At 43.6% G+C, this 265253-nt stretch overlaps 5 protein-coding genes across 18 annotated transcripts; 3 read left to right on the forward strand and 2 right to left on the reverse strand.

The window, feature by feature from the left end:
• Positions 1 to 1914: 1914 nt before the first annotated feature.
• On the reverse strand, positions 1915 to 63463 carry ESRP1 (epithelial splicing regulatory protein 1). Of its 4 annotated transcripts, none has more exons than XM_075920380.2 (15): positions 63331 to 63463; positions 62864 to 62992; positions 61565 to 61678; positions 52523 to 52637; positions 38798 to 38896; positions 38654 to 38708; positions 34950 to 35060; positions 34707 to 34839; positions 34581 to 34596; positions 31777 to 32078; positions 28967 to 29185; positions 27769 to 27967; positions 25769 to 25937; positions 3892 to 4000; positions 1915 to 2548 (listed from the first exon to the last, which is right to left on the reverse strand). In XM_075920380.2, exons 1-14 carry the CDS (start codon positions 63460 to 63462, stop codon positions 3910 to 3912), a joined length of 1884 nt encoding a protein of 627 aa, XP_075776495.2. In that variant the 5' UTR covers position 63463; the 3' UTR covers positions 1915 to 2548; positions 3892 to 3909. The 4 variants fall into 4 exon arrangements, with proteins under 4 accessions (XP_075776495.2, XP_075776494.2, XP_075776493.2 ...); XM_075920379.2 differs by having other exon boundaries at positions 27781 to 27967; positions 34554 to 34596; XM_075920378.2 differs by having other exon boundaries at positions 34554 to 34596.
• A 199-nt stretch (positions 63464 to 63662) lies between these two features.
• Positions 63663 to 127150, forward strand: VIRMA (vir like m6A methyltransferase associated). Of its 6 annotated transcripts, XM_089776204.1 has the most exons (25): positions 79229 to 79386; positions 82848 to 82963; positions 83173 to 83259; positions 83337 to 83635; positions 84758 to 84806; positions 87150 to 87318; positions 88388 to 88510; positions 89053 to 89343; positions 94582 to 95731; positions 100526 to 101017; positions 105085 to 105239; positions 107103 to 107185; positions 107790 to 107883; positions 108022 to 108566; positions 109228 to 109463; positions 110006 to 110258; positions 112053 to 112270; positions 113074 to 113206; positions 114500 to 114652; positions 115416 to 115576; positions 116718 to 116814; positions 119859 to 120025; positions 120723 to 121054; positions 122519 to 122662; positions 123153 to 127150. In XM_089776204.1, exons 4-25 carry the CDS (start codon positions 83535 to 83537, stop codon positions 123308 to 123310), a joined length of 5304 nt encoding a protein of 1767 aa, XP_089632330.1. In that variant the 5' UTR covers positions 79229 to 79386; positions 82848 to 82963; positions 83173 to 83259; positions 83337 to 83534; the 3' UTR covers positions 123311 to 127150. The 6 variants fall into 6 exon arrangements, with proteins under 6 accessions (XP_006111061.2, XP_089632330.1, XP_075776487.2 ...); XM_006110999.5 differs by lacking the exons at positions 79229 to 79386; positions 83337 to 83635 and adding an exon at positions 63663 to 63790; XM_075920372.2 differs by lacking the exon at positions 83337 to 83635.
• Positions 127151 to 129754: 2604 nt separating this feature from the next.
• Positions 129755 to 154735, reverse strand: LOC102450982 (RING finger protein 151-like). Of its 3 annotated transcripts, none has more exons than XM_025182546.3 (7): positions 154272 to 154735; positions 144272 to 144498; positions 143614 to 143753; positions 140010 to 140172; positions 138194 to 138314; positions 134045 to 134286; positions 129755 to 131564 (listed from the first exon to the last, which is right to left on the reverse strand). In XM_025182546.3, exons 2-6 carry the CDS (start codon positions 144475 to 144477, stop codon positions 134050 to 134052), a joined length of 867 nt encoding a protein of 288 aa, XP_025038331.1. In that variant the 5' UTR covers positions 144478 to 144498; positions 154272 to 154735; the 3' UTR covers positions 129755 to 131564; positions 134045 to 134049. The 3 variants fall into 3 exon arrangements, with proteins under 3 accessions (XP_025038331.1, XP_025038328.1, XP_025038319.1); XM_025182543.3 differs by having other exon boundaries at positions 154307 to 154734; XM_025182534.3 differs by having other exon boundaries at positions 154303 to 154734.
• A 117-nt stretch (positions 154736 to 154852) lies between these two features.
• RAD54B (RAD54 homolog B) lies at positions 154853 to 242372 on the forward strand. Of its 4 annotated transcripts, XM_089776205.1 has the most exons (16): positions 154968 to 155097; positions 155452 to 155611; positions 160439 to 160592; positions 164412 to 164592; positions 204949 to 205149; positions 207045 to 207332; positions 209377 to 209539; positions 210391 to 210616; positions 215805 to 216012; positions 218203 to 218342; positions 220618 to 220908; positions 224432 to 224607; positions 229516 to 229777; positions 231228 to 231294; positions 231620 to 231820; positions 241155 to 242372. In XM_089776205.1, exons 3-16 carry the CDS (start codon positions 160455 to 160457, stop codon positions 241367 to 241369), a joined length of 2757 nt encoding a protein of 918 aa, XP_089632331.1. In that variant the 5' UTR covers positions 154968 to 155097; positions 155452 to 155611; positions 160439 to 160454; the 3' UTR covers positions 241370 to 242372. The 4 variants fall into 4 exon arrangements, with proteins under 4 accessions (XP_014426961.3, XP_006111066.3, XP_089632331.1 ...); XM_014571475.4 differs by lacking the exons at positions 154968 to 155097; positions 155452 to 155611 and adding an exon at positions 154853 to 154946; XM_006111004.5 differs by lacking the exon at positions 155452 to 155611 and having other exon boundaries at positions 154958 to 155097.
• FSBP (fibrinogen silencer binding protein) lies at positions 175233 to 190788 on the forward strand. Its single transcript, XM_006111008.5, has 2 exons — positions 175233 to 177486; positions 188819 to 190788. Exons 1-2 carry the CDS (start codon positions 177116 to 177118, stop codon positions 189342 to 189344), a joined length of 897 nt encoding a protein of 298 aa, XP_006111070.1. The 5' UTR covers positions 175233 to 177115; the 3' UTR covers positions 189345 to 190788.
• Positions 242373 to 265253: the final 22881 nt, after the last annotated feature.

Below are 265253 nucleotides of genomic sequence, written 5' to 3' on the forward strand. Positions count from 1 at the left end.
GGGAGAGGTCCAGGTTGGATATTAGGAAAAACTATTTCACTAGGAGAGTGATGAAGCACTGGAATGGGTTACCTAGGGAAGTAGTGGAGTCTCCGTCCTTCGAGGTGTTTAAGTCTCAGCTTGACAAAGCCCTGGCCAGGCTGATTTAGTTGGGATTGGTCCTGCCTAGAGCAGGGGGCTGGACTTGATGAACTTCTGAGGTCTTTTCCAGCTCTATAGTTCTGTGATTCTAGGCTACAGAACACCCTCATTCTTATCCCTCACTGTACCTGCTTTAAGTGCCACTACATGAAACAGTGAACCACACCCCTAGAGAGGTCAGTTACATTAGCACTTATATGGAATTGATCATCTGGATGGGAACTGTAGAAAGCTCTCATATTACCTGCAGAGCCATTACAAGGCTGTCCACAAGCCACAGATTCATGTTTTCTAATTCCACCCAAAAATCTTAAAAATTCAGTGGTGATCCACTTGTGTCAAGATTGCCTGATAACATGAATGATTAGAATCCGATCCTGCTTCCACAGATATCATTGAGTTTTGGCATTGATAGCCAGGGGAGCAGGATATCCAGGGGAGCAAGACTGGTTCCAATTTACTGTGGAAAAAGTGAACAGAGTACAGTATAATGCAAATGTTTCTAGATTTGCTCACAGCCGGACATTTCTAAAAGGTTTGGTTTCTAAGATGCTCAACTTTTTGATAGCCATGTAGTGTTGGTTCACTCAGGCAGACCTATATTAATCTAGAATGAAACTTTAGTTGTGAAATTTCAGTTCAAGATTGGTTTCTTGGAAAGGAAAATAATGAACTCATTTCTGAATTCAGTTTCCAGAACACAAGTGATTCTCTCCCACTTTTCCTGCACATTATATCTGGTAAAAAACAAAACAAAAGGAAATACTTAACAGTAACTTAAACCATGAGTTAGGTCATCCAGTTGATAAATCCTTGAAAACAGGGATCTAGGAAGAAAGTGATGTAATGTTTAACTACAGCAGTTCTAACTGTTGCTTTAATAAGTGAACTTAGTTTTAACTGTAAAATATCAGTAACACATCTCATTTATTACTGAAGGCAGAGACATCTTCATAGATCATGGGGGAAATATTACATTGTGGACTTTTGATCCTCTTGAATTGACTCTTCCTTTCCAAATATTCCCTTACACAAAGCAAGTTCAGTCAGATATTTTAGCTTCATGTTTTCCTCTACTCTTCACCCCCTCCATACACATAACTTTTACATTTTGTATACATCTATTTTTCTAATTTAAATTGAGCAAACAAGATTCCAAGAGCTTCCAATATGAAGCTCTAGAATTGTGCTTTCTAGACAATGGAAAGCTGTTCATTCAAAACACAGCACAACAACATAGTCTCTTTGTTGGTCATCAGATCACCACAACTTTCACACCACTTATGTAAACTAGGTAAGAACAGATGACCTGGAGGAAAGAGTTGCCATCTTCCATTGCCAGTTTAAGACAGCCAGGCCTCCAAATTGATTTTAGTACTTCTAATTGAGTCTTGCAATTGCTCATGAATATGAGAACTTCTCTTGGACAAAGTCATTTAACACACACCATTCAAATAATCTGTAAGGCTATGGCTACACTTATTTTTTCCACAAGAGGCAATGCAAATGAAGCACAGATTAGCATTTTCTTGCACTTCATTTGCATACTAAATGCTAATTCACGCTTCATTTGCATTGCCTCTTCCGGAAAAACTCCATGTCTACAAAGCCTAAGAGTAGGATGGGGAGATCAGAAACAGGACTGATGCAGTTAGCCTGTCAGTTGAGGCTAACTGCATCCACCTTTTCATTTCTGTTGCAGTCTGATTTCAGAATATCTCCCATTATACTCTGTAAAATTCATTTAAACATACATTACACATAAGCAACGTACAAGATGAAAGAAAGCATTTAATGTTTTACATCTCATGTATTTTACAAAGTTACAGTAATTTTCAGATAATCCATTTTACATTCATAACCATTTCTGCACTGTGTAGAGTAATCCAAGGTAGAATCTATCAAAGCATACAGAGGTTTTTTTGCACAGAATAGTCAAATATGTACAAGACAAGAAACAATGTTTTATAAAAATGTTGAATGCACAATGAATGGTCTTTATATATAATTTAAAAGCTTTAAACTGTGCAAATTAGATAAAAAACTTGGGTTTATGGGATGTTTCAAACATACTTTTACATACTAACATAATGTCCTGAATCGACGAAGTTTAGATTAAACTATAAATTCTATTAATGTGAAAAGCATTTTAATACTTTCTGTAAAGACAAAAATCAGGACTTGTGATCGCTGCACTTGTGCTCTTAGTGACGGGCTCAGTGGCTCGAGTGACAATTTGTGTGCATGAGTCTTTGTGGAGTTTGTGTATTTTGTTTTTAAAAACTATATACAGGTCAATATGATGATTTCCAGCTGGCTTGACCAATAGAAGAACTAGGAATGTAATCAAACGATCTCCAATTGTCTCACTGTAGTAGTTCACAAACATCAGAAAACTGGGAGGAATCTGTATGAAGTACACAATGAATTTAAATGTTATTAGCACAATGGGTTTTGTTCTACTTTTATTCATTGTTTCCTTAACTTGCAGGCTATTATTTCTTTCAATAAAATGAATAATTACAATAATGAGCAGTGAAAATGAATTTTTGGAAAACTCCATATCATGCATACTACTTTGTATGTAAAGACTATGGCTTTTTACTAGGAAAAAAAAAAAAGCTAAAACTGAAGTCCCAGTTTATTCAACAAAACAAAATCCCTAGGTTATCAGACCATTACACTGGGCTTTAGCAACCCAACTAACAAATGAATTGTATGGGTAAACCTTAACTAGTTTAAAGGTTTCATTTTGTTTAAAATGGTAGTGGTATATTCTGCGCTAAAGTCAAAGAGAAAAGTTATAGTAAATGAAGATTTACATACAGGAATTAATTATGCCCATGGGATATTCCTCTTTTATGCAAATGGAAAGGGCAGATTAAAAAGTGCATCTCTTGGGGCTGGGACAATCACTTTTTCCCTGATTGTATCTAGTTTAAAAAAAAAAAAAAATCAAATCCCAGCTGGCATCGGAGAACATGTTTAAGTAAGTGCTCTGTCCTACAACTAGCACACATGCCAAAGTAGGTACATTGTTCCTTAAATTAAACAATGTGTTCAACTTGCATTTTCCTGCACTACTACTACTTTTCAGCTGAGTTCATCCACTGAGAGTTCCCGTAGCAGAGCATCAAACAAGCCAGACCTCAGAGACACTGAACTGGTCTGATCCACCAACTATTCTACTTCCTTACTTTTGTGAGCTACCAAATATACAAGCAATGGTTTGCTTTGGTTTTGCAATTATATGCATACAGATGTTGGAAATTAAATTCAGGCACAACCCAGAGGTAAAGTCAATGAGGCAGAGTACCATTTTCTACCACTTCCCAGCACTGCCAAATTAATATTATACCTTAAGATGCAACTTTAAGATTAAGATTCTTTTCTTTATAGGAGGAGATGGTGTTTTTCCTAAGTCTTCACCCCTCACTTTCTTCCTAAAATTAATTACTCCAGCACCACTGGCAGTGCACTGTGGTTTTCGGAGAACTGGGATGTAGATTGCCTACACCACAAGTGCCAGTTGGGGGTAAAAATGCCTTAAACCAGCAAGTGTTGTCAGGGAACCTTGTAACTTGGTGACATTACATGTTCTGTCAAGATTACAAAGACAAAGTGCAATTATCAAAGGAGGAGATTACATCAACAGCTGGCAAGATCCTTATAGAAATCAGGAATCAAAGGCAGTTAACTCCAATAGTAATTTGACATTGTAAGTAATATCTTGGGGTCTTTTATCCTTACCGTCTCTTCTAAGGAAGTTTAACTGCTGGGACCTTTAAAGGCAAATCCACTCTTTGGACACTGTCCTGGCCGTGCCATTTGTGTGTACAAGTCCATCCTCTGCTGCATGCTAGAATGCAAGTTAAGATGCACATGATCAGAAAAAAGGCACAAATTTTCAAACAACCAGGAAAAGGCAGTCAACATTTTTGCTAAACACCAGGCATGTTTCAGACTACAGATTCACAAATCTGAGTTTTTGTAATGTTCCTGTCACCATGATTTCAGTGCAAAAAAACAACTCAGCAACAGCAGTGATGCTGCAGAATCATCCTCACCTAATAATTCAGACTAAAATAAACAGCTTATAAGATTGGTCAGTTGTGACCCGTCTCAAATAAAAGGGTTGGACTATCTTAAAAGAATGGTCGTCAGAAGACAACGAAAACCATTTACCTATCAACAAATGGAATACAAAGTTAATGTGCTGGACACCACGAGGCTAGCAGATATGATTCAGCAACATACACTTGCTTTCAGCGTTCTTGGAAACAAAAATGTTGAAAATTTGGCCAGTAGGTGGAGCCTCACAAGCTGTTCACCACCTTTATTGAAGCATGTATTAACAAATCTCCATACTGAGAGAAACTAAAGCTAGCACCGTCTTGTCCCTCCTCCTTCCTCTAGTAAAGACTATATGTAAATTAAAAAATGAAAGACATTACAAAAATTTCCACCATAGGCATCTCTGCTTGTGTCACAAATCAGCCCCACTCATTTGCTCTGCCCAGTAATACTTGTCTAACATCCATTTGTACTTGTGAACCTGACAAAGTGGACATTCATACTTTCTTTCACTACCCTTATTGCAAGATGTCCTCCTGAAAGCCAAGTCATAAAACCTATCAAGACCTCCATAAAAAAAACAACAACCACCCAACACTACACCAAAAACCAAAACAAACCCAAACCTCTCCTCACATTTCACTTTTACCTACAAGAAAGCTGCTGGCAGGGATTATCAATCATTGGTTTATACCAGGAGTGGGGAACCTTTTTTGGGTCAGGGGCCGCTGACCCTCAGAAAAATCAGTTGGAGGCTGCACACAAGAAGCAAACCACCCCCCAAAAAAAACCCACAACCCCCCCCCCCACTGATGTGGCCCCACATATTCCCAGAGTCTAGAGGGGCCCAGCCTAGTTGAGTTTGGATGCTCCAGCCCTTGAGTGAAGCAGCAGCAGGTCTGGAGCACTTCAGGGGCCGGATCCAGGCAACCTAGGTCTGAGGTTTATACCTGGGTTTATACACTTAGAAAAATCATGACTCAAACCCGTAAAGTTACACACACACACAAACTTGTCTCTGGAACCATATACTTCCCTCGTTGTTACCCTTCTTCCTCTATTTCTTTTGAGTATTTTACCAGCACAACTTTTCTTACTTTAGGGCACCTGGTAATTTCTTGTCCGTATGGAGCACTAAAAGTGAATTATTCAGCAGGGAAGGCACTCAAACCACTACTGAATCAGCAGAGAAGATCTATAAAAGGATATAAAATGCACACACAGGGTGATACTTTATGGGAGAAGGATCTTCAAAAGGTTTCACCAAGCAAGTTGGTACTAGATTAGAAGTTACAGTACTGCACAGATATGGGGACTGGAAGAGGAGTAGTAAGAAGTAGGTCAATCTCATGACTAAGGGTTAAATATGCTTTTTGCAAAAAAGTTATTCATATCCCAGAGCTTCACATCCGGAAAGCTGGGATATTAAGTTGGTAGCTTCTCAGCACCATGTTGTGCATCTCAGCATGTCTACCTTCATATGTAGCCCATTTCTAGGTCTTTGCTATCCAGTGAAAGAGTTATTGAACAGCTCATCTGAGAAGGTATCAGAATGATTTTGTTCTAGTAATCAAGTATAAGAACTAAAGAAGGATGGCCAGTATTTCAGTTTAGAATCACATGCTATGTAAGCATGTTACATTTTGATTAATCAGCTAATCGAGCAACTGAATTCCATCAACTACAGTTAGTCGATAAGGGGGAGCTTGCTATCATGCTACGCCTCTCCCTTTGAAATATACAAGAGCTGCCTGTACATTTCCAAAGGAGAGACTCAGCAGATTCCGGTGCCAGTGGGGACCAAAGCGGTCTTCCCACTGGCACAGGTTCCCTTCTGTGCCTTTCCCTTTGAAAAGGCAAAGAGCTGCCTGTGGCTCTTGTACATCTCAAAGGGAGAGCAGCAGCAGGTGGGACCAGCGCACTGTTTCAATCCCTGCTCATGCCGTTTCCGCACTGCCCTCCATCTCCCCTGCTCCTCTGCAGAGACAGTGCTGGGGGAAGTTGCCTTTTAAGCCTGCTTCCTCCAGCACTGGCCCGACCCAACTTCCCACCCTCCCTTTGCTGCCTCTTTCTGACAGAGGGCAGCAAGGGGGGGGGGGGGGGAATGATTAGTTGAGCTCCTACTCGACTACCTGATAAACAAATGTTTATAAGGCAGTCGACCAGTCCCTTACATCCCTATATGGTACCTATATTAATTTGTAATCCCAGTCTCAAGAATCAAGTATTTAGTTTTGCATGGGTATCCTGGAAAGGGATCAGAAAAATCAGGTTAACCAGGCCATTCAGCAGATAAAACCTCCCTCCCGCATTGTGTATAGTGCTATGTAAATCCCAGATATTATTTCCTGTCTGACTGAAGTACTCCAAACTGGATCATTCTGTGTTATCACAACCAGGGGCGGATGAGAGTGCCGCGGGGCCCAGGGCAGTGCCGCGGGCAGCAAAATTTCGCGGGGCCCCCCCTTTTGAAACAGTGCATGCGCAGGACCTCGGGAAGCGCGGGGCCCGGGGCAGCCGCCCCGCTCGCCCTGCCCTAAATCTGCCGCTGGTCACAACAAACTTACAGGAGCAGGCAGCTGGCTCATGCAGTCAGATGCTGCTCTCAAGGAATACTGTATAGCTTACATGAAATGTTATTTAAAAGGAGAAGTTTAAAACCATGACACTTAGTTAAGGTATTTATGAGGAAGTAAAGAGCAATCCTTCCTTCCTTCACCCACAACATTTCACTATCCCTTTATGTTTTCTTCCTCTGCCACATTTAGCAAGAGCCATTAATGACACATGGTATTTCATTAGATCTTTGTGTTCTGATTTAGCAATTCCTACAATATTCTTTCTGCACTAAAGAAGCCATCTATGAAATTCAAGGTTGCATTTATGTCCACACCACTGCAACCTAATCTGTATAAAAGCTTCAGGAGGTAGCTGAGATAGTCTGTAACTGGAAAAGCTTAACACACAACATATAGTCTTGCAGCACCATGGAGACTAACAAAACACGTAGATGGTATCATGAGCTTTCCTGGGCACAACTCACTTCTGAAGAAATATTAAATGAACAAGTGAGTAATAAGATTATTAAACTATTGAGTTCTCTTCATCCTGGTAGAATCTGCATACAAATAGAACATGTCGTCTCCTTCTTTCCTCTTTAAAGTTTGACAGAAAATAGCATAGAGCTGTGACGGCGCGTTGGGGTCCCCCACCTCCTGCACCCCCGTAATGGCACGAACAGACTCCACCAGCCTGTAGAATAGAGGTGGTTTATTGCTTCTTCAGGATACAGCACAGATGTCATTAGGTTACAGGGCAGGCCTAGGATGCCTCAGCCCCCCTTGATATGGGAGGGGGGGGTCATGGCTTCTAAACTCCCCAGCCTGTTGCTGAGGCGGTTTCCTCCATCCTCCCTGACAGAAACTAACTCACTCTCCTCCAGCCCTGCCCCCCAGCCAGGGCAGCATTCACCTTCCTTTGTTCCTCTCCATGAGGGTTAGCTGGTCGGACCTGTTGAGAGATTCCTTTGCATAATGACACATCCCTGTCCTTCTGGGCTGTGATACCGGCGGCAGCCAGTGGGGTTACCACAGACCCACAGAAACCAGCAAGTTACCCCCCACTATGTCACAAGAGCACAATAGGTTTTCTGGTTTTTCCCCCTGAAAAACTAAACCATAAGCTACGGTTTTGCTGTAAAGGGGGTGTGCTTTTTTACATCAAAATCGCTCTCTAAAAATCCTACTGGGGACAAAGTACAGATAATTTTTACATTGCCTAGTCATGGTAAAACTACCTATGTTTTTTGTCTCAGCTATCTCACTTTAAAATCCTAGTGATCTCACTTACCTCCTGCCCCCCACCCTTCCCCCCACAGTGAAGACACAGCCCAGAACTTAACTAAGGAAAGTAGTAGAGAGTTCTGTGTTGTCCAATTAGTTCTGAAGCAGTAGCTACTGCTATAGCAAGCTAGCCACACTCAGTGGGCCAAATAGCCATATGTGGCTAGTGTGTTGGACACCACTGGTTTACGCTGACTGTAGTTTACTGAGCCAGTTCTTTCTCAGGCTGAATCTATGCTACAGGTGTTACAGTGGTATAGCTACCATGTCATAGCTCTGCCATTAGTCAGTAATGTAGATCAGTGTTTCTTAAACGGTGTTCTGTGGCACACTAGTGTTATGCGAGCCAGTTGGAGGTATACTGCAACCTCTTCCTTTTTTTTTCCGGCATGTTTTTTCTTTTCCCGGTGGCTGATGGAAGCTCGGTCGGGATATACGGCAATTAAAGGGGCCATGACCACATTTCCCTCGGATTTTTTTCTTTTTTTTGCTCAATCCAAAACCTTGGTGTTCCACATTAAAAAAAATTGTTTGGTGTTCCATGGTCTTAAAAAGTTTAAGAAACACTGGTGTAGATGCTTCTTCCCACTGTTATTGAGCACCATGTACTCAAACAGCAATAGCTACTTCAGTAGAAGCATTCACCTGTCAACATAGCTACATTTATACCAGGGGTTAGGTTAGCATTAGCTACAGCCTTACTGGGATGCAAATAAGACTTTGGCTAAGGTTTAGGTCTCATCTACATGGGAAAGTTTAACCGATTAACACATAGTTTTATACCAGTACAAGTCCCTGTGTAGACACCTCAATAAAAAGTATACATTTTCCTATCTAAACATGTCCTTTGCCATCCCCTAAACATAGTGGTAACAAATGCACACCCTCAGCTCAGCTGGACCTAAAGTTGACAAGTTCCCAAACAAGAAAAGCCTCATCTTAAAAAAGCCTGCAGCACAAGAGTGCTTAGAATCAGGATGGATTCTCTCCACTGATGTAGACTTTAGTAAGGCATTTGACATGGTCTCGTGTGATCTTATCAATAAACTAGGGAAATACAACCTAGAGGGGCTACTATAAAGGTGGGTGCATGACTGGCTGAATAACCACTCTCAGAGAGTAGTTATTAATGGTTCACAATCATGCTGGAAAGGCATAACAAGTGGGGTTCCATAGGTGTCTGTTTTGGGGCCAGTTTTGTTCAATATCTTCATCAATGAATTATATGATGGCATAGAGAGTATGCTTATTAAGTTTGTAGATTATACCAAGCTGGGAGGGGTTGCAACTGCTTTGGAGAAAAGGGTCAAAATTCAAAATCATTTGGACAAACTAGAGAAATGGTCTGAGGTAAACAGGATAAAGTTTAATAAGGACAAACGCAAAGTACTCCACTTGGGAAGGAACAATAAATCAATCAGTTGCACACATACAGAATGGGAAGTGATAGTCTAGGAAGGAGTATTGCTGAAAGGGATTTAGGGGTCATAATGGACAAGTCAAATGTGAATCAACAGTATGACACTGTTGCAAAAAACCAAATGCGATTCTGGGATGCATTAATAGGAGTGTTATGAATAAGACATGAGAAGTCATTCTTCCGCTCTACTCTGCTGATTAGGCCTCAATTGGAATATCATGTCCAGTTCTGGGCACCACATTTCAAGAAAGATGTGGAGAAATTGAAGAAGGTCCAGAGAAGAGCAACAAAAATGATTAAAGGTCTAGAAAACATGAGCTATGATGAAAGAATGGAAGAACTGGGCTTGTTTAGTTCAGAAAAAGAGAAGACAGAGGGTGGACATGATAGTCTTCAAATATCTAAAAGGGGGTTAATAAGGAAGAGGGAGAAACATTATTCTTTTTGGCCTCGGAGGATAGGACAAGAAGCAATGGGCTTAAAATTGCAGCAAGGGATGTTTAGGTTGGACATCAGGAAAAAGCTTCCTGCCTGTCAGGGTGGTTAAACCATGAAATAAACTGTCTAGGGGGGGTTGTGGAATCTTCATCACTGGAAATATTTAAGAGGAGGCAGGGCTGAATTAAGACATGGGCTAGCTGGGCAGGTGCCTGGGGCGCAAACCTATGGGGAGGTGCCTGATGGCAGCTGTAAGGAGTGCTGTACGCCTGCCCCGGGCTGTGCGCCAGCGGCGATAGCCAGACTGGGCTGGGCCAGGCATGTGCATCCTGCTGCTGCCAGTTTCGCATACCCTCCCCATACACCGGGTGGGGGTGAGGCCGCGCATGAGCCCTTCCCTAACTCAGGGTGCAAATGAACTCTCTGCCCAGAGTGCCGGAATGGCTCGGTTTGGCCCTGAGAGCAGGTTAGACAGACACCTGTCAGGGATGATCAAGACAGTGCTTGGTCCTGCCGTGAGGACTTAAGGGACAGCGCATTTACCTGGAGAGCACAGGGTGGTGTGAGTTCAAGTCCTGGGAGCAGCTGGACAGCCAACACAGGCTGCCCCAGGGTTGGGCCAGGCTCCTGCATTAGGAAGGCAAGGTAAGGGACTCCCCAAAGGACTCGATGTTTGAGGTCCCTTCCAGGTCTAGTGTTCTATGATTCTATGTAGGAGAAGGAGCAGGAACAAGTATTTGCATGTTTAGGTTGAGGTAGAAAGGTATGTAGCAATATAACATTCTTAACATACACCTACAATTACGTTATGCAAGAAGGTCTTAAGACTAGCTTTCTACAATAAGAGAGGCAGCACCTTATACACTAAGCTGCAGTACAGACAGCTACCAAGGGGCTTGCACAAAAATCTGATTTATGGAAAGCTCTCAGTTTAACCTGAAGATGCTTTTCAAGTCACTAATACCAGAACTGAAGAGCAGAAGGTACCATCTCCGAGGGAGTTTGGGAGCAAGATGCAGCCTCTGTGCTGGGGGTTTGGGCAAAGGCTCTGGCTGGGTAGTGCTTAGCTCAGGAGCTTTCGAAAAGTGACTGCCCTGTCCCGGCCCGCTAGCAGTGGCGCTTAGAAGGGGCTAGGTGTGTCTGCATGCTGCCCCTGACTGCAGGCACTGCCACACAGCTCCCACTGGCTACAGCTCCCATTGGCCAGGAACAACAGAGTCAGCACAAGGAGACACCTTGCCCACTACCCGAGGCTACAGGGATATGTTGGCTACTCCTGGGAGTGGCGTAGAGCCAGGGCAGGTAGGAAGCCTGCCTTAGCCTCACTGTACTGCTGGACTTTTAGTGTGCCAGAGGCACTGGAAGGGAAGGAGGGGACAAATTGATTAAGGAGGTCTACGGACCCCCAGGGTACTCTTAGGAACTCCCAGGGGACTGCAGACCCCATTTTGAGAAATGCTGATATAGCACATTCCCTCTTCAATGATCCCGAAAGCTCAAGCCATGTACACCATTTAGGGTTACCAAGTTTCCTTTGAATTTTTAAACCGTCATCCCTTTGTTATGGTTCCAAAATCTACTCTGACTTTCAGAGGACTAAATGGTTTCTCTATCATTTGAGCTAACGTAAGGACAGACTGTTGTCATATCACAGCACCAATAGCAATATGTGCACATGTTTGGCTTGCAATAAAAATTCCAAGTGCAATTTCCGTAAGCACTCACTACTGAAATGCAGCTTTATGGTATGAAAAAACACCAATATGCTTAAAACTGTAAAACTACCATCAGCATTTGATACACAGTCATACACCACTTTCAGCTTAGAACAAGAAGTGAATTTCATGTAGGCATAATGAAGTTGCCGAAGTTAACATTTGTCTGAAACACTTGTGTTAATACTCTACACTCACAAAATTTGCCTCAAGAACATTAAGTACAGGCAGTCCCCAGGTTACGTACAAGATAGGGACTGTAGGTTTGTTCTTAAGTTGAATTTGTATGTAAGTCGGAACTGGTACATATTGTAGGGGAAACTCTAGCCAAACATTTCTCCAGAGCTCAGTTTTATTCTCCCACACCTCACTTCCCTCAGTCCTTTATTCTCAAGCTGAGGTGTCTGCTGAGAAAAGCCGCTCCGCGTCTCCCTGGTCTGCTGGGGAAGGGGCGCTAGCTTCGCGTTTCCCTGGTCTGCTGGGGGGAAGCAGCTAGTGCGGGGTTGCCTCACCCCGTTTGTAAGTAGGGATCTGATGTAAGTCGGATCCATGTAACCCGGGGACTGCCTGTATATATTTTTCTATCCAAACAGGAACAGTTATAGCAACATTTTGGAAAGATGGTTGACTTAATAGAAAACTGTACAAACTATTTTGAACAGTCATTACTATGGCACAGCAAAGTCTTCTACAATTACTTCAGCTTTGCAAGCAGGTTATTTATAACTTTTGGAATTGGCCCCAATATTAGTTTCTACCTTAGCTGACCATCACATTTAGCATTTTACCTGCAGCGCAGGACAAGCCAGACTAGTCCCCCATTTCTTAGGGATTTGCTCTCAAATACAGATTAGAGATAATCTAGCAAATGGATTTTGATAGCAAGTGATGCTTTTGAAATCAAGCTCTTTCCAATAAACCGTACAACCATCTTTTTGGACTTCCATTTCAATAAAGATACTGACACAAGACTGTTCTCCACAACTGACCCTTTTTCTATGTTTTTGACTATAGCTTATCGACCACATCAACTTCCCTTCTGAAACATTGCACAGTCATTAGGAACTAATGTGCCATCCACAGGAGCAGCCCGAGGCCGGCTGCAGCAGCTGGCCCCCTAGGCGGGGCAGCGCAATCGGCGCCCCTGCCTGCATGGCCATCAATGGCTGTGACGTCATCATGGGGTGCCCTGGCGCGTCATCATCGGGCGCCCGGGCCAGAGGCGCCCTAGGCAGCTGCCTAGCTCACCTAGGCTCATGGGCCACTCCTGGCCATCCATGTTTGTTAAACATTTCCTAGTTAATGAAATGTCAAGGCATCATCCAATAGACACTACATCTCCCATTATTGTTCAGTGTGTTACTACTAACCCTCTGTATAAAAATAATAGAATTGAAAAATAAAAAAAAGTGACAGGAATGGACCCCAAAGTAGGTCTCTGCATTTACTTTGGGAATACTCAGCTTTGAATAATTTCTGGAACTCTAGCAGTCTGCCATTGTGGAAAATGTAGAGAAGGCTGGGCATTCCTGGGTGCTTCTTGGAAGGTACATCGAACTGCGGTTGGAAAAAGTCTTCTCTAGAGGCTAAAATATGCCAATTGGCATATAACCTGCATTTCTAGCTCCCAGTTACAGTACTTGCTCCCCAGCCTCTCAAATCCTTCAGCGGTTTTCTTAAGAAGTTTCAAATAAGGCTAACTTCGTAATCACCATGACCAGTATCAGTCACAAGTGCCTGTATTTTGCCATCACTGCTATCTATGCAGGGATGTAACAAGGGCAGGGCAAGCAGAGCACTCACCCCAAGTGTATCATGATCAGGAATGCAAAGATGCAATAAATAAAAATAAGCTGCAAAAGTAAAGAGTGCGACGTGCTAATCTAAGGAGTGGGGGCACATAATTAATACTTTGCCTCAGGTGCAAAAATACCTAGTTACAGCGCTGCTGCTATGTAACATTTAGTGTTACACTGCAAGATGTGCAAATTTCAGACTATTACAGAATTACAGCACACAAGGTGACAGATGCATCATCTATTTTAAAATCCAAAACCAACTACCACCTCGTGCTGAATGATGCAATTTAGACAGCAGCTATGGGCTTCGTCACAAGTCAGTTTTCTCCACTGAATATTCAGATTGGTCTGGATGCCCTTTTAGATTAATATAAATGTACTTTGCACTTACAACTCCTTTCAAGAATCTCATTTTTATACTTTTCACTGCAAATTTAGACCAGTATTAGCCAGGTTCTAGAGATTAGCAAAATTAGAAGAGATTAATTCCTTTCCCCTCGCCCCCAAAGGAAACTAGTAAGTCCCATATGAAGTCAGTGGCAAAACGTGGATCTCTCCTTAAGAGCAAGGGCATCCTTCCTCCATGAAGATCTACTGGAAGAACATTTGTTCTTTATCATCAATACTTTGCTAGTGTGCAGAATAAGACCTGGGTCTCATGCTGGCTGCTACACAAACACAAGATATAGTCTGCAAAATACTAGTTTAGTAATTAAATGCTTCTGAAGATTATTGACATCTTATAGTTCCTCCTCACTATTCCATTCCCTAGAAGGGTCAACAAGTTTATGGGAAGCACCATAGCTACCATACTCTTTTACATGCTCCACTTCAACAGGAAATTCTGTGAATTAATTTCTTGCACTGCAGGTACCAAGAGTGACCCTGACTTTTTCAGCTCAAAAGACACCAATTGTGACAGTAAAAATGTCATCAACTCATGATTTCTACTCCTGCTAACGACATGTCAGTCCTTGTACATTAGCCTCTCATCACTTAGCATTTGGTTTAAAAGAAAACTCCAGTAACAAGCAGGTTCTTACCCTCTTTGATGCCAACCACTAGAAAGAGACATCATGCTGTCCACGATAGTCTATGAAGCATGCTCATAAATAAGTAACTACAACCCTTGGATGCTTGTGTTTTCCTCACACTAGCATAAGTTTATAACCATCATCCAGCTTTTTTAAATAAACACATTGCTTCCTGAGTTGAAAATGAATTCAACAGCTAGGTGTATTTGCTCTTATTTTAGTTAGCAGCACAATAATTTACAAGGCAAAAAGTTCTCGCTGTCTGAGAAGTTACATTTAAAACATAGCTCTGATTAAGATTGAGCGCTTTAAGAAGAACTTTGCTCTAATGCTGTTTTGATCTTTTTAAACTGACTCTAATCTAACACCAGTGTGTATGCCAAGGAGAAACTGGGGGGAAGGGGACAGGAAAGAAGAAGATCGTGTCCCTTTAAGCAATAGAATTTATACATGGTATGAATGAATCCCCACAGCAGGTGGTATAAAATGTTTTAAGTGGGGCTTTCTTTTTCTCTAGGCACCAGTATGCTGAAAAAGTTACAAATACATTCATTGTCTATTCAGGATTAAATGGAACAAGCCACCCTCTTAATCCTATTACTCCCAAGCTTTTGAAAAGAATGAGAGCAGACAGAGCTAGAGCCTGTTGACTGGCTGTCAAGCCAAGCTGTTGAGATACAATTACCTGTCAAGTTAATTACACCCCAGATAGCTTATTCTCCCTCTAACCACTTGATTAAACAAAAGACAGAACTATGTAGCACTTTAAAGACTAACAAGATGGTTTATTAGGTGATGAGCTTTTGTGGGCCAGACCCACTTCCTCAGATCAATATGTGGAAGAAAATCTGCACAATCATATATACCAAAGTGATACAATAAAAAAAAATGAACACGTGAAATTGACAAGTCAAATTTTAGAACAGAGTGAGGGTGAGGGGAGAAGGTTTGTTTCTGTGAGGGAATGATATTAGGGGTGATAACTGGGGAAGCTATCTTTGTAATGGGTGAGAGAATTAGAGTCTGTTTAAACCTGAGAGATCCATTTCCTGGACACCAGAGTACAAATCACCAATGGTATAGTAGACACCACTCTACAGAAAACCCACTGACTCCTACAGTTACCTACATGCCTCCAGCTCCCATCCAGGACACACCATACGATCCATCGTCTATAGCCAAACCCTTAGATACAATTGCATCTGCTCTAATCCCACTGACAGAGACCAGAAACTTCAGGATCTCTATCAAGCATATTTAAACCTCAATTACCCACCCGGAGAAATAAAAAAACAAATTAAAAGAGCCGAATACCCAGACTAATACCCAGAAACCATCTACTTCAAGACAGACCCAGGAAAACCAACAATAGGATACCACTTGTCATCACCTATAGCCCCCAATTTAAACCCGTCCAATGCATTGTTAATAAACTACAACCTATACTGGAACAGGATACTACACTCCGAGAGGCTCTGGGAGACAGACCCATAGTCTCCTATAGACAACTACCTAACCTCAGGATGATTCTTACCAACAGCCACAGGACATACCACACTAATACCAATCCTGGAACTTTCCCTTGCAACAAACCCTGGTGCCAGCTTGGTCCACATATTTACTCTGCTGACACCATTATTGGACCTAACCATGCCACTTACAAGATCAAGAACACATATTCCTATTCATCCAGAAATATCATTTATGCCATCATGTGCCTGAAGTGTCCGTCTGCTCTGTACATTGGACAAACGTCTCAGACACTACGCCAAAGAATCAATGCACACAAAACAGACAGACTCTCTCAGAGAGAAAGCTGTTGCTTGCCATTTCAGCCAGACTGATCATTCCCTCAATGACCTTAAAACATGCATATTGCTTCAAAGAGACTTTAACTCCAGACTTCAACAAGAAGCTTCAGAATTATCATTCATGCTTAAATTTGACACTTTATGTATGGGTTTAAACAAAGACTCTAATTATCTCACCCATTACAAAGATAGCTTACCCTATTATCACCCCTATGTCATTACCTCACAGAAACTAACCTTCCCCCCTCGCCCCCACTCTGTTCTAAAATTGGATTTGTCAATTTCACGTGTTCATTTTTTTGATTGTATCACTTTGGTATATATGGTTGTGCCGATTTTCTTCCACATGTTGATCCGAGGAAGTGGGTCTGGCCCACGAAAGCTCATTACCTAATAAACCATCTTATTAGTCTTTAAAGTGCTACATAGATCTGTCTTTTGTTTCAGCTACACCAGACTAACACGGCTGCATCTCTATCACTATTTAACACTTGATTAGATACTTTAAGGCCTTGTCTACACTATACAGTCTTGTTTACAAAACTCAGGTTTTGTGGACAAAATAGTGGAGGTGTAATGTGCAACAAGGCTCCTCCCACTGATTTAACTTCCCTGCTACACCAGCATAATAAAACCTCAACAAGTGGCATAGACAAAGTTAAGAGCAACAGAATCAGTGTAGATACTGCACTTGCTTGTTACCCTAAAGTGGCCTCCAGGAGATGTCCCACAATGCCCATCATGACCACTCTGATAAGCAATTTCTATCCCTCTGCCTTGGAGCCAGACACAAACATGCACCCTTCCAAGTCCCAGGAGTTTTTGAAAACCCACTTCATGGTGAGCTGTCCATGCTGAGCAAACAGGATCAGCTGACCATGCTGGCTTTCTGCAGCAAACAGGCTCCCACATGGAGAACACAGGAATTGCTGAATCTGTTGGGTCTGTGGAGAGAGCTGGTTGTACAGTTGCAGCTCCATTCCAGTCATGGGAATTTTATTCATGGCATGGTGAGAAGAGGCACATGAGAGACACATGGCCATGCCATAAGCAAGGAGCAGAGGCAGGCCAACCATCTCTGTTGAGATGTCAAAAATATGCTGCTTCTGCAAGGAGCTGCATGTCATCCCCAGTGGCAACTCTACCACCAAGAGCCTTGTGGATACTTCAGGGGAGTAGAAGCTGCAACCAGTGGAGTCAACTCTGAGGATGATGCAGTGGATGAAGAGGAAGATGTGGAGCAGGTGATATATACAAATTTGGTGGTTTGGAGAGACAGGACCTCTTTTTGACTAATGGAGGTATTTAGCCAGTCTCAGAAGCCCAGGTCTGGAATGCATTAAGGAGGTGAGGGGCTCTGGTAAGCACTCATTTTTCTCTGAAAGTGCACTATTACATGACAGAGATGTCCTTTAATTTTATTACATGATGCACACGTGAGAAGGGACTGAAATTAACACTGGATACCATTTGTACCTGCTTTGCATTCCCCTTTGCAGTTATGCAGTGGAGGCTCTGCAGAAAAGTTGGTTAAGGCACACCAAAATCTCCCAGGAAACCTACCCTACAGATTTCAGGAAACTTTCTTTCAGATACGCTGGAATCCTCTGCTGTTTTTAACCCTGCTGTAGGAAACTTTGCAGCATCAACCAGCAATTGCTTCTGGAGGAACAAAGACAAGCAGCATACAGGCCCATTGCGAAGGTTCACGCATGCAAGAGATGTACCTTTGCATCTTCAGTTACCTTCAGTAGTGCTATTCAACTTCAACCATCCCAGTATGTAGAAAATGATGCCCCTCTTCAGAATAGTGTCCCCAAGCACTTGTACTGATCCCCTTTTGAAACCATTCAGACCCTGTCTTATCTTGAATCCTCTTTGCCTGTGGGCCAAATTCACCATATCTAGTGCACTGGCCATGTTGTGTTTTCCAAGGAAAAGAATGAATGATTCAATGCAGAGAGAGAAAAAGAATCAACAGGAAACTACAAACTGAGAGGCAGGAGAGAAGACAGGCTCAGGCATGGATAAGAATGCTCATGGAGGACTAAAGACGTGCTTAGGTCCCTGTCTGCACTGCAGACAGAACTCATGCAGGCTCAACTTGCCCTGCAATCCGTATACCCCCCCCCCCCCCCATTGCAGTACCCCTTGCACTTCTCAGGAACATTTCCATAACACAGAGCTGTGAAATCTTCACTTCAGTGAGGGCTGCTCACTAACATTTCTTGCAGATACATGACAATACATAAGCCTAAATTTTTATTAAACAGCACTATGCAAAGACAGTGATTCTTTATTTGTGACCTACAGTTAGTTGCAACAAACTAACTCAGTGGCCACAACCACATTTGCAGAGTACACTTAACACACAGGCAGGAATCTTTACAAGAGTAGTTCAGGGTGGCAAGAAAACAATGCTTGGCTCAATTCACTACTAAAGGCACATAACTGGTACTCATTGTCAGAATGATGCTTCAAAAGCTTCCTGATTTGAACAGCACCTACTCTGCCCCTCTAATTGTCCTGGTATCTGGCTGCTCAAAATCAGCCCTCAGGTGATTCACAACCATCCACCCCTAAACATGTTTCCCCTTTGCCTTCACAAATATAGTAAACACAGCAGGCAGATATGACCATGGAAGATCTTCCTCACTGAGGTCTAACTTGCCAAAAGGGCAGTACCAACAACCCTTTAACCTTCCAGTCACAGTGTCGGTGGTCATTCTGCACCTGCTGAGCTTGTTGCTGAAGCACTCCTCACTACTATTAAGGTTTCCAGTGGTTGGCTTCATGAGCTACAGGAGTAAGGGGTAGACTGGGTCTCCCAAGATCACTTTGAACATTTCCACAACCCCTATTGGAATCTTCTGGTCTGGAAACAAAGTCCTTGAAGACAGCTTTCTATACAGGCCAGAGCTCCTGAAGACGCATGCTTCTTGTGCCTTCCCTGCCCACCTTAACATTGATATCAGTGAAATGACACTGGTGATCTAGGAGAGCCTACAGCACCACAAAGAGAGGTAGCTTTTTCTGTTTAAGTACTGCACTGAACTATAGTCTGGGGCCAATACTGGGATATGCATGGCACCTATGGTGCTGCACTGCAGCAAAGTCATCCACTGTTTCATGCACATTGCTCAGAGTCACTGTCCTTCGTAGCAGGAGGTGATTAATAGCCCAGCATGCCTGCATCACAGCAACCCCCCATAATGGACTTCATAGCTCCAAGCTTACTCAACTGACCGATAGCCTGCAATTGCCCACGCAGCAATCACCACTTTCCACCCTTCAGAAAACTATTTTTGATAGCTTTGTGCTGCAGGATGGAGGTAAACTCCACACACAGATCATGGAAGGTGGCTTTGCACTTAAAGTTCTGCAGCCACTGCTTGTCATCTCATATCTGCATCACAATCCAATCCCACCACTTGGTAAATGTTTCCCAAGCCCAATAGTGATGGTCCACCGTGTGCAGCTCTCTGCAAAAATGACATTAACCTTGAATTGTTCCTGTGTATGGCACACAGAAGGGCAGGCAGCATGGATTCCTGTTCTAATTTGCAGCCCATTAAATACTGTATGAACGGCTGTGTGTTCATCACAAGACAGGTGAGCAATGCAAGAGCAGTGCTTTTAGGAAGAGCTGGCAGATGCAAAGTTTATAGGCACAGCTGAAAAACAGGATGTAGTTGGAAACACTTGGAATTATGGAATGGAAAAAACTGCATCATGAAGGTGGTGATCCTGTCTCTTGATGCACTGCAATCCATTCCCAGAATTCTCCATGGGAGAAAGTAATAATTTGCACAGTAACAGCTACCATGATGCACTGCTCTCTGTTGGTGCTATAGCACGAACAGTGGATGCACTCCAGACACTAGGTATGTTGTGCAAACATGCACAAATGCTATAATTACAGTGGTTTATGATCAATGTAACAACTCAATTCTGCAGTAGAGACATGGCTTGAATTCCCCCTCTCTAGCCCACATATTACTTTACATTGACAAGCTTTATTATAAAAAACCCCACTATAGCTGGTACATTGAAAAACAGACAGTTGAAACAGTCTCCCTCAGGGGCTAGTAATAAGCACAAGCCAACTTAAAGGTCCAGGGTGGCAAACAGAGTTAAAAAAGCAAAAAGTAAAGGAAAAAGTAGTAGAGCACCACGTCAACGACTGAATCATTCTAGAAATCCTCAACCTGGTCAACACATGTTGAACCTTTTGGTAGCAAATCAAAGAGGCTTTCCTTATTTCCATAAATGCTCACTTACTAGATTTATGGGCCAATGTGGGATTAGCCACGGACTCCTTATTGCTTTTTCACGCACATGCATTTAAATATACAATTTAGCACTGTGGCGACCTACTCCAACTCCTTGCACTTAGTTCACATTTCCTGCATTATTTTAAATAATTTTGTTAAAAAGAAAAAAGGCTAAAGCTACTCAGTGACACAAAAGTACTTCCTTATTACATCATTTATGAAAAGCAACTGAGTCAAATCTTACACTGCTCTGATAAATGCAGATCCTTCAATATGATGATTTTTAATTGCAACTACCCAAAGTACATACATTTGCTAAATGAATAAAGACTTTCCCTAAATATTAGAAGCTATTTAGTTAGTGCCCTTACAGAGCCTATCAAGAGGAAAAAAGTAAGGAGTTAAGAATGTCAAGGTAAAATACTTTGTTGATTTTTTTTTTGCAATAGTGTCACATTTAGTTTCCTAGGAATAGGGTACAACCGTCAAAGATAAGCTATAGGGAAACTTGGGCTTGCTTCTGAGGCTGATCAGTACACGGCATTGTTGAGGATCTACAGGCCCTGAGTCTGAGCAGCTTGCAGTAAGACCCCTGCACCTATATAGAATCTCTTGACTGCAGTGCAGTGGCTCTGCACAGGCAGACCCTTATACGTGCATGGATTGCGCTACAAGATCATGGTTTTTGTTTTTTCCAGAAGGGTTGGTTGTTATGTATGTATCACCAACTCGAAAGAACAGTGATTTTGGTCAGAATTAAGGGTGCTGTATGTTATTTTTTGGGGGGGGGGGGGAGAGGGAGAAGAGTGATAGCTCAGTGGTTTGAGCATTGGCCTGCTAAACCCAGGATTGTGAGTTCAGTCCTTGAGGAGACCATTTAGGTATCTGGGACAAATCTATCAGGGATGGTTTTTTGCCCTACTGTGAGGGCAGGGGTCTGGACTTGATGACTTTGCAAGGTCCCTTCCAGTTCTATGAGATGGTAAATCTCCATATATTAGGCTTCTATTATGGAGAAAGATTATTTGTTTTATGTGGCCTGTGCAAGTTTTAAGAGGTGCTTAGCTATTCATTTTTGTCACATTAAGTGGCTGACTTTGATAAGTGACATGATAGGCAAGCGTAGGAAATTTAGCTTTTCAGATGGGCGGGGGGAGGAGAGGAAGCTGGAAAGATAGGACCAGCCTTATGGAAAACCAGCAAGAGAGGACAGTATAGGCTTGGCTGCTGACTGGAGAGCCCTTGAGATAGGAGGAGTCAGGACTAGGGTACACCCTGGCCCTGAGCCACTACACAGCGGCTGGCTGAAACTCCTGCAGCCGCCACGTGGCGAGTGGCTGCTGGTGTTTTAAAAACAGCTGCTCCATTGCACTGGCATCAGGGCCTGGGTGATGGGGGCACGGGGAGGGAGAAAAGAAGGGGCCCTAGCTGGTGGGGGGGGGGGGAGCACCGAGGGAGGGAAAAGGGGCCCATGGCCATAGCCCAGCCCTCCCTGGTGGCCAGGGGGAGAGCCAGGGTTACTACCCCCCAGTGACAGGGGGTTAGCAAGCACAGCAAGCAGGGGGCACAGCCCCCTAGTTTCTCAATAGAATTTCATTCAGTAACAAAGTCAGTCCAAGAAGACATCTGTGCAGTTTAAAAACAAATATATTAAAACCATAATGGATCGGCACTTAAGAGGAAAGAACATAAACGTCCATTTCATCTATACATACAACAATCATGATTCTTGCAATTCAGTGTACGAGAAGTGTGGTTGTCCTTAATGTTCTCCAGATGAAGTGGTAGGAGTTAAAGGACATGGCCCCTTACACCACGTGGAACACTTGTGTACATGTGTATAGGGAAATGCAGTACTGTAGTTCTCTGAACTATCAAGGGAGGAGAGCCCATGACTGTTGAATCTGTAGGACAAGAGTCTGCAGCATTTGTTTGCACTGCTGGAGAAGCTCTGCTATGTTCTGGTTGCATCTGACTTTCCTTTGGAGTTTCCTGGGCCTTCCTACAGGGTGCTTACTGTTTTCACCCTCCCGGCCCCTTGCCCATGAACTGATGCAGCACTGATTTGCAGAACGGCACATTCAGTGAGATCCTAAGCCCTCTGCTTCTTCTGGCTCAGACATTCCATGGGAGTGGAGGGGGAACCACTTAAGGCTAGGAACGGCAACATCTGTGGATCACACACAGGTATCGTGGTCAGCATAGTCACAATAGAAAGTAAAGATTCAGAAATCCCTTCCCTTGCTCCCCAAAAATTTTACACCAGACATTCTTATTGACACTTGTGCTTCAAGGTACTCCCATGAAGTACCATGAGCACTGGTGAGAACAGACAACCAGGAGTGAGGGAAATGACGAGGGAATTGCTCGGTTTCATGAGCTGTGTGTATAGCGTAATGACACTGACAACAGGCTAAGCTCCCTCTGAGCTGTGCAGCAACCTAACGAAGGCTGCACAAGTACATCTCTCCCCTGGCCCTGGAGCTGCCGTGGCAAGGCGCCTCTCCCAGGTGCTGCTGTGGGGAGAGGGAGGGCTAGGAGCAGTACTCTCTCCTCCCACTATTGCCCCCAGGCAGCCTGCATCCCAAACTCTTCATTCCAGACCCCACTACAGAGCCCACACTGGACTCCCAGCTGGAGTCCTCATTTCTCCTCCCCACCCCCCCAACCTCCCATACCCTCAACACCCCTTATCCCCAGCCATGCCCCAGAGCCTATAAGCTTCACTCCACCCCACGCACACATACCAAATCTCTGCCCTCCCACCCACACTCGGAATCCCACCAATCCATGCTTGCCACACATCACCTCCATATTGGGCTTATAAAAAAAAATAATTCCATGAATGCAAGGAAAGAGTTAGAGGGAACATTGACCATAGGCAGTGATGATTTTATCTGACTTCTCTCCGGAGGGTAATACAGAGCACAGATGCTTATATCCTGAAACCACCAAGGAAACAGTGCCATGGCACCTGGCAAAGTTATTATTGTATGCAGTATAGTTGTAGCTATGTCAGTCCCATGAGGGAGACAAAATGTGGTTGAGGTAACATCTTTTATTGGACCAACTTTTATTATTCTATAAAAAAATAAAAAAAAATATGTGTGTGAGTGTGAGTGTGAGTGTGAGTGTATATATATTATATATATATATATATATTCCAAACCACAAAGAAATGTCCTCAGAACGTCACTTTTCCAGATCTGAAGACGACCGCAGTATGGCTTGGAAGTTGGTCTCTCTCACCAACCAATAATTGCCCTGTCTCTCAAATTATTACTGACTGGCATGGGAAAGTATCTTTATCAGAGGAAGAATTAAGGCTGCCATCCTTAAAAACATTCTGGAAAAGACTGCAGAGTATCTCAAGTTTCTTTGAGATCACTCAGGTGGATTCAAGGGATATCCTAGCGCACATAATAATAATAATAAAATAAAGTTCCACATAGCCCCACTTGTTTAACTCTGCACTTGATTTGACTGTAGCACTACCTCTTCTACTATAAGTAAATTAATAAAGAGTCAACAGCTTTGTCCCGGTAAGTTGAGGGCACCATCATTTTAATGGACAATAAATTTACACACTTACCCAACCTTCCTTCCCCAGCATTGGGTTCACTTGTGCTCGACTGCTGAGACCAAGTGGACTGAGGCAGAGTCTCAAATAGGGCCTGGCTCACGGTGTAGCTGGAACTCCTGGTTTCAAGTGCCCCATCCTCATTCCCCTCTTACACGTCTTCACTGGGGGGGCTTGTAACTTGGGTTTCTAGGAGGTATCCACAATGGTCTGTGGAGTAGTGGTGGGGTCTCCGCCAAGTACGGAATTCAGCTTTGTAAAAGTAGCAAGTCTGTAGTTCGGCACCAGATCGAGCATTGGCCTCGCTGGTCTTCCAATAGCCTGATGTAATTTCTTTGCTTTCACATGGCACTGGTGCCAGTCCCTGTTGTACTACTTCTCCTGCACCTCCCCGCACAAATCATCTGCTCATATATAGCCACCTTCTCTGGATAGTGTGTAGCTGTGTTTGTAAAGCCTCTTCTCACAGGGCCAGGAGATCCAATATCTCTGGTCTACTCCATCCCAATGTATCTCTGGAGTATGTAGCTTGCATGGCCAGCTGGGCAGTTTTACACAACAATAGAGAGCTGCAAGGTGTGCTTGCCAAGCTGGGAAATCTGGTAAAGTCACTCTCAAATATGAGACTTTAAAGCAAAGAGAGACTGTTTGGCTTCTGCAGCCCCTAAGCAGTGGCATTTACCACTCTGCTCACAATGGTAAGTGTCAGGCATTGTGGAACAGCTGCTAGAGGACTGTTAAGGTTGACATAGGCAACCCTTTGCATTTGTGCCGCACTGGCCTCAGTAAACCCACCATGGCTCAATGCTGCTCAAGCGGACGGTGTTACTGTGTCACTGTAATGGGGCACATACATCAGTGGGAGACAAGTTTAGATGTGCCAACCTACTTGTGCATGTTTCTACATGACATGGCATGGCACAAGATGGCATTTGATGATCTAACTTTACATGCCAAGCCTGGTCTATGCTATAATCTCAAGAGTATGAAGTACTTTGCTGTTCCAGTCAGAATGAACTGTTACCTTATATGTGCAAAGTGCACATAAACCCCATTATACCCCACCCACAAGAGACTGGTGTTTGTTTCCCTTAACCAGAAAAAGCTAAACACCATCAGATGAGAGAAACAGGGGATGGAGAAGGGAAAGAACATAAGTCAGTCGACTTGCACGGAAACACTTGGGAATATGTATATAGAGCCTTTCCCCAGAAAAGGTTTACAAAAGCCTTTAACTGCACAAAGCCACTGAAAAGCAGTTCTCTCTAGGCTGGAAGGCACCCATCAGAACAAGTTAAGGGAAGGAAGAGGCAAAGTTCTGGTAAAAGACATTAGTGCAAACCTCTAATTCTAAGATGCAAACTATGGGATTCTTAATCACCACAGAAAGCCCCTTAACCAAAAGGACAATTCCTAGGGAGAGGCAACAACAAATCTGCTAAATCATTTAGCAAGTCACACACTATTCACGTAACCTATATTTTACACACACATTAAAACATGCCACCTGGACCTCCACCTGTGGAGTCTGAAATAACTACCCTGATCAAATACTGAACAGGCTGTTCTCTAAAGCACAAGGCTTGTGAAATCCGTGCATTTGCTGTAAATGGACTTTTGTTCCTGCCTCATTTCCTCACCTGGGATAATACGCCATGTAGTTCATGAAAAGCTGAGAGCCTGCTGGATAGTATGCTGTGGAGGGTTGGAGTGTTCGTGGATTCAAAAGCACAGAGGGTTGATAAAGGGCCGCTTCTGTTGGAATAACTGCTGCAGAAGCTGGGAGTGAGTAGGAAGGAGGAGAAAGACCTAAAGGAATTAAAGGAGGATAGATTAACATGCTTCACAAAATTCCAGCATATTCAGTAAGACAAAGTAAATCTAGGGTCTTTCCAAAATGGAGAAAGCTTCCTCACATTTTTCCATCTACATAAAGTTATCAGTGTAGAAACGGCAAAACAAAAAAGGTAAGAGATAGTACATAGCAAGCACCTCTTACTCCCAAGGTTGTAGAGAGGCATATGATAAATTGTTCTTCTTGACCAAAGGACAAGACACATAGCTATGGACATAAAGTTGCAGCAAGGGAGATTTAAACCAGACAACAGAAAAAGCTTCTTCAGTGACAGCAATTAAACGCAAGTTGTCTAGGGAGGGTGTGGAATCTCGTTCATTGGAGGTTTTATCAACAGGTTAGACAACACGCAGTCAATCTGTGGCATTCAGAGGCTGTTGTGACGGCCAAAGACTATAATAGGATTCTAAAAAGAACCAAGTTAATAGAGAATAGGTCCATCAATGGCCATTATCCAGGATGGGCAGGGATGGTGCCCCTAGCCTCTTTGACAGAAACTGGCTATGGGTGAAGAGGCTGGATCACTTGATTATCTGTTCTGTTCATTCCCTCTGGGGCACCAGGCACTGGCCACTATTGGAAGATAGGATACTGTGCTAGATGGACCTCTGCTCTAACTCAATATGGCCATTATTATTTTCTCAAACACCTGTAGAGATGGTCTTAGTCATGCCTCAGTGCAGGGGACTAGTGAAGTCTCCTCCTGCTCTACCTTTCTAGAATTCCGCCATTAGTGGGAACAAAGTCTCTTTCCAAAGAGATGAGCTGGTTTACTGGTCTAGTTTCACTTGTCAGTTAAGTCTCCTTTTTTCAAAAGACAAGGGCAAAGCTTGAGTGTCCAAGATTAGAACTGTCCATTTTCCGCCATTATACAAGGCATTCTTTCAACAGGCCCTTTATGTTACTCCTTCGAACTTCCCTCCATGTCACTACTTCACTGAACAGGATGAAGCAAATTCAGGAAAACAAAGGGTGTCTCTTAAAGCTGTATTTTAGGGACCAGCAGTTGTGAAGAGACCATCTGATAGGAGAAGGAGAGGAGCTGATTTATCACAATCAGACCAGCGTAGCTGCATTAGGGATGTAAAGTCCCATTTAACCTGTTAACTGCTTAAATGGGGGCCAGCTGCTCCAGCAGTGAGCAGAGACTGTTCTGGCTGGGCAGGAACAACCCTGCCCACCGGGCTGGAGCAGGCCCCTACCCAGGTTGGGTGGGGGGCAGCTCCAGCCCCTGCTGGTTAACCATTTACATTCCTAAACTGCATGTCCAGATATCTATTTCACTTAACTCCATGCATTCTACAAGTCCATGGAAGAATTCAAAGGGTTAGTAGCTGTTCAGAAGGTAGAATATTTGCATTTAGATCCTGAAAAAAGCCTTATCAGAACACAAATTAGTCTTTAAAAAAAAGGGAGAGGCACAGAGTCCATGCAGACAGTGAAACTGATTCATATTTAATTTTTAAATGTGACTTTTTTTTAAATTGAGTTCTAGGTGGCCAAGTTTCCTTTCAGAGTCACTGCTTGTCAAGAGCAAGTTAGGTTGCAGAAAACAAGTTTGTCAGTGAAAAAGCAAGAGTGTAATTTGAAATTAATTCTTCTTCAGTCATAGTAATCCACAACCAAAAAGGAAAATGATCACCAGCTACTGCTGATTTCAGATTGAAAAGCCTTGCATTACCGCCCCCATTTAATGTACTTTACAAAGAACTGGGAAGAAGAAAGAAGCTCCAACACCTACCAGCACACAGCGTAGACTAGCGCCAAGACCCATGCAAAACTTACATGGTAACTTACATGGTGGTGGCGACAAGCCATTTCGATTTAACGTGCCCCCCATTAATACAAAGTTCATCTCCTCTGCAGAACACTGAAAGACTTCAATGTATCTGTCCTTCATTGTTTTCTTATGACATTTCTGTGCAGTGGAAAAAGCTCGGTCTGCAGATTTCATCTGGATAAACGCATCTCCTGATGGACGGCCCTGAAACCAAGAAAAGGAAGATGAGCAAATATGTAGTTCTGATGTAGTACCAAAACAAGCATCACTTGCAAGGTTAGCAGCATCTTTTACAAAGACTATTTGACCATCACCACCCAAACTCTTGTACCAATCAATGGTTCTAATACATTTAAATTCTCACCAATACCTGGGCCTATGGTCTGTCCACATGTTTGTCAGCCTTCTGCTATTTGTTTTAAATAGCTAGGTAGGATGTACTATAGAGAAGAGCTTTGATTATTTTTATGGCTCAGAATAGAAAATAAAAATGCCACACACAAGGGGCAACTCCAAGTATAGTTTAGGTAAAAGTAAGTATCTTAGAGGACCTCTCATTCTAGTATAAGAGCCTCTTTATGTAGTTTAAACTTATGTTACTTGAAAAGAGATTTAAACTAAACTCCAAAACCCAAACACAAAACCACCTCCTCCCCACTGTTACATCAGAATAAGAATGCCCGTCTCAGGGGTAGGGTGTGTCAAAGGGTGAATACTTGTACAGAGGCTGCACCATTATAAACTGGGACTCTCTGGTCTGGCAACATCCGTGGTCCTGCAGGACCATGGATATTCCAGGATCAGAGTGTCCTTGCCCCGATGCAGAGGTCAGAGGCCGGGAGCCCAGCACCCAGCTCAGTTGGACTGGGGCGCAGGAGCCAGTACATGGCAATTGAAATAATTCTTTGTACACATACTGATAACAGAGTTTACAGTGGACTTTTTAGCAATCTGTCTGGTACACTGGGTCGAATATTAAAAATATAAAAAGTGTTTAAGTAGCTAGATTCTGTGTGAGACTATTATTTCCATTGCACTCTTGGAGGACTGAATCAGTAGCTGCCTCACTTTTATGAATTTAGGGCTATCAAGGCTGCTTCCCTCCTATGCTGCTAGCAATCAAGCCTGCAAGGTATCATGTTTAAAGATGCAGTGAATGGTATGCTGGCAACACTGACTTGTATTCCTCTGTTGTCAACCTACCTGATGATTTAATACCAGGTGAACCCCATGGGTCCGTATATTTGCAGAAAATTCCCCTAAGAATTCCAAGATGTCCTCTATAGTGGCAGAATAAGGAAGGCCACGCAGACGTACGCAGTCTCGGATACTGGTCGGAGGTATGAATTGCTGAGATAATACAGGAAGGACAGGTGGTGCCGGAAGGGGAATGAGAGGTGTAGAAGAGTACCTGTTCAGCACCTGCACAAAAACAAAGTGACGAGTCCTCAAGCTTGTTCTGCATAACTGAATGTAGCTGGAATTTTTGTAAGTTACAGTCAACTTATGTAATGCTTAGAAGGTAAGTCATGTAGGCACTGGGGTTTAATCAAGGATAAAATACAGCTGGAATTAATAAGTTCTGAAGAGCTTTATTTTAAAACATCATCTTGGTCTGTTTTGGATCAGGCTGCAAATTGCAGCACTACCGTATTTTCCGGCGTATAGGGCGACTGGGCGTATAAGACGACCCCCTATCTTTTTAATTAAAAGATAGGGTTTCATCTTATACCCCAGCGCCCCTCCGCCTCCTTTGCTCCCGGTGTCCCTGGTCTGCTGGAGATGGTCCCCAGCAGACCAGAGGCACCGGGAGCAAAGCCGCCAGGAGCGCCTGGGCTGCCCCCCCGCCGGAGCCCCTCCGCGGCTTTGAAATCCTCGGGGGAAGCCGGCGGGGGGGCATCCCAGGCGCGCATGGGATGCCCCGCCGCCGGCTTCCCCCGAGGCTTTCAAAGCCGCGGAGGGGCTCCGGCGGGGGGGGCAGCCCATGCGCGCCTGGGATGCCCCCCCGCCGGCTTCCCCCGAGGCTTTCAAAGCCGCGGAGGGGCTCCGGCGGGGGGGCAGCCCATGCGCGCCTGGGATGCCCCGCCGCCGGCTTCCCCTGAGGCTTTCAAAGCCGCGGAGGGGTTCCGGCGGCGGGGCATCCGGCGTACAAGACGACCCCCGATTTTTGGGGGATGTTTTTTAACATCAGAGGTCGTCTTGTACGCCGGAATATACGGTACATACCAGTAAAATCCGAGCTGATTATGTATCTTACATTTATATAATGCTTTTCATCCTGCAGCATCCCAAAGAACTCTGTTACATGGGCAAGAAATGCAGCCACCCCCGCTGACAAAAGCTGCAGCTGTTAACCAACACATAAGACTATCCCACTGAATAGGGGGAAGAGAAGAGTCCTGAAACTAGAAGATTTGTTTCATATGCTACACTAGTGCAAGCCACCATGTAATGATTTTAATGACGGAAGTAGCCCAGATAGTAACACCATCTGTCAGGTAAAAGTAATTAGATTTGACCAAAAAGAGGTTACATTTTAGATTTATTGTTGCTAGTTTCAACAAGAAGAACTCTGCCTAGAAGTTATTTGAATATTCAACAGTTTACTTTAATCACATCTATGCAAGACTTCTATACGTAGAGCAATATTATGTACAGTTTTCAACAGTGCATATGTAGCGTGGACAGGCAGAACCAAACTTAGGACCTCTGGAGCTTAGTGCACAAGCCTCTACAGTTTGAGCTAAAGAGCCAGCTGGCTCTCCACAAAGGCTGTAGAGTACACTCATTCTTCCTCTTTAAATGGTTTAAGTGTCACTACATGAGACAGTGAACCACATCTAGCAGGTGTGGGGGTTACATAAACGGATTGACACTTTCTACGGAGCCCTAACACTCGACATATAAAAATCACTAGGTCTGCATGACAAGATGTCATTTCTGCCAAGGACCAGGCTACACTAGAAGTCCCACTGTTAATACCAATTAGCCGAGCAGCATGCGCATGCTAGTGCAGTGGTGGGATGTTTCCTCATCACTGCCAAGTCTACAAAGTTTCGGTAAGCAAGACTGGCGCATAATGGACTGCTAGTAGTCAGTTCAGCACACTGTTTGCACCATGGAGCGGGCTCAGTTTCTGTAAGCAGTTGGCAGATCCTATTTCCTTGCAAGTCTTTATGTGGTACAATATCTAGAGTGCATAGCTCCCTTCTGCTGCTGCCCTCAATCTGTTTCTTACTACAGAGATTGATAAGTTACAATGATCAGGCCTCTAACCCACTAGCCATTGTTAGACAGAAGTTAATATCCGGTAACTAAGAATTTGAACTCACAGAGAACAAGGATTCTCTTGGTCGTGGTTGGTTTGTGAGAATTTAGATAACATTAGATAAGTTTACTAGGACCATCAACTTATGCTCTGTACCATGGGAAAGCAGAGTATTTACATGATTTTTTTTTTTTTATTTAAAGACTCCTGAGTGGTCTGTAAGACCATCTTGAAATGCAGGGCAGCTCAAGAGATGAAAAGTGAAATTGTGAAGCTCTACTTGTGAATCCCAATGATTCCACATCAAGTATATTCAATTCAGAAGTTCTTAATATAACTGCCAGCCCCCTGACCACAGCCTGAACGCCATCTTCTGCATCATTTCCAATTAAAATTCGGCAAGCCAAATGAGGTCTTCTACAATGCCTGTGCAAACCTTGCACATGCTGTAGGCTTGCACAGGTACAACTGATTAGATCATAGAATATCAACAGGATTATTTTCTATTATGCTGCCTGCATGGCTAACAGGAGTTTAAAAAAAAAGTTAATTAGCATACAAACAGGGATCAGAACCCTTGATGATTAAAAGATTCACAAGGTACATTTTCTTGACCTTGAACATCCTTAGGGGTCTTGAGAAATTGCTTTTTGTCTCACTGTGGGAAGAGTGTTAACCTCTACCACTGTGTATTCCTAATGGGTTCTTTGATTCAAAGAGACCAATTTGGAAGCTTTCACCTTACCTGCTGAACCTCTGCTGCTGTGCTCCTGAAGAGTTCAATGTACCTTTTACCCAGCAAGTCCTTATGTTTTTTTAGTGCATTTTGTGCATATTCTTCACAAGCAAACAACACAAAAGCATCTCCTGTTGGCCTGTTGTCAGGGTACATGACAAACAGGATTCCTTCCTTTCCTCCTGTTACTGGACACTGCTGGCCAAAAAACATCAGCACTTCTTCTGTCGTTGCATTGAAAGGAAGACCTCGCATCCGTACAATCACCTGGTTTTCTTTGGATAAAAACTGAGCTGCTTCATTGGAAGTACCTTTAACAAAACAACAAAATCCAAGCTGACATACCAGACACATCTAAGATAGCAATTCCTTCCCTATGTGGATTGTTTGCACCTAGCACATAGAATTGAAACTTACATTGTTCCTCCCCATTAAAAAAATCTCATGGGGAGCCAGAAATGCCTAGACTGCAGCTCCTTTGATTGGTTAGATGAGAGACCCACCTTCACCCAAGAGAAAAAGTAGGTTGCGTTTTCAACAGAGTCTATGCCCAGTCTGCGAGCACTACTGTCACGTGGTATCATAGATGCTGTTGGAATGGCTTTTATGGTGAATTTGAAGCCTTGTTTTTAACTACCTATTTCTAAAATTTTGTTGTTTCAGACACCTAACTACCCCAGACAATAGCCTGGGAACTACTAGCAAAAAAGTGCATTTAAGAAGATTCAGGAGTTTGGTTCCATTTGGATACAACTGTCGTCTTTAGAAGTTTGCCAATTTTGCCTTCAATAACTAGAGGGGAATCTATCAGCATTTCTTGTGCTTCTAATTTAAAACCACAGTAAAATCAATAAAGTGAATTTTTTACAGCCAGCTGGCAAGCTCTAAGGGTGCCAATTTCTAGTCTTACCCCAAAACACATTAGCTTTCCAGAGTGAGCGTTAAAAAAAGAAAGTCAGATTTTGCAACAGTCTCCCAATCAACCTCTTGCCAGTAGCTTGTACAATACTATGCTGCATGTACAAACAGCCACAAACCTTATCACCTACAGAGTGAAATGCAAGAGCCATCTGTTTGCCATTGTTATTAATATGATTAACATGCACATTCCTTATGGGTGGAGTTTTCATAAGTACTTGTGGTGACTAAAGAACACAAGCCCCGCTGTAGGACTTAGGTTTCTAAATCATTTAGATGCTTTTGAAAATCCCATCCTCCATCTCTAAGACTGAGGAGGAGGAGACTGAGCAAACCACTACTGTATCCAATTTTAGGGAAGTGTGTGTAAGATTAAGTGAGACTGATCACCATGTAGACCCAAGTTCAGCCTAGTTCTATAGCTACAGAAGTGCTATGCAAGTAGCAACACAAGTGTATCTGCACTGCAACCCAGGGACTATCACCAAGGGTCAGAGGAGTTCATGTTCATGCCTATTCAGTCCTTTGTCTCTAGCTGGAGTTGCCAACAGTAGCTTTTTTTCTGAAAAATGGACAGGATAATCTACTGGGAAACAGATTGTAAATTGGGTCCATCTAGTGACCTATCGTATGTCTAGACCAGGATTAAAAAAATAAAGGTGGGAAAGAAGAGAAATAAATTTAAAGCTAAACTTTAGGAAAAGCACAGACATGCCAATCACACATACCTCTGCTAGTGTAGCCATACCTCTCGAAGGGGAAGGCACCACTATGCTCCAGTACCACCCCTCAGCCACACAGTACCCTTTTAGGGAGCCTTTTAAGTTTCAGATTAAGTGGTATCTGCTGCTTCCAAGTACTAGGTTACTGCAACCTGCAGGGAATAGGTCATTCCTATATCATGCTTGTCTGGTCCCTGATAAATGAGACCCAACAATGCAGATGTGGGTGGCAGCTAGTTGGGCCCCCCCTCTCTCTCACATGGTCTTAATGGAGGCACTGAGAGAGATAACAGTGTGACTGTTTATAAAGACACACTTCTGCAACCTTCCAGTGTTTGGTGATGAACTTTTCCTGGGAAGAAAGATCATTTTAGGATACAGGAAAGGTTTGAGCTGTTTAATGAAAACCAGTTTTGCCTATCCTTATAATTAACTAGCATTTATAATTTGAAACTCATTTGTATACAAAAAACAGAACAAGAAGAAGAGAATTACAACATGACAGTTCTGAAAGAATCTAAGTTATGTGTTTCTAACATTGATTATATGGAAGACTGGGCCCTCAGGAAAATTGTGTCTCAAGTAGGGCTGTCAAGCGATTAAAAAAAAATTAATCACGATTAATCGTGCTGCTTCAAAGGGGCAGCATTGTGGAAACACCAGTGATTAACGCGTATTAAAAAAATTAACACGTTAATTCTGCCCTGCATTCATTGCAGGCATTAACGTGCGTTAATTCACAGCCCTAGTAGCAAGTGAAGTTCAGCAATAAGTCTGGTACAATCTTTAACTGATTGCTAGAAAGGAAGAGAGCATATAGAATTTCTTCATATAAAAACAGTAGCGCCTCAGGAATCAGAACCCCATTTCTAAGTACCGGTTATACAGAGTGGAGACAGTCCCGCATTGCACCAGACACCTTACTGTTTTTATGCAAACTGATGCATTGCAATGAAGGTGGGGGGAGGGAAAAGAAGAACACTCATGATCCGCAAACTGTGGTAGTAATCTCAGCACATCAACTGCTGATTCACTCAATGAGCCAATTGAGAGATCATGTTGGACAAATAGTTTACAACTGAAGCCAAGTTACAGGTGTTCATTGGAACAGAACCCTATCTCCACACACACACACAAAAGGATTACCTCCTGCAATTTTAAGGAAATCTTCACCTGTTGCCTTGTACACCTATAGAAAGAAGGGGAACTAATCAGTTTGATGGGATTACGGATGCCATGCCCCATATAAGAAATTATTTAAAAAAAACAAAAAAAAACCCAAACATTGGTGTAGCATACCTCAATGTACCGATTTCCCATGTGGTGCTTGTGTCTTTGTAGCGCTAAATCTCTATGTTCTTCATTTACAAATCTCACGAGAGCTTCCCCATTCCTCCTTCCTTGTGCATTGAGACAGAGTGCAGCACCTCCCCTTAAAGAGTCAAGAAAATGAAAAAGGAGGCCCAAAAGTGAATCACTGGAGCAAACCAAGCACATTTCCTTCTTGCAAAGCCATAAACATATATATTGCTGGTAACTAACTTGGCAATATTTAGGCCTTTGAAGAATCTTGCAATGTCCTGGTCAGATGACTGCCATGGTAGGCCTCTTGCTCTGATTATGGTGTTATCATCTACGAGTTCCATCTTGCTGCTTCAGATAAAAACCAAACACACACATTAAAGCTTCCTCATCCTCAACATTCACCACACAGACTTCAAGCTTAACTGTAGTTTATTCATAAGCTTGAACTTGTGTTCAACATTTGTCAAACAAGGGCTAAGATTGTTAATACATTTGGGAAGACTGCAATTGTAAGTCATGAGCATATTTTCCCTTCTCTGGTTCATCCCATCCATCCAAGTGCCATTTCCATTCATTTCTGTTTACTGTTCTCTGCTCTACTCTCCCTTTTCCTCTCAGTCTTTGCACTATCCACTGCAGAAGTACTTTCACCATTTTTCAGGTAAGAAAATTAAAACAGGATATCCTACTTGTCAAGGACCAGAGGTGGCTAGGTCTGCACAGCGATTATTATTTGTATTGTGATAGTGTTGGGGGCCCTGGTCATGAGCCAAGACTCCATTGGACTCAGCACAGTACAACCAGGATAAAGACAGTCCCTTCCCAAAGCTTAGAATTCAAATCCCATGCTTGAGCCACAATAATGCTACATCACATGTCATTTAGCTGCCACCCATGTTGTGACTAAAGACCACAATGGCAACTCAGCACAGGCCTGACTCAGCTCCAGACACTCAGATAGCAATCAGTAGGGATTCTGCAAGACCCAGGCAGCCATAAATTGGTCAAGGGCATCATCTCTTCTTCCAGCTCACACAAAGGCACCACATAAAACAAGATTCAAAAGCCAATCGAAGGTGATGATGATCAGTGTGACTTTCACTAAGCAAGTTAGTGACAGTCTTTTAGCCCTACTAATTGGCTTCTATTTCTTTACCTTTTTAAGACTACCTTTGCACTGAAAGCTGAAGATTCACTTGTCATCCCCCTGTAAGGCAGGCAGCATGGCATTGTTTACATGCTTCAGAGGGACAACAGATTAAGTCTGTAACCAAAAAAAGTTAAAAAACCCCAACAGCAGCCACCTTAAAGGCTAACAAAACACACAGATGGTATCATGAGATTTTGTGGGCACGAAAGCTCATACCACCATCTACATGTTGCAGCACTTTAAAGACTAACACAAGACCATTCAAGAAAATCTTAAAGAACGTTTACATGCTGTTCATGTTGGGAAGCTTTACTCATAATCAAAAGCACTAGAAAGCGTGTTAAAAGACTGGATTACTGGAGCACAGTTCTGCAGCAGAGGGCTGATTCTGCAGCAAATTTCACAGCACCGAATTTACAGAATATGAAGTCCATTGATTGTCTTTTACATATCTGATTGGGCATGACAAGAATCCAGTTGCCATGGCTAGATAACTGTCCTTGATTGTTCCAGGAAGCTGTGCTGCGCAACTGGGAATTGCTTCATCTGGCTTAGTTTTGGATGAGATTATTTCATTATACGAAATTAACCTTCTGAACGTGGTCACTCTTCTCTATCTCCCCCTCATTTTTAATATAGAAAATTATAGCTACAAATTTCTTAACTATACAGATATCAGAGTTATTGGATACTGGTCTGAATCATGCAACTTTCTGAAACCCAAAGGCTATGGCTACACTGTAGTATAAGCTTTTCCACAAGAAGGCAAGTGAAGCGTGGCGTGGAATATCGCTGTTTCATTTGCATAATTAATTAGCAGCTGCTTTTGCGCAAGAGGTTTTTGTGCAGAAAAGGAGCTATGTAGATTGCTCCTTTTTGCACAAAAACCCCTCTTGCACAAGAGCCATTCTTCCTCACTTTTTCAGGAAGAATGGCTCTTGTGCAAGAGGGGTTTTTGTGCAAAAAGGAGCAATCTACATAGCTCCTTTTCTGCACAAAAACCTCTTGTGCAAAAGCAGCTGCTAATTAATTATGCAAATGAAACAGCGATATTCCATGCCATGATTCATTTGCATAAGCTTTTCCGCAAGAAGGCTACAGTGTAGCTGTAGTTTAACAGTCCATGTTAGGGCACTGGGACCCAAAAAATAAAGCTCTGCTACTCACTAGCACTCTCATGCATTGCATCCAAACAAGTAATTGAACCAAGTGAAGTAATTGAACCAAGTGTTACACAACAGCAATCAAGGCAGACTCATTTTATAGACTAAAAAATTAGTATAATTTTTATTTTGTGAATAGATCGTGCTTTGATCTGTGGAGTTCATTTCAACCATTTACTGGATTCATTTAAAGTAGACATGCACAGAAGAAATTGCATCTTACAGACTAGAAGATTACCAGTAGTCTACAGGAAGAGCACAAAGATTCTGTTATTTCAGAATGCAAGTGCTAACCCTGCTAAGAATATTCCTTTATACAGATAGTTCAGTACTGCATTAACTCTTTCACTCTTGTATTCCATTGCACATTCCTATTCAGCTTGCACTGTCATACCCACATTTCATCGCTTTTATCTAGATTTTCCCCTCATTAAACAGCATTTTACCAGATGCCAATATTTATGGTGGTTTTAGATCACAATATTTCTTGTGAGTTACTGAGCTAGAAGGAGCTGCAAATAAAAGTAGCATCTGTGACTGTGACCACACTGTTTACTCCCTCTTTCATAAAGATTCTAAATAAGACCAGTTCTTTGATACACATCTATTGTGCTCGCTGTTTAGAAACCATGTCGTAATACCATTGAGAGGAATCATAAGTGCTAAAAAGAGAGGCACGAGATTATAAAGTTTGCATCATAACTAGTATCACTGCAAATGCATAATCTGTGCTGACATTACTAAAATACACGGTATCTAATATCCCTACTCATAAATATGTTTAGTAATCATGTAGCTGCAACAATTTTTAGCAGTTACTATAATACTCCCCAGGGTGGGGGAGGCAGCAGTTAGTGCATTCCCATGGAGCTCCCTGTTCCCCATGCAGACTGGCAACAGTGAGGGGTGGCAGCAGCCCCTGTCTTTTGGGGAGGGGGGGGAGAGAAGGGGAAGAAAAAACAGGCAGCTCTGTGGAGCCAGTGCTTGTAACCAAACACTGGCTCCCACCTCTCCCCCGCGATGCTCCACTGTGGGAGGCAGCAAGAAGGAGGCAGGCAGCTCAACAGCACCAGCTCTGCCTCCCTGCTCTTGCAGCTTCTGTGACAGAGGCAGCAAGGAGGAAATGCGTGTAGTCATTTGGATTAACAAATAAACCTAGGCTTATTGGTTAATCGTTTAAACAGCTATATACTAATATCCCTATTTCAGAGGACACTGTCATTTATAATTTATTAGAAAAAAAACACATTGCTTGCCATATTGTCTTCGACACATGATACATTTCCACATCACTGCTGTAGTAAAGAAGTGTATTGTTTTCCTTATCGCTTGAAACAAATAAAGCCAATATCAATAGGATTAACAAAAACTTCTTTATCCTTGTTTAATAGGATAGCGTGTTCACTATCATCATTGATAATTAAACACAGCTGAGGAGATAGTAGCAGTTCCTAATCAATACTAAGCAACCTATTATTTTTTCCAAAGCAACTTCCAAGCAAAATAAAGGACTTGAAAAAAAGACAACCACCACTTGCAAGTGTAGCCGAGTACAGAAATCTTAATTGTATGTCCGGTTTTAGATTTAGGTCCTAGCTGTAGCACTTATAAAAACCCCACTAACTTACCAGGTACCACTTTCAAATTTGTAGTTCACTCTTTCTGGATCTGCAAATCTGTGATCTATAAAACATAGCAGAAATTATTTCCCCCCCTCCAACATTCAGGAGAAAAAATAAAAAGCCAAACCCGAGTTTACAGCAGTTACTTACTGTATACATCAGAAATTAGCGTTAAAATAATATTCCCCATATCTTCCACGTGAGACACTCCAAAACGTTGTGCTGGACTACTCTTTTCAAGGTTTAAATCTATAAATTGGAGTTAGGTCAACAGTAATCAAGTAAATGAGCTTATAATTGAACAGAATTCCCCACAATGTACATAGGCCAACAAACTTCCATGGAATCCCTGACAATTTATTTACACGTACTATTTTAAATCTGTTTTCTTGTTCATGATATACAATTGTATTCACAGTTCAAACTCCTTCCCACAATCACTACCACCTACAATACAAGATCATTTTAGGAAGCATTTGGTGACAGCAGAGATGTTGAAAGAGCACCCATAAACCAGACTAGACTGAAGTCTTATGGTGAGATTTGAGATCATTGTGACACCCCCTCACCACCACAGTAAAATGCTCCACACAAATTAAAAATCCTCTTTTCTACAAGTCAGGAAAAGCGATATTAAAACAATGATTAGACACTCATAAAAAGCTATCAAGATAGCTTAGTACTTCCTAATATAGATTACATGGCATCTCTGACAATTTGATCCACTCTGTAGATCTAGCATCTCTCTTCCTACTTGGATACAAGTCAGAAACTTTTTCCAATTTTACCGATTTGCACAAAGCTTTTTATTTTATTTTTATTTTTTTAGGGGAGATTGCTAACCCAATGCTGAAAAAATAGTAAGACTAATTATTAAGGGTACATTCTGTTAACCCACAGACTACCTGAATTCCTTCTTTCATTTGGAAAGATGTCAAAGTGAAAAGCGAGAATAAATCTTCCGGTGGGAGGAACTGGCAGAAATGGTTTGTTTTGGATTGATATCTAGTGCAGTGTTTCTGAAAGTGCTCCGCAAAACCGCTTTGAGAAACATCAACTGGTCGACCCCGTTTATTTCTGGCGCTGTAGCCACGGAGGCTTATAGCTCCCATTGGCTCCACTTGGTCCTTTGCGGCCACAGAGAGCTGCGGAAAGTGGCGTGGGCCGGGCCACCACTTCCCACGGCTCCACTTGGCTGCAAAGAGTGAGACAGAGCCAATGGCAATGGAGGCTCCATAGCCGCAGAGCCAGTAAATAAACAAACCGGGGCAGCCAGTTAACCCTCAAAGTGGTTTCGTGAAGCACTTTCAGAAACACTGATCTCATGAATTTACTAGCTACTTTTCTCTCTTTGGACAATGGTTACAGTTTCAATAGCAAATGCCACCATGTTCTCACATCATCTCAATTGTACAGGTTGCATCTCTAAAATCTGGGATTCTCTTGTCCGGCAAGACCATGGATGTTCCAGAATCAGAGAGCCCTGGAGCTGCAGGGCAGTTGGGGCCCAGCCAGCAGGTGGCTCATCGGGGCTGGGGGGGAAGAGAAGGGAGAGGGTGGCACAAGGCTCAGTGGGGCTGAGAGCCATGCAGCCCATCTGGGTTGGGTGGGGGGCAGCAAATCAGGGAAACATCATGTGGCTCAGCTGGGCTAGGGAGGGGCTGTGAGCTAGTGTGTGGCTTAGCTGGGCTGCTTAGGGAGACAGGAAGCTGGCCGGGGAGGGGGTGGGGAGACAGAGCTGAAATTGACTCCCTTAGTCCAGAAAAAAAAATCCCTTATCTGGGACCAGTCAGGTCCCGAGGGTGCTGGACCATGGAGGTCCAACTTTTACTTACTATGTTATTTCTCATCATTACATCAAACTCCAAAGTTCTTTAAAATAGAGCAAATTTTCCCCTGTTGGGTAAGGATTTTTAAAACGAGTTAGGGGAGGCAGTTCTGCTTCTGTCCCCTTTTTAAAACCTAGTTATGATGCTTATGTAAAGCTCTTTAGGATATTCTTCCATATTGTTAACCTTCTGTTTTATAGGGGAAAAAAAAAAATCTCATCTTAAGCTGTGGTTTTTAACCAAGTGTACTCTTGGGGATACATGGAAGTCTTCCAGAGGGGTACATCAACTCATCTAGGTGTGTCTGGTTTTACAACAGGCTTTATAAAAAGTGCTGGTGAAGTCAATACAAACTAAAATTTCATGACTTGTTTATACAGCTCTATATGCTATACACTAAAATGCAAATACTATATTTATATTCCAGTTGTATCAACCTAGATTTATAAGTGTATAATAAAAATGAGAAAGTAAGTAACTTTTCAATAATAGCGTGCTGTGACTATTTTTATGTCTGATTTTGCAAGCAAATGAGGTGTAGCTTGGGGGCATGAAAGAGAAATCAGAGTCCTGAAGGCACTGCAATTGTCTAGATCAGTGGCTCAACTTTTCCCAAAGGAGAGCACAGACATTTAAGAGAGGTACTGGAATTGGATTAGGCTATGTTAGGGGCAGCCCACCTGTTCCAGACAAAGAGCCACAATAGCAGTGGAGACAGTGCGAAGAGCCAGGGTAAAGTTGTTGAGCAAAAACACAAAAACAAACAACAAAAAACCACACCACATGGGGGGAAAATAGGTGCTGGTGTACAACAGCTTTATTTTGGGAAGGGTGGGGGGGTTAACTTTTTCCCCAGGTTTTCGTGGCCCTGCCCTTTTTTGGGGGGGGGGGGCCTCAACAACTTTGCCCTGGCTCTTCATGCTATCTCCACTGCTATTGTGGCTCACAAAAAAAGCACTGGGAAGGGGTGAGAGGTGCAAGCTCTGGGAGGGAATTTGGGTGCAGGAGAAAGTAGAGAAGAGGATGCTAGATCAGGGAGGGGGCTCCAGGCTGGAGAGTGTTGAGGTTAGGTGGAGGGTTGGGGTGCTGAGCAAGCCACAGGCTTGTGGCTGAGAATGCACGAGTTTGGACTGGGGTGCATGAGGGGCTCAGGACAGGGAGGCTGGGAGTAGGATGGGCTCAGGACACAGATTTGCAGTGTGTGGATGGTGCAGAAGTGTTGTGGCAAAAGACTGAGGATGTGGGGATGCAGGAGTTTGGGAAAGTGAGAGGCTCAAGACAGGGGGTTCCAGTGTATGATAGGCTCGGGTTTGAGGGCGGGGGAGGAGGTTCAGGTGTGTTATGATGCTGCGGCCAGATGGAGCCGTGGCCCCAATTGGGGGCTTGTTGGCCAGGCTTCTTTTTTAAATAAAATGTCAAACAAAATGTTTCAGCGTTGTCTTTATTTATGAGAGGGGCGGGGAACCTGTTTTGAATCACTGACCCACAGAAAAGTCAATCAGGGCCACACAAGAGATGAAAACAAAAACAAACAGAACAACCACTCCAAAACCCCCAAGCCTTACTAATGTGGCCCCAACTGTGCTGGTGGGGACAGGGTGCTCGTGGGGGGAAGGTCTAGCAAGGAGGAAACAGCTGGGGCCACTACCTGGGGATCCCAGGTTTCAGGAAGCGTGCTGGCTGCTCTTCCCCTCCACTCCCCCAAATAATTCATAATAATTCATTTTTTTTTTTTTCAATTCTTCATCTCACTTCATGCCACGTACTATTACCTAGTGGAACATGATTTAACTTCAGGATTTTTTTTCCTATTTATACTACCATCCCTCCCCAAAGGGAAACACACCTCTTTTTTCACTTAGAATGTAAATGAATTTGGGCCTGTCTACACTGGCAAGTTACTGCACTGTAACTTTCTCTTTTGGGGGCATGACACCTCCCTGAAGTGCATTGAGGTAAGGGCTGTAAAGCACGGGTATGGGTAGTGCTATAGCATGCTGTACCACTTAAGTTGGGGTGGGGAATCTAGGGCCAGATGGGGCCCCCAGCTTGCCTGGATTTGGCCCTTGGGGTTCTAGCCCTGTGTTGTCCTCACATGTGGAAAACAAAATATACTAGCCTGGGCCCTTCTAGACTCTTGCGTATGAGGAGAACGTGGGAGAGAGTCTTTTGCCTTCTCAGTCAGGGGTCATGTCAATGTGGGTGGTTTTTTTGTTTTGTTCTTGGGTTTGTGTGCGGCCTCAACTGATTGTTCTGCACGTCAGTGGCCTCCTACCTAAAAAGAGTTCCCAACCCCTGCTTAAGTACAAGACAAAGCCAGGCACGCCTCAATTTTACTTCCCAGTTCCAACACCAACTCACATTAGGCCTATTTGTAGACATTCTTTCCCCACCATCACCACTCTGTCTCACTTTACACTTGCTACATATAAGCTTCCTCCCATTCCTTTTTCATTTAGCTTATCCCCCATGGCTTTCAATACTGGCATGCATCCACCCACCCCAAAGTGTGTCACAGCATGACAGTTCCTCAGAAGAGGCATATTTGAGGGAACAAGGATCTTTCAAAACACCAAGACCTAAAGGATATACAGGTAGTCCCCGACTTACGCGGATCTGACTTATGTCGGATCCGCACTTACGAACAGGGCTTTTCTCGCCCCGGAGCTCGTGGGCGGCAGGACCGCCCACAGCGCAGCAGTCCCGCCACCGCGTCATCCGGGGCAAGAAAAGCTGCTCTAGGTCTCCCTGGTGTGCTGGGGGGGGGGACTCCCCAGTACAGCAGGGAGACCCGAGCAAAGCAGGACCCCGCTGCCCGTGCGGCTTTGCTCCTTTGCCCCGGAGCAAAGCTGCACAGGCGGCAGGGTCCCCCGCCTCTGCGGCTTTGCTCCTGTCTCCCTGCCTCTCACAGCAGGGAGACCCGAGCAAAGCCACACAGGCGGTGGGACCCCGCTGCCCGGGGGGCTTTGCTCCTTTGCCCCAGAACAAGGCCGCACAGGCAGCGGGGTCCCCCGCCTCTGCGGCTTTGCTCCTGTGCACAGCAGGGAGACAGGAGCAAAGCCGCACAGGCGGCGGGACCTCTGCGCCTCCGCGGCTTTGCTCGGGTCACCCTGGTCTGCTGGGGGGGAGGGGGCACAGCTAGTGCCCCCCCCCAGCAGACCAGGCTTTTGTTGCGGGACGCTTGGGGTAGAGCAGCTGGGGTGCTGCCAGGTTGGTCCTGCGGGGACCTACCCGGCAGTGCCCTAGCTGTTCTGTCCCAGGAGTCCAGATTCAGCCGCTGTTGAAACTGATCAGCGGCTGATTCCAGGAAGCCGGGGGCAGAGCAACTCTGCCTAGGGCTTCCTGTAGTCAGCCACTGATCAGTTTCAGCAGCGGCTGAATCTGGAGCCAGTTCCGACTTACATACAAATTCAACTTAAGAACAAACCTATAGTCCCTATCTTGTACGTAACCCGGAGACTGCCTGTACCAAGATTCCAATTCAACTTCCAGAAAAAAAATTTTTTTTTGGCTTGACTGCAAGAGCACAGGGTTTCTCCAAAAATGAATGGTGAGCAAAGTGGAAGGATGCCAGCACCCCAAAGACCACCTCCCTTTTCCACAGGAACATGGTCCAAATTTGAACCTCCCCCACAGATCCCATGGCAGATGTATTAAGCTTCTCCATGTATAGTGACAAACACCAACTGCAGACATCCAACTATGGAATGCCTGAACAATGTGTCACACTATCATTTTCCAAGGATACATCTGCCCAAGCCCAGATTAGCCAATGTACTCTGCTCTCTGGTTGCTACCTCAGGGACCCCATCAATCACAGGGGGCAGGAGGGAAGACACAGAAATGAGTGAACTTCAACTATGCACTCCAGGTCGCACCAACACTCCCTCAAATTTGGCTCAGCTGCTCCCTCCCTGACAGAGGGGCAGTTAGGCCAAACCTAAGTAGCACTGAGACCCCAGTATGCCAGCTCAAAACTGCACACAGGTACCTCTTGCTCCATTCCTACAGTGTACAGGGCTCCAAAATGCTTTCACTTGGCACTCTCTCTGCTATCCATTCCATGTCACTTGATACAATTAATTGTATCATCAACCTAGACTTGGACAGCTAACATTGTAAGCCCAAAGAAAGGCTGTGCCTACCACTATAAGGCCCTAATATTTGGTGCCCTTTAGGCTCTACCACAATAAAAATGATTAATAGATAAATTAAGATGAAAACTTTTCTGAACACTGAATTTTAGTTGTGCTCCATCGAATGCTTTTACAGCCTTACTGAGACATTTTGCCACTGTTATCCAGATTCTGTTCAGCACATTGAGTTTTCATTGCTTTAAAAGAAATATAGATACAGCCCAACAACAGGGACCTTTTCTTCAAGGTATTAGACTGCTTACCCTTTCGCAAATATTCCTCAGTAAGATAGTCCTCCTCCCACTAAGCCCAGAAAGAAGCAAGACAGCTATTCTTGATCCAATTATATCCTCTATTTGGTATTTAGTGGCACGCCTGATCTTGAGGAAAAGGAGTACGAGTTATCTGGAGACTGATCTAGGAATAGTCATACAAGCTTTATTCATTCCACCCTCAAGGCATTCACAACAATGGAAACTGGCTTAGCAAGCTCTGCAAATCAAGAAAAGCAGTGAATTAGGATGGTACAGAGGTACAAAACGAACAGTCCCTGCCCTTCTGTATATTTGCACACAAGTTGAACAAAATTTCCTGATATGCCACGAGTGCTGTTTCTTTTATGGCTTTTTCTGTGGAGTTCATGGTCATGTTACATTATTTTCACTCCTTGGTTTGACTTAAACACAAACAAGGTTTGCCACTAACAGTAAAACATTCATTGATTCTAGAATACAGCTAGCAGAAGAGACCTCAGAGAAGATTCCCAGTTAGGTAGGACAAGTTCTTCCTCAATTCCCTGAATTAGAGATAGTGCTTTAAAGGGTGCCATTTCCCTTCCTTAGCATCCCAGCAGCCATTAGCTTTTTTGAAACAATTACTTCGGATTTCCACTGGGATGGGAAAGCAGAGTGCTTTCATGGGATGGTGTGGCGGGGCTGCCCCCTGAGCCACGCCGAACAGGCGCTGCTCGGCATCCGGGGGGGGGTCGGCCCGAGATTGCCGTGGCTGAAAACGCCGGCAGCCCCGCCGGCTCGCGGCCGCGGTGCGGCAGGAGGGGAGGGGCTACTGTGGGAGGAGTTCCCCCGCCCTGACAAGCCCTGCCGGCTGCCCACCAGCAGCAGAAGCAGGCAGCTATAGCCCCGCCCCGACCTATGACGTCAGAAGGGACATCGCCGGTGGGACGCTTAAAAGAAAAGCGTCGCCGCCATGGCAGGGGGAGGGGGGAGAGCGAGGAGGAATAGCGTGCAAGGCTGGGGGAGGGGGAGAGTCAGGCGACACCCTCGGGGCTGGGGGCAGCCCACACCCGGACCATATTCCCGCAGCCCTCCCATGGCGGGGGTTGCGGTAGGGTCGGCAGTCTGTCGGCCAGGTACAAGGTAAATACTCCGAGCGGGGAACGCCGGGGGTGGGGAAAGGAAGCAGCCCAGGGCAGAGCCCATCAGGGCTGGTGGGCTGACGAGTTACGGCAGGAGCCCCATCAGCCAGACCAGAGCAAGGTAGTTCCGTGTCCTTAGGACCCTGGGCTGGGGCCCTGTGAGTGAGGGCGGGCCCGGGCCCCCCTTTCCCCCACCCCGCGGTTGGGGGACTACAACTGCGCCAAAGAAAAAAAGGTAAATCACCTAAAAGTCTGGCGGAGAACCGGAGGTACCGGCCAGAGACCGGGGTACACCGGGGTACAGATGGATTGGAAACTTGAATCCCTTTTACCATAGACAGCAGGTAATTTTAGCTGATTAAATTAGTTATAAAAATTCTCTCTACAAGCAAAATAAACCACCCAATTATTCATTCAGTTTAATATCTCTGTACTCGTCACAGGAGGATGCCTCCCCTGCACCAAATACGTGATCAAGCATCATAAGATCCTGTTATTTAACAATCTGTGCCATGAGACTACTTATGGTTTGTCTCTCTCCAACTATGAGCACACCCACCCATAGCATCTCACTCAGATGTGCAATGCAAGGCACATACAAAGCTAAATTGTACATTATCCTGCACCTTGTGCAGTCACTTACAATAGTGAGAATGAATGCACAAGGTTATCATACTGTGTAGCAATACTACTGTGTAGAAATACAATAGAACTACACTTCTGTGTAGCAATACAATAATCGCCAAGTTTTTTTTTCTTCCACAGATGTCATATCTGCACTCAAGGAATTATCCCCATTTTACAGATGGGGAAACTGATCCATGGAAAGACCAGGGCAATGGAGAATTTTGTTTAGTGTATTTTCCTGATGTAAGCATCATTATCCCACATTAGATACAAACCCTGGGCCCTCTGCATGTACCTAACAGAAGATACTCACTAGCTGTAAGAGCAGAGAGACTGGGAAAGTCCTGCAAGAGTATGCAATATTTGTGAAGTTTCATCTCAAGTGATTCCATAGGTCTGGCTCTTCTTTTAAAGGCCTCTTTCAAGTTCGTGTTAGCTTTCATTGAGAGTCTGCCTACCTTCACCACAAAATTTGCTCAGTTGGTAGCAGTAGTTAGCACATTAGGCACTTTCTATTTTTTCCTCCAGTGAAACGTGACAGTTTTAAGTTTGTAATGAGAATAGAGAAATAGCTTCATCATTTATTGAAAATACTTTGTGCATTGTTTCAGACTGCGGTATCATAAGTAAGCAAGCCACCTATACAGTGCTTTGCCCAACATCAGGAAATTATCTGGTAGGCATTTCTATTAGTTTCTACCTCTGTTTTGAAAACAGAAATAATATCCCAGTCTGACAAAAATTGCTAGACTATGAAACAAGTCACTTTGTCTTCTTCATTAGTTGCAGAGGAAAAACAACTGAGGAGAGTTGGCAGTTTTTCAAAGGGACATTGTTAAGGGCCCAAAAGCAAGCTATTCTGATGTGTTGGAAAGATAGAAAATATGGCAAAAGACCGCCTTGGCTTAACCACGAGATCTTGAATGATCTAAAAATAAAAAGGAGTCGTCAAAAAATGGAAAGAAGGACAAATTACAAAGGATGAATATAGGCAAACAGCACAGGAATGCAGGGGCAAGATTAGAAAGGCAAAGGCACAGAATGAGCTCAAACTAGCTACAGGAATAAAGGGAAACAAGACGACGTTTTATAAATACATTAGAAGCAAGAGGAAGACCAAGGAAAGGGTAGGCCCACTGGTCAGTGAAGAGGAAGAAACAGTAACAGGAAACTTGGACATGGCAGAGATGCTCAATAACTTCTTTGTTTCGGTCTTTACTGAAAAGTCTGTAGGAATGCCTAACAGTGAATACTTGTGGAAAGGGGGTAATTTTGGAAGGTAAAATAAAATAAAAAAAATGAACAAGTTAAAAATCACCTAGAAAAGTTAGATGCCTGCAAGTCACTAGGGCCTGATGAAATGCATCCTAGAATTCTCAAGGAGCTAATAGAGGAGGTATCTGAGCCTTTAGCTATCATCTTTGGAAAATCATGGGAGACAGGAGATTCCAGAGGACTGGAAAAGGGCAAATATAATGCCCATCTATAAAAAGGGAAATAAGAACAACCCAGGAAACTACAGACCAGTTAGTTTAACTTCTGTGCCAGGGAAGATAATGGAGCAAGTAATTAAGGAAATCATCTGTAAACTTGAAAAGTGGCAAGGTGATAGGGAACAGTCAGCATGGATTTGTAAAGAACAAATCATGTCAAACCAATCTGACAGGATAATGAGTCTTGTGGATAAGGGAGAAGCGGTGAATGTGGTATACCTAGACTTTAGTAAGGCGTTTGATACGGTCTCGCATGATATTCTTATCAATAAACTAGGTAAATACAACTTAGATGGGGCTACTATAAGGTGGGTTCATAACTGACTGGATAACCGTACTCAGAGAGTAGTTATTAATGGTTCACAATCCTGCTGGAAAGGCATAACAAGTGGGGTTGCATAACAAGTGGGGTTCCGCAGAGGTCTGTTTTGGGACCGGCTCTGTTCAATGTCTTCATCAACTATTTAGATATTGGGATAGAGAGTATGCTTATTATGTTTGCAGATGATACCAAGCCATGCGACTAATCTGCAGGATAGGGTCATAATTCAAAATGACCTGGACAAATTGGAGAAATGATCTGAGATAAATAGGATGAAGTTTAATAAAGACAAATGCAAAGTGCTCCACTTAGGAAGGAACAATCAGTTTCACACATACAGAATGGGAAGCGACTGTCTAGGAGGGAGTATGGCAGAAAGGGATCTAGGGATTATAGTGGATCACAAGTTAAATATGAGTAAGCAGTGTGATGCTGTTGCAAAGAAAGCAAACATGATTCTGGGATGTATTAACAGGTGTGTTGTGAGCAAGACATGAGAAGTCATTCTTCCGCTCTACTCTGTGCTGGTTAGGCCTCAATTGGAGTATTGTGTCCAGTTCTGGGCACCGCATTTCAAGAAAGATGTGGAGAAATTGGAGAGGGTCCAGAGAAGAGCAACGAGAATGATTGAAGGTCTGGAGAACATGACCTATGAGGGAAGGCTGAGTGAATTGTGTTTGTTTAGTTTAGAAAAGAGAAGATTGAGGGGGGACATGATAGTTTTCAGATATCTAAAAGGGTGTCATAAGGAGGAGGGAGAAAACTTGTTCATCTTGGCCTCTGAGGATAGAACAAGAAGCAATGGGCTTAAACTGCAGCAAGGGAGGTTTACGTTGGACATTAGGAAAAAGTTCCTAACTGTCAGGGTGGTCAAACACTGGAATAAATTGCCCAGGGAGGCTGTGGAATCCCCATTTCTGGAGATATTTAAGAGTAGGTTAGATAAATGTCTATCAGGGATGGTCTAGACAGTATTTGGTTCTGCATGAGGGCAGGGGACGGGACTCGATGACCTCTCAAGGTCCCTTCCAGTCCTAGTATTCGATGATTCTAGGATTAAAACAAAACTGAAAGAAACATTACTATGAGGACAAAATCCAAATGAAGCACACAGAGTGACTATTTTAGCCACTTCAGAACAGAATAGGTTCACAATAAGGAGTCACCAATGCAAACAGCTACAAATCAGTCAAATAATCAGGAACCAGAAAGACAACCCCTTCCCCCAAACCAATCACTAAAATTACATTTACAGAGAGGGATGCAACTAACCAGTTTAGCCAGTTCATAACTCAGGTCTACAATAGGATGTTCTGTTGACACTTCACCAGGATAGTAACAATGAGAACTGCAATATAGGCCTTGTCTACAGTGGCACAAAGGGTAAGTATAGCTGCATGAGGTGTAGTGAAAAGCAGGTTGCACCTGTGGTGTGGTGTAACTACACCACAGCAGTGGAGAAAGGCTCTGGTGGAGGGAGGGGCAGCAGGTAAAGTCTCTGGCAACTAGGGATGTAAGAGACTAGTCGACTATCTGATAAACAGACTCTTATCTCATAGTTGACTAATAATGCGACTAATTGCTTCCCCCCCTTGTTGCCTCTCCCTGATAGAGGCAGCAAGGTGGGGGAGCAGGAGCCGGTGCTAGGGGGAGCCACCTAAGCTGGTTCCCCCTAGCACTGTCTCCACAGCAGGAAGGGAAGGTAGAGGCACAGTGGAAACAGCGTGAGCGGGGACTAAAGCAGTCTCTGCTCGCACCACTTCTTCTGCGGTTCTGCTTTTGAAATGTACAAGAGCCCCACTGTGGCCAATGGAATACCCATATTTAGGAGGTGTACAGCATATGAACGCTCCATGCAGGTATAGTCCTTAACTAAGCTTCAGGTAGTCAATGGAGTTGTAAGCACCATGCCATCCAACCCCGCTCAGAGTGGATCTCAGTAACATTCAGAGGTCAATGGCCATATAGGCTATCGCCCTGACATATGTCAGTTACGCACTAACGCTGTTGACACTTGTAGGAACTGCTGCATTATAAGTCCCCCAATTCTCCACTTTTTTTTTTGAATGACATAAAACACAAAAAACCAAAAACATGCAAACAGAAGTTAGCTGCAGGAAAAATTCCACGCTTTATGTCTACATTTGGATGTATAGTGGGGATGCCCTGTACAAATATTTTAGTCAAATTCTCACCATCAGATTATTCATCATTACCCTCCCAATAGCTAGAATGTCCTTGTATCTTCGTCAGTCTCAGAGTGGTAGCCATGTTCACCTAACTTAAAAAAAAAAAAAAAAAACAGTCTAAGGTGCTACAGGACTAACAAAAACAAAAATTATAGTTAGTATCATCAGTAATACCTACTATTCATCTGAGGAAATGGGTTTTGCCCACGAAAGCTCATGATACTAAATATAATTTTTTTAATACAGATGCTCCAGGACTACTCCTTTTTTATACTATTTTGGTCACTGAATATTTGTCCTTCCTGTGGTTGGTCAGAATCTTCTCTATCCAAGTTAGTGCAGAGAGGTACAGCAGACTTCTTACCCATTACAGTCTCACCAGTGCAGTCTCTCAAAAGCACTTTGTACAAATACAGATAGTCTGTTGCTCAGGGATGCTGCAATACATTTTAGACTGTCTGCTCTTGGAAGAAGGGACTATTCTTAGGTTTTCTAAGAAGTTCCTAGCTTATTTGCAAAGACGATTAATAAAGACACATCATTAACCTACTCCTGGTTTATGCAGGAGAGCCTAACCAATGGCAGAGAGTGTGGATATTAACAAATCTACACACACATCTGCTTTAGGGAAGAGAGATAAGAAGGCCCATCTTCCTTAGTGGAAAAGTCACTTACATAACTGACATCTGAAGCTACTTTCAAACTTTGTATTCCACAGTTAAAACATGACAACAGCAACCACTTTTGCACATGACTATGTAGCAACAGTGCATAAAAACCTGCAGTTATTTCCTATTTTTATTTAAGCTGAACTATCTTAGAGGTCAATATGTAGCAGATGCCAGCTGCCATACATATTCAAAAGAGGTTTACATATACAGTTTAACATAGTCCAACTGTTTCTCATCAATACTTGTTTTAGCTTTGAAAGCTGAGAAGAGTATTTTGAATTCATATCCCTCCTGGTCAACCAGCTTAAGCAGGTTCTCTTTGGTGGTGTCATTTGAGGAGCCAAGCATTTTCTGCGTCTGAGTTACAAAACAGGAATAGTGTAGATGTAAGAGACTAGCCACCAGGGAGGCAGAAGGAAGATTCTAGCTAGTGGACATTTCTGGAGGTCAGTTTCAGTTGCTATGGATTGTCTCCAGTGCAGACTGAGAATAACTCAGCTAAGATTTTTTTAAGAGCTATATTTAACTGGATTAACTGGCTACTTTTGAACTCTTTCTGAAAGACTTTTGAGCTACTGTATGCCCACGTTTGGTATGGAGGGAAGAGAAGACACTGAAGTGCAGGATTCCTAGTCTAACTGCATGTTAGAGGATATGCTATGGAGAGCTTACAGGAAGCATCATGTGTCTGTATACCTCAGGTATTGAAAGCAACCCCATTTACTATTCAAAGGTTGAACACCATAATCACTTTCAGAAATAAATGTTCCAGAAATTAAACTGAGGTCCCACAATATTCATGATCATCCAACATCTGCCCAACAAAGATGAAGAAAACAATGAAAATGGAAGCATTTAAAAAGCACTATGTTAACATGCAAATTTATCTCCATGTTTTCCTACATGTATTTTAGTAACTCGGAGTCACAGTTCATCAAAACTTGATATTAAACAGGATGCTAAAGCACTGATTGTTAACCCAGCAAAATCCACAGGTAAAGAAAAAAAGAAACTTTAACTCCAAAGTTTTATAGACTCTTCAAAATTTTTGCAAGGTACCACACATTTCTGCATAGCTACCTGAGATAATAACATATTTAATAGGAAACACATTAATGACAATATTGTTTACTAAATCACATAACTTCTAAATGAGCATTATAAACACTCCTGTGCTGTGTTCCTAGAAGTACAAGGCGGCCATTATAATTCACGTTATTTTTTAAAGGATACATTCTGTCATAGCAACAACATCCAGTTTGTCAACATCAGATGAGTCAGGGCAACATTTCTTGAACTCTTTCCGCAAGTCAAAAAAGGAGTAGAAGCATTCAGGCAGTAAGATATTCTGTAAGAGGACACACCAACAACTGTAAACTAAGGTGAATCCAGGCTATTTTCTTCTGCATTTTCACACTGCAACCAAACAGTTTTCAAGTAAAAATAGCCACACTCATCCAAGTATATATTATAGCAAACATTTTTACAAGCTTTTCAGTGACTTAAATATTATCTCTTATTCAATAAGACTGTTTCCTTGATATAGTAAGAGATATTTGTTTCTTTTATTGAAAAAAAGGACAGTTTTTTTTCTGCTTTTTATTACCACCACCACTGTGGCTTCAATATAGCCGTGGGAGAACAAATTGATACTATTACAACACTACACAACAGTTCTTGGTTTCAATTTTCATTACTTAACCCTATCAAACCAGGAATATCAGCTCAATTTACAGAGCCCAAGCAAACTTGCACAACACACTTTACATTGAATAGACCAGTGATGATCAAACTATGGATCATAGAATGTCAGGCACTGGGTCTCATTGCTCGAGAGTGATCAGGTGACCAGTGGGAAGGCTAAGGCAGGCTACCTACCTGCCTGTCCTGGCACTGCAGACTGCACTGCACCCTAGAAGCAGTCAGCAGCAGGCCCAGCTCCTTGGGATGGGGGGGGAGGGGGGAGGAAGAGGGGGAAAGTGTACATAGGGCTCCATGCACTGCCTCTGCCCTGAGCACCAACTCCACACTCCCATTGGCTGGGAACTGGCTGCTTCTGGGGTACAGCATGGTCTGCAGTTCTAGGAGGGATAGAAAGCCTGCCTTGGCACCCCTGCTGCACTGCTGACCAGGAGTTGCTCAAAGTAAGCCCTTTCTGCTCCAGCCCTGACCACCCCCGTTCAAAGTTGGAGCCCCTTTCTATAGGGGAAAGTTCTGATCTTCAGCCCCATCCCAGAGCCTACACTAGTCAAATTATGTTGGGAAGTAGGTGGGCATGTGAAGGACTAATCGACTATCCAATAAGCAACTGCTTATCGGATAGTCGACAAGCTTGTCGACTAGTCGCTCCCCCCTCCACCTTTGCTGCCTCTATCAGAAAGATGGGGGGGAGGGGGGAGGGCAGGAAGAGGGTACTTCAAAGCAGCAGCACCACATGGAGTCCGGGATCAGCTGGGGACTCCTGGGCTCCATGCAGTGCTGCCACTTTGAAGTGCTGGGAGAAGCCTGACTCTGGGCTCCCGGGGCAGCATTTCAAAGCAGCAACATCACAGGGAGCCCGGGATCAGCTTGGAATTCCCCAGCTGATCCCGGGCTCCATGTGGCACTTTTGTTTTTAAAGCGTATCAGCCCTAGAGTGGTTTCTACACTTCAAAGGCCGAGATGCCCCATCGACTAGTCAATTACCTGCAGTTTAACATCCCTATTCACAGGCAGCAACAACAATTTTCTTCAACTGGGTCAAGAGAAAAAAAGTTTGAAAATCACTTAATATGCTCAGTCTATTTCAATGAAGACAAGTCAGGGTCTATTTTCAGAGTATAATCACACTTCAGATAGCTGTTTGTATTATAAAATAGACAAAATGACATATAGTGTGATGTGGTGTAAAAGTTTTATCAGCATGTGCTTATGATCGATGCATTTACCAATGAGCAGCAAAGCCAAGAGTGAGTTTATAAAGCTCATCTTACCCAAGTGCCAATAAAAGCCATTATGTTCTATCACTCCAGCAGGCAGGAAGCAGAGGGGAGTGGGGGAACAGGGAGTCCCAGACCACACCAGCCCCAACCGCTGGGGCAGTACACGCTGCCTGAGCAGCTGGAACCAGCGTGCTGGGGACTTGATTCCCCCGCTGCCTGCCTGCGGGGGAGGGGGGAGTCCCAGACCAAGCCAACCACAACCGCTCAGGAAGCTAGCGCCTTACTCCTCCCCTCCCTGCGGCAGCACGCGCTGCCTGAGCAGCCAGAACTGGCACAGTCCCGGACACCCCAACCCCTTCCCCACGCGCAGGAAGGCAGCAGGGGAACAAAGTCCTCAGCGTGCAATGGACCGGCATTTTAGGTCGGGGCTGGCACAGTCTGGGACACTCCCCCTTTTGTCTCCCCCAGGAAGGCAGAGGGGAATAAAATCTCCAGCACGGCAGCTGGAGCCAGCACGGTCCGGGACTTCCCCTCCCCCCGTTCCCAGCCCGCACAGGAAGGCATCAGGCACATGACGAACCAGTGTTTCAGGTACCGTGCTACTATTTAGGGTTCGAGGGAGCAGCCCACGCACTTCCTGGGCCTTGGCCTGTGACTGCAGGATCCCCAGGTACTGGTCCCTGTCCCCTCCCCCTGCCCAGACCCCTACAAGTACCCTGCCCCACCACCCACTGGCACCTTGTCCATTGCCCCAGGCCCTTGCCCCGGCACCCTGTGACACCCTTCCCCAATACCATGTCCTCTGCTCCCACCAGCACAGTTGGGGCCATATTAGTGAGGCTTGTGGGGGTTTTGGAGTTTTTATTTTGCATCTCACTTGTGTAGCCCCAACTGACTTTTCTGTGGGTCAGTGACCCTGACTCAAAACAGGTTCCCTGCCCTTCTCAGAAATAAAGACAATGCAGAAACTTTGTGTTTGGTGATTTGTTGGCCAGGCTTCATTTTTAAATAAAATACTATGTCAATTAGACCCAAACTCCCATAGCATCATAACACTCCTGAACTCCCCCTTTCCCCAGGCCCTAGATCTGAACCTATCATACACTGTAACCCCCTGTCCTGAGCCCCTCACATACCCTAACCCAAATTCCTGCACCCTCATATCCACAAGCCCATGGCTTGCTTAGTACCCTAACCCTACATCTGACCCCAACAGTGGCCGGCCTGAAGCCCCCTCCCCGACCCAGTGTCCCCTTCTCCACCTCCCCCTGCATCCAGATTTTCTCCCAGAGCTTGTACCTCTCACCGCTTCCTGCACCCAAATCCCTCATTCCCACCCCAGAGCCTACACATCCTGCTTCAACCCAGTGAGGGTAAGGCTAGACTGCAGGAGTTTTTCAGGATTCCAGACATATCGCAGAAAAACTCTTCTGCATCTAGGGATGCGCTGCTTGTTTTGCTTTTTTTAGTGGAAGAGCAAACATGATCTTTCGGTAATCCCAATATTCCTCTTTCTACGAGGAATAAGGGGGCTTCCAAAACAAGGGGTTTTTCCTGACATTTGGTCCAGTCTAGATGGGCCAAATGTTTGAAAAACCTCTTCCTAAAGAAGAATTGGGGGGAAAAAAAGCAGCACTATAAGGGTTGGGAATAGCAAGTCATGGAGAGGCGAATAGAGAGGAAGGGGCAGGACTTCGAGGAAGGGGCGGGGCAGTAAATCTTGACTTGTTCTGTCATTTAAAAAGTGATCTTGGGTGTAAAGAGGTTGGAGACCACTGCTTTAAAACTAACCTAAAACATCTTTTTAATACATAGTGTCATGATTTTAAGTCCAACATCTCAGAAGCATCCAGGAATATAAGTGCTATATATTCTACCACAACTCTTTTCTAACTGTGTAGTTTATCAAGGTTTTCTAGCAATGGGGGTGGCCCAGAAAGGGTAAGTCAGAGTCCTGAAACCTATGACTGGTGCATGACTGATATTTGCTTGAAGTAAAAGGACTAGTAATATATATATTTTTAGGTATGGGAAAAGACTTCACATTTGGAAGAAGAATTAAAAAAAAGTACAGAGAGTTGATTAAAAAACTATGAATTTCTTAGAAGTTTGGCAAGTCTGAAGTAATCCCAGAGGGAATTGATATAAGGATATTCAGAAGAGGGTGACTGACTAATTTGTGTAGTCAATACAATTGGTATTGCTACAGGATTAATTGATAAGGGGAGGCGAGATCCAGGAGCTATCCCTGCTGCAGCTCTCGGCTACGTCTACACTGGCCCCTTTTCCGGAAGGGGCATGTAAATTTCACTAGTCGTCGTAGGGAAATCCGCGGGGGATTTAAATATCCCCCGCGGCATTTAAATAAAAATGTCCGCCGCTTTTTTCCGGCTTTTAAAAGAGCCGGAAAAGAGCGTCTAGACTGGCCCCGATCCTCCGGAAAAAGTGCCCTTTTCCGGAGGCTCTTATTCCTACTTTGAAAAGGGCACTTTTTCCGGAGGATCGGGGCCAGTCTAGACGCTCTTTTCCGGCTTTTTTAAAAGCCGGAAAAAAGCGGCGGACATTTTTATTTAAATGCCGCGGGGGATATTTAAATCCCCCGCGGATTTCCCTACGACGACTAGTGAAATTTACATGCCCCTTCCGGAAAAGGGGCCAGTGTAGACGTAGCCCTCCAGTTTAAATGTTGTAGGAGCCAGGCACACAGGCAACCTGGCTCTTACTACATTTAAAAGGCAGAGCCATCACAGAGATAGCTCTGCCAGATCTGGAGCCTCTGCCTCCCCTACTCCTTTCACACCCCTTGCTGCCTCTGATACAGAGGCAGCAGCAGACAGGGGAAGCAAGTAGTTGAGTAGTGACTCCATTAGTCGCTTACATCCCTAGATTGATTAGCAACAGGCAGACCTCAACTGGGCTGCCATAGATACATGAAAAAGGTTATTGTGTAGATAGCATCACCAACAGGAGCATCATCAATAGGGATGTGAAAGTGTAACCGTGTACATGGTTAACTGATGATCCTGGGCTCATTGGTTAAGCTTCATGGTTACACACAGCCTCCTGGTACACGCAGGGAGCTTGCCTTAAAAACTGGTTATGCACCAGATCCAGAAAGCCACCTAACTCCCTCCCCTTGCATGGAACAGCTGAAGTTTTCAGCTGTTACACAGATTACTTAAATCCATTTTCACATCCCTCATCACCAATTACACATTTAAACCACTAATTCACAAGAGATTCAATAAGTAAAGGGGGTAGAATGGTATTTGACATACTTTTGGTTGTACTATGCTGACAGCAATTTTTTCAAAAGCAACTCAGGAGTAACAACAACAACAGTAATAAAGAAATAGCTTTTCCAAACATATTCCTACTAGAAGATGTACCCAACATTGCTCAGGTCCTTAACTCATCTTTTTTTTTTTTTTTTTTTTAAATAAAATGAAAGAGTACAGGTCAAATGTCCCTTGTCCAGCACCCTCGGGATCTGAACCATAGAGTTCAAGGCTCCCTACACAGATATAGGGCTCTGCTCCCAGCTGAGACTGCACTCCCTGCTGCTTCTCACTGCCTCCAGCCCCGCACCCAGCCAATCCTGGCTAGGGTTGCATCTCCCACTGCGCCAGCCCCGGTCAGGGTCCAACCCTGCTGCTGCCTTCCCAGGCCGGGGGCTGCACTGCTGCCAACCTGCAGGACTGCACTGCTGACCCTGATGCCTCTAGCCCCAGCTGGGGCTGCACTCCTTGCCACCAGGCCTGGCCAGGGCTGTGCTCCTCACCATGCCAGCCCAGCTGGGGATGTGCTCCCACTGCCAACTCAGCTCAGGCTGCACTTCTGAAACTTGGCAGCCAAGGCTCTCTGGTCCAGCAATATTCATGGTCCTATTAGGCAATGGATGTTGCCAGACCAGAGTGTCCTGGATTTTAGAAGTTCAACCTGTACATGCTTAGTACATACTAAAAGGATTACCCAAACCCTCTGTCACCACAGCAGCTCGGGGCCCGATAAGAAGCACCTCTACATGGCTGCTGCAGCTCCAGAGAGCACAGCTGGGGGAAGGGTGCAGGTCTCCTGCCCAGGGCAGGTCCAGGTTCATCTGCCTCCTGTGCTCCCTAGCCAAAGTGAGGAATATCAAATTCTGCACTTTCCCCTCACTCCCTGATGAAGGGAAGCAGCCAGCCATGTTCTCATAGTAATTGGAGTTGAGGGGAGGGGAAGGGTGTTAAGCCCACCCCCCCCCACACCCTTCCTAAAGGGCACCCAGGCGGTAGGCTTGGGGCTGGGGCAGATGAGGGGGTGGGGAGAAAAGTGGTGACCCTGGCCAGCTCCTTTCACCTGCTTAGTGATTCGGTCTCTTTTCTGTATGGTTTTCTGAGAAGCAATCCTCTCCCAGGCACATCCCATTTTCCTGGCACAACTAAACCCTTACTTGGCTTTAAGCTAGGAAAAGAGGAAGCTGTATTCTGAATTTGGTAGTTCTAGCTCTTACTGTTCAGGAAACTAGCTTAGCTCCAGTTTAATTGAAATAAAATCTACCTAGAGGTTTGATATTGCCAAGATATGGTGTTTGGTAGAAGCACAGACGTGAAAGGTGTATTGAGGTGTGGGAGCTGATGGACGTTTAGGAACTTCCTTGTAAAGAGGATTTTTTTTTTTTTAAAAGTTCATTAAAATCTATTCAGTCTTGGGTCAGGAAAGACCTTGAATTAATTAGCATGAAATAGCATCTGCATATAAAGTCCTTATTTGTACGTGGCTGAAGAGTCAGCATCTCCTATAACCATAAGCTTCCATGTTTTATTCAGTTGTTCATGAGGTAATGCTTCTTTTCCAGAAGTCAGCAAAACAAGATCCTTGCATTGACAATTTAATGGCCAATTTCTGTCTTGACTTGGAGAATTCTCTGTTGGGATGGAACGTGGGGGGAGGGAGGGGGGGGGGGGAGTTGGAAGGATTTTAGACACTAAGAAGTTTTTTGGCTTTGTAATATTGATAAGTATTCCTAGGGGGGTGGTGCCCCCTGCTTGCTACGCTCACTGGCTCTCTCCCACCAGCCATCATCACCCATTCCCTGAAGCCAGGCCTGACCCAACTCTGCCCCACCAGCCGCCAGGGATTGGACTGTGGCTGGCCCAGCTCTCTCACTATGGCTGCAGGGGGGAGGGCGCACGGCTCCCCCCCCCCCCGCCACAAAGGGGAGTTCTTGTGGCTCGTAGCCACCCCCTCCAGTTGCTCCCCCCTACACCAAGCCCTGCACTCTCCTCCCCGTCCGCCCTTCCCTCTCCCTCGGGCTGCCGGGAGGGGGAGGCGAGGCCCAGGCCCTTTGTTCTCCCCTAGCCCTCAACCCTGGCTGCTGGGAGGGAGTGGGGGATCTGCCTTGCCACAGCTTCCCCCTACCCCCCACGCGCAATTTAAAACTCCGGTACCAGCCTGAGCTCAGGGGACGGCATGTCCCCCAGTCTGGTTTCCCCCATGCAGTGGGCCTCTCCACTCCCCTGACTGCCGCCCTGCAATTCTTCTCCTCCTCCTTCCTCCCCCAAGCCCACCACCAGCAGCTCATCTTCAGTGCTGATGCTGCTGGGGAACCAACACTGCTGATCCCTGCTGGGTTAGCAGCAGAGAAGAAGAGGAGGCGGGTGGCTGAGGGGGAAGGAGGCTGCAGGACGGAGAGTGATGTGATGACATCACTCTGTCATCCTGCAGGAAAAGTTTTCTTTAACATATATAAAGAGATGTTCATGGTGCAATTTCAGCCATTTTCATAAGTTTTGCCTTTAACTGCAAGATCCTGAGAATGTTCAATATCAAAGTGTTATTTTCTTGTACCCACCCAAACAGCAGGGGAGGGCAGTAAGAGCCCCAGAAATTATTTGTGTGTACCTGACTGCAATGGGGGCCCTTAGAAGTAATATTCTGTTTTCCCACCACCACACACAATGCATAATAAAAAGTAAAGCAGCTCAAAAGGGGGCCTCTGTTAAGACCCTGTGCTTATACCTAGCACCAGCTCTGCAGCCAGAGTAGGAAAAAATGCACCTATTACAGAAGTCATGAACTTTAAATTCTTTTTTAATTGCAACATACTTAAACTGCTACTCTGGCTCTCACAAAATAAAAGTTCAGTTTTCACAATTTTAAAGTAAAATGTCATTTCACCTGCTGAAACTCTTATGCAGCTAGTCAAACTTTTGTAATTCCCAGTTATTGTTTCATGACACTTCAGGTCTCTCTACCTCTATTCTTAATCATTCAGTATAATCTGAACCTGCCTATGTCATAACCACTCAAAGTCAGAGCTTGTTAAAGTGGTTCATATTGGACATCCAAGACTGGAGAACTCCAAAGCAATTAGTAAGTTTTCAAGTCTTGGTTTTAGTTTACACTTGGGGTTTAAGATCAACATTTTGTTATCCACAGGAAAGCTACAGAATGTCATTGGCTTGTATTTTTTGTTTAACCCATATCAGTGCAGAGCAGATTTCAAATTACCAGCTATTTCCACTGAAATAGCAACTGAAGATCCTAACCAGTATTAAATTCCTTTTGTTCTAGACACTATACACATGCATAGAAAATAGTTTAAAAATATTTGGTGACTAAGATGACAAAAGCAATTTTCAAATGTGTGTGTTTTTCTAAAACAAATCCGCACAATCTAGTTGCATGGTGGAGGAATAGCATAAGATAGATAAATTGTACAGCAGTTAGATAAGTAATTTTATCATGTGGAGAGAAATGTATACAGGTTGGACTTTCCTTGTCCGGCACCCTCAGGACCTAACCAGTCCCAAATGAGGGCATTTGGTGGACTAGGGGAGGTCCCTCTCCTCATGGCCCATGCTACCCTGCTGCTGTCCCAACCCCAGGGCTTTCTAGATGCCGCTAGTCCCACTGATGCTAGGACTGGAGTGGCACAGCTGGAGCTTTGCAGTTGGGGTCAGAGCTCCACAGCTGCTTGGCTCCACGGCCCCCACTAGGGCTAGGGCTCCCCACCATGCTGCACCCCTTTTGACCCACTGGGCTCCCGGCTGAGTCACTGGTCCCCCTCTACCGTGCTCCTGCCCCAATGCCAGACCTCCCTGTTCCTGAGCTCTGTGGTCATCACAGTCTGATGAAGAGTTACAGCAGTATTAGTAGTTAACTGTACCACTTTCATTGGAAAATTTTCCTGTGTAGACAAGCCCTAAAGATCTAATAAAAATAGTCATAGGAGAGATTTCTCTGTTATGAATATGCTGAAGCAGTCACATTGGACATCATAAAGCAAGAATAAGCAGAACAATTCTTCATTAAAGCCTAAACACCACCACAGAGATAAGCCCTAAGGAATATCTAATGAATACAACCTTACCTTTTTGGAAGCTTCAGGATGCAGAAGCTGTCTGATGTGAAGCGGTCCATCAGTACAGAGACAGAAGGAAGTACCTAAACCAATATTCAGTTCATTGCTCACAGACTGGTTAAACTGAAAGTTGAAAAAATAGACATAGTACAAGTTTAGTATCAGAGTTTACTAAGTCCTGCACTTTGTTTTTAATAGCTCGGTGTAACTTTCGGACCATTACAAACAACTTGTTGAACACGGAAAGGGAAATGTTCAGGACTATACAACACTCTTAACGGGAACCAGGTCACATTCCCCTGCCTTGTTTAGGCACACAAATCCTTTGGGCTAATATTCAAAGCTGCTGAACCATCACAAATCTGATTAGAGTTAATGGAGACTATAGTTGCTCAGAACCTTTGAAAGTCATCCTAGAATATTTAGGTGCTTCAATAAGGCATCACAAACCTAACTCTTGCATCTGACGAAGTGGGTCTTTGCCCATGAAAGCTTACACTCTAATACATAGGTTAGTCTCTATAAGGTACCACAGGACTCCTTGTCGCTTTTGCAGACCCAGACTAACATGGCTACCCCTCAGATACTTGAAATCTAACTTTAAGCATCCTCCTTAATTTCTGCTAAACTCTTTAGACTAAAGCTCCTGGCAGGGGCTGAGAGCTGGGGGATGTTACTCTTCTCTGTAAAGGGAGAAGCATTAAAGTAACGAGTTGGGAGCCTCCAGGTTATTAGGCAAGAAAAAGAGAAAGAGAGCACTATGGTTAAGCAGGGATAAGACTGCTTACAGCAGAGGCTGTCTCCACCTTTGGTTCAGGTGAAGAGAAGAAATAAAATTTCAATGAGTTTAATAAGTAAAGTCAAGGAGACAACTAAACTTCAAGGAACCTTCAGTGAAAGGGCTCAGAGCGAGTGGATCACTCCCAACCTAGCCTACTACTACCCCAGGCTGGAAAGGGGAAGGGAATGGGGCAGATTCGGGATCTTAACAGGCCCTTGCAGGATCCCGGCCTCTCCCAATGCGCTCATCTGCCGCGGGCGCAATAGGGCCATGAGGGCGCTAAGAGCCTTCTGCAGCTTTCCAGAGACTGCGGCTCCCCCGCCCGTCTCCTCCGCGCACGTGTGTCCCAGGCGAGCTGCAGCAGACCCAGCAGAGCGAGAGGAGCCCCCCCGGAAGAAGGTTCGAGTCTCTCCCTGCCCGGCAGGGGGTAGGTCCGTGCCGGGCGCGGGCTATTGGCACAGCAGCCGGAAGCGACTCCCTGGGCAGAGGGGCTGGAGACGCCCCGCGGAAAGCGGAGCTGGAGTCACCTGTCGCAGGGCTTGTTCCAGCGGCGGGGCTCCCGCCAGGCGCTCCACGTCCAGCGCGGTTGTTTCCATGCACTCGTCGGTGAGCTCCAGGTGCTCGGGTCTGACCGGCCCTTCGTGCAGGCTCCCCGCCTGGCGGGGGACTAAGTCAGTGCTCTCCGCTCCCCAGCGCGACACCCCCGGCTGTGCGCCCCCTCCCGCGTAGAGCGGCTGCCCCGCGGGCTGGAGGCCCGGGGGTGAAAGCCTGGTGGACGGGCCCGCCACGGGGCTTGCTGGAACGGGGTGGCCGGGGCTGGCGGCTCTCCCGCCCCAACTCCGTCTGCGGCCAGTGTCAGGACGCAGCACTTCCCCTCAGGGCTCACAGCGCCCCTGGCAGCCCCTGTTGGGGCCCTCCCTGCAGCCCCCTCCGGGACGGGCAATCCCCGCCCGCAGCCTCCCCCCCGCGGCCGGGGGCCTGCTCAGAGCAGTACCTTCTTGTGGGCCAGATCCACCACTTTCCACAGCAGCTGGACCAGCTCCTTCTCATCCGAGCCCAGCTTGGCGCCCTGCGCGCCCGCTGTCGTCCCGAACAGGATCACCAGGTAGTCAAGAGACGCCGTCATGATGCTCGCGGGGGGAGCAAGACCCCAGCTGTTACCGAGAAGACCCTGCCGCGCACCCCCCACACCCGGCGTGCAAGGACGCGCCCCGGCCCCCACCCAGCGCACACCTGCAGCCACTTCGCTCTCCCCCGCCCTCCACCACTCCCGGAGACCTGCTCAGGAGGGGCGGGACGGGCAGCGTCCCCTTTTGTAGCTGATTGCTCGGGCCGGGAACCTGTTCACGGGCAAAGAAGAGCTGCGCCCGTAGGAGGTACGCAATGGCTGCGAGCCTCTTGCTTTTGGGATGTGGCCCTACCTGCTGCTTTCCCTCCCTCCCCACGTGGTGCAGGTAAGAGACACCTGAAGGAGCCCGCCCATTGGCCCCTTCAAACAAGGACGTGGCAGCAGGAGGGGAGGAGGCAGCGGTCAAGGGGGCAGTAGCAGTAGGTGATGGCAGGGGCAGCGAAAATTAGGCGGAAGCAACAGCAAAAGGGGGAAAGAGTAGGGGCAGAGAGAGAGAGAGAGAGAGAGCGAGCAGAGGCAGGAATATCAAACTGGGGTGAAGGCAGCAGCTGTAGATAGATTGAAAAGCAGAGAGGTTCCAGGAGAAGGGGAGGTGATAGAGTAGCAAAGGGCAAGTGGCAGCAAGAGCCAGAGGAGCCATTGGCATGGGAGAAGAGGTGGCTGTTACCCAAAGGTAATAGACCAGGAGGAGAAAGCACTTCAGTAGCTAATGACAAAGTTGCCTAATGAGATCAACTCATCTTCTTTGCCTGAAGAAGCTGAGACCTGGCTGCATCCAGCCCTTTGCTCACTCTGCGTGGTATTGTGATAGCTTTTCTCCCTGCTGCCGCAGACGTGTAGAGCCCGAGAAAGGTACACAGCCATGGTACTGCTTCATGGTCACTGGAGCCCCTGTACCATTCTCTCCAGGGGCTGAGGGAAAGGAGGAGGAGAAGTGGGGTGTCTGGTTTGTTGCTTAGGGGAAGATGCGGAAAAAACTCCAACACATGCTGCATTTTAAAGAAGCCCAAATCCACTGTATAGGAAAATAGGCTCTGCTGAAGCTTTGACTGGGGCAGCTAGATGGCAAATAGGGTCCAAATAGGGAAGGTGGTAGATTGTGGGGAGTGGAAGGAGAGGACAAAGAGCTGGCAGATGACTTGAAGGAAAGGGGAAGCATGTGGAGTGGATAAGAGGGTAGCTCGGAGCAACATGGAGGGGAATCGGTGGGGAACTGGGCAGATGTAGTGGCTGTTGAGTGTGGGAAGGATGCACCCATTGGGCTTGTTGGAACTTGTACTGTGCAGGTGCAGCAGAAGAGGCTGATGGGCAGTTTTCGGCTGACTTCAGGGAAGGGAGCCTAACAGCAATTCAAGGCAGTGAAACCCCCTTTATTTACCCTTTTATACCTCCAAGTCCCTTTAAACACACTTTATTCAAAGATAAGAAAAAGGCAACAACACTGATTTATCAAATGGGTGCTGTGGCCACTTTGACAGCATTGCAGCATGTGGGTCAGGCAGACCTGCATCTCAGCTGTGCTGTGAGTTCAGCGGGGGTACCTGGGATGTCCCTGCAGTGGGCACTTTCTTAAAGCACTGGTCTGGCTAACAACCAGCTCTTGACTGAGTGGGCAGGGGGTGATTGTACTCCCCTTGCTGGCTGCGATCCTGAAGGGGGGTGGAACATGTCCTGGGTGGGAGTAACAATGTTTACAGGTAGCAGACTGGGCTAGACATAGTGTTGCTGCCTCCCCACACCCCCAAACAACACCTGCATTCTATGAAGTGGTTCCAGACCATCAATCAAAACCCTTCAGAGACACAGCTGACTGCCTCCTGCCCTCCACCACCAGGGAGCATTTGACTGCTAAGGAGAATGGAAAGAGTGAGTGTGGAGCAGGGTAACTGGCCCCCTGATCCCAGACTAGACACTTACCATGAAAGGCAATTTGTGAGAGAACTTACTTGCAAAGTTTTCCTCAATAAACATAGCAAATACTTATTTATTTTTTCTAGAGCAACATTTTTCCAAGGATCTGAAACAGCTTTACAATAATTAATTAATTAACTAAACTTCCTTCCCCCTTACACAAGTTTTTTCAAAGAGCTCTTCAGAAGATTTTAACAAGCACTGAAATGCAAAGTGGGGAGGGGGGAGGAAGGAGAGGGGAATAAGAGGAAGAACAGAGTGCAGCTGTTACACAACAATACTACACAACAGTTTGGGACAGGAATTGAAAAAATCTAAATTGAACTAATGGCTGCAGGCAGCCAATGCCTTTCATATAAGTATCTCTCCTATCACTCAGGAATTATATCCATTTAAAAATTGTGTAACCTGAGATACCAAGAGATAAAGTTGTAAATGTACATACAGTAGTGATTCCACTGGGGCTGTCTCAAGTTCTCTGCACATCTGTACCATTATTTTCAGATGGTCAGATAGCTAATGTTGTGGTATCCTCTTGCACTAAGGATACCTCTCTGGAGGAGGGAACATCAGTTGTTAGGAAGAGACAGGTGTTAGTAGTGGGTGGGTGATAGTTAGAAACATAGCTAGTTGGGTTTGTGATGACCAGGAGAACCGTATGGTGACTTACCTGCCTGGTGCAAAGGTTACGGATCTCTCAAGGCATCTAGATAGATTTATGTGTACTGCTGGGGAGGAGCCAGTGGTCGTGGTACATGTAGGTACCAGTGACGTAGGGAAGGGTAGGAGAGAGGTCCTGGAAGCTAAATTTAGGCTGCTAGGAAGAAGACTGAAATCCAAGACCTCTTAGAAATGCTTCCTGTTCCACGCGCAGGGCCAGATAGGCAGGCAGAACTTCAGAATCTCAATGCATGGATGAGACGATGGTGTAGGGAGGAGGGGTTTCGATTTATTAGGAACAGGGGACACTTGAGATGGGGGAGCCAATACAGGAAGGATGGGCTCCACCTAAACCAAGGTGGATCCAGATTACTGGCACTAAACATTAAAAAGGTCGAAGAGCAGTTTTTAAACTAAGAGATGGGGGAACGCTGATTGGTACGGAGGAGCACGTGGATCAGATGGAGACTTCTCTTAGACGAGAGTCCATGAATGGAGATTGTCAGTATTTTAGTCAGAAAGAGAGGAGGGGAGATGATAAAGTATGGGCCATATCAGACAAGAAACAAGAAACAATCACATATACAAGAATCTAATACATCAGGGAAGGGCAGACAAACAGTGGCAATTTTTAAAAGTGCTTCTACACAAATGCTAGAAGTCTAAATAATAAGATAGGTGAACTAGAGTACCTCGTATTAAAGGAGGAGATTGACATAATAGGCATCACAGAAACCTGGTAGAATGAGGACAATCAGCAGGACACAATCATACCGGGATGTAAAATATATCGGAGGGACAGAATAGGTTGTGCGGGTGGCGGAGTGGCACTATATGTCAAAGATAATGTAGAATCAAATGAAGTAAAAATCTTAAATGAGTCAACATGTTCCATTGAATTACTATGGATAGTAATTCCATGCTTTAATAAGAATATAGCAGTAGGGATATATTATTGACCACCTGACCAGGACAGTGATAGTGATGTTGAAATGCTAAGGGAGATTAGAGAGGCTATCAAAATAAAAAACTCAATACTAATAGGGGACTTCAATTATCTCCATATTGACTGGGTACATGTCACCTGAGGACGAGATGCAGAGATAAAATTTCTCGATGCCTTAAATGACTGCTTCTTGGAGCAGCTGGTACAAGAACCCACAAGGGGAGAGGCAATTCTCGATTTAGTACTGAGTGGAGCACAGGATCTGGTCCAGGAGGTAACTATTACAGGACCACTTGCGAATAGTGATCATAATATAATAACATTTAACATTCTTGTGGTGGGAAGAACACTTCAGCAATCCAACACTCTGGCATTTAATTTAAAAAAGGGGAATTATGCAAAAATGAGGAGGTTAGTTAAACAGAAATTAAAAGGTACAGGGACTAGAGTAAAATCCCTGCAAGCTGCATGGAAACTATTCAAAGACGACATAATAGAGGCCCAACCTAAATGTGTACCCCAAATTAAAAAACATAGTAAGAGACCTAAAAAAGAGCCACCGTGGCTTAACAACCATGTAAAAGAATCAGTGAGAGATTAAAAGGCATCTTTTAAAAAGTGGAAATCCAGTCCTAATGAGGTAAATAGAAAGGATCTTAAACCCTGCCAAATTAAGTGTAAAAATGTAATAAGAAAACCCCAAAAAAGATTTTGAGGAACAGCTAGCCAAAAACTCAAAGTAATAGCAAAATGTTTTTTAAGTACATTAGAAGCCAGAAGCCTGCTAAAAAACCAGTGGTGCCCCTGGAAGAGACAGAGACAGAGACAGAGACAGAGACAGAGACAGAGACAGAGACAGAGACAGAGAGAGAGAAACAAAATGATTTCTTTGCTTTAGTCTTCATGGCTAAGGATGTTAGGGAGATTCCCAAACCTGCGCCATCCTTTGTGGGTGATGGTTCTGAGGAACTGTCCCGGATTGAAGTGTCATTAGAGGAGGTTTCGGAACAAATTGAAAAACTTAACAGTAACAAATCACCGAGACCAGATGGCATTCACCCAAGGGTTCTGAAAGAACTCAAATGTAAAATTGCAGAGCTAACAACTGTGGTTTGTAACTGATCCTTTAAATCAGCTTCTGTACCCAAGGACTGGAAGACCGCTAACATAACACCAATATTTAAAAAGGGCTCTAGAGGCGACCCTGGCAATTACAGACCGGTAAGTTTAACGTCAGTACTGAGCAAATTAGTTGAAACAATAGTAAAGAATAAAATTGTCAGACACATAGAAAAACATAATTTGTTGGGCAAAAGTCAACATGGTTTCTGTAACCTGACCTATGCCCCAATAAAACCAAAACTAGGTGGATAGAAGAACTGAACCTAGTTGAAGCCTCTAGAGAAAGTGGATCTACTGTGACGGATAAACCCCTTTCATAATTGTAGCAATTATCTACAGAGTTGTGTCACTGTAGAACTTGTAGTACAGACATCCACATAGGGACTTTGTGGCATTGCCTAATTTTTGGGTGCCTAGGAAATAATTGAAACGACATTGGATCTGCAAACTCTACATTAGACACACATAGATTCCCTATGCAATGCATGGGGAAAGACAGATGCCTAAGAATAAGATCCACAAAAGCTGGCATGCTGGGTAGGAATCAATCTCAGCCAGGGGAGATGAAGAACAAAGTAGTGTGTCTTAAGTCCTGCCCCTCTCAAGAGTTAGGAACATAAATCTGGGCTGTAGAGCAGAGGTCACCAACCAGTCAACTGCGATTGACTGGTCAATCCTGAGGAGTCTCCAGTTGATCACAGTCACCCAGTGTTGGAGCAAGGCTGTTGCTAAGGCAGGCTCCTTGCTTGCTCTGGCCCAGACCACCAACCTGTTTTGGGGAGTAGCCAGTGTGGCCCTGTGCAGGGGAAGGGGTCTCGACTTGCTGCTCCTGCCTGCAAGCACTGCCTCCCATAGCCCCATTGGCTGGAAACAGGGAAATGTGGCCAATATAGCAGAGGAGGTGGTGCCAGCAGACAGGAGCACAAGGAGACACTTGTCCTTCACCCTCAGAGGTTGACCCCTTCCAGGAATGGCGTAGAGCCTGGGTAGGCAGGGATCCTGCCTTGGCCTTGCTGTGTCAATGACTGGGAGCTGCCAAACAGTAAGTGCCTACTGCCATGAGACTGCACCTCAGCCTTCTCTTGTAGCTAGTATCTCAACCCCCTGCCCCAGACCTGCATCTCCTCCCAGAACCAGCACCCAAACCCACGCCTATATTCCAAGCCCCTGCCAGGGGTGAGACCATGCTGTAGGAAAAAATCACATATCTCTGCTTGTGATCTGGTGCCAGAAGCCTCTCCTGCGGTCAGGAGGCTAAGGTGCCTATGTTATTTCTTGCAAGAAGTGCTAGATGAGGAGGAGATGATGGTGGTATCCCCCTCTCTTAATTCTTTTAGCCTGCTGGTTACAACACTCATCACCTATGTGGAAAACTGATTCAATTCCCTACTCTGCCTGAAGGGGGAGAAAAGTTTAAAACTAGTTTCCCTAATAATGTAGAGGGGTGGGGAATCTATAGCCCAGGGACTGGATCTGGCCCCAGCTTGCCTGACTCAGTCCCCAAGGCTTGGGGCTCCCTCCATCATCAGGGAGCCTGTGACAGTGCTCCAGCCCAGCGGCCTCCGCACTAGACTGTAACACCACTGCTGGCTCCCTGCTGCAGCAGGGAGGGGAGAGCCCTGAGCCTCATGGACTAGAGTCAGGCAAGCCAGTGCTGGATCCAACCCATGGGCTCTGCTTGGTGTGGGGAGGCAGCAGCCCTGTGGGCTGCCGCTCCTCCACCCCCCCCAGCTGGCAAAATGACAACGGAACAAAGTGTTGCCTAGAGGCTTCTCTCCCCTCCCTCCCCCCAGCTCCTATTGGCTGAAATGGCCAATAGGAGTAGCAGGAGGCGGTGATGGAGTGGCAGGGGACAGAGCCATGTGTCCCCCCAGAGAGCTGCACCAGGTAAGCACTTCCCCCAGACCCTGCACCTTCACCTCACTCCTCCACCCCTCCTGCCAGAGTCTCCACCCCCAGCCCATTCCTGCACCTTACCAGCTTCCCAGACCCCAGACCTCCATTTTGCTAATGCACCCTACCTCCCACCCAATCCCCCACAGCCGAATCTTGCATCTCCCTCCTCTCCTGCATGCCACCTCCCACCCAGACCCCCCAACCCACTCCTGCACCCTACCTCCTGCCCAGCCTGCTCTTGCACCCCCCCCCTCTCTCAGAACCCTTAACCTCCAGCCCACTCCTGCACCCTCCCTCCCACTCAAACCTCATACCCCAAGCCTGCTTCCTGGCAGACCCCTCCCACACACTGAATCCCTTATTTTTGGCTTCACCCCAGAGCCTAGGGGGTACCACAAAATCTACTAGTCTGGACCCCACGCTCATGGGGAATATGGGGAGTGTTTTTCTACTTCTCATTGGAGGCCATCTCAGTGAGGGTTGTTTTGTTTTGCTTTTTGCTTCTTTGAAGGTGTGCGTGTACTATCTAAGATAGTGGCATTACAATATTTTTCTGTCTTATTATCTATCCTTTTCCTAATTCTTCCTAATATTCTGTTAGTTTTTTTGAGTGGATGTTTTCAGAGAACTATTCATAATGATTCCAACATCTCCTTCTTGAGCGGTAACTGATAATTTGCATCCTGTCATTTCATATGTATGAGGAAGCTTGTCAAAGACTTTCTGAAAATCCAAGTGCACTGTATTAACCAGATCACTCTTGTTGATCCCTTAAAAGAATTCTAATCGATTAGTGAGGCATGATTTTCATTTACAAAAGCTGTTTTGACATTTCCTGAACAAATGTTCATTTAGGCGTCTGATAATTCTGTTCTTTACTATAGTATCAACCAGTTTGCTTGGTACTAAAGTTAGGAAGTTGTTTGTTTGGCTATGTCTAGACTGCAGGCTTCTTTTGGAAGAAGCTTTTCTGGAAGAATTCTTCCGGAAAAACTTATTTTGAGAGAGCGTCTACACAGCAAAAGCACAACAAAAAGGCGATGTGCTTTTTCGAAAGATAGCATCCAATCGGTGTGGATACTATCTCACATTTCAGTTGTGATTACTGTGAATGTTGGCCTCCAGGGCACCTGTGCTTTTTGCTGGAGGCCTCTTCTTTTGAAAAAACACTCTCTTCTGTGTCCACAGACTCCTTTTTCCGAAAAAGCATTTTTGGAAAAAGGCTTCTTCCTCGTAGAGTAAGGTTTACCGCTGTCAGAAAAACCCCTTCATTTTTTTGACTTTCTGTCGAAAGAACGCAATAGCAGTGTGGATGTAAGTATTGTTTTTCCAGAAAAACGGCCATTTTTCTGGAAAAACTCTGCAGTGTAGACATACCCGTTGTAAATTGGCATTACATTAGCTATCCTCCAGTCATCTAGTACAGATGCTGATTTAAGTAACAGGGTTACATAGCACAGTTAGTAACTGCAATTTCATATTTCATTTCCTATAGAACTGTAGGATAAATATCCCACTTTGTCCTGGTGATTCTTTAATTTCTCAATTAGTTCCCAAAACTCCTTTATTGACTAGGACAGTGCCAGATTTGTCACCAAAATATGGCTCAGATACAGGAATCTCCCTCAAATATTCTGCATTGCAGAGTAAAATATTCTTTCAGCTTTTCCACAGTTACCTTATCTTCCTTGTCTGCTTCAGTGTTTTGATTGTCTAGTAGCCCTATTGATTGGCAAGTTTTCTGCTTCTGATGTACTTATAAAAATGTGCTTTTGTTTTTGTATCCCTTGCTAGTTCTTCACATTCTTTTTTAGCCTGCCTATTTTTATGTTTAGACTTGACTTTCCAGAGTTTATGTTCCTTTCTGTTTTCTCAATAGGATTTGACTTGCAATTTGAAAAGGATCTCTTTTTGCCTCTAACCATCTTTTACTCTGTTTAGCCATTGTGGCATTTTTGGTCTTTTTTAAAATTTGGGGTATATATTTAATTTCAGCCTCTACTATGGTGGTTTTTTTTTAATTCATGAAGCTTGCAGGCATTTCACTAACTGTTCCTTTTAATTTCTGTTTAATTATCTTCCTCATTTTTGTATAATTCGCCTTTTGAAGTTAAATGCTACTGTGGTAAGCTTATTTGGTATTCCCCCTTCATTCTTACATGAATGTTAAATTATATACATTATGGTTGTTCTTATTGAGTGATTCAGCTATATTCACCTTTTGGACCAGATTCTGTGTGACACTTGGGACTAAATAAAAAATTTTCTCTCCCTTTGCGGGGAGAGTCAATTTCCCTCCACTCCAGTTTGATGTTCTCCCTCCCCTACAATAGCAATCTTCTGTAATTATATGGTGTTGAACAAAATATAAAGAGATCTGACAGATAGTACTCTGTGTACCATCCATACTGAAAATCTTTATAGCAATTTCTGCAGGAAAAAAATACTATCCATTGGAGTAAATAATTACTTGATTTAAAATGATATATTTTCAAGAATGGAAAGCCTTGCTCTCTCTCCAGCCCTTTATTTTTGGACCTAATCTTAGAAATGATCTGCATTCACATTCTGCCTATAGAAGTGAATTGGTATACTGTGTACCCAGTACTTAAAGTTTCCTCATCCCAACTCTATCACAAACCTACAGAAAAAAATCAATCTCCTGCTATGCACTACATGGTTTGTGGCCTCCACTAGCACTTCACACATAAGCTGTCATTGCTATGGCCCCCTTGCTGCATCCTCCCCTTGTCCCTGCACTGAGTGGCTCTGTGTTTTTCCCAGGAATTGAACTTCGGGGCGGGGGGGGGGGGGGGGAAGGGTGTTCAATTTACAGGGGAAGTGATAGCTGATGAGGGGTGAGACCATAAGGGTGAAGGTGGGTTGTATCACACAATAGTACAAAACGGAAAAAGTTTCATGACTATTTTATTAGATTAACTCCTGATTTAAAATCCATCAAATTACAGTTGGCTACTCAAACCTTTTATGAAGCGCTACATCTATATTCTTGATTTCTTGTTGCAATTTTGAACATTTCATTACAACAAACATTTTTATTAAGGCAAATGTTTAAATTATATAATACATAGTTTGAAAATCAAGCATTCATACTAAAGCTTCAGAGGGGTAGCCGAGTTAATCTCTAACAGGAAAAACTTACACAACAAATAATCTAGTAGCACCTTAAAGATGAACAAAACATGTAGACAGTATCATGAGCTTTCGTGGGCACAACCCACTTCTTCAGATGACTGGAGTGTTGGAAGTCCAGCACTCCGGTCATCTGAAGAAGTGGATTGTGCCCACAAAAAGCTCATGATACCATCTATATTTGTACTAAGGATGTTAAATTGTGGATAATCAGCTAATGGAGTAATCAATAGAATTTCTATTGACTACTCAATTAGTTGATAAGGGGGCGCTCACTATACCTGCTGTGTCTGCAGGCAGCCTGGCTCCTACCACATTTAAACTGCAGAGTTGCAGGGGGCGGGTAGGTCGCGGCGGTGAGGCGAGTCCCAGCTCTAAAGAAGCTCGTTGTGACAAAAAGCCAAATATAGTCTTCCTGAAAACCTATGGCTTCCATTGGACTATTCATGTAAGGATTCCCCATGTGAGTAAGGCTTGCAGGACTGACTTGCACAAGTAGTATAATGAATATTAATGAAAAGAAAAAATGTTTTTCAATAAAATTCTGGTGTCTTTACATGGCTAGAGTTGGTCCCTTTCTTGTTTAAAGACCTGCCAACATTAATGATGAAAGTATCGTAGGATTGCAGTATAAAAACTAGCTTCTATTCTCCTTGAATTCACAATCTTTGTAAGTACACTTTCTAAGCCAGCAGTTCCCAACCTTTTCCAGATGGGGACCCATTTTGACAATTCAGGAAGACTTGGTGACCCAGGGCAATTAAAAAAAAATGTGTGGCTCCTTAAGAGCCACCTGGGAAGACACCTCCTGACCCTTTTGAAATGTAATGGGGACCCATATTTGGGTCCTGACCCATAGGTTGGGAAACCCTGCTCTAAGCAGATGCAACTGATGAGGAGGGCTGGGCAAGGGCCAGGACAACCCCCATAGCTGTTTCTCCCCTCTCCTGCTCTGCCCTGGCCCTGCCTCATTCCCGCACATACCGGCAGCAGCGGGGAAAGTGTAGCAAGGTGGCCCTAGCTCTCTTTGCTCCCCATCTGCCTCGCTCTGCTTCTGCCCACACATTTTGAGGGATTGTGACCACTTTACCCCCTCCCCCATCTCACCCCTGTCTCAAAGCCATTATCTAAAGCATTGATGAAGATTTTGAACAGAAATGTATCTAGAACTGATACCTGCAGGACACCACTCATTATGCCCTTCCAGCATGACTGTAAACTACTGAGAATTACACCCTGGGCACAATTTCCCAACCAGTTTTGCACCCATCTTATTGTAAAGCTTTGCTAAAGCTAAGATACACCATGTCACCCACTCCCCTCCCCCATCCACAAGGCTTGTTACCTTGTCAAAGCTATCAGGTTATCGCTTATTTATTTGCTCTATGATCTTTCCAGGTACACAGATGAATGTCCTTATTTCCCTTATTATAGTTTGGCATGCAGTTGCCCCTTTCCAGTCTTCTGGAACCTCTGTCATCTTCCATGACTTTTCAAAACTCCTAGCTAATGGCTCAGAAACCTCCTTGGTTATTTCACTTCACTTCACTTCACTTGCATTACAGACCATGGGGCAGGGGAGACTGCAACGGCCAGAGGCGGGGAACCTTTTTTGGGATGGGGGCTGCTGACCCACAGAAAAATCAGTCGGGGGCCACACACAAATGAGGAAAAAAAGAAAACAAAAAAAATTCCTCATTGATGTGGCCCCTGACTGAGGAGACTACACACCCCAAATTCCCCTGGCACACCAGAGCCTAGGGAGGGCAGGCTAGTATATTTCCTATGATCCAGCCCTGTGGTAGAGTGTTAGTGGGCTGAAGTGCCAGCAAGGGCTCCCCAATGCTGGGGGGGAGCCCTGAGCCTTGGGGGCCAGATCCAGGAAAGCTGGGGGGCCCAGGCGGCCCCTAGGCCTGAGGTTTCCCACCCCTAGCTAAGGGCTTCCCCCCATGTCCAGATTAACTCTTCTGGGGCCCAGGGTTGCTAGTAGATTTTGTGGTACCATAGGCTCTGAGGTGTGGTCAAAAATAAGGGGTTCAGTGTGCTGTAGGTGGCTGCTGGGGTGTGGGGTTGAGGCAGTATGTTAGGGTGCTGGAGCGGGCTTGTGGTGGTACAGATTCAGAGTCTGGGAGTGTGTGGGTCTATGGGGTCTGGGCAGATGGGACAGGGGGCTGATTACCTGGGGCATCTCCTGGAGGTGTGCAAATGGCTATATATTAGGGATGTAAAAAAACGGCTAAAATGTAAGCATGTAATTGTTAAAAATGCTACTGATTATAGCTTTATGCTGCAGAGTCCGCAGTGTGTCCAGCTACCTGGGGATAGGGTCGGGGGCTGCAAGCCAGTGCACACCAACTCCTAGCTATTGGCCCTGCTCTTGATGCTGGATGTGCAGTAGGCTCTGCAGTATAAGCTTTACACTACAGATCTCATAGCACAGGGTGACAGCCATCTTCCCAGAAGCAGGGCTGGCAGCCAGGAAAAAACATGTAACTGTAATGGAAGCCAATAAGCTGATGTTTATTAGTTAACAGTTGAAACATCCCTATTCTACATGGCTCTAACAAAAAACAGGACTATGTAGCACTTCAAAGACTAACAAAATGGTTTATTAGGTGATGAGCTTTCATGGCCCAGACCCACTTCCTCAGTGGGTCTGGCCCACGAAAGCTCATCACCTAATAAACCATATTGTTAGTCTTTAAAGTGCTACATAGTCCTGTTTTTTGTTTCAGCTACACCAGACTAACACGGCTACATTTCTATCACTACATGGCTCTGCATTTGTAGGCAACCACTCCCACTAGCTGCGAGTACTTGCCAGTGGGAGCAACTGGGGTGTAGCCTGTGAGCAGGTTCTCCTTTTCTGCCTTAGAGGGACCTCATAATACAATTAGTCAGCTTCAGTATTTTGGATACCAATAGAGGACTTTTTCCTAGAATTGGCCTGATAATCTGTGTGGGGGGAGGGGGGGGAGGGATTATTAGCATCTGGAGCAGGGATTTCCCATCAGGCAGTGCTTCCCTGCTTTCTGTGTCCCAGAGTTCAGTGCAGTTCTTGTTGGACTTTCTGTTCTCCATTCTGTACCAAGGGTCAGCAACCTTTCCGAAGAAGTGTGCCAAGATTTAACCTTCCTGCCTTGGCCTGTGCAGCTCTCTCAGGAGGGGCTCTCTCCGCCATGTGCCCCACTTGATCTCCTGCCCTGGGCTCTGCTCCAGCTTTTCCTAAGGGAAGGGGAGGAACAGCATGCACACACTTCCCTGGAAGCCAGATGGGTGTGATGCCTCGGGGCTTCCCCCACCCTTGCAGGAAGCCGGTGCTGGCTCCAATCTTATGTGAGGTGTGATGCTGGATCACCAACATGGGCTGCCTCGCCCATTTCCCTGAACCCCTCCCCCCAGGCCACCCCGGGGGGAGGGGTTCAGGGAAATGGGTGAGGCAGGGCAGGGTGGTTACCCCAGGGTTTCCAGCCCTGCTGGGGGGTGGGGTCTCATGGGGGTCCAGTTCATGACACCCTTGCTTTCCTTCTAGGGACTCAGGATCCCAGGGGCCAACACGGCTTTGGGGCAGGGGCACCCCCCCACGCGTTTTCCTCTCCCCTCAGCCACCACCACCCAGCCCTGGAGCTGCAGCCTGGGCAGCATTCCCCCGCTAGTGCAGTGGTTCTCAAACTTTTTGGTCTGGACCACCTTGCTCAATGCAAACCTTTCAGTGAACCACCGTTAATTACATAATTATGCATAAGCCATTTTGCTAGTGCTGCAGCTAGGGAGAATGGTTTAATTTAAATTATTAAACAGATTAAGCATTTTAACTTTCTCATGTTAGTTTATCAAACTTCATTTTAAATTAAAGTAAAATATTAATTTATGTCCCAACACAAGATTTCAATGTTTTCTTTGTCAGGGGTGAGGAACTATCAGTTGGGGACCACACAAGTGAGAAGCAAAAAACTACTCCAAAACCCCCCAACCCTCTGAGCCTGACTCCATCACACCCCAGTCTCCAATTTGCCCATTATCTCCTCATCCCTGTCCCTGGCCTCCATGGGTGGGGAAGGCAGGTCTTGGCTCTGTTTGGGGTCCCTATGCTGCCCAATGCAAGTGGGCAGGGAGCCAGGGTAGCTCTCAGGGGTACCTGGGGGTACTGAGGAGCAGGTTCCCCCACCCCATTGCTTCCCCTTCCCCCAGCTTCTCTGCATGCCGGCGAGACTGGGGCAGGCGGAACAGCAGCAACTTGCATGCAGGGATGGGGCCTCAATCCCACGAGTGCGTGTGTGTGTTCCAGCTCTGTGTAGGGTCTCTGATGTAGGATCTCTGATGTCTGCTGGAGGCAGGTGGGGAGCTGGGGTGCCTCTTAGAGATACAAGGGGTGGACGCAAGTCAGGGCTTTCTTCACCTCCCTCCTCCCATGCACCTGGAAGCTAGAGCTGGTGCTCCAAGACTCACAACTGCATGGACTCCAATGAGAGAGGGTTGCGCTCCTGCTGTGGTCTCCACATACCGCTAAAAATCAGCTTGCATGCCACTTACAGCACACATTCTGTAGGTTGCAGATCCCTGCTGTATACTAATGGGCTATGTCTTGACTGGCATGATTTTCCGCAAATGCTTTTAACGGAAACGTTTTCCGTTAAAAGCATTTGCGGAAAAGAGCATCTAGATTGGCACGGACGCTTTTCCACAAAAGCACTTTTTGCGATAAAGCGTCTGTGGCCAATCTAGATGCGCTTTTGAGCAAAAAAGCCCTGATTGCCATTTTCACGATCAGGGCTTTTTTGCGCAAAACAAATCTCAGCTGTCTACACTGGCCCTTTTGCGCTAAACTTTTGTGCAAAAGGGACTTTTGCCCAAACGGGAGCAGCACAGTATTTCTGCAGAAAGCACTGATTTCTTACAGTAGGAAGTCAGTGCTTTTGTGGAAATTCAAGCGGCCAGTGTAGGCAGCTGGCAAGTTTTTCCGGAAAAGCTGCTGATTTTCTGGAAAAACTGGCCAGTCTAGACACAGCCATGGAGTGGTGTGAATGAGCCTAGGGGAGCTTTCAGAGGAGTTAGGTGTGTCTCCCCCCTCCCCTGTCTTCTGATTGACTTTGGTTCAAGCAGAGACTTGGGGGGGGGGGGAGAGAGCTTTCATTAGTCTGAATGACTCATTCATCAAGAACCTAGTTCTATAATAAAAATGAAAGGTAGCAAGTGCTATAAGAATCACAAAGAATTGCTAAAAGCAGTAACTACTGTTTACTTAAATATACTACTTGAACATTAGCTATTAAAATAAAAACAAATAGTACAGTGATGGGCATTGCACAGGGTAATAAGTAATAGAAATAATATTTGGAAAGGAGCAAAACTATAATTCAAGGGGTCTGGTAGCACTTTATAAACTAACAAAATATGTTGATGGTATCATGAGCTTTTGTGGGCATAGCCCACTACGTGTTTTGTTAGTCTATAAAGTGCTACCAGGCCATTTTTTTCCTGTAACAAACTAACTCAGCAACCCCCTGAAGCTCTATAATTCAAGTGGGTTACAAGGATGGGAGTACAAGTTCAGTGAACCCTGACAGCAGATCAGACAAATCTGTGAAATGGTATGAAACTTCATGTCCTCTCTTTAGCCCCCTCTAAAATGTAGTCAGTCAGCAGAAACTTCTACATCGTGTGGGCAGGGGAAGGGCAGTGGCTTCCGCAGAGCTATTGAGCATGCTCCGTAACTCTCACTTTCTGGCTCAGTAGCTATTCTGAGGGGGAACCACCGGCCCTACCCCCCCCCCTCCCCTACCCCCCCCTCCCCGCGCTGTGTCCGCACAGGTGCAGAAACGAGCTGTGCGGCGATCCTGCAGCAGCCCGCCCTTTACAGGGCGCCACTGGCCCCGGCTCGGGACTGCGCTTCCCGGCTGACACTTTTCCGGGGCTCCGGCCCGCACCGGCCTTGGCCCCCTGCTCGTGTGAGACACTGCACCGAGCCCCCCCAGGGTCAGCCGCGGCTCCAGCGCCAGCGTTCCTTCCGCACCACCTAGCCTGCAGCTCCTCCGCCCAGCAGTCGTGTGCGCATGCGCTCGCGCCCCGCCGCTGAGCCTGGGGAGAGAGACTGGAGGGCGCCGGCGCCGCGAATGACCCTGGAAGCGCTTGCGCTCACCCGGAAATGCTTCCGCAGCTGCGGAGCAGAGATGGCGGCGGACACGGCAACGGAGCTGTTGTTTTTAGACACTTTCAAGCACCAGAGCGCGGAGGTACCGGTGGGGGCCCGCCGAGCCACCCCTGTCCCCAGAGAACGAGAGCGGGAGGCGGAGAGTCTTGCCCCTGGGCTGGCCCGCTGCGGGACCGCGAGCGCGGGGAGCCAGGCTGGGTGGAGCGGGCTGGGCTCTGGCAGCGGCGGGGGGAGCAGACGGGGGCGAGCCTGGGCGGGGGCTGTGGAGGTGCAAGGACAGGCAGGTTGATGCTGCCTGCTCCAGAGCCGGCAAAGGGCCAGGACGTGGAGAGTCCGTAGGAGGAAGCGCAGTGACACGGGGAGAGCGACGACAGCGCGTGAGGGGGCGAGCGGACCCTGTCTCAGGATTGGACCACCATGACATCAGCATGCAAGGGAGACTCCCCCGTATCGCGCTGGGAAGCCCTGGCGTGGCCAGACGCTTGACGAACGCTTCTGTGGCTTCTTGTGCATGTGATGATGGCAACGTAGAAATGCGGCGATTAACAGGCGGGTGTTAATGAGGAGCCCGCAGAGTAAGAGAATAGGAATTGCGGCGAGGAGTCCTGTGGCACCTTGTAGACTAACTGAAGTGTAGGAGCATAAGCTTTCGTGGGCAAAGACCCACTTCGTCAGATGCATGACGAATAGGAATTGATACGGAAGAAAGTTGGCAGGTCAAGTGTAGGAGAAGGGGGAAAATGGGAGCGGAATTAAAAACGAGATTTTTAAGGTTGTTTGAGGAAAGATTAGAGGACAAGTCAGGAACAAGAGTGCTTTTCTGGAGCCTGTGGTGCTTCTCTGCCTTGCAGCAGTTAATGGGGAGATCGGGAATATTCACTTTAGCTCCTGTGTCCTGTGTGTTCCATTGCACAGTAGGTGTAAGGTTCATTGTACTAAGTTCCCAGTCTCAGAGGGTGACCTTACAGAGAGATTCTCCATGTTGTTACCATAGAAGCCCAGTGTTGAAAGAATACTTGTATTGCAGCAGAGAATTTTGTCAGTGATTGTCACCTCACATGGTGGTACTGTGTGGGAGAAAGATGTATCTTAAGTGATCATGATGTCAAGAGTGAAATTGTCAAAAATGGATTTACAGGAAGTCATTGAGAATTTAACTATCTTCAAAGAAACTAGACATTTATATTGCTGTCTCCTTGGAGTTAAAATGAAAGTGCCTAGTCTTTTTGCAGGGGAAAGAGGTAAATAGCAGCATTTTCCAAGGATCATTCTGCATTGGGACCAGTGCTGTTCAATGTATTTGTAAATGATCTGGAAAAAGGAGTAAACAGTGATGTGGTGCATTTTGCAGACAATACAAAATTATTCAGGATGGATGATTCCAAAGCAGCTAGTGAAGAGTTACAAATGAATCTTACCAAACTGTGTGACAAAGGGCAGGACAGGGTCCTGAGATGCTGTTTGCAAGAAGTTGAGAATGGGTGACACTTTGATGATTTACCTATTAATACCTTCTGAACCACCTGGCATTGGCCATTGCTGAAGGACAGGATACTAGGCTTGATGGACCTTTGATCTGATCCACTGAGGCCAGTCTTATGTTCTAGAATCATAGTGTACAGTTCTCTGAAAACATTTGCTCAACTAGGGATGTAAGCAACTAGTCGACTACCCGATAAGCAAATGCTTAGTGGGTAGTTGAGTAGGAACTCAACTAGTTGTTCCCTCTTCCCCCACTGCCTCTGTCAGAAATCAGGTGGTAGATCACTGTTCCCGCTAATATTTTTTCATGCATAAGTGGAATACATTTTGTTATGCACAGAGGCATGTATGGATGTGCACCACCAATAGAAACACAACTTGCTGATTGTGAGTGCTCTACTAATCCACTTGGGGGGATGGCAAATCTCTCCTGAGTAGCCCTCCCGAGGGCACATCTTACAAGGAATGCTGGTATAGATTACCCCACATCTACCTGCAGCAGGTTCTTACATTTTCCTCTAAACATCTCAGACTGGCCACTGTTGAAATACTGAACTAGGTGGAGATCAGGTCTGATCCAGTGCAGCAATTCCTATGCATACAACCTCCTGCCATTTGTACATACAGCCAAATAATCAAATTTGGGGCACACAAATATCTGTCTCTGGTGCACATGCTTTTGATAATGTGTGCTTAGTTCATAGTTGTTGTTTATCATTACTGTTAGCATTATGGCAAGTGCCTAGCGGCAGTGAACATGAGGGCTAGGGATGTAAAATCCTGTTTTATTAGTTAACTGGTTAAACATAATATTTAATCAGTTAACCCATTACAGGGGGATGGGGTGCCCAGAAACAGCACTGTAGAAACACACAACAAAAACTCTTGTTCTTGTTCCTTAGCTTCTAAACATTTTAGAACATGGAAACACACATTTTTTAGAACACTGAATACATTTGTGGCATATGTAAATGGTGATTATAACATAGCAAAATCCTTAATCTTCACCAGGGGAGACTTTAATGTCAGACTTTAGAACTAATCCCAAAGAGGTAGTCTTCCTTAGGAACACAAGAATGGTCATACTGGGTTACGCTAGAGGTCCATCTAGCTTAGTATTGTCTTCCAGCAATGGCCAGTGCCAGTGCTTAAGAGGGAATGAACAGAACAGATAATCTTCAAGTGATCCAGTTCCTATCTTTCATTCACAGCTTCTGGCAGACAGAGGTTAGGGACACCATCCCTGCCCGTCCTGTCTAATAGGCATTGGTGAACTTTTCCTCCATAAATTTATCTAGTTCTTTTTTGAATCCTGTTAACAGTTTTGGACTTCACAACATCCTCTGGTAAAGAGTTCCATAGATCCTTCTTCCTATATGAGTCAGGACAATAGAGTAGCTCTGCATATGGGAGTTTTTCTCTTGCATGTTCACCTATTGAGTGCCATATATTGAATTATAGCTGGAGCACTTGTGGTGATTATATTTAAGATTGGGAGGCAGCAGTGCGGAAGGGAGCGCAGGAGGAGGGAGGGAGGGCAGGCGGCCTGTGGGAGCTGGCATGCACCAGGAGTCATCTTAAAAGCCAGCTCCCCACACATATGGTTCCTGCCTCCTCCCTACCTTTCCCTGCTGCTGCTATAGATACAGAAGGGTGGGGTTGTATGCATGTAAATGAGAAGGTTAACTGTGTACTCAGGCACATGTTAACTTCCCTATTAAATACTGTTTTTGCATAGATCTTGAAAAATTCTGTCTGGAGTCTTTCATATCTCCAACAGAGTCAGCTGACCTTAAACAACCCTCTGGTATTTAAAATTAAACTAGTTTTATTTTTCTATAATTATAAGCTTGACAGTGTTTCAAGTGGCATGCCCACTTGAATTTTGAAAGTAATTTCAGTTCCTCTGCCAATTCTTGTCTTTACAGTCATTTTCAAAATGTTTCTCCCTCAGTTGCTGTTTGAAAGATCAGATAAAAAAGGGAAATAATTCTTATTATAAAGTAAAAACAATATAGTATTTTTCAAGCTTTGCAACTTTTGTTTGCTCTTTGTTTTTAGCAGAGTACCAATATAGATGTAGTTCGTTTTCCATGTGTGGTTTACATAAATGAAGTACGTGTCATTCCTCCAGGAGTAAAAGCTCACACAAGTTTGCCTGACAATAGAGCTTATGGGTAAGTCCAAAAATGTTCAGATGCATTTCCTTTTATATTGTTTGGGACTTGTGAATCACAGGAAAAACTGCAATATATGCATCCACTGAATATGCTATATATATATAAATAATGTGTTCCTTTAGGTTTTAAACAATAATATTAGGGATTTCAGGTTTTGGTTAAGCATTGCCTGACATAATTAATTTTTATTTTTGCTCCATCAACAGAGAGACATCCCCACATACATTTCAGTTGGACCTGTTTTTCAACAATGTCAGCAAGCCAAGTGCCCCTGTTTTTGACAGACTAGGAAGGTAAGAATTTGGGAATGCGTGTACTTTATACATTCATGAGTATTTGCATAGCACTGACTGAACGTTTTTCTGTACAGGTTGTAACTCCCTGATCCGGCAACCTCAGGACTGGTTCCGTCTCTCCCAGTGTTCCCCCTTCTGGCAAGAGCCCCAGCCATTACCCCCAGCACAATTGATGGGATCTGCTGCCCCTGATGGGGTTCGTCCCACTCTGGCCAGCAGGGCTTCCTGCCCCTGGCCAGACTCCTCTCTGGACAGCCGTCCAGCTCTGACTGATGGAGCTCTGCACCCTGGCCGGCGTTCTCTCTGGCTGCAGCAGGGCTCTGCATCCCCAGCTGGCAGGACTCCCTGCCCCTAACTACTGGCCCCACTCCAGGTAGCAGAGCTTCTCTCTGTAACGGCCTCGCTCTGGCCATATCAATGTTCCATCTCCCTTGGCCAGCAGGGCTTTTCTCCTGGCTGGCCTCACTCCGGTCCAGCAGGACTTCATGCCTCCAGCTGCTCGAGTTCCCTTCCCCCCAACTGCTGGTGTGCTGGCCGGGCTCCTTGCCCCCAGGCAATGGCCCCATGGGCTGCCAGTCGCGGGCAACCTCTGCCTGAGGCTCTGATCCTTGCAACATTCGTGGTCCTGCTGGACCATGGATGTTGCCGGGTTAGAGAGTCCCGAACTATAGAGATTCAACGTGTAGAAGAATGTGCTATATTTCCGGGTGTGTAGAAATGAGAAGTACAGCACAGTATTATTACATCTCTGAGGGAGTTTCTTATTTTTTATAACAAAGGTTCAGAGTCTGATAGTGTAAGCGTTACTGGCAGTAATACTTAATTGAGTAGCCCTGTTCTGTCTAATGGAGCTACTCAAGCTAATAAGTATTTATGGTCAGTAATAAATGTTTTTAAGTTTGGACCCTTACATGTAAACACTGTTAATAACAACAGGAGTTCCCAATTTTATGTTTGCAAGCATGCTTCTATTCCCTCCACTACGACCCCACCCTGTTTGTGGACATGCTTAAGATTTCTGTGAGGGGAGCTGGCTCCGTGAAATTTTAGAATTTACAATTTTAGAATGTATCTGTTCCTTAAAATCTGAATGTAGAGGATACATGTGCATCCGGGCTTGCTCATCTGTGCTTCCATATTTGCCTCTCTTTGCTCTTTCCCTGTCTTGGACCGTAGATGGTTCCCCCCCCCCACCACCCCGTCCCCTTCATTAAGAGATGTATGGTTACATGGTGTGAGTAGAAGTTCCCAACTGGGTTTTTTTTTTAGCTGACCATTTCCCTTTAATGTTAGTGTATATTGAAAGTACTTTGGGGCTTTTTTTATAAGAATAGGTATTGTTTAGTGTTTTGATACTGGCTTGAAAGCTTGTTCTTCCTTTTAATTGATGTGAAAATAAAGTGTTATTAAAGGGTACTATACGGAATTGTCCATATTTTGTATGTAAAGGACTTTTATTAAACATTGAAAAATAAGTTTTTGTTTTGTTTAACAGCCTTGAATATGATGAGAACTCTTCAATTATCTTTAGACCCAATGCAAAGGTAATTGTTATAATTATTATGCTATGATTTCAATGTTTTTCTTTTTCCTGTGTGGCAATTATTTGAGTACTGTGGTGCTGCTATTTAGTATGCTTAGCAACGTGCAAAGCAGTTGTAGAAGACAACCTTACTCTGGAGAGCTCAGAGTCTAAACAGGTCCATACAGTCCAAATGTATAATACACTAGGTCCATGATTTAAAAAAAAAAAAAAAAAAACCTAAAGTTATGTTCCAAATAAATGGATTTTCAATAGTGTTGGTCAATCAGCATCTAAATTCCCTGTAATTTGCTCAGCTTTTTTCTGAGCCTCGCACAGAGGTTCAAAGCTCCCACATAGGCAGGGAGCTCAGCTGACTGGTGGGGGCAGGGTATCTAGCTAAGCAGCAGCTAAATGGAGCTAGCTGTGTTGTTGAACTGAAGAGCTCCCAGAGCAGATAAGCAGGCTAGATAAAGAGGGCATATGTGGCTGGGAAGAGTGAGTGAGTAATTAATTGGCTTGGGGGAGATATCAAAGGGGAGGGGAGTTTGGAGAATTCTGTCCGACAGAGGCGAGAGAGACAGAGGCAGAAACCCAGCAGTCTCTTCAACCTTCCTGGTCTGGGAAGTGGGAGGTAAGGGGCTGACTGCATAGGGTAGATACGGGAAAGAGGGATTGGGTGGGTGCTTGCATTGGGGTGAGGTGGAGGGAGGAAGGAGTTTGTGCTGTATCCTGGTGTGTGGGGGAGGTGTGGATAATTAGTTGGTGCTATGTCCTGTCCTGACTTCCAGTTAGACTGCTAGTGCCTGCTAGTTTGAGAAGCAGGATTTTATCTCACCCCCTACTTGGGCTTGGGGGAGCAGATTGCACAGAGCTAGGTGGGGGAAAGGGTGTGGGTGGATGCTGGCATCTGTGCAGTGAGATGGAGGCAGTGGGCAGCTTGTTTGGGGTGTCCTGACTCACTTGCTGCAGTACTCTTTGTCTGGCTGGGTTGGAGGGAGCGGTGTGCCAGTAGGACATTTGCATGATTACATTTCAAACAAAGTTTACGTAAGTGTTGATGGCTTAAGATAAGAAAGAAAAATTCTTTTAACAGATATTTTGGGAGTGTTGCAGATATCTAAAACTCTGATATTAATGACTTTTTAAAATCCTTTGTTACTAATTAATAAGTGGTATATTGTATTGCATTAAGGCTAGATCTCTGCTATGTGGTAGAGTTCTGGCTCTTATGAGTCAGAGTAGCAAGTACTAGGTGTGATGCTAGTTTTATAGGATGAAACCTTATTTGCAAGCTCTTTGAAACATGCATCTGTCTACAAACCCTGAAGCTATGTGTAAATTTGTGTAAGCCTTAGCGAATGCCTTTTACTCTCCTTTCAGTGTCAGTAAATATTGTATTAGTCATGCTCTCCTTGCAAATAAGATTTCTAGTTGACTCATAGATTTGTTTAGCATCTGAAAGCTGAGCTATGTGTGGATTATATGCATTTTGGTGTGTTTACTAGCTTGAGTTGTTAGAAAGGATGATGATACATGTACTCCCAGGGTAATATTAATATTAAATATTGTAAGCATTGCTTCTTGTTTACTATCCCTTGTTTTAATATATTTCTTGCACACATATGGACTGTCTAATGACATTTTTTTGCTTGTTTGCATTGGTGGTGCACATCCACATGCTACTTCAATATTGGTGTTGTGTATATAAGAAATTTCAACCTGCCCAAAAGAAAATTCACCTGCCCAAGGATAGAAAATGTTAGAGGGAACACTGCTCAGCAGCTCCTGTTAAGCTTACTAATACTAATGAAAATGAAGTGGAGAATTGCAGCCTTCTTGGTGGATGGTTCAGCTCAGAATTTGGCCTCATTGGTGAACTAAATGGGGTTTGAGATCAGGGTTGCTCCATGTTGACAGAGCCAAGCCACTTCATGTCCGGTCTCAGTCTGAATGTTCGGAAAATACTAAAGTCAGACATCACAAACATACAAATATGTGAAGAATAAAGAGAGTTTAACCTTTTACATTTCAGAAAGTTTAACATCAAGGCATATCAGTAATACTGTAATTTGTTAGAGAAATAAGGTGGGTGAGGTTACATCTTTTATTGAACCAACTTCTTTGGGTGGGAAAGACAAGCTTTTGAGCTACATAAAGCTCATCTTTAGTCATTTAATAATGTGTTGATTGTTATAAAACAGAATTATTGACGGTTGTAGCCCACATCTGATCATATCTGATCGGTCTAATATCTTCTGCCTTGAGATTAGCATTTCAGTATGATCTGTCCCAGTGAAATTAAGTATAAATTCTCAGATTGACTGGGAATTTTTCAAAGGTGCGTTTTTCTTTTACAAACTAGGTCAACACGGATGGATTGGTCCTAAGAGGCTGGTACAACTGTCTGACATTAGCAATATATGGATCGGTTGATAGGGTAATAAGTCATGAAAGAGATTCTCCTCCCCCTCCTCCACCACCACCTCCTCCTCCCCAGCAACAACCAGGTTTGAAAAGAAACCCCAAACACGGTAAGTATGAAGTAAAAGAGCAAAAGTTTTCTTTCATTAAAATTAATTATCCCAGGGGCAAAAGGGTAATCTTCATATTCTGAGATCCATTGGACTTAATTATCCAGATGTACTTTTTTGAGTCTTTCCTTGTTATCTCCTGGTAGGTTTTAGGTATTTAATATGTTCTTCTCACTAAAAACATTAGAAAAATGAGAACCAGTGACTGATTTATCACAGGATCCTTGATAATAGTGGGCAGCTGAAGATGTAAATTAATTTGTTTTCCACAAGCTAAACTTTAAGCAGAAGTGTTGTTAATGAAAATCGCTGCTTCTAAAAATAAGAGTTAATGAACAAAGCAGTAGTTAAAGGACATGAAGGAAAGACTTTTACTTAGCCTTCTGTTTGTGACTCCTATGCTAAAATCATGCCAGCAGTAGAGTGGCTCTGTGCAGAAAACACAAGCGAGTTTCTATTTCTGTCTCAGTACTGGTTTCAGAATTGGGGAGAGAACTGTACTGTTCAGATGTTTAACCATTTTGGTATAGAAATGTAACTTTTGTACAGGTTGAACCTTCAAAATCTGGGAGACTCTGGTCTGGCAACATCATGGTCCGACAGGATCACAGATGTTGTTGGATTAGAGAGTCCCAGCACCTGGGAATATGAACTGGCTGGGAGCCCTGTCCAGTGGGACCAGGGAGCCCTGGCTGAGTGAGGCAGCCAGCAGCACAAGCAGGGCAAGACCCATCTCCAGGGATCCCTGGCAGTGAGTGGCAAAAGCGGGGCAGCTGGCAAGCCCCTTCCCCGGGGATTCCCGGGCAGGTGGGGGAGAAACAGGGATGTAGTGGCTGGGGAGCTCCTTCTCTGGAGGGCCCCAGTGGGCTGGAGCCTAAGTCCAAGCCCTGCAGGCTGGAGCCCAGTGGCCGTGGGGCCAGAGCGGGGTCAGTCAAAGGGAGGGGGAGCATCCTGGGAAGCTTGTGGCAGGGGACTTCCCCATATCTGACACATTCCCTCATTCAGGATGGGTCAGGTCCCAAGGTCCCCCAAACTAAGATCTTTTGTTTGTTGAAAATCAAAAATGTAGTTGATGGGGAGAAAGAAGATCAGTTTAATGGAAGTCCTCCAAGACCACAACCCAGGGGACCAAGGACTCCTCCAGGCCCTCCACCTCCTGATGATGATGAAGATGAGCCCATGCCTGTGACAGGTATATCTAATGTAGATTCTTACTCTTTTTCTGTCTGTTTACTGCACAGCTGTACATAATGAGAGGAAAAAGATCTACCGTGCTACCTAGTAGTAGGCGAGCTTTCTGCTGTCATTAATACTGACAGAGTCATCTTTAGGACAAGCATTGCAGGTGTAGGACTGGTAGGAGAATCCCTTGTTCTGCTGTTATATTTTCAATAACTATATTCAGTGTAAAAGTGAGTAACTTTTGAAACTTTAAATATAGAAAAGAAAATCATAGTGACTGATTCTGCACTCCATATCCTATGCAAAATTCCCATGGACTGCAGTGACTTTTTTTCCTTACAAGGACTACAGAATCAAGTAGTCTTTACTATTAGAAATACATAACACTGTTTACGTAAATACAATTCTAATAAGGCAAATAATTGTAGTGACTGTGTAAAAGCATTTGAATGCTTTTTAAAAAAATTATTTCACTGTTCTCACCGCAAAACTTGTAAACATTGTTGACTACTGGATTTAGAAATAATAAGATTTATCCTTTACTTTTTTCAGTGGCTGGGGAAAAGGAGGAGGATGTTGATCACAGAGAGGATTACTTTGAGCCCATTTCTCCTGATCGAACATCCGTTCACCAAGAAGGCCAGTACTCTGATGAAGGGGAGGTAGAGGAGGAGCAACCAGAAGAAGGGGAGGATGAGGAGGAAGATGTGGATGTGGAGGAAGATGAGGAAGAGGAAGAGGATGATGGCCATACAGTAGAGAGTATTCCTGAGGAAGAAGATGAGGAGGAGGAAGAGGAGGAAGACGAAGAAGAGGAAGGTGAGGAGGAGGAGGAAGGTGAAGGTGAGTGTAATGCAAAAATAGAAATGAGTGAGCTTATAGACTTTTTTGAGGCAGTGCAGTCAAAAGATTTGAAGCAGATAACTGGGCATGAATATATCTGATTCTTTTCCTAGCTCTACCAATGTTTTGTGTGACTTGGGGGCAAGTCACATATCTTGTCTTTTTCTCAATTTGTACAGAACTAAATGCAAATTATTATTGATTAATAAATATCAGATTATTCTGTCTCAGTGAATTTGAAGATGTATATGTGCTGTACCAGCACCATATTATACTTTGGATTTTACCCCTCTATAGAAAAACGTTTTTTTCCTGTGGGACAAGAGAGTGACATCATCATGTTACTCTGCGTCCCACAGACTCCACCCTCCCTTGGCCTCCCTGCCCCAAACACTGTTCGGAGACCAGCAAAGCTGCCTGGCCGCCCGGCCTGGGCAGATTCTGCCTCCCGAAAGACTGACCAGAGCTGAGCAGGCAGGACCCTTTAAAAACGGAATCTGCCCAGGCTGGGCTGCCAGGGAGTTTTGCCTTCCCCGAACAGTGTCTAGGGTAGGGAGCAATTCCATCCAGGGCCTGGGCACCATTCCAGATCAGCCTGCGGCAGGGAATGGGGCTGTGGAGGTGCTGCTGCCATTGCTCGCATGCAAGACCCCAGGTAGAAGCTCCGGGGCAGCTGGCCCTGGGAACGTTGGGGGCCTTCCTGGCAATCAGGGGGCCTGAAGCACCATGTGATAGCAGGCCCACAGGGAAAGTGCTGTGGGGCCCGTGGCCGAGGGGAGGTGCTGGCTGTGCACCGGCACAGGCCTGGTGGCCCCCAGCTCGGGGGAAGCAACCACTGTACCATGTCCCCTTCTGGAGCCTGCCAGTGGTGTGCAACTGCGTGCATGGGGTGGACTCAGCTTTGTCTTGCTGCCCTGGGACGGGGGCTGCAAGGCTGTGCTCCTGCCAGTCAGGAGCTCTCAGCCCCCTGGCTTAGGGGGCTGCTTCAGCTGGTGTGAGGCCTAGAGCATGGCCCACTCGCACTGGGAACGGAGGCAGCCTCCACGTCCCTGGCCGCCCCATCCTCTGCCATGCCCTGAGGGGCTGCATCAGCGCTGAGCTGTCCTGGTAGAAACTGCCGCTGCAGACCGGCAACCCCTGAGGCATCACAGAGGGGAGGCCCAGCAGTGTTTGGAGTGCATGTGCCTGTTTCTGCATGGTGGCACCTGGAGAGCCTCTATTGCTGTATGGCTCCCTGGCCCTCTTTCCATCCTCCATGTGTTTCCTCAGCCCCTCTCCTGTCCCCTCACAGACTCTCATCCCCTTTCTCACCCTGGCATCCAAAAGAAGCCCCCACTCTCTAACCCTCCCTCTAGCCTCTTACTCTGCCTCATTTCCATTTCCTCCGCCTTTTCCCACTTCACAGCACCCCAGCAATGCCACTTTTGCTGCTGCTTCTCTCCAGGCAGCTGCCCAGATTCTGCTGTCACAGCACCCAGAGCAACCCCCCCCCCCCGTCCAAATTCCTGCATATGGGCCTGGTGCCGTTCCTTTCCTAGTTAGGTTTCCTGTTCATGGAAGGGAGCAGGGTGTGCGTAGGGAGGGAGGAAAGGAGATAAGGGTATGTGTGGGGATGGGTGGTGCAGTAAGGGGAGATTTTGGAGGTGAGAGGGATATAGGAATGGAGGCAGGGGGATGGGCAGTGTGGGGGTGGGGAGGGGCTAGGGAGGATGGGTGGGCATAGGAATTGAAATGGGGGAATGGGGCTGTAGGAATGGAAGATGGAGGTGGGATAGGGATGGAAGGAGGAGGTGGACTGTGGGCCATGGACTATTTTATTAATGGGTGGGGCAGGAGCAGGAAGGGTGTGGGCTAGGAATGTAATAGTATAGTTGATTAACCAATAAGCAAAAACGTATAGATTAATGCTACAGACTACATGCATTTCCCTCCCCTGCGCCCAAGCAGTAAATTTTTTAGCAGTCTGGCCAGCAGCCCAGCTCACTTCTGGCTCATGCTGTGTCCAGGACCTATTGCCACTGTGGGGCTGCATTTAAAGTGTATTAGGAGCCAGGTGGGCAGGCAGCCCAGCTCAGTTCCGATTCGGGCTAGGTCTGGAAGCTCAGGCCCATCCTCCCAGACAGGCTGCTGCCACCCCACACTGCTGCCTCTTTCTCAGAGACAGAAGCACAGGGTGACAAGCAGCTGGTCTGCAGGAGGAGCTGATTTTTTTAAACTGGCTCCCCTTGTGGACTAGCTCCTGCCTGGCACCCCGCGCTGCTGCCAGCCCTGCCCCCGGGGACTAGAGAATAGTTGACTAACTGATAAGAATTCATGAGTTTACTCGACTATTGAATTAACCAATATTTAACATCCCAGTGAGGGCAGCGGGCACTGACTGGCGATTGAAGGGCATGAGTGGGTGGGATAGGTCGAGAGCGTTTGGATCCAGGGGTGTAGTAGGCAGGAGTGGAGAAACGTGAGAGAGACTTGGCGCCATGGAGAGTGTAGCTGGGCTCATTGCAAGATTAACAGGCTCTCTGGCTGCAAAAGCGGTGGGGTTGGCGAGCATAGCAAGCAAGGGGGCACAGCCCCCTAGTGAATATCCAACTTAATTAAATGAACAAGTAAGTGTCAAAAAAACTGGTATTAATGTCTAATTATTTTTTTAAAATGTACTCCTCTCTCAATAAAATCTGCCCAAATTCTGTTGCTCTTGACTGACACCACAGTAACATTTCTATACTTAATGGAGGATTGAATATTTTGCAAAGGAATTACTGAATTTTCAAGGGTATGTAAAAATACAAAAAGGGAGGTTGATATTCACCAGTGCACCAGAACCAATGTTCTCTGTCGTATTTTATGTCCACGTATGAAATTAATTTTGTATGTGCAGCAATATGGAGGTGACGTGATATGTAATGTCCATATTGGTGCACATCACAAAACTCATTGCACATATGAATGATGTATGGCAGGGGAAGGGGTGAGCCAAGGGCTTTAAAGTGTGGGAAGTTGTTCAGGGCTGGGATGATGGGGTGGGAGGTGCAAGCTCTAGGGTTGGGCCAGGGATACTGGATTTGAGGTGCAGGAGGGGCCTCAGGGCTGTGGTGCTGGGTGGGAGTGAGTACTCCAGCTAGGGGTGTGGGCTCTAGGGTGGAGCTGGGGGTGAAGGATTTGGAGGGGGTGCAGGCTGCCCTGGGGAGAGAGTAATACCCCCAACCCTCTTTCACCCTAGAAGTTCGGTGCCATGTGAGAAGTGCCTCTCCAATGCTATGGCAGCTCTGGTGGAGCCTGGAAGGGGAAGGGCACCATTCCATGGTCCTGGCATGTCCATGTGAGGCTGCATGGAGGCTGGGGAAGGGACACCTCTCTCCCCAGCTGTGGTAGATCCTTGCCTGGGCTGGGTTGGAGCCAGGGGAGGAGCACCTCTTGCCCAGCTGTGGCAATTCAGTGCTGGGACTGGCAGGCAGGCATTTCTCCCCACTGCAGCCCTGAGCCCTGGTGTGAGGTTTAATAAGCAGCTGCACAGCCACACAGTTTTGTTGTCTTAGGAAAGTGACCAATTAATTATGTCTGTCTGACCCAAAATAATGCATGCTTCCCAACCTTGAAAATTGTTCAACTGTTTCACTGCTGCCTCACTTGCCAGGTGTGTGAAGCAAGGCACCTTCCATTGCTGCTCTGTGGGCTTGCTATGGCTTGTACCAATGTGCCAGCATTGCAATGGAATGTGCGCATTTCATAGAGTACAAAGGAGTTCTCTTAGCTCACAGAGGCTGCAGCAGAGAAGAGCAGTCCAGCAGTGAACTTAAGAAGGACAAAAGACAAAAGCTTCATGGGGTTTTATTCAGACTTAAAATATAAGGGAGAGGTTTTTAGCAGATAGTCAGCTTATTGTGTCAACCTTTCATGATTAGAGATGTTTAAAAGAGTATTTATGATATATTCGGCCACTGTTACATAATGTTGTTGAGAAGTATTGATTTTTATGATTGGATATCTCACTCTAGGAAACAGTCTCAGAAGGGTATCTGTGCTATTCTGTAACTTTAAAAAATAAGTTGTCCTGTGGCATCTTCGGCTTTGTTGACACTAAGAGGTTTTTGTGGCAGAAAATATGCTAATGAGAGGCTCATTAGCATATTTTCTGCCGTTTCTTTTTGCGCAAGGGGTTTATGTGCAAAAAGAAGCAGTGTGAATGGGTTCCCCCCCCCCCCCAAAAAAACCATTTTGCCCAAGATCCTTATGACTCTCCAGGACATGCATAAGGATCTTGCGCAAAATGTGGTTTTTGCACACACAAGAAAACTCCACACTGCTTCTTTTTGCACAAAAACCCTTGCACAAAAAGAAACGGCATAAAATATGGTGGTGATGATGTGACTTAGGCTAATGAGTCCCTCATTAACATATTTTCTGCCAAAAAAAACTTGTAGTGTAGACGTAGCCTTAGAGACTAACAAAATAAATAGGACCATGAGGTTTTGTGGGTAAAACCCACTTCATCAGGCTCTGCTTCCTGATTTATGGATGTGGTGCAGCTGTGCTGTGAAAAAGAGTAGTTTACTAATTTTGCCTTCCAATTATAGTAGTACAGATTGAACCTCTGTAAACTGGGACTTTCTTGTCCCATCTGAAGTCGGGAAGGACTATGGATGTTCCAGGACCAGAGAGTCTGGGTGGAGGGCTGGTGGCTAGGCTTCTCACAGCTGAGCTGCCAGGTGAGACCCAGCAGGGCCGGAAAGGGGGAGCAGCTGGGCTCTCCGCAACTGGACTGCCAGGCATGACCCAGCTGGGCTGTCTGGCGCAACTGTAGCCCTGCAAGCGATGGCTGGGTTGCGGGACCAGGAGCCTGGCACATGGTAGCAGGGCTGGCTGGTGCAACCGGGAGCCCAGTATGCCTGGAGCTGGGCTGCCCGGCTTAGCTGGGAAAGGGGTGGGGGCTAGCAAGGCAGTGTGGCTGTTCGCAGCAGGGGGAGCTGGTCAGGAGACCTATGGGGGCAGTCCAGCGCTGGGAGGACTGGGGGCACCTCTCTTGGTCCAGCAAAATCCCTCATCCAGGGTCAGTCAGGTCCCGAGGGTGCCAGACTAGGGAGGTTCAACCTGTGGAATGAAACTGTCAATGTTTTGAATATTTTATATTTTCTCAATAGTAATTTATATGTTACTTTTTAACTTTGTGTAGTTGTCTGAAGTTCATAAAACTAGGCTTGATGTCACTAATTTGTTTGTTAAACTTAAACTTTTTCATAGGTGATGATGGTTATGAGCAGATTTCAAGTGATGAAGATGGAATTGCTGATCTGGAACGTGAAACATTTAAGTATCCAAGCTTTGATATCGAATATACCCCTGAGGATCTAGCCTCAGTACCACCTGTGACATATGAGCCTTATGAAAGAGAGCTTGGACCACTTTTGTACTTCAGCTGTCCTTACAAGACCATATTTGAGGTTGAAGTTGGTAAGATAAAGGATCAAGATCCAGACAAGGAAAATTCAGGGGCAGTAGAAGCCTCGGTTAAGCTAATTGAACTCCTGGAATTATATCAGGAAGAAAGAGGTGCAAAGTGGGTGACAGCTTTAGAAGAAATTCCAAATTTAATAATAAAAGGCCTAAGCTACCTGCAAATGAAGGACACAAAACAGGACTATATTACTCAGTTAGTAGACTGGACAGTGCAGGCTTTAAACTTGCAGGTAGCTCTCAGGCAGCCGATTGCTTTGAATGTCCGACAGCTTAAAGCTGGAACAAAATTGGTGTCATCGCTAGCAGAATGTGGGACTCAAGGAATCATGGGACTCTTGCATGCAGGAGTTGTTAATGCATTATTTGAACTGTTATTTGCAGATCATGTTTCATCTTCCCTTAAACTTAATGCTTTTAAAGCATTGGATAGTGTTATCAGCATGACAGAGGGAATGGAAATGTTTTTAAGAGGTGGGATAGAGGCACATGAAAAAAGTGGTTATCAGAAACTCCTGGAGCTCATACTATTAGATCAGACTGTGAGAGTAGTCACTGCAGGTTCTGCAATTCTGCAGAAATGCCACTTCTATGAGATTCTGTCAGACATTAAAAAGCTTGGTGACCAGTTAGCAGAGAATACTCCTTCCCTTCCTAATCATACGGAGTCGGAGCAGGAACCAGACCTTGGACTTGAGAGAACCAACCCAGAGTATGAAAATGATGTGGAGGCTCCTATGGATATGGATCATCTTTTGGAATCTTCTAGTATCAGTGAAGGAGACGTGGAAAAACTTATTAGCCTCTTAGATGAAATCTTTCATTTGATGGAGACTGCACCTCATACAATGATTCAGCCACCGGTAAAATCTTTTCCGACAATGGCACGCATTACAGGACCCCCAGAAAGGGATGATCCTTATCCAGTCCTTTTCAGGTAAGACAGCTGTAGTTCACTTTTGATAGCTTTGACTGGGTTCTTTTTTTGCTTTTGGTAGTTAGTATGTTTTGGTAGCTAGTATGCTTTGTGGACTAGGTATGCAATAGAGTAAGTTAATGATTAATATTACATTATTCACTTTACTATTTTAATTTTTAGTGGATGTTTACAGATTGCTTTAAAAAGCTTTTGGGAGGACTGGATGGTTAATGGCAGTGGTGGCAAACTATGGCCCGAGGGCTACATGCAGCTCAATGGGGTTCTACATTTTGTTTCCTGTTGCTCATGCACAGGGTTGACAGATTTTGCAGGTTTCCATCCATGTCAGTTTTTCCTACTGGTATTACTAGTACACACATGTAAATCAAGGGCACGGAAAGTGAGGTGTGTGCTGACTGCACACAACATTGACTCTGAGAGCTGTGAGCACAGCTCACAATCAAAGCACTTCTACACTTGGCACACCTGCAAATTCTAGGTGCTCAAGCACAGTTAGCAAAACTACCCTGTCCTGGGAAACTGTCTTGTTTACGACAGTCTTGCGGCCCTCTGACAAGGAGAGCCATTCATGTGGCCAATTTGCTAGGCCAGGTTGCTAGTCTGGGATTGCAGTTATATTTTTGTTTACAGTTCAGCCTACGTAAATACTAACCAAAGTTCTCACCATCTTACTATTTATTACTTGTACAGTAAACTTCCAATAATCCAGCACCTTTAGGACCCAGGAGGTGCCGGATTCTCAGATATGCCGGACTATTGGAAGGGAGGACTATGAGGAGTCTGGGGTAGGGTGGGAAGGATGGGGGAGCGGCGCTGCAGGATCAACCCGGCAGCACCCCAGCTGCTCTGCCCCAGACTTCCCCAAGGTTAGGAACTATTTAGAAAAGCTAAATGTACACAAATCCATGAGTCCGGACTTAACACATCCGAGGTTACTGAGGGAGTTGGCAAATGTCATTGAGGAGCCTTTGGCCATTATCTTTGAAAAGTCGTAGAGATCGGGAGAAATACTGGATGATTGGAAAAAGGAAAATGTAGTGCCCATCTTCAAAAAAGGGAAGAAGGATGATTCAGGGAACTATAGTCTGGTCAGTCTTACCTCAGTTCCTGGAAAAATCATGGAAGGGATCCTTAAGGAATCCATTTTGAGGCACTCGGAAGAGAGGAAAGTGATTAGGAATAGTCAGCATGGATTCACAAAGGGCAAGACGTGCCTGACCAATCTGATTAGCTTCTATGATGAGGTAACTGGTTCTGTGGACATGGGAAAGTCAGTGGATGTGATATACCTTGACTTTAGCAAGGCTTTTGATACGGTCTCCCACAATATTCTTGCCAGCAAATTAAGGGAATGTGGATTGGATAAATAGACAGTAAGATGGATAGAAAGATGGCTAGAAGGCCGGGCCCAGCAGGTAGTGATCAACGGCTCGATGTCAGGATGGTGGTCGGTTTCTAGCGGAGTGCCCCAAGGTTCGGTTCTAGGACCGGTTTTGTTCAATATCTTTATTAATGATCTGGATGAGGGGATGGATTGCACCCTCAGCAAGTTTGCGGATGACACTAAGCTAGGGGGAGAGGCAGATGCGCTTGAGGGCAGAGATAGGGTCCAGAGTGACTTAGACAAATTGGAGGATTGGGCCACAAGAAATCTGATGAGGTTCGACAAGGACAAGTGCAGAGTCCTGCACTTGGGACGGAAGGATCCCAAGCATAGTTACAAGCTGGGGACCAGCCAGTTAAGTAGTAGTTCTGCAGAAAGGGACCTGGGGGTTACAGTGGATGAGAAGCTGGATATGAATCAACAGTGTGCCCTTGTAGCCAAGAGGCTACTGGCATATTAGGTTGCATTAAGAGGAGCATTGGCAGCAGATCCAGAGATGTCATTATTTCCCTTTATTCGGCTTTGGTGAGGCCACATCTGGAGTATTGTGTCCAGTTCTGGGCCCCCCACTACAAAAAGGATGTGAATGCATTGGAGAGGGTCCAGCGGAGGGCAACCAAAATGATTAGGGGGCTGGAGCATATGACTTATGAGGAGAGGCTGAGGGACTTGGGTCTGTTTAGTCTGCAGAAGCGAAGAGTGAGGGGGGATTTGATAGCAGCCTTCAACTTCTTGAAGGGAGATTCCAAAGAGGATGGTGGAGAGAGGTTGTTCTCAGTAGTGACAGATGTCAGAGCAAGGAGCAGTGGTCTCAAGTTGTGGTGGGAGAGGTCCAGGTTGGATATTAGGAAAAACTATTTCACTAGGAGGGTAGTGAAGCACTGGAATGGGTTACCTAGGGAAGTAGTGGAGTCTCCATCCCTAGAGGTGTTTAAGTCTCAGCTTGACAAAGCCCTGGCCGGGTTGATTTAGTTGGGATTGGTCCTGCCTAGAGCAGGGGGCTGGACTTGATGACTTTCTGAGGTCTCTTCCAGCTCTCTGGTTCTATGATTCTAAGTCAGCCACTGCTGAAACTGACCAGTGGCTGACTCTGGGAAGCTGGGGGCAGAGCAGCTGGGGTGCTCTGCCCCGGGCTTCCAGAGTCAGCCGCTGGTTAGTTTCAGCAGCGGCTGACTTGAGGGAGTCTGGGGCAGAGCAGCTGGGGTGCTGCCGGGTTGGTCCTGCAGCGCTGAGGGGCGCAGAGCAGCTCCAATTGTCTGGCTGCCAGGAGCGCTTCCAGGTTCCCGGTGGTGCTGGACTGTCAGGATTGCCGAACTGGAGTTCTACTGTATTGGGTTAATACCTTGGAATTCCGTTCATGGTCTACTGTGCAAGGTACTGTACAAACACTTAATGAAAAGACAGTTCCTGCCCCAGAAGAGCTTGGCCTTGATGGTCTCGGACTAGTTCCTACTGTGGACAAGCATCTGTATCACAAAATCCTTAACTGTAACACTATCAGGCATCATTAGTAGCTGCATCAGAATCACCAAGGACTGAATGGGCAAGGAATCTGCATATTCCAAAAGATGCTTTTTAAAAGCTGCCTCTACGATAAACAAAATGCCCTAGAAAAAACCCTAAAGAAGTTGTGTTGTTTTTAAAAGGAAAATTTGAGTTCAAGAATTAGCACTATTACAATATTTAGTTTGAGGATACAATTACTGAAAATTCAGAATATTCCAAAAATTAAAGTTTTTGCTGATTGGTGATGGTCAGTGAGGGTATATCTACACAGTCCATGTAGCTCGAAATAGGCTTTCTGAAAATAAGGTACACGATTTTGCGTAGCTCAAATTGCATAGCCTATTTCAAAATTTGGTGCTGTCTACACAGCGCCAAATTTCGAAATAGAGTGCTGTTCTGGTGTCTTCCTTATTCCTCGTGCAGAATAAGATGTCTGGTATTTTGAATGTATTTCAAAATGGGCATGCTGTTAAGATGTGCACAACGCTTTTGGGATAACAGACATTATGTCGATATAGCGCTCCTATGTAGACATACCTTGAGTGATTTTATTGAACACAATGTTTATTTCAATAGGTATTTAATCCTCAGTACAGAGATAAAATAACTATAGATTTTGGGAAAAAAGGCTTAGAATGCTCTTCTTTACCATTAAGTATGGTAAATATATGTTTTTTCATAATATACAGGCAGTCCCCGACTTACGCGGATCCGACTTATGTCGGATCCGCACTTACGAACGGGGCTTTTCTCGCCTCGGAGCTCATGGGCGGCGGGTCGCCGCCCGTTTCCTCCGGGGCAAGAAAAGCTTCTCCCGGTCTCCCTGGTCTTCTGGGGGTGTCCAGCAAAGCCGCTGGACCCCCCCAGCAGACCAGGGACACCTGAGCAAAGCCGCCGCCTGGGCGGCTTTGCTCGTTTGCCCGGGAGCAAAGCCGCCCAGGCAGCGGGACTCCCGCCGCCTGAGCGGCTTTGCTCCTGTCCCCCTGCTCTGCTGGGGGGGTCCAGTGGCTTTGCTGGACCCCCCCCAGCAGACCAGGGGGACAGGAGCAAAGCTGCCCAGGCGGTGGGGGTCCCGCTGCCTGGGCGGCTTTGCTCCCGGGCAAACGAGCAAAGCCGCCCAGGAGGCGGCTTTGCTCGGGTGTCCCTGGTCTGCTGGGGGGGTCCAGCGGCTTTGCTGGACCCCCCCAGCAGACCAGGGAGACAGAAGCAAAGCCGCACAGGCAGCATCCCGCCGCCTGTGCGGCTTTGCTCGGGGGCAAAGGAGCAGAGCCACACGGGCGGCGGGGTCCCTCCGCCTGTGCGGCTTTGCTCGGGTCTCCCTGGGGTGCTGGGGGGTACTCCCCCCAGCACCCCAGGGAGACAGGAGCAAAGCTGCACGGGCAGCGGGGTCCCTCCGCCTGTGCGGCTTTGCTCGGGTCTCCCTGGTCTGCTGGGGAGGGAGGGGGCGCAGCTAGTGCGCCCCCCCACCCCCAGCAGACCAGGCTTTTGTTGCGGGACGCCTCGGGTAGAGCAGCTGGGATGCTGCCGGGTTGGTCCTGTGGGAACCTACCTGGCTGCGCCCCAGCTGTTCTGTCCCAGGCTCCAGATTCAGCAGCTGTTGAAACTGATCAGGCTGATTCCAGGAAGCTGGGAGCAGAGCAACTCTGCCTCCGGCTTCCTGTAGTCAGCCCCTGGTCAGTTTCAGTGGCAGCAGCTGAATCTGGAGCCAGTTCCGACTTGCATACAAATTCAACTTAAGAACAAACCTATAGTCCCTATCTTGTACGTAACCTGGGGACTGCCTGTACAAAAGAATAAACTCATCTAAAATATAGGCTAAGATACAAAGTACACTCAGAAAATAAATCCTATGTGTGCAGATAATCATATGTTACAGATACTTCTGTTTTACATTTCTGCAGGTACCTTCATAGTCATCATTTCTTGGAGTCTATCACCTTGCTACTATCCATTCCAGTAACAAGTTCTCATCCTGGTGTGCTTCAGGCTGTCAGAGATGTGTTGAAGTTCCTGGGACAGTCACAAAAGGGTCTCCTCTTCTTCCTGTCTGAGTATGAAGCAACAAACTTGTTGATTAGAGCACTTTGTCAGTTTTCTGATCCAGATCAAGAAGAAGGCCTCCAGTCAGACAGTGCTAATGATGATGCATTTGCCTTGTGGCTACTGCATTCAACACAGACGTTGCAGTGTATTTCCGAATTATTCTGCCACTTTCAGCGGTGCACAGCCAGTGAGGAAACGGACCATTCAGATCTCTTGGGAACCTTTCATAACCTTTACCTGATTACTTTTAATCCTGTTGGAAGATCTGCTGTAGCTCATGTGTTCAGCCTTGAGAAGAATCTCCAAAGTCTTATTACTTTAATGGAATACTATTCCAAAGAAGCTTTAGGGTAATTGTATATTTGTGTTCGCTTCTTATTTGATAAACTAGCTGTCACTTTGTAAAGAAATAGACGTAATAGAAAACAACAAAAGAAAACCTTACACTTTGAAGATTTTGCAGAATTATCATTGATTTTAAAATAGGGCTGTCAAGCGATTAAAAAATTAATTGCAATTAATCATGCTGTTAAACAATAAGAAGACTCCAGCTGACCCCAGGCTCTGCGTTGCGCTGCCCCTTCGAAACACTGTGGCGGCGTTTCAAAGGGGCAGTGCCTGGGAACCTGGGATCAGTGTGCAGTGCTGCCCCTTTAAAATGCTGCTGTGGCGTTTCGAAGGGGCAGCACAGTGGGAGCCTGGGATCAGCTGGAGTCCCCACCTGACCCCAGGCTCTGCTAGCACTGCCCCGTTGAAACTCGGTGTTTCAAAGGGGCAGCGGTGTTTCAAAGGAGCAGTGCTGCGCAGAGCCCGGAGTCAGCTGGGGACTCGAGCTGATCCCAGGCTCCCATTGTGCTGTCCCTTTGAAATGCCAGTGGCGGTGTTTCAAAGGTGCAGCACTGCAGAACCGCCAGCTATTAATGTGCTTTAAAAAAATTAATTCACATTAATTAACCGCCCTAATTTAAAATAAAATTATAATATAGAGATTGCAGACATTTTTAATCAAATGTCTGTTAATATAGAAACTATATACATCATAGAGACAAATGTTGTTTTGTTGTTTCACTATAGGTCAGATAAAACATTGCCTAGTATTTTGTAAAACTAAGTATAAACATTCGCTTGTGAAACTAGATATAGAATAAAAGGATTAGAAGAGACTTTTAGGGTCATCTAGTCTAATCATTGCCAAGATTCCAGGTTTGTTGCCTAAATCAAAGTCTTGATTTCAAAGTCTTGGGTTACAGCATATTCACATCCAGCCTAGGAGACCCAACCGGGCAGGGGAGGGCGTTCCTGTGCCAACCCCTAAGTCCTGCCCCTGCACTCTCTCCCTCATGGCTCCCCATCCCTTCAGGGATGCAGCATCAGAATAGCTGTGGGGTCTTGGTGTGGGGCAGCAGCAGTGTTCCTGCCGTGGGGAAGCAGAGTGAGTGTGCATGCCAAGTGTGCTCCTACCTCTGCAGGGGGCCTGACTGCAGCTGCCACCCTGCATCAGGCCCTCCCCAGTAATCTTGAGGCCATGTCCCTTGGAGGGGTGTAATGGAGTGGAGAGAGTGGGGTGTTGGTGGGAAGGAGTGGAGTTTGGGGAGAGGTAAGTTCCACTGGGTCTCCTGGGCTGGTTTGCGACTATATTGTGGCCTGTAGATGTCCTGCAAGTTTGGGACCCCCTGGTCTAAATCATCAAGACAGATGACTATCCAGCTTCCTTTTGAAAACCTCCAATGAAAGAGCTCACCCAACTTTGTAGGCAGTCTGTTACATTGTCCTAATGCCCTTACAGTTAAGAAGTTTTTCCTGGCATTTAATATAAATCTACCATGTTATAGTTTGAACCCATTGCCTCATGTCTGTCCCTTTGTGGCAAGAGAGAACAACTTTTCCCTATATTTTTAGTGACATTATTTTAAATATTTGAAAACTACTATCATATGCACCCTCAGTCTCCACTTTTCCAAACTAAACATATTCAGTTCCTTCAGTCTTTGCTCATATGTCTTGCACTTGATTTCTTTGATCGTTTTAGTTGCTTGCCCCTAGATTCCTTTCAGTTTCTCTCTAACATTCCTGTACGCTGGTGACTAACACTGGACATACTATTCCAGCTGAGGCTTAACCAGCTCTCAGCAGAGCAGTTCTATTGCTTCCCATGACTTGCATGTTATGCTTCTATTAATGTGACCTAAAATTGTACTTTGCTGACTCGTGTTGAGGTTGTGAGCTACCACAACTCCCAGATTCCTTTTGTGCATTTGGTTAGTCTTCTCTGGGGGTATGTCTACACTGCAGAGTTTTTTTGGAAACAGCCGTTTTTCCAAAAAAACTTCACTTACGTTCATACTGCAATCATGTTCTTTCAAAAAAAATCGAAAACAGAGGTTTTTTTCTGACATTGGTAAACCTCTTTCTACAAGTAAGAAGCCTTTTTTCCAAAGAGCTCTTTCGAAAAAAGGCATGTGTGGACGGGGAAGAGGGAGTTCTTTTGAAAGAAGAGGAAAAACGAAAAAGCACAGGTGCCCTGGTGGCCACTCTGTCCATAGTACTCACAGTTGAAGTGTGAGATAGCATCCACACTGAATGGATGCTATCTGTTGAAAAAGCAGATTGCTTTTTTGATGCACTTTTGCTGTGTAGACATTCTCTTTTGGAAGAAGTTTTTTTTTTGGAAGATCTCTTCTGGAAAAGCTTCTTCCAAAAGAAGCCTGCAGTCTAGACATAGCCTATGTGTAGCACCTTATATTTCAGTTTGAGTTTCATTGTGTTGTCTGTTGTCCAGCTCTCCAATTTATCAAGATTCCTCTGAGTTTCTCTCTGTCCTCCAAAGTGTTAGCAATTGCCCTCTCTCAGTTTTGTGTCATCTGAAGATACGATTAGTATGCTCTCTATTCCTACACCCAGGCCATTAATGAAGATGTTAAACAACACCTGACACAAACATGGTCCCTTTGGAGCTCCACTTGAGACCTCCCTCCAAATCAACACAATTCCATTTATAGTTACAGTTTGTTTGGGGTTATTTAACCAATGATGTATACACTTAATGGTAGCTCCACAAAGGCCATATTTCTTCAGAATGTCATGTGGGACACTGTCAAAATCCTTGGTGGCTTGCAGGTATATTTTATCCACTGCAATCTCCCTGTCCACCAAACCAAATACTGTGTCAGAGAAAGAAATCAAGTTGGTCTGGCATGAAATTCATGCTGGCTGCCAGTGACACTCCCTTCAGGAATTCACAAATTGAATGTTTTACACATTGCTGTAATAGCTTCCCAAGTATAAAGGTCAGGCTGCCTGGTCTCTAGTTCTCTGGCTTCTCCTTTTCCCCCTTGTTAAAGATGGGCACCATGGTAGCCCTTTTTCAGTGTTTTGGGACCACTTCTATCATCCATGAATTTAAATATAGCCAGTGGCGCCAGGATTTCTTTGGCTAATTCCTTTAGTATTCTTGGGTGAATAGCATCCGGCCTCACTAATTTGAATTTATTCAAATTGGTCAGGAGATCACTAGTGTGGTCTTATCGCAATATACATCCTTTTCCCTTTATTGCTTCTGGTTACTTCGCTAGTTATTTGGTCACATTTTGTTTTCTGTGAGAAGACTGAAACAAAGTCATTGTTGCTTTGCCCTCCCATCACCTTCTATTACTAACTCACTTTTCGTATTAAGCAGCGGATCCACACTATACTTGTTCTTTCTTTTTTGTGTGATGTATTTGAAGAACTTCTTGTTGTCTCTACATTCCTTGCCAGCTGTAACTTACTCTTTACCTTGGCTTTCCTGGTTAGGGATGGTACAGTACAAGGGACGGGTATTTTTTTCCACGCCACAAATTTCCCCAAATCTTGAAAATTTTGTCAGTGTTTTTCTTGAGCAATTTCTGACTTGAGCAGATATGTGTATTCCCTCGCTGAACAACAATGGTGAAGCAGGATAAGAAAATGTACTTACTGCTAGCTTGAATGTAGCCAGTGTTATCCATTTCCCTTTTCTTTGAGTACTGAAGTTTCTAAAGGGGAAATTTACAAAATGTATAAAATACATAAGTACCAATAAGTGTAAAACAAAAACAACCCCCCTCCTGACCTCTTGACTCCCACCTAGCCTCTTACCAATTGTATTTTATTTTTCAAAAACTGCTGTAAAAGAGAGACATGCATCTGACGAAGTGGGTCTTTGCCCACGAAAGCTTATGCTCCAATACATCTGCTAGTCTATAAGGTGCTACAGGACTCCTTGTCGCTTTTACTGTAAAAGAGAGAATGGCTTTGTTCCACAGTAAAAAATTTGCTATATAAACTTGTAATGAAGATTCTGAAGGCAGGTACATAGAGGCTCAGGAGTGGAAAATCTAGCAAGTGTCGAGTGTGCTAGCCTAGAATTTAATAGGAAAATCCTGTATCCTTTTTTCAGTGACTCCAAGTCCAAGAAGTCAGTTGCCTATAATTATGCCTGCATACTTGTTTTGCTGGTTGTTCAGTCTTCCAGTGATGTCCAAATGCTGGAACAGTACTCAGCGCCCTTATTGAAGCTTTGTAAGGCAGATGAAAATAACACCAAATTGCAAGGTACCGTATTTGTCATTATCAAGTGAATTGTTCGGAATGTATAGAAGAAATGTATTGTGTATATCGGTAATTAGTACTTCATGATCATCTGGTTTTGACAATGGGTATAATGAAATTTCTTTTTTAGCTGCATATGATTAGGTTGACTCATTGAAAAGATGTGATTTTTTTTTTTCTGTGATAATGATATGAGTTCTTCAATTTGAATACCTTCCAAGTTTATATTTTATGTAATATTCATTACCAAGAATATCAGATAATTGCAGGAAGTTTGCGCTCTTTGTTGGAAATAATTAGGAAGGAAAGATTTAGCAAAAATAGGGAGTCAGTGGTTGATTCTAATTTTGACTGTTTTTTAATTTTTCTCCTACCAGTCTAGAACTGTAGGCCCATTTGAAACATAAAATGCACAACTAGAAACCAAAAATTTTCAATATGAAACTTTTAGTTCATCAGTTTTTTCAATTACCATCTCTTGCACAAAGATGGATGCTGCTCTCCTTAATCATATCATAAAATCCTACATAAACCATTCTTTCAGCTGTGCCACCTATGAACTTCCAAACTGACAGGTTAACAAATGCAGGTTGTTATGGACCAAAAAGGGAAGAGAACATCAGAGTTTAAGAACTTTGATGGAGAAGACTGGGTGGCTGAGCATGGGGTTTAATTGGACATTTAAGGAGCAGAATGTATTGCTATGGTTTGTTGTTAATACCTATTGTATGTGATTGTGTATGTGAGAGAAATGTGCTGTTGTTTTTGCTTCTGAATGGATTAGGCATTGTATTTTTAAATGAGTAATAGGGGTCCCTAAACCCCATGAGACATTTTCTTTAGGTATGTTTGTTTATAGAGCCCTGCGCAGAGACAAAATCAGTCTCCACATCCACAAAAATGAGCCACAGACGGAGATACCTGTGGATATAAAGCGGATGTCTGCAAATTTGCAGGAATCTAGAAAATTTGTATTTCACTCGGGGATGTAAAATCTCAGTTTAATCAGTCAACTGATTAAACATTAAGTTCATCTAATGTTTAACCACTTAACTGACTAAAGCAGGATCTGGGCTGGGAACAGCTTGGCAGGAGCAACCCTCAGCCCGTGGGGCTCCTACCCTGAGCCTTGACAGCCCCTGTTCAGAGCAGCCCCTGTTGTCAGAGCGACAGGTAAGGAGCTGTTTCAGTTCCCACTGGTTACCAGGTTAACCGGAACCTGTAAGCACTACCCATTTAAGGTAATGTTTACCAGTTCACTGGGTAACTAACTGGTTCACATCCCTAATCTGCATACTCATGCATATAAACAGTAGGGATCTCCTTAATTCAGTTTTTCATACAAAGCAGTTTTCACAAATTGTTTACATATATAGGAAGGAATAATGAAGACAGGGACAAGAGTGTTTCTAATAGAAAACATATTGAAGAGACTTGTTGGAAACAATATCATTGGGCACTTCCTCATCCTCCCTTCCCCCCCTTAAAAATTACTAGAAAGGGAAATAAATTGCCAATTTAGCAGTGTTTCAGGTGTTCAGTTTTGATTACATTTAGAAGGTGATAAGCCATAAGATGGTCATATTTCAAAAAATAATTTTGGCACCAAACTTGCATAAGCTAAATACTACAAAATTCAAACAAAATGCATGCCCTACTTTAATGTATTTTTTATTTTCTCCTTACGTTAATATTATTACCCATAATTACTCATAATTCATAATATGGCTTGTACCTAGCAAATTTTAATCTTAAGTGCATAACATCTTGTCAATTAAATTCTTCTTAAAGCACAGGTTTATAAAACAGATACAACTATAGTATATGACCTTTCTGTTCACCAAAATATCCTGTCTTCGTTTTTAGAGCTCTGCAAGTGGCTTGAACCTTTGAAAAATCTCAGATTTGAAATTAATTGCATCCCAAATCTCATTGAATATATTAAGCAGGTTAGTACATTTTTTCATACAGAGGTCACTTTGTATGGGAATGTCATATGAGATGCTTTTTCCTATGCAGTCAGTCTGTCCAGCTCTTAATGTCTCAGGCCAGCACTTGCAAAGTCTGTGACTTCCATAGCAGATTGTGATGATGTAGAATTAGAAGGAAGGAGCAGGTTTATTATGTAGAAATAAGCAGTCTTAAAAGTTGCTTACAACCTGGTAGTTGTCTGTAATGGAAAATGACATACATAATTTAGTGTAACAGTTTGAAGTGTTTCCTAAGGTATTGCATAAGTGTAAATTTTGACAGTGTGGCAATGCTCTTTCTACAAGTGAAGAGTAGTTGTATTTGACAACTTCAGTCATGCCCATGAGTAGAATGTGAACCAGGTTGTTGAGGAACTGGAAAAATGATATCAATAAGATACAGCTTTCTTTAATGGTCCATATCAGTTAGTTCACTCTTACCTATATAGTAATTTTTTTAAAAATGTATTGTGATGGCTTTACATCAGTTCAGAAGGCTATTAAAATAGGTTGGTGTAATGTATCCAGAATATCTTTGTTGCAATTTTCTCTTATAACATATGTTCTTTATTCTTTTTAATAGAATATTGATAGTTTGATGACCCAGGAAGGAGTTGGTCTTCCCACTGCACTCCGTGTTCTTTGTCATGTTGCATGCCCACCACCTCCTGTTGAAGGTATATTACTTTCTGATACATAAAACCCAGTCTTCTAAGTATCTGTTATTTTATCACACCTGATAAAATCTGATTTAAATATAATTGGTTTGAGATGTGTGAAAGCTAATTCTTCTTCCCTTCCCCACCCCTTTACAGGTCAACAGAAGGATCTTAAATGGAATCTCGCAGTTATTCAGCTCTTTTCTGCTGAAGGAATGGACACCTTCATTCGTGTTCTGCAAAAATTGAACAGTATTCTTCTTCAGCCTTGGCGGCTCCATGTCAACATGGGAACCACACTTCACAGAGTTACTACCATTTCTATGGCGCGATGTACTCTTAATCTCCTTAAAACCATGTTAACTGAGCTCTTGAGGGGTGGATCTTTTGAATTTAAAGACATGCGTGTTCCTTCAGCACTTGTTTCTTTGCATATGCTTCTGTGTTCTATCCCTCTCTCAGGCCGCTTAGATAGTGATGAACAAAAAATCCAGAATGACATTATTGATATTTTATTGACCTTTACCCAGGGAGTTAATGAAAAACTTACAATCTCAGAAGAAACTTTGGCCAATAATACTTGGTCTTTAATGTTAAAGGAGGTCCTCTCTTCAATTTTGAGAATTCCTGAAGGATTTTTCTCTGGACTTATACTGCTTTCAGAATTGCTACCTCTTCCATTGCCCATGCAAACAACCCAGGTATGGTTTTAATTAAACCAGCAATTTAATAAATAACTTCCATATTACCTTAAATTCATATTTGTGTTGTGGAAAAGATTGAGGTGAATAAAAGGGTCAATGGAGATTTGTAATCAAATAGGTTATTTTGAGGTATATTTAATTATTTATCGGTAATCAACTTGTGCATGCTTTGTGTTAATTTTAAGCTTCCCAAATAACCAGAGATTTGTAGTTAATTGGACATTTATTTTTTGTCACTTATTTAGCTAGACTAGATAGTTCTTCAGTATCCCATTATATTACCAAAACCTTGCAGCTTTTGTATCCAAAACTAAGAGCTGAAATGGCAGCATAGAGATGTTTAGACTTTTCAGAGCACATAGAAGAGCTGGGAGCTTTAATGCTCAATTTTTGATCTTTAACAAAAGAGTAAGAATAAACAGTTTGATTGTGATTGTTTACACTAGTGTGAGATTAAATTAGGTGTCAAAGGAATGCCTAGTCTTTTGAGATAACTATTAGTGTAATTTGCAAATTCTGTCTTGAGGTACATACTTGTAACTCACTGATATTGCTAGATTTGTGGGAAGTTATCCGAGGAGGGCAGGATTTGGTCCTGAATGATATTTGTCCATAAAGCAAAAATCTTTTAAAGAGCCTGTAAATACTTTCTCCACAGGTTATTGAACCACATGACATATCGGTGGCACTCAACACTAGAAAACTGTGGAGCATGCATCTCCATGTTCAAGCCAAATTGCTACAAGAAATAGTTCGATCATTTTCTGGTTCAACTTGCCAGCCTATTCAGCATATGCTGAGGCGTATTTGTGTTCAACTGTGTGACTTGGCATCACCAACTGCTCTTCTTATCATGAGGACTGTACTGGATCTGATTGTAGAAGATCTACAAAGGTATCTTTGTTCTCCATTGCATGAAGATTTGTTTTAAATAGTTGTTGAATTCATCACTGTTGTCTGTAGTAATTTTCTCAGTGAAGAACATGGAATTTTGGATACCTTTTTAGTCCATTACAGATTTGATTTGAGCTCTTATCCAAGGTCTGCTATAGTGTCTTGTGTTGCCAACTAAGCAAACAATATATTCTTTTAATGTAAAGAATTTTGCATTTTATGTTTATAGGAAATATTTGTGAGAAATTGAAACAAAATTGAAAGGTTTTTTAAAAACATATATTTGTATACACTTAGATGAACTATAATTTGTTAAATTGATGATTGGTTATATTGCATATAAAATTATATTCAAGTAATGTAGTAGCTGTGGTAGTTTTTTCAGAAATCATACATTTTAAACATTTAAATTATGGCTTTTATTTAAAATGCAAAGTTAGTTTTAAATCTACTTAAATGAAAATGGTTGTACTAGACTGAAAGTCATTAAATAGACTATTATGTAGGACCACTTCTTTTAAAGTACATTGATGTTGTTTCAGCAGCGCAGAAGATAAAGAGAAGCAGTACACTGGCCAGACTACCCGATTACTTGCTTTACTTGACGCCTTGGCCTCACACAAAGCTTGTAAATTAGCTATTTTGCATCTAGTTAATGGAACTATTAAAGGCGATGAAAAGTATGCGGAAGTTTTCCAGGAGCTCTTGGCTTTAATGCGATCTGCTGGGGACAATGTTATTCACCAACAGTGTGCTGAATATGTAACATCAATTTTGCAGTCCCTCTGTGATCAGGTATTTTATACAGTTAAAATATAAATTACTGAATGTCATTATAAATTGTGTGTGTGTTTGTGTGTGTGTGTACACACAATAGAACACAATCTTTTAGATTGCTATGGTTATATGTCACAGAAAAAAAAGTTCTTCACATTTGCAGGAGTGTCTTGAATGTTATCTGTAATCTTGATGTCATGATAATTTGGGCATTCTTAATTTATCTGTTTTCAGATGCAAACTGTTGTGATAATTTTATCAGTTCTTGTTCAGTCCCTTAGTTTTTAGTATACTGTAGCATTCATGTTTTGTTTTTCTTGGGGTACAAAATCTATAATATTTGCACTTGAATGTCCCTTTCCCTCAAAATATTAAGGGAAATTACTGTTAACGTTTTGAGGGGGGAGTTAGATTTATATCATATGATGCAAATAACCATTGATAGCTATTCACTGACTCTTCTGAAATGGGTTTGTTCTCAGTGTGGGTCTCAGTGAACTGGTGTCCATATATAAAATAATTGATCTTGCAGTCAGCCCCCTTGTTTGGCATTGGTAGAGACCAAGAATTTAATGGAAGTGGAAACTGAATTTTATGAAGATTTTGGCACATGGATGGGACAGTGAGAAGCTCATACTGCCCTTGCTTTAACTGATCGATGAATAAACTGATCTATTCTCCCAAGCTGTCAGCCTGAAGCCTCTTACAAACATATTAGTCACATGTTGTTAGTGTAAAATTCCTGAATTAAGAAAATCTGTCAAGTGTAATTAATCCAGTAGAATAGGAAATTTAATCTGAAAACCCCATATTAAGAAACGGAACATTTAAGGGCAAATGTTCAGTTAGGTACATACGTGCATTTGCATACATATGATTTTATGTGCAGTCTCCTCAGTTTGTGCGTCTCTTAATCACTAAAGAGGTTAACTGTCTGTCATCATATGTCTGACCTTATTTTGTGTAGTAGGAATTCTACAATTGTAGAAATTGGCATGTTTTAAATTTTCCAGAAAGTATTAGCAATTCTAAAACTTAAATTATTCATTGTGGTTGATTTAACTATTTTTTGTGATAGAGAGGGACAACCTGAATTACTACAAATATATAATGTATAGTGTAGTCCCTGTTTGTCTAACTCTAGATGGCCCTTTCATGGCACACAGCTCTCTCTCATTCAGTATAGCAGATATTGAATGAATCCTTTAAAAACAGTTAATGAATGTTTCTAGCAATGCTCTACACTAGTATCTTAGCCAGCATTTTAAGCCTATGTATTATTAAAAAAAACCTCACAAGACCAGTAATTGTATCACTTAAACTATCTTTTTATATTTTGGATTTCTTTTGTTGGTAACAAACCAGTAAATCAATAAGCCTGACAATTTCAGAATCTTCTTTGTGAAATGTATTTGCTCAGCTCAAAAGATTAAAAAATTGCAGTTTGAACTTTAATATAGACTATTTTGTGAGTTATAAGTACTAAGTATTTATTTTAATTTTGAATATATTATTTTAAAAATCCAATACACTTTTAAGTTTCTAGGTAGATACATAGCTAGAGCCCTGCAAATTTGCAGATACCCACTTTATATCCATGGCTATCTGCATCTGTGGATGCAGGTATCCTATGCTCATTTTTGTAGATATGGATACGAATTTTGTATCTGTGCAGGCCTCTGTATGTAGCGAATTTATTGTTTTCTTCATGAAAATGAAAGTATATAATCTAAATGCATGGTCAGTATTTACCATCTCTACACACAAAGGGTATTTTAATGATTATCAAGTAGTGGTGTTTTTTCTTTACAGGACATCGCACTGATTTTGCCAAATTCCTCAGAGGGATCTGTTTCTGAATTAGAACAGCTCTCCAATTCATTACCAAACAAAGAATTGATGTCCTTAATCTGTGACTGTCTGATGGAAACACTTGCTAATACAGAGACCAGTTATAATTGTCTCCTGACATGTATGAGGACAATGATGTTCCTTACAGAGCATGATTATGGATTCTACCACTTAAAGAGGTACTGCTTTATAATTGAATGATCTAGAATTTTAAATTCAGATCACATTTTTTAAACAAAGATCTAAAGAGTGAATATTTTTATTCTGACTTATTATTTGTATTGTAATAGTGTCTAGCAGCCCCACACGAGAGTGGAGCCCCATTGTGCTAGGCACTTACAAACACATAAGGTAGTTCCTCCTCTGAAGAGTACAATCTAAATAGATATGACAGAAAAAGTTGGGAGGAAAATTGGAGGCACAGAGATATGAAGAGACTTGCTGAAGGCCACACAATAGGTCAGAGACAGTCAGGAATAGAGCTTGGATATTGCGAATCCCAGTGGAGAGTCATAGGCATTGGACTACATGGTTTCCCAACTGCCTGATAACAGTTGTAATTATCATTTTGAGGGGCACAATTTTTGTTTCTTGGTTGTCAAAAGTATTTCGAATTATTTCCTATGCAGAAATACTTCCTGATGAGAGAAACTTCATAATATATTATAGAAAATATTAAAGTGGGACAGATAGAGTGATTTTGACTAGATGGGTATTGAATTGTTTGTGTCATTTTTGTTCTCTGATAACAAGACCTGATATCATCATGGAGTGGTGTGTTTTTTGGCATAGTCCCTCTTTTGTGAGGATGGATACATAGTGGTTGTCACACTGCATCTTAGAAAAATTTAAGTTTATTTTGCACAATAATCTGTTACCTCAGTTATTTTCCTTATGCAACTTTTCTTTTTACAATTAAATAAAATGCAGCGATTGCGAGATGCAGTATATAATTTCCCCTCTCTTTTTATTTTGAAAACAGCTCTCTCAGAAAACACAACCATGCTCTGTATACCGTATTGAAGCGAGTAGTAAACAGCTTTAGTAAGGATACAGGTGAACTGGCCTCTTCTTTTTTGGATTTTATGAGACAAATTCTTAACTCTGACACACTGGTAAGTGATTATATGTGGAACATTTTTTCAAATGTTTTCGAAGCACTGCTTTGATAGAGATAAGAGGTGATGAAAAAGTAAAAACTACTAGCTCAAAAGGCACTTCGCTGTAAAGTTTTGGATACGTTTTTCCATCAATAGTGCATCCTTTATCGCTTAACAAAATCCGCTGCACATTACAAAGAATGTTTGTTAATAAAGAGTAGCATTTTTCTTAGCATGTGAAAATTCGTTTGTATTCCTCATGGAGAAAATGCAGTCATCTGGCCTTCACACATTTTGATCAAGAATTGTTTGTGTTGAAACAATTTTTGATTTTTACATTGATTTTAATATTTGGCATGCTTGCTTTTCCCATATTTCTGCCCCTACTATGATAGTTGTTTGTTTCATCTTTCAAATTTACTGAAGTTCAGAAATAGATTCCTTTCTATTTTTACATTAATTTCCAAAAAAAAATCCCCAAAACAACAGTTCAAATACTTGAATGCCTGTTGTTATGACTTGTCAGAACAATTTCAAAGAACTTTGAGTAGGATTTCACAGACTTGATTATTTAACTAACATGAGATGAAAACTGTAATGAGTGTAGCAATAGTGAAATACACTTGTGTGAGAAGTTAGTTTTATTTCTTAAACATAATTTGTAATGTTAGGGGCATGTAAGTGTATATGACCCATTACAGATGATTCTGCAGAGTCCCTTAGGTGACGTTTCTGAAGTGGTTGGCATGATATTGTGTCCACTATTTGGATCTGAGTTTGTCATGACAAGAGATTTGCTCTCTGTGTGTGTGTGTGTGTGTGTGTGTGTGTGTGTGTGTGTGTGTGTGTGTGTGTGTGTGTGTGTGTGTGTGTGTGTTTAAATTAAAACACACAATTCAAAATCAGTATGTGGATAGAAAAAACCGGAAACATTAACAATGCCCTGACAAGCCTATTTTCGATGTTCATGAAAAATAGGTGAGATGAGCTAACCATGTCCTCTTGAGTATACTTTTTTTATATTAAATCACTAAGAATAGATTTAAAAAAATCTTCCTCCTAAATTTTGGTGTATTGTCTCTCCATTAGTTGAACTGCAATATTATCTTTTGTTTGTTTGCATGTGTTTGTTGCATAGAATCACAGCATATTCATCAAAAACTATTCAGTGGAAATCCACTGAATTTCCATATTGTTCTGTTCTGTTCTAAAGTTTGTCTGAGTAGCTGTTCATTTTGTAGAGCTGTCAGAGCATCTAATTTTTTATTTAAAAAAATAAATTTAGCTGTAGCATTTGACATTTTTCAGGGATGTTGTGGAGATGATGCAAGTCTTATGGAAGTAGATGGTTCTCATCCCACCAGAACGCTGGGTCTTACAACAGCAGAGTTAAAACATTTATTACAGAACAAAGAAGAAACTCCAGAAAATTTACTCCTTGAACTGGAGAAACATGTTTTGGTAAAACGGTTTTGAATAATTAAGTTCATGTTATGTCCTTAGCTGAACTTTAAGTGTGTACACATAGATGCATGTCTACTTATTTGTTAAGAGGGCTCATGATGATATGCAATAGCTAATGAAATGCATGAGAACGGTTTTATAAGTGGTGCTCAGAATTGTTTTTATGTTGGCTTTGTTTTTATTTATTATTTGTACCTTTTAATTCCAAGAGTCCCTTAACAGGGCTTGGGGCCTCCTTGTGCTAAGACACTGTTTTCGCATATGAGATGATAATCCATGCCCTTGAGAGCTTTATATATGACAAGAGATAACAGGTGACTAAAACGTGTAGGGAGATGATTGGTGTGCTGGGATCAGTTTATTAAAGTAGTTGCCTAGCCACTGCAGAAGAAAAGCTCTGTGTAAGCACAAAAGCTTTTCTCTCACCAATATAAGTTGGTTCAATAAACAGTATTACTGCACCCACCAGGTGTCTCTCTTAGCCACTGCAAGTCAATTGGTAGGTAAACAAAGGCTAGACTCCATCAGGAATGGGAAGTGCTATTTGTTTTGTGTTTTTTAAGGTAGTAGGGTGCCCTCTGTTGTGCTATCTGCTTTGCTGAATCTGTTCATTTTTGAGGACTGGATAGATGGATGGAACATAGTGTGCAGAAAATAGTCTGTGAAGCATTTGCTTTTCCATCTGGCAGAAACTTAATGTTGTATGTTCTAAATTCTCCTCTTTGGAAAAGTGTGTCTGATTGTGGTATCTCTTATACAGGAACGTTCTAAAGAAGATGACAGCCTTGAATCCTTGTTGGACAATGTAGTTGGACTTCGGCAGATGTTGGAATCAGCAGGCGATCCTTGTCCTCTGAGTGACCAAGATGTAGAACCGGTTCTTTCTGCACCAGATTCTCTCCAGAATCTGTTTAATAATAGGTAAAAAAGTAAATACGTTGGAGGCTGAATGTGCTTAACTTGGGAAAATGCAACAGTTTATGGATTGGTATATCCTGAGCTGGATTTTCTAGGTTTTGTGCTTCATAGTCTGTCAGCTTACTGCTGTTATTAGTATATCTTCATTGGAGAAGAACAAACTATTTGATAATTCCTTCTAAATGGAAATTCTTATAAATGCTAATTTTAAGGATTTCTCCCACAGTGGCCCTTCACTAAATTAGCATTTAAAAAATTTAAGGCCTGTTCTTTTGTAGGCAGCTTTGCTCATAGATCAGGTGAAATTTAAATATAACAGTATAGTATGTGTCACATGGCAACTGCTTACTGCCATGCTGCCTCATGGTGGCTACTCAGGGAATCAGCACTCCTGCCTCAGAGTGCTCTCTGCTGTTCCGTGTCCCAGCCACTGTTGCAGGTCTTCTGCTGGTTCAGCTCTATGTCCCTTCCTGGCCATAGTGCCCTTTCCTCCTCAGACTGTCTTAGGTCAGTGCTCCTGCACTCTGGGGTCCTCCACTCTCAGGGAACTCCCAATTCCCCTTGCCTCAGTGACCCACTGCCAGTCTTCATCTATCCCCTGCTACAGGGGAAAACTGCAGTCTGAAATGGCCACTCACCATTAGCAAGGGGGTGTGGACCTGCTGTCATTGCCTATCCTGGCTGTCTCCCTGCAGCCCAGTACTCTCAGGCCTTGCCTCAGGCCCTGCAGCTTGGGAGTGAGGGCAGCCAGAGCTCCCCAGCTCTGCCTGCCTCTTCCCAGAACTTCTGAGTCTCAGGAAGCATCCAGTTTCCCTAGGAGCCAAGTTCCTCCTGCTCCCCAGCTAAAGCAAGAGTGTGTGTTTTCCTTCCCTCCAGGAGCCCTTTATACAGCCCCAGTTGGGCCCTAATTGACTGTATTTGCCCCATCTGCAGGCTCCACTCTCTTAGCCTTCTCCCAGGGTTGGGTTTTAACCCTTAAAGGGCCAGTGTGGGGCAGATGCCCCATCACAGTATGATTTCATGAGATGTAATTACAACTGAAGTCTTTTTCAGTTCAGTTTTCTAATTACTATATTAGTAATACAGTACTTATAGTACATTTGCTACTTTTGCTGAAGCTTATGTTTTATAATCATTGTTACAGGACAACATATGTGTTGGCAGATGTGATGGATGACCAACTGAAATCTATGTGGTTCTCGCCATTCCAGGCTGAAGAAATTGACACTGATCTGGATATGGTAAAAAGCTTAATTAAAACTGAGAAAAAATAGTTATAAATGCATTCCTTGTTAAGCTGAAAGTAGAATTTGTTTACAAGATATTTTCCCTATTGCTCCCTCAATATGTATCTAAACTAAGGATGTTAAATATCGGTTAATTTACTAGTCGAAAAGTCGATGGAATTTCCATCGACTAGTTGATAGGCACTTCTTTTGCATTCCTCCTTTGAAATGTATATTTCAAATGTATATTGAAATATACATTTCAAAGGAGGAATGCGGAACTCCACGTGCTGCCCAGGACCAGCGGGAAGTCCCACTGACTCCGGGCTGCATGCAGGTGTGCCAACTTTGAAATGCAGGGGCTCTTGTGCATTTCAAAGCGGAAGCGTCCTAATGCAGCCTGGAGTCAGCAGGGGACTCTCCAGCTGATCCCAGGTTCCGCTGAAATGCTGCACGGAGCCTGGGAGTCCCCAGCTGACCCTGGGCTCCGGGTGGCGCTGCTACTTTGAAGTATCTCCTTCCCCCCCCCCCCCACACTCGTTTGCTGCCTCTTTCAGATAGAGGCAGCAAGGCGGGGAGTCAACTAGTCCTTAACATCCTTAATCTAAACAGTCTTAATCTAAACAGGGAAAGAGGATGGGATTTTTAGAGTAGCAGAGGGTAGAGCAGGAAGAGGCTGGACCAGCCTCAGTACTTGTTAAGAACTGAGATAATTAAAAAGGAGGGTTACCAGTGGGCCTCAGTGATACCATTTAGGTGAATGGCTCATTCTTCCTGCCATTGCCCTACAATCTGATACTGGCTGGCACCCCTTAGAGATGAATATTGTACCTATTTAAGCGTATGCAGAAGCAGATAGAAAATCACTGAGGTCTTTGGAATACTGATAATACTAATTTTTTCCAGAATCATTAATATGGATACACAATTACCATAGATTTTCAGAAAGCCTGTGACAAGGTCTCTCACTAAAGGCTATAAGGTGTAAAGTAAGGTGTCATGGGGTAATAGGATAGTCCTCTTTCAGATTGGTAACTGGTTAAAAGACAGGAAACAAGGGGAAGGAATAAGAATGAAGAGAGGTAACTAATGGTGTCCCCTGAGGAGTCTGTACTAGGACCAGTGCTGATTAACATATTAATAAATGCACTGGAAAAAGAGAGAAACAATGAGTTGGCAAAATTTGCAGACAATAAAAAAACTACTCAAGATAGTTAAGTCTGAAGTAGACAGCCAAGAATGACAAAGGGAACTCTCAGAACTGGGCGACTGGGCAACAAAATGGCAGATGAAATTCAATGTTGATAAATGCAAAGTAAAGCACATAGGAAAACATCCCAACTATACATAATAAAGTGATGGGGTCTACATAGTTGTTGCCACTCAAGAATGAGATCTTGGAGTCACTATGGATAGTTCTGTGAAAATATCCACTCAGCATGCAGTGGCAGTCAAAAAAGCTAACAGTTTTGGGAATCATTAAGAATGGGATGGAGAATAAAACAGAGCATATCCTATTGCTTCTATATAATCCATTGTATGCCCACATCTTGTATACTAGGTGCAGATATGGTCATCTAATCTCAAAAGATATATTGGAATTGGAAATATTTCAGTAAAGGGCAACAAAAATGACTAGGGCATGGAACAGCTTTCATATGAGGAGAAATAATAAGACTGAGATTTTTCAGTTTGGCAAAGAAATGAGTAAGAGAAGACATAAGAGAGGTCTATAAAATCATAACTGCAGTGGAAAAATAAATAAGGAAATTGATTTACTCCTTATAACACAAGAACTAGGGGTCATCAACTGAAATCAGTTGACCACAGGTTTAAACACACACAAGTATTTCTTTAGAGAATATACAGTCATCCTGTAGGACTCCTTGCTAGAGGATGTTGTGTAGGCCAAGACTATAACAGGGTTCATAAAAGAACTAGATAAATGTATGGAGTATAGGTCCATTAATGGCTATTAGTCAGAATGGGCAGGCATGGTAGTTCCTATCCTGGGAAACTGGGAATGAACAACTGGGATGGATCACTTGATGATCACTCTTCTGTTCATTACCTGGGGCATCTGGCATTGGCCACTGTTGGTAGACAGGATACTGGGCTTAAATGGGCCTTTTATCTGACCTAGTACGGTTGTTCTTGAATGATCTTTATCACTTTTTAGAGCTGTTTGACACTTAGGTATGTAAGTTAGCTAGGGAAAATGATTTTTTTTCCTTTCTCTTTTTCATACTGCAGGAGTATTCAGAAATTCTGATTAGGATTGTGCTAGGAGTTGTATACACATAACAGAAAAGGCAATTCTTTTCCTCAAAGAACTTGTACTCTATCGAAATTTAAGAAAAGTTCATAGTTACAGGCTGAATTATTTGTAAAAACTTCATTTGTCTATCTACACAGACCTCAATATTTTGATTAAAAAAATTATGCTGTGAGTGTATCATAGGTCAGATATTATTCCTGGGAGTTACTGCTTTTGAAATTAGGCGAGACTAATGGAAACAACAGACTTTTCAATTTCCATACTTGGAGAAACTATCAAATATCTCTCATCTCAAACTTGATTCTTATTCATCTTTTCATATTTTTACCTTCCTTTCTTCTTGCTGATATACAAAGAGAGATATTATGTAAATAAACTTCTTCCTTAGCAAACCATCTCTTCCTGTGTTTCCCTCCCTCCCAGAAGTCACATTACTGAATTTGTGAGATTGCTTGCTAGGCTGGAGTTTTAATTGAATCAGATAGCAGACTGTCAAATTCAAAATCTGAACCTTAGGCTTTGCTATTGCTGAGGTCCAGGCCTGAACAAGAGCTGCTGCTGTAGCTCCTGCTATTTGGTGTTGCTTCTTTTCTGCCAGCTCACATGACTGGAGTTGAAGGCCCGACTGGGGCTTTGTGCTCTTGTGAGGGACTGCAGAGCAGGATGGGACCTTAGCTGAGTTACTTCTATGCAGCTGCACTTCAGTATTTTTTAAATGAGAAGTGTTATTCAGTGTTGTTGGTTATGACTGTGATAGTGTAACTGTATTCTATCATTGCAGGTAAAAGTAGACTTAATTGAACTCTCTGAGAGAGGCTGCAGTGACTTTGACTTGCAAGCAGAACTGGAGAGATCATTTTTGTCAGAACCGTCATCTCCTGGTAGGACAAAAACCACAAAAGGGTTCAAACTTGGCAAACACAAGCATGAGACCTTTATAACTTCAAGGTAAGTTGTATTGCTGACTTTGACTATATTTAAAGTAGTCTAGCTCAGTGTTTCTCAATCGGTGGTTCGAATATCCTTAGGGGTACTCGAGAGAAGTCTGGGGGGGATACGTCAACACAATTGAAATTTGGAGAAAATTGAATTTTAGTTTTACGTTTTACAGCGCTTTATTATTTTTGGACCTTTTTACACACAAAAATTTCATTGCCTGCCCGCCTATGATTAAGTTGTTTAAACAAATGTGTTGCAATGGTAGAAAAAAGTTGCGTGTCTGAAAACTGTAGGTACTGAGGGTACTTACAATTCTTTTTTTGAAAAAGTGGTACTTTATAAAAAACGTTGAGAAACACTGTTCTAGCTGAGTGGGATATACCTTCCTGCAGATACGTAGATACTTAAAGTTGAGATGGATATTATGTACTAACAACAAGCTGGTTTTTGAGCAGTCTACTGAAAGCTGTATAGTTTGATAGTGAGATATTATGGATGATGCATATTTAAGAAGTATGAGGGAGCAAAGACTTCTACAAAGGGCTTGCCTACAATATTAAGCTTAACTATCAAGATATGATTATGTTCCACAATTTTTAAATTATGAATTTAAGTGTCTATTAAATACTGAGTATGTACTGAGAATGAGATGGAATAAATTCTTAAGTCACTAAATAATCTTGTTAATTTTGTTTTGCTTATATAGTGGAAAATCTGAGTACATAGAACCTGCAAAGAGAGCACATGTTGTGCCACCTCCCAGAGGAAGAGGTCGGGGAGGATTTGGACAAGGTATTCGACCACATGATATCTTTCGTCAGAGGAAACAGAATACAAGCCGACCACCTTCTATGCATGTGGACGATTTTGTTGCTGCAGAAAGCAAAGAAGTGGTCCCTCCAGATGGGATACCACCACCTAAAAGGCCACCAAAAGTATCCCAGAAGATTTCTTCACGTGGTGGATTCTCAGGGAATCGTGGAGGACGGGGAGCTTTTCACAGTCAGAATAGATTCTTTACACCACCTGCTTCAAAAGGTAAGTTGCCTCTTGTATGACGATTTGGAATAAATGGATTACTGTCTAGGATAAAATGCTTCTCTAGTGCATGCTGGAGTTAAACCAAAGCTATAACTGTTTTTTATTATGGTGTGAGTGGTATTTTTGGAAAAGATTTTACCTAGATCTTCACTCTTTGATCTCATTCTGTTGTATGGCCATGAAAAGTTATGGGGCTAGATGGACATTTCTTTCCACCTTTGTATTGCCCACAGCACTGTTAATAAAATGCTCCAGTGTCCCATAAGGCATTCTCTTCTACCTCCAATGATGCTCAAACTGGAGCTCATTGAAACTTTATTTTTTGTGACGAATAGCAAATTTGCCAAAAATGTATTTTTTTTTTTTTTTTTGGCACAAACTGTGCAAATTTGAGTTGAATTTGGTGAAGTTTCCAATTGCATTTTTTTTTTTTCAGAAATGCCAAAAACATTTTGAATTGACTTATTTGAAGTTGTTTTTCAGTTTTTTTCACTTGGTGAAAACACACCCCCTTTTTTTGGGTGGGGGAGGAGATTCAACCACTTCCCAGATGCAAAATCCTCAACAGCTTTCTGGGTGCCACGATCTCAAGCCACTTGCCAGCTTTGCCATTGCAGCTTCCGTAATGCAGTTGCTACAAAAATACTGAGACACATGGAAGAGTGAAAATGTTCCGGGCAGTGTTCAATGGATAAAATATTCTGTAACTGGAATTTGCATGAGTCTACTGTCAAACTACTTTACAGATCCTATTGTTCATTATATTTGAGTCCGTAAATTAAAAACCAGATACATTTCTGTGTGCTGCAGAAGAGGCTTTGCCACAAGAGTATGCAGTGGCAGAGAGCAGGTTTCACTCCTGCTGCTAACAATGAGAGATCTGACATTAGTGTAGGTTAATCGCAGCCTCTTGAGTCTTCCCCCTTAACATCTTTCTTGGAATCTGACGTCTTCACTGCTTTGAGCCTTGTTTGGCTTTGTTATTAGTGAGACTGTCTTCTAGCTATTAGGACACAGGCAGCCTGTATGATATGTGGCCTCTTGAATGAGTTTCATGATGTGACCACATCAAACCAGTAAAGTTACTCATCTGTACAAAGCTCATTAGGCGCTTGGTATATTGAGGAAGTTCTTCACATCTCCAAAGCATAACAGTGTACTTTGGGTTCCTTTAGGCTTGACAGTGTTAACACAGTATCTACCTTGGTGCATATGATGTAGATTCAGCCCATCTTTAGGGAGACTTAATGCATCAGTCTCCCTATAGATTAGGCATCGGGAGTCCCTTATATCATTTAAAATGTTGGTGTTGTGTGTAGATAACATTCTTCTTGTCTTGTTTGAATACAGTTATTGCTAGTAGACTAGTCATGTACTGCAGCCTACTACTAGATAAATGTTGCAGAGATTAAAATGCAGAAAATCTCAGAGCGCTGTTCAACATTTGTGTTTTGTGTTTAGGAAATTACAGCCGTCGTGAAGGAGCCCGGGGTTCAAGCTGGAGTGCACAGAGTACACCACGAGGAACCTACAATGAAAGCAGAGGGGGTCAGAGCAATTTTAACAGGGGCCCACTGCCACCATTGAGGCCATTAAGCTCTGCAGGTGTGTGGTACTCTTTGACAGCACGCAGAAGTGGGCATCATGCTGATTAAACAGGGGTGTGGGCTGGGAGTAGGCAGCCTGGAGCGGGGGAGGAGAGAATGGAAGGAACCTTGAGGGGGGCGGTGCAAGCTGCTTGGGATGGGAGCCAGCAGCCTCCTCCCTGCCACTTCCACCACCCCCATCCCTCCCTGTGAGACTGCTGACTCCCAGCTTGAGAACTGGAAGCCCCACCTCCCCTCACAAGAGTCTGGAGCCCCTCTCCGGACTAGGCTAGAGTGGGCTGCTCCCAGGTAGCAGTTAACTGTTACCTGGGAAGCATCACCCATTAAGGATGATACTTACCAGGTAACCAGTTAACAGATTACCCATTCACATTCCTACTAGAAAATAAACAACAAGATAGGGACTATGTACACTTACGCTTGTTCAGCACTTAGCTCAATGGTGCCTAATCCATTAGCACTAACACCATTAATACTTTTTCTTTAAGGCTATCGACCTAGTCCTCGTGACCGTGCTTCCAGAGGCCGTGGTGGAATTGGACCATCTTGGGCAAGTGCTAACAGTGGTGGTAGTGGTGGCTCAAGAGGAAAGTTTGTAAGTGGAGGCAGTGGAAGAGGTCGCCACGTACGTTCCTTCACACGATAAAAATGAGACTTTACAGAACAACCCAGCAGTGTGAACTTTTGATGATGATTAAAAAAAAGAGGCACTAAAGGACCAATTTAGACTTTTATTGGTATCTGGAGACAGCGAGAGAATATTTTTGTCTGAAGAAAAGCATTTTTTTGTTTGATACAAGACTTGAAATTTCAATAAAATTCAAGACTTTTTGTGTACAACTGTATATCTTTTGTTCCTTTTGAAAGAACATTTAAACTTTTTTGTGGACTCGTGTAGACAATACTGAGTAAGGAACCCACGTGTATTAAGACTTCAAGGATTTATCTTCTAAAATATTTATTGTGCCAAAAGCAAGCTACAGGTGTGCTGATATAATATATAAGGCAGCTGGAGGTTTTCCTCTGAGGTTTAGAATCAGCAGCCCAATTTCCTTTTGGTCTGTTATTACATGAATGAGGTACATCTTACAAGTGGTCCTTGAAAACGCAAAAGACTGACTCAGATTTAATATGGGAAAGAACACAAAACTACTTTATGGATAAGTACTGATACCACCTTTACATACATTAAACACAAACCTGCACTCATTGACATTGGAAGGAAAACTTCCATTGACTTCAGTAAGTTTAAGGTCCGAAGTGTAACTTTTTGAGTGTGCCACTCCTAACAACCCTGTATGTTAAGGCCTGCTTGTATGCAGTACTATTGTCACAATATTAGACAGGGTGCGTGAAAGAGTATCTTTTATTGGACCAACTTCTGGTAGAGAGAGCAGCTTTCTAGCTTACACACAGCTCTTTCTCAAGTCTGGAAAAGGTAATTGGTGTCACAACTAAATATAAGGTGACAGTTTTAGCTAAGTTAACACACACTTGAAGGAACCATTCAAGGTGGCATGTTGAGGACAAAAACGTAGGTTACAGATAGTTGTAATAACCTTGAATCCAGTGTCTCTATTAAGATCATAATTTTTAGTGTCTAGCAAAGTCACAAGTTTACACTCTCGGGCTCATTTTTCAAAAGTGTTGTGCAGGTTTCCTTTGAGGATGAGGACTGTGAAGTCAGACCAAGTGAGCACGTTGTGAAATGTTCGTCCACAGGTGCTCTAGTGTCTTTTGTCTCTTATCACTTTCACCTGGGATTATAAGAATTGTCCGGTGTTACTGTAATTGAGGCATTTAGTGCACTGGATATGTCACATGCTGTGATAGGCATGTGTAACATGGATCTTGACAGGTGTGCTTGGGGGACAGAACGAGTTGATCATTGTAGCACTGTAGAGATGGCAGCACCTTTTGCATTTGTTGTCCTGACAGGGTCTGGTGCTGCTTTGAGCCAGTAAATCCTGGTCCGTGGGGAGCTCACTTCTGAAGAGAAGCTCTGTGTAGCTTGTCTCTCTAACCAACTGAAGTTGGTCCAATAAAAGATATAGCCTCACCTACCTTATCTCTAATTTGTGCTACAAGGAGATCATAGGGTGAGAGAACTTCAGTATAAACAGAAGCCAGATGGACTTAATATTCATAGTCTGCTGACAGAGAGTTTAAAAGCACTTCCATGAAACTAAACAATCTCCTAAGGAAGCAGAAAATATACAACTTTTCCCTTTAAGGGACATGTTAGGCTTTCTGCTTGTGTAACTTTTTGAGATGTCTTGTGATTGAGGTATACAATGCAAGAGAGAAAGTTTTGAAAATTAGGAGCATACAACAAATCTGTACAGACACTTTCACATTTTTCATGCCAAAAACTTTGTTTTGAACTCAGATGTTTACTTTTTTTCATCTCTGTGGAATCTGTTTCACATAATTACTAGGAAAGGAAGGGTTTAGTAGCTGCAGCTATCATTATAAATGCTCTATACATTAGCCCATGGAAGATAATTGTTGAAATTTATTTTGATTTGCATAGCTACCTTTACACTACTGCAGTGGTATAAAGGAGCCTTAAGCTTCATGAGAACCAGGCCAAGTTTTCACATTCCATATAAAACTGATCTTAATCTGCTTTGGTCAGCCAGCAAACATGCTATTAAGCACTAAACACTCACCACTTTCCACCCCAAGTGCAAGGCATATTTCTTTGACTTTTCTTTCTCTAAGAAATACATAGCGACAGAGATGTATTCAAGTAGTCAACTACCAGATAAGCTTAGGTTTGTTGGGTAGTCAAGTCGACTACTCACATTCCTCCCCCATTGCTGCCTCTGTATTAGAGGCAGCAAGGGGGAGGAAGCAGGAGGCGGTGCTGGGGGCAGACAGCTTAAAAGTTGGTTTCCCCTCCCCCCAGCACCAGCTTCGTGGTGCCACTTTACCCCCTTTCCTCTGTGCTACTGCCTCTACGTGGGGGAAAAGGGCGGAGGGGAAGCTGCCATGAAGCAGCCTCTACCTATGGTGGGCCCAGGCTCACAGAGGGCAGGGGCTGCTGCCAGGGCAGCCCCTGTTCATGGCCAGCCCTGGCCACTGCAAACAAAACTTGCTCCAGCACCAGCTTGCAAACACAGGCCAGATGCAAGCCAGTCCAGCTCAGTCCTAATTCACTCCGGGTCCAGGACCTACCCCTGCTGCGGCTCTGTAGTTTAAATGTAGTAGGAGCTGGGCTGCCTGCCTACCCAGCTCTTACCCCCCACTGTGGCTCTGCAGTTTAAATGTAGTAATTCCTGGAGGCTTCCTCTCATTGACTACACCAGTGGTGTTCAACCTTTTTTAATTTGCAACCCCCCAGGGCTGGGAAAACTTTGGTTGAGCAAAAATGGTGCCAGGAACATTTCATTGCAGCCTCTTTAAATTAAAAGCGCTGGTCTGCTCCCCTGCAGCGTGAATGTTGGGCACTGAGCCTTGAAAACAAAATGGCAGCCTGGACCGGCGCTGCTACCCCCCCCCCCAGGAAGACAGTTGTGACCCACAGGTTGCACACCGCTGGACTTCACGATTAGCTACTTATTGGCTTCCTAACATTCCTACATAGCACTATGTGGATGAGTATTTTTATATATATCTATAGCTACCAAAACCACTGCCTGCACTTCTCCTGGGGAAGGAAAGAGAAAAAACATACATGTTGAGTGTGTCATTGTGCTTAATTCACTACTGGGAGGGGCTGTGGCACTATGGTGATGAGAACCTATATAAAACAGAAAACCAGATTTGAAAGTGTACTGTAGACTAAGAAAGAACATGTTTTAAAGCACTATTTAGCACTGTTGTCTAATAGCAATCAACAGTTTTAGCTGAAACCATAGAGAAAGCAATTGTGGGAAGAGGCCTTGTGTGCACAAACATGGACGTCATAGGCCCAAGTCTACTAGTTTGCACAGGCAGTGAATTCATATGATCTATTGGATAAACTTGTTCTAATTAACTGGGCATGGCTAAAGGGAATAACTGTTTCACGTGGCTGTATATTTGAATATTGTATAAAGTAGCAGATGCTAGAAAAACGAATAGTAGAAGAATCTGAATTGTGAAAAAAGCAGGATACTGAAGCCAGTCATGGAAGATGGAATTTTACTAATGCAACTGTAATTACTAAAACGGGTGATGTTCTAGTAAACAGGTATTAATGCTATTTTTTTAAATTGAGGAACATTGCATAAATATTTTGTAAAGCAGACAGGCTCTTTTAAACCATGTGTTTGAGGTTTTTTTTTTTAAAGTATTTTTAGACACTTTACAACTTATGAAACTGCAGTAAGGATGTGAGTGATTTGTTTTCAGGCTGGAGATCTGGAATGAAAAGAAAAAGCTTCAATTATGGAACAACTTGTAAATATCGGTTCTTGAAAGTTTGAAATACAGCATGTGATGCTTGTCATTTTCCAACTGAAAAATAAAAGACTGCTAAAATTGATCAAGACAAACAAAATCTCAGTAAATCATTAGTCAAACTTGAAAACTAAGTGGTTTGTCTACGGTTTCTTTAAACGTAATTTTAGAACTTGTAGTTACATAAGACTTATTTAGTATTTGTGGGTTCTCAAGGTCAAATTAACTTGAAATAATGCTGTAAATACTGGATTTGACTTGATTTGATGTACTTAAATTGAATTTTACCCTAAGCAACTCAGGTTTAACATTAAATTCCACTTTTCCATTTAACTTGGAACTTTTGTTGTCTGACTAGAATGCTGGAAGTGGCTAATGCCAAATGAGCAGGTAAGTGTTGAACAGCAGTTTTCTTTGTAAGCAGGCCCATTGACTTCTAATAAGGAGAAATGAGGCAGTGTTACAGCAGCTAGTATACTTGTGTTTTTTCCCTAATGGAAATCTATAGACCAAAACAACGTCATCTTTGTTTACATAAATGCTTTGAATATTCAATGTTCCAGAGCTGTTTAATTGCTGCTCGTATCTGTTAGGAGCTGAAGTGAAAGTTATTTCCAGCAGTCTGAATATACTTCTGCCATATAGCTATAGTGGCTTTCATTGTTCTGCTGAATTTTATAACTAAAATATCTTTCAGTAACAATCTGGTTCCTTTACTCCTCTCCTGATCAGTCCTGTGTAAGCAGTTGTCCAAGGATCAACAGGACAGGTAGGCCTGCTTTGCTTTTCCATGTTCACTCAGTTCAGCAACAGTCTTGTAAGGTGGTTATGACAATGGCTTAAGTCCTGAAAATACTTGCAAAGGAAAATTCCACTGAGCAAAATAGGACTAATCTCATCTGTCTGTGAGTGATTGCAGGGCTGGGTGGGATTAAGTTCAGGAGTACTAGTGTGTCATTTTGGACCCCAGCTAGTATTAACTTCAGGGCTATATGTAAAGTTCCTAGGTCACAAGCTTGGTTTCCTTCTGAGGAAAAATACACAAAAAACAGGGTTCAAGAAAGCAAATGAAGGGAAAGGAGACAGTAAAAACAGAGCACTACTATCCACATTTGCCCAAGTTAAGATACATCACAAACATTCTAGCGATGTTAAATTGCATTTAATCGGCTAATCTTTAATCGGCTGATTAGTCGATAAGAAGGGAAACTGTAGAACTGCAGCAGGGGAGGGGAAGAAGGGACTGGGTGCAAGTCGGGAGTCAGCTGTCCTGGCTCATGCCTGGTCCCAGAAGCTGCATCTCTACTTTTTAAATTTATTAAGAGCCTGGCAGATTTTAATACATTTAAAAAGCAGAGGCACAGTGTCTGGGCCTTTGCCCGAGCCCCTGCAGAGAGGGTGCTGGGGGGAACCAGCTTTTAAGCTGGCTCTCTGCCCGCCCTTTGCTGCCTCTGAGGAGCAGTGGGGGGGGGGGGGGGGGGGGGGACTATTTGAGTCACTACTCGACTACCCAGTATCGGGTAGTAAACTAGTCACTTACATCCCTAAAACATTCCATTCTGTACCAAAGCAACGTCCATGATCAAATTAGAGTCTTCAAGACCTGGGTCTTTTGTATCGGATAGCTGTGATAATGAGACTCCCTTAAGGTGGTTTGGATCTTTCCTGACAAATTTTTGCACAGTTGGCATGTCCCTTCTTAAAACTCCCAGTTTTCCAGACCAGTATGTGTGTGCATGTAATCTTCAAGTATTGTGTGCTTTAACTGTTAAGTTTACTGTAAAGGAGCAGTGTGCAACAGATTTTCCTCTTTCTACTACAGTGGCCCTAGTTAAACTTAGTGGCCAGTACCTAATGTAGAATGATTGCTAATAATCTCTGTTTTATGATCCAGTTAATTTCCATTTTCACTGAAGTGATGGTCAGTCAAGTTGAATTTTTTTCCACTGAGTTTCTAACACACTGTACTCAGAGTGGTAAATCAAATGGCAAATTAAGATTGCTACCTGCCCCGAAATGCTTCCCAGAAAAGCCAAATCATAGACAGCGTTGATGCCCAAGCAGAAGAGTCTCTAAAGTTAACTGTAGAGTACACAAGGTTCTCCTGTTTTTGTAGTTTCTAGAATAAAAGCCTATCCTCAACAGAAGGGGTCATTGGCCATTACTGCACTACATTTTCTGATGAAAACCTTTTAAGTAGTGGACAAGAAGTTCAGTTTATCCTGAATGATGAATACAGGCTAAGCAGGACCTAAATATGCTTCCTACTGCACTTAAGGCACCTGCAACATTGAAGGACTCTGTCATCTTTCCTTCAGCATGTGCTTGTACACACACACACACACACACACACACACACACACACACACACACACACACACACACACACACACACACTCCCCCCATCAGTGAAGACATGCAAAGTCTTTGAGGAGGATGCTATTTTGTTGAAATGCTAGTCCTGTCTACTACTGAATATATCCCAGTCACTGGTCAGACAAAGGCCTTTTAACCCTGACTCCCTCTTCCTTATGCCCCTTTTAAGAGAATACCTGTCCCCAGGATAGTACTTTAGACCTTCATTTTTCTGCTTGTTGCATAAAGTACAGAGAGAATAATGAAAGCAAGCTTATTTGCATGTATGCTTATTTCATTGGGCAAGGAAGATACTTGATTTTCACAATAGGAAAAAAAGCAAAATGAATAACTGCTTATATGAATTTACTTTAATCAACTTGTGTACAAACTGCAATTCAAATGGTTACAAGTGTTAGTTTTCTTTCACACACTTATGACATTTAGCCACAAAATGCCACTTCTGAGACTATTTCCTCTTATTTAAAAAAATCAAATTTCAGTTTAGCTTGGCAATGAATGCTACAGTAGGACATTTATTAACATGAAAGTTGCATAGACTTAGTTATTTACAAAGGCAACATTAAATGTGAGAAAACTACATAAGTTTCCCCTATATATCAAGGCTAAACTGGTTCTATCCAAAAGATGTTCACAAGAAAGGAAAATGCTAGCACCATTCTATGTAAGTTATTTAAGACCCCTCAAGAAATAAGCTATAGAGAAGCACTATCAAAAATTGAGAGGAAGAGTGTAGCAAATTTTACAAGGCTTCTTATTTTAATGTCATTTAGAACTTGTTCAGTGTTTGAGGTTCACTTAATCCCCCCCCCCACCTTAAAGCACCTAACAATGTTTAAGATGTAAAAAATACAATAATTTTGCAACTAAAATGTTTGCAGTAATTATATATTACCTGGCTACATAATTCGTTTGCTACTAAGGAAAAAAAATCTGCCATGCAATTGTGATGGTAGGCTAACAATCTGATAACATACATGAAAAATAATGATTGAAATGAAAAATTAGCTTATTAGTATCAGCCTAACAAATTACTTGTGTGCTTAATTGGGAAGATTACCAATAAACACTGATACACTGCAATTATGAAGTGTTCTCCTGAAAGTCCTATTGAACTCAACAGGCACACACTGAGTATTCTACCATTTTATTTCAATAAAGAAAGCAGTAACATGCAGCAAAAATAATTTAGTCAGGCTCATTAGTTTTTCCATAATAAAAGTATGTTATGAAAAAAGAGCTGCCAACGTGTATGGCAGGAGTGGGTAGTAATTTTAGAAGGGGGCCAATTCACAAATATTTGAAGTGGCCCTGGATTATGGGTGGAAGGGATGGGCACAGGACACTTTCCTGCTCCCCTGCCCCCAGGTCCCGTTCAGCTGGGTGCTCACTCTTAAGTGCCATGCAACTCTTGCAGGGTGGGGGCAGAGTGGGAGACTTTGTGTGCTTATCTCCCCCCCCACCCACCCCCATCCCCCCTGATTGGCCTGAGGGCAGGGGAGAGGCAGGGTAGCTGTGGGCTGGATCAATCTGCTTGGAGGGCTGGATTTGGCCTGCAGAGGCTCTCTTGCCAACCCCCGCTAGATGGGCATTGATGGTACAAGAGCCAGTGAGGGCTGTGTCTTAAATTGAGTCAGCACATATTTTCAAGTTATTGGCTTAGTTTGAAAAAGTAAAACTAGAATACATTAAATTAATAAAATTAGATTAGTGGTATCCTCAAGTCTTATTAGTTAAGTGCCAATTCTTCCAAGACGGACTTACTGCACTCACTAACATTCTACTTGTTTCTTTCAATATGTTAGTACTAAATTCAGTAGGAAAAAATAACCAAACTAGCATGGACACTTGCATAAACTGTTGTAACATCATGGGGCTCTCTCATCATACATACAGTTCAGATATTAGGCTAGTGGGTTTCACTCAGTCTGATTGCCATAGCTGATCTCTCCAAATTTCTATCATGTCCTGCACTCCTCAAATGAAAGAAACCCCATGATTCAAAATCCATGGGTCTATTATTGCCATTGTATAGTTTCAGACGTTAGTATCAACACAGAAGTCCACCCGACCATATTTCCTTTGTAAAAAAAATGGAGGTCTGTTGTGGGTAATGCAACATTCAAGTAGCTTTAGACCTGTCAAAAGAAAATTGAAGATGTTCAACAGGTGTTTATAGTATGTTTTTAAAAGACATATTTCTATAGCTAGACATTAAACTTTTGAGATCCTTGTAAAAACAGCCAATACATTGCCCACACCAATGAAATGTATGCGCAATTCACCCAGACTGTGATGACAAGCCACACTCTGAATATGTATTAATCTTCACTATATACTACAGATATTACAAAAGCACTGGAGGTGTAAGAAAGGGCAGTAACTGTATTTAAGCAATCCTGGTCAATAGACATGCCTGCAAGTTTTCAACACACAAGAAATCTTTCATAGGGTCCTTCAGGATGGAAACAGGAGGAGGAGAATTCTAGACAGCTTGGCAGTGAGTTGAAATGCACTGCTTAAATTCTACACTAGCAAGCTAGGAGATTAAAGGAAAACAGCTAAATACTCATGTCCAAAGTGACCTACTTTAAAGCTATTTTATGTTGGTGGCCACAGTCTGAAATCAATATTTAAGCCACCGTTCCTTTGTGATTGTACAGTGTTTATGTAGGATTCAAATACTTTCAAATCTGTTAGTTTCCTTTGCTGGCTGGCTGAAGTACTTAAATATTATTCCTAAAATTAATAAATCAATACTTCTTAGAATACACTCCAGTTGCCATTATTCATTACTAGCAGATGTTAACCAGCTCTGCTTAGGTCTGGGGAGGGGGAGGAGGGTGCAGGCCTCCTGCTAGCCTGCTGAGCTGGCTTAAGGTGGGGGGGAGCTCCAGCCCAGGGTTTAGGGTTGGAGGAGAGGGTTCTGTCTAGGGCTACGCAGGCCTCTGCCTCTAGCACCCTCCCCCCAAGCCGAAGGAGGAGTCTGTGTAAGCCTCCCCTCAGCATTCTCGGGGTTGGGGATGAGGGGGGCAGCACAGGCCTCCCTATCGGTGCGCACTCATCCTGGAAGTGGAGATGAAGGGTGGTACCACACTTGTGGGTCCTGTGGGGGGCAGCTTGGGCTGGGCTGGCTGTGGTGGTGCTCCCAGTGTTTGTGTGGAGGGGAAAGGGGAAGAGAAGAGCGCAGGGTTGGTTAGCCAGGGAGGCCACTTACCAATGCAGGCACAATGGCAGAGCCCCATCCCCAGCTGGCCACTCTGGTGGTGGTACAGCAGTCCCAAGGGGTCACTCTGCAGGATAACTCTTCCCTGTGCTTGTTGAACATAATGGCTGTACTGGGTCAGACCAAAGGTCCATCTAGCCCAGTATCCTGTCTGCCAACAGTGGCCAGCACCAGGTGCCCAAGAGGGGGTGGACCGAAGACAATGATCAAGCAAATTGTCTCCTGCCATCCGTCTCTAGCCTCTGACAAACAGAGGCCAGGGACAGCATTCCTACCAAGGGCATTCCTACTCATTCCTTTGGTGCATGAGTATTGTGTCCCTCCTCTCTCTCCTTCTCCTCCCCGTCCATGTTATGGAAAAGTGTCAAATTCCAGGAACATCCCATTTTCCTGGCACAACCGAACCCTGATCTGGCTTTAAGTTATGTTAAGAGAAACCTGCATACCAAACTTGGTGGCCCTGGCAAAAAATTCCATGTAACCTAGTTGAAGTTCTAGTTTCCAGGTGTGTTAGGAAGCTACTGTAAACAACTGAGAGACTATAGATTGAGCTCATAGCTTATGAAAATACTAGTTGAAAATGTCCTTTTAACTGTATATTGTAATGCTCCATATACTATTAATAGGCTTTTAAAAACTAATCCTGGGCCTACAATTTCCCCCACATGGCTAAAAAACAGTTTTACTATTTGTATAGTATGCAGCAAAGTGTGTTAACTACATGTTAATATCCCTAGTATCTAACTGATAAGATTAACTGATAAGCCAAAGCTTATCAACTACACACACTTCCCCCTTCCCCCCCCTTGCTGCCTGTGTGTTAGAGGCAGCAAGGGGGGGGGGGGGGGGGGGTGGGAACTGGTGCCTGTTTAAGTTGGCTCCCCACAAGCACCAGATCTATGGAGCTGCCTCTGAGTCAGCCCCTCACGCACATTGACTCATGCGGAGCTGCTTGCCCCTCCACTTCTCGCCCATGCTACTGCCTCTGAGGCAGAAGCATGGGGTGGGGAAGGAGCAGAGGAAGTTGCCACAGAGCAGCCTCTATCAGCAGTAGGTCCAGGCTTGCCACAGACAAAGGCTGCTCCAGGGTTGCCAGTGCAGCCTCTTTCTGCAGGGAGCTTGGGTCCCCTATGGACAGCAGCTGCTGCCATCCTGAGCTGTTGCCTGTGATACAGGGGACTATCAAATAATCGTTTTGATGCAGTTACATGATTATTCAATTAATGGATATCTAACATCACTACTAGATACAAACCTGTGTGATTTCTCCCTTCTCTCTCCCCCCTGCTTTCTGACCCATTCAGAATTTAGATAAAAAAAAGAAGAGGTCAGTTAGAACTGATAGGATATTTATTAGCTGGTCACAGGAAGCACAATCCTCTTTGAGCTTACTCTCTTTAGATGACTGTGACTTCCCTGGGTTTTCGTTTCACACTTTCCAGTCGTGTGAGAGGACGAAAGTTGGCTGATTTCTTGTTTCCCTCTGTATTATTTAATCGGCAGTCTTTCTGTAGGCCTTTCAGCAACTCCATTAATTCACGCTTTTCAAGATCTGCTTGCTCCAGCTCTTGGCGATGCTGTCTCTCTGCAGCCATCAGGGAGCGCACATCGGACATCATTCGTGACATCTGACTCTAAAAAGCATGTGTAAAAACAGACTAAAATAAAATCATACAAACATTTCCAGTAATGGCAGTATGGAAACTGAAATGGCTACTGCATGTACAAGAAGAGACAATGAAGAACAAGAACAGATGAAATAATCTGCAACCTTAAAACATATAAAGGTTCAACTGACTTAGGTTTTGAGTGTTTTTGTGTGAGTTACAGTATAAAAGCTGGATGAATGGGTTAGATGATATATTCTCTCCTCGCTGCTTTTTTACTTTGGCCTTATCTACAGCGGGTTTTGAACTAAGTTTGAATAGAGTTCTAGTTAAACTGGTTTCTAATGAGTACGAGACCCTAAATCTAGCAACTGGATCCATGTGGGTAAGAGACCCTTACTTTCACATGAGGCACCACTGCTTGCACATCAGAGCACAGATTCCTAGGTTTCCTTTCCCACTGAGTTACTTTAAAATAGTACGAGCAGAGGAGCTGGAATTTTGATTATATCGGACTTGCATGATGTGCCTTGTATTTAAGCTTATGAATCCTGTTTGATACTGGGAAGACTCTGCACACCTATGTCAAACTGCAAACTTCATTTGGAATGTAGGGCTTGCTTGCCTTCTCTGTTGTCTTTTGCCTCCATACTGAGCTAAAACCCACAGAACATTCTTGCAACTTTCACAGAGCTAACAATGGAGGCTTGTTTAATTCTGACAGAGATGACTGCTCAGCTACCCTGGGCAAGCCAAGCAGGAATTCCAGGCGTACGGTAATTTGGCAACAGATCTGGGGTGGGAAGAAAGGGGCTGATCACCTAACAAAGGAGACTGGAGGTCAATAGAGAGGAGGTGTATCACCAGCAACTGAAAAAGAGGAAGGGCACTGCTGCAGCAATCTGCGTCTCAGACAAACTCCATGATCGAGCCAAGAAACTATGTGTGGTAGAGGAAGGATGCTGGACACCAAAAAGGCTTTGGAGCTAAGCGTAACGAATGCTCAAGTGGTGAAGAATGTAAGGATATGTCTAGACTACATGGCTCTGTCACCAGAGCCATGTAGATTAGTTTACTAGACATATCCAAATGAAGCGGTGATTTAACTAATCGCTGCTTCATTTAAATTAAAATGGCTGCCGCGCTGTGCTGATCAGCTGTTTGGCAGCACAGTGCTGTAGTCTGGATGCTCCGTGGTAGACATCAAAGGCATTTGTCGACCTCCCCAGTAAACCTCATCCCACGAGGCATATCGGGGAGGTCAACAAATGCCTTTGATGGCGACCGTGGAGCATTCAGACTACAGTGCTGTGCCACCAAACAGCCGATTGGCACAGCACAGCAGCCATTTTAATTTAAATGAAGCGATGATTAGGTTTACTAGAAATACCCAAATGAAGCGGCGATTTAAATAAGCTACACGGCTCTGGCGACAGAGCCATGTAGTCTAGACGTACCTTAAGAAAGGGGAAATGTGGACAGGTATTTTACTATTTTGCTTAGCTTTGTGTATTTCCGATAAAGTAAACAGTGACTGCTTGTGGGACCTTTGTAATTCTGCAATGTTTGGGCTATTCTCCTTCTGCCTAAGTTTTCAAAGCTGATACATAATGCATGTTTAGCCAAAGCTCCTTCTCCAGCCTGCTGACAGATTTTCTGCCTCTGCAGCAGCAGTCAAATGATGGTTCCACTTTGCTCCCAACTTTTCTTGACAGCTTATTATTTAACTCCTGGACACAACAGCAATAGAAAGGAGTCCCTCAGAAAACTATTAAGACTAAACTTAATTTTCTTCACTGTTGATGGGGACTCAGCACTGTCCTTGGGATTGCTAACTGTCTTACTGCACAAACCTAGAAACTTCTACCGCACCCATTCTCTGAGGCCTACCTCCACTCTTTTCATCCCACCCCCATCGATTGCTGTCCTCCACCTTCACTTATATCAGGCTGAACCAGGGGGTTGGGGTCTGGGCTGAGCCAGGGGCAGCAGCTTGGGGTGCAGGAGGTGGACTCTGGGAAGAAGTTTGGGTGCAAGAGGGGGCACCAGGCTGGGGTGGGGGAGTGAGATGAAGGGTGTGGGCTCCAGCTGGACATGCTTACCTCAAGCAGCTCCCGGAAGCATCCAGAATGTCAAGCTCCTAGGCTCTGGGGGTGGCCAGACGGCTTTGGGCACTGCCCCTGTCTGCAAGCACCAGCCTCACAGCTCCTCCTCACTATGGGAGCTTCAGAATCCATGCTGAAGGTAGGGGCAGCACAGGGAGACCCCTAACCTCCCAATGGCCTATAAACTGGACATGCTGGCTGCCTCCACGAGAGGTACAGAGCCACAGCAGGTCGAGACTGCCTTAGCCCTGCTGTGCTAACGACCAGACTTTGAGGTCTATTAATCTCCTGGGCTATGTCTACACTGGCGCATTCTCACGCAAAAACTCTTGCGGAAGAGTTCTTGTGCAAAAGCTCTTCCAGAAGAGAGTGTCTACACTGGCATGTGCTTTCAGCAAGAGATATGCTTTTGCGCAAGAGCATCCATGCCAGTGTAGACACACTCTTGCGAAATAAAGCTCTGATGGCCGTTTTAACCATAGGGCTTTCTTGCATAAGAAATTCATGTTGCCTGTCTACACTGGCCTCTTACGCAAGCACAGTTGCGCAAAAGGGTTTATTCCTGAGCGGGAGCATCAGAGTTCTGGCGCAAGAAGCCCTGATTTCATACATTAGAACGTCAGTTTACTTGCGCAAGAACACGCGGCCAGTGTAGACAGGCAGCAAGTTTTTGCGCAAGAGCGTGCCAGTGTAGACACAGCCCTGGATTGGTTTGAGTAGCCACTGGGAAATCCGTTCTAATTCCAGGAGGCTTGGCAACCAGAGCTATCCTAGATCTCAGATGGCTCAATAAATGGTTGAACAAAGTGAGATTTTTGGATGGAGACCTTAGCTTCAATGGTAGACAATATACATTGACTTTGTTCTCTGTGGAGCTCTTCTTTGACAGGAAGGTAGTACAGATGTTGGGTCAGGGGCAATATTGCCACTCTAGGGGTGTGTGTACACTCCCTGTTTTTCTTATCCTGTATTTCTCTCCATTGTTCATTAATTTCCATACATATCAGAATTGTGGGAGACACTGAGCTATGGAATGGTAAATTTCTTACCCATTCATTTCCTTTCTACTAGCAGCATCTCCCATAATTCTACTCTCCCTAGCTGGCTTCTTAGCCAGAAAACAGTATTTCATTTTGATAGTTAAGTTGATAGGTTGTAGCCCACTTATTGTCAACTAATGAAGTTACTGTTACTAATAATATTTTGAGGTTTTATACAACTTTGGAACTAATCATCTGGCATCAACCTGGATAAGGGGGCATTGGTAGCAGAGGTGGTGCTGCAGCTGTGAACTGCCTTCACAAACTGCTGACATGAGGCAATTAGCCAACATGTATTATAATTGTGGGAGATGCTACTAGCAGAAAAGAAATTGTCATCAGGTAAGAACTGCACTAATCTGAGTCATTCAGTTATCACATGTCCCTGAAGAGCTGAACTGTTTGTCATAGTGCTCACACAGTGGGACTGTGGCCTAAGGATGTGCTTAATATACTGAGATATCTTGGGGTCAACACGATTGTTAGGGCCTAGGTACCTGGACCCCTACATTCCAATTCTTCAAAAGAGTAGCTCGCAGAAAATTGGTGCTAAAAAGGTCAAGAAAGAGACTGTGCCTAAGCCTACCAAGATCCTGGAAAGCTTAAGAGCGCACAGCCCCAGCACGTGGGTCCAAAACAGTAATCTGGTGAGTGTTCAGCAAGGGAATTTTACCAGGATCACAATACCGCAATAATGTGAAACTTCCCCCTACTTGAAAAAAGCAAAAAAGCTAGACTGTTGGGAAAGGAGAACAAAACAAAACAAAAATGATACAGAAACTTATTTACCTTGAGTTCTTCAATTTCATTTTGCAGAAGACTCTCTTTTTGCACCATATGCCTTCTCTGTGAATCTAATCTGGACTCCATTTCATGCTTTGCCTCCTCCACTCTGCAGATCATTTCTGACCTAAAAAAGGGTAATTTTTCCTTTTTAAATCTAGCCATTATACCAGTGACTTTCAAGTGCCAGAGTGAAATACTGCTACCAAATAGCTACATCATTCCTGAATATAACCGAGGAAATTTTTCCAATCAAAACTTTTTCCCCTCAGGAGAAAAAATGAAGTCAGCAACACCAAAACATTTTGCAAATTTGTGCGGATATCATTGAGTTGTTTCACTAATGAAAAAACAAAACAAAACCTTAAAAGCAAATCCTTCCCCCCCAGAATCTGTTTCATTCTAGGTTTCAACAGAAAACCAGAAACATTTAAACTCTTTTTATAAATTTTATTTAATTCTATGTAAAAGAATTTAAAATGTTCAAAATTAAAAAAAGTTTGTGCTATTTAGCATGTTTTATCAACCAGCGGCATTATGTAAACTCATAAGTTTTAACGTCTTGAATGGGCAAGTTCTTTTCCTGGCATCAACAGAGATACTCAGTGTGCAAATCCTATGGCAATGGGCAGCGATACAGAACTCTAAGATACATGTTTCTGCAATCATTCCAGAAGCTATAGACTAACTTTTTTGGCTTTGGATAGTTTATTTCTTTTCATCCAAATAATGCTCATTTTGAATAATTATATTTTAAGATTATATGACAACTTTGTGCAGCAGTTCAGGGGAAATGTAATACATGTCTCAAAATAAATAAATATGAATGTGCCTCTCAGTCTGTGTCATTCCACTTAAGGAGAACAGATATCTGAAATAAGGACATAATACAGAGAGCTAAAGGTTAAGCGCAGCATAACATACCAACCAGCAGCATTTGGATCAATGCTCGTCAGTTTATCATGAATATTAAAGGACAGTAGTTGTGGGAGAAGAAAACTAATCATTTATTAAACATTGTCATAGCCAAAACTAAAACATTAACAGGTTAACCTTTTGAGATTTGAGCAGCAGTTTGGCATTTTATTGATATCGAGAAAGCTCTTATTTCTCACTGCACTTACCAGGAACTGAACCTGGGTCACCAGCAAAGTGCAGGAGAGCTAGGGCCTTCACTGACCAAAGAAGCAAGAGAGAAGGTACCAGCAGGAAGGAGTGGGAAGAGGTATAAAACCGCTGGAAGATCATGGAAATGATAAACTGAAAGAGGAAGAAAGGCAAGAAGAAAGAGAGGGACTCAGAAGGTAAAGACATACACTGATAAGTACTGAGTTTTCCAGCATTTTAGACATAAGTACAAGCTTGAACTCATAAGTCACCAGCCTCTCATCTCTGATAACTTTGTGAAATATAATCAGTTTTTCATCTCTAAAGTGTTTTAAAAATCTTAAATAATAAATCATATTTAATAATTTGGCTCTGGATCTGTAACACACTAAGGTAAAAAGTTTAATGGATTCAGTCTTGTTCTTCATATGTATTTCACTCTTTAATGCAACTATCATATAATTTTGGATAATCGCAATTCCTATTCATTACGGTTCTGGGCTAATAACATTAACTCAGACTAAAAAGTGCAGTAAGAGTTTAAAGTGTGTAATGGCTTTTCAAAAATATCCTCACCAGTTAATACCAATTAATTTACAGATTATAGGTTAGATATCAGAAATAAACAGAGCTAGTACTTGGAGCACTCTGTTATGTGCAGTGATTTTAGGCCCAGGTTAACACAAAGACCCATAGAACAGAAGTAGTATTTTACCGGAGCAGTTCTAGTTCTGTTCTTAGCTCTGCTACACAATTATGCTGTGCATCTTCTACCCTGAGAATGGTGTAACCACAACCATTAGGGCATTCACGGCTCCTGTATTCACACACTGTCAAATGGCCATCTAAATTACGGCGTTCAATCTGAACTGGACAACCTGAACAAGAAACAGTAAATTAAGGAACTATTACATCACTTGCAACTAAAGGAAGCATAGTCCATTCCTGGCAAAAAATCACCAAAACAAGGACACACACCATAGTGCATAAAACTGTATGCAAATGTGTCAAAGTGATTCCCTTGAAGCATGAAGAGATACAACTGCAGATCCCAAAACCTTGTCTACATTAAAACTTTTTGATCAAGTCTCTCACTATTGCTCTCTATCACTGGTTGACAGTAGAAAAAAATACTGGCAGTTGGCCTATGCCAGTGTTTCTCAACCTTTTTTTTTTTTTTAAAGTACCCCTTTTTCAAAAAAAATAAAAATAAAATTGTAAGTACCCCCAGTATCTACAGTTTTCAGACACACAATTTTTTTTCTACTATTGCAACATTTGTTTAAATGACTTAATTGTAGCCGGGCGATGAAATTTTTAGGTGTAAAAAGCACAAAAATAATAAAGCGCTGTAAAACTTAAAACAAAAATTCAGTTTTCTCCAAGTTACAGTAATGTTGATGTACAACCCACCAGACTTCTCTTGAGTACCCCATAGGCAGTGGTCTCCAACCTTTTTATGACCAAGATCACTTTTTAAATGACAGAACAAGCCAAGATCTACCGCCCTGCCCCTTCCTCTCTATTCTCCTCCTCTCCATCACTTCCTATCCCCAACCCTTATACTGCTGCTTTTTTTCCACAATTTTTCTGTAGTAAGAGGTTTTTCCAACATTGGTCCTGTCTAGACTGGACCAAATGTCAGAAAAAATCCTTCTTTTGGAAGCCCCTTTATTCCTTGTGGAAAGAGGAATATAGGGGTTACCAAAAGAGCATGTTTGCTCTTCCATTAAAAAAAGAACAAGCAGCGCATACCTGGATGCAGAAGAGTTTTTCCTGGGATATCTCCAGAATCCTGAAAAACTCCTACAGTCTAGCCTTACCCTCACTGGGTTGAAGCAGGATGTGTAGGCTCTGGGGTGGGAATGAGGGATTTGGGTATGAGAGATGCAAGCTCTGGGAAGAAACCTGGATGCAGGAGAAGGTGGAGAAGGGGATGCTGGGTCGGGGAGGGGGCTTCAGGCGGGCCACTGTTGGGGTCAGATATAGGGTTGGGGTACTAAGTAAGCCACAGGCTTGTGGATATGAGGGTGCAGGAATTTGGGTTGGGGTATGTGAGGGGCTCAGGGTGGTTCCAGTGTTTGATAGATTCAGCTTGAGGGTCTGGGAGAAGGGGGAATGCAGGAGTGTTATAATGCTGTGGGCAGATGGGGGTTTGTTGGCCCAGCTTCATTTTTAAATAAAATAATGCAGAAACTTTGTGTTTGACATAGTGTCTTTATTTCTGAGAAGGGCAGGGAACCTGTTTTGAGTCAGGGGTCACAGACCCACAGAAAAGTCAGTTGGGGCCATACAAGAGAGATGCAAAATAAAAACTCCTCCAAACCCCCCCCCCCCCCTCCAAGCCTCATTAATGTGGCCCCAACTGTGCTGGTGGGAGCAGAGCACATGATATTGGGGAAGGGTGCCAGGGCGTACCGGGACAAGGGACGGGGTGCTGGGTAGGGTGCCAATGGGTTCTGGGGCAGAGGACAGGGTGCTTGTAGGTGCTGGGGCAGGAGCCTGGGTGCCAGGGCAGGGGACAAAGTGCCAATGGATGCTGGGGCAAGGGACAGGGGGCCAGTGGGTTCCGGGGCAAGGGCCTGGGGCAGAGGATAGGGTATCAGTGGAGGCAAGGGACAGGGTGCCGGTGGGAACAGGGGGCAGCGTGTCGGCTGGGGCAGGGAATCCTTGACACACGCCTTTCCCCTCCTTCCCCCAGAGGAGGGAAGCTCTGGCAAGAGCCTCCCTCCCCCGCAAAGGAGGAAAACCCCAGTGTGCACTTCCCCCCGGGACTCCTCCCCCCCTCCCCAGCAGAGAAGGGGAGCCCGAGTGCGCACCTCCACTCCCCGCGCACCTCCCCCCCAATCTCCAGCACGCGCCTTCCTCCGGGACTCCTACCTCCTCCCAGTGCGCCACAGACCTGGAGGAGGGGAGCAGGCAGTGCACTTCTGGAAACCCCGGAAGTGGCGCTCAGCTGCTGGACTTCCCCCCACCCCGCGGGAAGCCAGTACTACCTCCATTTTCGGAGGTAGGTAGTGGGGCTTCTTGGGGATGGGAGGAATTTGGGGGGGGGGCCGAATGCCTTGCAATCGACTGGTTGAGCCCTCCCAATCGACCAGTCAATCGCAATTGACGGGTTGGTGACCACGGCCCTAAGGGTACTCGTACCATTGGTTGAGAAACACTAGCCTATGCTATGTTCCCCACAACCCCACTTCACTACCAACAGGAATGGTTGGAGATAAAAAAAAATGCTTAGCTAATGCTTGAGTATCCAAATTTGGCATCCAAGATGAGAGAAAAATTTTGGACCTTACCATCTTGTCCAAGATCAAATAGCAAATCAATGACACAGAATCTGGTTCTCCTGGCCTCTACACTTGTGCCCTATCTACCACTAGATCAGTATTTAGGTTGCAAGCCCTGATGAGTGGAGGCATGATGTGCCCCCCCCCCATTTCAGGAAGAAGCCAGCAAGTGGGTGTATGCCCCACCTGGGCCAGCCATGCAAAGAAACCATCTCCATGCCCTGCCTGAGTACCCCATCCACTGCCCTGAGCTCCGCCGCCTCCTATTCCTCTGCCCTGACTCCTACACCCCCCCAACCTCTGCCCTGAGCCTCTCCTCATCCCCTGCTCTGACTCCTACGTCCCTATATCCCCCGATCCCCACTTTAAATCACCCACATCTCCCAAGCCCTTGCCTTGACTTCAGAAGCCCCCACACTGCCAGACCCCTACCCTGAAGGACCCAAGCAACCCGAGGTTAGTTTTCTAGTAATAGAATAAATGCTCAACTGGCCAAAAAGCTGATTCAATCATCACATGCAAAAAACCCACAATCAGATGTATAATCAAAGCTGAATATTAGACAAAAATCATATGTTGGCAAAGCAAACACTATCCACTGCTGTTTATTCTGTAAATTAGGGATCCAATATTCAAATCAATTCTGGTTAATTTTTTACACGAAAAGAAAAAACTGGTGATGAATGATGATTATCATTACAACAGAGAGCAAATCTATTGTCTACACATTTTCTGCAAACTCTCCACCAAGGATCATGCTATTATCTTTTGAATTTTTGTGTGGCTCTTTTTTGTTTTGTTTGTTAAACTGAAGCAACCATATTGCAGAGGCCATGTCTGTGTAGGAACGTGCAAGCAAAAGTACCTCCCTCCTTACCTATAGAAATCTACCTTCAGTCTTTTTGGTCTAGCAAGAATATGGTCTAGAACTCAAATTCACATTGTAGAAGTGAATCAATGTCCAGCCAGCCTACTGTGCTAAGTATGACATATCAACAAAAGGCTCAACTCTGACTGAGCTTTACTCACCAGCATTAGAGCAGGATATCTGGCCGTATTCACATTCTCTCTCATGTCTGTCTATAGATTCTAGAGAACAAACCATTTCACAACCATGCTCGCTGTTTTTGCAATGAAGCTGAAGTCGATTTAGATCATTTTTCATGTATCTACATACAGAAAAGAGTTAATTTGTTTCTTCTTTTTTAACTCCTGAAACACTGTAAAAATAGTTGGCTTTTGCCATGTTTCAGGGATTCTACCTTCCACAACGGAAAAAGTCAAATGCTCTATTCAAAATATTTCAGAATTCAAGTAACTACATTTGATCAGAGCGGGTTGGGAGTGGTAAAAGCTATGATGATGGAATATTAAGGTTCAAAATGAAACATGCAAATTAGTTTATGAAGAAGTTTGGAGACTTCTCAATAGCCTAACAGCTTTTAGCACTAACTAGAGGTTTGTGTACACTTGATATGTTAGTGGCACAGCAATGTTGCTGTAGTGCTTCAGTTGTGGGCACTATCTAAACTGATGGGATTACCTCCCAAAAATGCAGAATTCTTTGGTCGATGTAGCACTGTCAACTGGGAGGCCTAAAGCTGGGATTTTTCACACCCTGAATGATAGTTATACTGAACTAAATCAGGCTTTAGAAAAATCCCTTCAACAATCAGATGTTACATACCTGTAGAGAGGTCGTAGCACAGACATATCAAGTACTTGTCTGTCTTCTGGGCAGTTACTGTGATGAACAAGCCATCCATGTATACAGGCAGTACAGAAAGCATGTTCACAAGGAGCCTGTAAGGGATCTTCTAATACATCTCGACATATACAGCAAAGAAGTCCTTCATTAACATAGCCAACAAAACGCTCAATATCATAACCCATTCTTTTCCAAGGACTTTTAACCTATTATAATGTTAAAACAGCAATTAGTAACGGATTGATAATTACTGTTGACACAATGTGTGATGCTGCACAATACACAAAAGTAAAGAAAGGTCCTGGCCAAAGAGCTATCTATCTTGAAATCAGAAACATTGGTAAAACAGGAGAGGATCAACTTAGTTTTTGAATTCTGTGATAAAAATGTGATTCTTTTGGACATTGTAAAAGATTGCAATTTAGTTCTGCCTTTGCACTTTTTGAAAGTATTTAGAGAATAACTGAAGATTTATTCAGTAATTGAAAAAAAAAACCAAAACCTTGTTCAAATGTCAGAACTTGATTTCAGTTTCTTCACTTTTATTTGTATAAAACTTTGTAAATTTGTAAAGCAATATTTTTACTGATAGTATTAAAATACAGAAATGACCCCTAAGTACTTCTTATATATGCAATTGTATAGATATCTGTCAACCACAGGTAACTTAATTTTATGTACTTTTCTTCTTATACTCATTAAAAAAAACCGATTAGTTTGCTAAATGAGATGGAAGTCTAGAAAACATAGTATATGGTCATGTATTCACAAACTGTACCATAACAAATGTGTAAGGGAGCCAAATTGAGACTGCACAGACAGTGGGGCCCTCTGCTCCTGTACATGGCACCTCAGCATCTACAAACAGTTAAGAAAACCAACTACAAGGAAAATTCTGTTTGGACCCTGCAGCTCAGCACAGGCTGCCAAGTATTCTTTTTGCTCTTTGAGGAGTTGGGCTGACAGTTGTAGACTGGCACAGAGTGCAGTTTTTCCACTTGTCTCATGGGCTTCCCCTTACCCCTTTTTTTTTAAAAACTGTATCCAATGGGATTTCTTTTACAAACCCTCACCACAGCATAATGGCACAGGAATTCCAACTCTATGCCCCGCTTATATTTTTTGCCTTTCATGGGCATTTTGTGATATTTAGGCTTGTTCTAAGTCAATCTGGAATCTTTGGAGGATTTCACAGCCAAACTCTAACAAGACTCTGAGTTTGTGCAAACTTCATTTTTTTTCAGTAAGTAGGCCAAATTTTCATGGGATGGCAAAAGGCACATCCCTGATACAAGGGTGACCTCCTGCTCTCAAAATATTTCAAGACCCTACTCCAAAACATGAAGGCTCTAGAACTCCTCAATAAAAGAGTTGTTTTGCCCAGGAAAAAAAAAAAGTTAGAATGAAGGTAGGGAAAAACAAATTGTAAAAAAATGGTTGAACCGTTTTAACTGAATTTTGTATTAAAAAAAAAAAAGCCAGAGGCAGAGACACTCAGCATGGAACATTTCAGTTCAAATGGTTAAAAGTTTGGAACAAGTTATAAGCAAGCCACTGAAAACAGGCTCTTACAATGGAAAGTCTAGGTCAATGTTTAGGGATGTAAAATACCAGTTAATCAGTTAACTGCTTAAGCTTTAGGTTAACCTAGTATTTAACTGGTTAACTAATCAAGTGGGATCTCAGGGCTCTCACTCCCAGCTCCTGCTAGGCGGGGCTGCTGCCCGGAGCAGCCCCTGATCACATTGGGCCTGCAGCAACCCTCTGCCTCCAGCAGATGGGGAGCTGGTTCAGCTCCTACAGGATAACACGAGATTCCTATAGGTTCCAGTTAAGAGTGATGCTTACTGGTTAATACTTCACATCCCTAATTATAATTAATATTGACAGATGTGCAGCTACTCAGTAATTTTTTGAATACCCTATGCTGTCAGCATTATTGGAAGGCTTACTTTAAAAATAGTTTGGTTCAATCAAATAAGGGATTGTAAAGAGCAACAAGCAAGAAAGAAATAGAAAGGATTAAGATAAGCCACTTCTCTACAAACATTTGAGGGTTGTTGAGAGGAAAGACAAAGGAAAAGGCCTTCAGGCAGCAGAGATAAAAAAAGATGTAGCAGTGTAAAAAGGGATTCTCAACGTGGGTGGGGAAACAAATTAGAAAAGAAGCACTGGGGAGCGGAAGTGGTGGAAGGAATATGAAGAAGTTAGTCATGTACAGGTTACTACCGGGGCTGGTTACTTTTCATGTAAGATTAAGGTGTGCAATTTTAAAAATCAATTTTCTTTAAATGATTTGTATGGTTAATAAACTATAATTCAGCTAGAAGCGGTCTGTTTTGTCACTGGATATGACTGGTCACAGACTTGTGATAGGAAGAACTACAGGCATCTCAAGTCAACATGATTGATACTCTCAGTTTTTTAGAATAGGACCTGGTCTAACTGAGAAAATTGCAGAATTCCACCCTAAAACTTTCAACCTTTACAAATGAGGTGTACTGCGAGACCAGAAAGGAGAAAGAAGTACAACTAGCCCTGTCACCATGACATGTGCTTCCAGCTCTGGTCATAACGCATGTCAATTTTAGAAGATCAATTGCCCTAAAATAAAACTTAAAATTATATGAAAGAGAATTAACAAGCACTTGTACTTTAGTATAATTCTGTCAAGGAAGATGTGGCTAAAGTCTAACAATATTGATTCAAGATTGTTAATTATAAAATGTTTTTGTAGGCTGCACATTTCTTTTCTTAATCAGAAAACATTACTTTTCAACTCAGTCAAGCATTATGAAACAGTATTTCCTAAGTTGTTAGAATGTCTAAAGATGTTTATTCTTTCCTAATAGAAAAAGATTTTTTTTAACCTTTTAGATTTAATTTGCATGAATAGCCTGTGGTTTTCCTCATAAATGCTTTGGTTTTCAGGAGAGACACCTTATTCTATCATCTTGTCCCTGCTTTATGTTTCTTTTTAGTGTTCTTGTAGGAAGTAACAGAATCAATTGTTGTGTTTCCTAAGTTACAGATCCCCATGCTTAACCAGCTAGTTATTGAATAGGCTACTGTTCTCATGGCCATTAAAACAAAACTTAAAACTTTACTGTAACATGTATTTGAAAAGTTACTTTATAATCTGTTTAACATTTTGAGCTATGGGTGTTAGCAAGCTATAGACCAGGAAAGTTAGCTAACGTGTTAAATTAACACATTTTAAAACTATACATAGCACCGACAGCATAACTATGTGAGGTGCTAAATTTTTTTTTAAAAGCGTTGTACCATGCTTTTTAAAACATCCCCTATTTTTCAGGGTCCTTTCTAGACTACAATATTTTATCTATCTATCTATCTATCAGAGGCCTGGGAGTTCATTTGTTTAAGAACTCCCCCATAAATGGTAAGAGCTAGGACTACTGAATTATTTGGTATGCCGCTTCTTCTTATCCTAACTTAAAGCAAGCTCAGGGTTTGGCTGTGGTAGGAAAAGGGGAAATGCCTGGATATCAGCTGTTTCCCATAACATGGAAAGGGAGGGAATTGATTGGAGGGATGCAATAGAGCCCAGCCACCATTGGGAGCAGCAAGCATGGGGACAGCTATGATGCAGAGTGACCACTAGGGATGTAAAATCCCAATTAATCAGTTAACCAATTAAACAGGTCATGTATGAAAACACGTGAGCTAATATTTTAAAATATAATTTTGTATCTAGTGTATAAATAGTTTAACACCTCTAAAAACATGCTAACTGCTTATAGCTAAAACACATCTTTAATTACCACTGTGTCTATGGTAGGCACTAAGTGCTATTTAAAACATATCAATTAACTTAGGGTAACTAAGGTCTGACCCTGCTCTATGCTAAAAAGTTAGGCTGACCCATTTACCTTGCCCAACGGCATTAAAAATCCACACCCCTGAACTACAAAATTAAGCTGACCTAATCCCCACTGTAGACAGAGGTAGGTAGATAGAAGAATTATTCAGTCAACCTAGCTACCGCCTCGCAGGAAGGTAGATTACCTATTCTGAGAATACAACCCCGCCAACTGGTGTAGGTATTATTTACACTACAGTGCCACTAAAGGACAACTCCACTGCTGTAGCATTTCAAGTGCACTAGGACAAGGTAGGGTAAGGTAATATCTTTTACTGTACCAATTTCTGTTGGTGAGATAGACATGTTTTTGACCTCACACAGAGCTCTTCTTCAAAGTAGCTACCACATTTTAAAGCAATACATACTTCTAGTTCAGACATGGCCCCAAATAAGTCTTGTCTAGATTAGAAAAATAAGGTGTTTTTAAAGCCCTTGTGTTGACAGGATATGCTACATTTTCACATTAACAAGGGCTTCATCTAAACTGCAAGCCTCTTTCCAAAGAGGCTTTTTCGAAAGATACTTTTGAAAAAGCCTCTTTCGAAAAAGAACATCTAGACTACAACCAGTGCTTTCAAAATGAAAGAAAGCACACAGGGAGTCTGGATGCTCTCTTCTGAAAAAGCACAGTTTGCATTACATAGCACCTTTTTTCGAAAGGGCACTTTCGAAAAAAGGCATTATTCCTCATAAAACGAGGTTTTCTGTGGTCGAAAAAACTGCTGCATTCTTTCAATTTACTTTTGAAAGAACGCGGCAGCAGTCTAGATGCAGGGGAAATTTTTTCGAAAAAAGGCTACTTTTTTTTTTTAAATAAACCTGTATTCTAGACACACCCTAACTGATGAAACCTGAACATATCAACATCCCACTCTCCCTGCCACGCTCTTGTTCCCAGCTAGGAGTAGACAGTACTACAAAAGTCTTATTAAAAATGAATCTAATAACTTGTCAGATTTTATAATACATACAAAATAGACAACATACTAATGATTTTGATTTTTTTAAATGTGGATATAGATACTGATTTCTTTTAAACTGCATTTGTTTTTAATGTGTTTTTTGTGTTTGCAGGCTTGAAAAGCCTATATTGATTTTTTTCACTGATTGCTTATTAGGAATATAAGCAGCAACTAAAGATGTTAATAGAAGTTAAATATAGAAATAAACTATATAAATATACTGGAGTGTTTTATTTTAAACAGATGGACTTGAATTTAGGACAACTCCATTTTAAGTCCATATAGTGATACGATTCTCATTTTGTCTATCCCCAAGTAAACCTTTTCATAGAATTCAGAAATGCAACACATGTAATTGTTTATTATTATTGAACAGAAAAATTGCCATACAAGGTCAAACCAAAGGTGTATCTAGCCTAGTATCCTTACAGTCTTCCAAGAGTGGCCAATGCAACATGCCATAAAGGGAATGAACAAAACAGGTAATCAGCAATGGTGTGTGTCTAGACTATAGAGTTTTTTTGAAAAAATGTTCCCTGTGCCTAGACTACTGCCACATTCTTTCAAAAGTAAATCGAAAGAACGTGGCAGTTTTTTCGACCACGGAAAACCTCGTTTTATGAGGAATAACGCCTTTTTTCAAAAGTGCTCTTTCCAAAAAAGGCGCTATGTAATGCAAACTGTGCGTTTTTGAAAGAGAGCCTCCAGGCTGCCTGGGTGCTCTTTTGAAAGAGCATCTTGCTTTTTCGAAAGTACTGGTTGTAGTCTAGACGCTCTTTTTCAAAAGAGGCTTTTTCAAAATTATCTTTCGAAAAAGCCTCATTCGAAAGAGGCTTGCAGTCTAGACATAGCCCAAATGATACATCCCATCACCCATTCCCAGCTTCTGACAAACAGAGGCTAGGGCCACCACCCCTGCCAATCCTGGCTAATAGTCATTGATGGATCGGTCTTCCATGAATGTGTATATAGCCCTTTTTTGCACCCTATTAATGACCTTCACAACATTCTCTGACAAGGAGTTCCACAGGCTGACTGTGTGTTGTGTGAAGAAATACTTCCTTGTATTTGTTTTAAACCTGTTATGTATTAATTTCATTTGGTGATTCCTAATTCTTGTGTTTGAGGAGTAAATAACTTTTCCTGATCTTCTTTCTCCACACCAGTCATGACACCTCACTTCTCTGGTGCTCCAGCCCTATGAGGCGAGGAGAAAGGACAGAAAAGTCTGAGGTTCAGGGTTTCCGAAAGGCCAGATTTATTTTTCTGGGGTGCCGAATTTAGTGGAGTTTGTGGAGCCCATTAAGCTGGGGTGCGGACAAAAATGAAGGGTTCAGTGTGCAGGGCAGGGCTACTAGTGAGTGGAATAGGGATGAGGGTGCAGGATCTGGGGCGGGAAGTGGGGTTCATGCCCCATTGCAGCAGGAAAAGCCTATGGACAGCACGTCACTGCCTGCCCTTCTCCCAGCGAAGCGGGAAGGGGGAGGGAGCTCAGCTCCCTCCTGGCCAGTGAGTAACTCCTGGGCTCCCCACTCCCATGACTGTCCATTTACCTTGCAAGGGATGTTGGCTTCCAACATCCCCCCATAGCGGAACTCTCACTTCACAGGCTATGAGACAGCCAGGGACTGTGCAACATTGACCCTAGGGCTGATTATACAGGGATCTCTCACTTGGTGAAGAGAAGCAACTGGCCCTGGGGTGAGTTAGGGGAGTTGTTTAGGCAGAGATCCTAAACAGGCAGGGAAAAACTGGCAGGGAAAAACTGTTGGGTGACACTGATCTCAGTTCCCAAATGAGATGCTAAAGGGGTCGATGTTCTGTCCCCAACTGGGAAGGAGAGGTGGGGGGGCTGCGTTCAAGCCAGGGACCACATGGGAGGAGGCTGCAGACCACTTGGGGTCTGCAGACAGCACTTTGAGAACCACTGATATAGAAGCAAAAAGATATTCTCTGTCTATCCCCTTTTTAATTATTCCTAACATTGTTTGCTTTTTTTGACTGCTACTGCACATCTGTGACCGTGCACCTGGGGTGGACCTGATGTCCTGGGTCCCCAGCCCCTCACAGTTATGGGCGTCCCGCCCTCTCATGCCCAGCCGACTAGCTCCTCGGCAGCTGGTGGCGTCAATAATCTTTGACTGTTGTCTCGCTGAGTCTCTCCTCCACACGAGGCAGAGGAGAGAGGGGGGCCTGGGCCCACCCTCACTTGTGGGCCCCAGCCCAGGGCCCTAATGACTTGGACCATGCTGCGGTCCAACTCCGGCTGACGGGGCCACTCTCCTAAACTCGTCAGCCCATGGGCTAAGTTCACCGCCCTGCCCTGGGCTACTTCCTCTCTCATCCTCCTCCAGTGCAGATCACCCCCCTGCCAAGGCGAGCCCTTCCGGCTCCCATTGCTCCCTGCGGAGCTTCGCCTGGCGCCCCCCACCCTCGCCTGGGTCGGCGTCTCTCGCCAGCCCCGCCTGCCTCAGCGCCCCTTGCATTCCTCCCCTCTCTCTGCCCAGGAGGCTTTTAAATCTCCCGCTGCCCAGGACGTTAGGCCGGATGTCACCCTGACATCACCAGCGTAGCCCTGACCCCACGCCAACGTGACATGGGGTTGACTCCTCCCCCTTCTCTGCCACCAGGCCCACGCTCCTCAGCAGGGCCGCAGCACCAGTGCATCCGGCGCACGGCCGGTAAGGACTCCCTGGCAGCGCCAACAGGGCATTTACCCCCTGGGGTCCAGTGCGGTCTCTCTGGGCCCCATCACAACATCGAATAGCTGTTTTCAGAGAACTATCCACAATGACTAAGATATTTATTGAATGGTAAATGCTAATTTAGTCCCCACATTTTATATGTATAGTTGGGATGTTTTCCTATATGCATTACTCTGCATATATCAACATTAAAATTCATTTGCCATTTTGTTGCCCAGTCACCTAATTTTTGAGATCCTTTCGAAGCTCTTCACAGTATGCTTTGGATTTAACTATCCTGAGAAGTTTTGTATTACTTGTAAATTTTGTTCCCTCACTGTTTACCCCTATTCCCAGCCAGTTTACGAAAATCTTGAATACGATAGTTCCCAATATAGATCTCTCAGGGACACTACTAGTTACCTCTCTCCTGACTATTATTCCTACCTTTTAATCAGTTACCAATTCATAAGAGGACCTTCTAAAGGACAGCTTACTTTGCGTAAGAGCCTTTGGTGAGGGACATTGTTATGGGCTTTCTGGAAACCTAAATCTTCTGGATCCCCTTTGTCTACATGCTTGCTGACCCCCTCAAAGAACTGTAGTAGATTAGTGAGGCATGATTTCTCTTTTACAGAAACCATTCTGACTGTTCCCCAACAAATTATATTCATCTGTGTGTTTGACAATTCTGTTCTTTTGTATATTTTCAACCAGTCTCCCAACTACTAAAGTTAGACTTACTGACCCGCAATTGCCAGAATCACCTCTAGAGCACCTTTTAAAAACTTGCATAAGATTAGGTATCCTCCACTAATTTGGTACAGAAGATTATTTAAAGTGTAGGTTACAAACCACACTTAGTAATTCTGCAATTTCACATTTGAATTCTTTCAGAACTCATGGATGAATGCCATATGGTTCTGGTGACTTGTTACTGTTTAGTTTATCAGTTTGTTCAAGAACCTCTTCTAATGACACCTGAATCTGGGACAATTCCTCAGATTTGTCACCTAAAAGAATGGCTCAGGTTTGGGAATCTTCGTCACATCCTCAGCTGTGAAGACTGATGCAAATAATTCATTTATTTTCTCCTCAATTAACTTATTGTCTTGAATGGTCCGTTAGCATCTTGATCCTCCAGTGGCACCCATTGGTTGTTTAGCAGGCTTCCTGCTTCTGATGTATTTACAGTTTTTTTGCTACTTTTTGAGTTTTTGGCTAGCTGTTTTTCAAATTCCTTTTTGGCTTCCTAATTATATTTTTACAGTTCATTTGACAGAGTTTATGCTCTTAATTTCCTCACTAGGATTTAACTTTCCACTTTTTAAAACAATGCCTTTTTTATTTCCCACAGCATCTTTTACTTGACTTTTAAGCCAGTGTCACTTCTTTTATTCTCATACAATGTTTTTTTAATTTGCATTATATATTTAAGTGGAGTATTATGGTGTCTTTGAAGAGTTTCCATGCAGCTTGCAGGGATTTCACTTTTAGTACTTTACCTTTTATTTTCTGTTTAACTAATCTTCTCATTTTTGTGTTGTTCTGATTTCTGAAATTAAATGCCACACTGTTGGACTGCTATAATGTTTATTCTACCACAGGAATGTTAAATTTAATTATATTGCAGGTCACTATTTCCAAGAGGTCCAGTTAGATTCACCTTTTGGACCAGATCCTGTGCTCCACTTAGGACTAAATCAAGAATTGCCTCTACTCTTATGGGTTCCAAAACCAGCTGCTCCAAGAAGCAGTCTTTTAAGTTTCAAGAAACTTTATCTCTGCATCCCATCCTGAGATGATGTGTACGCAGTCATTACATTTTCAACAGAGCATATACTTACCTTTCAATATATATGAAAAAAATACCACTGAAATTTAGAATCTTCCACTGTGCATAAGTATAGAATGCATTTTTTAAAGTTAAACTCATTTTCCAACAACTAGAGTCATACTACTTTTATACACTATAAGATACAACACAAATTTGTGTTATAAGATGTGCATTCAGTAATTCTTCCTGCAGCAATTTACAGATAGGAGAAAAGCTATGCTTTATAATGAAAACTTGAAATTTCATTGATTTCACTAACAATGTTAAACTGCGAACTGCTCCTCTCTGGCAAGACTTGATATCACCAGCTGAACTCTTCCTCTCCCACCTTCACTTTTAACACTTTTCTTACAATTGTGAAAAGGTGAAGGCTAGCAATATTACTGCAATACTTCAGGGTTTGTTTTTTTTATACTGTTGTTCGTTTTAAAACAAGTTTGGAAGCAAGGTGTAATTAGCAACATTTCAATGAACGTTAGTTCCATGCATATAAAATCTGATCATTTTACACACAGAATGTCAACACAAAGGGGAACAAATTCTTATAAGCTACTGCATGGGGGGAAAGCTTATACTTTAAATACAGTTCCTGTAATTTAAATTACTTAACAGGTAAAGTTTTTAGAAGTTAATGTTCTTACAAACCGCATCTGGGTCACTGGGTGAGACACGGATGGATCTGGAGCCGAGGTGCCTGGCCACCAAGGGGAGGAGAGTCAGGGACCTGGATGAACAGAGGCTGCAGGCAGATATGCAGCTCGGGGCCACACCCTGGGTCTTCCCCACCTCCGACGTCTCGCCGACTGACCTCCCCCAGGCCGCTGCCAAGCATCACTGGCGACCCCCTTAGTCACAGGGTCAGGGCCAGCGAAGCCCGCCCCTCGGCCAAGCCACCTTAGCCGGTCCGGGGCCAGTGGGCTCGCGGCCCCCTCAACCCTAACCGCTGGAGAGGGGTCCCACGCAGGGTTAGCCACTCGCGCGTCCCTGTCACCCACTTGCCCGCCCAGCGGGAGATCACGCTCCGCCCCCCCCCCAGACCTGCGGCGCTTCACGCTCTACCCCACCCCTCGCTAATTTGGTTGCCAAGCACCGCCGCAACTATCGCAAACAGTAGGCAGTGCATTTTGCGACTGCTATTGCTTGACGACTGTGTGTCACACCAGGAATGACCCTAGTAGGACGGCCATACTGTGCGTGGCAGCTTGCGCAGGCGCAATGCAGCCCCAAGCAAACGTCGAGAGGGAGAGGCAAGTGGGCATGCGCGGACGCAGGACAGCCGGCGGAGGTAGATGGGTGCTTTGACACATGCGCGGTTGAATGACGGTTGATGTCGGGCGGGAAGATGTGCGGAAGTGTGGGAAGAAGGGCGCATGCGTCTAGTGGCAAGTGGCTGACGGGAGCCTGCGGCGGGACAGTTGAGTTGAGCGTCCCGCTCTGTGAGTGGGGCAGGGGAGCTCGGGTGCGCGTGGCAGGGCCAAGCGGCGCAGGCTGTTATCTCCCTCCCGGCCGGGAAGCGCACATGACGTTCTCGCCCGCTGCCCGGGGGCGAGGGCAGTACGGAGCAACCCCGCTCGGTGCTCACACGCTGGCCGGCCGCAAAGGCTCAGTAGCAAGGGGCCCGGCCGTGGCCCCTCTGGGGGGAGGGCACTGGTAGCAAGCTGAGCAGCGGAGCCCTGCTCCTGTCAAGTCTGCCCTGCGGGCAATAGAGCTTTGGGCATCGCGGCGCGTTCACCCAGCCCCTCAGGAAAGCGACACTTTCAGATTCCGTTTGGGAACTTGTAACCTTGCAGGTGTCTGGAGCAAGCTTAGCGCAAGGCAAGGAACAATAGTGTGTACTTAGGACAAGACTGGCAATCGCGCGTTTCCAGTTTTCTTCCAGCCACTTGTACTGCAAAATTAGACAAACTCTGCCTTCTTCTAAAAATAAGATCTACTGTTCTTTGTTACGAGGTAAATGATACACAACCAAATACATGTGTGTGTGTCCACCCCTACTGGGTGTGGTGTACTGTTCCATGTGGTGACACAGATTAGAGATGTAAATGGTTAACCCACACCCTTAACAGGTGAGGCTTACGAGTTCCAGTTAACTGGTAGGGGCTGGAACAGCTCCCCACTCACTCTGGGAAGGGTTCTGCTCCACTGGGTCCACCACAGGCAGGGGCTGATCTGGCAGCCTGGCCACAGCAGCCCTTGTCCAAGGCAGGCCTGGCCTGGGTGGCACGCCACAAATTTCACACTGGCTCCCTGGGAGTGGGGCTTGCAGCCCTTCCTAGCCCCTCTCCAGGGGTACCTTTGCTGCAGGCTCTGCAGTATAAAGCTTATATATAATAGGGATGTATAAATGTGTAACTGCTAAGTATTTCAGCAGGAGCTGGTGCTCATGGGGAGCCAGCTTTTAAGCTAGCTTGCTGCGAACACTGGCTCCTGTTCCCCTCCCCTCTCATCCACCCAGCTACCTCTGTGTTGGAGGCACAGAGGCTTCTGTTGACCCCCCTGCTACTACCTCTGGGAGGAAGCAGTGTGGGAGAGGGACAGGTGGGTCTGTGGATACTGGCACATGCGGGGAGCTGGCTTAAAAGCTGGCTCCCTGCATATACTGGCTCCTGCCTGCCCCCTCTCCATGCTGCTGCCTCTGTGCTCCACGTGCATTGGCTCCTGCCTCCCTCTCCCCCCATACTCATTGGTTAATCATGTACTAGGATACATGTTCATATCCCTGATACCTTTATCTTGCATAGCCAGCAGCACAAATAACCATTTAATTCAGTGTTTCTCAAAGTGGACTATGGGCTCTGCAGGCCTGGTGCCTTATGGGTCCCATTGGCTCTGGTTCGCTGTTTGCAGCCAAGGAGAGCCCACTTTGAGACACATTATGTAATTGCTAGGATTTATAGTGGTTACACTATTACATTATTTGACTTTCTACATCTCTCGCTGAGACCACTTACAGAGAGCACAATGAGTCTGCTCTGCAGCCTTTGCTGAGAACCACCTGTTCTCAGCTCTTGCAGAGATCTCAGGTTCAATTCCATCATACAAATGGAAATTAAAGTATTGCACCCGTCTTGAACCTCTAGTATAGGCAAGAAGAAATAGTGCTGCTATCAAAGATCTCAGTCTCAGGCATTGATGAGAAGTGCATTTGTATAGTTGTGATCTATTTCTTTGTGTTCCTAGACAGTCCATACATGTTACTTTTAATTAAACCTTGGTAAAGTTGTGGGATATAAAGTGAAATTTGACAAAATCTCAAGGACTCCTGTGGCACTTTAAAGATTAACAAATGTATTCGGGCATAAGCTTTTGTGGGCCGCTGCTCACTACATCAGATGTATGCAGTGAAAGATTTAGATGGGAGGGATTTATACATACATACAGAGATGAGAGTATTACATCAGTGCTAATTCAATCAGAATGAATGTGGCCCACTTCTAACAGTGATAAGGTGAGACTACCTAAAGGTATTGTAATTTGAGAGAGCCATGGCTAATCATAGAACACTAGAACTGGAAGGGACCTCGAGAGGTCATCGAATCCAGTCCCCTGCCCTCATGGCAGGACCTGTATCATCTAGACCATAATAAGTTTGTTAGTCTTTAAAATGCCACAGGACTTCTTTTGGTTTTTGCTAAAACAGACTAAGAAGGCTACCTCTCTGACAGTTGGCAAAATCTCATTCTCCTGATTCATTGCCATAGAATCTTTTAAATCTGCACTGATCCCGATTACTTTTTTTCAGTGGACTTTGTCTGTCTCTATCAATCTAATATCCATGTACAGTTTGTTTAAAAAAAGGTAATTCTTATTCTGTTCATCCCTAATGTACATCTTGCCCTTGGGAAGTGCATCGACTTCTCAGGTAAAAATAGAAATGTTAATGTGCCCTTGCACTCTCATTTCCATTCAGGCCCCCTACTAGCAGTCTGTGACACCCCCACCCCCGCAGCTCCATATTCCCCACTTTCTGTCTCAGGTCCCCCATATCCCATGCTGCCTCACCTGGCCTTATGGGTGGGATGCTGTGGGTCTAAGACACCCTTTTCTTCCTATCCACAGAGGTTTGCTCCTGCTTGGGAACAGTTGCCCTCGCTTCTGGTGTCACAAAATCCCCTGGTGTTTGAAAGGAATAACTGCAGCACCTCTCTGGCAGAATGTATATTCCCCTGAGGGGAAAAAAAATTCCTGGGATATGAATTTTGCACATACACAGAATTCCCCCAGAAGTAATAGTAAAAGACAATCCTTGCTCAGAGCTTACAATTTAAAGAGATTGTTCCTAAGACAACATAGAGTGTGAAGTATAACCCTTGTAATTTGTAATAAAATTTACTGGTATCATTTTTATTGTTACAAAAAATAGTACATTTTAAGACAAAAATGTAGTTCACCTAAATCTTTCCATAGATGCCTACAGATACCTGCATGAGAGCCATTTAAAGGTTTTTAACAGCAATAAAGGAACTGAGATAGAATTGTCAATAGTCAAGAAAGGTAGTCACTACTTGCAAGAACAGAGTCATAAGAAGAGGCTTGCAAATCTTGAATATGATCAGGAAAAAGTGAAGGCATCACTTAAAATAAAAATGCTTCCTAGTACAACCACAGTGAAAGTGACAACCATACAGGGTGAAATCAAATGGTGATTTTCCATCAAGCTTCATGCATATGTATTCAGACTAGTTAGGTAAACAACAGTTATAGACATCACTGAGGCTAAGCATTTTTGTATCTAAATCTTTTTAAAGTGTGTTTTTTTCTTAACAGTAGCCTTTTAATTGTTTTTGTGTGAATGTTAGAAAGTCTCAGCGGAGTAGCCATGCTGTAACTTTAAAAACAAGTAGTCTTGTAGCATCTTAGAGACGAACAAATATATATATTTGTAGTATCATGAGCTTTCATGGGCAAAACGCACTTCCTCATATGAGCTCATCTGAGGATGTGGGTTTTTCCCATGAAAGCTCCTGCTAATATATAATATTTGTTCATCTCTAAGGTGCTATGGGACTACTTGTTCTTAGAAAGGTTGCTGTGCAGCTAGTAGACCAGTTGGGTACAAAATACCTCTTGGACCTCCTTGGTCCAGCACCCTTTGGATCTGAGTGGTCCTGGGTGAGGAAATTTGTTGGACTAAGGGAGGTTCCTTGCCGCCAGCCCCCTCAACCGGCTGCCTCTCCCCTCTACTGGCTCCTTTGGCCACGTTGCTGGGCTGGGTGACATGGTTGCCCCAGCCCCACTGCTGGCATGGCGGCATACCAGCCCTGGTCCCATTGCAGTGGCTGAGCTGACTTGGTCCCAGCTGTGTTACCACGACAGCACCAGCCCCGATCATGCTGCCAGCCGCCCTGGCCTAGCTCTGGCTCTGCTGCTGCAGCCCCAAACAGGCTTTCCCTGTAGGACTGCCGCGGCCTGACCTTGCTGTCAGATGGACTGCCATGGCTCTGGCCCTGCTGCCAGGCTGGCATGCATACGCTGCCCCGGGTGGGCTGCCCCTACCACTCTACTGAGGCCTTGCTACTATACTGCTGCCAGGCTGCCAAGGCCCTGGCCCTGCTACCAGCAGCTTCACTGTGCATGGGGCTTTCAGCTTTTGGCCCTCCTGACCCTGGGCTCTGTTGTCCAGGAACATCCATGGTGTTGCTGGACCACGGATGTTGCTGGATGAAAGATCCCACTTTAAGGAGGTGCAACCTCCAGTGCAGAAAAAGATTTGTGCCACTTTAGTATACAGTGGCTACCAAAACTGTGCCTGTCCCTTTGTCTTGTTCCCAAAGATTTGACTGTATTCTTGGTCTGTATGTCATGTAATTAAAACAAATAACCGTGGAAACCCAGTTCAAAATAATCTGAGAGAATTGAACAAAGCTCTGACCCATACAGTTAGTGTCCCTGCATTGCCAACTAACATTTTTATAATAAAAACACACCTTTTTCTAGATCTGTTGCAGTAAGGCAAGTGTACTGAATCAGAATGACTTCTTGGAGTATATTATCTGCATAGATCTTATGTTTGGAAAGCAACTAGCACACTGCTATTGGAAATAAAAGATATGTATAGATATACAAGGATGATCTAGATGGTGTTTGGTCCTGCCGTGAGGGTAGAGGACTGGACTTGATGATCTTTCGAGGTCCTTTCCAGTTCTAGTATTCTATAGTACCAGTAATTCCCCAACTGTAGCATTGTATGTAGACCTAAGGCTATACCCAACTCTATCCCAATCTTGAGTTTACACAACTAGATGGAATTCTGCCTTTAATAATCAGATTTCAGATGCACAGCCTGACCATTTCGTACTATTTACAAGCACAGTAATGGATTTTCAAGATTAGCTGTGAAGGGCATGAGAGAAATTTCCATTTCCAAATGCCTGTCTCTGTCAATCTAATATCTATGTGCAGTTTGTAAAAAAGTAATTCCTATGTTGTTCTTTCCTAAAGTACATCTTGCTCTTGAGAAGTGCATCATTGACTTCTCAGGTGAAAATAGAAATGTTAATGACTGACTCCTATGGTGTGGATTAGCAATGTTACAGTTTACTATTCCCATTTCTCTATTTGTAAATAGATTTACATGTCTTGTTTGAATATCTGACATCAATATCTGTTTTGTACATATAGTATATTAGACCTGAGAACTAAACTTTCTCTTAGAAGTGATCTGATTTGCAGACTTAGATTTTAATTTTTAAGAAGTGCATAAAGTGTGCTATTCTGAAATATTTCTGCAGTTAAAGATTCTTTCCACAAAAACATTCTGTATCTGCTGTTTTTCAGACTGGCAGATGTAAGTATGAGGCGATCAGCAGCTCCAAGTCAATGTCAAGGAAATTCAGCTAAAAAGCCAAGGTTTATACCCCCAGGAAAAAATAACACAATATGTCTGAAGAAAGAAAATGAACAGCTGGTCCCAGAAATGAAGTTGACTGAGGTAAAAAAAAAAAACAAGTTAGAAAACCATTTGCCTATGCAGCACCACAATTAAAATGTGCCAACAATAAATAGCTCTTACTCATGCAAATAGTCTTAATGTGTCAGATTCTGATCTTAACTTATGCTGAACTCATGACCTCATTTACCTCAGTGATGAAGCTGGAGTAGAAAAGTGTTACTCAATACTAGTAAAAAGTATCAGAATTCAGCATATATACTAGTCTTATTGTAGCCAAAGCATGGATTGCAGGATTGTCCTTCACTGGATTAGTGAGAAGCACTGGGCTGTATTATGTTTTGAATGTCCTGGTAAAAGCATTTCAGAAAAGGAGGTAATTTCTTAGGATGTGTACAGGCAGTCCCCGACTTACGCGGATCCGACTTATGTCGGATCCGCACTTACGAACGGGGCTTTCTCGCCCCGGAGGTCGAGGTAGCGGATTGCTACCTGCGAGCTGCGGGGTGAGAAAGCCCCGTTCGTAAGCTGCTCTGGTGCCCCTGGTCTGCTGGAGACCGTCTCCAGCAGACCAGGGGAACCGGGCGGGTTCCCGCGCTTCTGAGGCTTTGCTCAGACCGTCCCCAGCAGACCACAGGCACCCGAACTGAAGCGGCAGCAGCGGGCGGGTTCCCGCGCTTCTGAGGCTTTGCCAGAGCAAAGCCGCAGAAGCGCGGGGAACTGCCGCTGCTGCCGCTTCAGTCCCAGTGCCTGTGGTCTGCTGGGGGCCGTCCCCAGCAGACCACAGGCACCGGGACTTAAGCCGCAGCCGCGGGGGGGTCCAGCGCCTCTGAGACTTTGCCAGAGCAAAGCCTCAGAGGCGCGGCACCCCACTGCCGCTGCGGCTCTGCTCCCGGTGTCCCTGGTCTGCTGGGGGGGGGCGGCTAGTGTGCCCCCCCCAGCAGACCAGGCTTTTGTTTTGGACCCTGGAGCAGAGCAGCTGGGGCGCTGCCGATTGGTCCTGCAGCGCAGCTCTGGGCACTACTGGACCAACCCGGCAGCACCCCAGCTGCTCTGCCCCAGGTCCTGATTCAGCCACTGCTGGTCAGTTTCAGCAGTGGCTGAATCAGGACGCCTGGGGCAGAGCAGCTGGGGTGCTGCTGGGTTGGTCCAGTAGCGCCGAGGAGCGGTGCTACTGGAGCAACCCAGTAGCACCCCAGCTGCTCTGCCCCAGGCGTCCCCAAGTCAGCCGCTGCTGAAACTGACCAGCGCTGACTACAGGAAGCCCGAGGCAGAGTTGCTCTGCACCAGGCTTCCTGGAATCAGCGCTGATCAGTTTCAGCAGCAGCTGACTTGGGGAAGCTTGGGGTTCTTAACTTGAATCTGTATGTAAGTCAGAACTGGCGGTCAGTTTCAGCAGCGGCTGAATCTGGACGCCAGTTCCGACTTACATACAGATTCAACTTAAGAACAAACCTACAGTCCCTATCTTGTACGTAACCCGGGGACTGCCTGTAATTTGAAAATGACAATACACTGAGACTAGTCTAGACTATAGGGATTTTTCGAAAAAAGTGGCCTTTTAAAAAAAAATCTTTACCTGCGTTTAGACTGCAGCCGCCTTCTTTCGAAAGTAAATCAAAAGAATGCGGCAATTTTTTCAACTGTGGAAAACCTCGTTTTACGAGGAATACAGCCTTTTTTTTCAAAAGTGCTCTTTCAAAAAAGGTGCTATGTAATACAAACTGTGCTTTTTTGAAAGAGAGCACCCAGACTGCCCAGGTGCTCTTTCGAAAAAGCGGCTTGCTTTTTCAAAAGTACTGGTTGTAGTCTAGACGCTCTTTTTTGAAACAAGCTTTTTCGAAAGTATCTTTCGAAAAAGCCTCTTTTGAAAGAGGCTTGCAATCTAGACGTAGCCTCTGCGTCACAGTGTGTCTACAAGACAGCAAGCCCTCTGATATAGAAAAAAGTTCAGTATGTCTGAAAAAAGTTTAACGTCTGTCCCAGGGAAGATAATGGAGCAGGTAATTAAGGAAATCATATGCAAACACTTGGAAGGTAATAAAGTGATAGGGAATAGCCAGCATGGGTTTGTGAAGAACAAGTCATGCCAAACTAATCTGATAGCTTTCTTTGATAAGATAACGAGTCTTGTGGATAAGGGAGAAGCGGTGGATGTTATATACCTAGACTTTAGTAAGGCATTTGATATGGTCTCGCATGATATTCTTATTGATAAACTAGGCAAATATAACTTAGATAGGGCCACGATAAGATGGGTGCATAATTGGCTGGATAACCGTAGTCAGAGAGTTGTTGTTAACGGTTCTAAATCCTGCTGGAAAGGGATAACAAGTGGAGTTCCTCAAGGGTCTGTTTTGGGACCCGTACTGTTCAATATCTTCATCAATGATGTAGATATTGGGATAGAGAGTATGCTTATTAAGTTTGCAGATGATACCAAACTGGGTGGGGTTGCAACTTCTTTGGAGGATAGGGACATAATTCAAAATGACCTTAGCAAGTTAGAGAAATGGTCAGAGGTAAACAGGATGAAGTTTAATAAAGAGAAATGCAAAGTGCTCCACTTAGGAAGGAACAATCAGTTCCATACATACAAGATGGGAAGCGACTGTCTAGGAAGGAGCATGGCGGAAAGGGATCTAGGGGTCATAGTGGACCACAAGTTGAATATGAGTCAACAGTGTGATGCTGTTGCAAAAAAAGCAAATATGATTCTAGGTTGTATCAACAGGTGTGTTGTAAGCAAAACTCGTGAAGTCATTCTGCCGCTCTACTCTGCACTAGTTAGGCCTCAGCTGGAGTACTGTGTCCAGTTCTGGGCGCCACATTTCAAGAAAGATGTGGAGAAATTGGAAAGGGTACAGAGAAGAGCGACAAGAATGATTAAAGGTTTAGAGAACATGACCTATGAAGCCAGGCTTCATGAACTGGGCTTGTTTAGTTTGGAAAAAAGAAGATTAAGGGGGGACATGATAGCGGTTTTCAAATATCTAAAAGGGTGTCACAAGGAGGAAGGCGAAAATTTGTTCCTCTTGGTTTCTGAGGACAGGACAAGGAGTAATGGGCTTAAAGTGCAGCAGGGGAGGTTTAGATTGGACATTAGGAAAAAATTCCTAACTGTCAGGGTGGTCAAATATTGGAATAAATTGCCAAGGGAGGTGGTGGAATCTCCCTCTCTGGAGATATTTAAGAACAGGTTAGATAGACATCTGTCAGGGATGGTGTAGACGGAGCTTGATCCTGCCTTGAGGGTGGGGGGCTGGACTCGATGACCTCTCGAGGTCCCTTCCAGTCCTATTATTCTATGATTCTATGATTCTATGTCATCATTTTAGTATATCTTTAATTTTAAGCTTCAAATTCAGATATTACTGCTTCTGTGGATATCCATTTATAGTAAAAGTTCATTTATTTATTGCATTTGTGTCTCTGTCTATACAAACAAACAAAGTATAGGCTTAATTTTTCCATTCTTGTTCATGAATAGTCCAGTACTTTGCTTCTCAGTTGGTGCCACTGCAAATCTATGGGACTGTTCACTATAAGTAAAGGGGACAGAATTTGGAGGAAAGTAACTTGTGACGTTACCATAGAGAAGGGATGATTAATCCAGAGCTGTATAATTAAACTTAAAAATTGCAGCGGGTACTAAACATTTGGTTGCCACTGGTACCTATTTATGGTCTTAAAATGGCCACAGGAGAAATTTAGATTTTAATATTTTTGTGAAGGTCTGACATATTTTCTATAATATATCTAAAAATAAAAAATAACTATATCTTTTAAGGAAAAAAACAGATTTTTTCACGTTTGCATTAAGGGCTGACAAAATTCTATCCTGAATTTCTGTTTTTGTAGGTAGAAGAGAAACAGCAGAGTAGCTCTGGGCACATAAGAGCTCTTTCTAGAATATGTGGTCTAAATATAAATTCTGCACAGGCTGTGGAATCTCTTGGAGAAATAAATTGCATGGAAAAATGTAATGGAGAAAATGAGCATAAGGCTGCTGGAATGAAAAGAGTAAATATACCTAAAGCAGGTAAGATAATTCACTTGTTTAAAAGTTTCTGTGATGTAATTTGGAAGGATTTGAAAACAAGCTGGTCTGCTGCCTATTGATATGAATGTTGCATAAATACTTAGTCTTGTTGCGGTTGCATTATCCTCTGCATTACCAACTCCCTCCCCAAAAGTTAAAAGTTGCTCAAATCCACTGCTTTCCCCAATCTTTCCTTTTATTGGGTGGAGGATCCAAAAAAAAGAGGTAAGATTCTTGGAGACCAACTGCTGGTGCCACCTTTCTAAGGCCTCATCTAAACCAGGGGTGGGAAACCTAAAGCCCTGGGATTATATGTGGCTCCCAGCTTGCCTGGATCCGGTTCCCTCCCTCAGGGCTTCCCTCTCTCCCAGCATTGGAAAGCCCATACTGGCACTCCAGCCCCTCCATGACTAGGCTGGAACACAGAAAATCTAGTAGCCTGGGCTCCCCTAGGTTAATTGTGAGGGCAATGATGGGAGTGTCTTTCTCCTTTTCAGTCAGGAGCCACGTAGTGAGGGTTTGTGGTTTTTGTTTTGCTTCTCACTTGTGTGTGGCCCTTGACTGATTTTTCTGTGGGTCAGTAGCTGCTAACCAAAAAGGTTCCCTACCCCAGTTTAAGCTAAAAGTTAAGTCAACACAGCTATGTCACTCAGGGGTATTCAAAGTCCAAAGCCATGAGCAAGATAGTTAAGCCAACCTAACCTCCTGTATAAAAAACACTAGGTTGACAGAATAATTCTTCTGTTAATTTAGCTCAGGGGTTGGTGCCACAAGCGACACGTGAGCCGATTTTTACTGGCACGTGGGGCAGGAGCTCAGCCCTGCCCATCTCTCGCGCACTGCAGCATCAGCAGCACAGCTGCAGGCTGGAGTACTAGCTCCCGCTTCCTGCTGGGGGAGGGAAGACAGGAGAGGCATGCGTATGTGTCCCTGGGACTGCCTCCTGCTTCGGAAGAGGGTGGGGCTGGGCCTGCTCCACAGAGCCAGGGCTAGGTGGCTGGCACATATGGTGCACGGGAGCCTGGGCTGGCTGGAGCCAGCCCTGGGCTCTGCCAGCCCCACCCTAGAGCTGCAACCTGCTGGCAAAGGGCTGGGCCTGGCAGGGAAGAGACTCTGCTCCCCCCTGCCTCTCCTTGCCCCAGCGCTGCTCCTGGGGGGGCTGCTAGTCCCAGTGCTGCTGCCCTGCTGGTATGTGTGCTGGAGGCACAGGGATGTGTGGGTATCAGGGGGGTGAAGGAGGATGGGAGGGGGCCAAGGATTGCACTGAGGGTCATGGGGTGGTGCAGGGGATCAGGCTGGGGGTGATCATGGTGCTGAGGGGAATGAGACTGGAGCAGAGGGAAGATGTAAGGGGGGGATACCATTTTACTTTGCAGAAGCTGCACTTTCCTTTACTCCCCAGTTCTTTGCCTCCCTCCCCAAGTAGCTGGGGCTCTTGTACGATTCAAAAACAGAATCGCAGCAGAAGTGGTGCAAGCAGAGACTGCTTCAATCCCCGTTTGCACTGTTTCCGCTGTGCCTTTATCTCCCCTGCCACCCGTGGAGATGGTGCTGAGAGGAACCGACTTTTAAACATAAGCTCCTGCTCCCCCTCCCTTGCTGCCTCTCTCTGATAGAGGCAGCAAGGGAGTTGGGGAAGCGACTAGTCACATTACTAGTTGACTATCCAATAAGCTTCTGCTTAGCGGATAGTCGACTAGTCTCTTACATCCCTAGCTCTAATGCTGCTGTTGTGCTCGTGTTCCATTTCAAGTATAGACAAGTCCTACTACTTTTTGTTTTCTGTTAAGTAGTTAATATTTTTTCAGATTTAATTATTAAAAATTATTTTAAGGATTGTGTATTTAATTGAGACTGATACTATAAAAATTCCACAACTGTTGATAATGTAAACTATAAAATTTATAACTCTTTATAGCTATTGGAATTGTAATCAAGGCTTTATTTAACAAAAGGATGTTCAATCCTATTATAAAATGTGAATGTTATAATTTAACATTTTTGCATACATATGTACAGAACTTTATAATACATGTTGTTGCATATGATGACTTCTTTGGAGTAGCTGTTAGGGATGTCTTTTAGTATGTTGTTTTTTTGAGTCTTCACCTCATGAGTCTTGTTCTAATGATTGCAAAGAGCCGTGAAAATGGTGGCTAGAATTTTTTTTGTTCTCGGGATTTTATGGTAATTTAGGCTTTCATTAATATACAGTAAACTCGTAACTCTTGGTTTGTTTGAAAGGGACTTGTCAACCTTTTTAGGCACTCACATTTACTTGCCTTATAGTCAACTCATGTTCCTTCTGATGATGTTTATAATACAATTTTTAACACGTGTATGATAGGAAAAGTGTCATGAGGACAATGTTTTTTGGGTCTTGAATAACCTCTGGTCTGTTGTGATGAAAGTGCATGTTCAGTGTTTGTTCACTGCATCCATTAAATTGCATACTGGCAGATGCTCCAAAATAATCTACTTGCAGAGGAACCATCAGCAGGCTACCTCACAAAAGTTGCTATAGGAGTGAAAGATTCCCCCTAGAAATCATAGTACTAAAGGGAGAATATAGCTGGCATACATTTAGTACAGGCAGTCCCCGGGTTACATGGATCCGACTTACATCGGATCCCTACTTACAAACGGGGTGAGGCAACCCCGCACTCGCTGCTTCCCCCCAGCAGACCAGGGAGACGCGAAGCTAGCTCCCCCCCCCCCCCCCCCAGCAGACCAGGGAAACGCGGAGCGGCTTTTCTCAGCAGACACCTCAGCTTGAGAATAAAGGACTGAGGGAAGTGAGGTGTGGGAGAATAAAACTGAGCTCTGGAGAAATGTTTGGCTAGAGTTTCCCCTACAATATGTACCAGTTCCGACTTACATACAAATACAACTTAAGAACAAACCTACAGTCCCTATCTTGTACGTAACCCAGAGACTGCCTGTACTTCTGAAATAATGGTGCAAACAGAGGGCCAAAACGGGGAGCAAAGCCTCAGAGCACGCTGGCAGCGGGACAGCCGCGGCGCGTCTGGGCTGTCCCGCTGCCCGTGTGCTCCGCGGCTTTGCTCCGCGTCTCCCTGGTCTGCTGGGGGGACTTCCCCCCCCCCCCCCCCGCCAGCAGACCAGGGAGACGCGGAGCAAAGCCGCGGAGGATGCGGGCGGGACCGCGGCGCGTCTCGGCGGTCCCGCCACCCGCGTCTCCCTGGTCTGCTGGGGGGGGGGGAGGCGCAGCTAGTGCGCCCCGCCCCCCCCCCCCAGCAGACCAGGCTTTTCTCGCCGATGACGCCTGGGGTAGAGCAGCTGGGGCGCTGCCGGGTTGGTCCCGCAGCGCAGCTCCTCGGCGCTACTGGACCAACCCGGCAGCACCCCAGCTGCTCTACCCCAGGCGTCCCCAAGTCAGCCGCTGCTGAAACGGACCAGCGGCTGACTACAGGAAGCCTGAGGCAGAGTTGCTCTGCCCCTGCTTCCTGGAATCAGCTGCTGATCAGTTTCAGCAGCGGTTGACTTGGGGACACCTGGGGTAGAGCAGCTGGGGTGCTGCCGGGTTGGTCCCCGCAGCGCTGAGGTGCGGAGCTGCGGGGACCTACCCGGCTGCGTCCCAGCTGCTCTGTCCCAGGCGTCCAAATTCAGCGCTGTTGAAACTGATCAGTGGCTGATTTCAGGAAGCACAGGGCAGAGCAACTCTGCCTCAGGCTTCCTGTAGTCAGCCGCTGGTCAGTTTCAGCAGCGGCTGAATCTGGACGCCAGTTCCAACTTACATACAAATTCAACTTAAGAACAAACCTACAGTCCCTATCTTGTACGTAACCCGGGGACTGCCTATATATAGAAACTAAATTTTGTTATAAAACACTGCTTAAAGTAGTTTCCCGGGATACAGGAAACAGCTTCTGCTACCATATTTCTTGATCTAGACTTCACCAAGACTTAATTTGTTTTCAATATCCTATATTTTTCAAGACACCCATCTTACTGCTACCAGTTGTACTATTTCATATGCTAATTAACACAACCAGTGGAACAATTAAGTAAATTATATAAGCCATACACTTAAGTCACAAGCATGAAACTTAATAACCAATTTTATTTTGTTAAAGCTGCTGCTGTTATAAAATTCAGAAATAGTAGAAACCAGTCATAAACATCAGATTCAATAGCTTTTTTAAAAATTAATTATATAGTATATGAATTTTCATCTATTTAAGTGGTTTTTGGTTAAAAAGGATATTATCATGATAATATAATATCGTTGTATTTTGATTTGAGAACTGATATCTGACGCTACAGCTACAGCAGCTGGCTGCTTTTGGATAGCTGTGGGAACAGAGAGTGACTTTTTTAAGAAGGCCTCCAGCTAGATCACATTTACATTGGAGAGGTGGAGGGGAAATGGAATAGATCCAGGTGGTTTATTTAAACTTGCCCTTAGTGCTCTTCTTCCTTGCCTCCAGACTAGTCCAGTATCCTCATATTGAGCAACAGGTTTTTTTATGCATGTAGTTTGAGTACTTCTAAAAAAACAAAACTTTAGTATGTTTGAAAAAAATATGATGTAATATTTCCCAGTATGAAAATACTTGAGAGCTGAACTCTGAAACTATCAAGAAGAATATGCTTGCTCTTGGTTAATCTCTCTTCAATCTCCGAATGACCTGTCAGTAACCAGTGTAAAAGTCTCAGAGGGATGGCCATGTTAGTGTGTAACTTTAAAACAACGATTAGTCCTGTGGCATCTTGGGGATTTTCGGGATACCAGAGGTATCCCAAAAAAACTCCAGCGTGTCCAGGGAACACGTTTGCTCTTCCACTGCTTTTTTTTTTCCTCCGAATAGCAAATGTATTCCTCATTCCACAAGAAAGAGAGGGGGCTTTTGAGAGAGGATTTTTTCCCGAAATTTGGCCCAGTCTAGACAGGCCAAATTTGCCTCTTTCTTCAAAAGTATCAGAAAAAGATGCGGAAAATGCAGAGCGCATTTTGCATATTTTTTTCTGATAGATCATCACAGTCTAGATGTACCCTTAGGCTACGTCTAGACTGGCATGCTTTTCTGGAAATGCTTTTAACGGAAAAGTTTTCCGTTAAAAGCATTTTCAGAAAAGAGCGTCTAGATTGGCACGGACGCTTTTCCGCAAAAGCACTTTTTGCGGAAAAGCGTCCGTGGCCAATCTAGACGCGCTTTTGTGCAAAAAAGCCCCGATCGCCATTTTCGCGATCGGGGCTTTTTTGCACAAAACAAATCTCAGCTGTCTACACTGGCCCTTTTGCGCAAAAGGGACTTTTGCCCGAACGGGAGCAGCATAGTATTTCTGCAAAAAGCACTGATTTCTTACAGTAGGAAGTCAGTGCTTTTGCAGAAATTCAAGCAGCCAGTGTAGACAGCTGGCCAGTTTTTCCGGAAAAGCGGCTGATTTTCCGGAAAAACTGGCCAGTCTAGACACAGCCTTAGAGATTAACTGCATTTCAAAGGCACAGGTACAGCAGGGAACCGAGGGCAAGTGGTGACTGTGTGTCTGCCTTTGAAAGGAAGCAAGAGACCTGTTGGTTGTCCCCCTATTTAAACAACTTGTGTTCCTGTAGTCTGATGATGTCTGTGACCCACAATAATGTTCTATCTGCAAAGTTGGGTAGTAAAGAAAGTTACACACAGTGAAAATGTATCACTTGGGGTTCTTTGGTCTCTACAGAAATACAGAATCAAGGACTAGTCCCCAAGTTTGACTGGTTGATTTTAGCTCTGCCTGGTCAGTCCCTCCACATCATCTGTGCTGTTCTACACAGATGTTGTGATGGGAATAGGCATACAGTGAGCCCTCGCTACTTCGCGGTTCGACCATCGCGGATTCACGACTTCGCGGACTTTTTTCATTACGTATGTATATATTATAAAAGAAATATATCGCGGATTTTTTTAATATTTGTGCCTGTTTTAGTTTAGGGTACTGTAGTACATGCATTAAGTGTTCTGTACATTAAAGGGTGGTTTGTTAACAGTACTACGTAAAGGGAGGGTTTTAAAAGTCTGAATATACATGTTAAATAAATACGTAAATATGGTGTCCCTACTTCGCGGATTTTCAGCTATCGCGGTCGGGTTTGGAACCTATCTACCGCGATAAACGAGGGTTCACTGTATGTCCTTCAGCTGCCTGCAGTGGAATGCTCATATCATGAAATGTCCCTTGATTTTCATCAAGTGCAGTTCTCTGATTTGGGTCTTAAGGTCAGAATGCAGTGTCAAATCAAATGAAGGTTTATCCATTTCCTCAGTCTGCATATCTGCATTTGCTACCTTCTGTTGAGATTGCCTGTTTACTTGAGTCTCTTCCAGCAGCTCTGCCTCTGTTTTCTTTGGAACAGATGCTTTAATGTTCAGAAGATTGGCAGACTTCTCTACAATAGCATTCCTTCTGAGACTATACTTGCAGCTCTAATATTTTCTCTCCACCACTCATTTAATTTGAGGGCAATAAAATCAACTTGTAGCCAATTCTAACATTTTTTCTGCTTCTTTGTGGCCCATCTCATTGTGGATTCCTTATAATGTGTGTCTTTGTCTAAAGATTCACTAACTGTCCCAAACCACATCTCTCCTCTAAACCTTCCCATATAAAATCCCTTCTGTTAGGAAGAGTTTTTTGGCCGTTCTTACAAGTATGGTTGGTTCTCATAGTTCTGCTACTTTTTCTCATTCTGATTTGGTCTATGGCAAGACTTCAGTAAGTGAATCACATATTCTTTCAGTCAGTGAAAATAGAATCTTGGGCACTTGGTCTTCCAGGCTATTGACTTGGAATGTGAAACTCAGGTGGTATGCTGTCCTCATCACAAGACAGTGTTTACAAATCCTGTAGTACCTCCCTCAGCTGTAGGGCTTTGCTCTTCCAGCCCATTCCTAGGGCTGGTTTTTACCCTTTAAGGGACAGTGCGGGAGAGACATCCCATCATAGTTACAAGATAATAAAAAAACTGTGGGAAGATTGGAGTTGTAGATAGAAAGTTTTGGGAAGAGATTAGGGTTATCAAATTAGGGATGTTAGCTATTATTTATTTTAGTAATCATATAGCCACAACAATTTTAGCAGTTACACAGTTATTAAAATACCCTTCCCCTCCCCCCCAGGCTCTGGGCCAGCACCCAGTGTGTTCCCAGCTCCTGGTCCCGCTCCCAGGAAACCCCTTGCCATCCTGGCTTCTGCCTCTGTATCAGAGGTAGCTGTGTGGGGTGGCTGACGGAGCTGGTCCCTGAGAGGAGCCAGTTTAAAAATCATACAGAGGCAGCAGTGCGGGGAGGCAGCAGCCCTTGTCTGTGAGGGGCCAAAGCTCCCTGTGGACAGAGGCTGCTTTGGCATCTTACAGAGCAGCCTCTGTCTGCAGCAAACCCAGGCCCACTGCAGAGAGAGGCAGCAGCCCCTGTTCATTGGGGGCCGAGTTTCCCATGGCAGAGGCTTCTCCAGCATCCCGCCTGTCCTCCCCTTCTACGCCCTGCTGCTGCTGCTACAGAGGCAGCAGCTCAGGTGGAGGAAGGCAGCTTTGTGGAGCTCTTGCTTGTGGAAAGCCAGCTTTTAAGCCAGCTCTCCCCCCGCACCCCAAGCACTGGCTCCCTCCTCCCCACTGCCTTTGTGCAAGGCAGCAAAAGGGGAGAGGCAGCTCTGCAGGAGCTGATATGTGTGGAAAGCCAGCTTGAAATGCTAGCTTCCTGCATATACCAGCTCCTGCCTGCCACCTGTGCTGCTGCTTCTGTGGGAGGCAGTTAGACAAGTAGCTCATTGGGAACCAGCACGCTCAGGGAGCCAACTTAAAAGCCAGCTCCCCATGGGCACCAGCTCCCGCCTCCCCCTTCAGCCTTGCTGCCTCTGATGCAGGAAGTTTGTTGCCTCTGATACAGAAGCAGCAAGCGGGGAGATGAGTGCATGTAGTTGTTAGGATTTACTGATAACCTCACTCTGATCGGTTAATTGTTTAACTGCCTATAAGCTAATATCCCTACATCAAATGAAGCCTTAGGATATGTCTCATTAAAGGGAAATTGAAAGGCTCCAGGCACTTTAATTAAGATTGTATAGACCTGACTGATTTCCCCTTATGTATGGGCACCAGTCTGTCATAATTGAACTCAGCCTTTGGATCCCATGGTGGGATGTGGGCTGTGGGTAGATCCTGTTATGATCTTTAGATCTGGGCTTATAAGAATAACTTCTAGGTGCAGATCCTTGCTGGAAACCTTTTATAGGGACTTGAGATCACACAGTCCACCTGCCCTAGTCCTCAAGACCTGTGCTGAACTTCCTAAACCTCTCCAGTTGCTGACGCTTCTCTGAGATCAAATCCATTTTGGATACTCTGGCCTATAGCTTAACTCTTTGGTGACCATTTGACAGGTAAAATAAGGAACACAAACTTTGTGCATTATTTTCTAAAACCAAGTAACATTCATTCTCAAAGCATACAAGAGTTACAGATCTTTAGGTGAAATAACAAAAACTTATATGCCCTTATGCCTTCTTGTAGTCCTCAGGACATAGTCCATGTATTTAAGTGTAGGGCAGTGGTCAGTGAGTGAGAGAGGGAGTGGAGTAGATTTTGACCTCAACTAAACTTTCTGTCCCTTCTGTAAAGTAATTCATTCATGACTTCAGAGTCCTACTCAGGTGGCTAAAGTCCTAGCCGCTTTTGGAGACAGACTGGGAGAATCAGTTTTTTGCCTTATTGCTCATTTTATCAAATTCATTTTCCCCGTAGTCATTCAGAATTGATGGCCCTCTCATTCAGGGCCAGACACACATACACTTGGGGTATGTCTTCACTACAGTGTTATTTCAAAATAGTTAATTCGAAATAAGTTATTTCAAAATAACATATCTACACACAAAATACATTTCGAAATAGCGCGTCCACACTGAGTGGATGCTGAATCACATTTAAGGCCAAACGGAACCAGGTCCAGCAGGGCATCAGGTCAGGAGTTACCCTCAAGCAGCAGGCACACAAAGTATCTGAGGCCTGTGCTTAAAGGGACCCCCCCCCAACCCGGACAGCCGGTTCTCAGGTTTCCCTGCTTGCTTGCCTACCTCGATGAGGCACAGCAAAGCATTTTGCTTCTGCGTGCTCTGGTTGCCTCACTCGAGACACCACAGCACTCTGCAACGTGGAGCCAGAGCTGCCCTTGGGCACTCTGGTACCTCTTGTGGACGCGTTGCTGCAAGCCTGGCTGCACTTGCTGCAGGCTGCCATCTGGAAGGTCCATCAGGGGGCTGTCAGTATCCAGGAGGCCCTGCGGGAGAGCTTCCACCCTGAGGAGCACTAAGAGCCTCCCTGGTCTGCCCCACTGGGGGCTTGTGCCTCTTTCCTCCCTAATGTCCAATCTAAACCTCCCCTGCTGCACTTTAAGCCCATTACTCCTTGTCCTGTCCTCAGAAACCAAGAGGAACAAATTTTCGCCTTCCTCCTTGTGACACCCTTTTAGATATTTGAAAACCGCAATCATGTCCCCCCTTAATCTTCTTTTTTCCAAACTAAACAAGCCCAGTTCATGAAGCCTGGCTTCATAGGTCATGTTCTCTAAACCTTTAATCATTCTTGTCGCTCTTCCCTGTACCCTTTCCAATTTCTCCACATCTTTCTTGAAATGTTGTGCCCAGAACTGGACACAGTACTCCAGCTGAGGCCTAACTAGTGCAGAGTAGAGCGGCAGAATGACTTCACGAGTTTTGCTTACAACACACCTGTTGATACAACCTAGATTCATATTTGCTTTTTTTGCAACAGCATCACACTGTTGACTCATATTCAACTTGTGGTCCAGTATGACCCCTAGATCCCTTTCCGCCATGCTCTTTCCTAGACAGTCGCTTCCCATCTTGTATGTATGGAACTGATTGTTCCTTCCTAAAGGAACAATATCTTACTTGAGACGGGGTGCAGGATCGGGGAATCCCCGATGCACCGCCACACACCGAGTGCTGAGAGATCTCTCCCCCAGCACTCGTATTTAAAGTGCTACCACGGCTGCGTTTTAAACTTAAAAGTTTAAAGCCTAAGTTGCCCAGGCTTTGGTTTCAGCCTAGGGTGGCAGGACTTAGAGCTCTAGATTTCAGTACCATGTGGTGGTATTTTGGCTTTCTGCTGTGAGCCCCAGCAAGTTTATGGTCCTGATTGGCAGACTCCCTGAAATTCCTGAAAGAACCATTGATTCTAGATTAAATTGTCACACCCAGGAGCCAGAAAGCAAGGGGGAGGCGGGGACCAACTATCCAATAAGCTTTTTGCTTATTCAGTAGGGGTATGTCTACACTACCCTGCTAGTTCGAACTAGCGGGGTAATGTAGGCATACCGCACTTGCAAATGAAGCCCGGGATTTGAATTTCCCGGGCTTCATTTGCATAAGCAGGGAGCCGCTATTTTTAAAACCCCGCTGGTTCGAACCCCGTGCAGCGCGGCTACACGGGGCTCGAACTAGGTAGTTCGAACTAGGATTCCTATTCCGAACTACCGATACACCCCGCGCTGCACGGGGTTCGAACCAGCGGGGTTTTAAAAATGGCGGCTCCCCGCTTATGCAAATGAAGTCCGGGAAATTCAAATCCCGGGCTTCATTTGCAAGTGCGGTATGCCTACATTACCCCGCTAGTTCAAACTAGCGGGGTAGTGTAGACATACCCTAGTAGACTAGTCGCTTACATCCCTAGTCACACTCCAGTACCTCTTTTGCTATGTGGCATGTACAGTTGTCCATAGCATCAGTTTAAAATACATATGCCCATTTTCCTATAGCAATTATTACAGGAGAGTACAAAAAACCATAGATCGAAAAATGAAAAAGAAAGAAAACTATCTCAGTCTTTCACACTAGACATTACTACAGATGAAAAACAAAGTATTGGGAAAAGAGGGCAAGCTAAGCATAAAAACCAATGTTTTTACCAAGATAAGAGTTTTGTTTCTTAAGTTCCATCTGCAACGAGCTTAAAATCTTTTTTTAAGAAACTCTATTTAAACTTGTTTTCAATGTAGTTCCTGGCAAATGAGTGAGCACACTCCTACCTAAATCTGTCTTTATTGACTTTAGACACTTTTAACTATAATTAGATTTCTTTCCTTTCACCCCCATCCTAGCCTATGTTTTTCAAGGATAAACATGTTAAGCTTGAAAAGCTGTTACCACTAACTCTTCTAATCAAATTTGTTTTTTGAATCTCTTGACTTTTCCATCACGGACCTCTTTTTTCATATTTGGTGCTTAAAAATGTACACAATAGACACCCTACAAACATCCCCTTTTAAGTGGAACTATTATTTTTCTTAGCTTTTTAAGTTCCTGAGGTTTTTTTTAATTTTATTGATTTAATTTAGACCATGGATGTTTAAAACCTCGTACATGTATTTTTAAATAAGACTGTTTAAAGTGAGGTATCTTTGAAAAACATTCATTATGTAGAATTATACTGGTACAGCATGCACATCTTCTTAATAAAAATATTTGACACTGAAAGAATGCTTGAATGTGTTACCATAAAAGTAGATTGTTTCCTTGTGGATAATATGAAAATCCCAGTATCCACACACTGTAATACACTCAGTAAATCTGTCATGATTGAATGTAACCTTTATTACATGCAGGCTGGGAGTTAGATCATGCCATTTTTTAGGCACTGCAGACTGAATGTTGATGACATACACATTACAGCACAGGCATGTTCTAGCAGGGCACAGCTGCAGGCAGAAGCTAAAGAACAATTCATTTTTCATGTGTATATCTTTCTTTTGTTTTGACTCTAGATACATGTTTTATGATTAACAGAGACTGCTTTAAAATGCCCGTGTGTAGGTAGCTAAAGCAGACGGCAGAATGCAGGAGAAGCTTAGCTTTACTGTGAAGTCTGAGTGTAACCTAACTAGCTAGAGGATATGCAATTCCTGATTGACAGCAGGACTAGCATTATGCAAATGCTGTAAGAGCTAACAGCAGCTGGGAAACAGTGATCAGGGGCTCTGTTAGGGATCTCTACACACGCCACACTTATCTCTCTAGTTTTTATTTCTCCTTCTGCTGTTGTGATTTATTTCAACAATCAATAAATTACACAAAACATTTGTTGCTTTTTTGACGTTATTACATTTAAAATCTCAGAGCAGTTTCAGTTTTTCAGCTAGAGATCTGTGTGAGAGCTTGTTACTCAAACTAAATTGTGTTATTTTCAGCTGGACAACATGCTTATCTTTAAACCTTTCTGTTTTTAAATCCTGTGCATGTCTGGTCTCTTCATACTAAAGTGTATTTTGCTTGTTTCTTTCTGTCGTCTTCAGTTTGAAGCCTTATGTAGGTCAGGCTTGGCTTAAGCAGATTTCCTGAACCTGCGTCAGCTTAAGCTGAAGGAATTTTAATAAACCCTCCCTTGTAGGCGTGGGCCTAAATGAGACTAGCCTAGTTAAGCCTGATCTTTTTCTGTTTGTGAAAAAGAGCTGAGCAGAGCTAGGGACTGCATGGTGGTTTCAAAAACTGACTCCTTAATTCAGAGATAAGAATGGTTGGAAAGGCCAGATCTTCTAATTTTACCTTGTCTGAAAAGCTTGATTTGCTAAAACTCGTGAAGCCGTATGTTAAAATTCTTGAAGAACATACAAATAAGCATTCAGTAATAGTGGAAAAAAACAAATGCTGGGATATCATAGCCGATAACTACAATGCCATCGGAGTAGATCGCCCTCCTCGTACTGCACAGGGCCTGCGCACGCTGTACAAGAGGCTCAAAGAATATGCCAAACAGGAGCTGTTGCAGCAAAAGGAGACCCATTCAGATTATAAAAGCAGCATTTCTGAGCCAACCAAGAAAGTTGTGGAGATGATTCCACAGATTTCCAGTGTGTGTTTAAGAGACAGGAGCAGTTTACAAAGGTGAGATACATTTTACTTTGTTATTAAATTAAAATTATGGCGCCTCCTACCTACTCTCTAAGGTTTACTCAGTGTCCTAAAGCAAATACCCACAACAGAGCTGAAAATAATTGGAAACAATAGCTTGATACTATTTCCTTTGTTTCATGGTAACTTAACACTGCATGCAATTTTCAGCTGTTACAAAGCCTGTTTCAATGTCTTGTGTCATATTCTAGAAGGTGAGGGTTAAGAGGGAATCAGAAAAATAGTAGCTCAAACCTTAACCCCTCCCTCACCTTTTAGTAGGCAGATTGTTCAATCACTGATACTTTAAATGGAGGATAGCCATCACTTTAATACTGCACTTACCTTGCTGCATATAAAACTATTACCAGTTTACATAAGTGCCATATAAAGTTCAGGAAACCAAGGAGTCTATTTCATATACATGGTCTGTATAATAAATTACTCTTTTAAGCAAATATTGAATATGTTTTAACTCAGTCCAGACCTTAGACACTTTAGTCTCCATATAGTAAAATGCCTTTAACAGTACAAATAAATTTTTATAGATTACCTTTCATTCACTTGCTGACATTTTCTGAGACCAGAGCAAAGCAAATTTCTATATAACTGTAAATAATATGTGTCTTTTATGCTAGGAGGTTTGTAAACATATAGACAGAGATTGTGGAACTACAGAATTAGAAGTTTTATTTGATTGTTCTTTCTTTCTTTCTTTCTTTCTTTCTTTCTTTCTTTCTTTCTTTCTCTCTCTCTCTCTCTCTCTCTCTCTCTCTCTCTCTCTCTCTCTCTCTCTCTCTCTCTCTCTCTCTCTCTCTCTCTCTCTCTCTCTCTGTCTGTCTGTCTGTCTGTCTCTCTTTTCCCCCCTCCCTCTTCCCCTCCATCTCTCTATGAAGTGAGATACTATGTAGATTTGAGCCAGACATAATACAAGCAAGCAGCGGGCAAGCTTCCCTACACAGCTCTACTATAATGCCCCTCAAATCAGACTTGCAACACTCTACTGGTGCAGTATTGGTCTTTTCAGGATCAAAAACTGCCAGGGTCAGATTTTGTTCCCTCTTTATGCAGATATTTTAAATTAACAAAGATAAAAGTAAACTCTGTCCACTCTCCAGGAATTGTGATAAAGCTGTATTTTTACGTTCTTTTCACTAGCAGATCAAAATAATGTGAGGTTAGCTTCCAATCATTCATCAGGTACTACTTGTAGTTGGTTGGTGCAACAGCTAAGTGTTCTAGGGAAAGCTGGCATGTGCACACATGAGAAGTTTGATTCATTGACTGAATTGAATGGTAAGAATTGTCTAAATCCTGATATGCCAGATGCTCTTAATATAGCATGCTTTTGTTGGGCTTTGGTGTAAAGAAATCTGAGCACTGTTGCAGTGTATTTGCTAATGGTGAAGGCCAATATAGCTACAATTCAGAACATCTTGCAAAAAAAAACAAAAAACCCATCCCTTTTAATTAGATATAAAAGTTGTGATGTCTCACCACCTCCTATCATGAAAAAAATTAGTTTGAAAGCTATAGATATTAGCTGAAGCTGTATACAGAAATGGTGCTTTTCGTACACAGCATGTTCAAGAGCTAGTGAGTGATCTTCATAATTTGACTAATGTAACTCAGAACATTCTTTGAATCTGTTAGGATTCCCCATATATTCCAGTTGGTGTTCTAAAGATTGGAGAAATACTTCTTAATAATTTATACAAAATGCAGTTTTTATGTATTCTTTCATTTTAACCCTGAATTACATTTTTCTTCAAACACTGAGTAACCATAACCAGTGTTTGGGAGATATATACAGGCAGTCCCCGAGTTACGCGGATCCGACTTATGTCGGATCTGCAGTTACGAACGGGGCCCATCTCCCTGGTCTCCAGCAGACCAGGGAGAGGAAGCAAAGCGGCGGAGCACGCGGGCAGCGGACAGCCCAGACGCGTCTGGGCTGTCCGCTGCCCATGTACTCCGCGGCTTTGCTCTGCTTTGCTCCCCGTCTCCCTGGTCTGCAGAGAGCTGCTCTGCCCCAGGCGTCCTGATTCAGCCACTGCTGGTCAGTTTCAGCAGCGGCTGAATCAAGATGCCTGGGGCAGAGCAGCTTGTGTGCTGCTGGGTTGGTCCAGTAGCGCCGAGGAGCGGCGGCGCTACTGGACCAACCCAGCAGCACCCCAGCTGCTCTGCCCCAGGCGTCCCCAAGTCAGCCGCTGCTGAAACTGACCAGTGGCTGACTACAGGAAGCTCCTGCCCCGGGCTTCCTGGAATCAGCCGCTGATCAGTTTCAGCAGCAGCTGACTTGGGGATGCCTGGGGTTCTTAAGTTGAATCTGTATGTAAGTCAGAACTGGCGTCCAGATTCAGCCGCTGTTGAAACTGATCAGTTTCAGCAGCGGCTGAATCTGGACGCCAGTTCCGACTTACATACAGATTCAACTTAAGAACAAACCTACAGTCCCTATCTTGTACGTAAGCTGGGGACTGCCTGTATAAGTAGTTGACCAAGTCCTAATGTCACCTGCTACCCGGTAAGAAATTCTTAGATCAATTTGATTAAACAAAACCTGTGAATCATGGGTGCCTCATGAATTATAAATACCACCCCCATTATGGTAACTATTGTTTCCCTTTCTTTCAATGGAGTTGGCAGGAATCCCAATGTAACTGCCAGAGAGCAGCTTCTCTTGTTACAGTTCCTTCTTTCTGTTTTCACCTTCTTTCTTACTGTCATCTAGCTCTTAAGAAACTAACTAAAATTAATCCTAGTCACATGGAGACTTGGTATTTCGCTAGTTTCTCTGCTGCTTTCTCACCTTTTGGCTATTCTAGACTATATGAACCCCCCATTATATCTCACCTCCTCTTTCTCGGAGCCTCTTTCTCTTTAGTTTGACCTGCTTCTTTCAATATTCGATTCAACCTCTTGTCTCTGGCTGAGATGAGCAAGTAAGGATGAGGAAGGTCACATTAGAAACTAAGGCGCTATGAGCAAGAAGAAAAACAAAATGTAGCCAGCACAGAAGAGACTGGCAGTGAGAATAGAGTATAATGTCTGTGTCTGCTCAGGGAGAGAAACATTACTGGTAGGAGGGCACAAGAGGCTCAGGAGGGAGGTAAAGTTTTTGGAGAAGTGAGAGGGCATGAGGTACTGTTATCATAAACAATGCAGGAAATAACTCCTATAATTAGGATTGCCCGACAGTTTTAATTTTAAGGCCATGTTTTCAATTGCTTATAACTTGCCAAACATTAATAATTTGGGTTGAAAGTTTCCTATTAAGTGCTCGCCTTAGGCTGATTTTTTTTTTAATTCTATATTTGTATAGTAACAAATATACAGATAATAATTTTCATTGAAAAGCTTTGCCTTCATGCTTTGAAGCAGGAGTGTTACCCTTGTATTAACGATTTGCCTTTTGCTATCCTTCTGAAAATCCATCCAAGTTAGGCTAAATTAGGATCCTCTGAAAATCTGCTTGCACATATTCAGTAGAGGCTTGATGGTGTTTGGCAGCTTAATTATCTGAAAATTCCATCTGGGCATGCTCTAGCTGGAAGCTGCAGGGATAGACCGTGATTTCCCATGTAATTGATCTTCAGAGCTATAAGGGAGTGGAACAGAAACTTGAGGCTTGTATTCTGTCAGTACTCTGGCTGCTGGCATGTGAGGAGGAGGAGGAGGAAGATTTCTGGATAAAATGCAAAGGAATTAAAACCTATATCTTGAAGGATGGTGGGGAAGACTGAGTGTAGGGGAGTGGAGAGGTTGAGCGAGAAGGAGAAGGAGTTTGGTGGGTGGAGGGAAGACTGACTGAATGGTACAAGGAACCAGGGGTAGGGTGAAGAACAGCTTGGAGTGAAGAAAGTCAGACTTGCCAGGGGAGAATGAGAATGGGACTGAAAGGTCTGAATCCAATAGATCTGTGGTGTCCAACCAGTTCTGGAGAAGCAACCACTATAGTGAACTAGCAACACTCAACTGGCCAAATAAGCCACATTGTTCATGCCAAATAGCCATATATAGCTAGTATGTTGGACACAATGGCACTAGACTTCACTCTTCTTTGAACCAGAAATACAACCCACAGTTCTAGCATTTCAGTATTCTTTTGCTATCAGGAAAGATCTGTGAAATTCTGTCTAGCAACATATTTGCTTTATCACCTCCTTATGACTAATCCACATACTGGAGGAGAACCTATTTACTCTGTTATCTCAAATGGCAGAGGTGTGTGCTGTGGATCTAAGGGCTTATTTCTATTACTGGGAGATACTACTAATGCTGCTGCAAATGATCCACTGGGAGGTCAGTTTGGCAGATCTAGCAAGGACCTGCTAAATCAGTGGCAGATCACTTTGTCAACTCTGGTATTCTACCGGAATGAGAAGTATAAGGTTAGTGGATGGGAGAAATTCTCCTGTCAACCCAGCACAGTGCAGACACTGCTGTAGGTCGACCTAAAATATGTTGACTCCATCTATATTATTCATGTAGCTGGAATTTTTAACTTAGGTTAACTTAATCCTAGTGTAGTACAGACCTGCCCTCAGAATTCCAGACCTAGCGGCGAACAATGTGAGTAGCAGTGTTATCTCACATGCTGGAATTTTGTTTTCTTTAGTTTGTATTTTTTTAAACAGGAAATTGCATACAAAAGGAATGTTAAAGTTGTAAAGTCAAGCATTCAGAAGTTTGGATTTAAGAGAATTAAGGCCCATGCAACTTTAAGTTTCAGAGGGGTAGCCATGTTAGTCTGTAACTGGAAAAACTTAAACAACAAATAGTATTGCAGCACCTTAGAGATAAAAAAAAAATTAGATGGTATCACAAGTCTTCGTGGGCACAACCACAAATGCACTACTTGGGTTATTATAATGCAGTCTTTAATTACATTTTTCCCACAGGATACCTGCCTCATTCAGTGCACAAGATGCACACTGGTTAAGGAATTAATCTGAACTGTGGATTGAATGAAGCAGTTGTACAAGATGAAAGGACTGTGGTGAATGAGGCAGGATATCACATGAAGAAGAAGGATGGTCTCATGGTTAAGGATGGTTTCATGAAAAACTGGGTTCTGTTTCTGCCTACGTTACAGAGGCTCTGATCCACACAGGGATTTAGGTGTTATGACATTCAGCATTGCAGTGCTTGACTTTGAGGTGCTTAGAAAATCTCTAGAGTTGGTGGGATCCACAAAATCACTGTAATTGTTGGGATCCACATGCCTAGGCTCCTTATGCAATGAATAGGGAGAAAATGGAATCCACAAAAGCCAGCACCCAGAAGGGAAGTTGCTTAAACTAGCTGATGGGAGATGCTGACAAGAAGTATGTGTCCTAAGCCTTCTGCTCTTGTGGAATTAGGCACCTTCCTGTATCTGAGACTTAAGCGCCTGTTTCTGCATTCCACAGCGAGGAATCCCCTTCTTGGGGAGTGAGGCAGTTCAGGTTCCTAAACAAGAAATGCAGAAGGAGGTGGAGGTGTCTCCTTTATAACTTAGGTCGCCGGTTAGAACTCTCACCCAGGATATGAAAAATGAAGGTTATGGCTATGGAATTAGGCAGAATTTGATACAGGGAAGGGGATTAGGAATGTTAAAGAGTACCAGGTGTCATGGCTGATTCCCCACTCTGGCACGATGAATGGAGAAGTGGGGGACCGCAAAAGCAACTCCCAAACATTATCTCTCCAGTTTTTGGTATAAAGCTTCCCCCCAAAATCTTAAAAACCTAGATTTTGGGGATAAAAATCTGCTGCCACCATCAAGTGCTTTTGAACCCACAAACAGGGGTGGACACTTGAAACCAACTCCAGCGCACCCCAAACTCTTTTCTGCAAAGAGCTTGAAAAAGAAAGAGAAAATATGGACTGCAGTTCATGGCTGCTGTTCCCTAGTCAGAGGCATGCAGATCCCACAAACACATTTTCCAGGACACAGAACTGAACCAATACCAGATTAATAAAAAAGAAAACTTTTATTATCAAAACAGTACTCCTGTTTGCAAGAATAATGACTAGATGGAAAAAGTCACCAATAAATATACTCATGGGGACTCTCATGGGTCAAAACTTAGTTACAAAATAGAGGAAAACCCATTTCGAACAGCATAGACATCAAATCCACAGTCCCAAACCATCATATATATAGTAGCCCAATGTCTGTGACTCTGGGGGGCGCTGTTGCCTCCCGCTGTGGCGCTCGGCTGACTTCTGCATGGGGAGCGCAGATCCCAAACGGCCTCTTGCGCCACTTGCTCCCCCACAGCAGCCCGGCTGAGCGGCACAGAAGTCAGCCGAGCGCCACGGCAGGAAGGGAAGGGGAAGCGGGTCGGTGATGTACATGGCCAGGCCCCGCCCCCTCTTCCCCTTGGCGCTCGGCTGAGTTCTGTGCTGCTCAGCCGGGCTGCCGCAGGGGAGCAAGCAGCCATTTGGGCTCCATGATCCCCGTGCTGCATGGGGAACGTGGAGCCCAAACAGCCGCTTGCGCTGCTTGCCCCTGCACGGGGAGCACAGATCCCAAACAGCTGTTTGGGCTCCGTGGTCCCCCGAGTGAGAGGCAGGAGAAGGAGAAGCGAAAGAGACTGAGAGAGAGGCAGGAGACGGAGGAGAGCTGAGAGAGAGAGGGGGGAGGCAGGAGGAGAGAGAGAGACCTGAAAAATCCCTTTTTATGATGGGCTATTGGCTAGTAAAAAAATAAAAACCTAATGGATTTATCTAAACTTTACCGTATTTACAGATGGTGTAAGAGTCTTTTCTTGGAAAGAGAGACATGTTGTCTGTCCCCCTCAGTATCTAGAGCAAACTTGCTCAAAGACAAAAAAGGGAAAACCCTTTTGTTCCAGTTTGAAATTCCTATCTGCATTTCTATTGGCTGACTGCTACCTGGCTAGGTACAGTTAACTCCTTAGTCCCCAGGCTACTGGCCATCCCTCATGACTATGACACCAGGTAAGCATTGTGTTACCGGCATGCTTATTGGGGTAACTGGTTTAACCAGCACCTGGCCCAGCCAGAGCAGCCTGCCGCATGGTGCGGTGGACCCTGCCTGCTGGGCCCGTGCAGCCCCTCAACTGCAGTATGATGTGGAAGGCATACTGGCTAAACATATAGTTTAAGTAGTTAATATTTTAAATGGGATTTTACATCCCTAAAAGGGACTGCAGTGATACCTAAAATTGGGACTTCACCATTTAATTCCCTTGTGGATCTGACCCAGAGTTCTTATGTGATGGTAGTCAGTTTACTTAAACTAAGCTTTTCACAGATTGCACTAATTATCCCTGAGTTATACACATTTCTCTGGCATAAGGGGTAGTGTTAAGGCACTTCCACTTATACAGCTATTACTGTTTATTGGGGTTGGTTTAATTATATTGATGGGTGAGCTCTCTCCTATCAACATAGAATAGCTACACCAGAGATTGTACAGCAGTGCAGCTGAATCAGTACATTTGTGACATGTTTAGTCTCTAGTGCAGACAAAAACTGTTGTTCATTTTCTGTGTCCAAAAGTTGATTCCTGCTACTAGATTTGCAGAAATGCAGATCACTCTAAGCTGAAACTGTAGACAAGAGCTGTGCTTTAAAGAAATAAAGTGCTATAAAACGAGCACTAAGTTCTGGTTTTTTTAAAGCCCATATGCCTTCATATTAGGATTCCGAAAATACTGGACACATTTGACCTTAATCTTTCTGTGACTCAATTCCCCATCCGTAAAATGGGAATTATAATAAAATTCCACTTTCATGGGACTGCTGTGAAGATAAATTCATTAATATCTAGGAAGCACATCTGAAGAAGTGGACTGTGCCCCTGAAAGCTCATGATACTATTTATATATTTTTGTTAGTCTCTAAGGTGCTACAGGACCATTGTTGTTTTTTGTTTTGGTTTTTTTCAGATTATGTAGTTATTTGCAGCATAGAAAAATCCATTTGGAAATTAATAAATCTGTCTTCAGAACAGGGTTAAAATAATATGCAATAATATGGCTCACCGCCACACTTTCCACAGAAAGAATAATCAAAATATTGAATAACTTGTCATTAAGTAAGCACCATCCATCCTGTGATCTGAAGAAGAGAGGGGGTCCTAAAAAAAAAAAAAGTGGTGTGTAATCATGTCATTAAAGACCACAACACAATTCATATATAGCAGGGGGGCAACAAAGAGTCTTAATTCTGGTACTACTTAACTTTCTTGACTGGCTAGCTTTCTTCGGTGTCTACTCTCTGCCTCTCTTGCTATCTTACTGTTATTTAAGTCCCCTCTGCCTTTCGGGGTAAGGAGTTGCTACTAGGTGGGTAGAGAAAGAGGAAGAGGCCAAAAAATGATTGAGACTTTTATATAGCATTGGTGAATCTGTTTGTGAAAGGTGCAGATTAACAACCCAAGAAACTGAAATTCTCAATTTATCTACAAAATAGATACAATGTGGACAGCTAAGATTCCCCAAGTTTCTCTACTGAGGAACAGCTTTTCTGTGCTGTTGAGAAGGTTGAAACAGGAGACTGAGTTCTTCTACCTGTTATTCTAGCTGATATAATTTTAGATGCTGCTCTTATCCATATAAATGTTTGATCACTATTCGGTCTTATTAAGGTATGTATTTCCATGTTCGCGGGAGTGAGTTCCACACTCATACATTTTATCCGATTTTAAATTTACTTTCATCTAACGAACAGCACCCAATTTACTTGCTCTGCCCGAGGTCTCTGGCAGTGTCTGGAACTGAACTCAGATATCTTGAATCTACCAGAGATTTCCTTCACAAATCTTGGGCAAGTCATGTAATCTTTCTTTGCCCTGTTTTGCTATATAAGAATCTAGTCAGACAAAATAATATTTATATTATGAGGTTCCATGTACTGGGAATTTTTTCTCTTAAAACTTGCTTTTGATCAACTTTTTATAACTTATAAGATAAGATAAATATCTTCTTATAAGATAAATTTTATGAAACTTTGGTTAATATGTACATAGGAAAATAATGTGTATGCCTATTAATCGAGAAGTAATATTTAAAATGATGGGCTCGTATTAAGTAGCACTTGTAAGTCAGAATAAGAGTGGATGAGGGAGGTACTGTGAAGAGGAAGTACCAGCTGTCAGGAAAACTGTTCTAACAGGCCACTTAAATCTAAATGTTCTTTTGTCTTTCTTCTATTCCCCTCTTTTGTCAGTGCATAAAATGCCTGCCTCTATACTTTCACTTTCTTCTCCTGCATTGCTCCTTTCCCCACTTACACTGATAGCATTTGCTTTTCCCATTCTGTGGGAGAATCAGAGCCCACCAGTCTGGTTCTGTCTTATTTGTATAGTTTCATTCATGCCTGAATACATAACCAAAGGAGGGGGGAGAGAGGGAGATTATCTTTACAAGAAAGATAATACCAATCAGTGTACTAATGAGATTTTGCCTACATTTTTCCTGGCAGAAGTGCAGCACTTTAAACAAATTATTCTTGATTAGTTATGTCACACTTACAGGATAACTGCACCTGTGTTACCCTGCAGTATGAACTTACATTTCTGGCCCCGGCTGTACACTCTTTCGGTGGAGACCCACATTTTACTCCCTTCTGACCAGGAATTAAGTCTGCACAGCTCCCTGCCTTACACTGTGATATTCCTACCAAGTCACAATGCCTGAAAGGCCAGACAGCTCCTTCCAAGCAAGCATATTTATTCTTAAAGAAAATGTATTACAAAAGAAAACATATTACAACACTAAAAGAACCAAAACCCATGCTAAAATGTTACTACAGGTTACACCCGATTTCTCTCTCTGTCTCTGGTAATTTTAATCCTTTTGAAACTCACACAATTAGGTTTTCTCCATGGTTATAATTTCATTTTAGATACAGAATGAATATAGGGCAGATCAAGTGTTGTTGTTTTTTAAATACAGCACAGACTTTTGATCTCAGCCTTGAGTAACAATTAGTCAGCAGACAATGACACTCCTCAGGGTGAAGCTTTGAAAAATGTTTTTGGGGTTTGTTTTGTGCCTAACTTGATTTGTGGAATTTGCATTATTCACTACCTAGGGATTCCTCAGGAAATCCACTAAGCACTCAGTGTCCCAAAAAGCAGATATTTGGCACAATTCAGTAATCTTATGAAATCCTATACACATCCCAGGGCTTATGTTACATGAGAGGGATCGTGTGATGGTTACCTGTTGTGTTCCTGCCCTCTGGGGCATCTGGTATTGGCCACTGTTTGCGGACAGGACACTGGGCTAGATGGACCTTTGGTCTGACTCAGTATGGCCATTCTTAAGATCTTCTATATGTCACCTCTCCCCTCTGGGGAAAATACATATAGTCCTCACCCAAATGAATATATAAACATAATAAAATAAGGTCTTCTAAGATATTGGAGGAAATTGCTGTATTTATCACAAGTTAAATCTGTTCCTATTTTTGTCTGTAATGGCAAGGGCCCTATCAACTTCACAGTCTGTTTTGGTCAATTTCAGAGTCATGAGATTTTAAAAATCATAAATGTTATGATTTCAGTTATCTAAATCTGAAATGTCAGTGTTGTAATTTATAAGAATCCTGACTTAAAAAGGATTCGTGGAGAGGGGTTGCAAAGATATTGTAGAAGGGATTGAGATTGGGGATGTAAAATCCTGTTTAATTAGTTATCTGGTTAAATGTTAAGTTTAACTGGTTAACTAATTCAATGGGAGTTGGGAGGAGCTGCTTCTGGCTCCATGCTGGGCTGCTGGCTCCCTAGTTGCATGGGCAGAGGGCTGCTCCTGCGTAATGGTTAATCATTTAACCATTCACATCCCTAATTGAGGTATTTCTACCCTTACTTCTGCATTGCTATTGACAGTGGTACTGCTGTGCAGAGCTGGACCATCAGTCAGTAGCTGCCACTCTCCAGCTCTGAAAGCAGCAGCACAGAAGTAAGGGTGGCAATACCATACTGTGCTACCCATTACTTCTGCACTGCTGCTGGTTGGGCTCTGCTTTCCAGCGGAGTGTCCTGCCAACAGCAGCTCTCCAGCCACCTAGCTTTGAAGGCAGGCTAGAGGTAAGGGTGGCGATATTGTGATCCCTCTTTCCCCAAAAATAACCTTGCTAAACCCCTTGCAACTCCCTTTTGGATTTGGAGCCCCAGTTTAAGAAACACTGATCTCCCTGTGAAATCTGTAGAAGTATAGAGTAAAAGCATGCAAAAGCCAGATTTCATAGGGGTAGACCAGATTTCACAATCTGTGAAGCGTTTTTCATGGCTGTGAATTTGGTAGAGCCCTAATAATGGCTTTTATTTACAGATAATGACTTTATTATGTATACATTTTAGTGCTAACATGGATAAAGAAATAGTTGCTGGTACCAGCTCCCCACAAGCAGTGTTGGATCATCATCCTGCTGCTGTCGCAATGGAGTTGGAACCAGAAGAGGATGTCAAACCTCCTCCTTCTTTGGCTGTAGATTCACAGCAGAATGAGGATTTAGAACAAGGAGAAGAACACCAATTGGTGCATGTTATGGAGCAATCTCCTTCAACTTCTCTGTCTTCTGTTGATATGAGAATGATGTTGTCACCATCTCCCATCCCAAGAAGAGATGATTTTTTTAGGCTCGAGGTTGGAGAACGCTTTAGGCCAAATTGTGGGTATGACCCACAGATGTTGCAAATGCTAAAAGAGGAGCATCAGATAATCTTGGAAAATCAAAGAAAAATTGGGCTTTATGTCCAAGAAAAGAGGGATGGCTTGAAAAGAAAGCAGCAGCTGGAAGAAGAGCTGTTGAAAGCAAAAATCAAAGTAGAGAAGCTGAAGGCAATAAGACTACGACATGATCTGCCAGAATACAACAGTCTTTAAATATTAATAATCTCTGTCACGTAATCTGAAATGGTTTATTTTCTGAGATACTTTATTATAAATTCTTTTAGCTTAGTAAAATGATTTGTTAAATTGGATGGCTCTCAGACCAGCCTTGAAAAACGAATGCATGCTTTCTTTTTTGTTATGTACACTAGCAGAAATGTCAAATGTCTTACAGGTTTGAGTCTTTTCAATATTTTAGTCTGAAGTATAATCAAATACAGTAGTTCTAAGTGTGTAAGATAAAAACTGCCTGTGGAAATCTTCTACAGATCTTTATTAGAGCTAGAACAAGCTAATGAAAATTTAGGTAGGTGTTCTAAAATATGTTGATTTTATGCTTTATTCTTTTTTCAGAGCAATTCCTATCCTTTTTAATATTCCTTATGAAGTTATTTGAAAATTAATAAATATATATAAAAAGAGAAATAATGTTTTTATATATCTTTTCACTAATTTTAAATTAGTACAGCCTATGGCAATGGTAAGATTTTACTAATGTGTTATTTGCTTGAAAAACATAGAAAAGAAACTGTCTGGATTGTGGGTTTTTTTATGCTCAACTGAGGAAATGTTGAGTAAATGCATGTATCTTTTTAAAATTGAACTCCTTTCTAATATTTAATGGATGAAAGTTTCCATAAGATCATTTCAAAATAGAGATGCTGAAGGCAACACTCACATTTTCAAAATGGCATGTATGCATAATTAGTGTGCACAGTTACTGAGATTGTATATTCAATTGTGATAATTACATTGGCAAGTGACTAGGAAGATATCTAATTTGTTAATTTCCATGCATAATTACTATGATACATATGCAACCAAGACAGTTGCAGGTGCATTTGAATCAACATCACTGTTATGTTATAGTTATCAAAATGCAATAATTTCTGTACATAAATAATTTGTGACCCAAAATCCAAATAAGAGCCTTTATTTAGGATAATTTGAATAGTGTGATATTTTGATTTATTTACAAATATAAATCCCAAGCCCCCCCCCCCCCCCAATCCTTCTTAGCAGCACCCCTTTGGTTGTAGTTTATTCCATATAGTATTATGACAACTAGTCAGGAAGGCAAGCACCAGACTGCCTGCTTCTTCATGGTTCTTTGTCTTCTGCCCTCTGGAAATGTGTAGCAGCATGTGCCTCAGGCCAGATGTACACTAGAGCTAGACTTAAAATACATAGCTAGAGTTGGCTTACCTTAAGCCGAGCTTGACATTGTCTTCACAGTGGGAGGACGATGGGAGCTAATGCTCCCATTGGCTTCCTTTACTCCTCACCTGGTGCTGCCTTAAGCATTCGATTTAGTGTGTCTTAACTAGACCCACTAAATGGAATGCCAGAAGATTGATCTCCAGCATGGCATGTAGAGACATAGCCATACTCCTTCTGGCTTCATATTTCTTCTAACACTATGTTCTCTTCCTCCAACTTCTAGCACAAGAAAAGGAGATGAAATAAAGAGTAAATGAAAAAGAGAACAAAGGAAATACTCATTCCACCTGCGTCTGCTATCTAGGATCCCAGTGACAGAGAGAACAAAAGCAGTGCAGTGAGGCAACTCCCTCATCTGGCTGCTTCTACTCATGGCTCTTTAGATCAGCTGCCTTCTTTGCCACATAGTATCTCTCCACAAAGATGGGGGCAGTGGTTTGCATCAGTGAATAAAGTAAGCCCTGCTTGCATCCCTTGGGTTCCTCCGGATACCTTTGTAACTCACAGGTGTAACTGATTACATTCTAGACTACAAATTGTATAGGTATAACTGAGGTCTTAACTTAAGCCTAAAGAACCTTTGTTTGTTGTGGTGCTTCTGTGTGTGAGAGAGAGAAATCATCTTGATTGTCAGCGCCCAGGATGAGTTTGTGCAGTTGAAGGTGAGGGAGAAGAGTGAGAGGAAACAAATCTTTTACTTTTTAAATAATCTGAAAAAGTTAATTGCTATATACATACACGTATAGCTATTTATTACAGTTATTTTAGCTGGGTTTCTTTCTGTAACAGATTTCTGATATTAAGATGTTCTGTGAATTACGCTTCTTTCTGATTGATACTAAAAATGAAAATGCACAGTTTTATACCAGTCAGACTGACTGTATTGATAAATTGGCATTCTTTATTAAAGTTAAGTCCAGGAGGTCTGAACCAATGTTCCTTTAGTAGCAGGGATGTAACTTCTTCAGATTTTATCAGGTTGTTGTCAGCTAAACTTCTCTTTTGATCTGGCTGATGGAACCTCCACAATCATCCTGTACTCTACCAGGTTTGGAGATAAGTGTGGCTCTTACTTGAAGAGAGGTAAGAGCAAGAGATGAAGGGAATGTTTACTTTTGGCAGCCATGGAATGACTGTGTACATTCTCCAATGTACTGTCCTTCTGCAATGTGGGATCTGATGTCACCCAACATTATGGCTATGTGGAATAAACCCTTGGATCCTGAGGTGCTCCAAAGATCTCTGGATGTGTGTAACTCAGACAGTGATGTTTTCTGAGCTGACAGGATATGGGAGAATAATATAGTATACAACACAAACTGGTTAATTTTTATTAACTAGTTACCTCACCACATTTCTCATTACTCTTATAGGTATGTTGTTTAGCTAAACTATACACTTGAATTATTATAAATTTATAAGTTTCATTAGCTAAATTAGAATTTAAAAATAAGAGAGAGGAATAAAGATGATTAATAATATAGTGCTGGCCAGTATTTACATATCTGCATTTACCTTTTAAGTTGTAACTTCTCTGTCTCCTTCCTTTGAAAATGTGTTTACTCAAGTAGAATCTCTGCATTCTTTGATAATTTATAAATTAGTTTTATCAATCCAATACACAATAAGGTAGATCAATTATAATAATTTGTTTGGATGAATATAATAATGAAACAGTAGGACAAAATGGCTGTATATCAGTAATTCCTTTCTGTTTGCTTCAGTTGGTAAGCTAGAATCACTCTTCTGTCTCTGTGTGACTGTTAACCAACACTTAATAAGTATTGTGGCCACTTAGTTCTTAAAACATTTGGTTCATCTTGCTTCTTGTTGACATTTACAAATGCCAAAATATATAAAGTTTTAAAATAGAAAACAAATACCTTGTTATATTTGTGCCAATTAAATATATTCATTTCTGCATAAAATACACATGATGGTCCAAATGATTTGTCACTTATGGTGCAATGCTTTTGGCATAAGAACTTCAAACTGAAGAGAGTTTGTTATAGCTTTAATTCTCCATACTGTTTAAGTTTCATCAACATTGTATATAAAAGATAACTGAGATTGTCACTTCTACCCAACACCATGGCCAAGCCAATGATAGGTATCTTAGTAGCCTTTCTGGACAGCCAAAGCCAGGGTTTCAGATCTACATCTGTGGCCTTGATCTATGTATAGTTAATACTGGAGCTGGCTGCTGTGTTCTCCTCTACACTATGCCTCTGATCCTGCTATCATGTGTGGCACCATTCATGACACCAATCTTGGCATTTTTCATAGCACCATTCATGGCACTGAACTCAGCACTATTCCTAGCCACCTTATTAGCTTTTACTTAACTTGATGAGGTAGTGGCTGGTCTCTTGACCAATCTGGCCTTAGAGAACAGTAGGGTTCTTAAACAGCTGCTGAATTGGTGGTCTAGAACCTAAAGATAAAATCAAAGGAGGTCATGGAGAAAGTTCACCCAGTGGTCAACATTCTTTTCCCTCCTAGATCATCCTGTATCGTGCTCCTGATGATCAAAATGATTAGCAATGTCACCAAGACAGATCCCATCCTCATTGCCTCCAACTGTCAAAAGATACAAGAGGAAGTACTTTATTCCCATCATAAGTATGAGCATTTGTATACCCACTCCTAGCCTGACACCCTGGTAATTGACACTGCTAGTTAGCGGAAGCAACAGGGCTACCAAAGGCCTTCTACAAAAAACATGAGGCCAAGAAATTGGACTTCTATGGGAGGGAAAATATAGTTGATTGGGGAGTTGCAGCTCTGTATTGCTAACCATCAGGCGGTGGTTAGCAGATACACTTGTAAGACTTGCAGGATCATGCTGAAATTTATGGAGCTTCGGCCTTCTGACTCACATGTGGAATTTTCTGCACTAGTAGAGGAGGACTGTGTTCCCCTGAAAGCAGCCTTGGATACAGCAGCCACTGCCTCCTGTGAGATGGCCACTGGTGTGGCAATGAGAGAGTTCTTGGTTCTCCCTTATGAAGTCCAGCAGACCATCCAGGACCGTCCCCTTTTAAGAGCAGGCTGACTCTTGATGTCACAGCTTCAAGGATTCCATGGTCACCCTAAAGTCCCTTGGTCTCCTCACTCCAGCCACTCAGAGGAGACAAATTAGACCTCGACCCCTGCTGAGGGCTTACCAGCCACAAAATAGGCAGGAGGCTTCATGGAGGAGAAACAAACTCTAGAGAGAGAGAGACCTCACCTGTCCTCCAGCAGGACTCTGGCCAGTCTAAACCAACATAGGATTGGGAGCTCACATTGGAGACCTGAGCACTTAAGGTATGTGGTCCCAGCCAGAACTATCTCTGCACATAAATGCCAGAGTGCTGCGGCTAGTCCATCTCGCATGTCAAGCGTTCTTGCCCCACTTGCGAAACAAATGCATTTCAGTCCTGACTAAGGATGTAGGCGACTAGTCGACTATCTGATAAGCAAATGCTTATCAGAAAGTCAGCTCAACTAGTCACTTCCCTCCTTCCTCGCTGCCTCTATCAGAGATAGACAGTAAGGGGTGAGGAACAGTAGCCGGTGCTGGGGGAAACCAGTAAATCTAGTTCGTACCAGCACTGTTTCTGCAGGGCTCGTGTACATTTCAAAAGCAGAAGTGCTGCATGGAGCACAGGGTAAGCAGGGATTCAAGGAGAGGCAGCAAGGGGGGGACAAGAGCTAGTGCTGCTGGGGAGCCGGCTTTTAAACCAGTTCCCTCCAGCACTGGCTCTGGGATGCCGCCTGCCCCACCCTGCTACCTCTATCAGAGGCAGCAGCGTGGGGGTAGGGCATGCTGTTGCAAAATCGCTCCTGTCCGCTGAGTTCCCAGCAGAGCTGCAACACCCCCTGCATCCCGTGGACAGAGGCTGTTGCCACCAAGCAACCCCTTTTTGCAGCGGACTGGGCTGCAGCAGACAGGAGCTGTACACTGCGAACAATGGCTGCTGTACTCAGCACATGTTGGGACGAAAGAGTCACAACTTGCGCTGATCGCTGCACCTCTGCTTTTTAAATGCAGTAAGAGCCAGCAGCACGGATGGCTCCGGAGCCAGCACTGGTCAGTCCCGGCTCGAGTCAGTTCCTAGAGCTACTTCTGCTGCGGCTCTGCAGAGTGGCGCTTATCAACTAATTGTATAGTCTATACAAATTGTATTGACTATACGGTTAGCCAGATAATCACTTTTTAACATACTTAGTCCTGACAGACAACACTGCAGTGATGTTCTATATCAACAGATAGGGTGGAGCTCATTGCTTTCCCCTTTGTCAGGTAGCCCTGCTTCTCTGGGAATTCTGTATAATACATGCCACGTACCTTCCGGGGACTTAGAATACCCTCGTGGACTGCCTCAGCAGGTCCTTTCTGACACAAGTGGTCTCTCAGAGCAGATGTTGCCCTAAGCATTTTCTGCAGGTGGGTAATTCCCCACCTCAAGCTATTTGCAACTCTCAGCTACAGGAAGTGTATTCACTTCTGCTCCTTCCTGAATCAGTCAGGGATCCCTGAGAGATCCCTTCCAGATGCCTTGGCCATCCTGATTCCTAGAGTCCCCCTCTTCCCTTCAGAGAGTGTTCCTCAGGGTGTGAGAATTCAAGTCATCCCTGATCCTGGTAGTGCCAGTGTGGCCCTGCTCCTGAATCACAGTGCTTCTGGATCTCTCAGTGGAAGAACCCATAGCCCCTCTCCTGCTCCCAGACTTAATAAATCAGGACCATGGCCAGCTCTGTCACCCGAGCCTTCAGTTCCTCCATCTCATGGCTTGGAAGCTCTGTGGTTAGCGGGGCTGGAAGATCAGTGCTCTGAATCAGTTCAGAAAGCACTGTTGGCTAGTAGGAAACCTTCCACTAGAGCCACTTATCTGGCAAAGTGGAAGCATTTCTTCACCTGGTCTTCTTGGAGGGATATGCCCCCAGTGGAAACTCCAGTCCTGGCTATTCTCGACTACCTATTGTGTCTTAGGACAAGGGACTGTCCATTTCTTCAATTAGGGTTGACCGTGCGGCTATCTCTGCTTTCCACCCTGGTAGTCAGGAAAAGTCAGTACGCCATTTTTGAAAGGGTTATATAGGCTTTACCTGCATGTGCATCATCCTCTGTCATCGTGGGACTTTAATCTCGTCGTCAAAAGACTGATAGGACCTCTCTTTGAGTCATTGGCAACGTACGCTTTATTGCACTTTTCATGGAAAAGTCACCCTTTTTGTAGCCATCACAACCACCAGATAGGTATCAGAGCTCTGAGATTTAACCTAGGAGCCCCTTTACACTGTTTTTCTTTAAAGATAAAGTCAGACTACACCTACATCCGGCCTTTTTGCCTAAGTGGTGTGTCAGTTCCATTTTAACCAGGATATTTTCCTACCGGTGTTCTACCTGAAACCACAGAGCACTGGTAAAGAACAAGCTCTACACACCTTGATGTGCTTTGGCTTTTTGTTTAGAGATAATAAAATTATTTTCTAGGTCCCCCCCAACTATTCATCTTACTAGCAGAAAGGGGGAAGGGGCGGGGGAGGAGGGGATCTTCCAGATTCAGCCTAGTGTATTTCTTTCTGCATTACATCTTGTATTAGACCATGTTATGACCTGGCCCAAGTACTAGCTCTTGCTCTCATGGCCCACTGCACTACAGTCCAGGCCTCGTCAGCTGCCTTTGTGGCACAGGTGCCCATTCTGGATATCTACAGGGCAGCCACTTGGTCACCCGTACACACATTAACAAACCATTATGAAGTAGCTCAGCAATCCAGGGATGATGCAGCATTTGGCAAAGTTGTATTGCTGTCCATTTAGTCTCCAACCTCACCTCCAGTGTTCTGGCTTGGGAGTCACCTAAATGGAATAGACATGAGCATTCACTTGAAGAAAAAACAGTTAACTGCTTTTCGTAACTGTTCTTCAAGATGTGTTGCTCATGTCCATTCCAAATACCACCCATCTCCTTTTCTATGGAACATTCCGGCAAGAAGGAACTGAGAGAGTAGAGGGCAAGCAGGGGTATATATGTGCTAATATGGAGGCGCCACCGCCCCTGCCAGCCCAACACGTACCACTGAAGAAAAAAAGTCTGACAATCGTGTACACTACGTGTGCACACCTAAATGGAATGGACATGGGCAACACATCTTGAAAAACAACAGATATGAAAGGTCGGTAACTATTTTTTAAGTCAAATGGAGTACATCTGGAGTATATCTGCTACTAGTCCTTTATTCAGCGCTTTAGCTTGTAGTAAAGATTCTCTAAAGGTGAGAAGGAGTGAAGACAAAACAGGGATTTCCAGGATCTCTTCATATGTCCTCAGCCATGTGGAGGGAATCCCATTGTTCTCGCTATGTAAAAGTATATCCCATGATGGAGTTGGGAGTCACATGAGCAAGTCACCTGTTCATGCATGATTCAGTTCTTTGCAGGTGGCTGGCATGACCCACATTCCAGATTGACGGTTTGCAGGTAAGTTCATTGAGTGTAGTTAGGTGCCTCTCATGCTTAATTTTCTGCTGATTGTTTCTTGATGGGCAAGTCAACCTGAATAACCTTTCCCAGACATGCTGGCTAGCTGTTTTGTGGGTGTTACTCCAAGATCTAACATTCAAAATAAAAGTACAAAGCCAATGCTCATAACTTTAAATAAAAAAAAGATTCATGCATATAAATAGTATAAACAGAACCAGTGAATCATAAGCTTTTTATAGACACCTCACTTGGTCTACTTTGTACAAGATTTGTTGCAAACATATAACATTGGTTGCAACAATGATCTGCGTGTTTATGTCAGTAACACTCAGAACAGCCTGGTAAATTGTCTGAGCAGACCTTTCACTTGTGAGCTCTGCTATCTCTCATTCTGCATTTCATGAGATTCATTTTTCAAACCTGGCTTACCCCTTAAATAACCTTATTTGCAATTTGTGTCAGGTCTTTTGTTCCAGGGCATGTTGGAATTTCTGACAATAGGAAAGTATCTGTCTTGGAAGAACAAGTTGCTGAATGACTATTTTCCCATTCTACTTCTTGCCAGAGTGTTGCTTTGGTAGGATCATGCTTGTGTGATCCTCAGTGGTGTGGCTCTGCCAGCATTTGGTTCTTCATTGGTTATGAGCACTTGTACACAGTTATGAGCATATCGATACACAGTGTTTACTTATGCCCACATTTGAAATTTAAGACTAAATAATATCAGCATTCTGCCTTTTTTGAGCCATAGTGTATGTCTAGACTACATGGCTCTGTCAACGGAGCCATGTAGATGAATTTACTAGACATAGGGAATGAAACGGCAATTTAAATAATTGCCGCTTCATTTACATCAAAATGGCCGCTGTGCTGTGCCGATCAGCTGTTTGGTGGCACAGCGCGGTACTCTGGATGCGCCACGGTCAACAAGGGAAGCCTTTGTTGACTGCCCCGGTAAACCTCATTTCACGAGGCATATGGGGGTGGTGAACAAAGGCTTCCCTTGTCGACCGTGGCGCATCAAAACTACCGCACTTTGCCGCCAAACAGCTGATCGGCACAGCGTGGCAGCCATTTTGATGTAAATGAAGCGGCAATTATTTAAATTGCCGTTTCATTTCCCCATGTCTAGTAAATTCATCTACATGGCTCCGTTGACGGAGCCATGTAGTCTAGACATACCCATATTCTTATCAGCTTTCTTTTCTGAGCTCCATTCTTGTAAGGATGAGAAGAGTATACCTTAGATATTAGAAGATGTTGGCTTTTTTTTTTGGACATACCTGGGTCTTTTAGATCATCATCACAGCTTTTCATGTCAGCTGCAGACAGGATGAAAGGCTTTCCAGTCTTGATGCAGATAATTTTTTTGTGGATTTTGTCCTTCAGTACATCTGTACTAACATTGCAGATGTATCATCTGCAAGCAGAATGGTAGCGCACTCTAAAACAGGGGTGGGGAAACTCAGGCCTGGGGCCAGATGTGACCCTCAGCTTGCCTGGATCCAGCCTCCAAGGCTCATGGCCCCCCTCTGCCCTCAGGATTGAGGAGTCTGCGCTGGTGCTCTAGCCCCCACTCTCCCGCAGGGCTGGAGCACACACAATTTACTAGGCTGGGCCCTCTAGGCTCTGGTGTGGGAGCGGAATGTGAGGAGTTCTTTCTCCTTCTCAGTCAGGGGCCATGTTAGTGTGGGTTTGTTTTTGTTTTTTTGCTTCTCACTTGTATGCGGCCCCTGACCAATTTTCCTGTGGTTCAGCAGCCGCCGACCCAAAAAAGGTTCCCCACCCCTGCTCTACAAAATCTCAAGCAGCTTTCAAGGTTTGGGTGGTGGGTTTTTTGTTGTTGTTTTTTTTTTTGGCTCAAGTAGCTACAACAGATGTTTATAAAGCTACAACTCAATCATCAGTACAGACATTTTCAGCTCACTATGCTATATCTCAGTATTCCAGATATGATGCCAACTTGGTCAAGCAGTCCTTCAGCCATTGTCCAGAGAGGTTCTGAAACCTCTTCATTTACCTGTGGATTGAACTGCCTGTAGATCACCTGAAGTAAAATGGACATGTGCTGTGTTGTGACAGCTAATCATTTGAGACTTGTGAAGCACTAAGATATTGTAGTAATGAGAAAAGCCCAAAAAGGAAATTTAATAATTCTATCTTTGAGAAGGATTCAAATAGTGTGAAATAAATAAAGCATGGAGCTCTACATAGAATAATAAAGAGAAAACAAGATATTCAATAGCTGCTCATTACGTGAACATGATCCATCCTGTGCATTGATTAAGTAAACTGTGTTAAAAATAGTATGTGACCGTGTAATTAAAGTCTATCATAATCCATATGCCCAAGAAAACTGAATTAAGGTTGCACACGCAACCTTCATTCTAGCATTCCCCAATGTTTGAATGCTTGACTTTGCAGCAATAAGAGTAATGTTCTTTTAACAGATTGTGTCCATGTGCACCTGTGTAAAATAAAATAAGATTGATAAGTTGGTCACATGGCAAGTTAGCATTAACATTGTCCAGGGGCTTGCTGTACTCTGCAGGCTGCAAATATTTTTTTGTGGGTTATACTTCCCTGCTTCCAAGTAGTTGCTTACATTCCTATCTGATAAACAAAAGCTTATTGGATAGTCGATTAGTTCCTCAACTAGTCTTTTTCCCCTCACCTTGCTGCCTCTAACAGGAGGCAGCAAGGGCAGGGGGAACAGGTGCTGGAGGGAGCCAGTTTAAAAGCTGGTTCCCCCCATCACTGTCTCTGCAGGGAGCAGATGAGTAGCGGGGACCAGGCGCTGATTCCCAACTTGCACCCAGTCCCAGATACCACAACTCTGCTTTTTAAATGTATTAAGAGCCTGTTTGACTAATCGACTAGTCAATGGAAAATCCATCGACTAGTCGATTAGTTGATTAAACTATATTTAACATTCCTAGTTCCAACTATAGTCCATGCCATAAAACTTCTAGAACAGAGAACTCAGTAGGGAAGTTAGAGGAATTAAAAAGTTGTAGTTGGGGCAGTCCTCTTATGTATGGGAACAACTGTCAGTTAATTGGGTTGCTTACTATTTGAATTATTTTTAGTGGCATATGTATTAGTATTCAGCACAGTGTTAGATGATAAAATTTGTCCTTAACACCAATATTTTAGGATAAATTACTGTAGTTTAAATTAATTCAGATTTTAAAGAAGGCAGTTTATAAATCCATTTCTAAGATGCAAAAATAAGTACTGTACTGAAAGTAACTTTAGCAAAAGTCCAGAAATTATTTTAAGTATATGTTTTAACTTGAGCTATTTTAACCCTTAACATGCCAATGAACCCTATAAAGAGTTTATAATAGGGGGGTTGGATGGCAAATTTAAAACTGTTATGTACTGTAAAGAGACAAATTAAATAAATAAAAAGACATCTAGATAAGTAGAACTAAAGTCATCTGTGAAACAAATGTCAGTGGAAGAATTTACATTGGTGTGAAAGGTGTAAGATTTGATTCCTTGGGAATTGCACTGGAAATCTGACTCTGTTGGTCAAAAGCTGCTACATCTCCTTGCCTCCATCGACAAGCAGACAGTTTAGCTCCCAAAATGGGCAGGACTGATACAAAATACAGCCTGTCCCACATAGCGCACGTCTGTGGTTATCTACAGAAGTTCATGTTTATGAATTTGTATTGAAGCTCCTGTAATTTAAAACTGCTTTCATTTTCCTGCAGTCTAGACAAGCAAGGACAGCACAGTAACCACCATTTATCTTCCACAGTTATGAATTTCTTTCCCCCGGCACAGTGTGCTTTCCTGGTGCAAGTTATAACTCATGCACAAGCTTTGCATTTTGGCCCTACGTGTTATTTTTCTGCTTGAAATATTAAATGGATTACATTTATGTAAATCATATTTATGTAACTTAGTTTGGAACTACTACTCCTTCCCCTCCAGTAATGTCATCAGCAAGTCTGTAAGTTAACCATTCCTTCATAACATGCAAATGCTTAAAAAACAATCATTTTCCATATGCCCTTTTCCAGGATAATCTCCTGAATTTTAAGCAGGCATGTTTAAATTATTTAGACAGACTAGGAATAGTTTGTGTTTCCTGCCCACTTCAGAGGGCATATTTTGTTGATAAATGCTCTTTAAAAATATAGACTAGAAACGTTAATGGGTCATTGTTAATTCCGAGTCAATATTATTCAGGATAATCAAAGTTTATCACTGGGGAAAACAAACCACAACTCCCTAAAGTAGATATTCCCTACTTGCCTACTTACTCTTTGCTTTACTTCTTTTGGGTTCCTGGAAACTATGAAGACGTGTCTTTTTCTAACTCACCAATGGGCCTGCTTTTTAATAGTTTGGGGGGATGCCCGCCCCAAAATCTCCATCAACGTTGTAATAAGTAGCACATCTTTAGAAAATGCTAAGTGGTATTTTAACGGGGTGGCACTCAGCCGCTGAGACCACGTGTCTGGACAAGCGCACGTGCCTGCACTTTTCTGTTTGAAGCTGAAAGCTTCTTGGGTAACTCAGCCCTTCAGCTGAGTCACACCCTGTGTGAATCAAACCCCTTCTGGAGTACACCCTTTACAGGGCCTATCTCAGTGCCCTCTGTAATGCCTCTCTTAGTCTGTCTTTGAATCTGTTTCCCCACGCTGGTTGAGAGTGGTTGTCTTCAGGGCTTTCCCTCCTGGAGATGGTGACTGCCAGCCTGCCTGTTCACCTGCCTCCCTCACGGTCTGCATACCTTGAAGGCTCCAGAGATAGTGACCACAACTCTGTTCTTCAGCTACCTTCTTGGTCCTTGATTGGCCACTTTTTCTGCCACCACTCTTGCCTCCTTGGATGGCTTCTTTATTGACCTTTTCTTCTAGGGCAAGCTGTTGGCAAATTGGTCCTGCTTTGAGCTGAGGTTTGGACTAGATGAAATTCTGAGGTCTCCTCCAACCCTAATCTTCTATTATTCATATTTTCCAAATTGAATAGAAGGTAGAATACCAATAAAAAATGCCATTGATGGTGTAAAGAAAATATTGTTGTCTAAACAGCTTGTAAGTACATGGAATGCTAGGGTGAGTGTACGGTGCACCAGTTTTTCATGCAGTAAAATCTCATGTGGTCGCTGCTATAGCAGACTTTAAAGGGTCACTCTCTGTCTTACCATATGCTGATGTTCTGCATGGACAACGCAAAGCTTCTTGCAGATCTAATAGCCTCTGGCATTAACAGCCATACATATAAGAATATTTTGGGGATATCTAATGATTTTTAATCTGGTAATCTTATTTTAAAAGCATTAATTTTTTTTGCAAAACAAAGCCAAATACCTTGATATTTTGACCTAGCACTATGCTGTAATGGTAATAATGAGACTATTATGTGCCCAATAGAAAGTTATCCATCCCAGCTATTTTGTATATGTAAACTGCAGTTATGATTCAGAAGGCTGACTTGGGGAATGACTCACAGCAAGATAATGTTTTACTTAATCTTTAGTTTTCTGGCTGAGCATGTGGTTAGCATACCAGATGCTATTATCTGGCTTTCTTCACTCTGAGGCAAATTGCTTCAAGAACTGTTAGCTGCAAAAATCTCATTTTGAATAGCTAATAGCTCCCTAAATTATCATCACAACCTGTTTTGTTTTCCTTAGTGCTCTACATTAGGTATATACAATAAGTATTTGAGTAATTAATATTGTCCTGGCAGCTAATTAGCTGGCTGTTCACATCAAGAATCCCTATGTAAATTTTAAGTAGAATAAAAAGTGTAAAAAATAGTGACCATAAGATGAACATTAAGGCTCTGTGAACTTATTTGTGAGGGCTATGTAAAAGAGGGGAAGAATTGTTCACCCACTTGAAGATGCCTTTCCTTTTGTGAAGGACATTCGGCTGACAAGACTCCAGTTCTTGCAGGTATATACATTTAAAAATCGAGAAAAGAGGAGTTGAAATCTGCTCATTAAAACACTATCTGTTCCACAGCCATAGAGATGGCAATTGTACATTTGCTTTGTGATTCACTTTAAAGTTAGGAATTTGAAACCAAGTAAGTTCAGTCCTTTGGTTTTATTTCATTATCTTAAGAGTTTTTTCTGTCCCATTACCATAGTATTTAAGTGCTGAATGCATCTGCAATTCTTTTCTAAAACAGCTGCAGGAACTTGTGTTGGTAAGGTATGTGGCATTCTTTCCTCTGATGGTACTGAACCAGTGCTCCAGCATCATAAAGGCACTGTACTGCTGTAACTGCGAAACAAAAAACCTAAATCCACCAGCATCCTGATTACTTCTGGCTACAGATAGTTCTTTGGTATTTTTTGCAAAAGTGCAAGGATTTATTCTTGTGTCTGTCAAATTTCCACACTCCATCAACAATAAATTCTCCCGTTATTTTCAGGTGAAAAAGAGGAGTGTTTTTTTTTCTTTTAGTCAGATATATATTAAACAAGAAAAATGATTCACTTGTGGAGTTCAGTTTACTTCAGGAACTCTGGACGCACGCACAGCTCCATTGGACTGAATCTCTTTACAGAAGTGAGGCTGAAATTTGTACAGTGCTGTGGCATAAAAATCTCTATCAATAAATAAAATATCTTGCATACATACCATTTTATTAACAGTAAAATTAATAATCATCTGATAATTTACATTAATTTTAGACAGTTCATTTCATGTTTTGGATTTTTAAACAATTAGCATTAGAAGTGGTGATCAGGTTATTTGATTTCCCTTTTTCTCAGATCATTATTATAGGTGCAATTTTATATTTGTTGTTTCCGAGTAACATTTGAAGAGTTAGTCTTTTGCATGAGCAATGTTCAATTCAGTATAGTGCTGAATCCAGATGGAATCAAAGGAACAAGCTGATTAAGCCTTGACCAGCATGCAAGGGTATTTTCATGAAAATTAGTCTGATTCTCACTTTGATGTTGTGCACATGTGCTTTGCTAAAAAGGAATGTTTCAGATTTTCCTTCACATAATTCTGCAGACTTGCTCTACAGTTACTTGACTCATGCTAGACTGGTAACTTATGGAATGCATTTGATTTTTGTCTTTATTCAATAGTATAGACAACTGTTGCTTGCAATTCTGAGAATCCTTGAAGTTATTAACCCAGTTATATTCAGCCAATACTTGCATTGATTATAGATATAAATTGTAATGTTGCCAAATAACAATTTATAGGTAGAAACATTTAGTTTTCTGCAATCTCAAGTGATGCTGCTATTTTTCCGGATTTTAGGGTAATGTTTTTAACATGTAACAAAGAAAGTGGGTGAAATATTCTTTCAACTGGTAATGTAAAACAGATTTATTTTCTAACTGTTTTCAGGTTTTCTAAAACTATACTGATAGTTATTTGGAATTAATTCTTTTGGCTTTATTTGTGGATCCATTCACTTGCCTACCCTATATTGCTTCTGCATGGTGTTATCTGTTTCCATCTTCAATTTCAAGGCATTGCTCATCTTCTCTTCCTCTGAAGCCATACTCTCATTTTCTTCTTCTCTTCCTCTCACTGCTTTGTGATTTCAAAGACTTTCTTTGCGTCCTTCACCCACTGTCTCTTCCGTTTTCCACCTGGAATGATCTCTCTTTCATGGATTAAGTAACTGGCTTCTTACTTGAAAATCTTTCCTTAAATCATGGACTTTCCACCCAGTATTTCATAAAAGTAATGCCCCTTTGAGCTTGCCACCATTGTTTTAAACCTGAATTATGTTGCCTCTATTTCAATTACATTGTAAGCTGCTCAGAACAGGAACTGTGACATCTTATGTTTGTATAGCTGAAAATGCACAGATCACATTTGATGATAGTGTTGGCTTTTTAAAATTTTTCTACATCAACAGAAATCTTTTAATACTCGTAGTGATTTTGCTTCTTTTTAGACCTAATGCTCAAACCAACACCAGAAATAGCAAGACACAAGGAAGAGGAAGATGAATGTGACTACCTTGCAAAGTACTTTAGTGTTGTGTGGTGTAAAGCTTCAAAGAAAAAACACAAGAAATGGGAAGGTGATGCTGTTCTTATTGCAAAGGGAAAGTCTGTGATACTGAAAGATATGGAAGGCAAAGACATTGGAAGAGGTATTATAGATTTACATGTAGCTGTTGCTTAAATGTTGGCCTAAAAATAATGTGTGTGTAGAATGGGAGCAAAAAACTCCAAGAGAAGCAGAGAGGGCAAAAAACTAATTGGCATCAAGACTGAGCTTGATAAGGTTATGGAGGGGATGGTAAGATGACATTGGCTATGAAGAGATGTAGCTCATCTGTGATTGGTAGCTGCAAATATGACAGTTATTGATGGGAAATAGATGGGAAGGAATCTCACTACAGAGAATTCTTTCCCAGGTTAGTGAGTGTTCCTCCTGACATCACACTTTCATACTGGCACTTGCTGAGGCAAAACTTTTGTTTTTGGCGGACAGGGGAGAGAGGGTTTAGCACCTCTGAATAACAAAAGTTTTGTCATTCAATTGTCATTGTAGACATAACCTGAGTTACATCAGGTACAAAAGCATTGAGCTCCCAGTCCAAGGAGAGGGGCTAGAAAAGAAGGGTTGACCAGATTAGCAGAACTGTCAAAATAGAGGCACTGGGCCTTGTTGATGTCAGCCGCTCAAATAATGCACTAGGAAAGTGGGTTTGTACCAGGGACAAATTTGTGGTAGAGGAAGCAGGATTATTTGTATATACTCTGATCAGAGGTCTGTTGAGTGGGTGAGATTGGAGCTGCACTTTTCAGGTACAGTGAAATAGCAATAAATACTGTCTTTGCCTGAAAAGCAAGCCAAAGTTGTTGATGCAGAAAATTTTAGTCTTTCCAATCTTGGCATCAGCTACTGTAAGATGTATTTTGATTTTATATTAAAAATAAAAAATAAGGCTTGTAAGCTACAGGTTTTCATCAGCTCAAAATTTTTGCCTGAAAAACAAGCAACAATTTAAGTTGCCAGCAAAGCCAAAGTAGACTATTTAGTAAGAAACTACAATTTTACTATGTGTTTCTACAAAATATACTTGTATTTGAATGTAAGACAGAGATGACCTAGTAATTTGTTGCAACCCTAGTGGTGCAAACGTTGCTACTCCTTGGCACTTTAATTTGCCAGGTGGCAAATTGTGGTATGTGTGGGAGAAGGCCCATGTTATAAGTTTGTACTGGGCCCAGAAACATTATGCTTAGCCCTGGCTTGAAGTAGCCATGACATGGATGCCAGTTTCTCTAGGCTCCAGCAACCACTTCAGTTTACTTGAGAGAATATTATAGTCTGAAAATTGGAATAGCTGCACTTTCTTGTCAGAACCAAACTGAATTCTTACATACTTTCCCCACCTATTACTAGTGGTACACACAGTACTAGCTTATTGTCGCAGATTGCTGACTGGTCACGTGGTGCGGGCTTTCCCCATATCCATCTGCTAAATTGCATTAAATGGCAGCTAAAGTATATTATTTTTAACTTTTTCCATATAAGCCATTGCCATGATTGCCACAGGCATATTGAGAGGTTGCATATGGAACAGGGGGATGGGATGGCTCTTGTGATAATGAGTGAGGAGGAGAGGAATGGAATAGCCAGTGAAACAATCTGTTCAAGATGTGGTCTATTCTGTGGAAGTAGTTTGGCTATTCTAAGATGGTTAAAATGGTTCTTATGTATTCTAAGATCTAAATACATGCTTGTATTCAGTTATACAAAGATAAGTCACAGCAGTTTTGAAAATATTCAGTACAACAATTTCCAGATGATATTGGTACACTTCAGTTTTTTTCTTGGTATTGTGATTTGCTTGAATGACAAACCTTGTTGCTATTTTGTCATCTTAGTATGAAAGGTTATTCAAATTCATATACTTAATTATTAAAGATTTTGTTGACATTTCTGTTTTCATTTCCTGCAGTTGAATATTGATATTAAGGGAGTGATGCCTACTGTGTTGCTTAATTAACTGCTAAATATGAATTATTATTTTAGGTACTGGATATAAATCTAAAGACCTTGAAAGTCTTGGTGAAGGTCAAACACTGATAATTGGAGGAAAAGAAATTGAAGTGATTGGTATAATTTCAGCAGAGGAGTTTAACAGTGGCAAGTGTTTTCAGAATGATGTAGGAACTTCATCCATAGTTCCAACTGCTTCTTCACAATGTTCCCTGAAGCCATTCTGTTGCCCATTAAAAAATCTCTGCAATCCAAGTACTAAACAAAATCTACTTAAAGATTCCCAGAACTACAAACCTCGCCATGATCCAGATGCTTCAAGTAAGCTTTAAAATTCTGTTATTTATTTAACCATCCACTGTCCTTTAGTTTAAAAAAAAAAAAAAAAGCAAGCAAGCTCAATGCATAACCAAGGTTTTGATGTTCTCTATCCAAGTGCTGAATGAGAATCTATGGGTAATCCAGTGAAAAATCAAGTTTAATCAGTAACACCAGAACAGGCTTCTGTTCTACAAGTAGCAGATGTTCTGTAAAGCAAGAGATTGGAGGCTGTGTCACTGACAATTGAGAATGTATCCTAAAAGAATCCATATACCATAGTGTGTTATATAGGCAGTTCTTTATAAATATTTGTGATGGCTATGAAAATTGTTTAAATCAGAATGGTTCCAAAAATAGACTAGTGAAGAAAAATGAATGTACTGAAAAGAGGAACTGACAAATACCAAATATTCTAGAAAAGTTCTAACTTTCTACCAAGTTTAATGGAGTGTTGGCGGACGACACCAGCGTGGTGTAGGGGCTAAGGAGTTAAACAAAGTTAGAAGAATTGCTTCCAGTGGAGTCTGATCCCCCATAGTCACCTATGTGCAAACACAAAAAATAACTAATAGGTCAAGTTCAATGACACCTACTGCAGGGAAGAAGTTCTGTACCACAACATTATAGTAACTTTGTGCTGTCATCCCATTAAATTCTACATGTTAAAGAGAATCATACTGGGAGAGTACTTGTATGGGAGAGCCCTAGTGAACAACTGTAAGTGCAGGAAGTAGTGTTGAATATTTAGAGGATTCATATCTTCCATTTGTTTTTAGAACCTGTAGTGCAGTCTGCTGGCTAGAGACAATATTTTGGAGACAGCAGCATCCTGTTTCAGAAGAGAGAAAAACACCAACTTTATTGAAGTGTTATCAAACTAAATTATTCATAATTTTAATTTTAAAATGCACCTAAATCACAACTTAGCATTCACACTGCAGTTTGTTAAACCTCATCCCATTGCTATCCTTTGTGTGTTATCTCCTAAGATTATAAGGTCTTCAAGGTGGGCTACCATGTCTTTCTACCTCTATAACTTGCCTACTACCCTAGACTTATACAAATAAATAATAATAAGGTCTAACCACATGTTATCATCTTACGGCACATGTAATAATAGAATTGTTAATAGACCAGTGTTCTGGTCTAATTCCAGCTTTATTATGTTCTGTCTCCCAGAATACCTTGTTGTGGTTTCAAGATATCCACATTCAGCCCTACATTGCTGTGTGGTGCTGCTATTTTCAGCCACAGAGTTGGCTGCATTTTGAGATCTGAGTTTTTCTCCAATTTTCTGTGTCTTGGGGACTAATCATGTGATGAATTTGAGTGTCTGCCTCAAGCTGAGTCTCTCAACACCCATGGAAGTAGAAAGTACTCAGAACCCTGCTGGATGGGGACCTTTAATCTCCAAGCTAGCATGAGTAGGGAATGTTGTACATGTTGATTGTCATCTTATGTTGCTCAGTATTAACTCCTTCCAGTGCTGGTGGGCTCCAAAGTATTCTGACCATTGCTCTGCAGTCTTTGAGGGGGGATGATGAGAATCATGTATACATATGGAAAAAAATATAGCGTTAGCCACAGTGTTCTGATAACCTCTATTTTGAGTAATTATGTTCTGTATTCCTTGCAGTATTATGAGCTATAAGTATGGATGAGCTATTTTCCCTCATTTCCTGCCCTAAACTGATTATTGTTGGTAATCCTCCATTGAACAGCTGCTATAGTTGATCTAAAAGGTGGCTGATTGTAGTAAGTGATGGTTAAAGTGGTTCTTATGTATATTAAACTTTTAGAGAACTTTGAAACTTTTAGGATACAAAGCATTGTTTTAATAGTTATTTTATTATTTATATCAACACTGTATCCAGGTATTCCTAAGTAACAATAGGAGCTATTCTTTGTTTAGGAATGATCAATATGTTAAAAAGCAATTTTAATCAGTTATTGAAATGTAACAGATAGATATCTTGAAAAAACAATACTTTTTGCTTACAAATACCAATTCTCTTACCACATCTGTGTATGTTTGAACTTTAAGATTCTTTAGTTATGCCACGTCCAACTCCAGATCACCAGCGGATATTCAATAAAGCTGGTATACCTGTGGTAGATGTAGTTGTGGATCCTTACCTTGTAAATCATCTTCGCCCACATCAGAAAGAAGGAATTGTATTCCTGTATGAGTGTGTGATGGGAATGAGGTAGGAGAACAACTGTCTTGTTCATTTTAACTGTGGTAATTTTTAGCTTGTTTAAAAAAAACTCCCAAAACTAGTGATGTAACAGGTTAACTGGTTACCTAGTAAGCATTAGCCTTAGCAGCATGCCTGCAGCTCAGTTTGGCGGGACCCCACCTGGTTGGAGCAGCCCCTGCCCCACCCATGAAGGACTGGGTTGGAAGAGCCCTGCGCCCACTGTAGGCTGACTAGACTCCAGCCAGGGGGCCCCTGCCTGAGGCAGCCTCCTCCATAGGACCCCTGCCACTGTGCTCCAGCCCTCCATGGTTAACCAGTAGAATGATTAAAATTATATCATTTAACTGGTTAACTTTTTTAATTGGTATTTACATCTCTAATCAAAATTGAGATGCATTCTATAGATCTATACTAGAAGAGAATGGTTGAATTATCCTATAAACCATCTGACCCAAGCCAAAGTGCAGTGTGGGTTGGTAATTCAGAAATTTGCAGTGAAGTATAAAGGTATATTGATATGCCACTCTGTTGAAAAATCAATATATTACTTTTATCTTTTTTAACATTAAATTTTTATACTATAGCCGGCTTATGGTATGTGTTCATGTACTTTAATGAAAATTAAGTATTTTAATAATGCGACAATGCTAAGATCTATAATGTTGGGTGATTGGTATATAAATCTAGTAATATACATGAACTTCACATAAATATAAAGAACTTTTTCTGGTTTACCTGAATGAAAAACTACAATAGATCATCATAGGAATAAGTAGGTTTTATATACTTTAAAAAACTCCACCATATTCACCAGATCAGAATGCAAATAGTTTCAGGGTTGTAACTATTTCTTACAGACTAAGTGGCAGATTTGGAGCTATTCTTGCTGATGAAATGGGCTTAGGAAAAACACTGCAATGCATTTCGCTAGTCTGGACTCTCCTACATCAGGGACTCTATGGATGCAAGCCTATAATAAAAAAGGCACTGATTGTCACCCCTGGCAGTCTGGTGAAGAACTGGAAAAAAGAATTTCAGAAATGGCTGGGAAGTGAAAGGATCAAAGTGTTTACAGTTGATCAGGTGAGATTTATATTAAAAAAGGTGAAAACTTTCTCAAATGTAAAAAGGTCAACATTCTAAGTAAGCTGGTTTTTTTAACAAGCTAATATTTGTCTGCAGCATTTGCAACAGAAGGGAAATGTATGCATGAAAACTAAAAGTGAAATTGATTAGAAACTGACTATTTTAATTGTCCAAAATTGGAGCAATGCAAAAAATTTTTAAAAATGAAAAGCAAAATAGGGGAAATAATGTGGGGAAAAACACTTACAAAAAACATCACAGAGTAAAGATTATTAACAAACATATAGCAAAAAATATTTTTTTAACCTGATACTTTCCTGGTGTATATATCTGAGGTAACAGAGAAAATTCTGCTTTCGAAATCTGACCTAATATTTGTTGTGAATAGATTAACAGTTTGGTTTGGTCTACATTTATAAGTTAAGTTAGGAGTGTGAAAAATTCACTACAGCAGCACAGGTATAGTGATATAGCTTTGCAACTTACCATCCTGATGCCTGATCTACACTATGAGGTTAAGTCAAAATTAGTCCCATTATGTAGATTTTGTTAAGATTGAGTCTACCTTGCCAACTCCTTTCTGCTGACCTTAAAGGCTTTTAAAGTTGACTTCATTACTCCACCTTGATGAGAGAAATAGTGTTACATTTGACCTTCTGGGGTCAAATTTGGTGTAGTGCAGACCCAGTGGAGTTCAAGTTGATATTCTTGAATTTCTAAAGTGGGAATGTGCCTATCCTGGCCAGCACTTTCAACTCTGCTGCTCACCCATGTACACAGGAAAAGCCCCAGGAACCTCTGAATTTCATTTCCTGTTTGGCCAGCATGGTGAACCCAGCAGCACCTGACCATGAATGCGCAGGATCGCAAACAAGCTCCAGCATGGAGCATGCAGGAGATTCTGGATCTCGTTGCTGTGTAGGGAGAACAATCTGTGCCAGGCAGAACTCCAAAGTTGCAGGAAAAACACTAATATCTATGTCAAAATTATACCGGGCATGAGAGGATACTGTTGGGACGCTCAGCAGTGCTGTGTGAAAATAAAGGAGTTCAGCCAAGTGTACCAGAAGACAAAGGAGACAAATGGTCTGTTTGGGTCAGAGCTTCAGACAAGTCTTTTCTACAAAAAGTTGCACTGGATTCTAGGGAGGGACTCAACCACTATCTCAAAACTGTCTGTGAATGTTTCCCAAGCAACTCTTCAGGCAGCCTTTGGCAACAATGAGGAGGACAGTGTAGATAAAGAAGAGAAGGAGAAAGCGAATGCTTAGCTGGCAAGTGGAGGATCTGATCTCACCAACAGCCAGGACCCTTTTCTAACTTTGGAGCCAGTCCCCTCCTAGGACCTATTGTTGCCGGACCCTGATGGTGGGGAGAGCACATCTTGTGAGCTCACATTTGTAATCACACTACAGTAGTTAAATGTAATTGTGTTTAAACTTTTATCTGCCATGAAGAATTGGGGTACATTGGCAGCCAGTCTTCCTACACTGCAGGAACTCCCCAGAAAAGTTTATGTAACGGGACTGTTACCCCTTACTAAAACTCTGTGGGAGTTTTTGGTTTGCCAGCTCGCAGTATCTGAAGGGGAAGAGTTCATGAGACTGATTGACCCCAGAGACAATGGAAAGCAGCCAACACTCCAGCTCAGCCTGATTGACAGGTTGGACAGGCCAGTGAGGAAGGGGAGAGGCCAGGCCCCGTCCTCCCTGTGAGCTGGGATTGTTCTGGCTCTCTCTCTGAACAAACAAGCTGTGTGCAGAAGAGGTCCTGCAAAGCCAGAGAGCTGAAATAGGAGTACAAGCTGTGTGAAGAAGTCCTGCAAAAACAGAGAGCTGAGAGACTGCTAAGAGGAGCAAGCTGTGCTGAGTGGCAGTTTTTGCAGCAGCAGAGCCAGGCATACACAACTCAAGGAGAGCAGACCCTGTGTTGAGCAGCAGACTGGCAGTGCTCAGAGAGCCAAAAGGAACAGAGAAGCAACACAAGGAGCTGGAACTGGCCAAGCAGCACAGCCTGCAGCTGGATGTGGTGAGCACCTGGGACCAGCAAAGTGTGGGGAAAGGCTCTGGACTGGGAGAGGGGTCTGGCCACTTCGAGCTTGAGACTGTGTGGTCACTACCAGAGTTAGCATGTCCAGCCTGTAGCCCCCCTGCAGCATATCCAGGGCCTCTAAGAAAGAGACTGTGGACTGTCCTTACACCCTGCAGACTGCTGTTTTGATGTCCCTGTGCTACAGAGCAGGGCTGGGTGTTCTCATTTAACCATTCTCATTTTGTCTTATTCTTTTCTCTTTAATCAGTTGTTGTTTAATAAATTGTATTTGCTTTGAACCTTATGAAGTGATCACTGGGCCAAGAAGGCCTGCAGTGTAAAGAGAGCACCTCGGAGTGGGGACACCGTAACTCCTGCCCCTAGTGACTACAAGGTCAGGGATTAAGCCCCAGGAAACCTGGGCCCAGCCTTGTTGGGGTTTCAAGGGTTCTGCTACTTCGGAGAGTGGAGGCCCTCAGGATCAGGGAGCCGTGGGGTAAAGGAAGTGGGAGCGGGGACTCAAATCCTTTCGTTGGTTCATTTCACCGGGGTGTATAGAAGCCAGGAAAGTTCCCCACAATAGTGGGATCATTCCCCCGCTTACATTTATTCATGTGTCTAGAGAGGAGTGGGAATCCTCTCTGCATATCGCTACAAAGCTGTTATAGAGTCATTCTTCATCTCAGTGTTTGCATCTATAAAATCACGGTGTACCAGGGCAGCCACTTAGCCACTTTCTGATTTGGCCCCTCATGGCTGGTGAAGACTCTTTTGCATCTTGCCTCTGGTTCCCCTTTTTATAGCCCCTTAAACTTTAATACAGTTTTGTGGCTAATGCACTGATACAAACACTCAGACATCCTGTTAAGGATTGGATAAGTAATAAAAACCACTCAAGACAGTCCTCAGGGTCCTCAAAATAAATTCCATCATTACAACCTGAAAATTCATACTCAGTTCTGGCTCTTCTAACCCAATCTGCTATTCATGAAGCTGCCGCTTTTAGCCTTTCATAGCGAGAGTTCAGCCATCTGGTTCTGGCTTCCTTCTCTCCATCAACATCTCCTAACTTCTCACAGAGAAGTCAGCATATCTATAGTGCCTATGCTCCATTACAAGAGTTATAATACCTACCTACCAGAAATGTTGAAAGCATGAATGAATGCTTTGAAATGATTTCAAATTATTGTTAATTCCATAGTTCATATTCATATGCCAATTATATTTGACCACAGCAAAGTATATAATAGAGAGTAATAAATAAATAGGGTTGCTGACTCACTGGATCAGATTACTTGGATTCAGATGGAGATGTCTGTCTGGTAGCTGAGCTTTGGCTGGAAGTGAAAAATATATTTTTTAAAATTCTGGAGTGTTGAGGAAGCTTCAGGCTGCAGCTTGTGGATTGGAGTCATGTTCTTTGTAGTTGGAGGGAGTCAGCAGGAAAATTCAGCCTAACTCATGGTGGAGATTATCATTACTTTTTCCCAGGAAGAAAGGATTTGTCTTCCTTTAAGGAAACAGTTGTTAGGTCTCTACTGAGGAAACCATCTGTTGCTTTGGGTCATCTTAACTATCAATCTGTATCCAACATACTGTCTTTGGGAGAGCTCATTGAAAAAATGCTTTCACCTTTTAGATCATGTTGCAAGATTGATCTGTTGGGTTTTGAAGTAGAAAGGTGCTCTGAAAGATTTGATGTGGTTGATTGTGGAATATTAGTATACCCAGTATTAATTAGTAGTATGCCAAACGAGCTATTTGTGATATAAACTATTCTATTATGCCCAAATAAAAATGTTAGTCTCTAAGGTACCACAGGACTCCTCATTCTGTTCCATTAAGTTGCTTTGGGATGAAGACTGTCTTGTTGCAAGGTTTCTTTCATATATTTCTGATGTTTTTTACATATAGAGATCATAAGCCCTTTGGCTAATATACAGCATGTCTAAATGGTCCAATGAGATAAAAAGATTTCTATGGACAATTAACTAGGAATGATGTAAGGGTTTAAATAAAAAGGGATGTCGTCATTTTAGAAGTCGTGTATGAAAATGTTACTGTTTTTAACCATCTAATCTTGTGAAAACTTTCTTTTATTATATAGAACTTTTGTTTGTTTTAGTCTCCTAGTGCTGTTCTCAAGGTCTAAAACCTCTGATTCTCCAATACTGCTCAGACTCAGCTATCGTCATCACACAGGCAATTCATATGATGTCACTTTTCTTTATTTCTATAGCTTGAAATAAGTAACTAAAGAAAGAGACCAAAGTAAAGAGAAAACATGACTTAAAAAGAAATTTTGAAGGAAAAAGTCATTGAATGTTTAAAACAAAAGGCCTCATGGATTTTTCCTGACCGCCAGTAAAATATTTTGGGAAAGATTCTCTGCTGGATACACCAGAGCAGGAGTGCTGTTGAACTGGTTATAGGTTCCTGATTCCAGCTTCTAGGCCACCCTAATTTGTGCATGCTAGGTATGCTCTCCTAGGGTTAGCAATGCTATGTGGCTCATGAAAGGAGTGATGATTATGTGATTGAATCAAAACAGTTAAATAGAATATTGCAAATTTATTACAACCACAGCATAAACTAGTTTTTACTGCACTTTGTGATCCCATCATAAATGTACTGAAAGTTATTTAGGCTTTTTCATTATCGCAGTTATAATTATCTATTTGAAACGTGCCAACACTGCCAGGGTTAAGTAGCTGTTAAACCAAGTCTATAGTTTTCATCTTTGTAGTAATGTGCCTTAGACTTGGTGTACTTGAAGAACAGTGAGCTGTCCAGTAGCATGGTAGTGTTATTCTGTATTGCCATGTTGGGTTTATTTTATAAAATTTATTTTGTAAATTAAGAGTGAAGAAGTGGTCCAAGCCCATGGGGAGGAAGGGATAGCTCATGTCATTCACAGACTCCTGCAAATCTGCAGATATACACTTAATAGCCACAGATATCCATGGACCATGGATGCATATCCACATTTTATATTTAGAGCTCTGCAAAACTCACATATCTATAAGTCTTATATCTGTGCAGGGCTTTAGTCATGCAACAGAAATTCTTCCTGAAACCAGAGAATCAGGGAATAGGATTGATGACCTCCAAAAAGAATTGGCTGTGTAATACAACTTTTATTTATGCCCTGCAGGATAACAAAGTAGAAGAGTTCATCAATTCCCCACTTTATTCAGTTCTCATAATCAGTTATGAGATGGTGCTGCGGTCCTTAGACCAAATTCAGGCTATAGAATTTAACCTCCTAATATGCGATGAGGGGCATCGTTTGAAAAACAGCTCCATTAAGACAACTTCAGCCCTCATCAGTCTGCCCTGTGAAAAGAGGATTATCCTGACTGGTCAGTATATTACAGATAGCTTTTTTAGTCTAGCTATAAATTAGGATAACTTCGGTGAGTATGTGAAAGAAAGTTGCAAGTTATACAAGTATGAAAATGTTGACAACGTTATCAGACATAGTGTTTTAGTATATTTTATAGAAATCAACAAGCTCTGACTAGTCAAGTGTAAAAGTATAACTAGGCAGACTAAAAAAGAATTTGAAGAGAAACTAGCAAAACACATTAAAACTAAGCAATAATTTTTAAGTACATTTGAAGCAGGAAGCATTTAATGGAGCCAATGGACAATCATGATTCTAAAGAAGCTCTCAAGGAAGACAAAGCTATTTGCATCAATTTTCACTGCAGAGAATGTGAGGGAAATTCCCACATCTGAGTCGTTCTTGTTAGATGACAGTTCAGAGGATTGTCACAGGCTGATGTATAACTAGAGAAGGTTTTAGAACAAATTGATAAAATAAACAGTAATAAATCACAGGGATCAAATGGTATTCAACCAAGAGTTCAGAAGAAACTCCGATTGACATTTCAGAACTATTAACTGTGATATTGCTTACATTGGCCTCTATACCAAATGAGTGGCAGATAACAGATTACTCTAATTTTTATAAAAGACTCCAGGGGTGATCCTGGCAATGCCCGGTCTAACTTCAGTAACAGGCAAATTTATTGAAACTAGTAAAGAGCAGAATTATCAGACACATAAAAGAAAATGATTTGTTGGTGGAGAATAAACATTGGTTTTCTTTAGGGAAATAGAGCCTCGCCAGTCCATTAGAATTCTTTGAGGGGTCAACAAACAAGGATAAAGGTGTGGTGTATTCGGACTTTGAGAGAGCTTTTGATAAGGTCCCTCATCAAGGCTCTTATCAAAGTAAGCAGTCATGGGATAAGAAAGGAAGGTCTCATGGATCAGTATTCCCAATCCAAGCAGAAATGCTCAATCAGAAAGTTCTGTTTAGCTAAATGGAAACATTTCTCTACTTGGATACAATAGAATTTGTCATCCCTTGAATAAGTGGGTATTTGTGCGGTGTCAGACTGCTTCCTGATTCTCAATATATCATGCATCTGACGAAGTGGGTCTTTGCCCACGAAAGCTTATACGCCAACACTTCAGTTAGTCTATAAGGTGCCACAGGACATGAAAAAACTGGGTTCTCTCAACCTGTAGAAGAGAATACTGAGGGGAGACATGACAACAACAGTTTTCAAGTACACAAAAGATTGTTAGAAAGGGGACAGATTCCTCGCCGCTTTTGCAGATTCAGACTAACACAGCTACCCCTCTGATACTTGACATCAATATATCAGGACTCTCTGTGGGACCATCTAGCAGCAACCTGTGCCTCTCATCCTCTGGTAGAATCATAGAAGTGTAGGACTAGAAGGGACCTTAGCAGGTCATCTAGTCTAGGCCCCTGCAATGAAGGCAGGACTAATAACTAAACCATCCTTGATAGGTGTCTGTATATCCTGCTCTTAAAAATCTCCAGTAATGGAGATTCCACAGCCTCCCTGGGCAATTTGTTCCAGTGCTTAATTATCCTGACATTAGGAAATTTTTCCTAACATCCAGCCTAACCATCTCTTGCTGAAATTTAAGCCCATTGCTTCTTATCCTATCTTCAGAAGTTAAGGAAAACAATTTATCGCTGTCCCCTTTCTAACAATCTTTTGTGTACTTGAAAACTGTTATGTCTCCCCTCAGTATTCTCTTCTACAGGTTGAGAGAACCCAGTTTTTTCAAGTTTTCCTCATAAGTAATATTTTCTAGACCTTTAATAATTTTTGTAACTCTTTGAATTTTCTGCAGTTTGTCCACATCTTTCCTGAAATGTGGTGCCCAGAAGACTATTTTTACTCTCCCAAAACAAATCCTTGAAAGATCTCATTGTGACCTTCCCACTGGGGAGAAACCAACACCACAATGAGATCTCCATTTTGTATGCCCAGTATTTATCAGACCATGTTTTGAACTGATAGCTATGTGTTCCATATCCTACCAAAATTCTTAATTAACTAGGTACTGAAAATATACTATACAAAAATATAATATCTACCATTGTATGTATTTGTGTTGACTTTAAACTGTGTTGTAGTCAGCAATCATACTTACTATCAATTTCAAGAAAAAACACTTAAATGTACAAAAGTATATATTGAATTATTTTTTCCTTCACGTAGGTACTCCAATACAAAATGACCTGCAAGAATTTTATGCATTAATAGAGTTTGTAAATCCAGGAATACTTGGCTCTTTGTCCACATACAGAAAAATATATGAGGAGCCTGTTATTCGGTCCCGAGAGCCGTCAGCAACAAAGGTACATCATTTAAAAACAAGAGTTCAGTCACAGAGTATAACTCATGAGGCAAGTTAGAAAATTCATCTTCGAAGGTACGTCCTCATTTTTTGAGGAGTAATGTTAGTTCGAACCAAGGGGTTTGATTCGAACTAACGCATCCCGGAGCGCACTTCCTGGTTCGAATCTGCTGGCAAGCGGAATAGTGCGCGGGCGAGATTATGCTAATGAAGCGTGGGATATTTAAATCCCCGCTTCATTAGCAATTTCGGTCGGCTACATTTGCATCCCTAGTTCAAACTAGGGAGCAAGTATGGACGTACCCTAGAGAGTCAAATGTAATTTTGACTATTTTTCTTCTTCTTTAATGCATAAACTATGGCTGAGATTTTCAAACAAGCCACATTCCCTTTGGCTCCTCTCTGCAGGGATAAGGAATCCTCAGAAGCCGGCATGGAAGTTTTGGAGCTGGTTTCCACTCACTGCCCTGACAGGGCATGCAGCCTGGGTATCCATGTACATGCAGGCCTGGGGAGGGGCTGGGGCAGAGAGCAGAGTGGGGCCCAGGTACCACTCTACAGTGAAGGAGAATGTTTGAGCTCCCAGCTCAGCACAATCAAGGGAGGGATAACTTGCAACATCCCCATGGGCAAGAGCCACCTCCTACTTGTCACCTTTACTCCCTACTCTGGTCAAACTCCATGCAACAGTGAGAAGTCAGAGCAGGAAGGGCAAATACGTTCAGCCAGTCGGGGTACTTCTGGCTAGTGTGCGGGCTGCCTGCAACACTGTTCCTCTGCCACGAGGAACTCTGGGATACATCTGGAGGACTTCTGGATTCTGAATTAAGCTGGGGCTGAATGCACACAGGGAAGCAGTTGGGCTTGGACCCTGAGTTCCAGATTAACATGAGCTCAAACCCTCCAGCCCTGGGACTCAGGGTTTGATTCTAGGTTAGCAAATTAGCAGTGTGAACACAAGGAGGTTTTGGCTTGAGCTCTCACTTAGACCCAGGTTTAAATTACTGTGATGATATACCCTGTGTAGCTTAATAGTTTATCTCTTTCACCAGCGGAATCTGGTCCAGAAAAAGATACTACCTCATCCACTTTGTTTCCCTGACCTCCTGGGACTGACATGGCTACAACACCACTTTCTTTATTGTGTCAGACTCTGTGACCCCAATTCAGTGTTTCCAGGCTGGAACATTGGGCCCAAGGGGGTATCAGACTTATTGGAGAGAGAAGACATTGTAATTTGGTCTAGGGCAGGTGGAGTAACTAGGGATGTCAGTGTGTAGACAACTACATGATTAACTGATAAGTCTAGGCTTATCGGTTAATCCTGTCGACTAAACTCATCCCCCACCTCCCTGCTGCCTCTGTATCAGCTTTTAAGCTGGCTCCCCATGAGCACCAGGTCCACCTCCCCTCCCCGCTCATGCTGCTGCCTCTGTAATAGCCTGGCAGGAGGGGATTGACAGGAGAATAGTGAGGACATATAGTGACATGAGGGAAAGAAGGGGGATCAAGCACTTGGAGGGATTGAATAGAAGTTTAATTTCTCACTTGTGCAATTCCGAGGATCTTCTTATGGAAGTTGTCTTCTCTGCTATACAACACCTACTTTGTCAGGAGTAGAGCTCTGCTCTGGCAAGGCTTGGGAGTCTGAGGGCTGGTCTACACTACAAACCTATGTCAGTATAACTATGTTGTTTAGGGGTCTGAAAAATCCACACCCTGAGCGATGTAATTATACCAACCTATCCCCTCCGTAACGTGTAGAGAATTTCTCCCAGAGACATAGCTACCGAGAGATGAGCTTACGGAGATGAATTAATTCTCTCCCATCAGTGTAGAGCACCTTCATTAAAATGATTCCTCAAAAAATGAATAAGGGTTCTAGCGCAAAAGGGTTTTTTTGTGCAAAATGGCCCTGTCTACACTGGGGATTTTTCCGCAAAAATCTCTTCCACAAAAAGGATTGGAAGAGAATATGCAAATGAGAGCACGAGAAATGCTAATGAGTGCTTCATTTGCATTTCCTCTTCTGCAAAAGCCTGACAGTGTAGACGGAGCCATAGTGTATTAGCTCTTGCCTAGGTTAAGAGCTTAAAAACTCCTGTGACAAACCAAATACATTGGTGTTAATTGAGAAGGAATTGATCATTAAAACCTTGTCAGAAAGTGGTATCATACATACAAACTGTGCCTGATTAAGAATTGTATATCAAAGAATTGTGGTGTAAATGATCATGCTTGTGAAGTCATATCTAAACTTCTGTCTGTCATATTAGGAAGAAAAGGAGTTAGGAGAGAAAAGAGCAGCAGAACTTACTCGTCTAACTGGACTGTTTATTCTTAGAAGAACACAAGAAATCATAAACAAATTTCTCCCACCAAAGAAAGAGACCATACTCTTCTGCCGACCAACAGACTTGCAGCTTGGACTATATAGAAAACTCCTTAGGTCTCGAGTTGTTAGATCCTGCCTACAAGGAGTACTAGAAAACAGTCCTCATCTGATATGTATAGGAGCTTTGAAAAAACTCTGCAACCATCCATGCCTTTTGTTTAAAGCCATAAAGGTATCTACTGTATTTTGCTTCAACACAAATTAGACATTCCTACATAAAAAAGTCATTAAAATGAGTTACTGTTGAAAACTGTATCAGTAGAGTTCTACAAATGCTCTCTCAAAATGATGTGCTTTAGAGTTTTCAAAAAATGTAAACACTAGAAAGTCTGGAAGGGAACAATTTAGGATCCAGCCAATTTCCCACTGCTATACAATATTTCCTCATTTTTATGGCCTTCATTGACTTATGCTGCCCACTCAGCTTTAAATTTACCCCCTAAAAATTTGTAAAAATACATACAAATGTTACCATAACAAATGAGTAGTTTATAAAAACTTTTCCCTTCCAAGGGATAGATTTGAATTTTTTGCAATCCATTGGCTGTTTCTAACTGGCTCCTGCTGAAACCTCCATGTCTATTAGTCTGCATAACACAAAGAAGTTATCTGCATCTATCTCTTTACCCTCCATTTCTGAAGCTCCATTCCTTGAAAGTTATATTGAAGTTGGGAGCCAGGCTATACACTGCAAATCTGAGGAGGGAGGGTCTTCTCCATCTCTAATTTCTGTGATATCTAACCATGTTCTGTATTACTGATGTATAAGGAGATATTACATTTTACATCAAGAACATATTCACTTGTTCTGAGATCCAGAAGGAAAACAAAGGTTGATTGTCTGAAAGTCTCTGAGTGAAGACAGTAGGAGTTAAAAACAAGGGAAATGTCATGTAGTGGGCTACCATATCAAGAGAAGGAGGTGAAAAGCATTTATAGAACAAATAACAGAAGTATGCAATTTTACCAACTTTTACAATTTTTTTTTACAAAAACCACCACATTAGAGGATCATATAACTGCATATCCAACTGCATATCTGTGCCGGCAATGCCCCTCTGCCATATATATTGGCCAAACTAGATAATCTCTACAAGAAAGGATTAATGGAGACAAATCAGATATTTGAAAATGTAATACACAGAAACCTTCAGAGGGGTTACTGAGTTAGTCTATAACTGGAAAAACTTAAAAAAGAACAAATAGTCTAGCAGCACCTTAAAGACTAACAAAACATGTAGATGGTATCATCAACAGAAACCTGTTGGAAAACATTTTAACTTGCCCGGGCGCTCATTAATGGATCTCAAAGTTACTGTTTTATTGCAAGCCAATTTAAAAAACCAGCTTGAAAGGGAGGCTGCAAAGCTTAATTTCATTTACAAGTTTAATACCAGCAACAGAGGTCTAAATAAAAGACCTTGTGTGGATGGCCCGCTACATTCCACATCCTAATGACATAAAAAACTAAACACAGGGTACTTAAGAGTAGGGGTGTAATAGTATAGTTAATTAACTGATAAGCAACAGTTTATAGGTTAATGCTATCGACTACATGCATTTCCCTCCTCCCACCCTTGCCAGTAAATTTTTTAGCAGGCTGGCCAGCAGCCCAGCTCAGTTCTGGTTTGCACTGGGTCTAGAACCTACTCCTGTTGCAGCTCTGCATTTAAAGCATGTTAGGAGCCAGGCAGGCAGGCAGGCAGCCTGGCTCAGTTTTGGCTCGTGCTGAGTGGGAGCTCAGACTCACCTCAGACAGGGGCTGCTGCCATGCCACGCTGCTGCCTCTTTATCAGAGTCAGCAGCACTGGGCAACAGGTAGCTGGTCCACAAGGGACACTGGTTTTTAAATTGGCTCCCCTCGTGGACCAGCTCCCACCTGACACCCTGCACTGCTGACTCTGATACAGTGGCTGCCAGCCCTGCCCCTGGTGACTACAGAATAGTCAACTAACCGATAAGAATTCATGAGGTTACTTGAGTATTCAATTAACCAATATTTAACATCCCAACTTAAGAGCACTTAGTACCCACATGTTCAGTTTCATTTAGCATGGACACTCTAATTGACAATTTTTCCCCCTTTGTTTTCCTTCTTTTCCTCCTTCATCCCCTCTTTTTCTCTGCAATTTATTTGGAACCTGGACTCCTTAACTGTATTCCTTTGAAGAAGTGGGTTGTGCCCACAAAAGCTCATGATACCATCTACAAATTTTGTTAGTCTCTAAGATGTCGCAAGACTATTTGTTATTTTAGAAGTATGCAAACATATGACCTCATATTAATGGGGGATTTTAACTACTCAGATATCTGTTGAAAATGTAGCCTAAGAAAACATAAAATCTCCAATTGGAATGTGTTGGGGACAGCTTCTTCTTTCTGAAAGTGGAGGAAGTAACCAGAGCTAGCTATTTTAAACTTTATTCTGCAGGCAGGAGGTGCTCCAGTGTGGCCAGGTCCACTTCCCACCCCTGTTTAAGTGGTTAACCAGTTAAACATAATGATTAAATGGGATTTTATAGCTCTTCTAGGTGCAGGGTTGAAAGCTGAGCCTTGCTAAGGCTGAAGCCAGGGAAGGGGCTGGCAGCTGGGGACACTGCTGGCGGTGGGACCAGAGAAGAGCTCGAGGCGGGAGCGGGGGGAGAGGACTGGGTGGTGCTCCCTCGCTGCCCCCCAAGGGAGGGGGAATTAGCCTGGACCCTGCTGAGCCATGTACCCTTGGATTTTTCTGCACATCTCCCACAGTTTGGGGACTTCTGCTTTAGCGTTAACATCTAATAGAGATGAATGGAGGAAGTGTAAACCTCTTGCAAGAGTGCAGGAGCTGTTATTTGAGTCTGTGTGTCTGTGACAGAAAGAGGGAATACTGTGTTCATTCAGTAAATTTGCTTCACAATTGTAAATGTTAGGAACTTTTTTTAACATGAAAGCTTAACTCCTGTAGAAATTGATGGGATAGAGAGAGTTATATAGACACAAGTTGGCTTTATTGCTGTTATTTTATTGTACTTGATATAGCCATTATTAGATTGTAGTTAAGTGATTTTACTATTTTTCCTCTACCCCTTAATTCTGGCTCCATTATCTCTTTGATAATTGCTCTTCATCCTCTTAGTCCAGTAACTTAATCTCTAGCTGGGAAGAGTACAGTTTTCTCAAAAATAAATGCCTGTTGAGCTCTGTAATAAGATGGCACAGAATGCAGGAGCGGCAAACAAAGCATTAGTGGGTCTGGCCCACGAAAGCTCATCATCTAATAAACCATCTTGTTAGTCTTTAAAATGCTACATAGTCCTGTATTTTGTTTCAGCTACACCAGACTAACACGGCTACATTTCTATCACTATTTTACCTCTCATGTTTCTGATGTGAAGTAATTGCTTTTAAATTGGAGAATCAGGAATGAACCAACAGTATTTTCTTCGCCATCCTCTATTCAATTGTAGATAAGACCTTAGTGTATAGGGTATAGAATCAAGTTTAATTTTATAATAATAAGTTGTAAAAATTGCATTAGAACTAGTGTTGTGATGTTATCAGCCAGAACTTGTTTGTTCATTAATATCTGTGTATTGGTTCTTGGTCTTGTGTCTCTCTGATGCTTTTTGTAACCATGAGAAAATATTGACACATCTTTTTGATTAATGCCTTTTCAAGAAGTCATGCAGCTATCACAGTTGAAGCTTTTTTTATAGGAAAAAGAAAGTAATCCAACTTGTGATGAATGTGAGGAATCCAATCTTTATGAAGGTTTAAGAGATATTTTCCCAGAAGATTATACCTTCACCACTTTCACTGAAACTGACTCAGGAAAATTACAGGTGCTTGCAAAACTGTTGGAAGCTATTTGTGAACTCAGTCCTTCTGAAAGGTGAGAGGAAAAGCAAGGTAGGAGAGAAGTATTAGCTACTTTTGAATTTTAGATAATTCCTTTTATTATCCCACTTTCTGTTTTCACGTAAGCATGATGCCAAAATATTCACCCTAAGGCATCTGTCATTCCTGCACAGATATCAAGTATACTTACTCAAATGTACATGTAGTCTACTTGATAGCTTTGCCTCTTGTAAAAATTATTAACATAGGAATTATGCTGGTGAACACTTGTCCAAGTTTCTGTTTTTGTTATTTCTGGACAGATACCTAGGGTTTTTTTTATGCTGAGCTCTACTAACTAAGCAGATGTTTCACACTGAAACTACTGTTCTGTGACACACAGAGACTTTCCAGTACTTTGTATCTCTTGGGGCAATCACTGAATGTGCTCAGTATTTTAAAATGTTCAATAAAATATTTTAATTACTACACTGTGAGCTCTCTCCTGTATAGTCATGTTTATGACTAGCTGTCATTCAGGGTTTGTCTTCTGCTCCACTTTAGGAGATGTTAGCTGTCTCTAAGTGCTTTTCAAAAGAGGATGTCAGAAAGAAGCACTCTCCAGTATGTCAGCTCAGCAGGAATTGCTATCTCCTCCTACAGTTAATTTACAGCAGAGGTTTTCAAACTGTGGGGCATGCCCTTCTAAGGGAGCACAGAGAAATGTTCATGGGGGCAAGCAGCAATGCTAGGCAGCCTGGGCATCAGCCCCATGCAGCAGGGTTTGAACAGGAAGTGCCACCTCCACCCACTATTTTCAGACCTTTTTAGCTGAGCCCCCATATTGAGTTATAGTTTTTGGTTGCACACTCTTAACCCAGTGACATGGAGTATGGGGGAGACACCAGGCCCTGCACCCTTATCGGCAGCCAGATGTGACTCTCAGCCAGCAAGTAGAACAGAAGGTTTATTTGTTGATAGGGACACAGTGTAGCACAGACTTGTTGTTACAGAAACCATGAGCATTCATTACACTCCATTTTGGGGTTAGGGGGCCAGAGCCAGTGCTCTGGGCCCTTGCCCATCCCTCCAAGCCAGCTAGACTCTGTTCTCCCTAAGCCAGCTGAAAAACTAAACTCACACACCCAGCAACTGGGCTCAGCCCTCTAGGCTTCCCCGCCAACAACTTTGTTCTGCTTCCCAGTCCCAAGGCATTATCTGTTATCACCTGGTTCTCAGGACGTTAGAGACTGACATGCTTGACACAGTAAGTCGCACCCAGCCTTCCCCTCCTCATCCAGATAGTATTGCAGTGCCCAGAGAAGCTGAGGCTCGCGTGTGCCCACACACAGACACACACACACAGAGTTACTACAGGACAGTAGAATCACATACAACACAACAAAGCAAACAGAGTGAATACAAGGACTACAAGAGTGAATTCAGTCCCAGTGTCACACCCAGACACGTTGATGACCCACTGAGGTGAGTTGTGGGTAGAGGTGGCTCTCCCTCCCTGAGCTCCACCATGTAGTGCTGGCCCAAGTCATCTGGCCTTGCTGCTTGCCCCCTAAATGTTCTTCTATGTCCCCCGGGGGTCATGTTGTCTCTGCCTGTCTGAGATGGAGATTCACAGTAGACTACATTATTTGAAAAGGAGTGTGCAGTCTAAAAAGTTTGAAACCCACTGATTTACAGCTCGTGCTGAGGCATTACTTTGTGAAACCTCATTCAGTTAGGTGACCAGGTGTCCCATTTTTAAAAGGGCTGTCCCATATTTAAGTCCTCCTGCAGGAGTCTCAATTTTTTCATAAAAATGGGGAAATTGTCTTGTATTTTCTCATCTCCTCCACTCCATCGTTACTAGCAGGACTTGGTCCTGGCTGAATCTCTGCTCACCAGAGGCATGCCAACCAGCAATGAGCATGTGCGTGGGTGTGTCTAGTGGCTAACAGTGGGGATGGGTGTGCAAGACTGGCGATGGAGAAAAGATGGAATGCATGGGGCTGGCTGCTTCCCCTGCTGGTCCATCAGTGCAACCCACACTGTGTGCTGTGTGTCAGCCTGCAGAGCTCCATCCTGTTTTTAGCTGGCACTGACTCCAGTGGCTGGTGAATGTGGGCAGCCAGCAGCCAGTTATGTATCACCTCTACTACTCACCCTTCGGCCCCTTATATGCTTCCCTCTCACTGTCCTCTGCTGCTTTGCTCCTTCAAACCTGGCCCCCAGTTCCACTGCTCTTCCATAACCTACCACCTTCTTCCCCCCTCCCCCTTCCCAGAGGGGTATGTTCTACTCCCAGCGCTGCATGGAGAGCTAGCTCCTGATTAGAACACTAAGCTCACCAACAGCTTGGCCAGCCAGCTCCTTCCTTCCCATACTGCCACTGGCTCAGCCAGTGCCCCCGGGAAAGCCCCAAATCCATAGTCCAGGGCACTGGCCAAGAAGAGCCCAAGTCTACATATGACAAAGCCCCACACAAGAGGTTTTGGGGGAAGCCTCTTCACTCCTCAGTTAAGTTGTGGAGTGGTGTGAGGGAGAGGGCACTATTTTCAACCTGTCCACATCCTGAACCTGCTGGCTCCACAGAAGCCCCCAGGGCAGGGGGTTAGCTCTCTCTTTACCCCTTCCCCCCAGCCCTGGATCCTGATCCCAGGGAGTGCAGGGCTACTCCATCCCCTAGGCATCCATCTCTGCTGGGCCACCTCTCTGGCTTAGTTCACTGTAGTCAGGTTCCCAGGGTCCTGTTGCACAATGCATCCTTAAGACTTAATCCCTTCCTGCCTGCACTGTAGCCAGGGGATAGGAAGTAGCTGGATTATGTTGGTGGCCAGCAGCAGCCTGGACATGTTAGCTGCCTTTTGACGCTGTGTGGGTAGGAGGAAAGAAAAGGCTGCTTCCAGCGGCATGGGAGTGGTGGTGGGGGATAAGAGATGAACTGTGCCAGATTATCTCCCCCCTCCAGCCAACTCCCTTGCAGCTGGAAGTAGCTCCTTCCCTCTAGGGATGTAAAATCCTGGTTAATCTGTTAATCAGTTAAACGGGGTGGGCAGGGGAGGTGGGTGCTCAAGCCAGGCTGGGCCCATTGTGGGCAGGGGCTGCTCCAGCTGCACGTAAGTGCCGCCTCTCCATCCCTCTACACACGGTGGACCCTGCAGGGCTGGAGCTTGGTAGAAGACTGTTCCAGCCCACCAGTTAAGTATTCACATCCCTCCTTCCCTCCCACACAGTGTTGAAAGGCTGTTCCTGGCCATGTTGTGGTCTGAAATCTGGGGAGGAAAGATGGATGGCAGAACAAGGAGCAAATGTCTCAAGTTGCAGTGGGGGAGGTCTAGGTTGGATATTAGGAAAAACTATTTCACGAGGAGGGTAGTGAAGTACTGGAATGGGTTACCTAGCGAGGTAGTGGAATCTCCATCCCTAGAGGTTTTTAAGTCTCGGCTCTGCCCTCCTAATCATTTGGTTGCCCTCCACTGGACACTATGCAATGCATCCACATCCTTTCTATATGGGGGCCCCAGAACTCCAGATGTGGCCTCACCAGTGCTGAAAAAAGAGAAATAATAACTTCTCTAAATCTGCTGGAAATGCTTCTCCTAATGCACCCCAATATGCCATTAGCCTTCTTGGCTACAAGGACACACTGTTGACTCATATCCAGCTTCTCATCCACTGTAATCCCCAGGTCCTTTTCTGCTAAATTGCTATTTAGCCTGTCAGTCCCCAGCCTGTAACGATGCTTGGGATTCTTCTGTCCCAAGTACAGGACTCTGCACTCGTCCTTGTTGAACCTCATCAGATTTCTTTTGGCCCAATTCTCCAATTTGTCTAGGTCACTCTTGACCCTATCCCTACCCTCCAACATATCTTCCTCTCCCCCTAGCTTAGTGTCATCCACAAACTTTCTGAGGGTGCAATCCATCCCCTCATCCAGGTCATTACTAAAGATATTGAACAAAACCGGACCTAGAACTTATCCTTGGGACATTTCACTTGAAATCAATCACTAACCAGACATCGAGCTGTTGGGCCTGACAATCTAGCCAGCTTTTTATCCACTTTACAGTCCATTTATCCAATCCATACTTCCTTAACTTGCTGGCAAGTATATTGTGGGAGACTGTATCAAAAGCTTTGCTAAAGTCAAGGTATATCATATCCACTGACTTCCCATCCACAGAGCCAGTTACCTCATTGTGGAAGCTAATCAGATTGGTCAGGTATGACTTGCCCTTGGTGAATCCATGTTGACTATTCCTGATCACTTTCCCCTCATTCAATATAATCTTCCTCTGAGATTAAAGGGGAAGTTTGGATATCTCTGAATCAAAGCAATTTGCAGTTATAAGTGTATCAGATAAAAACATTGAAGTAGTAGCAGTAACTGTGAGTAGCTTGGAGCTCGGGAGACCAAGTTTACCAAAATTATCAGCAATATTTGCAAAGTCCTTTTCCCTCCTTTCATCCCATTTGATTCAAAATCCCATCTTGGGGAGGAGGAATTGTATTCAGATAAATGCCAACCAGTTAGCCCACCTGTAATTCTACCCATTCTCAGAAATCCTTCTTATTGTGTGGTGGTACCCCTCACAGTAGCTTTTTCTTTTGGTGGAGTCTTAGACATTAGTTAACATCCTTCTCAGATACACAAATTACGTGTAAATAAATGTAAGTAGAAATGTTAGAATCCTATCTCTGTGGTTGGTCCTGTTTGTACAATAAAGCAAAATCTTTTAAAAAATAATAGTTTATTTGAATTCTTCACAGTAGATATGACGTATTTTTATTTGAAATGCCAAATACTTCACTTTTCAAGAGAGGTGAGTAAAATCAGGCTGATGTGTAATTTTGGTCTGAGTTCTGATTTGATTTCTTCAGTTGCCTGCAATAAATAAATATAATATTGCTTCATTAAATTCAACTACTTGTGCACAACATAATAATTTCTTTATTTCTCTGACAGAATTGTCTTGGTATCTCATTACACCCAGACACTGAATATTTTGCAAGACTTGTGCAAACATTATGGATACTCTTATACAAGACTTGATGGACACACTCCTATCTCCCAGAGGCAACAGATTGTGGATAGTTTTAATAATAAATTCTGTTCAACGTTTATCTTTTTGCTGAGTTCAAAAGCTGGTGGTGTAGGTCTGAACCTTATAGGAGCATCTCATTTAATTCTGTATGATATTGACTGGAATCCAGCCACAGATATTCAGGTTTGATATAGTTGTTACATAAGGGTTGGGATGTGGACTAAATATTTTTTTAATTGATGAGGAGATTGATTCTAAAGTATTGGACCTTAAACCTCTCACTGGCCCATGATTGAATATTGCCCAGATTGCATCTAGATGTAATTATGGGGGGGAAAGGAAGGAAAAATTTTCTGGCAAATTGTTTAAATTAGCTTCATCTCCATATTAGAACCATATCTGCAGGATTTCCACAAAATTTTGTAATCCATATTAATCAGCTTTTGGGTCTCTTTTTGAATTGTGACATTTAGCCAGGAGATGCTTATCTCCAATTTGAATATTCAGAATAAAATTAAATTAGAACAGTTGATTGGGATAAAGGAGGAGCATAAAAGTGTAGGGGAATACATCTTGGGCTCCCCTGGAGGGGTCTCGCATCTGGCCTAGCTCTCCATTGACTGATTTTCTAGTAGAATAGTTTTCTTATGTTTCCCAAAAGAAAATGAAATTAAAACTGATTACCATTCTGTGTGATGTATGCTGATGAGGAAGGAGCTGAGCTCTATCTCAGCTAAGGGCAGGGTACCAAGCAGCTTGATGAAAGGGACATAATCAAATGTCAGCAGATGTTACAAGAAAAAAGCAGTTACTGCTATGCTTATAATGATTACAGTGCCTCTGTAGGTAGTATTTCATCAAGCATAAATGTGCCTGGATAAAATATTTTTAAAAGGCATTTAAAAAGTTTTCTTACAATTTCAATAAATTGCCTCAGATTGTACAGTATAATTGCCTGTCACCTGAGTGGAGCCCAGAGGCACCCTGCTTTGTTCTTGTTCCTGATCTTCAGCAATGCCATCATGTGGCCATTTGTCATATTGCTTGAAATAGTCTAGTAAAATCAGCCACAGTTGCAGCCTGCTAACTACTCACATTTGTGTTGTGTGCACATATGCAGAATATGTACTTGTAACGTTAAATTGTTCAGCCAAATGAACAATGTCAAGTAATTTTTTTAAGATGTAAAGGTTTTGTGCAAAAGCTGGTTTTCCAAACCCAATCATAATATACAGGTTTTCGTGGTTTTTATACATTTTGAAAAAAAGCATTTTGGGGTGAAAAATTTAAGTACTCCTATCCCGTGTTAAAAACCTAAATCCAACACAGTCACACTAATACCTGAAAACCACAAGTGAAACTAGGCCTATACAGAAATGAAATGGACTAGTCAATTTTCATGTGGTAATCTAAGCAGGGTGGAAATAAATGGTAGAAGCAAATTAGATTTTAATAATATTTCAGTTTTAATAATACTCTTTAATAGTAACACAGATTAAGACAATATTTTGATAGCATCCCTTTAAAGAGCTAGCAAGTGCTAAGAATTTGATTTAAAAAGAGTAAATGTTTTAGCTAATGTTTTTTGTGTAATGAGATTGAAATAACATCTTTGCCTTTTTATTTTCTTTAGGCAATGGCCAGGGTGTGGAGAGATGGTCAGAAACACACTGTGCATATTTACAGACTGCTAACTACAGGTCAGAAATATTATAAATGTAAACATTACTCTAACATTGCCTAGAGGGAGGCAAATCTTGACAAGCATAAGATGATGATGGGGAAGTTGTGGAAATAAATTTGTAATTTGAAAGCATTTGCATAAGACTTAGTCACTGAAGATAAACACCTCTCATAGTTGCAAAAGGCATAAACACGTGCCTTTGTTTTGCTCTCTGGTTATTCTTTTAGTAACTGAAGGTAATGCTCCAGCATTTCCAACTGTGCAGTTATCAAATAACTAGAATCCACCTTTAGAATACTTGTCTAAAATTAATCTTATGTATCTGCTATTTTTCAATGCAGGCTCAATAGAAGAAAAGATCTATCAGAGACAGATCAGCAAGCAAGGTCTTTCTGGGGCAGTCATAGACCTTTCCAAGACATCCGAACACATCCGTTTTTCCACTGAGGAACTTAGAAATCTTTTTATACTACATGAAGATTCCAACTGTGTTACCCATGACCTCCTTGAGTGCAATTGTATGGGAAAGAAAGACCATCAATGTGAGTTTTCTGTTCTTTATCTCTTTGGCCCTTGCAGGGTTGTTACATCCATTTCCAGTGACAAATCTTATGTAGAAAAAACTGGCACCCACTATAAGAGGATTAAAGTAATGTAATTCTTTATTGGATTTTCATGATATTGCCTTATGCCTGCTTTTTTTTTTTCCAAATCTACAGTTCTCTTTCATGAGCTGAAGATGAGAAAAGATTCATTCCTTGAACTAATGAGCTCTACTTTTAACAGTCTCTTAAATCCTTAAAGCAATCAGGGCAGATTGGACTAGTGACAATAGTTATAATCAGGCAAGATTATTTATGAAACTCAGAGAAAGCATCAAAAGCAAAAATGATTAGATTGTACGAAGAAAGGACTAAATTATCAGTTGGTGTAAATCACTGTAGCACCATTGATTTCCCTGGAACAGTACCAGCTTACATCATTTGAGGATTTGGCTAAAGGTGTATTAATGCCCAAAATATAGATGACCATTTGTGGCAAGGTTACTCTCTAAAATTAGAAAAGAATTATTAGAAACAGTCAGCAGAAGGGGCAAGAACAGACCCATTGTTTCTGCCTGCCCCATGCCAAAGATATAAGTAGTGACACCTCCAGTGATGTTCCTAATTCCTCCCTTTTCTCTAGGAACCTTCCTCTTTTCAGGTCCTTTCTGTGTGATGTGGTGTTTGATACCTATTTGTGTATAGTTGATCTAAATTAGAGATAGGAATTTTTTTGTTTATTTTCATATATATTTTAAAATCTCTTACTCTTGTTTTCATTAAGGTAGCTCTCTGTCAGATCAAACTTATATACCAAGCTCAACATCTAAGAAACAATTTCTTCTGTTGCCCCATAAGTTCCTTTCTGATAGGCATGAGATAATGGGGCAAATGCTGATTTCTTCTCAATAGACACTGTTACCATAGTGTTGAGAATCAAAGAAATACCCAGACAACTTTAAATTGAATTTTAACAGCACTGACTAATAATGGAGTTGTTGAAAATCATTCTTCTAACATCGTCCTAAGTCTTCTTACCAGCAGATACAGACCAGAAATTAAGCAATGAAAAAGGGGGTTGAGTCTGCTTAGTTTTTTACATATCTCCATTAAACAGACTAGAGTTTTGCTCATTTCTCCTCTGCTCCCCTTCTCTTCTCACTTAACATCTGGCAGGGTTCATATAGTTAAGGAAATTATTATTATTATTATTTGGTTTTTCATTTTACTTTTTTGGTTAAAGCACGCTGGCTAGCAATCCACTGATTTCATTATCTTTGTGTTCTTTGGCTGAAAAGCCTGAGATTCAGTCCTTTGGGAAAAATATGAGCTAGTAAAATATACGTAGTATATTTTCTATGGAGTTACACATGACATTTTTTACCTAATATCCTGATAGTGTCTTGATCAAGAGCTACAGTTACAGGATTATTGTAGACCTTCCCAGAGGGAAAATTTTTGCACATGCACTCTTGAACAAAATGAGTGTATAAGTTGTTTGCATTATGCATGTCATATAGAGTTCTGCCAGTTTTCTCCCATCACATGGAATAAAAAGTTAGTCCCCTTCTAGGATGATATAGTTGGTACAGACCCTGACCCTGCAAACACTTATGCAATGAGTCCATTGAATACACCAAGATTACTTGTGCTTAAAATTGTACATCTGCATAAGTCTTAGCAGGCCTGGAAGTTTGCAGGCCTTTCTAGCTTCTGGGATCTTCTGCTGGCTGGGAAAAGGGTGATGACAGTGATTCTTCCACTAGATGTCCTTTTCCCAGTGTGCTCTTGAACCAGTCCTGAAGGCAGTGTTCATTTTCTGTTTGTCACGGCCATTTAACCATCCTGTTCATTTTAGCCTAAAGGAGCAGGGTCAAACAGCCACCTCCTTTTAAAGAGACTGTCATCTCAGAAGAGCTTTCATTTTCTGTGACATATGGGCTATTCCCCTCCTCTCTACAGTTCTGGGAGTGGCTCACTGTTGTAGTGAAGCTGCAGTGAAACTTGTCCAGGCCATGTCCCATTCTCAAGCTTCCTGCCAGAACACTGGCTGGTGTGCTTTGCTCCTGACCATTTGCAATCCATACTTTTAATTAGTTGTTTGGGCAATAGTGAGCAACTTATCTGTCCTCTTCCTCCTCCTGGATTGGGTAATTAGAAGTATGGTGGTCTTAGCTACCCAAATCTATTGCTTCAGCACCTTCCAGGTGGGACTACTTTCCCTCAGGCAATGGCAGAGCTGTCCTGCAAACACCAGACTACATAAAGGGGTGTTCGGCATATGAGGCAACATTGCAGGCCCTTCTTGCTTACAGCCAGCATGGCCAGAGCAGAGAGCTCAGAGTTGGCGTGGCATGTCCCCTCTTGCTTGGGGAGTTACAGTTCCACCACAGAGAAGCCTGATCAGGAGCTCTGAGCATGTTGGGGAGAAAGTCTAGAGGTAAAAAAGACATTTTACAGTCAGCCCAGGGTAAGTCCTGGGATGGAAGAAGAGCCTCATAAGAGATCTAGTCATTTCTTCCTTCTCTCAAGATTCTGAAGTTGGTTCTCAACTCAATGGACAGAGAAGCAGCACTCCTACACTGCTCCCCTTCTCCCTAGGATGAATTGGGGGTATTCTTATGAAGAGACCACACCTTCACATTATGGGGCTGGGACATAAAGGAGAACACAGAGACCACCCCCAGGACACTGTCATGCAGGGACCTCTGCAAACTCAGGGGGAAGAGCCAAAAATTCACAGGAAGCACAAAATGGGAAAGAAAAAAGATCTAAGATTTCATCCTCTAACGTGGACTCCTCCTCTTCTTATTGAGTCAGACTGTGAGCAGGATAAGAATAAAAAACAGCAAAAAGATTTGATAACATGTACAAAAATAAAAAATGGCATCTACTACACAGATTCAAACTGGTAAGGTATTAGATGAGATGCCAAAAGGCAAATCCCAACTTGAAACAGCAGTTCTGCTGCATTCTTTCTTTATGCATTTAGGGTGGAATAGGAGTACTCTGACAAGGGTAAACATATAAAGCAGCCACTCACTTGGATAGTATAAGATGCAGAATCCAAAAAATGCCATCCCAGAACTACTGAAGTGGATGCTGAGGTGGCATCATTAATGAAAGATATGACAAGCCCACCAGAAAGGGATTTTCCCTCCAAAGTTACAAGAGACAGAAAGGTAATGAACACACTCAGGAGGGATTTTGAGGCTTCCTTAGCCACAATCAAAGCATCCGTGTCTGTTACCTGATTGGCAAGAGCTATAGTGGCTTGGCAAAGTGACCTAATGGGTCTGGATGACAAGGACCTGACCATCCAGACTCAAATCTGACCCTAAGAAAATATCCCTACCTATAGCTTTAACTGCAGATGCCTCAATAGATGCAATGAGAGTCTGAGTCAGGGACCCTGCATCCAGTTCAGCAACCAACTGCCACATCTGGTTTTACCCCTGCAATGCAGTTGCCTACTCCCAGCTAATCCAATGCTCGTTCAAATTCACAGACTCCTCTTTGGTAAAAATGGATAAGGTAATGGCAGAATGCACATCCCAGCTGAAGTAGTTCCACCCTGCTCCATAGGGGCGTCAAGAAAGGACTACAAGCAGAAGTACCAAAGGGAAGAGGGCAGGTACATCAGAGGAAAACGTTGAAACTGTGGATTAAGCAGCAAAACCTGAGGTGGCCACAATACCTCTCACTATGATGTACTATGCTTCAGGCCCGATTTGCTTACAGGAGGCAGAATATTCCATTTCTTCGAGTAGTGTCTCTATGGGTGCTCCACTCTAGGTGCTGGTGCATCCACGTGCCGGCGATCGGAGATTTTTCTAGCAGTGTCACCGAATCTGTCTCACTCCCCAAGCGAAGCTGGCACTGAGCCACTGGGCCTATTACATATGCATATCTGCCACCATGACCACCATGGTATGCGCGTCTTTACGCTTACCCACTGCCCTTTTACCCCAGGCAATGGCAATCATGGGAGTGTTAGCACAAGAGTGAGATTTACAGGAAGTTCAGGAAAAACCGTATTACCTCTTGCGAACCTTGCAACCTCCTGCCTCCTCCAGGATCATCCTGCCCATGGATGAAGCTATTATGGACCCAGCAGACAACATTTGGCAGACCCTGGCATCCATCACTCCAAACAACAAAAGAGCGGACCAAAAATACTTTATTACACCAAAGGGAATAGACTTCCTTTTCACTTACCCTCCATCAAACTCCCTGGTAGTCAATTTCAATTTAGACCGAGCCAGACATCCCAATATTAGATCAAGAGCACAGGATAAGGACCACAAAAAAATGGACATTATCGGTTGTAAAGTATACTCCTCAGCCACCCTGCTCCTTAGAGCAGCAATTTATACCGCCATGCTAGCGGATTATGACTATTCGAATTACTCCAAGCTTCAAGATCTTATACAATACTTACCAGAACACAAGAGGCCTATCCTCCTCAACATTATGCAAGAGGGCCATACAATTTCTCACACCGCACTACAGTCCGCAATGGATGTAACAGACACAGCTGCACGGGTCAGCTTTCATGATGCAGAGAATATCCTGGCTCCAAGCATCAGAGGTTCCAAGGGATTTGCAGTAGACGGTCGAAGACCTACCTCTTGATAAGACCAATCTCTTTGCTGCAAAAACCGATGAAGTACTTCATTCGATGAAGGACTCCTTTACCACCTAAGAACCCTGGGGATGCACATATCCCCATTGAAGAGAGCAAGATACACTAACTACCAAGGAGCCATACAGACAGCAACCATAGTATGACTTCTGACAGAAACAAAGGCCGCAATGACGTAGGCCTCAATGCCAACACCATCAAACAACAGTGGCCCGACCTTCCACATCCAAGCAGCAAATGTGAAAATTTGGTCAGGGGCCAGAAAGACACTTTTCTTGGGGTCACACCATCGAGCACTTATCCATAGTTCAACCATCGCCTCTGCCTCTTTTTTTCAACAGTGGGCTCACATAACATTGGACACATGGGTCCTAGAGCTCATCCATCATGGTTACTCCGTCCCTTTCATTTCTCATCCCCCTATCCATCCTCCCACCCCATCTCTCTTCAGGGACCCTTCTCACAAGACCTTCCTCAAGCAAGAGGTGCTTCACCTCCTCCACTTAGGTGCCATAGAACCGGTACCAGCAGAGTTCCATGGCCGAGGGTTCTACTCAACTTATTTTCTAACACAAAAAGAATGGAGGCCCATTCTGGATTTAAGGAAGCTCAACAAATACATTGCTTACCAAAAATTCAAGATAGTGACCCTAGCAACAATAATTCCAGCATTAGATCAAGGAGATTGGCTTTCGGCTCTCGACCTTCAAGATGCGTATTTCCATGTAACAATCCATCCCATCCACAGGCATTTTCTATGATTCACAGTTGGCCGTTACCATTACCAATACCGAGTGCTCCCTTTTGGCCTTTTAATGGCTCTCAGAGTGTTTTCCAAAACTCTACCAGTCGTAGCAGCATGCCTACGTTGTCAGGGAGTCAATGTTTCCATACTTAGACGACTGCCTCATAAAAGGCACATCCTTTCAAGAGACAAGGGATGTGATTGAGACTACCATGAACCTCCTGCTCTGCCTTGTCTTCCATATAAACAACGAGAAATCCACGCTCCATCCTACTCAGATGTTAGGATTTATAGGAGCACATATCAATACTGTCAAAGCCAAAGTGACTCTACCCACGCACAGATTCAACTCCTATGAAATCTCATAGCAGTAGCACAGGTGACCCTTACCACAACAGTTCGCGAATGCCGAACAATCTTGGGCCACATGGCCGCCACAACCTACGTCATCAAGCTGATGAGGCTCAACATGAGGTGCCTTTAGTCTTGGCTCACCACACTTTACACCACATCCAGAGAACCCCTCTCCAAATTAATTACCATTCCGCCATGGTCCTCAATTCCTTGCACTGGTGGACAAATCTACACAACGTCTTAACTGGAGTTTCATTCCATCAGCTGCCCCTACACTTACCATGATGCATCACTCATGGGATGGGGTGCCCATCTAGGAACCATCACAGCCCAAGGCAAGTGGTCCTTTACAGAGCAAACGCTCCATATCAACCTTTTAGAACTGTGAGCAGTGCGGTATGCATGCCAGCATTTCCTACACCACATAGAATGCAAGACTATCAACATTATGACAGATAACACCACTCGCATGTATTATATCAATCAGCAAGGTGGTGCACGATCCTGGTCCCTATGTACAGAAGCTCTCAAACTATGGAATTGTTGCCTTGCGCACCAGATTACTCCTGTTGCCACTTACTGCAGACGCCCTCAGCCACAAGTTCTACGACCAACACGAATGGGAGACGTGCAAGCCCTCAATTACGTGTTCCGTCAATAACCTCCAGCAGAAGAGTAGGGGAACTCACCGCCCTAACAGCAGACAATTTGCAGCAAGGACAAGAATGACACTCCAGCCCCACCCTAAATTCCTCCCGCAGCATGACACACCCTCAACATCCGTAGAGCACTCACATTCTACATTGATCATACGAGACTCTGGTGCATAGCCCCTAAACTCTTTCTAGCGTTCGCAGAACAATTTAAGGGATAGGCTGTCTCTTCTCAGAGACTCTCCAAGTGGATCTCTTCATGCATCCACACATGCTACACCATTCACAATAAAGAACCACCAGGCACCATCACTGCCCAATCCACCAGGGCCATGTCCTGTACAACCAGTTTCCTCAAAAATGTACCTCTCCAGGAAATTTGCAACACAGCCACTTGGTCATCACACCACATGTTAGCACAACATTATGCTCTGGCATCCTCCATAGCATCATCCATGGCTGTCAGACAAGCAGTATTATCTTCTGTGACAACAACAGGGCTCCAAACCCACCTCCACGAGCCGACTACTGCTTTATAGTCATCCAGAGTGGAGTACCCACGGGGACAGTACTCGAAGAAAAGAGAGTTACTCACCTTGTGCAGTAACGGTGGTTCTTTGAGATGTGTCCCCCTGTGGGTGCTCCACTACCCTCCCTCCTTCCCCTGCTTTGGAGCCCCATGCTCTACTAGCACGGGTAGAGAAGGAATGGAGGGACTGCGCTGCACGTGCATCTAACAGCACAAGGGGGCACCACAGCACATGTGCAGTGCAGTGGATACTGCTAGAAAAATCTCCAATCGCTGGCACGAGGATGCACCAGCACCCAGAGTGGAGTACCCACAGGGGGACACATCTCGAAGAACCATCGTTACTGCACAAGGTAACTCTCTCGTCTCAAAAGAGTGGTTTCTCAGCCATGGATATGTGGATGAGTGTATTGAGTTTTAGTCCCTTAAACAAGCAGTCCTACCCCATCCTTTCTTCATCCACGTGGACCTGGCACCCTAGGGGCATAGGACAGATAAGGGGGGCTCGGGAGGTTGGGGGGCTTCTCCAGTGACTCAGCGGATGAGGATAAGGTAATCCAGATATGAGCTGGTGCTGAAAGGGATCTCACCCCTTCTGAATATAGAACTGGTTTCCTCAGAAGAAAGGTTCTTAGAGCTATGTTCCATATTCAGCATTGTCTAGAGCAGTTCTGGGACTCATCAGCTCAACAATGTATATATATTTTTAAAAAAGAGAGAGAGATTTCAGATGGAGGCTCTAGTTTCAACTGCAGCATTCTTATCCCAAGTAGGCCCAGGTTAACCAACCTGCTTTATCCAGTGTACCCCATTCTCAGGTGGGCCCCTGGCCAGCTGGCTGGTTTTTAACTAGCCTGGCCACTTTTTTCCTGCATTGCTGGTTGCAATATGCCCGGGTTTTTTCACTCGTAACTTGCAGGAGCAGTGGCTGCAGGGACACCAGAGGCTGCTTCCACTCCACTCCACATGGCTGATGGAGTGTTGCCAGCATGGCACACGCCTCCCACTCTGCATGCTGGGGCCCTCAATGTGAAGATGTAGCAGCTGAGGCTCGCTAGCAGGGGAAGGGAAAGGAACTAGGGCAGGGAAGCTGAGGCTCTCTGGGCTGAAACTACTGGGAGGGTTAGGTATAGGGGTTCATGAGCCTGGGAATGTGTCAGGCTGGTGGGAAGGGGTGCCTGGAACAGGAATAGAACAGGCAAATTGGTGAGAGGGCGTATGCTCAGAGGGGAAGGGGAATGGCAGGCTGGTGTGGGATGGACAGTGGTTGTTTTTTCTGTCTCTTGGAGGTGGCATCCCTGTTTGGCTCCCAACTAGGTATGGCTCAGCTCCACTTACTGCCCCCCATTATAACTCTCACTTGTTTTCTTTTTTCCTTCTTTCTTAGTGTTCACTGCTTGCTACTTCCCCTACGTTACAGAATTGTGGGAGATGCTGAGCTGCAGAATAGAAAATTTCTTAGGGAATGATTTTCTTCCTGCTAACAGCATCTCCTACAATTATGCCTGCCTTATATTGCAGTGGGAGGCAACCTGCGGCCCGAGGGCCACATCAGGGTTCTATGTATGGCCCAAAAGGCGTTTTGTTGGGTTGCCAGATTCCACTGGTTTCAGAATATGTCATTGTTTTGGTATCAGTATTACTAAAGTGACACACACATAAAGCAAGGGCATGTGATTGCACACAACACTGTTAGAGCTGCCTGCATCCAATCAAAACACTTCTATGATTCAGTTGGCTACAATTTACTTGGCACAGCCCACAAATTCTAAGCACATAAGTGCAGTCAGCAAAACCACCCCATCCCGAAAGAGTGTCTTTATTATGACAATCTTGTGTCCCCATTGAGATGAAGGAGGGGCACCCAGGCAGCCCACTCACAAGCCTACATTGTCCATTGATATTTTATGGCCTCATTAGCCAAGGGCAACACTTACTTTGTGTATTTATAGTTTGTGGGCCAAGTTGTCCACCTTACATAGTTCGCTGGTTGGTTGTCAGGTTATTGTAATTAATGGATAAGAATTCATCTCTATCAGCTCTGGAAGGACTGCTGTGACAGGAAGCTAAAAAAGGGGTTAGTACTAGCACAGGCTGCAATGCTAAGCCACTTATAGAACTGCAGAGAAGAGGGGAATAGCTCATGTGTCACAGAATTGCAGGAGATGCTCCTAGAAGAAAGGAAATGGTCACATAAGAAACTTTCAATTCCATCTGTGTAAGAAGACTTGTACTCTGGGATGGCATGGGGGATTTTTGTGAAATTAACAAGTAATTTACCTCTTTGTGTGTGTGGCTTTTATTGTTATAAAAGGTTGCACTTACTGTTCTGGAAAACAGAATACTGATCCAGACTGATTTTTTTGGTAGTTCTCAATCTCAGACTGTTTCACTTTCTCACTTTTCAGATCCTTCTCCAGAAAAGCTCTCTGTGTATACAGGTTGCCAGCATGGACAATATCAAGAGAAGGCTGATGCAAAGAAATCTCTTTCTATGTCACAGTTGATGCAATGGAAACACTTTTCAGGGCAACACCAGACACTTGATCCCTTCCTTGAAAGAATAAAGAAGCATATTTCTTTCATTTTCCAGAATGTAACCAATCCAGCTACTCCCACCTAATAAAATTAACTTATTTTCCATGTACATGATGTGCTTTGTACTCACTGGTGCCAGTCTTCTGGAGGAAAAATAAAGAAAGTACGCAATTGCCTTTATGTTGTTGCCAAAACTCAGTTTATGCTTTGTGTTTTTACAAGGAGGTTTCTGTATAAATGCACAGTTGTTGATGTTTTTTGTAACATCAGCTGAAAAATACCTTATTAATAAATAGCTATAACTGAAAGAATTTTAAAAATGTAAACATCACATAGATAATTTTCAGTGCTTTTCAACACATCTGCTGGTTCAATATGATAATTAATAGTGGTTAAGCTATTTTATACCATCTCCTAGTTAGGCCCAAAGTACTAGATCATTTTCTTTTAACAATAACAATATATTAAAAATAATAGAGAGATGGCAACTTACCAGCTGGGTGCTATAAGATGCATTAGGCTATATAGTATATATGTGATGTTTACAAGTCTCTAACTGGATTTGTCTCTGCAAAAATAATGGATCTGATTTAGCACTACTTTCCTCTAGCTTTACCCCAATATAATTCATGGTTTTGCTGGAGTTACACCAGCATAAAACTAGAATAGCATAGGGGTCAATCAAGCCCAGATTCTGAGACCAGAGCTTAATTGTACTCTACCATCTTTTATGAGAAACTGCAGTGCACGGTGCATTTAGTTGGGGAAATTAACATTCTATGGTCCCCAGCTATACTCAATGGAAGTGTGTTATTTCTATCTGAATATATATGGTGAATATATTCTTCTGAATCTTAAAAACACCCATACATGCATAATATTAGTATGGTGGTTTCTTCCTTTATGTGATCAGGCATAAGAATCTGAAATAGCAATTGCTTTAAAAGGACCTTGTGTGGTATCTCAGCTGTGCAGTTCCTCTCTACAGGTAGAATATAAATCGTATGAACAAAAATGTACCATTATTTCCAGGAATACAAGGAATGTATAGAAAATGAAATCCCTTTTAATAAAGTTGTAATTTGGAAGTCATTTGGTATTTATTTATTTATTTATTTGTATTGGGGTAGTGCTGACAGATCCTAAACATTGGACCTCCATGTGTAAGATGATGTTCAAAGACAGAAGAATGGTGAACTATGCATGGTTTCTGGGTTCACCACTACAAAGCCATTTCTGGGTTCATCACTGCAGTAAATAACTACTTGATTTATTCATTTTAGTTGTTTACCAAATTTGCAGTACCCATAGCTCTAATTCCCACTGGCTCCACCATGAATCTGTTTGACGGTTTTCTGATGCACCTGTAATGGTATCTTAAGTGCAGAGAATTAATGCCAGGAACCAAAAAAGCACTGAACTTTCTAAATGCAGTGGTTTTGGGTAGACTAAGTAGGGAAGGGAGAAATTAAGGGGGGTACTAAAATATAAACAAATTAAGAAGGCAAATTGTGTTGCTGTATGAGTCGCGTGCTCCATTGAGGATCAAAATGAAATAATCTGATACAAATTATTTGTAGTCAAAACCTTTTAGTCTTCTGCATGGTCATTTTATTTTGGTGAATGTGTACCCAGATTCTCAGTTATGGTCCAGATCATTATTGGCTAGAATTCCAGCTCAATCAGTCTTTGCCAATTGTGCAGGTTATCACCCGGAGAACTTTGCAAAGTGAAATTTTGGCCTTTGCAACCTGATGCATATTGAAGGAAAATAGTTAATTGTGTTCTTTCCATGGAACAAAAATGTGATTTCTTAGTAGGCATATTAACATGGGCTCTGGGTTAAGGCCCAGCTGGGGAAGGCAAGCCCTAGCTCCACCCCTTCCACCTAAGGCCTGCCCCTGGAGCCAAGTCCCACCCACCCCCAGTTCAGTCCTTCCTGACCACCTGAAGGGCTAGGGCCACCATGCTGCAGCCTCAGCCCTTCCCAGCAACCAGGGAGCAGGACTGCTGCACCACAGCCCTTTCCCTCCCTGGTGGCTGGGGAAGCCGGGCTGCAGCCTTCCTGGAAGCTGGGGCATGTAGGTACTTTTGGGAAGGCTGTGCCTTCCCTTGCCTACATTACCTGCCACTGGTGCATATTAATATATAAAATATAGAACTCTGATTAATAATTCATTTAAACTATGCTGCAGAACAATACTTCCAGTACCTTGTAGAAGCAGTGCAAAAGTTGGGGGCATCAGAGATAACAGAGGAGCTGAGGGATGTTGGGTATAGGGGGGAAGAATATGAATCAAGATTTTTAAGGGGGCGAGAGGGACTATTAGGGAGCTTCCACTATGCAGACCCTGACTGACCCCTTGCTCTCCCATTCAGTACCCTGTTCTCATGTGTCCCTGCATTTCAACTCCCTCATCCTCATGTGACCCTGCATCCCTGTCCTCACGTATTTCTGTGCTCACACTTAGCCACCCCCATGCTTATGTGACCCTACATCCCTCCTTATGTCTCCATATGCCTGTGCCCCCATTCAGCCAGTCCCGTGCCCCTTGTAGCTCTTCACTTTATGCCCCTGCATCTCCCTTTCCCCTCTGATCCTGTGCTTCTACTCTTTCAGTCCTTGCCCCAAGTCTGTCCTCCCCCAGTAGCCCTTATGAACCCCTTTCTGACTGCTCAGCATCCCCATGCTGCCTGTCTCCCGATCTGTTCCAACAAGTGCAGTGAAAAAGGCTCTGCAGGCTTTCTTCCTCATCCTGGCTGAGGGTATGTCAACACTACAGAGTTTTGTCAGAAAAACAGTCATTTTTACGACAAAACTTGAGGAACGTCCACAATGCAATTGCTTTATTCCACAAGAAAATCGAAAGGACTGAGGGGTTTTTACGGCATTGGTAATCCTCATTCTACGAGGAAGAAGCCTTTTTGTGAAACAGCCCTTCCAAAAAAAGCATGTGTGGACGGGGAAGAGGGAGTTATTTTGGAAGAAGAGGAAAGAGGAAAAAGCACAAGTGCCCTGGTGGCCACTCCATCCATAGCAATCACAGCTTACATGTGAGAGAGTGTCCATTCAATCTGGAGGCTCTTTCGAAAAAGCAGATCGCTTCTTCGATGCACTTTTGCAGTGTGGATGCTTTCTTTCTGAAGTTTTTTCGGAAGATCTTCTGAAAGAAGCCTGCAGTCTAGACATAGCAGAGTGGCTGCTGAGTTCTAGTCCCAGAGCACCCTCTGGTGGGCAAAAAGAATTGCAGCAACTTTTCAGCAAAAAAGTTTTAAATATGCACTGTTCATTAATTGTACAAGAACACAATAACACAGAAGTCCCCCCAGGAATAAATACAATATTTTCCAGGCCTTAAGTCACCTTTCTTGAAGTGTGGTGCCTTGAACTGAACTCAGTACTCCAACCGAGGCCTTAGTGTTAGGTAGAGTAGAAGAATTACATATCGGCTACGTCTACACTGGCCCCTTTTCCGGAAGGGGCATGTAAATTTCAGCAGTCGTCGTAGGGAAATCCGCGGGGGATTTAAATATCCCCCGCGGCATTTAAATAAAAATGTCCGCCGCTTTTTTCCGGCTTTTAAAAAAGCCGGAAAAGAGCGTCTAGACTGGCCCCGATCCTCCGGAAAAAGTGCCCTTTTCCGGAGGCTCTTATTCCTACTTCAAAGTACTTTGAAGTAGGAATAAGAGCCTCCGGAAAAGGGCACTTTTTCCGGAGGATCGGGGCCAGTCTAGACGCTCTTTTCCGGCTTTTTTAAAAGCCGGAAAAAAGCGGCGGACATTTTTATTTAAATGCCGCGGGGGATATTTAAATCCCCCGCGGATTTCCCTACGACGACTGCTGAAATTTACATGCCCCTTCCGGAAAAGGGGCCAGTGTAGACGTAGCCATCCTGTATCTTGCTTATCACACTGGTAATACATCCCAGAATGATGGGCTTTTTTTTTGGGGGGGGGGGGGTTTGCAACAGTGTTATATTATTGATTCATATTTGGTTTGTGATCCACTGTAACTTCCAGATCCATTTCTGCAGTACTTCTTCCTGGCTAATCAATTCCTATTTTGTTGTACAAGTTATTATTCCTTCTAAGTTAGTACTTCATATATATCCTTACTCAATTTCATCCTTCTCAATTCAGACCATTTCTCCATTTTGTCAAGATCATTTTGAATTCTATTCCTGTCCTCCAAAGTGCTTAAAACCCCTCCCACCTTAATATAGTTTGCAAACATATGCATGTCCCTTACCAGACAACCCTCTCCAAAGGCTGAAAGAGAGCCTCTTTTGTCAAGGTGACCTGATAGTGTCAGCAGCAGCTCATTGTACTGTTTCTCATTGCAGTGAAGACTCAATGCACAAATCATCATACACAAGCCTTTAAAATTTAACCAGATTTCAAAAGCCTTCATATGGCAGCGTATAAAATGCAGATTTCAGGGTGAATTTGTAAGGTAAGACCTGTGCAACAGTCAGCTGAAATAGGGATCTAAGCATTTGCAAAAGACCCTGGACAAATATTTTGCTGCTATACACTAAAATAGCCACTGACCCAAAGTATGTTGCACAGGATTATCGCTCAGGTAGAAATAAAGCTTGCTCTCCAGTTTTCTATAGTAAAATCAGAGATGTGCATGAAGAGAGGCTGGTTTGCTGAAAAATTCAGCTGTAAATAAAATGCAATTTAAATTTAAAATTTATTAACTTCTTTGAAAGGCGGACAATACCCCATGATTTATAATCCAAGTGAAAGGCCACATCTTGTAAATCACTAAGGCAACCTGTACCCCGTAGCAAATGCTCTGCATAATATGGGGCTCAGTGCAGAAGACATAAGCAAGTACCAAGGTCCCATTTCCTATGTCTGGCCAGGCTGTGGCTCACTGTTGAAGTCCCATAATCTCCAGGGCAGGGTGGAAGTCAGTTCAGTCCTTGAAGTAATTTAGATCAGCCTCAGAGCTGCTCTAAAGTACAAATTGGTCTTGGTTGGAAGGGGATGTTATACTGGCTGAGGGAGCACAGAGCTCTCACAATGTCATGTGCAATCACCATGCACCTCACACGTGCCCATGCTTTAAATGTGTGTCATTTCTCATTTTGCCAGGGGCTGCTTGACCTTCCCCCTCCAGCCCCACTCCACCCCTTCCCTCAAACCCCCACCAGGCCTCTTCCCTTCCTCCTCCCCTGGGCACGCCTGTCTCTTCTCATCTTCCCTCCTAGCATTTTTGGAGCTCAGTGAATCAGCTGATTTTCAGCAGTCAAGTTTGAGGAGGAGGGGGAATGGGGCACAAATCAGCTGATTACGGTGCTTCAGAAGTACTGGGACGGAGGGAGAAGAGTAGGTAAGTGCAGGGCCCCCAGCGTGCAACAGGCACAGGGGGAGATGGCAGAGGGTGTTGCATAGGCTGCATGTAGAAACCCAATGGTCCACATGTTGCCTACCACTGCTCTATACCCACTTGGGAATCCAGCCCCTTTGTGATCTACCCCAGGTGCCAAATAAGTGGCTAGAGCCCCTTTGTGTTGCCAGAGCAGGGACCAGGGTCTGTCTCTATCCTGAAAGTAAGAATCCAGTGGGAAATAATTCTCTCTGAAGCATTAACACAACAGACAAAGCAATGGGCCCACATATGTATTCTCTCTTGCAATAACAAGTATGAAGTCTAAGGCCCAGGGAGATCATAGTTTCACTAATCTCTCTGTTTTAGCTGTCTGGAACTCTGGGCTCCCCTAAGAGGACTCCTTTGTAGGGTTTTGCCCTGGAAAGTTGCCCTTACATAGGCTCTAGAATCTTGCCACTTAACTGTACAAAACGGTGTTTTCTGCTACTTGTCCTGTGTGCACTGGGCTTTGGCTCTGTGAGGGCTCAGCTGCATTTCCCTGTAACGGTGCTGAAAACAGCCCTGTCATGGGCTGTACCATTTCTGCACTGGTTAATCAGACCCATCGCTCATAGCCTGTGAAGGCTCAGTTTGTTAGTGCACCTGAAGCATTTATCAGCACTTATGGATGTGTCTGTCATCACTTTGTTTTGATTCCACAAGCAATAAAGAACACTATAAGCCTATAGCAGCTCTACTGCCTCACAAGTTTACATGCCTATTTACCTCATACCGTCACCCCAGTCTGCCTCGAGCAAGGAGACTCAAGGGGGTTAAACAGCCTTGAAAAGGAATGGAAGGATGGGGAGTGTAGGCCTAAGAGAAGGCTTCACCCTCCCTCGCTGGAGTCCCAGTGAGACAAATCTCTTCATGTCAGTCTGGCAAGCATTTTCTGTAGTCAAGGGAAGGGAGGAACCGCTGCTCCTCAGAAACTCCAGGTGCAAGTTTCCACTCTCCCTGCCTCTCCCCCCCCACCCCCCCGTAAGTGGGAGGCAGAAGGGCTTGTGCAAGGAGATGGCTTAAGGGTGGAGGTAGAGGGAGGAAACTCACCAGTTGGGGGGTGGGAATGCAGTAATGTGCAGACAATGTCATGGTTATTGGTTGTAGGGCTTGAGATGAAGTGTGTGTGTGTGTGGGGGGGGAGATTGGGAGGAAAGTTTCCCTAGTTTTTTTTAGTGCCTTGGTGGAGGTAGATGTATTTGCCTTGGTTTGTAACAGCTGTTTTTGAGAGGGCAAATTTATACTATATGTAACCTTATAGCCTTCTTTAATAGTTAACAGTGTCAAAAGTGTGTGACAATCCCTATGGGAGAAAGGGTGAATCCCAGGTTGGTCTTGTCTGCTGTTTATCAGGAGTTAATGCTGCGCCAGCCTAATGACAAATATACAATGTTTTGCATGCTTTGCAGGAGGATATCAAAGCTGTATGCTGATAGATCTTCCTTGTATTTGCCACATTGAAACAATATTTAGTCATTCACTTGTTACACTGAGTAGCCTTTTGGGGAGAACTAAACAGATGGTTACAAACCGAATACTTTTGCAAAAGATGTTTCTTCACACTGTTCCCAGCTGCACTCTCCCCAGTTGTACATGATGTCCTTCCAATTTTTGCTGTTGTCTCACTTGAGGTTTCTAAAATGTCCCTGCTGCACTAGAACAGTTGTAATAAAGGATTTAGGTAAATAACGTTTCTCTTGTACTCGTCTGAGCTCAGGAAAATGAGATCAAAACTCTTGCATTCCTTGTTATGTTCATATGAGTCTCTCCTGAGAATGTTAGTCAGAGAAACAGCCTCAGGTTGCTAAGCAGAGTCACACACATTTCGTTTATCAATGTAACCATGCTCTCTGTTCGCTGTCAGTGCCAATGGGGAATTCCAAAGAGAAATCCCCACTGTTGCCGAGGTGTCACTGGCTAGGCAGCATTTGACACTGGTGATAAAAGCCTGCCTGCCTGCCTGTCTGTCTGTCTCTCTCAGAAACATGCACTTACTTTCAGCAAACTTATATTTCAGCAACTGTAAATTCTAATAAGGAAAACAATCTGAAGTGTGGGCTGCATAATAATTAATATAGATTTTTTCCACACAAATGATATGTCTGTATTGGCAATATTAGGAGCAATAGAGACCCAGGTTCTAAACATCTCTAAAACATTAAAGGTAGGTAATTGATTTGTTTTGTTTCCTATCACAATTCAGTTTAGATTTCATTCAAAAGTACCAGAGCAGGGGTGGAGTACCTCCAACCTGTGAGCTGCATGAGGTTTATCAGGGTTTACTACTAGCAGGCCACCAGAAGCTTTGTTTGCCTGAGTATCCACTGGCATAGAGCCCAGTATGTCCCAGTGGCCACGGTTCACCATTTTTGGCTAATGGGAGCCATGGAAAGCGGTGGTTAGCCTGCGCCATGTTCCTGCCAGTGATGATGAACCTGATCATTGGGATCTGCAAGTGGCTGTGCCTGCCAGACGCTCAGGTAAATAAGCTGTTTGGCAGTCTGCCAGCAGCTAACCCTGACGAACCACGTCTAAGTGTCATGCTGGAGGTTCCTCACCCCTGCACCAATCAATGCTTCACAACTGCTTGCAGTCTGTTCCTCACAAGCCAATGTGCTGCTGTTGGGATGAAGCAATTACCTTGTAGACATGGGTGGTCCGTATCAAAGGCCAGGGGAGGCTGAACCTCCTCAAAGAGACAGCATGGCCCCATGTATGCTTCACCTTTCTCAGGCCCCTTCCTGCTTCCCTCTGGCATGCTGTAGCGCAGAGTCTTCCCCCATGGCAGGGCCCTGGGCTGGGGCTGGGGCAAGTGGGGTCTGGCCTGCAACCAGGACTCCAGTCAGCTGGAGCCAGTGCTCGTACCACCAGGCTGTCGGCACTCCAGGGCAAAGGGCTTTGGAGGACCATGCCACCTGAATACCCAGCCACCTGGCACTCCAGACTTGGGGTGAGTGCTCAGGGGTTAGGGCAGGGGGTGTACTGTCTGCCAACCACCCAGCATTCCAGGGGTGGAACAAAGGAAAGGACAACCATGGATTACAGTTGGGAAACTGGGAAAATTTCTCCCTGTCAATAGCTCCTAGCTCAGCCAGTCAGGACTGAGACTTTGAGAGCGGGGAGGCACAGGGGGTCTCAGCAGAAATCCAAAATGTCACCACTGGAGGGGTCAGTCTCTGAACATTATTCCAGCCCCACCACTGTGAGGACCTCCCACAGTGAGAGCAAACCCTCCTGACAAAACAAAACAGAGGACTATGTAGCACTTTAAAGACTAACAAGATGGTTTATTAGGTGATGAGCTTTCGTGAGCCAGACCCACTTCCTCAGATCAAATAGTGGAAGAAAATTGTTTCAGCTAGACTAGACTAGACTAGACTAACATGGCTACATCTCCATCACTATTCCCTCCTGACAAAGACACCCTCTTGCTCGGTGAAGGGAAGGAAGAAATGAAAAGGGGGGAGAGGAGAAGCAAAAGAAAAAGAGAAAGAGGGGAGGAGGAAAAGGGAAACCTAAAAGGACAAAATCCCAATGCCCCCGTGATTCTATGGGTCAAAGTCTTTGGAAGGAAATCAAATCACTTTGAGTGATTTCTATGCCTAGAATTCTGCTGGTACAAGGTGGATCAGACTAAAAAGATTCTAAACCTCTCTGAGGTTCTGACCTTCTAAACAGGGACCAAAGGACAGACCTTGAGCAGAACACTCGCTGCTGCAAAGCCACGGGATTCTCTGAGGTTGCACCTGTCTTGCCCCTTTGTCTTGCCTGGCTGATGTCAGTGTCTCTCTATGAGGTCATCACCTCCCCACCACTGTCCCCCAAAAGGCTGAGTTCCTGCAACAGGTCTTTGTGATGTCACTGCGGCTACATCTACACTATTGTTTTTTTGTGGCAGAAAATATGAAAATCACGCTCTCATTTGCATATCTTCTGCCGATCCTTTTTGTGGAAGAGGTTTTGCCTCTAAAAAGCCCCGTGTAGATGGGGCCATTTGCAAAAGGTTTTTTTTCCGACAAATGGCCCTGTCTACATGGGACTTTTTAGCAGCAAAACCTCTTCCACAAAAAGAATCTGCAGAAGATATGCAAATGAGAACACCATTTGCATATCTTCTGCTGCAAAAAAATGGCAGTGTAGACATAGTCTGCCACACCTACACCCTCTCCTTCTCCCGTGTAAGGCTGGTGTCCTGACCCTGACCAGCCTCTTTGGATGTTTGAGTGGCTTCCCCGGATCATCCCACTTAATGAGAGCTGAGTCTGGGGATCAAGCTGGCAGCCCAGTAAAGCCCTAGAGGCTGCTACCTATGCCTCACCGTGTTTCAATAATTAGTAGAGTTTAAGGCCAGAAAGGATGATTACAGCATTGAACCTGACACCTGCATATCCCAGCCCTCCTGTATATTACAGTAGCTAAGTTTTGATCCAAGCACTCCCCAGAAAGACATCTAATCCTCATTAGAAAACATCAAGAAATGGAGAACCTGTCACTTGCTTTGGTAGTTTGTTCCAAAGGTGAATCATCCTCACTGTGAAATAGTTGTGCCTTATTTCTAGTATGAATTTGTCTGTTTTCACCTTCCAGCCACTGCTCTTGTTTTGCCTTTTTCTGCAACATTAACCAGCCCTTTAATACCTGACATTTTCTCTCCAGGAAGGCACTTAGACACTTCAATGAAGTGACCTGTCAGCCTTCTTTTGTAGAAGCTAAACAGATTGGACTCCTTTCAATAGCTTTCAAGAAGGCATTTTTCTTTAGCCCTCAAAACATTGGGCTCTTTGCTGACCCATTCCCAATTTTTCAACATTGTTTTAAAATGTGGCCCCTAAGACAGGCTGCAGGATCCAATCTCAATATCATTGATGCTGTGTGACCTCCCTACCCTACTCGCTCCTGTGCTCATATGTCTAAATGGTGGCTTTGGCCATATTCACCACAGTATTGTGCTGGGAGCTCCTGTTGAGTGACTTGCCCAGCATGACCCCTGCATTGCTCTCATAATCACTGTTTACCTGGGTACTAGGGATGTTAAAATGCATTTACTTAGGCAAATGTGCTACTGCTGAAAATGTCAGCGGTTAGCCACTAGTGCAACTTTTCATCCCCCCATCCGAGGTTCCTCAGTGTTCTCTCATGAGATGTCGGCCTGATTCCTGAGGGAGGGGTCTTACATGAGTATTTCCAGTTGTGAAGGATCCTCTATCTCAATGGGACCTTAATCCGATTCTGGCTAGGCTCACAGGACCACCATTTGGACCTCTGGGTTCTAACTCTCTCTCCCACTATTCTGGAAGGTTGCATTTTTGGTAGCTGTTACATTAGCCAGGTGTGTATTGGAAATCGAAGCACTGAACACAGAACATCCTTACACAGTTTTTTATAAGAACAAGGTACAAATGTGACCTCATTTGGCCTTTCTTCTGAAGGTGGTTTCTCTACATTAACTAGGCCATCTTCTTGCTGATGTTGTGCCTCAAGCCACATGGCTCTAGTGAGAAGAGGCACTTACATGCCCATGGCATCCACCATACAGTTGCTTTGTACCTGGAGTAGACCAATCCTTTCCACAAGTCAACACAGCTCTTCATTGGGATCACAAATTGCATGAAGGGCCTCCTGCTCTCTTCTCAAAGAATCTCTAATTGGATTACATCCTGTGTCCAGACCTGTTATGATGAAAAAGCCTGCAGATCTGCGGATATCTGTGTATGTGGATGCAGATATCTGAGGATCATTTTTGTAGATACATATGTGGATGCAGAAACAAAATTTTGTATCCACGCAGGGCTCTAGTTATGAGTTAGCAATAGAGCCCTGGTAAAAGCCCGCTCAATGAGAGCACAGACATCGGCAGTGGCCTTCCTGGCTCATGTGCCCATCTGTAGAGCTGTGTCATGGTCCTCAATTCACATATTCACAGTACGTTATATCATCATCCAGCAGGCCAGCGTGCTACAGGCTGCATGTCCATGAACTCCTACCCACCCCCATTGATACTACTTGGGAGCCACCTAACAAGGAATGGACATGAGCAAGCACTGGAAGAAGAGACAGTTACCGGTTTCATAATTGGTACTCTTTGAAATGTGTTGCTCATGTCCATTCCATTACCCACCCTCCTTTCCCACTGTTGAAGTTTCCAATACGAAGGATTTGATGATGGAGGGAGCTGGTGGCAGCCCTTATATCGCACGTACAGAAGCCATCATAGGGGGTATCAGAGCTGGTCCTGTACAGATACCACTGGGAGAAAAACTTCTGGCACTGGTACATGGAGACAGTTACCTGTTTCATAATTGGTGCTCTTTGAGATGTGCTGCTCATGTCCATTCCATTACTCACCCTCCTTTCCCACTGTTGGAGTTTCCCAGGGGTGGTTCGGACACTATCAACCTAACATTCAATAAAGGTGCAGACAGCTCTTTGTGTAGATTCCTGTGTTAGGAAGGGTACTATCTATTGACTTTGATTCTTATCTGCTTCATTTTAACTACCCAATCTTCAGGTTCTTACTGATTCCCAGCTCTGCCTTCCTGTTTTTCCCTTTGATTTTCCATACCCTCTGCTCCCTGTCTCCCACCTCCCTCCTTTTTTTCTCTCCCCCCTTCTCTCCTATTTATTTTGGGTCTGTACATCCTAAACTCAAAACTCTGGTCATCTGAAGAAGTGGGCTGTGCCCACAAAAGCTCATGATACCATCTACGGCTGTGTCTAGACTGGCCAGTTTTTCCAGAAAATCAGCCGCTTTTGCAGAAAAACTTGCCAGCTGTCTACACTGGCTGCTTGAATTTCCGCAAGAACACTGACGATCTCATGTAAGAAATCAGTGCTTCTTGCAGAAATACTGTGCTGCTCCCGTTCGGGCAAAAGTCCTTTTGCGCAAAACTTTTGCTCAAAAGGGCCAGTGTAGACAGCTCAGATTTGTTTTCCGCAAAAAAGCCCCGATTGCAAAAATGGCGATCGGGGCTTTTTTGCGGAAAAGCGCGTCTAGATTGGCACAGACGCTTTTCTGCAAAAAGTGCTTTTGTGGAAAAGTGTCAGTGCAAATCTAGACGCTCTTTTCCGAAAATGCTTTTAACGGAAAACTTTTCCTTTAAAAGCATTTCCGGAAAATCATGCCAGTCTAGACACAGACTACATGTTTTGTTAGTCATAAAGTGCTACCAGACCATTTGTTGTTTTTTGACTAACTCACCTACCCCCTGAAGCTTCTAACTTCTTTGAAAGTCTATTTTGTTTCTTTTTCCTACAGTACTGTACAGTGGTGCAAGAGCACTTTTAATAGGGAGGTGCCAAAACCAGCTCCCTAACACCTTTCTACACCCAGCCGAGGACAAGCATGGGGCCAGGAGTGAAGCCCTGAGCAAGCAGCCGGGACCTGGGAGGCAACAGCTGGGACCTGGATGTGAAGCTGACAGTTGTGACCCTGAGGGGAAGGGGAGGAGGTGGCAGCCAAGACCCTGGGCATGGAGGAGGGCTGGCAGCAGAGCGCCAGCCAAAACCTGGGGATGCTACTGCAACTCCTGCATACCTAGTTCCCATGCCCATGGTTCTGTGTCTGGCTTCCCTTAAACCAATAACCCTTACTCATGCATGCAGTCCAAATAAAATCAGTGGAACTCTCTGTGGGTATGTCTACACAACAAAGTTATTTCAAAATAACTTTCCTAGCGTCTACACAGCCAAACCGCTATTTCAAAATTAAATCAAAATAGCAGAGGGCTTATTTCAAAATTGGTAAACCACTCCCACCCACACTATACACAGCACAGGGGCATGGGTGTGGTCTCGAGGCAGCTCCCACTCTCGGGGGTAGCAGGACATTCCGACCATGGCCTCTGTGAAATCACATTGGCTCTGACAGTGCAGGGCACGGTCATCCTCGCCTTGCAGAGGGGGGCTGGGCTTCGCCCACTGTGTCCTCAGGGATAACTGACACCTTTTCTTGTTTCTCCACAGCCACACCAGCTGTGCATGCAAGGCGCACCACCCCAACCGGGACATGCTTCCGCACCCGAGGGCCTTGCAGGCCCACCTGTGCAGTGGAGGGGCACCAAAGCAGCACCTGGGGGCTCTGCAAGCCCTGCACCGCACCCTCCAGCACTGGGTGCAGGAGGACCTGCAGCTCCAGCGGGAGCAGCTTGCCCAGGGCCATGCCATTTGCTAACACCTGCAGACCCTGGTGCAGAGCATGCTGCCTCCTGCCACTCCAGCGCCTGCTGCCTCCCCAGCTACCTCTCCTCCTCCCCCTCCTGATCCCCCCCCTGCTTCTCCCTCCACCTCCTCCACACCCTCCCCCCCATCCTCTCCCCATCCCCCTGGGGATGCTGAGGCCCCCACACCCATGGTGCTGGGAGACAGTTGGCCCGGCGAGACCCCAACCGAGTGCCCTGAGCTTCCCCTCCCCCTTCTTCTCCTTGCTTCCCCCTTCCAGCTCCCTCCTCCCAGTTTTCCCCCTCCCCTCTCCCACTTTCTCTCTCCCTTCTCCCGCCTCCTTTCCCTAGTCTCACCAGAGTTTCATTCCTTCCCCCTCCCCCGTTTTGTTAAATAAAGAGAGTTTGTATTTATGAAAATATGTGTATTTTATTTTACACCAGGAAGTGAATTAGGGAGGGGTAAGTGGAAGGACTTGAGGGAGGAAAGAGGCACAAGCCCCCAGTGGGGCTCACCAGGGAGTATTAGTGCTCCTCAGTGTGGAAGCTCTCCCGCATGGCCTCCTGGATACTGACAGCCCTCTGATGGACCTCCCAGATGGCAGCCTGCGGAAAGTGCAGCCAGGCTCGCAGCAACATGTCAAAGAGAAGCACCAGAGTGCCCAGGGGCAGCTCTGGCTCCATGTTGCAGAGTTCTGTGATGTCCTGAGTGAGGGCAACCAGAGCACACCAAGACAAAAATGCTTTGCTGTTCCTCATCGAGGTAGACAAGCAAGCAGGGAAACCTGAGAGCTGGCTGTCTGGGGGGGCGGGGGGTGGCCTTTAAGCACAGACCTAAGTTAGCCTCAGGCAGCAGCCCCACACAGTAAGTCCTGTCCTGATGCCCTGCCGGAACTGGTTCTGGCCAACCTTAAATGTGATTCAGGGTCCACTCAGTGTGGACACGCTATTTCAAAATGCATTTTGTGTGTAGACGCGTTATTTTGAAATATCTTATTTAGAATTAACTATTTCAAAATTAGATATTTCGAAATAACGCTGCAGTGTAGACATACCCGGAGTGAGTTACTGATGCAAGACTGGCCTTTGACTGTGGTCATCCTGTTTTCCAGATACCTGAAATCCAAAGATTCTTCTTCGAGTAGTGTCCCCGTGGGTGCTCCACTGTAGGTGAAGGGTTGCCCTGAGCCACAGATCGGAGCTTTGTACATCAGTTTCCCCTGTTGAGCCACGCATGCCTAGGAGGTGTCTCGAGCCCTTCCTGCCTCCTGAGGAGCACGGCTCAACTCCCTCCCTTTCAATTATTCTTTAACCGCCCTCGTCAGCGGACGGAGCAGCCAGGAGCTCCCTGTCAGACTATCTGACTACTTTCCCTTTAGTTATTTAGGCATAGTTACCTTCCCCTGTTCTATCCAAGTTAGTCTCTCCTTGTTTTCTTTAAAAAAACCAAACAAACTAGAAATAGGAAAAATAGACTTAATTAAAATCCCCCTCAGGGGGCTTGAACTCACCTCAAACTGGAACTCCAGTGAACCGGCGTTCTCCCAGCTGTCAAAGCAAAAGACACATAAAGACATTAACAAAAAAAAAAAAAAAAAAAGAATAAGAAGAAAAACCACACAAACATATACTACAATAACAATATAGAAGATAAATATAATAATCTGAAGGAAGAGAGAGTCCGCCATGTCCGGCTCCTCAGGGTTTAAAAAGTGCGGTCAATGCCGGGACCCAGTGCCGGCTTCAGATGGTCACTCGCACTGCATACGCTGTTTGGGGAAGACCCACTCTCCCCACAACTGTACCCATTGCAATTCCCTGACGGCGAGAGCCAGAAAAGACTGTGAGCTCCACCTCAGGATGATTTTATTTGAAAAAGCTCTCCAGCCTGCGGGAGAACAATCTGCACCGCAGCAAGAGCCTCCCCTGCCTTCCAGGAATAATCCGAGAGCGAGAGCCTCTCCATCCCGCTCCCTTCCAGCCTCTTCCTCTCCCAAATGCAGAGAGGCACACCAGGCTGGGAAGTCCCCTGCCACTAAGGCTTCGGGGCGATCCTCACACTCCGCATTGGTACTGGGGCGCGCAACAGCTGAGCGGCCCCGGGAGCGCTCTAAGCAGCTGGCATGGCATGAAAAGCCGGCGCCGCTTCAAACCGCGGTGCCGCTTCCAAGCGCAGCACTGCTTCCAGCCCCGACACTGCTTCAAGCCTCTGCGGCGCCGAAAGCTGCAGCATGGCTTAAAGCTGCGGTGCCTATTAAAGTCACGGCACCGCAGCAAAAGGATGGCCAGCCTCTGAAGCCACTGTCACCAGCTGATGCTCCACTGGTCCTGCCACAGCCAGACAAGCAGCCAGATGAAGTTGCTAGGGATCAGCCCCAGCAAGAGACTGATCCACACAGCAGGCATCACTATCCGTGCCTGCCCTCTACTTCTTACTCTCCTGGGAGGTCGATATCACCGTTATCTCTTCAGGACGCTCCCTTTCCTGATGATGACCACCGCACGGTCTATTCCTCGCGACATCTGTCACCTGGGAAGGCTTGCTCCCACCATTATAGGTCTCTGCCACAACATGGCCCATGGCACCCATACTGGCCTTACCCACCTCCACCTTATCCACCGCATGAAATGAAATGAAATGAGGAGTAACGGTAGTTCGAACTAGGAAGCCTAGTTCGAACTACCTAGTTCGTGCCCCGTGTAGCCGCGTTGCACGGGGTTCGAACCAGCGGGGTTTTAAAAATGGTGGCTCCCCGCTTATGCAAATGAAGCCCGGGAAATTCAAATCCCGGGCTTCATTTGCAAGTGCGGTATGCATACATTACCCTCCTAGTTCGAACTAGGAGGGTAGTGTAGACATACCCCAAGAGAGTAGCGACAAGCCAGAATGTCTCCGTGCAAGAAGTGCAGAAGAAGCAATACCAATTGCTAAAGAATCTACACCCAACACTACATGGCAAGATTGCCCTACCCATAGACGAGGCAATCATGGAGACCTCAGAAGACCTGTGTATACGCCTGCATCCATCCAATCAACTAACAGGAAAATTGACAGAAAGTACTTTGTCCCCTCAAAAGACGACTTTCTCTTCACTCACCCACAACCTAACTCACTAGTCGTGGACTCAGCACAACAACGAGCGAAGCTTCCACAATATAGGACGGGCAATGCAGACAAGGACCACAAAAAGTTGGACTCCTTTGGCAAGAAAATATACTCCTCTTCCACTCTACAACTCAGAATATCAAATTACTCTGCTCTCTTAGCAAATCACGACTTTGACAACTACTCAAAACTGGGAGAACTAATGGCACACCTCCCCGACTCCAAAAGATCCATCTTAAAATCAATAGTTCATGAGGGCCATATGATCGCCCGCACCACTCTCCAAATGGCAATGGATGTAGCTAACACTGCAGCCCGAGTTACAGCTACAGCGGTGGTGATGCATAGAGCTTCTTCGCTCCAGTCGTCTGGAGTTCCCCGCGAACTCCAGCCCAAAGTGGAAGACTTGCCATTTGACAAGCAAAAGCTATTTGCAGCCACTACGGATGAAATGCTCCACAACAGCAAAAATTCTAAGTCCACACTTCGCACGTTAGGTATGTGCACGCCACCCTATAAACGCAGGCGATACACCCCATATAATTCAGATAATCAATACTGGTATGGACAATACAATCGACCACAGAGGCCTTATGAAGACACCAGACCAAGACAGCGAGGTCCCAAAAGGCAACCCAACCAAGCCCGCCCACTGGCTACCCAACCATCTAAGCAGCAAATTTGAACATTTGGTCGAGGGCCTGCAAGACCTCCCTCACGATCTAGCACCACCTTAACATGGCCATCTATTCAACCACCGCTTGCGCGCCTTCCTCCCACAGTGGGAATCCATAACATTGGACCGCTGGGTCTTAGAGATAATTCGAGTGGGCTATACCATCCCTTTTATTTCTATCCCTCCTACCCTTCCTCCTACCCCATCCCTTTTCAGGGACCACTCTCACAAAACCCTTCTAAAACAAGAAATCAATAGGCTCCTCGTCATCGGAGCTATAGAAAGGGTACCCCGAGAGTTCCACAGGAGAGGGTTTTACTCGAACTATTTCTTGACCAAGAAAAGAACAGGGGGTTGGAGACCTATATTGGATCTCCGCAAACTGAACAAATTTCTCAAGAAACAGCGTTTCAAGATGGTCACTCTCTCCGCAATCATTCCTGCGCTAGATCAAGGGGACTGGTTCGCAGCCCTCGACCTCCAAGATGCCTATTTCCATATAACCATCCACCCCTCCCACAGACGCTACCTACGCTTTGCGCTCGGTCCAGACCACTTCCAATATAACGTTCTTCCCTTCGGCCTCTCAGCAGCTCTGAGGGTATTCTTGAAGGTACTAGCGGTTGTAGCTGCATACCTCAGACAGCAGAACGTTATCATATTCCCTTACCTGGATGACTGCCTTCTAAAGGGATCCTCATACGCCGAAACCACCTCTATGATTCATATGACTGCGGCCCTCCTCAATCGTCTAGGCCTCCTGATCAACAAAGACAAATCAACGCTGCACCCGGTCCAAGATATAGAGTTCATTGGCGCACGACTGGACTCCGTTACAGCCCGAGCATACCTACCTTGCCAACATTTCGCAACGATACAGGAAATTATATCCGGGGTGCTCACAATGCCTACTACCACAGTACTTACATGCCTCCGACTAATGGGACACATGGCTTCCACCACCTATGTAGTCCACCATGCTCGCCTACACTTTCGATGCTTCCAGCTCTGGATGGCGACCATTTACATCCCATCACGACACCCTCGAAGCAAGAGAATTACTATCCCACCAAACGTGCTTGCATCCCTACGATGGTGGACCGTGCCAAACAATCTTTTGGCGGGGGTCCCATTCCAACAAACCGAACCCACTATCCAAATTACCACAGATGCTTCCCTCCTCGGCTGGGGTGCACATATGGACAGCCACAAAGTTCAGGGCAGGTGGTCCCCAACCGAGACACTCCTGCACATCAACCTTCTCGAATTAAGAGCAGTAAGGAACGCTTGCGCACACTTTGCTTCCGACATCGCCAATCATACAGTTTGCATCCTAATGGACAATATTTGCATGATGTTCTACATAAACGGATAGGGTGGTGCCCGCTCCCGCTCCCTATGCGCGGAAGCTATTCACCTCTGGAACTTGTGCATCCGCAACCAGGTCACCCTCATAGCATCCTATCTGCCAGAGGTGAACAATACCAGAGCAGACTCCCTCAGTCGAAACTTCACCTTAGACCACGAATGGGCACTACATACGGAGGTCGCAAACTCAGTTTTCCACCAGTGGGGATGGCCACCTATAGACCTCTTCGCTTCATCCCAGAATACCAAATGTCCCCAATTCTGCTCACGTGCGGGACTTGGCAAGCATTCTCTGGGGGATGCCTTTCTAATCAAATGGGCAGCCCCCCTACATTATGCCTTTCCCCCCATACCTCTCATCCCAAGAGTCCTGCGCAAAATCCTGAGAGACAAAGCTCTAGTCATCCTGATTGCCCCGTCATGGTCTCGCCAAACCTGGTACCCATACCTTCAGAAGCTAGCGGTCCAACCTCCCCATCCTCTACCATACCGGATAGACCTACTATCTCAGGACAATGGCAGGATACTACATCCCCAACTCCATACCCTGCATTTTCAGGCGTGGCTTCTTTCTGGTTCTCAGAGATAGAAGACCGCTGCTTGCAGAAAGTAAAAGACATCCTCCTCCATAACAGGAGGCAATCCATGCGAAAAACCTACCAGCAGAAATGGGTATGATTCTCTCACTGGTGTCAACGAGCCAAAGTGGAACCCCGTGTCTCTCCACTGAATACCATCCTAGATTACATTATGGACCTTAAAGCATCAGGACTGTCAATTTCCTCTCAAAGAGTACATCTCTCTGCAATAGCAGCATTTCATACCTCGGTGGACGGCTTCTCCATTTTTAACCATCCTATCACGAAGAGGTTCCTCAAGGGACTCCAAAATGTGTACCCACCATATAAGGCCCCACCCTCTTTGTGGGATCTAAATCTTGTTTTGGACTACCTCACCAGACCTCCTTTTGAACCATTGGCAACAATACCACTTCCCTTCCTTTTTATGGGTATGTCTACACTACAAAGTTAGTTCGAACTAACGGACGTTAGTTTGAAGTAACTTTCATAGGCGCTACACTAGCACTCCATTAGTTCGAATTAATTCGAACTAACGGAGCGCTTAGTTCGAACTAGGTAATCCTCATTCCACGAGGATTAAGCCTAGTTCGAACTAGCTAGTTCGAATTAAGGGGTGTGTAGCCTCTTAATTCGAACTAGTGGGAGGCTAGCCCTCCCCAGGTTTCCCTGATGGCCACTCTGGCCAACACCAGGGAAACTCTACTGCCCCCCTCCCGGCCCCGGGCCCCTTAAAGGGGCACGGGCTGGCTATGGTGCCCGTTCCAGGTGCAAGCCTGCCAGCACCCAGCCAGCAGACCCTGCACCTGGCACGGATCGAGCCACCCACCCGATGCCCCCCAGCCCTCCCCCTCTTCCCAGGACCAGGCTGGTGGCTCCCGGGAGCTTGCCCGGGACTGCAAGAGGCGGGCACCCGCCTGGGCTAGTGCAGAGATCGTGGACCTCGTCCACGATCTCCGCACTAAGCAGAGGAAAGTGGCCAGCTTGGGCAGGATAGCTGCCAGCCTGGCCACCCAGGAGCAGGTGTGCAAGAGAATCAAGGGGGTCCACTGAGACCCCCGACCCTGAGCCCTGAGCTTACAATGGCTGTTCTGGGTCAGACCAAAGGTCCATCTAGCCCAGTAGCCTGTCTGCCGACAGCGGCCAACCCTAGGGACCCTGGAGGGGATGGACCGAAGACAGTGAAAAAGCCATTTGTCTCGTGCCATCCCTCTCCAGCCTTCCACAAACCTTGGGCAGGGACACCACTCCTACCCCCTGGCTAATAGCACTCCATGGACCCAACCTCCATGACTTGATCTCACTTCCCTTTAAACTCTGTTCCAGTTCTAGCCTTCACAGCCTCCTGCAGCAAGCAGTTCCACAGGTTGACTCTTTGCTTTGTGAAGAAGAACTTTCTGTTACTAGTTTGAAGCCTGATACCCATTCCTTTCCTTTGGTGTCCTCTAGTCCTTCTTTATGGGAACTAATGAAGAACTTTTCTGTATGCACCGTCTCCACCCAACTCCTGATTTAAAAAGACCTCTATCCTGTCCCCCCTCCGTCTGATTCTTTTCTAAGCTGAAAAGTCCCAGTCTCTTTAGCCTCTCTTCAATGGGACCTGTTCCCAAGCCCTGATCATTTTAGTTGCCCTCCCCTCTCCCACCCTCTCTCTTCCCCTCTCCCACCTCCTTTTCCCAGTCTCCCCCAGTTTTGTTCAATAAAGACAGATTCCATTTTGGAAGACACGTTATCTTTATTTTGTACATCAAGAAGAGGGGCTCGGGAAGGGTAAGTGGAAGGAGGTGAGGGAGGAATGGGGCACGAGCCCCCGATGGGGAGGACTGGGGTGGCTCTGCGGGCTTCTGGGGGTGGAAGCTCTCCTGCAGCCCCCCAATTGCCCCCTCTCCCCAGATGGCAGCCTGCGGCAAGTGCAGCCGGGCTGATGGCCGAGTGCTGTGATGTGCCCAGTGTGGGCACTCAGGGCACTCCAAGCCAGGACTGCTTTGCAAGCGGGGCACCCCTGAGAACTGTCTGTCCGGGGTGGGGGTCAGGACCCTTTAAGCACAGCCCTCGGCTAGCCTGAGACAGCATCTCCACCCTCTAAGTCCTCCTCTGATGCCCTGCCGGCACTGCTTCCGGCCATCCTTAACCCCGCTTCAGGGTCCACTTAATGTGGACGCGCTAGTTCGAATTAGCAAAACGCTAATTCGAACTAGTTTTTAGTTCTAGATGCGTTAGTTCAAATTAGCTTAGTTCGAATTAACTAATTCGAACTAAGTTAGTTCGAATTAGCGCTGTAGTGTAGACATACCCTATGAAAGTCTGCTTCCTCTTAGCCATCACCTCTGTCAGAAGGGTGAGTGAACTTGCAGCACTAATGTCAGAACCCCCTTACGAGGGTAGGGTCATATTTAGACCCCACCCGACATTCCTGCCTAAGGTCTGTTCGGAATTCCACGTCAACAAACCGATTGTATTACCTACCTTTTTCCCAAAACCACACTCTTCACAGAGAGATGTCACCCTGCATACTCTGGACATCCGGAGGGCTCTGGCCTTTTTCCTAGAAAGATCAAAACCATTTCATAAATCTGAAAGACTTTTTATTTCCATCGCTGAACGATTAAAAGGGGCACCAATATCATCGCAACGAATCTCAAAATGGATTTCGACATGTATAATCAAGTGCCACTCTCTAGGCAATAGACCGCTACAGCGCCCACCATGAGCACATTCCACTCGAGCCACGGCTGCCTCTACAGCCTTTCTCGGCAATGTCCCCTTAAGAAACATTTACCGGGCAGCAACATGGTCTTCAGACCATACTTTTGCTAAACACTACGCTATCCTTCCACAACTCAAGAGTGATTCAGCAGTTGCCACAGCAGTGCTCTCTACCACTGCCAAACAATGACTCCGGCTCCCTCCAGCCTTACATTGAATACTGCTTTGTAGTCACCTAGAGTGGAGCACCCACGGGGACACTACTCGAAGAAGAAAAGGGAGTTACTCACCTTGTGCAATAACGAGTGTTCTTCGAGATGTGTGTCCCCGTGGGTGCTCCACGACCCTCCCTACCTCCGCTCTGCTCGGAGTCGAAATTCTCGGGCGGAGACGAGGGGAGGGGGTTGAGCCGTGCTCCTCAGGAGGCGGGAAGGGCTCGAGACGCCTCCTGGGCATGCGTGGCTCAACAGGGGAAACTGCTGTACAAAGCTCCAATCTGCGGCTCAGGGCAACCCTTCACCTACAGCGGAGCACCCACAGGGACACACATCTTGAAGAACACTCGTTACTGCATGAGGTGAGTAACTCCCTTATCATTTAATCACAACTCAGAAAATAAGACAGATGCATTGAAAGAGGAGAAATAGGTACTTCAGGAATTATTAATATTTGCAATCATGTGACATAGACAGAAATGGTGACCAAACCTTGAAGAACACAGAGATTTGGTGTATTTTGTATCCAACAGGAGTATGAGCCATTTGCCTTTCCTTTTTCCCATTGGTAAGGCTGTTATGGACTAGAACACCAATTTGTATTAAAAAACTCATCTCAAATGATCATGATAGAGATTGTTTTTGTCTCCCAGCTAGTATGCATTTATTTTTCCTGCTCTATTTGGTATACATATTTTTCAATACACATAAAACTATAAGCTAGGCTGGCACAAATGATTAGTTTATATGTTTATGTGGGTTTTTTTTCATTTTTTTCTTCTTTTCACCTTGACTGTCTGCTGAGCCATGGACCACGCTTTTTCTTCATTATGTGATGCACTATGTCAGAGAGACCATCTTGTGGGTCACCCCATCTCCCAGATTTTCAGTTTCCACCTTTCCTTCTAGCATTGTAGGTTACTGCCAGTTGTCCTGCAGAAATTGGTTCCTGGAATAGAGTTTGAAAATTACTTTTTCTTGGAAAAATAGCCGCTAGAATTCAGTGTTACTAGGCCTCTGTCCACGCTAGCAACAACCTTCTGAGAAAGTCACTCTTTCCCGTAGTTTCTACTGATCTGTTAATATTCCCAGATGAATGTTCACTGTATACTTTCTTGTGATGAGATAAAATACTATGGATAGGGTATCACACTGTAGGTGAACTTGTAAGCAGTTTTTTCACTGTGTATTTGGCTTGGGCTACTGTAGTAAATATCTGGTTTCAATCAGCTGTTGACTTATGAAATATTTGAAATACCCAGGGATGGTTTTGACAATATTCACACGATGATCATAGCAAGCTTTCAGGCAAATACACAAAGAAAAGACGGTTTGAAAAAATAGGAATATTTTTCCTACCAAGTTTTTGTACTAAAAGGCCCCCTTTCAATTTCAAAGTGAAATGTTTTCACGGTAACCTTTGTATAAATTGATTAATGTCAAGGAGCTCTGTATTGTTGGGATTTTGATTTCTTTGCCAGACAGCTGCACTGGCTCCTGATGGGTCTGTTCAGTGTACTGCAAGTGCTGGCAGCTGCAAGACATCATGCTAACCCCATTCTTTCTGTAGCCAGACTCAGAGGTTCCATGGGTGAAATGAAACCGTACTCTTCTAAATTCAGGATGGCTTTAAGCTCTTCTCGTCTGCCAGTAATCATTTAAAAAGTGGATTGATAGCTTTTAGAAAAATAAGCATTCCATATGGTATTTTTGACAAACAGATCATCTCACTGGATTATCTAAATTCCTTTGGAACCTAATTAGAGAAACAGAGGGAAATGTTA

Source organism: Pelodiscus sinensis, chromosome 2 (assembly GCF_052426305.1).
Source record: "Pelodiscus sinensis isolate ZL-2025 chromosome 2, ASM5242630v1, whole genome shotgun sequence".
NCBI classification, from domain to species: Eukaryota; Metazoa; Chordata; order Testudines; family Trionychidae; genus Pelodiscus; species Pelodiscus sinensis.

Excerpts from the sequence above, each read along its gene's own strand:
- FSBP (XM_006111008.5), top strand. The coding sequence starts at position 177,116 with ATGGTTGGAAAGGCCAGATCTTCTAATTTTACCTTGTCTGAAAAGCTT. Across the intron at positions 177,487-188,818 it reads GACAGGAGCAGTTTACAAAG|TGCTAACATGGATAAAGAAA; the intron begins GTGAGATACATT and ends TATACATTTTAG.
- RAD54B (XM_014571475.4), top strand. The coding sequence starts at position 160,455 with ATGAGGCGATCAGCAGCTCCAAGTCAATGTCAAGGAAATTCAGCTAAA. Across the intron at positions 209,540-210,390 it reads GAGTGTGTGATGGGAATGAG|ACTAAGTGGCAGATTTGGAG; the intron begins GTAGGAGAACAA and ends TATTTCTTACAG. Across the intron at positions 218,343-220,617 it reads GAGAGCCGTCAGCAACAAAG|GAAGAAAAGGAGTTAGGAGA; the intron begins GTACATCATTTA and ends CTGTCATATTAG.
- ESRP1 (XM_075920378.2), bottom strand. The coding sequence starts at position 63,462 with ATGACGGCGTCTCTTGACTACCTGGTGATCCTGTTCGGGACGACAGCG. Across the intron at positions 38,897-52,522 it reads TGTTGTTGCTATGACAGAAT|ATTTAAACCTTGAAAAGAGT; the intron begins GTATCCTTTAAA and ends TCCAATTTATAG. Across the intron at positions 32,079-34,553 it reads TTTCCTTAAAATTGCAGGAG|GTACTTCCAATGAAGCAGCT; the intron begins GTAATCCTTTTG and ends GTTTTGTTAAAG.
- LOC102450982 (XM_025182534.3), bottom strand. Across the intron at positions 143,754-144,271 it reads GTGCTACGACCTCTCTACAG|ATACATGAAAAATGATCTAA; the intron begins GTATGTAACATC and ends TTCTGTATGTAG. Across the intron at positions 140,173-143,613 it reads GATATCCTGCTCTAATGCTG|GTTGTCCAGTTCAGATTGAA; the intron begins GTGAGTAAAGCT and ends TTTCTTGTTCAG.
- VIRMA (XM_075920372.2), top strand. The coding sequence starts at position 79,267 with ATGACCCTGGAAGCGCTTGCGCTCACCCGGAAATGCTTCCGCAGCTGC. Across the intron at positions 89,344-94,581 it reads GGAGGAGGAGGAAGGTGAAG|GTGATGATGGTTATGAGCAG; the intron begins GTGAGTGTAATG and ends ACTTTTTCATAG. Across the intron at positions 109,464-110,005 it reads ATTGTAGAAGATCTACAAAG|CAGCGCAGAAGATAAAGAGA; the intron begins GTATCTTTGTTC and ends ATGTTGTTTCAG.